General features: G+C 35.9%; 7 protein-coding genes and 1 long non-coding RNA gene across 10 annotated transcripts; 5 read left to right on the top strand and 3 right to left on the bottom strand.

Annotated features, from left to right (window-relative positions):
- The first annotated feature begins 74,026 nt into the window (after positions 1-74,026).
- On the top strand, positions 74,027-85,665 carry LOC117314548 (keratin-associated protein 19-2-like). Its single transcript, XM_033868616.1, has 2 exons — positions 74,027-74,144; positions 85,415-85,665. Exons 1-2 carry the CDS (start codon positions 74,027-74,029, stop codon positions 85,663-85,665), a joined length of 369 nt encoding a protein of 122 aa, XP_033724507.1.
- Positions 85,666-86,122: 457 nt separating this feature from the next.
- On the bottom strand, positions 86,123-103,842 carry LOC117314708 (cytochrome P450 4A25-like). Its single transcript, XM_033868798.1, has 13 exons — positions 103,761-103,842; positions 103,405-103,435; positions 102,790-102,978; positions 102,501-102,648; positions 101,888-102,069; positions 96,493-96,617; positions 95,417-95,479; positions 94,276-94,399; positions 91,326-91,458; positions 89,927-90,056; positions 89,102-89,380; positions 88,734-88,799; positions 86,123-88,335 (listed from the first exon to the last, which is right to left on the bottom strand). Exons 3-13 carry the CDS (start codon positions 102,976-102,978, stop codon positions 88,218-88,220), a joined length of 1,557 nt encoding a protein of 518 aa, XP_033724689.1. The 5' UTR covers positions 103,405-103,435; positions 103,761-103,842; the 3' UTR covers positions 86,123-88,217.
- Positions 103,843-110,922: 7,080 nt separating this feature from the next.
- LOC117345024 lies at positions 110,923-139,399 on the top strand. Its single transcript, XM_033907951.1, has 29 exons — positions 110,923-111,022; positions 111,164-111,319; positions 111,756-111,872; positions 112,227-112,313; positions 112,745-112,900; positions 113,767-113,886; positions 114,104-114,181; positions 116,361-116,519; positions 118,665-118,784; positions 119,459-119,545; positions 122,169-122,333; positions 122,610-122,735; positions 123,274-123,354; positions 125,206-125,358; positions 125,634-125,759; positions 126,249-126,338; positions 126,778-126,939; positions 127,624-127,740; positions 129,041-129,118; positions 129,914-130,069; positions 130,408-130,533; positions 130,930-131,016; positions 131,720-131,881; positions 132,569-132,691; positions 133,413-133,499; positions 135,910-136,050; positions 137,700-137,819; positions 138,185-138,274; positions 139,120-139,399. Exons 1-29 carry the CDS (start codon positions 110,948-110,950, stop codon positions 139,138-139,140), a joined length of 3,366 nt encoding a protein of 1,121 aa, XP_033763842.1. The 5' UTR covers positions 110,923-110,947; the 3' UTR covers positions 139,141-139,399.
- LOC117345026 (O-acyltransferase like protein-like) lies at positions 139,398-170,732 on the bottom strand. 2 transcript variants are annotated; one of them, XM_033907952.1, is made up of 15 exons: positions 169,471-170,730; positions 168,314-168,501; positions 166,291-166,375; positions 157,025-157,115; positions 152,133-152,497; positions 151,126-151,314; positions 149,558-149,651; positions 148,894-149,007; positions 147,427-147,592; positions 145,430-145,509; positions 144,369-144,467; positions 143,306-143,435; positions 141,071-141,263; positions 140,034-140,176; positions 139,398-139,773 (listed from the first exon to the last, which is right to left on the bottom strand). In XM_033907952.1, the coding sequence occupies exons 1-15, from the start codon at positions 170,603-170,605 to the stop codon at positions 139,669-139,671; spliced, it is 3,177 nt and encodes a 1,058-aa protein (XP_033763843.1). In that variant the 5' UTR covers positions 170,606-170,730; the 3' UTR covers positions 139,398-139,668. The 2 variants fall into 2 exon arrangements, 1 of the variants encoding a protein (XP_033763843.1); XR_004536323.1 differs by lacking the exon at positions 141,071-141,263 and having other exon boundaries at positions 139,656-139,773; positions 169,471-170,732.
- Positions 142,413-144,197, top strand: LOC117345027. Its single transcript, XR_004536324.1, has 2 exons — positions 142,413-143,201; positions 143,339-144,197. It is a non-coding gene; the product is annotated as an uncharacterized LOC117345027 (long non-coding RNA).
- A 17,123-nt stretch (positions 170,733-187,855) lies between the features above and the next one.
- LOC117345229 (O-acyltransferase like protein-like) lies at positions 187,856-206,114 on the top strand. The gene is given in 16 exon segments (XM_033908253.1): positions 187,856-189,372; positions 194,796-195,016; positions 195,582-195,672; positions 196,400-196,490; positions 197,241-197,635; positions 198,893-199,081; positions 199,311-199,373; positions 199,376-199,403; positions 199,632-199,745; positions 200,329-200,494; positions 200,994-201,073; positions 201,657-201,755; positions 202,443-202,572; positions 202,760-202,952; positions 203,892-204,034; positions 204,340-206,114. Coding segments are annotated over 16 exon segments (3,264 nt in total). The 5' UTR covers positions 187,856-188,216; the 3' UTR covers positions 204,445-206,114.
- An 11,801-nt stretch (positions 206,115-217,915) lies between these two features.
- LOC117344621 (delta-1-pyrroline-5-carboxylate dehydrogenase, mitochondrial-like) lies at positions 217,916-247,311 on the bottom strand. Its single transcript, XM_033907441.1, has 15 exons — positions 247,149-247,311; positions 246,108-246,309; positions 245,208-245,255; positions 241,234-241,389; positions 236,532-236,612; positions 235,563-235,637; positions 234,154-234,228; positions 233,261-233,448; positions 231,876-231,949; positions 231,140-231,381; positions 229,814-229,899; positions 229,223-229,289; positions 224,753-224,874; positions 223,862-223,980; positions 217,916-220,594 (listed from the first exon to the last, which is right to left on the bottom strand). Exons 1-15 carry the CDS (start codon positions 247,187-247,189, stop codon positions 220,479-220,481), a joined length of 1,692 nt encoding a protein of 563 aa, XP_033763332.1. The 5' UTR covers positions 247,190-247,311; the 3' UTR covers positions 217,916-220,478.
- Positions 247,312-247,530: 219 nt separating this feature from the next.
- Positions 247,531-265,722, top strand: LOC117344622. Of its 2 annotated transcripts, none has more exons than XM_033907444.1 (9): positions 247,531-247,723; positions 248,606-248,770; positions 249,251-249,407; positions 254,269-254,354; positions 258,511-258,611; positions 260,808-260,884; positions 263,607-263,693; positions 264,380-264,454; positions 265,489-265,722. In XM_033907444.1, the coding sequence occupies exons 2-9, from the start codon at positions 248,619-248,621 to the stop codon at positions 265,546-265,548; spliced, it is 795 nt and encodes a 264-aa protein (XP_033763335.1). In that variant the 5' UTR covers positions 247,531-247,723; positions 248,606-248,618; the 3' UTR covers positions 265,549-265,722. The 2 variants fall into 2 exon arrangements, with proteins under 2 accessions (XP_033763335.1, XP_033763334.1); XM_033907443.1 differs by having other exon boundaries at positions 247,533-247,723; positions 248,587-248,770.
- The last annotated feature ends 22,636 nt before the right edge of the window (positions 265,723-288,358 follow it).

Here is a 288,358-nt window from a genome sequence, read left to right as displayed (position 1 = left end):
TAAAAATACGTAACTATGTTCATATTTAGCCGCATTGCTCAGTACTAATCTGTTCCAATATAAATGAGAAAAAAATAAACATGTAGTAGTTGCTTGAGGCCAACTTGAGACTTAACACGAACATACTTTTGGTTTGGTTTATTTTGTTTAACGTCCTATTAACAGCTAAGGTCATATAAGGACGGACTCCCGTGCGTGCGACATGTGGTAAGTGCGTATGTGTCTGACAGTTTTCAGTATAATGTGACCGGGTGGGGTGTGCTGCTGGGTGTCTTCGGCAGTATGCTCCAGTGAGGTAGCACTATAAATCGGCAAAAGTTCCGGCCTATCACAAGGAGACTTAACACGAACATACTGCAGCCTCCCAAAACACACATACGCACTCACCACACGCAAGCATGTCGCACGCACAGAAGGCCGTTCTTAAATGACCTTAGCTGTTAATAGGACGTTAAACAAAACCAATCCGAACTATTAAAAGAACATTTTGACAGTATACTACGTTGTCATTATTCTTTAAATTGTAGTTTTATATTCTCAATAAATCCTATTAACTTTTCAATCATATGATATTGGCAGTAATAAATGGACAGCCTCCAGTAAAACGGTAATTATAAGACAATATGTTCGTATGCTGTCTTAGGCTCGATTTATTTCTAAAATATTTTTAAATTTCCAAAAATATAAAAGCTCTAGATTTTCTATTGAACCATATGGAAAATGTAATGTTCTACGGTAAAATTTGCCGAACAATTTAAGTGTGACCAAGGCACCGCATCAAATTTTCAGCAGGTATGTACATTGTACCTATATGGCTGAGGAAATGCAACCATCAAAGACATTTATGGACACTGTGCTGGGTAAGAATCGTCTAGAAGATGATATTTTGCCTGCACCACTTAAATGGTTCTGACAAAAGGAAAGTGTAGCTAAAGACATGAACAAGCGTTATCAGCGCTGCATCCTTACTTGTTTGAAGGTAAAGGATACAGGTTGATTTGTTGGTGACAAATATTCCGTCATTGATGGATTTTTTTTCATGTAAATGCAAGGCAGCCAACCACTCCAAAATTGTTGAAATAAACTGCCCTTTTTCTCAGCAAAACCAAATAAACTGCCTTTTTCTCAGCAAAACCAAAGGATGCTGCCTTTAAGGAATTATGTACTTTTTTTAGAATGCAACCAGTTTTCCAACCGTGTAAACAAAATATTCTTCATTGTAATTACTGTAGAGATATAAATACCAAATTTGTGTAAATCACAGATGTGATTTACACAAATTTATTTTCACCCGCCGTGCAAGATACCTTTTTAAATGCTTCAAGTTCAAATACAGCAGCCGCTAAATGTCTGCAAACACCATCAGACCTGAAAGAAAATGATGTCCATTTTTTTCTGTTACACAATCATCTTTCAATACAATTGTCAACATACTGTCATGTACAACTAACTTGATTTCATTATTTTTGTTCTTTCATTGATTAAAACAATTAATTCAGAAGAGTTAACTTGTTCTTAGTTCTTGATTATTTTGTCTTCAAGGAAAGTAAATACTACATTGTAAGTGTTTATCACTTTATGTGAAAACAAGTTATATTTGCAGTATTTTTAAAAGTGCTACATGTGGGGTATCTGAAAGTGAATCGTGGGTGTAGAATGAACGATTTATGACCATTGTTCTGACCATTGTGACGTCAGCCTGAATGACCCTATAAAACGGTCAAATATTGGAACATCTTGTCTTTGATCACCAAATGACATTAGAACCACAGGAGAATGATGCTCTATAACAAATAATTATATTTTACACCAAACATAAATTACATACACTGTTTTAACACACACTATTCAGCATCAGAAGGCAGAACAAATTAAACACATTTGATACCCGCTTACCACATAAATGCTTAACAACATATATATCGGTGTATATACGAAAACAAGAGATCCCACCATTGAATGATCTTCATAGGTTCCATGTCAGATTGATCTTTTCTCTACTTTTCCCTTCTTCTAAGTCTTACTAATCTGTGTAAATTCAGAAACAGCCCTCTAGTACTTTTCAAATAAGGGGAACCTATATATAAAATTTAAGATTTAGCGATAATGGCTGTCTGTCGGCCATGTTGTTTTCGGATTGGTACCAAAATGCAACACCAGGGACCAAGGGGAACCTACATATGAAATTTGAGAAAATTCCTTTCAGTATCTTCTGTAAAATAGCGATAACGAACTTCAATTGTCAAAATACAAGATGGCTGCCTATCGGCCATGTTGTTTTCCTATTGGTCTCAAAATGCAATATTCATAACGAAGCAAGGAGGGGAACCTACATATGAAATTGGAGAAAGATCCCTTCAGCACTTTCTTAGAAATAGTGATAACAAACTTCAATTGTCAAAATCCAAGATGGCTGCCTGTCGGCCATGTTGTTTTCTGATCAGCCTCAAAATCCAATATGCATAACAAGGCACCGAGGGGAACCTACATATGAAATTTGAGAAAGATCCCTTCATCACTTTCTGAGGAGTAGCGATAACAAACTTCAATTGTCAAAATCCAAGATGGCTTCCTGTCGGCCATGATGTTTTCCGATTGGTCTCAAAATAAAATATGCATAACTAGGCACCAAGGGAAACCTACATATGAAATTTGAGAAAGATCCCTTCAGTACTTTCTGAGAAATAGCGATAACAAACTTCAATTGTCAAAATCCAAGATGGCTGCCTGTCGGCCATGTTGTTTTCTGATTGGTCTCAAAATGCAATATGCATTACTAAGCACCGAGGGGAACCTACATATGAAATTTGAGAAAGATCCCTTTATTAGTTTCTGAGAAATAGCGATAACAAACTTCAATTGTCAAAATCCAAGATGGCTGCCTGTCGGCCATGTTGTTTTCCGATCAGTCTCAAAATGGAATATGCATAACTAGGCATGGAGGGGAACCTACCTATGAAATTTGAGAAAGATCCCTTCAGTGCTTTCTGAGAATTAGCGTTAACAAACTTCAATTGTCAAAATCCAAGATGGCTGCCTGTCGGTCATGTTGTTTTCTGATTGGTCTCAACTTTCAGTCCAGTACATTACGGACAGGCCTACCCTACAGGTTTGTCATTTGCCATCAAAACATGCAAACACACACAATCATCTGGCAATGGTAGGAAGTTGAATAAAAGTCATCGATTAAAAAGAGGGTTTATAAAAAAGAAAATGTCAAACATCACAACCGATGAAATGGTTCCGTTTGCGTTAGCAATGGGGCCTGGAAATTGTTCACTCTAGGCCTACTCAGTAACCTGTGTATTTGGAACATTAGGTAAAAATGACACCCCTCGATATTCATATAAAGAAATACTTATTCTAATTGTAACACAGTGTCTACTGTATATTTGTGTAGGAAAACTAACTGTCATCATAGCCTTTCAATATGATCATCGTTATCGACGGACCTACCTTCGTCATTCTATCAAGAAAACGTGTTAAACACATATAATCCTATGTCACAACAAAGATCGAATACTCGTATTAAGTCACTGTTCGCTGGTTCACACATGAAGTTACCAAAATTACCACCCACGAAACATCGCCGTGTCATGGCGATCGAGATCGACATCACTCTCAAAAGCCTTGAACTATGAAAGGAATTCCAATGACAGTCGTGACGTCATGTAGTGACGTAATATTTCATAAAAAATGTGACTTGGCAATACAAAGTACAGTTTGTTCCGTGAAATGATCAAATATGTCGAGGTGCAAATCAAATCATAACTAAAATTGGAAAACTCATTCTGTGTTGGATTTTTTTAAAGTATTGTTGATAGAACTTTTTTTCTCGGATGTTGACAATTTGATCACGGCCATGTCAAAAGTCGGTCAAGTTACGGCAATTTTTATCGGCGAATTGTTCATCACTTAAAGTAGACCGACACTTCTGTGACGTCACAGACATGAGTCCGGCGATCCGGGCCCTTGATTATATTCACGAATAGTTACATCTGGTTTAATTTTCAAGTCAGCTGGGAGATAAATGTTTAGGCATACAACAGGACGCGTCCAAGAGGTAAAAGGGGGGGGGGGGGGGGGGGGGTTAAGTTTTGTAAAACTTAAAACCAGGTAATGCTGATGCTTTCAATTAAGTGAGAACATAAAGATGGTCCAATAAAAACAAAGTCAGCGCCGATGTATCACATGTGCCAATGTGTGTCGACCATATAACTACATATATGTTATAGTTAAAGTATCGGCGGAGACAATTTATAGTCAGGAAGGGGTTAGTACATCTCCAATTTATAGCAATATATAACAAGACTAAGAGGACACTTCATGGCGCACCGGCCGACGCATAATGGAGTTGGGGACTTTGGCCGATACTCTAAAAGCATGTGCACTTTGCGGCAACCAACAATTATGTACGCCATCTGCCAGATTGTATAGGGGAACGTAAGCTCGGCCTTGCCCACTTTACATGCGAGATGTTGTTATTCAGAATGCGAGGTAGTCAACCATATTCTAACCGCGGGTAGACACAGAACAGAAAAAGGAGGAAACGCATGGATGTAAACACAAAACTTAAAGCTTGCAACATGCATGGATGGTATAATAGATATAAACTCTCACGAAATTTACGTTGACATTCGACAATTTTTCAAAAACTAAAACCCGTGAAATTGATGTAGATGTTCAGTGCCTATTTACTCATATTCTTGATATATTACAAATATTGTATTTAACTGTACCAGTAGGCCTATAAAACACGTTTCTTGTGATCGGTCAACTAGTATATATAGGTAGATATAGCCTATGCTGGAGATTTCACCAATGGGGAGCTCTCTACCAGGTTCGAGCAGTTTTATAAATAGTCATAACAAAAACGGACGACGGATTGACAAGCACAAATTCGGGCAATTATCTTAAAATCCAAATACTGTGATTAATGGAAAATGCTCATGATACTTTATCAGAAATATTTTTCGATACAAAATGTTCATTTTTTTCCTCAGAAATCAAACAATACATGTAACACACAACACGATTTTTTATGTATATATATACTGAAACGAAAAAGAAACTTCAAATTGTAGGTTTAATAAAATAATACTTGTGAGCATTATGTTTAAATTTCATATGTAATAGTTAATATTGAATATTGATGTAACATCCTTTAAATGTTTAGAGATTTTTAAGAACAGGTCACTTTGCTAGAAGGTCATGATTGGTAGTACCCTACGTGAATCCAAGTTGAAATGGCAGCAGTTTTGAAACCGTGCCCTAATATCCTGTGTGTCCTCCTCGAACAGTTATCACATCTCTAATTCTTTGTTGCATTGAGTTCATCAGGGCATTGACTTTCCGTATTGGAATGTTATTCCATTCTTGGACGAGTGCATTTGCTAACTGAGGGAGGGTATTTGGGGGGTTACGGCGATTTCGAATTCTTCTGTCTAATTCATCCCACAAATGCTCGATTGGGGACAGGTCGGGGCTATATGGAGGCCAATCTATAGGAACAATGTTCTGTGTCGCAAGAAAGTCTCTACAGACTCTTGCAACGTGTGGTCTCGCGTTATCTTGCTGAAAGGTTAGATGATGCTGCCTAACAAACGGCACAACATGGGGCCTAAGGATCTCATCCCGATAGCGTACGGCCGTTAAATTCCCATTGACTATCACCAAAGGCGTCTTCAAACCATGGGAGATTCCCGCCCAAACCATAACTGATCCACCCCCAAATAGGTCGTGTTCCAAAACACAGGCGTCAGCAAAACGTTCGCCTCGACGCCGGTACACAAGTTGACGGCCATCTGCTCGAAATAACGTGAATCGAGATTCATCGGTGAAGAGCATAGACCTCCAACGTCTCATAGGAAAACGTCTGGGCATATGTGCCGTTGCCCATTGCATACGACGTGCTCGACGTTGCGGTGTTAGTGGTAAACCAACGTACTGTCGCCTTGCACGCAAATTAGCCTCACGCAGTCTGTTGATCACTGTTTGGGGATGAATTCGACGGTTATGATTACCAATCGTATTCCTTGCCGTTTCAGCGGCCGTTAATCTCCTGTTACGCAGGTGTGCCAACCTAAGAACCCGGTCTTGACGTCGCGACGTTACGCGTGGACGTCCTGATCTCGGCTGGTCATCGACTCTTCCTGTTGCGTTAAGACGTGAAACTAATCGACTAATAGTCGATTTGTGAACTCGGAATTGTCGAGCGACGTGAAGTTGCGTGTTCCCTGCCAGAAGCATCGCTATAGCACGTCCTCTATCAACCTTTGATAACCGCGGCATAATTGTAAAAGGAATTATTGTTTGCAAAAGTATTGGCGATGATGTGGCTCAATGTTAGTGATGAATTGATACTGGTTTGAATGAAAAAAGAACGCATATGTTTGTACAGGCACGGTTTTTGATGTTTTTACCGCGCCGGAAGTGCATAGGTCTCTAGTCACACTTGGGTGATTTTGAAGATTGGTATGGGTGTTAGGCAGGGTGCATGTTTATTTCCGCGATTTTTATACAGATATGTATATTTAATACAAAATTAATCACAATTTTCCATGTTGCGTTTCTTTTTCGTTTCAGTATATTTTAAACTTTGTCATTAGTTAAATTAAATGTACCATGAGTAATTTATAAATTCCTTCTATTAAGATTCTTGATAATATTCTGCTTAAGTTGCATTTTTGTATGTTAATATTTTATCATCAAAGGCTCAAGAACTTGATATCAAACTTACACAAAAAAAAAATAAATAAAAATTATTCTTTCCGGTCATACAATCATTGTTAGGCAAAATAAAATTTTGACTGTTTCCCCTTTCCCGACCTACCGTAGTTTTTTTCTGCCGACCCCAAAACATTTGTTTTGATATTTTGAGTTGTAAATCCTAAATCACAGATGATCTGTAAATAATTGCCAGTCAACGTCACATCTTCTGGTCCAGATATTTGGACACTTGCGTGTTAGTGGTACATAAAAGAGATTTGAATATCCCACACCACCTGTTATAAATTACTACCCTGAGGTTCGGTGGTGAGGTGTGTCTGTACCACGTGTCCATGGTATCTTAGGCAAAACTGTATGGACGTGAGCTGCCAGTCTTCTGTGGTTCATTTGATATTGTCAATACAATTTGTGAACACCACTAAATTATTAGTAAAACACACTTGATGCAACTGTCAGTGAATTGATTTGCTCGCATATTTGTAGGCTTAAGTAGTAGTAGTCTGAACATTGAATTTTATTTCATCAAAAGTGTTTTTCAGATGGAATTTAATGTAACAGTTATGAACAAACAAGGAGTTGTGAATGTTGATGCTATCTACGTAGTCATTATTATATCATAGATCAAGATATGGATTACCTTCAAATGCCAAATAAATGTTTTGATCGGGAAAGGTAAATTAAATAAATAGGTTTGTCCTACCTACCTACCTTATTTTATTCGGAACTGAAATGGGAAACACAACTATAATCTTGTATGGCCTTATGTGCGCCGATACTCTAGGCTAGTTTAACCCCGTTTACCCGTCAAATGCCAAATAAATGCCCTTAAAATCAAGAACAATGACATTAAGCTCGCTGGTTATTTTAGTTCAATGTAAACAGTAGACCTATAACTCGCGCGGACAGGTACTGGAATGATACAGTATGACAATATCGTTTATAATCAGCTATGTACGGTAAATCCGAAACATATGCAGTCTACAACTTATATCAGTCACGTTATGACAGTAAGCGCGGAAGAGTCTTGCATCACCACAAATACTACATTATCGCATAGGTTTGAACGATCGACACTCGAGCAATATATTGTTTAGCGCTGCAACGACTACGAGCAACTGCAAATGAAGCTCATATTGTGCATGTTCTGGCATTCTGTATCACCGATACGCTTCGTTTGACATGGCGTATTAGAAGCAAGCGTCTGAAGGGCCGTTAGTGTAATGTTCTAATTTTCATCCGGACATTGGCTTCCGTCTTAAACCAGGCATTGGACATGTCAGCAAAGGTAGAGAATGTTGTCCAAGGGATTTCTGGAAAGTGGAACCTTTCCGACGGATGCAGCAGAGTGGTTAATAGCAGTAAGCTGGCACCAGGGAATCTGTTTGTCCTCACGGCCCAAGATGTCAATGCATCAGGAAACAACTGCCTTTGACAGCTCATTATCCACCAGCACTTTCCCTGATCCAACCACTGTCTCTAGTCCAGTGCCTCCCCCTGCTCTAGATGCTGTCCTTGCTCAAGTGTCTGTCCCTGCTCCAGCGACTACCGCAGCTCTAGCACCTGTTGAAGCTTGGTTTGGTTTGGTTTATTTTGTTTAACGTCCTATTAACAACTAAGGTCATTTAAGGACGGCCTCCCGTGCGTGCGAAATGTTTGCGTGTGATGAGTGCGTATGTGTGTTTTGGGAGGCTGTGGTATGTTTGTGTTAAGGCAGAACCCAAAACATTCCTCACAGGGGCGAACGCTCAACTAAATACAATAAGTGAGGCATTGTCAGGGGAAGACATAAGGAAGAAGAAACTTTGTAAGAAAGAAAAGATAAGATTCCAAATTCAGTCGCCTCTTACGATCATGCAATGGGGGCAGCACGTACAATTCTTACGCCCGGCAAAGCATACTGCCGAAGACACCCAGCAGGACACCCCATCCGGTCACATACTGACAACGGGCGAACCAGTCGTCCAACTCCTAATAGGCTGAATGCATAGGATGAGTAGCAACTACCATTTTTCAAGACTCGGGTATGCCTCGGCCTGGGAATAGAACCCAAAGCCTTCCTAACAGAAGCGAACGCTCAACTAAAGGCCAAAAGTGAGGCATTGTCAAGGGAGACATAAGGAAGCTGGGAAGAAAGAAGAGAAAATATACGGTCCCAAATTTAGTCGCCTCTAATGGGGGCAGCAGGTATGATTATAACAGATCTCGTCTACAGTACATGTACGTCTGTCTTGCAGGTAGGGCGTGCGAATTGTACCCTGCTGCCCCCAAAGCATGATCGTAAGAAGCGACTAAATTTGGGATCTTGTCTATTATCAAAGCTTTAATCAATTTACTGTTGGTGAATTATTTAAAGACAATTCAGTGAATCACTATTATCGGGTTAAATGTTCTTTTATATCATTTTTTTACGGAATACTTTTGATAGGACGTTAAAAAAATATCCCAAACCAAACCAAACCATGGTTCGAAAGAGCTGGATATCAACAGCATATCACAAGGAGACTTAACACGAACATACCGCAGCCTCCAAAAACACACATATCGCCTGGAGAAAGATGAACAGAATATCCATGACCCAAAAGCAGTTTCCGTAAAACGCATTGATTTGGTTTGGTTTGGTTTATTTTGTTTAACGTCCTATTAACATTTAAGGACGGCCTCCGGTGAGCGCGTATGTGTGTTTTGGGAGCGTGTTAAGTCTCCTTGTGATAGGCCGGAACTTTTGCCGATTTATAGTGCTATCTCACTGAAGCATACTGCCGAAGACACCCAGCAGCACACCCCACCCGGTCACATTATACTGATAACGGGCCAACCAGTCGTCCCACTCCAAATATGCTGAGCGCTAAGCAGGAGTAGCAACTACCATTTTTAAAGACTCTGGTATGTCTCGGCTAGGGGACAGAAACCAAAACCTTCCTCACAGCGGCGAACGCTCAACTAAAGGCCAAAAGTGAGGCATTGTCAAGGGAGACATTAGGAAGAAGAAAGTTATCAAGAAAGAAGAGAAAAGATAAGATCCCAAGTTTAGTCGCCTCTTACGATCATGCAATGGGGGCAGCAGGTACAATTATTACGCCCTACCTGCAGGGCAGAAAAAAATGAGAGTGAAATATGCGTAGGATACCTAGACAAACACTCCTGTAGACAATTATACATGCTTCATAGAAAAAAAACAGCTAGCGTAGAGGGGACAATACTTCTTGGAAGTTTAAATTAGCTCTGCAAAAACGTCAAGGAAAATCTTACCTGAATTGTTCCAGATAATAGAAGAATAGTCCTTTTGCACGATTACGATGGGTCAAAGGTCAACTGGATATACTATTTACATCCGGGTTCTACAGCAATGGCGAACGAGTTGTGTTTTTCTTAGTGAGTTATTTATCTGTGTGTTTTGTATATAACATTGAAGATTTACGTCTGGAACCGAAAAAACAAAATGCCATGATGCTAACAGGAACATGCATTTTTTCCCTTCAAAGAGTTCCATTCAGTTTTAAAAGAACAAACTTGAGACTTCGATCACTCTCATCTGTCATATCAGTCGAGTTCGGCCCGTCAGATCGGACACAAATAATTGATCACTTTAAATGAATTAAAATGAGTCCAACCTATCTGTAATGACCACATCGATGGAAGACAGCATCAAGTAAATTGTTCTCGACAATAAACCTGCATCGGATATTTTTTTTTTTTTTTTAAGTTTTACTATGCATTTTCATTCTGGTAGAGAAAATCTTAATTTGATTCCTGCACACCGTGTCTAATCCGAAGAGGGCGGGTACGTGCACATGTACAGTTGTGATTGTTATTAGTAGTATTCGTATATATACACACAATTGTACATGTTTCACGGTCACTCTTTGTCAAAAGAAAGGGAACACAGCAGGCATATATGCATGGGTAGCTGCGATCGCGAATAGACGGTTTCTGAAAGATAGTTGTCGTCGGAGTAGACAGGCTATGAATATACAATGGTATACAAGAAGACACAGACACACATATATTCACACCACAATCAAGATATCACGGAAAATAAAACACTTAAAATACAGCTATATAAATAACGCTTTTTATTGTCTCTATCATACACCATGTGTTATTTACACCAAATATGCTACACATGTATTTCATATCTGGATGGAATATGGTAAATACTACATTTAAACGTGTTAGTTGTTTTGCAGTATTTTTGACACTTTTGATTTTCCATTTTTTATTAACATTAAGTTCTTCTTAACATCAATCTACGTGTACATATTGTACCAATATGTCATCAAGAATGTGCTGTGTTGTTGGCTGTACCAATGGGGTACCAAAGTTAAAGAAATGGAAGGCAGAACACTGTAAACTTCATGGGTGCAACTTTGGTACAGGATGTTGTGTGTGTGAACCACCTTTTGTGCTGTTCCCATTTCCTACAGTGTTGAAAGACAACCATGCTAGGAACATGTGGACAAAAATGTCAACAGAGGTAGGCTAGGTACCCAAGATGCAATATGGACACCAAAAGCAGACACGGATATGCTCCAACCATTCTGTTTATGGGTTGCCAACGGCAGTACATCTATACCCTACTCTTTATTTAGGCCATACAAATACCATCACTAAGGGAAGGCTGTCGCCCAAGGAAAGGTCCTTTATAATTAGTTCACCAGTATTCACCCATCTGAAACGCAGTAAAACAGATTGGGAAAAATAAACTAATGAGCAATACCGCCAGGGGTGGGTGCGGGAGGGGGCTGCTGCCCCCTTCCTCCAGGGGGGTATGGGGGGTCTCCCCCAGAAAATTTTGAGTTGTAGGTGAAAAATGCTGCATTCTGAGCATATTTTCATGAAATCACAGCATTTCAGAAATGCCAAAAATTATCACTGTTTTTAGAATAAATACAATTAATGGATGAACATGTCACAACTTTTTAGTCATTTTGATACAAAATCATGAACTAATTTAGCTTTTTTTTTAAGGATGTTCAGAGGTCATATTGGAAATTTGCAGGACATTTTCAACACAAAATAAATCCCATTATAAATATCTACATTGGTTTTTTTTTCGTTGCCTTATTGTGACAAGGATTACTTCAAAGGGCCTGTATCCAGTAATGTTAATTCTCCATAGGAGCCTGCCCCCGTATAATTTCTTATCTAGCTCAACTACAGTTTTGTTCTTTTCCGAAGAATAATTTTACACCTTTCCGACACCCAGATTTCATAATGTCACTGAAAATGTATTTTTATAAAGTTGTCATTTTGAGCATCAAAGACATAAGGTCGTAAATAAAAGAAGGTTATCTCGAAATTCTAATTCGCAACATAGTATAAATTTCTTTCGATAAATATTTCCAAAACATCGTGTTTATTCATAAAACAAAACAAAAATTTTCTCGGATGAAAATGCACTTGCAGAGACACAATTATGAAGAAAAATGCCATAAAATTGCAATTTTCTCCCGTTATATAGTTTTGGATGCAAATTTCCATTACAAAATCGGATAGAGCTTTATTTGTTTCATATGTGTACCAAAAATCAGCTAATTCTATGTGGTGGAACGTTCTCATATCGCCGCCTGAATGTGTATGTAAATTGAAAGAAAGGGGGAAATGAGTAACAACCTTGTCTGAAAACCTATTATATAGTTAATATATACAAAATTTTATATTGAATATCAGAGCGGATATTTTCATGACAGTTTTATGATATCTAACGACTAAATAAACAGTATCGATATATAAAATTTCAAAATTTTCCCCGCCGAAATTAAAAAATCGAGCAAAAATGCCTAAATGTTTTTCAGATCCTTCATTTAAACACATACAGACTTGATATTTGGCACAACCATAGAACGTAAGAGTGGCTACAAAAGAAGTTATTTTTCACTGACCTTGAACTTCATTCAAGGTCAAATAATAATAATAAAAATTAAACACAAATTCTTTTGAATCAGGGTCTTTGTTCGTTCGTTTTTTTCCTTAAACAATCAATGCATCTTGTAGGTCATTGGCGGGGCTCACTTTTCTCTGCGATATGCTATCAGAAAATATGTCAAGGTCAAGGTCTAAGCGCAAGGTCAAATCAAGGTCAAAAATTCAAAATTCAAAATGAGTAAATTTTTTGACTGCATTGCAAAATGCATGAATAATGAAGACGAACGGTGCAAGTTTTATGGTCGTGCGATAAAAAATGACGTAGAAATGGCACTTTGAAAAATGTTTGTTTTCCCGCCAAAATTCAAATTTCCCCCAAAATGCACTTACTTACCCTCTGCTCCAAAATCTTTACATACACAGATATTTTATTTGGCACAGTGATAGCATGTACGAATGTCTACAAACTTGATTGCTTTTCAATGACCTCGACCTTCGTTCAAGGTCACAGAGGTCAAATGATCAAAAATCAAAAATTTCAAATTCTCTTTCAAACGGTTAATTTTTATTGTATATTTAAGAAAACGTTTGTTTGAAGATGTTTGCAACGTTTCCAGGTCAAAACGTCAACTTTATCTCAAAAAAAAAATACATAGGAAAACATTTAACTGCCAAAATTAAATATTATCCTACAATTACACTTGAAATGTTTTTCCTCCAATACTATGACTTGATAATTGGCACATATAAAACAACATTAATGACTGGCTACAAAAGGTATGCACATATTTGACCTTGACCTTCAAAGTTCAAGGTCACAGAGAGGGTTGAAAGTCAAGTAATCGGTTAAAGAAGGGAAGCGAAGAGAAAACGAAGAGAAATCGTAGGTAAAACGTACAAAAGCGTTTGTCAGAACGAGAACATGTCTGCAATCCTTTTCCAGTTGGAAATCCCGTATTTTGATCTTGATCTAGTTTTGTTTGTTTTTCTGTCTATTTGTCAGTCAATGTCTTCAACCACGGGGACTTGTGAAGTAGCCATCTTGGATTTTTTTTATGAAAAAGTGTTTCTCTCACTTTTTTCATATCTTTGTACATATTCTCAACATACCGAGCAAATACTCTCGTGTTTTTGTTAATTATCTAAAGAAAGAGGAAAATCGGCAATTCAACCATAGGCTAATTCAACCCAAGATTTGAAAATGTTCCACCACTTACATGTTAATGATTTTTTCTCTCATCAATAGCATATAACGTACTCTTTAATAGGATAAAAATTGGTTTGCATCCAACGCCCATAAAAGGGTGTATTCTCTAAAAAACTCAGTTTTTGTGTCTAAAATGTTATCGTCGAAAATGGCATTTTTGAGATTGTTTCTTCCATAAAACAGCCAAATGGCGCGATGGAAACATGATTTCTTGTCACAATCATGCCATGAATGTATTCTTTACGGTGACCATCATTTGATTAGATTTTCATTAATATTTTACATAACATGCACATTTTATCAACACTTAGACAGCTTCTGAAAGGTACAACTTTGAGGAGCCTTAAAAAACAAACCAAGTCACCTAAATCTTTATACGTTATAGATTTGTGACCACAACGGCATGGGCAATGCACCACCAACAGGAAATTTGAATCAGAGAAGGGGCCATTTTGGAAACAGGCCCTTTGTTTACTATCGGTAGGCGTATTGCACTAAAAACAAACTGTGATAAAGTAAATTCATTGTTAAGCTTTATTGAAAGAACAAAATTTTATTATGATTTTGCATAATAATAGGATGTACATTCATTTGAATTCTTTTCATTAAAACTAAAAGTTCACAATCAGAAACCTCATGTTCTCGTTTGTCATACTGACACTCACATTTCTAATAAACTATTTCTCTTCACTCCGACACTTCAGAATCCTCATGATCACCAGAGTCGGACTCGTATGCTTCCAGTAAACCTTGAGGAGCCTGTGGGAGATCTGGCATATGAAGAACATTTGGCTGTTAAATGGCTGGTGGCTGAACCCCTGCACAAGGACGGACAGCTGGCTGTTCAGTAACAACACGTCTGAACTTGGCATTGCACAGCCAGTGGTTGATTGCCTTGGGAAGGATCAAACTCAGTTACAGATGTATCCATGTTGGCAACTCGCATGAGGTTAACCAAACTGTCCTGATTTAGACTGCTTCTAAGACCAGTCTGCATCCTTTTCATGGCAGAGAAACTGCGCTCGCACTTTGCAGTGCTTGGAGATAGAGCAAACAGTATCTCAACTAGGAGCAAGATTGACTCCCAAGCTGTCAGGTCTAGCAGCCAGAAGAGAGGTGTATGTCGCAAATGGACTTACTTCCCTTCGCCTATTAAGCCTCACCTTCAACTCCAGCCATTGGTCAGGAATTGCCTCTACTTCCTCTTCACTGAGCAGTGGTCTGAAGAACTCCAAGTCTTCAACCTGCTCGGTTCCAAACTGAACCAGTGAAGAGAAGTGTGGCCATGCCACGTGATCAAACACTGAAAACAGACTGACAGGAGGGGACTGAATGGCTTGAAACCTCTTGTTGACGTACTGAATAACATTGTCAAGAAATGTCTTGAACGTACTGTCAAAATCCATAGGAGATTTCTTAGTGATCTTGACCCTCCTTGTCAGATCCTTTCCTGTCTTAAGTTCAAAATCTTCAGAAAGATTTGACTTTAGCTTCTTGAGAAAATCACCAGGTCGGTGTTTCAGTTCCTCCAAACGAAGCAAACAGGTTTGTAGTTTTACAGTAACATCTGTAATGAACAATTCATCATTCTGAAATTGGCGACTGAGATCTGCCAGTATCTAAGTGACATCTAGCATAAAGTGCAGAAATTGCACGAAACGCTCAGAGCACAATTCTTGGACAATGCCTTTGGCTCTGGCTTTATCTCCCCCCTTGCCTGTGCTGGCCGAGTGGTTTAAATGATAAACCACTGTAGGGAAACTTTTCTCTATGGCTGCCAACGCCCTATGACGGCTTGCAATCCAACGTGTCTTTTGGAGACCTGTTTGAGCAATGCTACTCTCGTCAAGGATTTTAGCAATTTCACAAAGCTCTCTTCTCCGTTTTGGAGAGTAGAAGTAAAACTTATATACTTGTTGAACGGTGGACTGAAACACTGCAAGGTATTGCACTTGCTTAATGGCATCCAGAACCCCCAGTTCCAAATTGTGTGCCACACAATGAAGTACAACAATATCACGGCCAACAAGACGGTCACGGATTTTGGTTGCTACTCCATTTTTTGATCCCAGCATCACTGATGCTCCATCAAAATTGCATCCACCAATTTTAATTTTGCGTCCAGGAGTTCCCGTGTCAACCCAATGTCATCAAGCGCTTTATCAATGCCCTTCAGGACTCCATCAGCTGTAGCTGATTCCAGAGCTACAATACTAGCAAACTGGGTGACCGGTGCTGTCAACGTACCTAATAAAAACAGTCTCTTGTTCAGTGACCGCAGAGTCTGTCGATTCATCGGAAGGAATAGACACAAATCGCACATTTTTAACAATTTCACAGAGGTTGTTTTTATCAGTTTCAACTATAGATGTCAGAATATCCCGACATCCATCAGAGTTTTGATACATGCTACCCATGTCCACGCCATTTTTTTGTTGCAATTCACACAGCGATTTTAATTTGACGAAAGGGTAATTTTCCTTTGCAACATAATACACAGTGTTAAACAAAGACGACATTCTTGTGTTAGTGACTTCATTTAGTGATTTGGTTGCCTGTGTAAATGCTCTATGGATTGGGGCAGCACTTGTCGATTTATTTTGTTCCGACCTCCCACTTCCCTTGACACTTCACATGTTTACTGGACTTGTGATAAAATAGAGTGTCCTCTCTAAAATTTCCACCACTGCCACACCCCTCAAAAAGTGGAGATTTAATATCTGCAAGTGGTGGGTACTCTCTGCAGAATTTGCAGAACATTTCGTCCTTCTTCTCGTCATAAGAAACCCATTCGTATTTAGATTCCCACTCCTTTCTATACTTTCTGTTTTTCTTTTTCTTCCCCTGCCCAACATTGATTTCATTTGTTAGAGATGGTTTACTGTCCTTGTTCAATTCAACATCACCCTCTTCCCCCTCATTAATTTCATGTTTTCTTTTTGTTTTCTTTGAATTGTCTGTAAGCAAAGAATAAAAGCGTTTATGAACTGTTGTAGATTGTGTTGAAGTTTTATTTGAATTAGTCAGACTACTTGCATGAGCTCAGCTTCACTTTATATACATTTTTTGTGTGTGTTACTGATTGAAAATTCTTCCATCACTGGACAATATTGAATTCATAGTTGGTGTTTCATAACAGTTTGTGTGTTGTAAAATAACCTTACATTTTTAATATTCCTTGTGTAAAATAACGACGCATTAGGCCTACACAAATGACAATAGCTCAATAGTCTAGGCTAAGTTGCACAGGTATACCATCAATAATTTAATTTGGAGAATTTAATAACACAAACTTTCATGTGGCACTAGCTGTACAGTTACTACTGTCATTCTTCACTTCAAAATTACTATTTTCATCATGAATTGGAAAATGACATTGCTAACTTTAAAAAATAGTATTAATGTTGCAAGTTGTCTTTGATTTCTCAAGAAAACATTATTGTTAATTCAGTATCAATAGTCTAGAAAACGTGAACATATTATGGAAAATAAACATGGCCCATTTTAGTTCAACGTATGCAGTTACATTTGCCAAAATCGGCTTAGCAACTTATATGAAAAAGGTTTAGATTGTATCTCGGTTGCATAGGCCTAGTATTTGCATATTAAATTGATTTTATAATGTTTATTGTATTATTAACTTCAAGCTTATCGGACGACGTGCGTAAATATTACGCCTATTAAGTCCTATAACATCGTCAAAAAACTCCTGTAATAATTACGCCCATAATCTCCGGGTGTCGTTACTACTTAAATCTTGATGGTATATAATGCAACATCACATATAGCTTTTCAATATATGTTAGCTTTTCATTCATGAAATATATTAATTACCGCTGTGTGGTGAAAAAGGGATGCAGTTTTTTGTCAGCCATAGCTTAGATGCACAGCTTGTCGAGCTCCTCGATGTCATGCGTCAAAAACACGCTTCCAATCAGTTCAGTTACGACATGTTATTGGCACCCCGAATCAAACGCTTGTTATACATGTATACCTCATATAATATCTAGTGTTTGCTACATATATAGCATATCGTTCCCAGTAATATTAACTCGGCACAGGGACGTGTGCTGTTATAAATACCACTCGTCCTTTTTAATTTCCACTCGGTCAGGCCGAGGGGACGAGTGTTTAGCCTATGCCCTGTAGCAAAAAGCTGTTTGATGGTGTTTGATACTATAGAACCATATATAAATGATCTTAGGTACTGGAAAGGTCCATCATAGCATTGTTCTACTTTTCACCATAAGAAATTTGCTAAAAAAAGAAACAACAGTAAAACTAACTGCAAAGGAAGAAATGTTGATGACATGCATGAAATTAAGATTGGGCCTTTTTGATGAAGATCTTGTAGACAGGTTTGGGGTATCAATATCCTATATTTCAAGAATTTTTACAACTTGGGTTAAAATTTTACGGAAATTCATATGTACTCTTAATTGTGAATCACAGCAAAGAGAGAGCCTCCCTCCTTCTGTCATGAATGTTAAATATTCAGATGTAAGGCATATCATTGATTGCTCAGAGATTTTCATTGAGAAACCTCATACCATTGCTTTGCAGAATGGTTGCCGTTGGGGGGTGGGGGGTGGGGAGGGTGGGGGGGGGGGGGGGGGGGGTTTACGATCTTACGATCATGCCATGGGGCCAGCAGGTACAATTCCTAGGTTATCCAAGCCTTTGGGACGACCTAATACAAATGTCTATTTATAATTATTCTGAATTCTCTCGAAAACTTGTTTTTCATGAATTGTCATTTACGTTATTTAACTATTTAATACCTTGTGGCACTGCTGTGGTAGAGACGGGTCTTAGCTTGATGAACAATCTATGCACTACATTGAGGAAAAGTCAAACATCGTCATGCGTGTGTAAAAGGAACTAGACACTTCTAGGATGTTGAATGGGAGGCAATGGTTTCAAATTTCAAAATGTATCAACAGAAAAAGATAGATTAATTCAGAATAAAACGAAGCTGAAAAGTAAATGTAGACATTATTTTTGCTATTACTTTTTTCCCAGTATAATTGCTTAAAATCAACCTCCTGGCACCTCAAAAAACAAACATTTGCCAAGGACATTTTCGGGAATATGATAATCAAAATGATTAATTAATGTTGTAAGCTATCATTACAATATAAATGTATTATATGTTTAATGTGTTGCAAACGTCTAACCGTTGTCAGAAATGATAGGTCATTTTTACATTGTTATTTAATGCTTATTAGTTATCCTCAATGTCAGTGGGTTCTCGGCAGTTCCTATGGTCTGGGTGGTCATTTACCCAATCAGTAATCGATTTATATAAGCGCCTATAACTGTTGGCCTTGTGCAGCTTCTTACAAAGATCACAGTAGAATAGATCTATTTCCTCCGCGTAGTAACGTTGCCTCCAGGCAAAATGTTTTTTGAACTCTTCCTTGTTTTTTGAAATGAATTTCATTTTCTGTGCCAGTCCTTCTATAGTGTAATCATGCGCACTAATAAATGAGTTCGGTGGGAGGTGCATCTTGTACAGGTCCCCCGTTCCCCTTACAACAGGTATGACGTCAAGTCCATCCTGCATTAATCGAGTTACTTTCTCAGTAAGGTAATCCGCACATAAGCTGTTTTCGAAGGACAAATAAAAAAGATAATGTTTCTTTAGTTGATCAAGACAATCGTTGTGGATAGAACGTGGACAAGTCATATTTCCACATTTCCCGTAAATATGAACGTCAGTGTACTGCTGTAGTTGGTGGACATATTCTTGTCGACGACTGTGTGCTTTACACCTAGATACGAACCAGGCCGCCATCCTATCTTTATTTGTCCAACGAATTGGTCTCTTGTCAATGTCAGACTGTGACCTTATTGGTGCAAATGATCCGTAAGGAGTAAATATATCAGCATCTCTTCGATGTACCAGAGTCCAGTTAAATACCCATTTCCAATCTGTTAAATAATGTGCAAATTCAGTTGGTGGTTCCATGGCTTGCATAATCCAAAGTTGTTCACGATATTTCATCGGCGGTTTCCCACGTAAATCTGGCCCATGAAAAATAACAACTTTCTTATCTTTGTAATTCTTTTCCCCGTGTGTCATTGAACAACGATCGGGACATTTACTGAATACTTGAAGTGATACTGATGGCGGTTTGTTATAATAATGAACTTGTATATTATCTTGTTCGGGTTGTTCCTCATGAACGGAAGATGAGTTGTACTTGTGTTCCTGTTTCCACACGTAGGAAACAATAAACAGGACAGTCGGTACACACAGTATCAGGAGTATCTTTCTGAGAATCCTATGAAATAAAAACAAAACGTTATTAGAAACATCAATCACCTTTTGACAAACACGAGCCACATGTATTTCATTGTGTTTTAAGACATTCTCGGAGGACAATAATGAAACCAGTCTTAATAATGCAGAAAAGACAGGGTTTTCTATTTCGAAAAATCTAACCCTAATTAAGTTTCGCAATAGAAATTATAAGCTCGCATGTCCGAAGGTCAAGTGAGCCTATGCAGAGGCGCGAAATAGATAGCGGTTTGTCAACCAGGGCTCAGGCAAGTGACCTCATTAATTATTACTCGTCATTGAGGCGTGAAGAGTCGGTTGTCGGATAGAGAAGTCACAACGAACACATAGAGTATATACGTGTAATGTCGGGTGTCAGAGAATTCGTACTGAATATCACATTGTGTATTTAAGCATTGAACTGTTACCAAATGGTAGTATATCTGTCATCCAAATTGTATTCATATCGACTGTATACTACCATTTAGCAACAGTTCAATGCTAATATTTACATTCATAAAGATTTTTTATTTACTGTAGGTTATGACGCGTTTAAATTTGCCGCTTCCCCTATCACTGACGTCATCAGATTAAAATACCGGAACAGCAGAAACTTCCAGAAGGATTAATATAGTCCCTAAAACACAGCCAATGGTTTTTCACAAATTTGGCTTTATTTTCTATTTCATATACGTTTGTAGATATCGTCAAACTATTCACAATTGCATAATATCTGATTGTTTAAAATCCAAGCCGTTTTCCGGAGCAATGCTATACGGATAACATTTAGAGGTGATACGGCTTTGAACGGGTATTGCACAGGACAGACACGATTCCTCGGAAATACTTCAGTTTCTATCGACTGGATTAACATTATTTTCAGAAGAATATCAGTTCTTAAATTTTAAATGAATGTGGTCTTGACAGTAGGTGAAAACGATTCCAAAGATATTTCGTTCGAAACAGATTCAAGTCTAACCAGTCCTATCTTAGCAGACGATTTTCAACTTCACAGGGGCTCGATTGTGTAAGGTAGGCCTTCAACATCAGTGAATAACCACAAAACTAAAATCCAATATACATATGTTACATACCATTGTACTTTACTTTGTTTGTATTTCGCGCTTAAAGACTTGTACGTGAACCGGATGTGTGCCCGGATATATGACAAAGGACATTCTAGAACGTGCGGTGTAAACACGTCAACATGCAGGTGTAGCGGCACAACACCGCGGCTATTTACTCATTTATTGGACATAAATACGCAAACTACAGCTTGCGGTGAGTACCGTACATACAAACCCAACTGTATATATTGTTTATAACTGACACGCTGTGTAGATAAACAGCAAGGTATTATAGTTGTCTATTTATAGATACCCACCCGGTATGTTGCACGGGTGTATACAGGTGTGCTTAGCGTATTGTATATTTATTAATAGGGTATTATACGACATGTACAGTTATACAGATATTTTAGAGATATACCAATCATGTAGCATTATATACATATTAGTTAATGTCTACATAGTCTGAATTACGGGTGGTCATTGTTATATGCACACGTGTAACGTGAGTGCATGTCAGTGTAGTAAATATTAAGGCGTCGTGTGTCATACTTTCAGTAATTTAAGGTGTAGTCATTTTATTGCATATATGTATTATATCAGTCAATATAACGGTTGTAAATAGGTTAGGTTAGTTGGGCCATAATTATTTATTAGTATATTTGTATTATATTTTAGTTTAACCCATTGGTGAGGATAGATAGATGTGGTGGAGCGAGGTGGCCTGGGTACTGTGGTTGCGACTCACAGCCAGAACCTTGATAGACAGCCATGAGTGGTATTCTTTGCTGGCAATATAGAACTGTTCGTGATGAGGCTTCATGGTGCCGTCTTGTGGAGAGAACTGGGTTCTTGTTGACACTTCATGGTGGAAATCTGCCCACCAGTGTAGACTATTTAGGTGACCTCATAGACAGTGATGGAAATCTGCCCATTTCTAGAGTGAACCATTTATTTGTGATATACAGTATGTTCTTATTAAATGTGTGAAAGTGAGTGTGGATGTGCAGTTGTTCATAGGGTATATTGTAATTAAATGTTGTAAATAATGTAAATACAGTGTGTTGTGTTTCTATCTCTGCACCAGATTGGACAATATGCTCATCCCGTCACAACCAAAAACCATGTCGATGCTCCCGATTTTTCACAAGATTTTTCATTTATTTTTCTTTGTAAATACTGGACTTTTAATGTTGTCGTGTCTTACATTTCTGAAAATTCGGAAACGAGCCCCTGTGAGTGTGACGATTTTGACAATTTGATAATTTTTAGATCAAGTACGGCGCTTATAGTTTTTTTTAGCTCACCTGGACCGAAGGTCCGGTGAGCTTATGCCATGGTGCGGCGTCCGTCGTCCGTCGTCCGTCGTCCGTCAACATTTGCTTCAAATCGCTACTAGTCAAAAAGTTCTTATTGGATTTTGACCAAATTTGGTCAGAAACATCCTTGGGGGAAGGGGAACAGATTTTGCATCAATGGTGACTCTGACCCCCAAGGGGCCTGAGGGGCAGGGCCCAATAGGGGAAATTGAGGCAATTCCTTTAAATCGCTACTAGTCATAAAGTTATGAATGGATTTGAACCCAATTTAGTCAGAAACATTCTTGGGGGAAGGGGAACAGATTTTGCATAAATGGTGACTCTGACCCCCAAGGGGCCTGAGGGGTGGGGCCGAATAGGGGAAATAGAGGTAATTCCTTTAAATCGCTACTAGTCATAAAGTTATGAATGGATTTAAACCCAAATTCGTCAGAAACATTCTTATGTGAAGGGGAACAGATTTTGCATAAATGGTGACTCTGACCCCCAAGGGGCCAAAGGGGCGGGGCCTAATGGGGAAATAGAGGTAATTTCTTCAAATCGCTACTAGTCATAAAGTTTTGAATGGATTTGAACCCAATTTGGTCAGAAACATTCTTGGGGGAAGGGGAACAGATTTTGCATAAATGGTGACTCTGACCCCCAAGGGGCCTGAGGGGCAGGGCCCAATAGGGGAAATTGAGGCAATTCCTTAAAATCGCTACTTGTCATAAAGTTATGAATGGATTTGAACCCAGTTTGGTCAGAAACATCCTTCAGGGAAAGGGAACAGATTTTGCATAAATGGTGACTCTGACCCCCAAGGGGCCAAAGGGGCGGGGCCTAATGTGGAAATAGAGGTAATTCCTTCAAATCGCTACTAGTCATAAAGTTTTGAATGGATTTGAACCCAATTTGGTCAGAAACATTCTTGGGGGAAGGGGAACAGATTTTGCATAAATGGTGACTCTGACCCCTAAGGGGCCAAAGGGGCGGGGCGCAATAGGGGAAATTGAGTTAATTCCTTAAAATCGCTACTTGTCATAAAGTTATGAATGGATTTAACTCCCGTGTTGTCTTAACCGTAACTCAATAGCATTCATTTTTGAGGGAAAAAAACAGAAGAGATTTGACCAAAAATAAAGTTGTAGTTCAATTCGTTAATAGCGTTATTTGTTGATAATGAACGATGTTGTGAGGAGGGTGTCTTGACTGCTCTAACTATATAACCCAGAAGACTAGACGCTCTAGGGGTGTAAAAAGACCCCAGGGTTTGTTTTTAGTTCATGATTTGGTTTAAAGAAACTTAGTCCCTTGGGGTGGGAAAAGATTCTTAGGTCTATTTTTACATCAGGACTGTGTTTATCCATCGATGCCAAGCAATGCTTTAAATGGTTATGGATTGTGGATCTCAACGTTTACAAAAATGTATCCAAGAAACACCCAGTAAGTCCCTTGGAGTTGGGAAAAACCCCTATGGCCTATTTTTACGTCATGATTTTGTGTCTCGTGATGCCAGACAATAGTATATATGGCTATTGGTCGTGATCTCAATAGTTTCAAAGCTGTAAGTCTGTGGTTTGGTAAAGACCCGGACCGATGGGCATATTTTACGACATGATTGTATCGCCTTGCCTGGTAATTCTACATATGGTTCTTCATACCCCTGGGGATCAGCCCCTATCATTAGTACAGACTCGTGTACGTTCGCAGTTCCGATTTAAGCGTACCATTTCCGTAGCATTACCGTAGCACTACCGTACCATGTCCGTAGCAGTTCCGTAGCATTACCGTACCATTTCCGTAGCACTTCCGTAGCATTACCGTACCGTTTGCGTCCACTCACCGTAGCGTTACCGTAGCATTTGCGTTTACCTATTTTCACTCGCAGACCGTCTCATAACCGTTCGGTAGAAAAATTTTGCGGAGTGTATTTTTTATCGAAACGAAATTTAGTTAAATATACTTACCGAACGTCAAAAAAGAAATGTAGCGACAGCAACTGATTTTATAAGGAATTAAATTATTAAATTAAAGAATTAAATAGATACGGCTATAAATCTGTCTGTATCTTTGTATAGAAAAAAATAACACTCTCAAAAAACAAGTCAAGTCACATCATCCATCGATCTTATTTAGTGTGATAAAAAAATGGCGGATCCTAGTAGTAGTCGACGCATTACGATGGAAACCAAGATGCAGATCGTGTCAAATAAACACTATTACCTTTACTGTGCTATAGTCTAACCTTTAAAACAGTTACATGTAATATGCACTAGTCAGGCTACGTGTATAGGGTACAAATGGTCCAGACAGTATCACACAGGTACAAACTACTAGGGTAGTTAGACTTAATTGTCAGCAATGCTACAAACAACACAGCATATTGTACACGGGTTAACTAAAGGTAAGGTATTTTGTGTACCAAGTGATACTAGGTGTGAAAGGTAGAACAATAAGAGATAATTATGGCCTACAGGTAAGGCTATAGACTGCTTCATAAAACTTCCAACTTTAATGAGAATGTCATCGTGATCTATGGGGTTATTCATTATTTATTTCAATTTTAAAACCCAAAGGTCTAATCACAGAATTGATAACAAATTGATAAAATCAGAGACGTATATATCACATATATATATGTCTCTGATAAAGTATAACAAGAGTAAATTAATTACATAGTAAGAGCAAATACGGTATATAAAGTGCATACACATGTGAAATAGAACTGATGTCCTAAATAGAAATCATCCAGACAATCAAGTAAGTCTTGTTATGAACAATAAAAAAAAAACCTAATTCTGAAAACAAATCTTCGTCCGACATAAATCTCTCAAGTGAGACGTTAAAAAACTGTCAGGAACATGGCCACGGTAGTTAAAATTAATTAGGACTCTTTTAAGAACATTACAATTTCTTACAATAATCCAGCATTTACAGGGATAAAGCAGGGTTGAGCTACTCGACTAAAAAGTTAAATTATCCTGTAAAAGTTCGATCAAGCAGGCTATGTACAGATTTGAATGAAAATATATATATTAATGCCTACATACCAGACTAGGTAAGTTGAATTGTGTACAAATTTACATGTAATATAGACTATTATCGTTTAATTTTGATTTAAAACAGAAATTTAAAAAAACAACAAAAACAAACAAAAACAAAAAAAAACTGTACAACTTCAATCTGGTGTACGAGTGTTGATTGATATGGTGACCATATTTCAGAGCAGCAATCTAACTGACTGCACTTATGTACAGAGAGCGAATAACATTTTGAAAATCAAAATATGTAGATTGGCATGACCTTACCAACCACTTATCTAACATGTAATAAAAAGTTTAGATTCGGAGTGAGCCATACACCCAAGTCTTTAGCATGTGTCTCTTTCTTTAGAGATTCCTCACCCAAGCTGTCCGGATACTCAGTTGTATATTTTTTGTTGCTAAACGTTATATAACAATATTTCTTTATATCAAACGTACATTTTTAAGTTTTACACCAGTCGTAGACTCTGTCAATATCGGATAGGAGTTCACCACAGTCTTGAATATAACATGCTGCTTTACAAAATTTGCCATCATCGGCAAAAAGGAAAGTTTTGAAAAAATGTAAAAGAGAGGGTGAATCGTTTTAATCGAGTAGTTTCAGGACTGATATTATACAGATATTTTTTGTATCATCACACTAACATCATCATCAAAGTCTCTATCGCGGAGTTCAGCGATTACCTCGTCAAAGTTGGAATAGCAAAAACTTTTCTTCGTGGCAACGTTGCTTTACTTCATTAAGAAACACATCCGCTGCTAGTTTGATAGAATTTTATAATCATTGGTATGCACAAAAAATATTTCCTTTTGTGTCTTTTCTAAAAGTGTTATTTAAAAAAAAAATAATAACACACACACCCTCACACATATACACAGATTTAAATAACAGTCATTAAAGACACTTGTTAATACTTCTATTATTAAAAGCATACATTTGTAATTTAAACTCTCGAGATGATGGTTTCATGATATTTGTAGACTTAATAAATTTCGGTTTTTACCGTGAATATCTAAGATTTGTTATGATAAGTAGCCTACATAAATTCATTTGATCATTCTTGGGGGAAGGGGAACGGATTTTGCATAAATGGTGACTCTGACCCCAATGGGCCTGAGGGGCGGGGCCCAATAGTCGAAATTGAGGTAATTCCTTCAAATCGCTACTTGTCATAAAGTTATGAATGGATTTTAACACAATTTAGTAAGAAACATCCTTTGGGGAAGGGGAACAGATTTTGCATAAATGGTGACTCTGACCCCCAAAGGTCCAAAGGGGCGGGGCCTAATGGGGAAATAGAGGTAATTCCTTCAAATCACTACTAGTCATAAAGTTATGAATGGATTTGAACCCAATTTGGTCAGAAACATATTCTTATGTGAAGGGGAACAGATTTTTTTGCATAAATGGTGACTCTGACCCCCAAGGGGCCAAAGGGGGGCATGGCCCCATATGGGAAATAGAGGTAATTCCTTTAAATCGCTACTAGTCATAAAGTGATGAATGGATTTGAACCCAATTTGGTCAGAAACATTCTTGGGGGAAGGGGAACAGATTTTGCATAAATGGTGACTCTGACCCCCGAGGGGCAAAAGGGGTGGGGCCCCATATGGGAAATAGAGGTAATTCCTTTAAATCACTACTAGTCATCAAGTTATAAATGCATGTTGTAAACTCAGAGAGTCTGGACTTCATTATTTCTTTAAAGCAGTTGGGATCCCACCGCTATAACCATATATAGCATTGTTTGAGGTTAACAAACAAAAGGAATTGAACATGAACATTATTTTGACATTTGGTCAAATACAACCAGGTGAGCGATACAGGCCCCATGGGCCTCTTGTTGTGTTGACTAAATTTTGTTTTAATTATAAAATATTACTCTCATTACTTGTGAAGTTATTTTTCGTGTTGTGTATAATACAAGTGTAAATTCTAGCATTCGAAATCTCTCCAGGCCGAAAGTAACTGGCGGCCATTGTTTTGACCAGCAACACATGGGGCTGTATTCCTACTCTGACCGAATCACTGTAAATTGTAGTATACTGTCTCATGAATACAATTTGGTTTACTAACGACATATAGGCAAATGCAATAAAGAAAGTAAATATATACGTATAATGTCGGGTGTCGGACAGAGAAGTCATACCCAATATCACATTGAGTATATACGTGTATTGTCGGGCGTCAGAGAAGTTGCATACCGAATATCACATGGGGGTATATACGGGTAATGTTGGCTGTCAATCAGAGAGGCCTTACCAGATACTAAAGGAAGTCATAACAAATACCACATTGAGTATATACGTGTATTGTCTGGTGTCAGAAAAGCCATACCGAATATCCCCTTATCTTTATACGTTTCAAGTGCTAACAGTATCGACATAAGAGCACAGGACAAATCATGTTAACATTGAAATTCAGGCCATGCTACAGTATACAACATATAAACGTACCAACGTTAAATATGTATTGTGTGAAAAAGTAGATAAATGGATATATGAATTATTTATTTGGTTTGGTTTATTTTGTTTAACGTCCTATTAACAGCTAAGGTCATTCAATGACGGCCTCCCGTGCGTGCGACATGCATGCGTGTGTAAGTGCGTATGCGTGTTTTGGGAGGCTGCGGTATGTTTGGTATGTTCGTGTTAAGTCTCCTTGAGATGGGCCGGAATATATATTTAGTATATGTATGCATATAAACGTCTATTGAGATTATTACAGCTGCATTTTTTTATAATTATTTCTTACTCCCTTCCACTAAAAATAATGATACATAGTTTATTTGTGATTGTAATCTATATATTCGGCCTTCATACGACATTATCTGTACATCATTTTGCAATACAGAACCGCACAGATGTTCAACGAATATTTTTTGGTGCGTTGTGCTGTATTTACACTTAGAACGATTTAATAAAAAAAAAAAGGTCTTTTATTTAACTCCCGTGTTGTCTTATCCGTAACTCAATAGCATTCATTTTTGAGGGAAAATAACAGAAGAGATTTGACCAAAAATAAAGTTGTAGTTCAATTCGTTAATAGCGTTATTTGTTGATAATGAACGATGTTGTGAGGAGGGGGGTCTTGACTGCTTTAATTATATAACCCAGAAGACTAGACGCTCTAGGGGTGTAAAAAGACCCCCAGGGTTTCTTTTTAGTTCATTATTTGGTTTAAAGAAACTTAAGTCCCTTGGGGTGGGAAAAGATTCTTATACCAAGCAATGCTTTAAATGGTTATGGATTGTGGATCTCAACGTTTACAAAAATGTATCCAAGAAACACCCAGTAAGTCCCTTGGAGCTGGGAAAGACCCCTATGGCCTATTTTTAGGTCATGATTTTGTGTCTCGTGATGCCAGACAATAGTATATATGGCTATTGGGTCGTGATCTCAATAGTTTGAAAGATGTAAGTCTTTGGTTTGGTAAAGACCCGGACCGATGGGCATATTTTACGACATGATTGTATCTCTCCTTGCCTGGTAATTCTACATATGGTTCTTCAGTTTGGTTTGGTTTGATTTATTTTGTTTAACGTCCTATTAACAGCTAAGGTCATTTAAGGACGGCCTCCCGTGCGTGCGACATGTATGCGTGTAGCGAGTGCGTATGTGTGTTTTGGGAGGCTGCGGTTTGTTCGTGTTAAGTCTCCTTGTGATTGGTTCTTCAGACCACTGGGGATCAGCCCCTATCATTAGTAGTATCCCCCTATCATTAGTAGTATCCCATGCAGTCACCTCGGTGAATTATGAATGTCATGCATTGTTGACTTCAAGTGAAGACATAAATATTAATAATGAAAAATGGTCCCTTTAAGGCACCGTCCCTCGGCCCTATCATTTGTATAAATTTGAAACCTAACAACCTCGGGATGTTGCCACTAAATATCAATGACGTTTTTTAGTTTCAGGGAAGGAATCAATATTGCCAGTTGAACCCCTTAAGGCCCCTGGGGGTCAGTCCAATCATTTGTATAAATTTAAATCCCAGCCACCTAGGGATGGTAGCAATGCAATATAAATGTCCTACATTACTTAGTTGCAGATAAGAAATCATTAATACAGGGTTTTCCCTGTCATTTTGTTTTAGGGAGTCCCAGCAGAAATTCAGAAGTCCCATTTTTTAATTTTCGTTTTTTACTTGAAAACAGACTTTCATTCACCACATCATCATATGTATTATCTGCCCTGCAATTTGTTTGTTAACGTTACAGCCACCAAAGAAACTTCCGATCGTTGACTGCATGGTTACAAACTTTGTCTACATCATGGTTGTTTAGACGCTTCGATTAGCCGACTTTTACCATTTCAAACTCGCGGAAGACTCGGATTTACCCTGATCATTAATGACGTATATATAGCTATTACCAGGCCTAGATTTGTAAAAATATTGATCGATACCAGCGAGAAATGAACACGGCACAATACCGACAAAAAGTTATTTTTTTAGCGATGTGGTTATGTAGTTTAATTAGACGTTTGTCTATTTATTATTGCGTCCCACGGACGCAAATACATTTTTTTTTGCGAGTCCTTCGTGATTTTTTTTTTGCGTCCTAGACGCAGAAAACCTGCGTCCGGGAAAACCCTGTTAATATCAATATTGCCATTTGGATCCCTTCAGGCCCCCGAGGGTCAGTCCCATCACCTGTATAAATTTGAATCTCGGCAACATATGAAAGCTTCCTACCAAATTTAGTTAAATTTGATCAACTGTTACAAAGACGTCAATTACCAATTAATACGCTCTACTTAATCATCCGAACTAGTTAAGCTAAAATCAAATAAATCTCTAATCTGTTTTGTCTCTTGCGAAACATAGGCGTTACTTTTTCGAAAGCGGCGCCGTTATCATTTGTTAAAATCTAAATTTCGTTCTACACTATTTGTCTACAAAATATAGAGCCTGAATATCCTTAACGCTATATATAATTTGTTTGGTTTATTTAGTTTTACGTCCTATTACTGACCTGCAGGTAGGGCGTAAGAATTGTACCTGCTGCCCCCATTGCATGATCGTAAGAGGCGACTAAATTTGGGATCTTATCTTTTCTCTTCTTTCTTTACAACTTTCTTCTTCCTAATGTCTCCCTTGACAGTGCCTCACTTTTGGCCTTTAGTTGAGCGTTCGCTGCTGTGAGGAAGGCTTTGGGTTCTGTCCCCTAGCCGAGACCTACCGAAGTCTTTAAAAATGGTAGTTGCTACTCCTGCTTAGCGCTCAGCATACAAGGAGTGGGACGACTGGTTCGCCCGTTGTCAGTATAATGTGACCGGTGACCGGGTGGGGTGTGCTGCTGGGTGTCTTTGGCAGTATGCTTCAGTGAGGTAGCACTATAAATCGGCAAAGTTCCGGCCTATCACAAGGAGACTTAACACGAACATACCGCAGCCTCCCAAAACACACATACGCACTCACCAGACGCATGCATGTCGCACGCACGGGAGGCCGTCCTTAAATGACCTTAGCTGTTAATAGGACGTTAAACAAAATAAACCAAACCAAACGTCCTATTAACAGCTAACGCTATATGTAACCATCCAAACACATTGTACATTCAGAAGTTCAGCAAATAAGTCGTAGTGGGTTATTATATAAGTGACGTGTGCGTTTGGGTGTTTTTGGAGGCTGCTGTATGTTCGTGTTAAGTCTCTTTGTGAAAGTCCGGAACTGTTGCCTATTGATAGTGCTACATCACTGAAGCATACTGTCGAAGACACCAGTAGTACACTCCACCAGGTAACATTACACTGATAAGCGCCAAACAAGCTGTCCACTCCCAAATGCGGAACGCTAAGTAGGAGTAGAGTAGGAGTAGCAACTACCATTTTTAAAGACCCTCTTCACAGGGGCGAACACTCCACTGAAGGCCAAATGCGGGGCTTTGTCAAGGGAGACATTAAAAGATAAAATCCTAAATTTAGTCGCCTCTCACGATCATGCAATTGGGGGCAGCGTGTACAATTTCTACGCCCTACCTGGAGGGCACATAATTCGGAGGTTTCTTTATCTAAATATGAAAATATGTTCGTTTTTTTATCTTATAATAATATATACTATTAAACTAAGGGTTACATCCGCGTACACCAAATTCATTAGATCGAAACTACAAAATTTATTGCGCAATAATTACACATTGAACATTTCATAACCTTGTATTCCGTGTTTTTCGTCCGAAGACATCCAATATGATTGGATATTTACAAGACCGGAAGGTAATCTAAAATAATTCATCTTACCTTAGGCTGCAGAATCTCCTCAATTCCATGTCTTCATTTAAACGTAGACAGAAATAGATTAGTGTGCCTATTGGTGAATACAACAAACCAGGATCTCGGGTATGATACTGCAATGTATAAACCGTTGGTGCTACTGTTAAAGAATTCTTGGTGATATTTAATACATTCTGCGTGCTCTAATCGATGGCCTTTAAACCTGACCAGGCTGAATATTATTACTTGAACGCTTTTTTAAGAGAGATTTTTTTTGGTGAAATTTGATACATTCTCAGCCTTCTGGTCGATTGTTTCCTCATAGTTGTCATCTTCATTCTATTTTATTGACTTAATTCAATTTGTATTGGGTAACAGGCGGTATTATTAGATTGATTTCATTATAGAAAAGTTTGTATTGTTTAACTTCCTATCAAATGCTGTGGTCATTTAAGAACGGCAGTATTCATTTCATTCCATTCAGACTTTACTGAATTAATTCAATTTGTATTGGGTAACAGGCGGTATTATTAGATTGATTTTATTATAGAAAAGTTTGTAATTTAAAATTGTATCGTTTAACTTCCTATCAAATGCTGAGGTCATTTAAGAACGGCAGTCCCTGTATGCGAGATGCATGCGTGTGGTGAATGTATTTGTGATAGATGGAAATAACGTGATAATGAAGATCAATCTAAGCATAAGCTGTTCAACATATGTTTATGAACATACATACTACTTAAAATTTGCTTTGTTTTTACTTTCTCCATGGGTATTGTAACTTTGAACTATTGAAGGTAGTTCGCGATTGTGTGGGGACAATGTGTTATTTCTGCTTAGATATATGTTGTTGAAAGAGCGTAGGTGTTGTTATAAGATATTCATAAGAAGTGAACTTTGTATGTATATGACTATTTGTCATCTATTGCAACTTTCACCCGGATTATGAGCACTTACACTTCCATCGATCATTTCCCGTTGAAACCAAAATGATATCATTTAATACGATGTGAGTTATCAACATTTTTTACATAAATCAAAAACAAAAATCTAGATATCACTAATTATTTAGATAGGGGTAAGTTATTGGGATTTGTATTTTGATATGTCAGTGGAGCTTTTAATGAGGTATGGAATTCTGGTTTTGTTTTATTTGTTTAACGTCCTATCAACAGCTAAGGTAATTTAAGGACGAGCTCCCTTGCGTGCGATATTCATGGGTGTTGTGAGTGCGTATGCGTGTTTTGGGAGGCTGCGGTATGTTCGTGTTATGTGTCCTTGTGATAGGCCGGAACATTTGCCGATTTATAGTGCTGCCTCACTGGAGCATAATGCCGAAGACACCCAGCAGGACACTACACCTGGTCACATTATACTCAATCTAATTAAAATATAGATGGTCATTCTCACTACGTTACATGAACATCTTACAACATCCCATAAGCGGTCACGTTCTGATGACCTTTGAGATGTGTGTATTTCACTTTCAGGGCGAATTGTCAAATTGTCGATGTCACCGAAGCAAAACATTTCGTCACAGCATGTATATAAACATATGCTTTATGGGACGAAGAGAAAAGATAAGATCCCAATTTTAGTGGACTCTTACGATCATGCAATGGGGGCAGCAGGTACAATTCTTACGCCCTACCAGCATAGCATTCTGGCCTTCTATATAAATCAGAATCTTACGATAATAAGGGTTAAGTAAATTGTTTTATTTAAAGAACAAAGTTTTAAATTGTACATGAAGGAAATGTCTATTCTGGAAGCTAACATTAAATTCGATCAAAAATTAAAAGCATAAAAAACAAACGTTTTATGTATATTTATTCGTTAACAAGAACCAGAATCCATATTTTGTTAACCTTGAAGTGAAGTTTTTTCGGCAAACGTCTCGTATTCGCGAGTAAACGTGTTCATAATTGTCGGAAGAAACATTTACAAAAGTAACATCATATACAAAATGTATTCTACAAAATGTATTATTGAGTTAATTCGTTTGGATACCGCAGCTTCCCAAAACACACATACGCGCTCACCACGCGCTCACCACACGCATGCATGTCGCACGCACGGGAGGCCGTCCTTAAATGACCTTAGCTGTTAATAGGACATTAAACTAAATAAACCAAACCAAACCAAACGTCCGCGTCCGTCCATCCGTCAACAATTACCTTGTGAACACGATAACATTAGTCAATATCAACCAAATTTGATAAAGCTTTGTATGCATCCCTATATCGACAGGATCTGGGACAAGTTTGAAAAAGTATTCGACAGAACTTAGAGCTATTACTTTTTGTAATAATATTATTGGACCTTCTTTACACGATAATTCGATGTATATCGACCAAAGTTGATGGAGTTTCGTATGAAGCCGTATATCGAGGTTGTTCCTGTCCGTCTTAGGATAGGTCATGCATATATAACGCATTCCTACTTATTTAGGCGTGAGGACCAGCCTCAGTGGTTCGCGTGCAATGAACCATTTACCGTTAAACACTTTCTATTGGATTGCATTGGTCTACAACTTGCAAGAGAGTTTTTACAACAGCATGGCAAGTCTGAAGATTCTGTTGGAGTGTGTAAGTATATAGAACAAATCTTTTGTTTTTAATTTTCTTTTTCAGTTTATAAAATGCAATAAATAGAACATTGAATGGTTTCCCGCTAAAGATAACATATATTACGTTCGTATAACAGAATATTTCAATATAGCGTTATTCTGTCATACATGTCCTGCAGGTAGTGCGTAAGAATTGTACCTGCTGCCCCCTTGCATGATCGTAAGAAGAGACTAAAGGACTATATGCACTATGGGCCATTTTTGGCCCCGCCACCAATAAGAATAACAATAACATATAACATAGAGCTGGTATCCAAATTTATGAAAATGAAGATAATTATACAATCAAACATTCCGTTGCTTAGCAACAGCCCTTAGCAACCAACATGTAAAAACACATTTTTTTTCAGCAATAAAATCAATTATTGAAGCATTTTGACACAACTAAAAGATTGATAGTGATAAATTGTGAATTTCTAACCGAAAACCCTGTATGCTATTTTTAAGGTAAAGTTTTCTTTTGTTGTAATATCCCGTAGCAACCAATTGTAGTCACATAGCAACCATTCTACAGTTATCTTATTTACATGAATCACGACATGACTAGTGATTTTCTATCATTTCATTGATACAGAAGCATAAATAAATATCTCAAAATCGATTTCTGGTTTTACATGTATGTCATTACACTAATTAAAAAAGAATTAAACATCTCAACAAAATACCAAAGTTATTTTCTGGGAAAACCACTGAAAAATTGTAGTCTGATGTTCTACTTGCTACTTACATGTAACCAATGTAACTACAGAACAGTGATGCTTTACTAGTCACAAAGAACAATAGTTAAGTTGTGTTTTACAGCCGAATATGTACATTATTATTTTGGATTCTTATAAACTGTTGAAATAAGTAATTATCCTTTTCATTAATCAAAGATGATGTTTTTTTTATTAAGTGGTTTTCAAATAAGAATTTGTGTCTATATTGTAAATATGCTTTAAATAATACTTAACAATACTTTTACATTAAGCTTTGTATTTATACTGTAAATACACTTTAAACATTACTTATAATCATTAACATATCACAAACAACATATGATATAATGCATTGTGTTAACAATTAGATGTTTAACACCAAAACAGAAATGACATAGAAAGTTCATTCTTCTAGGGGATCATTAGCTGAATATGTCCCCGAAGAAGTTGCTGCATTTAAAAACGTGGATGTCAAACTGTCCTTCGCCATACTATCTTCCTCTGTGTGTCTCTAGTAGCCAAGGTACCACAGAGCACTGGCTACATGGGCGCAGCATCCCACAACACGTGCCCCAACCTTGCACGTACAATACCATCCAAGAATTTCTCCAGATTCTGACGAGTACTTCACCCAAAGTGTGTGTGAGGTATTCTTGGAGTGGCGGGACTGGATTTTGACTCTCAGTAATTCTGAAGTGAAAATCAAAATAAATTCACTATTCTAAGTTGTTCTAATAAATATTTGAATTTGAACACAATGTTCAATGATATATGACATTTTTAAAGTTTCATTCTGACGTACTTTCCAAATATTGACACCTTACTGAACTTCATCCTTTGATAAAACTACCAGAAAGACGCTTTAATCAATAAGTGTAAATATTAACTCACCAACATTTTGTAAATTTATTTTTATACAAACCCTGATTTTTACCTGGTAATTCACGGCAGATCATCATTTCATACCCTTCATTTTCTAAGTGATCGTTCGTATACGATCGAGCCTGTTTGACCTGGTACACAAAATAAATCAAGGTCATATTTTTTTGATATAAAACATTTGTTTTTCATTTAAGAATATACCGGGTATGTTTATTCGTTATTGTCATGTTAAACTAAGTAGGCATCGCAAAAAAAAAAAATTGCTGGCAACTTTTGTAATTTGTGTGGTATTCATTGAATTTCTCATCTACTAGAATTAAAATAAAAGATCAGATACGAACCTGATAAACACCCATTGTGATGTCTCTCAGATTGTCTAGTGTGACCCGGGGAAAGTTTGCCAACTCTGCAGTGTCCTTTCCATCTACAGGTCCCAAAACACACATACGCACTCACCACACGCATTCATGTCGCACACACGGGAGGCCGTTCTTAATGACCTTAGCTGTTAATAGGACGTTAAACAAAATAAACCAAACCAAACCAAATTGATAACAGGTTCGTTTTGTCATCTAGTTGTTTTCCTCTACCAGAGTCTGCACTTGGTTGCATCTTGCCAATCTCCGAGCATTGCCTTTGCCACATCTTCAGTGTCCGGGTTCATGCTGGCTATTGGCCCCCGGTATCGGTTCAAAACCGCACAGAGGATTTTTACAAGGTCCCCAATGTGTGGGACGAAAGTGTTTGGCATAACTTTATCAAACAGCCTAAATTGCTTTAACCTGCCATTAACACTTTCTACTACCCATCGAACCTATAAACATAGAATCATCAGTCAAATGTGGTATGGTTAGTTGTTTAGCATGATAGTTTTCTATATTATAGACAGTTAACTAAAACTAAGGACTCAGATATACTAATATGCTGACAAAGGCCTATGTCTAAAACAGTCTTGTTATTGATTAAAAAAAACTACTTTGATTTTAGGATTTCGGGCGTGTCCTCAGAATTATAATATAAGATGATAATAATGTAACCCATTGAAAAATTGTAGGTACATTTTACTTCCTTTCAACAACTAGGGCTATAAGATGAAGCTTAAGAGTACATGTACCGGGTATATGTAACTAGTATATAACCTATTTTACAGGATGTTTTACTTACTTTCGTCACTAGACGGGACAGATTGGCTTCCTCTGTTGTATGCTGCTTCTTTCCTTTTGCCAGATAGGTTGGCATCTCAACTTTCAGACCAATGCTTTCCAAATATTTAACAGCATCCCGAAACCCACGATCAACAATGAAAACATCCTCTTTCCTTAACCAAGACCTGATCGCCTCTAGGTTGTTGTTGAGGACGTGTTTTGTTATGTTAGCATCGTTGTTACCATAATCAGCAAGGTATGGACCCAGAACACTAAGTATGTATCCATCACATGCCACGACCATCAGGGCTTTTACAAGGGACCTATTCTTGTGTAAGCTGTATGACTGCCTTTGAAAAAGGTAGTTTGCACTTTTCTGTATATACAGGTATGTTCCTACAAAAAGTACCATTGATGTTACACTTTTTGAACACTGCATTTCAAGTGGATCTTTTGAAACATTATAAATCCTCATGTAAAGACAAGATGTTTACAGAAAAAAATATGTTCGTGTTTAGCATGAACCATGTTACGTTATCATTATGACAATAATACAAAACTAATTAGGGTTGTGGCGAAGTTGCATATTGTAACGAAATCACGTCATTTGGTAACGTAACAATGCAATTTGGTAACGAAATTTTGCAAGTTGGAACCAGAAAAAAAATATTCGATACCAAGTTGCAAATTTTCGTTACCAAATTGTAAAAAATTGCAAAATTCCGTTACAATATAGCATTTTTCCGTTACCAAATTGCAGCAATTTGGTAACGAAAAAATGCAAGCAACTTAAATGATTTTGAACTTTTTGTATGGTATTTTTTTTTGTTTAAAGAAAAAAAAACTAAATTTTTTAGTCTAACCCGTAAAGTTCTAGGCCTTTTAAAAAAAAAGTAATGTTAGTTTGAAAATGAATTTCGTTACAAAATAGCATTGTGATCGGGATTAACATCGATAAGTTGTATTTATGATTAATTACTTGATAAATGTAATGATTATATTAATATGTCTGGCATAGAAGAAAAAAAGAATACTAATTTCCTAATTTTCCTCCTAACCCTATCCTAAACGTTCATTTTCGTTACAAAGTTGCACATTTTCGTAACAAAAACTTGGTATTCTAACCCTCCTCCACTCAAAAGTGTATTTTTAAAACTTCAATGCGTGTTGAGTAATGTATGATTGCCAAATGACATCATAAAACAAAGATATCTGAAATCGCTTGAAAATTGAAGCGACAATTAAATGTTGAAAAATACTGCCTTTTCTAAGTTGGTTTCGGAGGTATGAAAAATCGGGAACTCTATTTTCTAGGCGTTTTCTTTCTAAATTCTTTAGAAATGATCCCATCAATGCCATTCATGGGTTTCTAGGCTTTCGCTTGTTATAAATTATTGATAATAAATGGTTTGAAAGTTAAATTGCACAACATCAACGTACGTGTGTGTATAGTTTTATGCTTAACTTCTTTTTTTTACAACAAAACATAACAAGTTACATATCAACGGAAAGGGCAAAAATAGCCAGTTGTAATGAAATAAAAAAAACGATAGTTTCTATGCATTTTATGACTGAAAACCTATTTTATATTCAGAAAATATGTCAAAAATGTTTTTATTAAAAAACAACTTTTTTCTTCGTGAATGACTATTTGTGGCTCGGTAGACCGATAGGGACTTAAAAACTAAATAAAACAAAACTGATTTTGCAAAAATCCAACAGGAAATGAACCTAGGAGACATTATTTTGTAAATGCGAAAATGGTGTTATGACACCTTAATTAGATTTTCGTTTCAATCCTGCATGGTCATGGGGTTAGGCAAAATTTAGCACTCATCGAAGTCGTAAATGACTCTTATGATCAAAATAAATGCCTACTTGAAAGACAAATCAACGATTTATTGGTATGAACACATTTTATGTCTAACCCTGTGACATGCAATATTGTAACTAAATACATGCTGAAGCCTGTGCCGAGCCGGTGAAATCCAATTTCTTTTTACATCAATATTACAAAGTGTTACTATTGTCAAATGATTTCTGCTTTAATTATTAATGTTAACACACAATTTCCCTAATAACATTCAATGTTTAGTGCTAAACGCGAACGTTTAGCAAGCATGTAACGAAATTGTTCATCTCCAAAAAATGGAGCGAAAACGTTTATGTTCGCACCTGTTGCTTTAATATTCAAAAGATTAGACACGAAGAATTATGTATGCGAAATTATCAAATGTACAAGCGTTTTAAAACCTTAACCATAGCCAGATGCAATTTGGTAACGAAATTGCCATGAGCATATACCTTGGAAATTCGTAAAAAATGTGAAGTCATCAAAAACTGACAAAAGGGTCTGACCTGATAAAATTGTTTTATTCCCTAAGTATTGAGTTAAAAATTACACAAAAAGTCTTCTGAAAAATGGATAATACTTGTAAACGCGACGTTTTGCAATTTGGTAACGAAATACTATATTTTGGTTACCAAATTGCATTTCCGCAGGGTTAGTCAATAAAAAGGTGATATTTCATAAATAATGACCATTTTCTGGTAAAAATGACTATATGCGACGGAAATAAACTTGTTGTTATCGTTTTTATTTGTAAATCCAGCTAAACGCGAGGATTTGCAATTTTGTAACGAAATTATTTCGTTACAGAATTGCATTAGGGTTAGGGTTAGGGTTTATTTGCTAATAATATTATCTGAACTGATTTAATTATATTCGTTTTTATGTTTGAGTCAAATAATGAAGCAATGTTTCTGGAAGAGTTAATAATACTTGTAAACGCGCTGTTTTGCAATTTGGTATCGAAATTCTATATTTTCGTTTCCAAATTGCAATTCTTCAGGGTTAAGTCATATAAATGTAATATTTCATCAATTATGACAATGTTCTGGTAAAAATGACTGTGTGCGACGGAAATAAAAATGTTTTTGTAGTGTTTTTTGTCAATCCAGCTAAACGCGAGGATTTGCAATTTTGTAACGAAATCATTTCGTTACAGAGTTGCATTAAGATTGGGGTTAGGGTTTAATTGCTGATATTAGAGTTTGAACTTATTTTATTATATTTCCTTTTGAGTATTGCGTCAAATAACAGAACAATGTTTCAGGGGAAATCGATAATACTTGTAAACGCGCCGTTTTGCAATTTGGTAACGAAATTCTGTATTTTCGTTACCAAATTGCAATTCCTCAGGGTTAGGTAAAAAAATGTGATATTTTATCATCAAGACCATTTTCTGTTCAAAATGACTGTGTGCAACGGAAATAAAAAATGTTGTTGTAGTGTTTATTTGTCAATCCAGCTAAACGCGAGGATTTGCAATTTTGTAACGAAATTATTTCGTTACAGAATTGCATTTGTGTTAAGGTTAGGGTTTATTTACTAATAATAGTATCTGAACTGATTTAATTATATTCGTTTTTAAATATTGAGTCAAATAAAGAGGCATTGTTTCTGGAAAAGTTAAAAAAATACTTGTAAACGCGCTGTTTTGCAATTTGGTAACGAAATTCTATATTTTCGTTTCCAAATTGCAATTCTTCAGGGTTAAGTCATATAAATGTAATATTTCATCAATTATGACAATTTTCTGGTAAAAATGACTGTGTGCGACGGAAATAAAAATGTTTTTGTAGTGTTTTTTGTCAATCCAGCTAAACGCGAGGATTTGCAATTTTGTAACGAAATCATTTCGTTACAGAGTTGCATTAAGATTGGGGTTAGGGTTTAAATGCTGATATTAGAGTTTGAACTTATTTTATTATATTTCCTTTTGAGTATTGCGTCAAATAACAGAACAATGTTTCAGGGGAAATCGATAATACTTGTAAACGCGCTGTTTTGCAATTTGGTAACGAAATTCTATATTTTCGTTACCAAATTGCAATTCCTCAGGGTAAGGTACTAAAAGTGTAATATTTTATCATCATGACCATTTTCTGGTAAAAATGACAGTGTGCGACGGAAATATAAAATGTTGTTGTAGTGTTTATTTGTCAATCCAGCTAAACGCGAGGATTTGCAATTTTGTAACGAAATTATTTCGTTACAGAATTGCATTAGGGTTAGGGTTAGGGTTTATTTGCTAATAATATTATCTGAACTGATTTAATTATATTCGTTTTTATGTTTTGAGTCAAATAATGAAGCAATGTTTCTGGAAGAGTTAATAATACTTGTAAACGCGCTGTTTTGCAATTTGGTAACGAAATTCTATATTTTCGTTACCAAATTGCAATTCCTCAGGATTAGGTACTAAAAATGTTATATTTTATCATCATGACCATTTTCTGGTAAAAATGACAGTGTGCGACGGAAATAAAAAAAGTTGCGGTAGTGTTTATTTGTCAATCCAGCTAAACGCGAGGATTTGCAATTTTGTAACGAAATTATTTCGTTACAGAATTGCATTTGTGTTAAGGTTAGGGTTTATTTACTAATAATAGTATCTGAACTGATTTAATTATATTCGTTTTTAAATATTGAGTCAAATAATGAAGCAATGTTTCTGGAAAAGTTAAAAAAATACTTGTAAACGCGCTGTTTTGCAATTTGGTAACGAAATTCTATATTTTCGTTACCAAATTGCAATTCTTCAGGGTTAGGTACTAAAAATGTAATATTTTATCATCATGACCATTTTCTGGTAAAAATGACTGCGTGCGACGGAAATAAAAACTGTTGTGGTAGTGTTTATTTGTCAATCCAGCTAAACGCGAGGATTTGCAATTTTGTAGCGAAATTATTTCGATACAGAATTGCATTAGTGTTAAGGTTCGGGTTTATTTACTAATAATAGTATCTGAACTGATTTAATTATATTCGTTTTTAAATATTGAGTCAAATAATGAAACAATGTTTCTGGAAAAGTTAAAAAATACTTGTAAACGCGCTGTTTTGCAATTTGGTAACGAAATTCTATATTTTCGTTACCAAATTGCAATTCCTCAGGATTAGGTACTAACAATGTTATAATTTATCATCATGACCATTTTCTGGTAAAAATGACTGTGTGCGACGGAAATAAAAAATGTTGTGGTAGTGTTTATTTGTCAATCCAGCTAATCGCGAGGATTTGCAATTTTGTAACGAAATTATTTCGTTACAGAATTGCATTAGTGTTAAGGTTAGGGTTTATTTACTAATAATAGTATCTGAACTGATTTAATTATATTCCTTTTTAAATATTGAGTCAAATAATGACGCAATGTTTCTGGAAAAGTTAAAAAATACTTGTAAACGCGCTGTTTTGCAATTTGGTAACGAAATTCTATACTTTCGTTACCAAATTGCAATTCCTCAGGGTTAGGTACGGAAAATGTTATATTTTATCATCATGACCATTTTCTGGTAAAAATGACTGTGTGCGACGGAAATAAAAAATGTTGTGGTAGTGTTTATTTGTCAATCCTGCTAAACGCGAGGATTTGCAATTTTGTAACGAAATTATTTCGTTACAGAATTGCATTAGTGTTAAAGTTAGGGTTTATTTACTAATAATAGTATCTGAACTGATTTAATTATATTCCTTTTTAAATATTGAGTCAAATAATGACGCAATGTTTCTGGGAAAGTTAAAAAATACTTGTAAACGCGCTGTTTTGCAATTTGGTAACGAAATCGACTTTGGACGTCTCTGTACAAAAATTGTGCCGCGCGGTTAGAGGTTTCACTTTACAAATCCATGCGTTGGGTGTTTGTTTGTTGCAACAAAACATATTTTTCTTGGTACGACTTGAAATAAAACCGTTAGTACAAGGATGACCAAAATTTTCGTTACCAAATTTCATTTTCTAACCCTGAAGGGTTAAACGAAATGGTTAGAAGACGTTTTGCCACTTTTATAGAGGGTTAGGAACGTTTTTCCTAACCCCCTGGGTATCGGCGCTAACCCCCTGCTAGTTTAAAAGTCAAAAAAAAATTCCCAAAAATTTCAGTTTGGGGTATATATGGGTCCTCCCAGCCAGCAGGACCTAAAGTAGTGTAATATAGTGTTTTATTGATAAAAAAATTATTTTCATTACCAGAGCCTCCAAACTTCACACAAAGTTGCTTTGGACATCCTTTGTTAATATTTTAATCTCTAGACGTCGTAATTTAGCCTAAATTTGAAGTTTACCGATTTGGCGCAGTTGGAAAAAATCGGTGAATTACGTTACCAAATTGCAAATATCAGGGGTTTTCAGAGAAGCACCTTACCCCTTTACTCTTCACATTTCTTCAAATGCTTCGGTTAGATTAAAGATCGAACATATAACTATCTATCGGTATTTTTTTGTAAAGTTTGAGTGATGTCTTCACTCTAAACGCGGCGTTTGAAAAATGCAACATGGTAACGAAAATGACACCCCCTAAGATCAAATTACATTTTCTAAGCTATTACTGATCACATGGAATTTGTTTTAAGTGATTTTTACTGACAAATGAATAGACAATGAAGCCTTAAAATGTCAACGGATTCTTTGCGATATTTGTAGAGATATAGTCTTTCAAACGGATTTTCAAAAATGACACATTTTGCAAATTTTTGAACCTAAATATTTTTTTTCATGAAACGTTTCATGTTTCAAAGTGAACTTGCTTTAACCAATATGCTAGATTGGCACAAAATATCGAAATATGAACGATTTTTGTTCATAAACAAAAAAGCTATGACCTTGTGAATGCTCGAAAAAATGACTTTTTTTTTCTCTCATATTTAATTATTTTCAAGTTTATTGTGTATATTGTTACTTAAAATGATATTTAAATCACGTCAGGGCTTGTTTGTTCTTTATTTTACATATTTAAAATGTTCAAAATACTCATTTTCGTTACAATGTAGCATAACTTTTGAAGTGTGTCTTGCCATTTGCCAACGGTAAAAGCTCTCAAAGATGACGTTAATTTGAAGCAAATATATTCAACAACAGATGATTAAAATATCAATGCAAGAACGTTACATGTATATTCGAAGTTAACGTTTAATGTAAACAAGCTTGGTCAAATTTGGATTACGTTAACGACTTGAAACCCTTCGTGGTTAGGGCTAATGATCAATTCATATTCACAAAATTAACACCAATTCGAATTCGTTACATAATTGCATATGCTCAGGGTAAGGGTTTTACTTTTTTATTTGTTTTATTACTTCTTGAGTTGATTTTAAGTTTCTTCTGGTGAAAAGATAATTTACAAATGCATGAAATAATTTTCATGTAGATCGAACCGTTTTTTTTTAACTGAAATCTAATTAAAACAGGTCTTGTGTGATAAGGGGAGGTAACTCTTATATTTGAAAAAAAAAATTCAAAATACATTTAAATTTGGCAGTTCGAACGCATATAAATTTCATGGCTGAATTCGTTACATAATGGCAACTGTTCGCGGTTAGAGGCAAACTGACCAAAAATTACAAGAACAACGATGTAAAACGTTTGAATGAAATTATTCAAGATGTTTTTAAGCAATATTACACAGTAATTGACGTTAGAAAATCTAACCCTGACCATGTGTAATTATGTAACGAATTCGAATTCGACATGGTCAGGGTTAGATTTTTCAACAGTAATAGCTGTTTATTTTTATGTTAAAACACGACAGATAACTTTTATTTAATGTTTTATTTCGTTTCCCCTGTGGTATTAAGACTATTTCACTCTAACCGCGTCAAATGCAATTATGTAACGAATTCTTAAGTTCAAAGTTAGTATTTTCATCTATTCTTAATGAATTTCGACGATTTTGACACCTAAGATGTCTTAAAAAATCGTCTACTTTGAAATTAGAAAGAAAAAATCGAATTTTTTCAAAAAAAAAAAATCGAATTTTTCGACCCCTGAAAACAAGCAGTTTCTCGATTTTCATAGTTATGGTCAAAGGGAGGTAATAATTTACATTATCCTTTAATAACTCCAACCAGTAACAAAAATATCGATGAAAAGTGATGGATTATGAAGGGGCACACTATTTTGCACAACTTCTCCAAAAATAGGCGAAATCGTGCGGTAATTAAGAAAGTAATTGCAATTCTAAAAAAAATCCAAAAAAAATTCATGAATTCGAATTCGTTACCAAATTGCAATTCCTCAGGGTTAGGTACTAAAAATGTTATATTTTATCATCATGACCATTTTCTAGTAGGTATGACAATAAGCAACGTAAATAAAAATGTTGTTATCGTGTTTATTTGTCAATGCAGCTAAACGCGAGGATTTGCAATTTTGTAACGAAATTATTTCGTTACAGAATTGCATTAGGGTTAGGGTTAGGGTTTATTTGCTAATAATAGTATCTGAACCGATTGAATTATATTCGTTTTTAAGTATTGAGTCAAATAATGAAGCAGTGTTTCTGGAAAAGTTAAAAAATACTTGTAAACGCGCCGTTTTGCAATTTGGTAACGAATTTCTAAATTTTCGTTACCAAATTGCAATTCCTCAGGGTTAGGTACGGAAAATGTTATATTTTATCATCATGACCATTTTCTGGTAAAAATGACTGTGTGCGACGGAAATAAAAATGTTTTTGTAGTGTTTATTTGTCAATCCAGCTAAACGCGAGGATTTGCAATTTGTTAACGAAATTATTTCGTTACAGAATTGCATTAGGGTTAGGGTTAGGGTTTATTTGCTAATAATAGTATCTGAACCTATTGAATTATATTCGTTTTTAAGTATTGAGTCAAATAACAAAACAATATTTCTTGAAAAAATAATGAAACTTGTAAACGCGCTGTTTTGCAATTTGGTAACGAAATTCTATATTTTGTTACCAAATTGCAATTCCTCAAGGTTAGGTACTGAAAATGTGATATATTATCATCATGATCATTTTCTAGTAGAAATTACAATAAGCAACGGAAATAAAAATGTTGTTATCGTGTTTTTATTTGTCAATCCAGCTAAACGCGAGGATTTGCAATTTTGTAACGAAATTATTTTGTTACAGAATTGCATTAGGGTTAGGGTTAGAGTTTATTTACTAATAATAGTATCTGAACTGATTGAATTATATTCGTTTTTAAGTATTGAGTCAAATAATGAAGCAATGTTTCTTGAAAAGTTAAAAAATACTTGTAAACGCGCCGTTTTGCAATTTGGTAACGAATTTCTAAATTTTCGTTACCAAATTGCAATTCCTCAGGGTTAGGTACTAAGAATGTTATATTTGATCATCATGACCATTTTCTGGTAAAAATGACTGTGTGCGACGGAAATAAAAATGTTTTTGTAGTGTTTATTTGTAAATCTAGCTAAACGCGAGGATTTGCAATTTTGTAACGAAATTATATCGTTACAGAATTGCATTAGGGTTAGGGTAAGGGTTTATTTGCTAATTATAGTATCTGAACCGATTGAATTATATTCGTTTTTAAGTATTGAGTCAAATAACAAAACAATATTTCTTGAAAAAATAATTAAACTTGTAAACGCGCAATATTGCAATTTGGTAACGAAATTCTATATTTTCGTTACCAAATTGCAATTCCTCAGGATTAGGTACTAACAATGTTATAATTTATCATCATGACCATTTTCTGGTAAAAATGACTGTGTGCGACGGAAATAAAAAATGTTGTGGTAGTGTTTATTTGTCAATCCAGCTAAACGCGAGGATTTGCAATTTTGTAACGAAATTATGTCGTTACAGAATTGCATTAGGTTTAGGGTAAGGGTTTATTTACTAATAATAGTATCTGAACTGATTTAATTATATTCGTTTTTAAATATTGAGTCAAATAATGAAGCAATGTTTCTGGAAAAGTTAAACAATACTTGTAAACGCGCTGTTTTGCAATTTGGCAACCAAATACTATATTTTCGTTACCAAATTGCAATTCCTCAAGGTTAGGTACTAAAAATGTTATATTTTATCATCATGACCATTTTCTGGTAAAAATGACAATAAGCAACGTAAATATAAAATCTTGTTGTAGTGTTTATTTGTCAATCCAGCTTAACGCGAGGATTTTCAATTTTGTAACGAAATTATTTCGTTACAGAATTGCATTAGTGTTAAGGTTACGGTTTAGTCGCTGATATAAGTATCTGAACTGATTTAATTATATTCCTTTTTAAGTATTGAATCAAATAATAAAACAATGATTCTGGGAAAATTGATTATACTTGTAAATGCGCCGTTTTGCAATTCGGTAACGAAATTCTATATTTTCGTTACCATGTTGCAATTATTCAGGGTTAGGTATTAAAAAAGTTTCATTGTAATATTGTGACCATTTTCTAGTAAAAATGACAATAAGCAACGAAACACAAAAATGTTGTCGTATTTATTTGTCAATCCAGATAAACGCGAGGATTTGCAATTTTGTAACGAAATTATTTCGTTACAGTGTTGCATTAGGGCTAGGGTTGGGGTTCATATGGTAATATTAGTGTCTTTGAACTGATTTACTTATATTCCTTTTAAGAATCGAGTTAAATAATAAAAAAATGGTTCTGGAAAAATTGATAATACTTGTAAACGCGACGTTTTGCAATTTGGTAACGAAATTTTCATTTTCGTTACCTAGTTGCAATACTTCAGGGTTACGTGATTTAAATGTAAGCGTTAGGTACTAATGACCATTTTCTGGTGAGCATGATTATAAACAACGAAAATAAAAAAAAGTTAATGTCGTGTTTGTTTGTCAAAAAAGCTAACCTCGAGAAATTGCTATTCGGTAACGAAAATATTTTTATTGCAAAATTGTTTTTCTGCAAGATCAGGTTAATTTGCTAATTTTAGTGTCAGATCTGATTAAATGTATTTCATTTTTAAGTATTGAGTTGAAAAATCGATAAGTTTTTTCTGGGACAATTGATAATGCTTCTAAATGCGACGTTTTGCCACCATGTAACGAAATAAAGAATTTCGTTACCAAGTTTCATTTCGTTAGGGTTAAGTAATGGAAATGTAATATTTGATCATTACGACCATTTTCCAGTTCACCTTGCCATTATACGACGGAAATGGAAAAGTTCTTTTCATTTCTTTTCGTTGATCCACCTAACCGCGAGGGATTGCAATTTTGTAACGAAATAATTTCGTTACGAAATTGCAATTCCTCGTGGTTAACTGGATGTTTAAACAAACACGACGACAACTTTTTAAAATTTTCGTTGCTTAGTCATTTTCATCAGAAAATTATCATATTTATCAAATATAACAATTTTCCACCTTACTCTGAGGAAATCCAACTTTGTAAAGTAAATGTAGAATTTCGTTACAAAATTGCAAAATGTCGCGGTTATAATTATTTTAATTGTTGCAAGTTTCCTTATATTTTGCTTTATGTTTTTTTTTACTTCGCAATGGTAAGGAAACCACTTAGAAAAGCATACTTTTTGAAATTTGTTTAAACGCAGGAATTTGCAATCATGTAACGAAATTCAATTTTGTTGCCAAAAAAGCGAATTATTGCGATGAAGCTGATTGTCCTAAACAAAGTTTTTGGATATTAAACTTTGTGACTGTCAAGTTTGGAGACTCGTATGACTTTTCAGTTTCTTAAATTAAAGTAAGGAAACAACAAAACACATCATACTTATGGTTTAATTTCGTTTCACATCATCATCTATCATGAAAAGGAGTCATAAAATGGCACATAATTCGTCATCCTTTAAAATCAATAATTAACATCGATTCGTATCATAATCATTACAATCAACAACACAATAACTGATAATATAGCTTGAATGATATCAATTATTATTTGTTAATTTCGTTTCACATCATCTATCATGAAAAGGAGTCATAAAATTTAATATCATTCGTCATCCTTTAAAATCAAGAATTAAAATCGATTCGTATCATAATCATTACTATCAACGTTACAATCAACCTCTCATTTTAAATCAGTCCTAAACAAATGTGCCTCATTTGTGTAACTGAATTACGCGTCGGTGGTTTTCTTCTTCCACTGTTTGCGAGCTGTTCTAACTCTGTCTGTTAACACCTTTGGGGTGTATTTTCTAAGCAATTCCTTTGCTGTTTCATCTTGTTTCAACACGTGTACCACGTCTTTTTGAGTAATAGACCAGTCTCCTTTCACAATGGTGTCTGTAGTCGAAAGAAGAAGTGCCTCATTATTTGTAAATGACCTGCGCCCATGTACTTTTACAACATCCCAATCATCGTCCTCCGTGTCAGTGTCTTTTGCTGTAAGTGGCAGGAAACGATGGAAGGTTGGACTCGGTTCGTCGTCCTCGGGTTCAATGTATTCCGTTGGTGTTGGGTTGGTTGATTCGGGGGAAGCTTCTTCTTGTGTTGCGCCAAGCATTACCTCAGCTATTGTATTTGCTACTCCCACGCTCTCTGATTGCCGATCGTGTAGCAAGTAGTACTTGTCTGCAGTAGCGGCGCCATGGGTCATGTGGCTTGCAAGTTGTTCCCGCATTTCTGGATTGGATTTGCGTAAGTTGGTGACGGTCGCCTTGCGAATTTTGGTTGCGGAGATTGATGATGTCTGCTTCGCTTCCTTCCAAAATGCATTAAGTGCACTGTTTAACTGGCTTTGATTCATTGCTTTTCCCGTCCAGGTGAGGAATACCCTTGATGAAGGGTTTAGAATGTCCTCACGGAATTCAAATAACACCTTTCGCATCTTTAGGTAGGCCTTGATTAAGTTCCAGATTTCCATGGTGATGACAAGTATACATGGCGTTCGGAATCCGTCTTGTGCTCATGTATGGTTATGAGCATCTTCCCGTCCTTTTTCTTTGCGTACTCTAATGCTCTCAACGTGATGTTACAGACGGCCCCGGAACGCTGCGCGTTTGCTGCCAGGATGTACATTAAGAGAAAGTTCCTAGACGTTGTGTACAAGGCCATTGTGATGTCTACGGTTCTTCTATCCCCATTCTGTAGCTGGTTCAGGTACGCTTTCGCCAGTGTCGCGTGGTCCGACGAAAGCGCATTTCTGATCTCACTGGTAGATATCTGGGTCTCCATGTCTTCAACAGAACGGGCAACAGCTCGAACCCGTCCAGCCTTTGTTAGAGTGTTGCACCACCGGTCGATTGCTGCCAAGGTACTTTCCGATTTGTCCTTGGAGAATCCCTCAGGTTTGCTTACACAAAGAAATCGGACGAATTCCTTTAAAGACCCAAGCATAGACTTCAGTGTTCCTGGCTGTTTCGTCTCCCTGTAAGGCTCTAGCCAGTACGTCCGCACCATAGTCTCGTCCTGGATGGAGGCAATGTCCATGTCTGCATCCACATTTGTCCAGATTTTCATCACCGCAGTTGTATGCTGAATGGCGGTTCGAAAAGTCTTACCCCTCTCAACGGACATCAACCATGCTTTGAATGACATTAAAGTCGGAACCTGCCTGTAGGACGAAAACGCCGAAGAAGCGGAAGCGGATGCTGATGATAAGAAAGAAGATGCTGATGAAGCAGAAGTGGCTGTCCTGCTAACAATCGATTCTTTCAACTTGTGGTTCAAAACGTTTCTAGGAAAAGATACCGGCTTCCTTACTTTGCTTTCTACAACCTCCTTTAGTTGTGTATGTTCGTCAATAGATGTTGCTGGTTTGTCATCTTTATCTATATACTTCCTGGCATATTTGCTCAGTTGTTTGGATTCCATCTTGGAGGCATTGTGCACACTTTGCACATGCATGTCGATGCGCGTCACTAAAGCTGGACAGTTTACCACTGGGCACATGTACAGTTTCTTCTCTCGGTGGGTATTTTGCACGGCCATTTCTCTTGATCGCTCTTTGGCGATGTTTGGGTCGATAGCATGGACCTCCCGCAAATGCCTCGGCATGTGGACCACCAGACGCATACACACGGGACAATTTCTCCTCTGTCTGAGTTTGTTCGACGTCTGCTTCTTCGGTGCCTTTAACTTATATTCGCGCTTACGTGGTACAGTCATGGATTCCTTGAGCACAAATCCAGTCAGAGGCTCCACATCCGTCGATTCTTTAAGAGGGGGGGTCCAATCTGGGTCTTTGTCATCGTCGAGGTCTTCTTCATCCTCACTATCGTCTACTCCAAACAGTTTTGTTTTCCGCATGGCCTTTGCCTTTGCCGTAAATTGTTTCACTTTTTCAAGTAACAGATCCACTCTCTTCTTGGACGGGGGTGGTTGCGAAACAGCAGACGGACTTGGTGAAGGCGGAACTGGAGACGGACTGGATAGTTTCCCAGATGAATGAATACCCACTTCGCCTGGTTTGTGAGGATCTGTAAAATAAGTTAAAGTAGGTGTTTAATTTTTTGTGCCATGTTTTGTATAATTTTATAGTTGTAATGAAATGTGCTAATCATTCGTGTGTCTTTAGTAAAATTCCTCAATAAAGCAGGATGGATAAAACACAAGCAGTGTTTGTTTTAATATTTGATAAGAAAATGGATAAATTATATTGTGCGCTTAAAAAATACAATGCAATGTACAGACCCGTGTACGTTCGCAGTTCCGATTTAAGCGTAGCGTTTCCGTAGCATAACCGTACCATTTCCGTAGCACTTCCGTAGCATTACCGTACCATTTTCGTACCATTTCCGTACCGTTTGCGTCCACTCACCGTAGCATTACCGTAGCATTTGCGTTTACCTATTTTCACTCACAGACCGTCTCATAACCGTTCGGTAGAAAATTTTGCGGAATGTATTTTTTATCGAAACGAAATTTAGTTAAATATACTTACCGAACGTCAAAAAAGAAATGTAGCGACAGCTAATAATTTGATAATGAGGTCAGAATTACACAGATACGGCTATACATCTGTCTGTATCTTTGTATAGAAAAAATAACACTCTCACAAAAAACAAGTCAAGTCACATGGTCCATCGATCTTAGTGTAATAAAAATGGCGGATCCTAGTAGTAGTCGACGCATTACGATGGAAACCAAGATGAAGATCGTGTGAAATAAACAATATTACCTTTACTGTGCTATAGTCTAACCTTTAAAACAGTTACATATAATATGCACTGGTCAGGCTACATGTATAGGGTACAAATGGTCCAGACAGTATCACACAGGTAAACTAGGGTAGTTAGACTTAATTAACAGCAATGATACAAACAACACAGCATGTTGTATACAGGTAAACCAAAGGTAAGGTATTTTGTGGACCAAGTGATATAGGTGTGAAAGGTAGAACAATAAGAGATAATTATAGCCTACAGGTAAGGCTATAGACTGATTCATAAAACGTCCAACTTTAATGAGAATGTCATCGTGATCTATGGAGTTATTCATTATTTATTTCAATTTTAAAACCCAAAGGTCTAATCACAGAATTTATAACAAATTGATAAAATCAGAGACGTATATATCACGTGTGATATATATATATATGTCTCTGATAAATTATAACAAGAGTAAATTAATTACACAGTAAGAGCAAACACGGTATATAAAGTGCATACACATGTGAAATAGAACTGATGTCCTAAATAGAAATCATCCAGACAATCAAGTAAGTCTTGTTATGAACAGTAAAAAAGAGACCTTATTCTGAAAACAAATCTTCGTCCGACATAAATCTCTCGAATGAAACGTTAAAAAACTGTCGGGAACATGACGAAGGTAGTTAAAATTAATTAGGACTCTTTTAAGAACATTACAATTTCTTACAATAATCCAGCATTTACAGGGATAAAGCAAGGTTGAGCTACTCGACCTAGTAAAAAAAAGATGTGGAACTAAAAAGTTAAATTATCCTGTAAAAGTTCGATCAAGCAGGCTATGTACAGATTTGAATAAAAATATATGTATTAATGCCTTCATACCAGACTAGGTAAGTTGAATTGTGTACAAATTTACATGTAATATAGACTATTATCGTTTAATTTTGATTTAAAACATAGAAATAAAAAAAAAAAAAATAAAAAAAAACCTGTACAACTTCAATCTGGTGTACGAGTGTTGCTTGCTATGGTGACCATATTTCAGAGCAGTAATCTAACTGACTGCACTAATGTACAGAGAGCGAAAACATTTTGAAAATCCAAATATGTAGATTGGCATGACCTTACCAACCACTTATCTAACATGAAATAAAAAGTTAAGATTCGGAGTGACCCATACACCCAAGTCTTTAGCATGTGTTTCTTTATTTAGAGATTCCTCACCCAAGCTGTCGGGATACTCAGTTGTATATCTTTTGTTGCTAAACGTTATATAACAATATTTTTTTCATATAAAACGTACATTTTAAAGTTTTACACCAGTCGTACACTCTGTCAATATCGGATATGAGTCTTAAATATAACTTGCTGCTTTACAAAATTTACCATCATCGGCAAACAGGAAAGTTTTGAAAAAAAAATGTAAAAGAGATGGTGAATCATTTGAGTCATCATTTTATAAGTCATATTCAACTTGACATTTTTATATTTTCTCTCATGAAAGTAAGAACAGGCTACCACTATAGTTTAAACTCACCCAGGTGTAAAATGTGACACGTTGGCCTGGTAATACAGGTAAATTATATGTTGGCTCAGTGAGAATGAGCAATAATTGGACCCCGGGGGGTTAATTTGGGACAGGTCACCTGGCCAGGTATACCATGAGCCAGACACAAAAAAGCTAGACTGATCAGCATCTTACAGGTAAGGTGTGATAGGATGCATGTCCTCAAGGCTGTAAGGTTGCATATTGCGCCCAGTTGGCCATTGGCAACAGGCCTTTCCTAGATGTTTGGCTTCAATATAATGTACATGTAGTCTGGACATGTAAATTTATTTGTACATACAACGTATAAATCATATAGATGACATGTACTGTAAAAGAAACTTTCAAGTTTAGAATAACAATGTAAAAGCCAAAACTTTAGTGAATTAACATTCAATAAAAAATTTAAAATATTAATATTTTGTCCGACAAAATATTTACATGAAGTACATGTACACCTGGGTCGGCCATTATTAGGCCTCTGACACAAACAGATGTGTTGTAATAGAAGCATGTAAATGATTAAAATGATCGCAAACAGCATCAAAATTAATTTCAAGGGTAGATTCTTCACTCTACACTGTTGAAGTCTTTATATATTGAAACAATGTATTACCTGGTTATGTCCTTTGTGACAATAAGTTAAAAAAAATAACAGTTGTGAACTAATTATCGTGCACTCCTCACTTCTCCTTGGGTGCAAAGGTTAACTGATTGTCACTCAACTGAAGGTTAGATCACAAAACAAGTCCATTAATAAAGATTTTCAGAGTGTTATCCATTATCAAGTAAACACACATAGTCCGCTCCATTGCAGACGTGTGATATACACGTATCTGATTGCACATGTACATTGTATATTCTTAAGTATGTAATTATTGATGTCTTGTTTTTAGTTTTTATCCCTCTCCTGCCAGAGTTTCCTCTAATCCGACATCAGACTTTTAAACAAATCGTCAATGCATACACACCAGTAATATGTACCAGTGATTGTTATACAATGTATATAGACTTGCCAGACATGTACATCTACTTGACTTAATTGTCCCCCTAACTTGTTGCCATGGGTACTAATCCCCCCTCCCCACCACCATCAACTTCACCTGATGGCCATGGATATATACACTTGATTAGGAGTCATCGGGCTCAGGTGTATAAGTCATCACCACACCTGGTCAGTTTCTCCTTTTTACAATTAGCCCTATAGGGGGTATATTCATAGCCTGGTCAATCTGTGTTCAGAAATCTTGATCTGATTACCTGTACCTAAATAAACACTTTGATACAAGTTTTTCAATTCAATTAGTTGATTTCTTAAACCTTACGGTTTATCAGTACAAATGCAGTGAATAAATGCAGTGAAAATATAGATAAATACATAAAAACACAACAATAAAGTTCGGACACACAGAGACAACACATACGCGACCGCACTGTCGTTTCTAAGTGTTCGCTTCGTCTAGGATCCGCTTTTTATAAGAACCAGATAATTTATTCAGAAACGGTCGATTATTTGTGAGCGTCAACCGTAGCATTTCCGTAGCATTACCGTAGCATTACCGAAGCACTTCCGTAGCATTACCGTACCATTTCCGTACCATTTCCGTACCATTTCCGTAGCACTTCCGTAGCATTACCGTACCATTTCCGTAGCACTTCCGTAGCGTTTGCGTTTAAGACGGAACAGCGAACGTACACGGGTCTGTAAATCAACGCAATTTCATTTTTGTAAGCAATGTATTTTTAGCTTTAAGAACATGTTCAATGTTTGTATGTTTATTTAAGGCATTTGAGTGTTTTGTTGCATTGATGATAATATTAATTTTTTCTCGTGTGGTATTCAATATAAAATAAATAGTTTATATTATATAATATCAAATGTTTTTCGTTGCTTTATTTTGAATTTTAAAATTTCCCTTAATTGGAGTATAAAATTATAAGCAATGGTTTAAAATGTTTTTAAAGGTGTTTTCTTTCATGAAAGATGTAGCAACGCTGGCTACTTTTTTAATTGGATGGGGATGATAACTGCATTAGGCTGCAACATATTAAGAATTTAATGCTGAGACCAAACACCAGAGCGACTCAGCCACTGCCAAATCAAGGAAGTGGTGTTGTCATCACTATTGAACAGGTGCGGCCGCACCAAGGAAAGCAGAATGAGTATGTCGACTCACCACGGGGGCAACCTTTGGGGAACCTCAAGACACCTAACAAATCGTGTTCTTTTATTGTGAACAATAGTGAACTATGGACGGAAATACTGGACAATCTGTTTTTATTTTTCAAATATAACCGAACAGCAGGACTTTTAGTAGCCCTAAGGGTGATTGTGATGTTGATAGTTATTATTAGGAAACGAATTAATTCTTGATTTTAAAGAATGACGCAAAAGAGCAAGCAGAGTTGGATGGCAAGCTTGACTCAACAAGAAACATGGCGGTCGCAGGCTCGGAGGGTTAGTTTTGCATTGACCATTCGTCAAGATGATTGCCACCCAAAAACCGGAAGAATGGGTGCAGTCTCTCATAAACCGATTTGATGCACACTATGATGACATAAGATGTTAAAAACAAATAAATTTGTAGAAGAATTTGTAGCAAAACCAAGCAAATCGCATACCAAGAGGGTTGTTACTGGTGGTTCCAGTGTGTATTAAATGCAAGCAATGGAAGAGGATGAAAACCAATGAGTGTGCTTTATGGGATGGGAAGCTGTTTTGTTTCGCCAGCCAAGTTATTGAGTGGAAAGAATATAAAAGGGATTGCCTCCTTTTGAGCCCCTCCCCAATGCCCCGGGGTTTAACCTAACCCTACCTATGCGTGTGATGTCCTGTTCAAGTTCTGGGTCATGATCAGGATTAGGGGTTGACGTCTCCGTTTCTTCCTCTTTGGTTTTGCTTTTGCGTTGCTGGACCGAACGTTGCATTGCCGGAGTGGGTAACTGTAATCCCTGATGGGCAGGTAGGGGATGGATGGATGGCATCTTCCTCGCTACTCTCACTTTTGGGTAGGGCCCTAAAGCATGAATTGGATCAATTAGATTATGCGCTTCTCAATCCTTACTCCAACAAATATGTAATTCATTGCAATTGTATATTCATCTATTTCAGCATTGCATTCTAAACTTTACGAACTTGTTCAAGCTCATTGACGGGGACAAAAAAAACAAAACTGATTTTTTTTTTTTTTTTAAATCGAACAGGAAATGAACCAAGGAGAATTTATTTTGTGAATACAAATATATTGTTGTGATACCTCAATTTGAATATCGTTACATGGGCATGAGGTTAGGTAAAATTTAGCACACATCTATGTCGGAAATGATACAAAAATGACTACTTAAAAGAAAAATCAACGATTAATTGGTATGAACACATTTTTGTCTAACCCTGTGGCATGCAATATTGTAACGAAATTCATGCTAAAGCCTGTGCCGAGCCTGTGAAATCCAATTTCTTTTTACATCCATATTACAAAGTTTTACTATTGTCTAATGTTTTCTGCTTTAATTATTGATGTCAGCACACAATTTCCCTAATAAAATTAAATGTTTTAGTGCTAAACGCGAACGTTTTGCAAGCATGTAACGAAATTGTTCATCTCCAGAAAATGGAGCGAAAACGTTATGTTCGTACCTGTTGCTTTGATATTTAAAAGATTAGATACGAAGAAATACGGATGCAAAATTATAAAATGTAAAAGCGTTTTAAAACCCTAACCATAGCCAGATGCAACTTGGTAACGAAATTGCCATGATCATATACCTTGGAAATTATTTCGTTACAGAATTGCATTTCTTCGCGGTTAGGGTTAATTTGCACATATTAATGTTAAAACAGATAAAATGGTATTCCTGTTTTAAGTATTGAGTTCACAAATTGAAAAAGGTCTCCGGAAAACTGGATAATACTTGCAAAACTCGACGTTTTGCAATTTGGTAACGAAAAAGTGACGTCATATCACGTGATTTCTGAATTCAGGGTTAGCATTTCGTTACTAGATTGCAAAAGTACGCTTTTAACTTTATTTTGTTAATGTAGCTAAATAGTTCTCATTGGTAGAATAAAACAGAAATACATCTGACTTGTTGGTGTCAATTTTGTGAATATGAATTGATCATTAGCCCTAACCACGAAGGGTTGCAAGTCGGTAACGTAATTCAAATTTGACCAACTTGTTTATATTAAACGTTAATTTCGAACATACATGTAACGTTCTTGCATTGATATTTTAATCATCTGTTGTTGAATATATTTGCTTCAAATTAACGTAATCTTTGAGAGCTTTTACCGTTGACAAATGGCAAGACACACTTCCAAAGTTATGCTACATTGTAACGAAAATGAGTATTTTGAACATTTTAAATATGTAAAATAAAGAAAAAACAAGCCCTGACGTGATTCAAATATCATTTTAAGTAACAATATACGCAATAAACTTGAAAATAATTAAATATGAGAGAAAAAAAAAGTCATTTTTTCGAGCATTCACAAGGTCATAGCTTTTTTGTTTATGAACGAAAATCGTTCATATTTCGATATTTTGTGCCAAACTAGCATCTTGATTAAAGCAAGTTAACTTTGAAACACGAAACGTTTCATGAAAAAAAATATTTAGGTTCAAACATTTGCAAAATGTGTCATTTTTGAAAATTCGTTTGAAGGACTATATCTCTACAAATATCGCAAAGAATCCGTTGAAATTTTAAGGCTTTATTGTCTATTCATTTTTCAGTAAAAATCACTAAAAACAAATTCCATGGGGTCAGTAATAGCTTAGAAAATGTAATTTTATCTGAGGGGGGGTCATTTTCGTTACCATGTTGCATTTTTCAAACGCCGCGTTTAGAGTGAAGACATCACTCAAACTTTACAAAAAAATACTGATAGATAGTTCTATTTTCGATCTTTAATCTAACCAAAGCATTTGAAGAAATGTGAACAGTAAAGGGGTAAGGTGCTTCTCTGAAAACCCCTGATTTTTGCAATTTGGTAACGTAATTCACCGATTTTTTCCAATTGCGCCAAATCGGTAAACTTCAAATTTAGGCTAAATTACGACGTCTAGAGGTTAAAATATTAACAAAGGATGTCCAAAGCAACTTTGTGTGAAGTTTGGAGGCTCTGGTAATGAAAATAATTTTTTTATCAATAAAACACTATATTACACTATTTTAGGTCCTGCAGGCTGGGAGGACCCATATATACCCCAAACTGAAATTTTTGGGAAGTTTTTTTCTGGACTTTTTAACTAGCAGGGGGTTAGCGCCGATACCCATAGGGTTAGGAAAAACGTTCCTAACCCTCTATAAAAGTGTCTAAACGTCTTCTAACCACTTCGTTTAACCCTTCAGGGTTAGCAAATGAAATTTGGTAACGAAAATTTTGGTCATCCTTGTACTAACGGTTTTATTTCAAGTCGTACCAAGAAAAATCTTTTTTGTTGCAACAAACAAACACCCAACGCATGGGTTTGTAAAGTAAAACCTCTAACCGCGCGGCACAATTTTTGTACAGAGACGTCCAAAGTCAATTTCGTTACCAACTACCAACTTGGTCCTAATTAGGGTTCTAACCAGATATGGAACCTGCAACACCAGTATATGCGCTAACCAGTGCACGACATCATTCTCCAAATTGTACATTTATTAAAATTCAACATAGATTTACATACCATCCAGGATGAGAACGGCCTCATTGTTGGCCAATGTAAACAGTTCCTTTGCTATAGGAGTGGTGTGTTTTTCGCCCACCACCATCAGATGGTGGGCTATTCAAATCGCCCTGCGTCCGTGGTCCGTCCGTCCCTCCGTCCGTCCCTCGCACTCACCACACTCATACATGTCGCACGCACGAGAGGCCGTCCTTAAATGACCTTAGATGTTAATAGGACGTAAAACAAACCAAACCAAACCAAACCAAACCCTCCCTCCGTCCGTCCCTCCGTCCGTAAACAATTCTTGTTATCGCTATTTCTGAGAAAGTACTGAAGGGATCTTTCTCAAATTTCATATGTAGGTTCCCCTTGGTGCCTCGTTATGGATATTGCATTTTGAGACCAATCTGAAAACAACACGGACGACAGGCAGCCATCTTGTATTTTGACAATTGAAGTTTGTTATCGCTATTTCTGAGAAAGTACTGAAGGGATATTTCTCAAATTGCATATGTAGGTTCCCCTTGGTGCTTAGTTATGCATAAAGCAATTTGAGATCAATCGGAAAACAACATGGCCGACAGGCAGCCATCTTGAATTTTGACAATTGAAGTTTGTTATCGCTATTTCTGAGAAAGTGCTGAATGGATCTTTCTCAAATTTCATATGTAGGTTTCCCTTGGTGCCTAGTTATGCATAAAGCAATTTGAGATATATCGGAAAACAACATGGCCGACAGGCAGCCATCTTGGATTTTGACAATTGAAGTTTGTTATCGCTATTTCTCAGAAAGTAATGAAGGAATCTTTCTCAAATTTCATATGTAGGTTCCCCTTGGTGCCTTGTTATGCATATTGCATTTTGAGACTAATCGGAAAACAACATGGCCGACAGGCAGCCATCTTGTATTTCGACAATTGAAGTTTGTTATCGCTATTTATGAGAAAGTACTGAAGGGATCTTTCTCAAATTTTATATGTAGGTTCCTCTTGGTGCCTAGTTATGCATATTGCGTTTTGAGACCAATCTGAAAACAACATGGCCGACAGGCAGCCATCTTGTATTTTGACAATTGAAGTTTGTTATCGCTATTTCTGAGAAAGTACTGAAGGGATCTTTCTCAAATTTCATATGTAGGTTTCCCTTGGTGCTTAGTTATGCATATTGCGTTTTGAGAGCAATCGGAAAACAACATGGCCGACAGGCAGCCATCTTGGATTTTGACATTTGAAGTTTGTTATCGCTATTTCTGAGAAAGTAATGAAGGGATATTTCTCAAAATTTCATACGTAGGTTCCCCTTGGTGCCTTATTACGCATATTGCATTTTGAGACCAATCTGAAAACAACATGGCCGACAGGCAGCCATCTTGGATTTTGACAATTGAAGTTTGTTATCGCTATTTTTCAGTTTTTGAAACGAAACATTTGATTGTAACTGAAGACCTTATAATATTAAAGCAATTTGCAAATGTTTTGTTTCAAACACAGTATTGAAGTTTTATTTTCTAATGTATTTTCAAAACAAATAAAAAATAAATGATAAGCTACAAGCTAAATTTTCAAAGTATTAGAATAAAGTTTGAAGATCGAAATAAAAGTTTAAAAAAAAATCATTATGGGTAGGATTCGATTCGGGGACCTTTCACACAATAGCCGTGCACGGAACCGCGCAGCCACCGGTGCTTATGTGAAAACTCATATTTCAATAAATATCTAACTCCTACGGTAGGCCTACTGTACTGTAGCCTAAACATTGTATCAGCGGCATACGTGATTTATTTTACATTTATTAAAAATGGATGGTTGCTGTTTATTTTGAAGGCATATTTGTATTTCAGCTATTCTCTGTAGACACTGACTACTTAATTGTGTTAGATTTACTCTTTGTTTACAATCGCGATATCGGGCAGACGACTGGTGACCCGTTGTTTACATACATAAGCTTTCGGATCCTACGATCACAACTCCGTGTAGTTCCAATAGCTTTCAACAGTAATAAACTCTAATTTACTATAAACTGTATTTCTACTAGGTTAAATGTGTACTCAACACATCCAGCACAGGTCAGATTATTCATACCGCTGCAATGCCAGCTTAGGCTAACGTTAGAGTTTGACAGCGTCGAGTGACAGCTGACAGCTTGCCGAATGTCTTGGTAATCTTGGCCGAAAACAACTCTTAAATATCTCAATTCTGCTTCACTACAATCAAGTTTGTACGTACATATCAGTCATGTCTCATATTCCAATATTTCATATGACTTAGAATGTATCTTCAACAGCATCACCGCATGTGGAATCGATCAAAGACGTAAAATAAAAAAATAAACAAGCGCCGAAATCGATATCGAACGCGCCTCTAGATCGTTCGCAAAGCCAGAAACGAAGGATATATTTTGCCGATTTTTTTTATTATTTAAAGATAGAACGCAGCATATCACCATCAAAATATTTTAACCATATGAATTTTATGGCATTTTGAATGTATTCCTGATTTTTCATTGCGGTGATATTGTGCGTTCATATTTAATTATTTAATAGACCATTTGCCGGTTCCCGATATGTTAGGATTTAGAGTGATCTCCCTTGAAACAATAAAAAGAGTTCCACCGGACAAAAAGTTGACGTTCGATACATAAACGTATAGCCTACTATGCAGTATGCCCTACGAAAATGGGCTTACTAGAAATATCCGTGTGCCAGTTTTTTCTGATGGCAAGGGTCGTTACGGTCACAGGGTATAGCCCAATAAGGAGATGCTTAGGGAAATTGTCAAAGTTGTTGCAACACTAAATATACCCGTATTCTTGAGGACATGAAGCAAAAAGTTAGCTTTGGGTTAGATATTGCAGGTGTTAATCCTTTTGATCTAAAAGGGTATACTAAAGACTTTACAAACATCCCCGAGTTTGGTTTGATCGATATTTTCAATTATATGAAATGTAACAAGTCGGAATACGATGAGAGAAAAAAATAAAGCCTACAAATCTTTCGAAGACTAGATCTATGGGCTTTTTTACGACTGACATGTTCATATTTTAGAGTTTAACCCCGTTTTAGAAAAAAAATTCAGTTTGCTGATTTAGAGCAGAGGTTAAGCCGACCCAAAGAGATCAAACATATTTTTAAAAACAATATAATAACCTAAGGTTTGTCGTGGACAAGAAAGCCGGCTGTGTGATTACAGGACACTGTGAATGTATTGGAGGGCAAAAATCAGTTTAAATAACCATGGCGAGTTGTGTAGATTGATATGGTCTGTTGATTTCAGTTTTGTGTATTGTTAATGTAATTTGTAAACATAGAAATTGAACAATATTGTACAACAATTATGTCTTCATCGTTATGTGCAACACTGTTCTCATTCTATCTGATGTTGTAACATGGTTCTCAAGATTTTCCTTTGACCTAAAAGAGTGCTACATCTGTAAGATGTTCAGTTGCAGTACATACACGGCTGTTTCAAACCGTACTACAGCTGAAAAACAGTTGTTGGAACACTTTCAGTCTCCGTCCACTGTAGAATAGCGACATAAAATGTGTAAGCTAGAGCGGGAAGTATTTAGATACCAAAAGAGAAATATAAAATAGCCTGAAGCGCAATTTTAATGTTTTCAAATACCAGTATAGAAAATAGAAGCAGATACATATACATATATGTACAAACACGATTTCCTTGGAACTGAAGCAAATGTCTCGAAGATGGGCCCATTTCCTCATTTACTTGTGAAGTTAAAATATTTGACACGGTATCTTTCCTACAATAAAAAAATTACACACAGGGACACGTCACGATTGCGAGTTCGAAACCTACGTGGGGCAGTTGCCAGATACTGACCGTATGCCAGTGGGGTTTTCTCTGGGTACTCCGGCTTTCCTCCACCTCCAAACCTGGCACGTCCTTAAATGGCAATGGCTGTTAATAGGACGTTAAACCAAACCTAAACGTCACGATTGAATGTCTTATGATACATTTTTGCTATTTACACATTATGACTAACCTATATCTAGCCCGAGTTTCCTCTGGCCCTGACATCAGACATGGTATCAGGGCCAGAGGAAATTCGGGCTAAACTATATCCTGTGACCGCGCCCCTGTGGTTTCCATGATAATCAGAGAAATGTAAATAAAAATGGGAACAAGGGATCTGTTTTTGTTTCCAATTCAAGTATAGTTAAATGCTATGACGTTAATTAGATGCCGGGAGTATGCTTGTATATGTTGGTTTACAACATCTACAGGCAGAACGATTCTTCAGCAACATCTAATGTTTATTTTAACAAAGTGACACCTGCTATTTGTGGTGGCATCGGTCAAAGGCTTCCCGAACACATATCAGTAATTCTGCAGAAGATCCCGGCTCTCCGCGAAAGAAAACTAGTCATTGACATCTATTCTTATAACAGACATATGTTGAACACTTCGGAAGTCACAGGTTCACTATATATATATGTGGTTGTAAGTTTTTGTTTAGTTTAAACATACTTTATTGCCAATAACAGCAAAAGGATTGAGCACAAGTTACAAGAATATTATAAACGACCGTTCCTAATGATATCATTACACGTATGTATACATCATACGATGGCTATAGAAATATATAAGTATGTACAGCATTATCAGATGAGAAAAGCGGAAAGAGTGAGAATGAAGGAGGGAGAGATCATGGTATTAAATGGACAATGGAAAAATAATAGATGCATGATAATTACAATGTAAAAACATCTTAATCACAAGCTGAACATTATTTAAGTAGTACACAAACTAACATACACACACATGGTACATTTGTATATTATCATTATATTAGTGGTACGTCAGATCTGGGAGATTTGGTTTGGTTTGGTTTATTTTGTTTAACGTCCTATTAACATCTAAGGTCATTTAAGGACGGCCTCCCGTGCGTGCGACATGTATGCGTGTGGTGAGTGCGTATGTGTGTTTTGGGAGGCTGCGGTATGTTCGTGTTAAGTCTCCTTGTGATAGGCCGGAACTTTTGCCGATTTAAAGTGCTATCTCACTGAAGCATACTGCCGAAGACACCCAGCAGCACACCCCACCCGGTCACATTATACTGACAACGGGCGAACCAGTCGTCCCACTTCTTATATGCTGAGCGCTAAGCAGGAGTAGCAACTACCATTTTTAAAGACTTTGGTATGTCTCGGCTAGGGGACAGAACCCAAAACCTTCCTCACAGGTAGCACACCACAGTAAGACAGCCTGGCCATGGGCAATTTTTTTGTTAAGCAAATAACTCCTGTATTATGATATGCATAAAAAATGAAAAAATAAATGTACACTATAATTGGTATATTCAGTATGAAGTAGTACATACAGGCTTCACATTTATTAAAACAAAAATCAATAAATTGGTTCCGGATTTTAAATATCCGGATTTTCCGAACGTGTGTTTACACAGGAAATTTAGTTTTGCCTACAGCGCAAAATGGAAGCCCACAGAAAAAGGTAAGATAGCGGAAAAACTTAATTTACAACATATGTCCAAACAAGATTAATTCTGTCTTTGGGATAGAGATATTTAATTTTAAATAGGTTTCAGAAAAAAAATTGTGTAGAGAATTGTGCCATTTTGGGTCAAATATCATAATATTTTGCAATTTTTGAGAATTTTTTAAGCTGTTAACATGGTATTCACAGCTCTAAAAATCACAGAAAATATCAGTTTACTTATCCTTCAGAGCTCTATTAAAATTGCAAATGTTGTACAGATTTCAAATATATATACTTTATTAGAGGTTATATGTAAGGTTAACTGGCAATGTTTACATATCTAAAACATGTGCCATATTTTTCAGAATATGGCATTTTTACTGTACACTGCTACCACAGCGGCGAACGCTCAACTAAAGGCCAAAAGTGAGGCATTGTCAAGGGAGACATTAGGAAGAAGAAAGTTGTTAAGAAAGAAGAGAAAAGATAAGATCCCAAGTTTAGTCGCCTCTTACGATCATGCAATGGGGGCAGCAGGTACAATTCTTACGCCCTACCTGCAGGGCAGGATCTGGGAGATATTTTCCGACAAGGACAGCACAAGTGATACACTAGTACCACTCCTTTGTGCAAAAAACCTCTCTCTCTTAAAAAAAACCTTCTTTTTTTTTTAAATTAGCGCTCCTGTGCACCCCCCAAAAACACTCCCATAATCGTCATCATTGTCGGAGGCGAGTTTAAAATAAGAAGAACTAATGAATGATTTGATTTTCCCGCGTAATAAAAAATAAAAAGCGTGGAGCACTTGCCAGTCTCAATTAGATGTACAAATTATTTTTCTATTGGTACACACGACATTTTGATTGGACGCCCATGCTTTCCGGTTGACCATGCACGTGCACATCACCTGTCCGATTTACTGTAGGCGGGGCCATGTTACAACACATTTGAAGTATTTTGTTTAAAGTACTACAACTGGGGTATCTGAAATGGATTTGGTTTGGTTTGGTTTATTTTGTTTAACGTCCTTTAACATCTAAGGTCATTTAAGGACGGCCTCCCGTGCGTGCGACATGCATGCGTGTGGTGAGTGCGTATGTGTGTTTTGGGAGGCTGCGGTGTGTTCATGTTAAGTCTCCTTGTGATAGGCCGGAACTTTTGCCGATTTATAGTGCTACCTCACTGAAGCATACTACCGAAGACACCCAGCAGCACACCCCACCCGGTCACATTATACTGATAACGGGCGAACCAGTCGTCCCACTCCTTGTATGCTGAACACTAAGCAGAAGCAGCAACTACCATTTTTAAAGACTCTGCTATGTCTCGGCCAGGGGACAGAACCCAAAGCCTTCCTCACAGGGGCGAACGCTCAACTAAAGGCCAAAAGTGAGGCAGTGTCAAGGGAGACGTTAGGAAGAAGAAAGTTGTTAAGAAAGAGAAACGATAAGATCCCAAATTTAGTCGCCTCTTACGATCATGCAATGGGGGCAGCAGGTACGTATCTGAAATGGAATCACGGGTGGAGCCAAACTTGTGACTGATGTCACGCACGTTCGTTCTGCACCCACGATTCCATTTCAGATACCCCAGTTATTTTGTTTTGTAGTACATTTAAAAATACTACAAGGTATGTTAGATGCACAACTGAAAATGCAAGTGTATTGCAGAAATATATGTTTCATAATCTGAAAAAAACACCCGACACTTTTGATTGCACAAATTTAAATCTGGTCCCAGTTGATTGAAAAATTCAGCACGTCGTGTTAATCAAATATAACCAGAACACAACAAAAATAACAACAATATATGTAACACTTTTTTTTTTTTTTTTTTCTTTTAATGTGAAGCAAATTATCAATGTAAAATTTGCATGACCTGTCATTTCTTCCCATTCTGGATTTATTCTGGAGATCTTCAGTTGAGAACTCATGCAAATGGTCCATAGTGACATCAGTCTGAACTCCTATCTGAATCCGGCTGTGAATATTAGCCGATGATGCTGTTTGTTGGGGTTATACGACATTTACATGTATAACGTTAGACTAAAATGTGTTTGTGTAAAATACTGAATGACCTGTATAGTGACAATAGTCAGAAGAGTTCGGAGTCCCCACTATTTAATCCACTAAATAATTTGTCGACGGATCCTTTCAGAACAAATGACTGCAGATATTTTATTTAAGATTCTATTTCTATTCTTATATTCATGTAGAAGCGAAAATATGCGCTGGACTAAAGCCTAGTTTCAGTTTACCGCTTCGTTTTGTTTGTCCGGTTGTTCCGGTCGCCGCTTAGGTGATTGAAAAAAAATCGCTTACGTCATTGAGAACCGGCAAATGATCTATTGAAGGTGCAATATTTGTATAAAATCCCAAAAATGGGGAAGTTGTTGTTGTGAAAACATGTTAATTGTCATTTTAAATGACTACAAGTCAGTGAAAAAACACATTGCAATAAACTTTTATATTTGTTTATTTTCAAAAACAGGACTGGCAAAAACGGTAAAAAAATCATGTTTTATCGGGGCCAGATATGGCCTAAAGTGCATATAGTCCTTTGGGATCTTATCTTTTCTCTTCTTTCTGAACAACTTTCTTCCTAATGTCTCCCTTGACAATGCCCAACTCTTGGCCTTTAGTTGACCGTTAAACAAAATAAATCGAAACCAAACCAAAACTATGTCATACTCGTGAAATATATGTTATATTAAACAAGAAACAATTCAATATCCTCTATATACTTTCAAATACTTTTTCAAGAATCACCTGATTTAATCAACCTGTAATTGAAACATTGTTGGGAGAGTATGTTCAAAAGTAGGAAAATATTTGAAATTTAACATAAATCAGGGTATTTTGCAACACTTACTGAAATATCCAGGTGAGCGATACAGACCCTCTGGGCCTCTTGTTAAAATCACCAAAAGAAACTGCTAAATACATATACATGAAAATCAAGTTACATCACTGACTATTTATTCACCCTTTTATTGTCAGCTAGATTGTACATTATTTACTAAGGAACTTGTTTAAGTTCAGTTTAGTTTGGTTTATTTTGTTTAACGTCCTATTAACAGCTAAGGTCATTTAAGGACGGCCTCCCGTGCGTGCGACATGCATGAGTGTGGTGAGCGCGTATGTGTGTTTTGGGAGGCTGCGGTATGTTCGTGTTAAGTCTCCTTGTGATAGGCCGAAACTTTTGCCGATTTATAGTGCTACCTCACTGAAGCATACTGCCGAAGACACTCAGCAGGACACCTGACCCGGTCACATTATACCGACAACGGGCGAACCAGTCGTCCCACTTCTTATATGCTGAGCGCTAAGCAGGAGTAGCAACTACCATTTTTAATGACTGGTATGTCTCTGCTGTCCTGCAGGTAGGGTGGAAGAATTGTACCTGCTGCCCTTATTGCATGATCGTAAGAGGCGACTAAACTTGGGATCTTATCTTTTCTCTTCTTTCTTTACAACTTTCTTCTTCCTAATGTCTCCCTTGACAATGCCTCACTTTCGGCCTTTAGTTGAGCGTTCGCCGCTGTGAGGAAGGCTTTGGGTTCTGTCCCCTAGCCGAGACATACCAGAGTCTTTAAAAATTGTAGTTGCCACTCCTGCCTAGCGCTCAGCATATTTGGAGTGGGACGACTGGTTCGCCCGTTGTCAGTATAATGTGACCGGGTTTAAATCGGCAAAAGTTCCGGCCTATCACAAGGAGATTTCAGACGAACATACCGCAGCCTCCCAAAACACACGTACGCACTCGCCACACGCATGCGTGTCGCACGCACGGGAGGCCGTCCTTAAATGACCTTAGCTGTTAATAGGACGTTAAACAAAATAAACCAAACCAAACCAAAATGGTATGTCTCGGCCAGGGGACAGAACCCAACGCCTTCCTCACAGGGGCGAACAGAACCCAACGCCTTCCTCACAGGGGCGAACGCTCAACTGAAGACCAAAAGTGAGGCATTGTCAATGGAGACATTAGGAAGAAGAAAGTTGTTCAGAAAGAAGAGAAAATATAAGATCCCAAATTTAGACGCCTCTTACCATCATGCAATGGGGGCAGCAGGTACAATTCTTGTTTAAAGATATTAACGGTATATCCCTATCAACTGTATGGGAACGACACCAGATATAGTAGCTGGTACCGAAGCGGGCGGAAGGGCAGCTTAAGTACAGACCATGGTAAGTTTATCCACATATTATACCTTGCAGTTACACGATAGTCGAACATAAAACTATTGCATGTCCTTATAAAATAATTAAAAAAGCACAAGTGTTTTCAATTTATTAGTCCTCCGCCGTTTGAAAAACGTGGGGGCTATAGGTTTACCCTCCGTCCGTCCGTCTGTCTGTCACGCAATAGTTGTCCGGACAACTCCTTCTAAAGTACTACTCCGATTTTAATGAAACAGTATAACATGTAGTTGTGCATCCCACATTTTTTTGCCAAAAACCAATTTTCAAAATGGCTGCCGACTTCTCATTGGTTGAGACTTGTCCGGACAACTCCTACTGAAGTACTACTCCGATTGTAATGAAACTTGGTATACATGATCAGTATTACATGTAGTTGTGCATCCCACATTTTTTTTCTCGAAAAACCAATTTTCAAAATGGCCGCCGACTTTTCATTGGTTGAGACTTGTCCGGACAACTCAAGTACTACTCCGATTTTAACGAAACTTGGTATACATGATCAGTATAACATGTAGTTGTGCATCCCACTTTTTTTTCCTCAAAAAATCATTTTTCAAAATGGCTGCCGGCTTCTCATTGGTTGAGGCTTGTCCGGACAACTCCTCCTAAAGTACTTCTCCGATTTTAACGAAATTTGGTATTCATTATCAGTTTAACATGTAGTTGTGCATCCTGCATTTTTTTTCCGAAAAACCAATTTTCAAAATGGCCGCCAACTTATCATTGGTTGGGACTTGTCCGGACAACTCCTCCTAAAGTACTACTCCGATTTTAACGACATTTGGTATTCATGATCAGTATATCATGTAGTTGTGCATCCTACATTTTTTTTCCGAAAAACCAATTTTCAAAATGGCCGCCAACTTCTCATTGGTTGGGACTTGTCCGGACAACTCCTCCTAAAGTACTACTCCTATTGTAATGAAACTTGGTATACATGATCAGTATTACATGTAGTTGTGCATCCCACATTTTTTTTCTCGAAAAACCAATTTTCAAAATGGCCGCCGACTTTTCATTGGTTGAGACTTTTCCGGACAACTCCTCAAGTACTACTCCGATTTTAACGAAACTTGGTATACATGATCAGTATAACATGTAGTTGTGCATCCTGCATTTTTTTTCTCGAAAAACCAATTTTCAAAATGGCCGCCAACTTCTCATTGGTTGGGACTTGTCCGGACAACTCCTCCTAAAGTACTACTCCGATTTTAACGAAACTTGGTATACATGATCAGTATCACATGAAGTTGTGCATCCAAATTTTTCTTTTCGAAAAAAAAAAACATTTTTCAAAATGGCCGCCGGCTTCTCATTGGTCAAGGCGTGTCCGGACAATCCTAAAGTACTACTTGAAATTTGGTATACGTGATCAGTATAACACGTCGTTTAAAAAATGGGAAATAAATAGTTGCACTCCTGGGTGAGGCAGGGGACTTTGTATTGCTGTTGCAATACTATCCAACCTTGTTTGCAAAAACATTCAAACTAGTTCCGCTAAACTGTGCCTTTCAAAATAAAATGTATTACCAATACACGTGTTTTGCCTTCGGTTTTGATTTGTGGACGCTACGATGGATATATATACAATACCTACATATCGTTGAACCATGTAAATGTTCATTTAGAAGCCTTCGTAAAAATTAGCATTATTAATCCTGCAATATTGTTCGGCGAATAGAACTGCATTGTACGGTGAATAGTCATTTGTGAATTATTGTTTGTACGGCGAATATCGGGATATTGCTATTCGCCGTATTGTTCAATACTGTTCGCTCTTCTGCCAGCCTCGGTACCAGTTGTATCCAGTGTCGGTCCCATACAGTGTTATCAGGGCTTCCTGACGCGTTGGTTAACAAAGGAAGGTACTCGACCAACCTGTCGTGTTTTGTTGACTAACATTCTGTTCTATCTACAGGTGTCCTAATCAGCAATATTTTACATATGTCAAATAGGCCTACGTAGGATAGCTATCGTCCGTTCTAGCTTATCTATAACACTAGTGCTTTGATAGGTGCAGCAAGTTATATCACGACAACACATGTCCTGTTTTCGTTATATAAACTCAATTACCGTGTTTTCTACATTTACGAAACGGGAGTTAATCATTAGATAATTCATAATTTGCATTCTGCTCAGACAATTCAGTATGACACATGGTGTATTTACTACTTCTTACAATACACAGCCAAAATAACTTGACATTAATCATCATATTAACATGACCAAAATAACTTGGCACTATCATAATTTAAACATGGCTTAAAAATACCTTGACACAAATTATCAGATTAACATGGCTAAATCATAGCTTGACACTAATGAAAAGATGAACATGGCTAACCAAATAACTTGACACTAATTATCAGATTGAACCTGGCTGACATGCAACTAATAATGCCATGATAAATCACAGCACTGGACACTTTTGAAACTCATAATTCCAGGATAATTGTCCATCAGTAACGATTAATTCAACAAATAAACAATAACCTGTATGAGGTGAACCATGACTGACACGCCGAAACGCTTATCTGCTAAAAGCCCAATGTAAAATATGTATGACATTCCATAGGAGTTTACGCTACTTTCTATGACTGACTCACATTTTGATCATCTTCACCATAATCCAATTCCTTAAAATCGTTGTTCAATTTGCCCTTTTACAGCTATTAATCACTGCCATACTGGTTGTCGTTGGTTTAACTATTGACATCACACGTTCAGCGTTAGTGACGAGTATATAGGCTGATAAGCAGTAGATCGACAAATGGAAGTAGCGCCCTTTGGGGGTCCCATGTACATTTTAAGAGATAGAAGTGATATCACCTTGGTCTCGGTCTTCAGTGAAGACTTTGGTTTGGTTTGGTTTTATTTGTTTAACGTCATACCAAAAGCTAAGGTCATTAAAGGACGGCCTCCCGTGCGTGAGATATGCACCGGTTGGAGGCTGTGGTATGTTTATATCTTGTCTCCCAGAGATAGACCGGAACTTTTGCCGATTTATAGTGCTACCTCACTGAAGCATACTGCCCAAGACACCCAGCAGGACACCCATCCGGTCACCTTATACCGACAACGGGCGAACCCACTCCTAATATGCCTAGTGCTAAGCAGGAGTAGCAACTACCAGTTTTAAAGACTCTGGTATGTCTCGGCCAGGGGACAGAACCCGAAACATTCTTGACAATGGCGAACGCTCAATTAAAGGCCAAAAATGAGGCATTGTCAAGGGAGAAATTAGGAAGAAGAAACGTTGTTACGAAAGAAAAGAAAAGATTCCAAATTTAGTCGCCACTTACATTCATGCAAGAGGCAGCAGGTACAATTCTTACGCCCTACCTGCAGAGTACACCACATTGACTCACGGATTAAGAGGGAACAACACAGTGACTCACGAGTTAGGAGAGAGCAGAGAGGAAACAAGGATAGAGACGGGAGATTTAGATTACCTTGGGGTCATGGAGGATTACGCAACAGTGGTTATTTCCATGGACAATTCTTAATCAACCCTTGAGCTGCTATCCCCGTAAAATTACGGTTTAGTCCTCCATAGTCGAATCCTCGCCTGAAGTAATTCATGTTGTAAAAAAATGATTTAAAATGACACTAAAAACTTACATTCGAAGTTTTAGATTCCTATTTGCGTACACACTATACAAGAAAAACTCGTTATCACAAGTGAGAAATACGGTCGACTTTGAGAAACATGGTATTTCCCCAAAACGGCGGTTTTCTTTGCCCAAACACACAGATGATTTCCACATGTTTACACAGTATGTTGCTCGTTCCGATGCGATTTTTATGCATCGCAAACAATTGACAATGTTTATTTGTTTCAATATAACACATGTATTAACGTGATAGGCTAAAAGGTGCGAAATCTTGCAGAAGAACGATTTCTATGATAACCAATTGGATAAGCACGCAGTGATAATGACGTCATTGAAACTGCGGTGTCGACCCGAGGTCTGAACAGTCAGCTTGAATTTTGCGTTGTTTTATAATATCTATCGCGTTTTGAGACTATTACATGTCTGAAACTCGAACACTAAAGCCATATTTTGTATTTCACCATGGAAGATCACGATGACATGACAAATTTGTTTACTGCATTTATTTATGTTCACTCTGTATTCGTTTGTCGTATCCTATGTCAACAAACATGGCGGACAGCATTTTATCGGACGACTTAATCAATGTTTTACCGTTATTTCCAGATGTATTTGAGGATTTTTTTAACGACAACGATAATGATGAGTTAGAGGATTATGAGATGGATGATGTTGGAGGGATTATCCATCCTTTTGATGCCATCGAAGAAGAAAACAGGACTGGCAGAGACGTCTACTTTCACTTTCACCGCACACCCGGGAGCGACACTGGAACAAAACCAAAGAACTCACATAGACTACTTCAAAGTGTTTGTTTCGGAAGATATTATTTCATCAATTGTTCAAGAAACTAAGAGATATGCAGCCGATTATAATGTACCTATCCATTCATGGGAATCTTCAAGTCCATTCACGCCTAAGGAAATGGATGTAGTTAGCAACAACGAGATGAAGGCATTTCTTGGAACGATCCTTGCTTTTGGGCTAGTAATACAGGCGAATATCAAAGATTACTGGTCTACATATTCTGTCGTGAGTATAACAGTTTTTGGGACTGTGATGTCTAGGGATAGGTTTTTAAGCATCATGAACTTTCTGCATCTCTTGGACGACAGTTTTGGTTTGGTTTATTTTGTTTAACGTCCTATTAACAGCTAAGGTCATTTAAGGACGGCCTCCCGTGCGTGCGACATGGACGTCATATGGCTTTTCTTTTCAAAGGAGGCAGGAGAACTAGTCACCGCTTCAAAAGCTTGGAAGTCCATATCTGAAGATTCTTGAAAACTTTGAGATGGTGTATACACCACACCAGGAGTTTGACATAGATGAAGACATGATACCGTGGCGAGGTTATTTGTATTTCAGAGTGTATAGTCCAGACAAACAAACAAAAATGGCATAATGGTATACATGTTGTGTGATTCAGCAAATTAATATTGCTTAAGGCTAGAACTGAGAGGGAGTGTCGACCAGTGCCCTCAGAATATGGAGTGACCTATGATTCTTGAACAAATGATATAAACAGTTACCTGACAATTATTTCAACAGTCATTTGTATTACAACTTATACTTGAATGCTACATTAGCATGTTGAACTCGACGTAGTAACATAAAGGGTTCCCCGGGATGTTGAGGGATACTCGTCTAGTTGATGAAAATACAGTCACGTTCAACAACGGAGTTTTGACCGCTGCTAAGTTTGCAGACAAGAAGGATGTGTACTTTCTTACAACTAGTCATGATGGTATGTTGATTGACACTTATCAGATGAAAAACAATCCTTTTTTAAAGTTATTAGGAAAGTGCTTAAAACAGAAAAAGCAGCATTGTCTTCCAATTCTATATAAGAACATATTTAAATAAAATTTTGCCCTTTAAAGTTTCAACTTTATTCTGGTATTATTTGTTCCTAATTTCATTTCTTTTTCGAAGGTGTTCTTCCATACGCTTGGCCTGGCAGTACAGAATGCCTACCAGATATACAAGTACAGAGAGGATCATCCTATTCTTTGTTGATATAGTCGGGTATAAGCGGTTTCTATGTGTAAAGTTCAGTAGGCTATTTGTTGGTTAGATATATGCTGATTGTCTCTGTTCATGTCTTATTTGTTGTGAATATTATGTTATCCATAATTAATTATTAATTGTTATTAAAGTAATTTTCTTCGTCTTCACAACAAACAAGGACAAATACTCAATCGAACCTGGACTTAATCGGTACACATGGGCAAGTCGGGTGTTGTTTGTCTGCTTACACGGCCCAGCATGGTCCTGTTATGAAGAGTAGTTGATTCTACTTTATTTTGGACTTCTGAAGGTTTTTGGAGTTTTAATGAAATTGATCCGTTTTGCCCCCGCCCCTTAGGTGTGGGGACCAGTTAATTCATAATTTTGCCTGACCACACATGGCGTTTCTGAAAAGAAGTCGAAAATGTCAATTATTTACGACGCCGAACAAAAGGCGACCGCAATAAGTCAACTGAAATTTCATTTCGGGTGACCTTAAAAAATTAATTTCACACATTTTCTGATGGGTGAGCAAACAATGCAAACTTAGCCAATATTTTTGCTGGAGAAAAATGACATTTCTTGGTGTGACTCAACTGCAGTGGAAGGACAGAACTTTACAAAGCTAATGGGGAAAAGATAGAAGCAACCCATGTCTGGGGATTGCAATGAACAGGGATAATGTGGCGGATGTTGACAATAAGAACGATCGGATCGAAATGCCACGTAATGTAATGCATTTAGGGAATTCATTCTTAGAAAAGAGTGTATAACACTCCTCCTGGGCTCATGTGAAGAAAACGTATATATATCCACATTTTTAGGAGGATTTTTTTTCGTATCTATAGGGACCAACAAACCAATCGTTTTTCCATAGACTATTGTGTTAACGTTTTGTAGTATATCATTTAAATTCTTGAATTCAATATGGCAATTATGGTTTATAACGAAAGTTTAGGGTCTCATATAACACGTAATCAAAAATAAAAGTTGGGTCCTTCGGCTCAAATTTTGTCCAGAGTGGCCAATTTGAAAATGAGTGAATTTCGCAGTAAAAATTCTCAAAAACTCTGAAATGTTTACCTGTTAATTAATATTACGAGAGGTTTATTTTGTTTAACGTCCTATTAACAGCTAAGGTCATTTAAGGACGGCCTCCCGTGCGTCCGACATGCATGCGTGTGGCGAGTAGGTGTGTGTGTTTTGGGAGGCTGTGGTATGTTGGTGTTAAGTCTCCTTGTGATAGGCCGGAACTTTTGTCGATTTATAGTGTCACCTCACAGAAGCATAATGCCGAAGAAACCCAGCAGGACATCCCACCCGGTCACATTATACTGACAACGGGTGAACCAGTCGTCCCACTCCTAATATGCTGTTGCCCTGCCGGTAGGGCGTCAGAATTGAACCTGCTGCCCCCATTGCATGATCGTAAGAGGCGACTAAATTTGGGATCTTATCTTTTCTCTTCCTAACGTCTCCCTTGACAAATGCCTCATTTTTGGCCTTTAGTTGAGCGTTCGCCACTGTGAGGAAGGCTTTAGGTTCTGTCCTCTAGCCGAGACTACCGGAGTCTTTAAAAATGGTTGTTGGTGCTCCTGCTTAGCGCTCAGCATACAATGAGTGGGACGACTGGTTCGCCCGTTGTCAGTATAATGTGACCGGTCGGGGTGTGCTACTGGGTGTCTTCGGCAGTATGCTCCAGTGAGGTAGCACTATAAATTGGCAAAAGTCCCGGCCTACCACAAGGATACTTCACACAAACATACCGCAGCCTCCCAAAACACACATACGCACTCACCAGGAGCATCCATGTCGCACGCACGGGAGGCCGTCCTTGAATGACCTTAGCTGTTAATAGGACGTTAAACAAAATAAACCAAACCAATCCTAATATGCTGAGCACCAACTACCATTTTTAAAGACTCTGGTATGTCTCGGCAAGGGGACAGAACCCAAAGCCTTCATCACAGCGGCGAACGCTCAACTAAAGGCCAAAAGTGAGACATTGTCAAGGGAGCCATTAGGAAGAAGTTGTTCAGAAAGAAGAGAAAAGATAAGATCCAGAATTTAGTCGCCTCTTACGATCATGCAATGGGGGCAGCAGGTACATTCTTACGCCCTACCTGCAGGGCAGAATATTACGTGAATTTTTGGGGGGACATTCAGTCGGAATAACAAAATTTATATCAACATTTCTTATGGATAGTTACCTATCAGGCTACATATCTATTTTCTTACTTCATAACATACTGGCCAATCAGTGGCTGCCAGACATTTTATCCCTGGCTCAACTTTCTATACACAGGGGATGTTTCAAAAATCTATTTTGTCAATTGGTTGGTTGTTCCCTATAGCATCTTACACATTTTTCAAATATAATTATTCTGGAACAGGATAGAATCATATGATATGCTATCAAAATATGCAGTGCCTGACTGCAAGTCTTAGCCTGATAGGTTAATTTTTCTATTAGTACCGGAGATGAATTCTTAAGAGAAAAATACATTAGAATTGAATCAATTTTGAAATATTAATTTAAATATCTTGATAAGCTTTGAACTTAAAGTGATGGCTTTTGCTTATAAACAAGTATAGATATTGTGCTACTGAGAAATATAAACAAATAAGATTAAAGACCAAAGATCAGGGGGAGATAACTCAATGTTATCTCCTCCACCCCTTAACTTCTGAACTTTTTTGTAAAATAAAAAATGAAAATAATAGGAACAGGGGAGAAAAATCAGTACTGGAGCAATTATTAACATAAAAAACACAGGACACGGAACCATGCTAGTGAAAACAAAACCATGTATATCACCAAACACTGAACCGGGGTAGTGGCAACAGAACAACCAAACACATCACCGAATACCGCACCGGGGCAGTAACAACAAAACAACTAGACACCCCACCCCACACTGAACCGGGGTAATGACAACAGTACAACCAGACATACCAACGGAACCCCAACCACGCTTAATACCGCTACCATTGAAATACAAAATATATGTCCGTATTTTCCCTGGTCTATGGCCATCTTTAAAACTCGACATGGGTCATATTTTTCATTATAAATCCCCCCTGAATCGTAATTCCTCTCTAAATTGTACCACAATGCCTCAAAGATGAAAATCCCTGCCGAAAATGTGCAGGTTGGTCCCGTCATCTAGTTTCCAGGGACGCTGGGTGGCACAAAATGTCACATGCAGAAGCTCTATATAGGGACCAACCAACCAATTGTTTTTCCATAGACTTTAGTGTTAACGCTTTGGAGTATATCATTACAATTCCTGAATTCTATATGGCAATTATGGTTTATAACGAAAGTTTAGGGTCTCGTATAACAGGTAATCCAAAAAAAAGTTGGGTCATTCAGCTCAAATATTTTCCAGGGTAGCCATTTTGAAAATGGGTGAATTTCGCAGTAAAAATTCTCAAAACTCTGAAATGTTTACCTGTTGATTAATATTACGTGCACTTTTGGGAAAAATTCAATCGGAATAAAATTTATATCAACATTTCTTATGGATAGTTGCCTATAAGACTACATATCTATTTTCTGACTGCATGACATACTGGCCAATCAGTCGCTGCAAGACATTTTATCCCTGGCTCAACTTTCTATACGTAGGGGATGTTTCAAAAATCTATTTTTCAATTGGTTGGTTGTTCCCTATATAATAGTAAACATGGAGTCCGGCGAACTAGTTTGGCTTTGAAAGAAGAGGGGGTGTTACTAGCGATGGATGGACAGTCCAACCTTACTGCATGACCCACCAAATGAACTGGTACTTGAGTACTAAGCCCTTAATTCAGGTCCCCATGTGGAACGTGAAACGCAATGTGATCAGCCATCTTTTCTTGACAGGTCTGATGATGGCACCAGTACATACACAGATGCTGATTTGATATGATTTTAATTTGATTTGCTTAACGTGGAATTAAGGCTAGTAGATTAGATTGGTTTGGTTTGGTTTTATTTGTTTACAGTCTTATTAACAGCTAAGGTCATTTAAGGACGGCCTTCCGTGCGTGCGACATGCATGCGTGTGGTGAGTGCGTATGTGTGTTTTGGGAGGCTGATGTATGTTCGTGTTAAAGTCTCCTTGTGATAGGCCGAAACTTTTGCCGATTTATAGTGCTACCTCACTCAAGCATACAATCACAAAAAATAGGTTTACTCTGATTAGTGTACAAAAAATGATAGAAATTCCTTACAAAACTGGAAACCTATCACTCTGTTCAATGTAGATTATAAAATTGCAGCATATGTATTACAAAATAATGCCAGAAATCATACACACTGACTGTAAAAATATATCTTACTGCGTTTCATATAAACTGTTTCTGGAATTCCGTATGATTGGTTTGGTTTATTTTGTTTAACGTCCTATTAACAGCTAAGGTCATTTAAGGACGGCCTCCCGTGCGTGCGACATGCATGGGTATGGTGAGTGCGTATGTGTGTTTTGGGAGGCTGATGTATGTTCGTGTTAAGTCTCCTTGTGATAGGCCGGAACTTTAGCCGATTTATAGTACCAGTATGATTACACAAAATGTAAAAATACACTTCCATAGTTGAAAACATGTCTAGAAGTTTAGACGTTGTTGTTGTCATCTGTCAACTCATTTCATCTTTTGATGAAACAGTACTCAAAACGGATTCATCAAAAAACTGATTAATTGGATGTAATATTAGGCAAAAAATGGATATATCAGATAAGATAATTTGCAAATATATAGCGTAGTTTTATTTTTAGATTTTGAAAAGGATTTCGATACTGTGGAATGGGGTTTTTCTGGATTCGGAAAATCCTTTGAGACTTGGGTTTGAACAATGTTTTATAATATATATGGTGTATGTCCAATAATAATTGTATATCTGATACAAAATATTACTTGCAATTAGGCAAGGCTGCCCGTTAAAGCTGTCTTATCTCTTTTGAGTCATATCAGTTGAAATCATGGCAACTAGAATAAGGGAAAACAACAGGATTGAAGGAGTTACAATTAAGGATAAAACTTAGAAAAAAACTCCAAAGTGGCGGATGACATAAATTTGTTCTTAAAATCAAAGAATGAAAAAACAATTAAAGACGTAGATTGATTTGGTAGATTGATTTGGTAAATATTTAGGACTTGAATCAAATAAAGACAAATCTGAAGCAATCTCGTTGCGTATAAATAAAAACAAAAAAATATTAGATCGGAATAAAAATGTCTCGAGAGCACATTCGGTCCTTTGGTGTGATGTTTAGAAAAACAATATAGACTTTAAATTATCCAATCGCAAACTGGAAAAACACCTGATTTAATTATACGAAGAGAAATGATAAAAATGAACATGAGGAAGGGAATACGGGGGGGGGGGGGGGGGGGGGGGGGCTAAATATCGAAACATACTTAAAAATGCTAGGCGTCACATGAGTTAAGAGACAGTTTCATATAGCACATACATATTCAAAATGGACTATACAATCTAATTAAATACAGATGTTCATTCTCACTACATTACATAAACATCTAACGACACCGCATATAGGATCACGTCAGGATAACATTTGTTACCTCAATATTTCATTTTCAGGTCGAAATGACAACTTGTCCATGTCCTTGATCTCACCCATTCGTCACATCATTGATCTAAAGCTAACCATTACGGTACAGCAAATATAGCTATATGCCTCGTTGGACGAAATGACTTAAAACAGATAAACAGATTATGCAAGACATGCACTCTAGTCATGCTATTTCGGACATACGAAATGCACTTCCAAATATTCTGTAAGTAGTAATTTGATTAGTTAATCCAAAAGGTCATCCTGACGTGACCCCTTATGCGATGTTGTTAGATGTTAATGTAACGTAGTGAGAATGACCATCTAGATTGATAGGAGAATATTGTTTTTTTTCTTGAAATTTTTCTCATCTACCAATTAAAATATTACTTATTCAGGAACTCTGTTTTTGATTTTCGTAATATCAATCTAACCCAATATTGATTATAAACACTTGAAGATGGACATTCAAATTTTAAGAGTTTTTTTTTTTTTTTTTTTTTTACATATTAATCATTTATTTGCTTTAATATTTCATTGACATGGCCTAAAAAAGTCATGAAAAATCAACCAACCTTAATTTCACTGCATATTTCATTTTGACAAATATTAAGAATTTTGAATTTGATTGCTTAAATAGGTCACATTGAAAGAGAAAGCATTGCATGTCTTTGAAATAACACATTTTACTATAATTTTCTTTAAGAAATAAAATTGTGGGAAAATTTTTTTAACCTTTCAGCAAAAGTAGGTTTCAAAATCAATCTCAAGTGTAATACATTGCCTTAAAATGTCGTCTGCCCTGATGAAGCATTGCCCATGTATAAGATCTCCCCTAATAGTAAGTAGGAAAGTCTCGTACACTCCACAGTCGTCAGGAATCATGAAGTAAGAAATCGACCGATTTGAGAGGGGGGGGGGGGGGGGGGGGGGGGGTTGAAATACTAAAAAAAGTGTTCTAGCACTAGTCAGGTTAGTCCACATCCGGCAAGGAGTACTTTATTGGAGTACCAAGGCGGCACAACACCATATAAACACGTACAGATATACAGGTCTGCATTGTTGATTATAAAAATGTGTGATAGGATGTATGTAAGTCCTCCTGTGATAAAAATGAGAATTAAAAAAAAACTGAGAAATTTTCGATAACAAACGTTAAAAATATTCGGATATTACTAAACAGAAGGAATGAATGCGTAAATGAATGAATTAATGCATGTGACAGATAGATGAAATAAAAAACGATTATACATGTACCCGCTATATCCAACTGAATGTTGATCGAAGAAAGCAACTTCATGTGGGCTCCCTAAAAAATCGGGAATTTTCTTCTATGTCTATATTAAGGGAACATTAAAGAGACCAAATACATGCAGATCTTACCCTTATACAACGTTTTGGATATGAATTCTGTTCTTACTAATCTGCTTCCCCGAGGCTTCGCCCTTATGTGACCCTTGCCTAAAACAAAAACAAGCTGTTCCGAGGACGTTAAACCGATAAAAGAATAAGAAAATTAGATATGAGTATTAATTCAGATATACGGTCGGTTACACCTGACGTATTCTGAATTATGTGTAATATCTGAGGTGACTATCGGAGGCAAAACATCCTAGTTCTATCTCCAATACTACTTGACCCGCCATAGGGCGTATGCATTATGAACTATCTAAAATGTGTGGTTCTAATCAACAAGATGAGTAGCATCGTCATATTAATATTTTAAATCATAAACAGGTAAATGTACCAATATATACTAGAAATATCAACAGCTCAGTGTCCGGCATTATGCAAGAATGATATTATTAAAAACACGTTGATCTGTAATGCATGAGCATAAACTCGTGCTTCGCAGATGAACGTGTTTTTAATGATATTATTCTTATATATATACATACATATTTCGTTAGATGTTTCGATTGATGTCTTTGGTACTTGTCTGTTTTGGCCGTTATGACCTTTACAGTGTTGATTGTCTGTTAAAAATGTTGTAAGAATAATTCACCTTTTGTACCATACCTGTCAATTAACCTACAAACACATGTACGATAAAGACATTATCATCACGTTTACCTTTAAATGTCAAGTGTAAACATTTAACATTTAAATGAAGGATTTATAACCTTCACAATGAAGAGGCTTAACGCAGTCTACCATAACATTAACACACTTCCATAAGGATTGGTATGTAGATCAAAGAACCTATTACAGTTAGCATTGTATTGGATGAATAATTCTTTGAACTGTTATCCTCCATTGCCCGATGGACCCGTAGTTTTGCGAAAACTATGAAAATTGCCCTTTTTATGCTAGCAAAAATATTCCAGATTGCCTTAAATAGAAAAAATATTGTTTACATAATAATTATATTCTTATTCATTGAAAATATCAGCCCTGCGAATATTTATATATACAAACAAATGCAAATAAGTGTTATTGCAGAATTCTTTCAAAGCGATCCTACGCGAAATAGTTCCGACTGGGTCAACCATGAAATTTAACAACTATACAGGACACAACAAAACAACATTTTATCATTTTTACTATATGATTGAACGTACCAACATTTTGTTTCTTTACATCGTTTTCCAATTTCAAAAACAATCATTTTGTTGAATCAGAAATCTTCCAAATAACTTCCAAGTAAAAAAGACAATAGAAGTATATTGACCTCATGTAGACCTATATCAGACCTATCTAGGAATATATTATTAGGCGTGATATTTATTACAATACATCATACCATTACCTTTTTTCCTTGCAGGTAGGGCGAAAGAACTGTACCCGTTGCCCCCATTGCATGATCGTAGGAGGTAAATACATATTCACAAATGCGGAGTTATTGTGAAGCTGTTGACAAGATACAATATTTATTATCAAACTGTATAATAGATATGACTTTCTTTGACATTATCACTTTGGGAATCTGAATTAACTAACTTCAGTTTTTACATTCTGCAGATTTAGTAGATCTGCATGGATCCAAAAAGGGCAGTAGCCGTATCCAAACAGAAATCAAGAAGCCTAGGCGATACAGTTAAGGACTTCAAGCGAATTCCCCGAAGAGGTCGCCCCTACACAAGTGTCATGATGTTTCGCCAATACAATAGAGAAGACCACACGGAAGATTTCCGTAACTTTGGGGACGAACGACGACAATGCTTAATTCATCACCACTAGACAGGTCTGTATTGTGAAATCATAATGATGTTATACCTATCATAACGTGAAGTTTTTACTTAAGTTGTAAATGTAAGATTGAGTTGCGGGCTTTAGATATTGGTCCTTGGCATCTGGTGGGGAGATTATACCATCGTGTTCAGGTGAAGACGATGAATAAATCGACATATGCCTTTTGATATATACAAATTCGCATTTACTCTTAAAAAGGGAAATACAAAATTCTTAACTTTTCAGTTAACAAACATATGTTCGACACAGGTGTCTTATGCTTATTCATTGATAAAGAGTAATGGTGCATCTAATGGACAAACGCGTTGCAGCAGGGGTAAGAGAAAACTTTTCCCCCAAATCAGGATAAATAAACATGACACCGGAAATCCATTTTTCCATAGGTACACCCAGCACTAGACTTGACTTTCCTAGTAAGTCAAGATCTGGAGTCATGGGGAAATAAGTAGTTGATTGGCTTTTATTTTATTTGGGTTAAGCTAAACATATAATAATAGAACAGTTTCAATAGAGGCTTGTATATCCCTCGCTATATGTTTAACTAATAATTATACAAGAAGAAATCATCGTTTAATGAGTATGAAATCTACCGTTATAATCGGTCTAAATATCAAGTCATAAACAAACACCAACATTATGAAATAGTTTTTTTCAAAGAAATGTTTTCAAAAGCTGGCCCCAGAGCGCACTGTCCGTTAAAGATATGATTTTGTTGACAGGACGTACATCAATAACAAACACGCCCGTCCTTGTATAACCATGGTTAAGATGCCGTTCAGACAAACAACCTTTTAGCTAATAAAGGGATATTCAAACATTTTTTGCATATCAACACCGTCCCTTCATTCCTTTTATATTAAAATCTGTTTTTTTTTATAATCAATATAATAGCGTATTATGTTATTTGTTTCACCAGAGTTAAGATACACTTCTCACGTGAAACAGTGGAACGGCTCGAATACCATAAGTGATATTTAATAGCATTTTACATGAGTTACAAACAAGTTTACCGTACTTTTGAAGCGAATATGTATATACATGCTAAATTAAGTGGAACGTGAATCTTATAAATCTATTACATCAATGCCTAAAAGACATTTATAACTAATCCAGTGCCTCAGGAGAATAATTATATGTATTTATAAACCCTTTTCCTTTACATAGATCAACGAACACATAGTTTGTTAAAAGCTCTTATTTCCGTTTATAAATAACGTCATATTGCCCATAAACTGTCCATCATTGATAAAACGCCGCGGCTATATTATCATAAACTAGAAATAAAAATGTCAAATGTGGTTAGAAGTAATTTGTAGGTGATCATGTTTTATAATGATTAAGATAATTAGAATCTGTTCAGGTACACCTTGAATTTCTAAAAAGGTTACGGACCATAAGATCTAGTATAAATACCTGTTACATGTTCATAGTCTGTCTCAGAAGTTTGTGGATTGCAAGAGGATCATTCACTGCCGTCATGGGGAAGTTTACCGTTTACTGTGCCGTTTTGTTCATGTTTACAACTGTTGTATCAGGTGAGTTCACCGAAGATGTTCCAAACAGTTCAAACAAATACGTATGTATCAAACATACTTTAAATGATTGGATATGACATATATTGGTATATCATGTGCGTTTATTGTAGATATTCTTTATGTCAAATACTGTCTTAACATATATAAAAAGTATCGTACACATTTCAAATACTTTGTCATAACATAGGAGTACATCAGACAAATAATATATATATATGTATATCACTAACATATCTTAAACAATTATTTTTATATTTATTTTTATTGATAATATTGAAATGTTAAAATCTTAAACGTATACACGGTTATCATAATACTTAGATATAGACATGACTACAAAACAGACAGGAAATAGCCATTAACACCCTTCATTCATGAGCATATTACAATAGATAAATTAGTGCTAAATTTATAGTTTAATGACAAATCAGTCGATTTCTAATCCGTTTTACACCAACGATAGGTCCATTTCAGCAGTTAGTTCTTTTCTATTGTATTTTACACTAAAGACAACTAATTTTTGAACAGGATGGTCCATGTATACAGGTTTATTGATAATAACATTGAAGTTTATTTCTAAGGTACATTAGCTTGCAACTAAACCATCATATATTGAAGATACCTGGAGCTCAAAATAACATTTAAAACTCATTAATTGAAGCTAACTCAGTACAGCGAAATATAACACTGTATACGTGTACTATTCCTTTTTTAATGTCCAGCAAGTTATCCCTGGTACGGAGGCTGGAACGATGACGGCTGGGGATGGGGATCTGATGACGGCGGCTATTACCAGAGTGGATTCGGCGGTATGGTTGGTGGCATGAATATGCCCGGGATGATGCCATATATGGGCATGGGCATGGGCTATGGAGGCTACAACAACTGGGGATACAACTCGCCGATGCCATACGGACGCTGGGGATGCGGCGGATGGTGGGGAGGTGATGACAACTGCGGATTTGATGGCTAATTCAAAACTATATTTCCAATAAAATGTGAGTTGGGACATAGGCTACTTTTAAAAACAACAGTGTGTTGATGTTTCCTAGCCTAACGATCCATAATAGTATTTGCAATAAGTACAACCCATCATACTCTTTGCACAATGAGTAAGCATATAACAAAAACAACAAAATATAGTTGTATGGTATCGACAATAAAACAACATAAAAGCAATATCTACTGTATGTATTTGTTATGAATCGCGAACCATTAGTAAAATCTGTTTTAAGAACTATTTAAAGGCTTCCTCTATCACTAAACTATCTTAAAATAAATACTAATTTAGTTTAGATACCATATATTAAAAACAGTTGTTTGTCCTTGAGATATTCATTATTCTTTATAATTTTCAAAATGATCTCATCATTATTTAATCATTACTTAAGAGTCATGGAAGAACGTAAAAGTATAGTTATAATTAATTAATTTTTGAAATATTTTTCGTGCTTTCTGAATTATGAAGCACCGATTCGACAAAATATACGATAAATTGAGACATAAAACAATCTATATCTTGTAATATTGGTATTTGTGATTCCATTTTGATTTATAATCAAACACTATGGCATACCGCAACGTTTTGTCGTCCAACACATAAAAGAATATCGGCTCGTATAGATTTTTTTAGTAGGCAACATATATTATTGACATTCAACCAAATAAATACATTGTATCATATTCTTCGTGAAAAAGCATCCATTGAAAATAATAATTTAGTACTTCAGAAGCTTCATCACTTTCATGCATAGTATAGATTAACCATGCGATTGGTTTATAGAATGTATAATTTAATCATAATTATGATCTATTGATAATTTGGAATAGTATTTATAAAGGAAAATTAGCCCCTACGTTTAACATATTAACAAGGTGTTACAATTGAAAAGTCGAAAGTGGGGTTTGAGCTTCAATTCACTTTGAATTTAAGTTCAATCTTACAAAATATTGATTGCACACAAACTTTAGTAACGTACCTTGGTTTATATTTTTTAAATATCAATGCATGTCATTCATGTGTCGTGTGCAATGATTTAAAGATGAGAAATGGGCCAAAAGGGGTCGTGACAGCCGACTATGCATCGACTGTAGAACGGAAGTTTTGCTAGAGCAATCTGATTGGTTGACAGCTCTGTAAACAATACTTAATATAATTGTCAAAAAATGGGACCTCCCACAGTCGATGCATCTTCTTATCTTCAAATATTACACCTTGTTGATATAGTAGGAAATGGGGCTAATATGTTGTTAAACACTAACCAAAAGCAGACGCATGTGAACGTCTTGATAAGTCATTGATTTACATGTAGCGGATACAAATGAGTACTAGACGATTAAGAACAATAAAAATGTAGGATAGCCGGGATGTTTTCTTCTAAGTGTAATTATCTCGCAGAGCATTATAATTGTCAATGCAGCGACAACGATATGACGGTATATTTTTTAAAGGGCTTATGTAATATATTAAATCTGTATGTTTATTTTGTTTTCCAGCTAGATAAGACGCTCATCCATCATCATGGCATGTTTTAACATACATCGAATTCAAGACAAATTCCACCGAAAATGAAATGGACATTTCCCATCAAATCACATTCTTGTATCGTTATTTACTATGTGTTATTGTAATTAAAATTATGTTTTTATTAACAAGCCTTCTCGTGATATGTTCCATTTGACAGATACATCAGTTATGTTTACTACTATAGATTAATCGGTCTCGAGTTAATTATGAACCCGTTCTGAAACGACCTCAATAAAACTATCTTCTAACCTGATAAATAATGATACATTTAATTACAATTTAAAGGCTATACGAATATAGTTGGGGTTTCATAAACATTACTTAAAGCATGTCGAGATTAAATACATACTTGTCCATTGATTTTATTTACATTTAAAATTAATAACCGAACAATTTGCTAGAATGGATGCGAGAGATATGTTTATAATTTTAAATGTACATAATTTGGCACATAAAAGTAGCGCATTTCCAAATTTGAACAGAATAGCACAATGATGTTTCGGTGGACCAAAATTATTTTCTATAGAAATATTATATTGAAAATGTTATCCGCGAAATGATTCAAACGCCGAAATTATTACCGAAAATATGTACGTTCACAGTAGCTGAACATGGTACCTTCTGTGACATCTTGAGTGAGAGATAATTTATGTCAAAGATACAGAGGATGTCTAACAGTGTCTTCGGTAATGTCAAATAAATTTTACGGGTGTGGCAAATATTTTGATACTTTTCACGACTGCGTAGTGTTCATTACTCAATCCCTCCCGGAATTCACTGCGGTCACATCTCAACAGCTCACAAATGTACGCCAAATCGTGACGTTTTGTATTCTTTCTTGCATTATGAACGTCATATAATATGACGGAGATCTATATGCAAATCTGAATTCTCCCCATTGTTACTTATAAGCAAAAAAGTTATATTTTTTCACTTGTGAAATGATTAATTTTTAATATTTCAATGGTAAAAATGTGATAAATGCGTGTATTTTATCATCATTTGCCTGAAGTTGTCGCCCTTGGCGTAAGTATAACGTTTATTCCGTGTTCAGATCTCAGAACAGCGCTCAGCTTCTTTTGCACCTTGTGTTTAGGGTCGACTGACAGCGTATATCTGTAACACAATATATTAAGGCATGTTATATGTTAACGAGTTTCTGTTTTATAAAACATAGGGATGTTTTGAGCAGTTTTGGCAGTTTTGTTATTTAGAATATCACCACAAACGTGAACATAATCAATTTATGTTTAACTATATGTTGACAAAACTAGGACCCGTATAACGCTCTGTTATCGAGTGTGACACATTTCTTCTTTTTTTTTTCGCAGAACGCATACATATATATAAAGTATATAATCGACTTCCTAAGCTTCTTCATTTATTTTATTTTGTTTTGCGGCCCATGGAAGTCATTAAGGGCCAAATATTTCTGTTGAGAGGACGTCAAACTTTGAAGAAAAACACAAGCCAAACATTACTGTAATAAGACTGCTATTGTGATTAAGATTTACCTCTGCAGGATTCTTGAGATGATTGTCTTCTCCTCGTTCATTGCAAAATGCTGACCAATACAATTTCTAAAATAATATGTAGAATGTATTAATTTTTTTACATGTAAGAAGCATATATTATATTTCAATCTGAACGCGTGTTGTATTACTACTTATTTATACGCTTGTCCTGTATATACAACCAACAGAGCACAGAGAGATGATGGTCACTAATAGGTCGGCCGTTAAACTTTTCTGAGCATACGACATGTCACTATGTATTTGCGGTTTATGTAAACATCTTCAAAATTGTGCATATAATTTATATATCAAGCTTATAAGTTTTCCTGAAGTGAAATTCAAAATAAATAATCGAAGTGTGCACATACCGCGATCCCGCTGAAAATGGAATAAAACTGTACGTGTCTAATTCCCGGGCCGTATCCGGATTAAACCGTTCCGGATCATAAATGTCCGGGTCAGTCCACACGTGAGGGTTGTGATGGAGATTGTATAGATGTATAGTTATGAGAGTACCGCCTGGAAGAGTACACTCTGGCAATTCGACATCCTTAGTTAGCCTTCTCTGGATAAACGGTACTGGACTATAAAGTCTCATGCCCTCTTTTATACATTGCGTTAGGTACTGAAGCTTTGGAAGGTCTTCCCTAAAAGGTCAAAAATGTCAATATGATATATAAAAAATAACTTCTTAATCTGTACAAATGTGATATTTGACTAGTCCAAAGACGAATGTAAAACTATTCATTAAATAACACATGCTTATGACACATCCTATAAGACTAGATGATTTTGACTTCCCCAATGAAAGCATGTGACGTCATCACTATTCATGACGTCACAATAATGTTCTACCATATTATCAAATGACGTTATGGCATGACAGAGCATACTAGGTAAGTGCTATATTGAAATTGATAAAACATGTCAATTAAAGATTAAATGTGTAAAAAAGGTAGAGTTAACATGTGTACACGTTTGCGTCGTCTGTCAATATCTGCATCACCTAGATGACCGCGGCATGGAGCATGTGCTTAGGATGAGCTTTTAATGATCAGAGCAACCAGCTACGGTTTTTTATCACTGATTGTGCGTGTTAAAGAATGCATTCCCATTTGTAGATATATTCATGTAGCCATTAAGTCGTTTTAAAAAATTCGTCATTTCAACTTTTTGCGAATACCTAAACTCACCACTGAATATTCGTACACGCTCTCCCTTTGGTGACGTCATCGATTTCCTGCTGAACCTTGGCCTGGTATTGAGGATGGCTAGCTAGTGCAAACAATGTCCACGTAATTCCACTGGCCGTGGTGTCATGACCTACAAAGCGATAGGTAAACCTGGTAAATATAAATGCACACGTGTTGATACGCGTGCATAGTACACTTTACGTAGTTGGATATCCCTCTCTGATTTAAGCAATAGTCCGAATACGAAGGTAAAGTGCGCGGTACGCCATGTTGCAATATCATTTGTTAATAACAAATTATGAGAATATTGTTATGCCTCATTCAGCAGTTACTTGATAGTAAATTAACAACAAGATACCAACACTTTTATGACCAGATTCGTATTTACTCGAATCGCCTGTCGTAATAAATTGAAAGCAATGTACCGAAATCAACTGCGTTAACGGTCAAGTTATACAAAACCATGACTTATCGAGTTCGATATATGTCTGCACTATTTCTTCTCTCAAAACACATGGACATAATAAATACGACAGTTTCGGTAAAACACTCGGTAGATATATGTAACTACGCGCTAAGAGTAGCGACACTTGAAAAGTTTATTTCTGGGTCTTAGGATTGAAGTTCTTTCAGCCAATATGACATGTTGACTTTGATCTTTTTTGTCCTATCCCTAAGATTAATTACGAACGGAGATAAAAAAAATTCACAAAGACTCGACATTTTCCCCGAACAAAAATGAAAGAGGGATATGCTTGTAGTAGTTGGTGACTACCTCAATTAACAACATACTTGAGGCCCGTCGCATACCGTCCAGAGTGATAAGGGTAATGTTTTTAATCACGTCTTTTCATCATCCCTCTCCAGATTTGCATCATTATGATGCTTCAGTGAGGTAGCACTATAAATCGGCAAAAGTTCATGCCTATCACAAGGAAACTTAACACGAACATACCGCAGCCTCCCAAAACACACATACGCACTCACAACACGCATGCATTTCGCACGCACGGGGTGCCGTTCATAAATGACCTTAGCTGTTAATAGGACATTAAACAAAATAAACCTAAACCTTATTCATGCCATTATACAAGCTATGTAGTGGCAGTGACTCTTGTCATGGACATCGTTTTCTTATACAAACAACACAAATATCATATGGCGTTACATATAATAAAATCATCTTTTACTTTACACTTCTGTAACATTTTATTTCAACATGTTTAACAATTCATGTTTCTTGTCTTTGCACCATGTTTTATTTGTGGAAACTTTTTCTGAAAAAAATGTCTGTTAAGCAGAGGATGAAATGCTTTGAAATAAGTCGACTTTGGGGTTGTTGTTTCTTATCTGTAAGGGAATTTCATACTTTTAGTTTATGAAGTTATAAAGTATCTACCTTCAAAGAGAAAGGTGTCCGCTTCATTCCGTATTTCAGCGTCAGATAATCCTTTACCATTTTCGTCCTTTGCACTCAGTAAAATATCAAGGAAGTTAAGATAGCGATTCTTTGGCTGTGATTTCATTTCTTTCTATATAAAGATTAAGACATTTCACAATATTAATTAAATGCTACGTATAACGGTTAAGTATAATTAAGGGCCATACAGGTCTTAACAGAGTAATGAAAATAATGTTGAAATATGAATAGCAATGTGGATTAGATTTTAATTAAGTCATTGATTTATTTGGTTTTGTGACTGCCCTGCAGGTAGGGCGTAAGAAATGTACCTGCTGCCCCCATTGCATGATCGTAAGAGGCGACTAAAACTAAAGTCTTTAAAAACGGTAGTTGCTACTCCTGCTTAGCGCTCAGCATATTTGGAGTGGAACGACTGGTTCGCCCGTTGTCAGTATAATGTGACCCGGTGGGGTGTGCTGCTGGGTGTCTTCGCCAGTATGCTTCAGTGAGGTAGCACTATAAATCGGCAAAAGTTCCGGCCTATCACAAGATGACTAACACGAACATAATGCAGCCTCCCAAAACACACATACGCACTCACCACACGCATGCATGTCGCACGCACGGGAGGCCGTCCTTAAATGACCTTCGCTGTTAATAGGACGTTAAACAAAATAAACCAAACCAAACCAATGGCTTTGTGATTTTTTTCTTTTCTTTCACGCCGATCATTATTTGTACTATTATAAGAACCATTGGTGTTTTTGTTTATAATTTGCACATTTTAATCCATTTAAAGTGTGAACTGTTGATAGGATGTTAAACATAGCGTACATGTAATCATAAGAATGTTACCTTGTGACCTAAATGCACGATTCGGAAGAGGCGACCAAATTTGCTTTCCTGTCTTTTTAGCCCACCATCATCTGGTGGGCTATTCAAATCGCCCTGCGTCCGTGGTCCGTCGTCCGTCCGTCCCTCCCTCCCTCCGTCCGTCCGTCCGTCCATCCCTCCCTCCCTCCCTCCGTCCGTCCTTCCGTCCGTCCGTCCGTCCGTAAACAATTCTTGTTATCGTTATTTCTGAGAAAGTACTGAAGGGATCTTTCTCAAATTTCATATGAAGGTTCCCCTTGGTGCCTAGTTATGCATATTGCGTTTTGAGACCAATCGGATAACAACATGGCCGACAGGCAGCCATCTTGGATTTTGACAATTGAAGTTTGTTATCGCTATTTCTGAGAAAGTACTGTAGGGATCTTTCTCAAATTTCATATGAAGGTTCCCCTTGGTGCCTAGTTATGCATATTGCGTTTTGAGACCAATCGGATAACAACATGTCCGACAGGCAGCCATCTTGGATTTTGACAATTGAAGTTTGTTATCGCAATTTTTGAGAAAGTACTGTAGGGATCTTTCTCAAATTTCATATGTAGGTTCCCCTCGATGCCTAGTTATGCATATTGCGATTTGAGACCAATCGGAAAACAAAATGACCGAGAGGCAGCCATCTTGGATTTTGACAATTGAAGTTTGTTATCACTATTTCTGAGAAAGTACTGAAGGGATCTTTCTGAAATTTCATATGTAGGTTTCCCTTGGTGCCTAGTTATGCATATTGCGTTTTGAGACCAATCCGAAAACAACATGGCTGACAGGCAGCCATCTTGGATTTTGACAATTGATGTTAGTTATCGCTATTTCTGAGAATGTACTGAATGGAACTTTCTGAAATTTCATATGTAGGTTTCCCTTGGTGCCTAGTTATGCATATTGCGTTTTGAGACCAATCTGAAAACAACATGGCCGACAGGCAGCCATCTTGGATTTTGACAATTGAAGTTTGTTATCACTATTTCTGAGAAAGTATTTAAGGGATCTTTCTCAAATTTCATACGTAAGTTTCCCTTGGTGCCTAGTTATGCATATTGCGTTTTGAGACCAATCTGAAAAAAACATGGCCGACAGGCAGCCATCTTGGATTTTGACAATTGAAGTTTGTTACATGTATCACTATTTCTGAGAAAGTGTTTAAGGGATCTTTCTCAAATTTCATATGTGAGTTTCCCTTGGTGCCTAGTTATGCATATTGCGCTTTGAGACCAATCTGAAAAAAACATGGCCGACAGGCAGCCATCTTGGATTTTGACAATTGAAGTTTGTTACATGTATCACTATTTCTGAGAAAGTGTTTAAGGGATCTTTCTCAAATTTCATATGTGAGTTTCCCTTGGTGCCTAGTTATGCATATTGCGTTTTGAGACCAATCTGAAAACAACATGGCCGACAGACCGCCATCTTGGATTTTGACAATTGAAGTTTGTTATCTCTATTTCTCAAAGTACTGAATGGATCTTTCTCAAATTTCATAAGTAGGTTCCCCTTGGTCCCTTGTATTGCATTTTTGGACCAGTCTGTCCTTAAAACAACCTGGCAAACAAACAGCCATTATCGTTAAATCTCAAATTTCTTATATAGCTAGGATTCCCTTGTTTGAAAAGTACTGGAGGGATGTCTCAATTTGCACAGATTAGTAAAATGAAGGGAAACGTAGAGAAAAGATCAATCTGACATGGAACCTATGAAGATCATTCAATGGTGGGCGCCAAGATCCCTCTGGGATCTCTTGTTCCTTTTGACTCTGGATCACCTTCGGTCTTTAGGACAGTAATCGCCCATGTGAGAAAGGTTTTGGGGTTGATCCCCGTTCAAGATATACCCAAATGGCCAAGATGGCAATAGCTACTCGGACGAACAGATCGCTATTGTCAGTATAATGTGACCAGAAGAGGTGTCCTGCTGGATGTCTTCAGCCGTATACTTCTGTGTGATAGCTGTGAAGAGTCGACATTAGTTTCGCACTCTCACAAATAAGACTAACCTGGAACAAAACGCAGTCTCCCAAACTATACATACAGCGATACATTGGACGCAGGTATCAGTATCTTACCAACGTTTGTTTTCGTTTGGCGATAATTTCCTCCGTAACGGTGTGAACGAAGTTACAGTTCCTCCAGAAGCGTCGTCCCTCGGACGTCAGATAAAAGATGATGTCTGGATGCAGCAAGGGTATCCTGGAACAGCGTATGGCAATGATTGGCTTATTACAAGTATATACAATATTGCCCTTGTTGTTTTCGAGATGACGCGGCCATTTCTTGCTGAGGGGCATAAGGACGAAATAATCATTAACCATTTTGTTCCTTAAAACGGGATAATGATTTGTCTAAATTGAAATGATTTATGGAATGATATAGGCTGTGCTAGGTTTTGATTTAATGACGTAATCACATCCTGTGTATGCGGGGAATTATTCTGCCCTGCAGGTAGGGTGTAAGAATTGTACCTGCTGCCCCCATTGCATGATCGTAAGAGGCGACTAAATTTGGGATCTTATCTTTTCTCTTCTTTCTTAACAACTTTCTTCTTCCTAATGTCTCCCTTGACACTGCCTCACTTTTGGTCTTGAGTTGAGCGTTCGCCCCTGTGAGGAAGGCTTTGGGTTATGTCCCCTAGCCGAGACATACCAGAGTCTCTAAAAATGGTAGTTGCTACTCCTGCTTAGCCCTCAGCATATTTGGAGTGGTACGACTGGTCCGCCCGTTGTCAGTATAATGTGACCGGGTGGGGTGTCCTGCTTGGTGTCTTCGGCAGGATGCTTCAGTGAGGTAGCACTATATATCGGCAAAAGTTCCGGCCTTTCACAAGGAGACTTAACACGAACATACCGCAGCCTCCCAAACACACATACGCACTCACCATGCATGTCGCACGCACGGGAGGCCGTCCTTAAATGATCTTAGCTGTTAATAGGACATTAAACAAAATAAACCAAACCAAACCAAACTAATCTGAGAAGTCATAGCAACATTTGGGATTTTCATCGCAAACTTTCATTCCTTTCTGCTGTTTTATTTTCTGTTGTTTCTTTCCTTCTGTCCTTGGTTTCCCTTAGAACCCGCCCTTATATTTTCTTCCTGTAGCAAGGACATTAAACTCCTTGAAATAACGGTCACCTCGCAAAACCAAAAGTGTACTAAATGGAACCGATAAAGCACAGTCGTAACCTGGGGAAATAGTAAGAATCCTACCTTGCTCGATGGATAATTGCTTCGGATAGTTCGTTGACCGCTGCGACGTACGGATGTGTGTCTCTAGCAAACAAGAAAATTAGATGGATAATAAGAAACATTTAAACTTATAAGTTGACAAATAAATACATATATGATAGAACTAAATCAATTTGTGGTGTTAACAATTTAACAGAAACAAAAACAAATTAGTATACCATAGTCTGTTGACAATTTAAACAAGCATAGATCTGTGATATTTTTGTATCGAAATGATCTTGTAGGACATAAAATGAAATACAGACAAGTTAACTATATAACGATATGTAAATCAGCAACACAAAATGCCATATATGTCAAACCATGTTGTCGATGTGCGAAAAACACCAAAACAATTTGTTCTGATTTCAGAAATTCATAGTTTGATTGAGAGTTGGTAGCGAGTAAGAATTGTAGACGCTGCCTCTTTTCATGATAATGACAAGCGACTTAATTTGGAATATGATGTCTGCTTTCACAACAACTTTCTTCTTCCTTGTGACGCCTCTTCATATTGTCTCGTTTTCATACCAACTTATATTATCTTGGTAGTTTCTACTTTTTCCTATCGCGTTTTTTTGTTTTTGTTTTTCTTTTAATTAGACGACTGGTTCAGTGTAATGTGTCCGGGTGTGGTACGCTGGTGAGCTTCTTTGGCAGTGTTCCTCAGTAGGGTAGCACTTAAAATTCGTCTTCAGTCCCGCGTTATGACGAGGAAACTAACACGAATGTAATGCACCTACCTGAACAAATACATACACTCACTACACGCATGCACCCACTGGAGAGGGAGTCCTCAAATGACCATGATTATTGATGTTTATCAATAAAAAAAATCACACCATTATCTGTGAGTTATAACGATATTAATTACTATGAAGTAATGAGTAATTCGGACTTCAGCGCTCCGGTATTGGACAAAACGTAATTGTATCGATCATTATGATGCGTATTTCGCAATACCGGCTCGATAAATTCAAAACCACCACAGCGTGATTTAAGAAATGTGAAATGAATTTAAAAACAAATGGATTACCACAGAAATTTGTCTGTCTTACCCTTTTATCTGACAGTCATTATCGTAGGAGAAAGCACATCTCAGTATAACATCCAGAGTACACATACTGATGTTACTGAATAGCTCAAAACTCTGACCTTTTTCCACATGTGCTGCCATCTTGTTCTGAAAAAAGGATGGATGGGGTCTAATATATAACAACAAATCTTGAAAATATTTCCAAGAATCCAGCTGTCCATGCTCATATGCCAGTATTAACTTAACAATATGTCTATTCTTCCAGTGTTATTATGAACAATTTTTAAATCCACCTTTCTCAATGTTAATGTATCATAATATTGTTGAAAATTGTATCGATAGATAAAGGATAAACAATTTTTGTTTGTGTAAGAAATAAATCGTGCTTCAAAAATGCAGAAACGCAAGCAAAACAAAAGCAGTATAGGTAATGCTACGGTAATGCTACGGAAATGGTACGGTAATGCTACGGAAGTGCTACGGTAATGCTACGGAAATGCTACGGTTGACGCTCACAAATAATCGACCGTTTCTGAATAAATTATCTGGTTCTTATAAAAAGCGGATCCTAGACGAAGCGAACTCGTAGAAACGACAGTGAAAGGTGTCTGATGGAGTGAATGTTGTATCGGGAAGTGGAAGAACGTTTTATCAAACTGTACTTCTATAGAAAACCTCAGTTTGCGAGAATTTGTACAACTTTTAGAAACCGGAAATATTAAGGTCATAATTTATTATTCTCGGCAACAAAAGACGATAGTATTTAATTTTAAAATAAAATCACTCTCTACACTAGCGCTGCGGTCGCGTATGTGTTGTCTCTGTGTGTCCGAACTTTATCGTTTTGTTTATATGTATTTATCTATATTTTCACTGCATTTATTCACCGCATTTGTACTGATAAACCCTAAGGTTTAAGTAATAAACTAATTGAATTGTAAAACTTGTATCAAAGTGTTAATTTAGGTACAGGTAAACAGATCAAGAATTCTGAACACAGATTGACCAGGCTATGAATAGACCCGCCTAGGGCTAATTGTAAAAAGGAGAAACTGACCAGGTGTGGTTATGACTTACACACCTGAGCCCGGTGACTCTAATCAAGTGTATATCCATGGCCATCAGGTGAAGTTGATGGTGGTGTGGAGGGGGATTAGTACCCATGGCAACAAGTAAGGGGGGCAATTAAGTCAAGTACATGTACATGCCTGGCAAGTCTATATATAACAATCACTGGTAATATTAATGGTGTGTAAGCATTGACGATTTGTTTAAAAGTCTGATGTCGGATCAGAGGAAATTCTGGCTGCATGGGGAGGGATAAAAACTAAAAACAAGACATCAATAATTATATACTAAGACTATACAATGTACATGTGCAATCAGATACGTGTATATCACCAGAGACATATATATGCAATGGAGCAGACTCTGTATGTTTACGTGATAATGGATAACACTCTGAAAATATTTATTAATGGACTACAACTACAGTTGAGTGACAATCAGTTAACCTTTGCACCCTAGGAGAAGTGAGGAGTGCACGAGATTTATGGTACTGAAGTAAACGTATAATTAGTGCACAATAGTTTTTTTTTTAAACCTATTATCACAAAGGACATAACCCGGTAATACTTTGATTCAATATATAAAGACTTCAACAGTGTAGAGTGAGGAATCTACTTTTGAAATTAATTTTGATGCTGTTTGCGATCATTTTAATCATTTACATGCTTCTATTACAATACATCAGTTTGTGTTAGAGGCCTAATAATGGCTGACTCAGGTGTACATATACTTCATGTAAATATTTTGTCAGACAAAATATTAATATTTTAAATATTAATTGAATGTTAATTTACTAAAGTTTCTTTTACATTGTTATTCTCAACTTGAAAGGCTTTTTACAGTGCAAGTCATCTATATGATATTATACATTGTATGTTCTGTCGACAGATCTTGAGACATGTACATGTCCAGACCACATGTACATTACATTGAAGCCAAACATCTATGAAAGGCCTGTTGCCAATGGCCAACTGGGCGCAATATGCAACCCCACAGCCTTGAGGACATGCATCCTATCACACGTTACCTGTAAGATGCCGATCAGTCTAGCTCTTTTATGTCTGGCACGTGGTATACCTGGCCAGGTGACCTGTCCCCAATTAACCCCCGGGGTCCAATTATGGCTTATTCTCACTTAGCCAACATACAGAAATGTACCTGTATTACCTGGCCGACATGTCAAATTTTACACCTGAGTGAGTTTAAACTATAGCAGTAGCCTGTTCTTACTTTCATGAAAGAAAATATGAAAATGTCAAGTTGAATATGACTTATACAATAATGATTCAAATGAATTTATAGAGGCTACTTATAACAAATCTTAGATATTCACAGTAAAAATCGAAATTTATTAAGTTTACATATATCATGAAACCATCACCATCTCAAGAGTTTAAATTACAAATGTATGCTTTTTATAATAGAAGTATTAACAAGTGTCGTGTATGACTGTTATTTAAATCTGTGCATACGTGTGAGGGTGTGTGTGTTATTTTTATTTTTTATTTTTTTTTTTTTTTTTTTTTTTTTACAAAATAACAATTTTAGAAAAGACACCAAAGCAAATATTTTTTGTGCATACCAATAATTATAAAATTCTATCAAACTAGCAGCGGGTGTTTCTTAATGAAGTAAAGCAACGTTGCCACGAAGAAAAGTTTTTGCTATTCCAACTTTGACGATGATGTTAGTGTGATGATACAAAAAATATCTGTATAATATCAGTCCTTAAACTACGCGATTCAAATGATTCACCCTCTCTTTTACATCTTTTACGTGTTTTAAATCAGAATTAAACGATCATAGTCTATATTACATGTTTTGTACACAATTCAACTTACCTAGTCTGGTATGTAGGCATTAATACATATATTTTTATTCAAATCTTTACATAGCCTGCTTGATCGAACTTGTACAGGATAATTCAACTTTTTAGTTCCACATCTTTTTTTGACTAGGTCGAGTAGCTCAACCCTGCTTTATCCCTGTAAATTCTGGATTATTGTAAGAAATTTTAATGTTCTTAAAAGAGTCCTAATTGATTAAAACTACGTTTGTCATATTCCTGACAGTTTTTTAACGTCTCACTTGAGAGATTTATGTCGGACGAAGATTTGTTTTCAGAATTAAGTCTCTTTTTTACTGTTCATAACAAGACTAACTTGATTATCTGGATGATTTCTATTTAGGACATCAGTTCTATTTCACATGTGTATGCACGTATTTGCTCTTACTTTGTAATTAATTTACTCTTGTTATACTTTATCAGATACATACATATATATCGCATATGATCCGAAGATATATATTTGAATTTCCTGTCGTAGTTTTACCGAGAGAAATATATATCACATTTATACGGTCTCTGATTTTATCATGTGTTATCAATTTTGTGTTAGACCTTTGGGTTTTAAAACTTAAATAAATAATGAATAACTCCGTAGATCACGATGACATTCTCATTAATGTTGGAAGCCAAGTTTTATGAAGCAGTCTATAGCCTTACCTGTAGGTCATAATTATCTCTTATTGTTCTACCTTTAACACCTAGTATCACTTGGTCCACAGAATACCGTACCTTTAGTTGACCAGTGTACAACATGCTGTGTTGTTTGTATCATCGCTGACAATTAAGTCTAACTACCCTAGTTTACCTGTGTGATACTGTCTGGACCATTTGTACCCTATACATGTAGCCTGACCAGTGCATATTACATGGAACTGTTTTAAAGGTTTGACTATAGCACAGTAAAGGAAATATTGTTTATTTGAAACGATCTTCATCTTCGTTTCCATCGTAATGCGTCGACTACTATACTAGGATCCGCCATTTTTTTATCACACTAAGATCGATGGACCATGTGACTTGACTTGTTTTTTGTGAGAGTGTTATTTTTTTCTAAACAAAGATACAGAAAGATGTATAACCATATATATTTAATTCTCACCTCCTTATTAAATTATTTGCTGTCGCTACTATGCTTTAGTGACGTTCGGTAAGTATATTTAACTAAATTCCGTTTCGATAAAAAATACACTCCGCAAAATTTTCTACCGAACGGTTATGAGACGGTCAGCGAGTGAAAATAGGTAAACGCAAATGCTACGGTAAGTGGAAGCAAACGCTACGGAAATGCTACGGAAATGGTACGGTAATGCTACGGAAGTGCTACGGAAATGCTACGGTAGTGATGCTACGGTAGTGATGCTACGGTAGTGATTCGGAAATGGTACGGAAGTGATACGGTAATGCTACGGAAGTGCTACGGAAATTTACGCTACGCTTAAATCGGAACTGCGAACGTACACGGGTCTGTATATTCATATTCAATGGAGGACTGAATGCAACATGTACTTTCATTTGTTTTATATTAACGTTGCTTTGCACGTTTTTATACGGAAGAGCATTAGGGCCATTAAGCAAAAAAATTAAATTCATTTTTTCATGTTAATAACTCGAAATTTCGACTTACTAACTCGAAATTTCAAGAAACTAACTCGAAATTTCGACTTACTAACTCAAAATTTAGACTTAATAACTCGAAATTTCGACTTAATAACTCGATATTTCAAGATAATAACTTGAAATTTCGAGATAATAACTCGAAATTTCGAGATAATAACTTGAAATTTCGACTTAGTAACTCGAAATTTCAAGATAATAACTCGAAATTTCAAGATAATAATTTGGAATTTCAAGATAACTCAACAGGTTTAGCTTAGATTATTTAGTTAAAGCATGATGGAGCAAGACAAAGAAACACTGGTTCAAACATACTTTAATTTAGGATTAAGCAACGAGGAGATTTTGATATGCTTAGCAGCACAACATAGGATAATGATCAGCTCCCGGACCCTTAAATGAATAACTAAAAAGTGTAATCTGTACAGAGGAAAAAGCGACCACTGTCTTGTTGAAGCTGCGTTGTTCATAACGCGAGAGTGTGAAGGTTCTGGCCGTCTTCATGGATATCGCTGGATGCATTTAAAGTGTGGTCAGAATGGAATTAATGTTTCTCAGAGGACAGTAGGTTTATTACAAGGTTCAATAGACCCGGATGGGTTAAAACAAAGAATAAAACGACGTTTAGTTAGGCGACAGTATCGTTGTTCATGACCAAACGCATTATGGCATATCGAATGTTACTTCTGTACATGACATAAATAGTAAGTCGAAATTTCGAGTTATTATCTTGAAATTTCGCGTTATTATCCTGAAATTTCGAGTTATTAAGTCGAAATTTCGAGTTATTAACATGAAAAAATGAATTTATTTTTGTTACTTCATGGCCCTAATACCCTTCCGTATTTTATGTTTAAGAAAACATGATGGCTTAAAATTTACAAACCAACAGGAGGTCCGAAGCCTCGTTGTAAATTCCAACATAAGGTCGGAGGATGTCGAAGTGGAAAGCTGGGGTCAGTAGACGCCGTGACCGCGCCCATCTCTGACCATTACTGACAAGCAGTCCTTCACCAAGCCATGGCAGAACATACTCGTACGAGCCACCCAGTCCACGCGCCTTAGGCTCTGTTAATCAGGGATATATATACTGTTAATCAGGGATATATATATGTGTGTGTTGTTTTTACTGTTCGATATAAATAAAATCCATCAAATATACACATCTGTGTGGTATAATTACAGAAAGTGATATACAAATCCATCGCATCTGTGTGGTATTTTACAGTGTAAGAAATGAAATTTAATGAAATATTAAAAAATGTGTTGTATTCTTAGTGGATAATATTCCAAATGTACATATCTGCGTGATATTTTACAGTGTATGAAATAAAAGTTCTTCTAGTGTCTGATAAAATTCCAAATGTACATATCTGTGTGTGATATGTGTCCGTTAAAAAATCCCTCGAGTGTCTGTCTTTCCAGGGAGATAAACAAATTTGAAATTTAACCTATTTCAAGATCATATATCATATATTGATCGAAAAATATATAAATACCAGACGATTTGAGAATCCATTTGACAGAATCTGGATGATGTACAAAGATTGTTGGCACGAATGGTCCCAGCCACATCCGACAAACACGGGCGTTTTTCATCATAAGACGTCTGTGTAGCTCTAACCTTTTCTCTGACTCCGGTGGAAACTACAACGTTAAAAGTAAAAGTACTGATAAAGGCACAAAGCCATTCAGTCAGATTTTGAATCATGAAATATGGCAGTGTGTCAACGAGTCTGCTAGAAATTTAAACTTTATTTAAATCATACATTCCAAGACATTTTTTACCTTGTGTATATTTCCAAAAAGCCAGTGATAATCTTCCTTTTCGAATCCTGGGATTTCGTCATAGCGTTTCTTCATCTTTCGGTAGTTCCCCCACCAGGTCACGGTCTTTACCATGCAGAATACGCCAACAATGAGATAAATGATCTGTATGCCCAGTGACGTCACGCTATCCTCTACTACCGCCATCATCTAAAGGTCGATATAAACACAATGTTTAACAGTCATAGTGCACAGAAAGAAAATTGCATTGAAGTTTTTTTTCAGTCTAATAAGATTTGAAATGAAAGCATACTGTTTAAGTTGTACAACATTGTTCATTCCATTCAGACAAATCACTGCGCATAGACGTTTCTCTTCAATTTTGCAATGATATTTCAAAGTCAAATATCACTAGGATGTCTTGTTTTAAGGATAATTTTTGCACTAAAAACCAAGACATTGTATGCTACTTACATTTGTACACTTTAGTTGTATTTTGGATCAATAAAAATATTTATTAAAATCATTCCAACCATTTTTTTTTAATTTCATTAACCATTAAAACCTAACAAAACCTAGACAAAATGGGCAGATGATATTGAAGTTATCAACTAGCAAAACATGTTTAAAAAATACCTATCCTGGCTGTTGTGAGGACGTAACACTCCTGAAAATAAAACAAAAAAATCTGCATCATTGAATAGAATGAGACAAATCGGCTTGATATTGCACTTAGATGTGCCTTTCTATTAAGATATCTTGATGCCCCGTTCATCCATTTGATAATAGGATACATAGGAGTTGTTCCCCTTTGTTAGATAACCGGCGTCAGTACTCGTTCACCCTATTCGCACAGTGTACTGTATACATCCGTTTATATACCTGATGTATATTCGGCACGATTTCAGTACGATATTCTCCTGGGGCCGAGGTTTGACGTGTTCTCAGGAACATCTGAAATGTACTTGATGATTCAATAATTATATACTCACCCGGTATGCGCGATGATGGAGGAAATATTACAGGACCGTGATATTCCTTTACTGACGATACGTGTATTACCTAGGACATCTAGGTCAAAGTGCACGACATATTTGCACTGATAAATTCCTGCTAGATATGAGTAGAGGGTTACTATATAATCAACTGTTATCAATCAAGAATGTACTGAGTCTACACCGTATTCCCTAAATATTAATGTACTAATGCGGTGCAGTGACGTTATAGCTTCTTTTTAGGCTTCCATTCTACATAGCAAATAGTCCTTCGAACCTTGCACCATAGGAAACATAGACCAGCCCTTAAATTACGAAACTAGTGTATGATGTTTTTACGTTATCAATCATTTTCCATAATTATACTTCGTAATGTATTTATTTCTTGTCGTTATCCTCAATAATACATCCGGGTTTTTTTTTATCAAAAGTGGCATATTTTAAAGTAACCTCAATTTGTATAGTACTTATCTAGGGAATGCAAGGTCAAGAAGCTGCAAAGTTTAACACTGAAGTCAACATAGTGAAGCTTTACTAACTGTTGGAAACCTAGTGACTAGATGTCTAATTATTCGACATTACTACCAATTTTTAAATAATTTAAGGATACATTCATTAGAGTATTTGATACGACACTTTGAATAATAGCTCTTATGTGATTATTTTTAACTCCACTGTAATAAAACTCCCTTCAAATTTATGACAAGTGCTTATCCCCCTCCCTTTTACAAATCAATTTGTTATTTGACATGTTACCTCCATGTTGTAGAGCTCTGTTTGCTGCATTGACTCATTCTAAACGCGTGTACCAAATAAAAACCAGCAAGACAAATGTGTGGCGGCGATAAATTGGCTCACTTTTTTAGGAGTGGCCGCAATTATTTTATATAATTTTCATTCTTTTATGTTGATAATGATAGTTGAAAAGATTTTGATTATTAATAGTAATTCTTTGAATTCTTTGTATGAATAACACCTTATACAGCAAAGGTGAGCGGAGGATAGATTAGTCCGCTTTACAAAATTACAACATTGGTTAACGCTACAATGCACCATAACATAATGGCAAAATAGCACACATACAAAACATTTCTCACATACAAAACATTTCTCACATACAAAATATTGCTCACATACAAAACATTAAACAGATAAATATAACATGTACATGCAATAAAATATGGGAGGGTAAGCAGTAGATTTGTGAAATTCGTTGACAAGATGTTTCTTTCAAATTAAAATGGCGACCGTCCGAAAATTTTTTCTCAGTGCTGGGATGCTCAGTTAGAATTGACCAATGAGAGATGACCTTTGCTCTATGACCCCGGATGTGACGCTTACCATATAAGGGTCACGGGGCGTGGTTTATCGTTATCGAACTATTGGTAATACAATTCTGCCAGTTAGTGCAAAAACATGTTTGTTTGCTACAAACTATCATTTTTTTTAAAGAGATACACGTATTTACAACTGGACCGATGAACACCATGTACATATGTAAGCGGCGAGTCCGTGGTATTAGTTAAATGTATACATTTGTCAATGCTTGACATTAAATAATACTACTATTCGGTGCAGGATAAAGATTCGATACTTAAATTATTTATCATATCTGCCTTTCGTTTTACATAATAGATTATGGAAATCGGCTGTACATACATAGTATGTATGAATATATAAGTAGGCTTAGTATGAATAATAACATGTTACAGTTCTCGGTAACTCCTTAACAGCCTCGACGGTGATGTAACAACCCCTTTACCTTGTTAGAGATGGAATGCATCACACGGATACCACTTATAGTGGACATTCGATGACACATTTGGTACAAACAATGCGATGTAAGTCAAACTATATCATTTGAAGAAGGAAGAAACCTTCAATATTTTGTGCATATTCCTCAAAGAAGTATGTTAAACGATATGTTAGAAATGATTTATGAATTATTGAAGTTTCCTGCCCGAGATCAGGATTACAGAGAGGTATCTGGGTGTTGAAATGGGAAATAAACTGACTTTCTTGTTGGCCATTTCATAGATTTCTTGTCTTCCAATCCGTTGCATGAATTGCTTAAACACCTTCATTCGAAATTGTTGATACATGCATATGTGAAATTTTGATTATATTAAATCTGCCACTTTGACAGCAAACTGTTCTGTCATTGCAAAATGTATCAATTCATTTTTTTACTGTTTGTTTCATATTAGTTCCTTTAATACCTATGTTAACTCACCGTTAATTTGCCCTGGTGACCTTTGTTGTGGTGAAATCTGAATATAACGATGACGTTGCTTAAATTATGGGTAAATGTTTTTTTCTTATATATTTAACAGCTTATATGACATGAATAATACTGAATATACAGCAAAGCATGTCCTGTACCTATTTAATTATGTGTGCTGCACATGCTTACCAATATGGTGGTGGCAAACACAGTGGCGTCGTAATTAAAACTTCACTTACCCTTTCTTAGTCTGTGGAAGTTGAGCATGTTTGTACGGTGTGAGTGAATATATAGGCCTATATTATATTGATAGATGTGTGAAAATGAATACTTTGATGTGTTTAGATCGGCGAGCCAGTGATTGCGTGAATGTGAACCCCTTAATTCTCTATATTCGTTTGTTGGTGCCGCTGGGACGTGTTTAACTGTCACTCGTGTCGTCCATGTTTATTTACACGCGGGTATATTTCCGGGGTAGCCAAATCAAGTAGCCGTGTGCTGATTGGTTTACGTCTTAAACGCACCTGTCATTGGCTGTAGCGTTTTCTATCAATTACAGCACACGTGCATTTCGTTAGTTAGGTGGTAGCTCCCCGAGCTGAGTCTAACTCAACTTATTGTTAGCTGTTAGCGGGTCAGGTTCTATACAGGTGGGTGTACATGTAAATGTCCTGTGTCTAGAATGTTAACGTTGTGTGTGTGTGTTCGTCCCGGGCGAAGCCAAGCAGCTGACGCTGTTTGTTGTCAATGTGTCCTAGCGGTGGCCTTTTAGGTAAGGGGCCTCGTCATTTGTCTATATGTCTACATGTCATGGAATAAAGTATTTTAATTGTTCATTGTGCGTTGTTTCTTATTTACACGAGTGGTCACATGGAACCCCAGTCTAGAACCTGGGTTTATGGCTTATACGACTGAGGTCACGCCTCCTACAAGTCTTTCACATCGAGAACCAACCATCTCCACTCCAATTCCGTGGATTTGACGGTTCCCAAATATACTCAAATTTCTGGTTTAAGCACAGTTCCTGATGCTCTTATTCCTTGCAGGTAGGGCGTATGAATTATGCCTTGTGCCCCATTGCGTGATCGTACGAGGCGACTAAATTTGTGATATTTTCTCTTTCTGGAATTTCTGCCCTGTAGTTGAGCGTTCGCCCCTGTGAGGAAGGCTTTGGAATCTGTCCCATGGCCGAGACATAACACACTCTTTGATAGTTGCTACTCCTGTTTATTGCCCAGTATTTTGAGATTGGGACAAACGGTTTGCCCGTTGACACTGTAATGTGACCGGGCGAGGTGTCCTGCTGTGTGTCTTCCGCAGTATGATTCAGTGAGGTAAGGTCTGGTAGTATAAACAAAATTTGAACTTTCTAAAAGTTATTAGTCTGTGTCACAAGATTTGAGTAACCATAACCACTTTTGGATTTATATATATATATATCTACATTTCTACATGTTTCGTTTATTTTTTTTTTTTATTTTTTCCCCTAGCCGTCGATAGGACATTAAATAATACACAACTAAACAAAACTATTCTATTGAATTTTACCTTTTGGTTTCGCGCAGTCCATCCATGCCTCATCCTCCGAGTTCAATTTCAAATTCAACAAAATGTTATTGACTTGCATTATGTTAAATTGACTGGACATCAGACTAAGCCTATGTAATTCCGTTCCAAATTATTCTGCATTGATATTTTTGACATATTCAACCATTTTTGTCGCTTAACGCAGACTAAAAAAAAACATTTGAAAAATAAAGACTTTTCGAATGATCTCCAGAAAATCAAGATGTAACGACGATACGATTTGTCACATTAAACGGACGTTGGAATCTTTCGAGAAGCAAATTCTGTCCATCAACGCCTAATTGGCAACCTCAAATATATTTGGGGTATATTATCATGGGCGAGCGTTCAGACACAGTCTTTTAGGAGCTTCGGAACTGAAGCTGCACCTGTTTTTGTAGCCTCTATCATCGCCTTCTACGATATCCCTTTTTGGAAGTTATATATATTTTTTAAATAATTCCTCCCTAAGAGCTTTCAAGCCATACATAACATGATGAATAAGAGTGCTTGATTGGTCAATCATCTGATCTTTTGGAATGGCTTTTATTAGGTCACCTGAGACGAAGTCTCAGTTGACCTATTGCAATCGCCTTTTGTCCGGCGTCGTGCGTCGTCCGTCGTGCGTCGTGCGTCGTAAACAATTTACATTTTCAACTTCTTCTTAAAAACTGCTGAACTAAATTCAATGAAATTTTACAGGAAGCTTCCATGGCTGAGGGTGAACCAAAATTGTGAATTATATGGTCCCCACCCCCCAGGGGCCTGAGGGGCGGGGCCAAAAAGGGTCAAATTGACTAAAATTTCAAAAATCTTCTTCTCTACTCTCAGATATGGTAGAATCAAATACTTTTCATGGATGGAAGGGTCTTAAGGTGCTTTACCAAGATTGTGAATTTCATGACCCTGGGGTCTCACGTTTGCCCCTGGGGAGGGGGTAAACTTTACTATAGTTTATATAGGGAAATCACATTTTTGACTATTATTTGTTGGATATCTATTGGAATAAATTCTAACTTGGTTCAAATTATCAGCATGGGATGGCAGTTTGATGGTATGTACATGTTGGCCCTGGTTGACCCCCAGGGGCTGGTAGGCGGGGCCAAAAAGGGTCAAATTGACTGAAATTTCAAAAATCTTCTCTACTCTCAGATATATTAGAATCAAATACTCTTCATAGATGGAAGGCTCTTAAGGTGCTTTACCAAAATTGTGAATTTCATGACCCTGGGGTCTCACGTTTGCCCCTGGGTAGGGGGTACACTTTACTATAGTTTATATAGGGAAATCACATTTTTGACTATTATTTGTAGGATTTCTATTGGAATTTATTCTAACTTGGTTCAAATTATCAGCATAGGATAACAGTTTGATGTTATTGTACATGTTGGCCCTGGTTGACCCCCAGGGGCTGGTGGGCGGGGCCAAAAAGGGTCAAATTGACTAAAATTTCAAAAATCTTCTTCTCTACTCTCAGATATGTTAGAATCAAATACTCTTCATAGATGAAGGGGTCTTATGATGCTTTACCAAAATTGTGAATTTCATGACCCTGGGGTCTCACGTTTGCCCCTGGGTAGGGGGTAAACTTTACTATAGTTTATATAGGGAAATCACATTTTTGACTATTATTTGTTGGATTTTTATTTTCATTCTAACTTCGTTAACGTTATCAGCTTGGGATGACAGTTTGATGTACATGTTGGCCCTGACTGACCCCCAGGGGCTGATGGGCGGGGCCAAAAAGGGTCAAATTAACTGAAATTTCAAAAATCTTCTTCTTACAACCCAAATAAGGTAGAATTAAATACTCTTCACAGATCGAAGGGTCTTAAGGTGCTTTACCATAATTGTGAATTTCCTAGCCCTGGGTTCTCGCGTTTGCCCCATGGGAGGGGATAAACTTTACTATAGTTATAGGGAAATCACATTTTTGACTATCATTTGTTTTATTTGTTTTGAAATTCATTCTTTCATTCAAATTTACTGAAATATTTCAAAAATCAGGTGACCGTTAAGGCCCATGGGCCTCTTGTCTCTTTTAATATGAAAATAAAATTCGATGTGTTGATCATTGATTTATTTTGTAGACATGGGTCGCAATCCATCCATGTTTCATCTTAAATGACCTTAGCTGTTAATAGGACGTAAAACAAAATGAACCAAACCAAAGTTTCATCTTCCAAATCGAAAGCAAGAGTTTTGACATATTCAACGATGATTTTAGTCACAGCCATACATTTTTGGCAAAATCTCTAGAAAATCATGACGTTAACGACGTTAAGATTTAAAACATAAAGCGCTAAAATAAAAGAGTAATTGAAATTAACATTTTGTAAAATAAACTAGCCTTTACTGAAAGCATTAGAGAGATATTGCCTGTTTACTTATACGGCAATATGTTTATCCCTTACATGTGGATATGTACATAAGGTTAATTGAGTAAGGTTCTTATTATGATATCGTCTGCTTGCATCAACGCCAACAACGACTTGAAACAAATATCTGAATTTCTTGCTACGGGTGAATAGTCTAATCTAATGAAACGCCTGATCTCTGTTCTGACATAAAGGAAAGATAGCAACGGAGCAAAGGATGTGCTTTTTACCGAACTGGTGTAATATTTGACGAATTGATGGTGTCACATGATATCTAAATGAAGCGTAGGAGGCGTGGCTGAATATTCTAGTTCGGATGCAGGGCGGCAGACTTTTGCGGATTATTTTTTTCTGTACAAATATGATATTTGTTCCATCACATTCAATCAGAAATATGAGTGTAAGCAACTTTTATTCATAAATCCTAATTAATATATAACACATATCGTGCGTTCCAACGAAGTAATGCCCCTTTAAAGACGATGTTTTTCAAACTAATGCCACCTACAGTGCTTTGTCGAGGAATTACCATAAAAATCTACTTCGGACCATTATTATGAAAATGTGGTGTGCTGGTTGTATATACTTGTTTACACCCAATAGTCTATTTCATAACGTCTCTCTGAAAGCATAAGCTAAATTCAAAGGTCAAAAACCGCAACATTTCTCAAAGAAGGGGAAAACATGGTCTGCATGTATATCACGCTGTAACCAATGCAGGGTTTGCACAGTTTATGACACATCTGTTGATTAAAAAAGAGAAAACAGGGATATATATTCCAACATCAGCCCTTCTAATCATGTATGTAAAACAAAGGTACAGTTATTTCGCCCTACCTACACGGACACTGTTTTAACTGTCATCCTGTTTGTATACTCGCCGACAGATAAAGACTACATTAAAATCACGTTCTATCGATAGTCAAGCCGGGGTTTGATAAGGTCAGCCTAAAGTGTAGATAAGGACGAGTTATAACAGAGATACCTTTCTAACAGTGACGGCCGACCGAAAAGCCATGGCGACATGTGCCTTCCTAACTCTTGGTTTCCTTTGTATAACATTAACTATTGTCAATGGCGTACAATCACAGGTGAGTTTTAAGATATTAGTATTGGTAAGGACTTTCAAATCTATGATACCTACCTGTCTGATTGTCTAAATTACCATTAATGACTGCCTTGCAGCATGAAATTACTGATAGCTAAACGTGTATATTTTTGGAACATGGTAGGTGGAGCCACCTGGACACCAAGTCCCCGTCAATACGAGTGACCCAAAATTGCACGCGTCGGTGGATGTAGTTGTTGACATCATAAATCGAGATCGAGGGTTTTCCGATAAAATACCAAGACAAATTTGCCAGACCATAGAAAACGGGACGGTGCAGGTCAGTTATTGGTATATTTTTCAATCAACATACTTATTTTGAAGTAAATCTTAATCAAAAGCGTTATTTGTTCGACATCCTAAAGCTTTTATCATGGATTAAAATATTTTGTTATATATATGTGTGTTTAAATCAAACATTTATGTGTTGACTCGTTCAATTATTGTAGAATTCATTAGCCTCCCAAAGTACGCACACATACATCTCGCACATGCATTTCGCACATAGGGGAGGTTGTCTTTAAATGACCATATCTGTTGAGGGGAGGTTGTCTTTAAATGACCATATCTGTTGATAGGACGTTAAAACACATTAAATGAAACGAAACAGATTCTTATTGTTCTCGCCATTAAAGTGGTTAATAAGGCGCATAATGATTATTTATATATACATTGTAAGTAAGAATTTATAAATAAACATTATCATGTTGCTTAAGGTCGTCGATGGATGGATGTTTAGACTTCGCTTGATAATTGCCGATTCTGTATGCTCGAACACAGAGGCAAATGAAAACAAAACGTCAAATGAGTGTGCGGTACTATCGCCGGGGACGGTAAGATGTTTTACTAAATAGGAAATGAAAAGATGATAGAGGAATTTTTTTTTTTGTTTAATAATCGAATGTTAATATACTACAGTAACCGAAACGTTTATTAAATGTATTATTCTTGTTAGAATTAGTTTTATTTTCTGATGGATTTGTTATATATGTATCTACTTGTAGTATTTTTTCTGAAATCACCAACATATTAAAAAAACAAAACCAAAAAAACATGATCAACGACAATAAAGTTGCGTTAAGAAACATGCGTGGTCTTTTTATGAAATAATATATTTTAGTTGTTTGTCATTCTATATATGATTATGTATACTGTTTTGATGGGTTTAATGCTTTTTAAATCAATAGAGAAAGCGATGCCAAACTGCCGTCATTTACAATACTTGGGAAGATCCAGGCATAGACGTTCTGTCGTATGACTGTGTCGATATACAGGTAAAGACATTTAAAGGTTAAACATCGTTTTATCGATTTCGGAAAACCTCAAACATACTATTGATTGTTAAGATCGTCCATATAACTGTTTTAGTTTCGTTTCACGGTTAATTTATTATGCAGTTGTTCTTATATACGTTTATCGCGAAACATTTTTTTTAACGTGATCTGTCAAAAGAACGTTGTTATATAAATTAATAAAGATATGAGGATACACTGCAAGCGTGCCATTTCCAGAGTGATACGTTGATCAAAACAAATAATTCGAACATAATTAACATCAGCATGAAACTTCTGGCGCACTCAATCTTCATTTTAATCCCGAATTTTGGGTGTTAAAAAGCTTTATGTTTTGTTTATCAATTGACGCATAACTTTGAGCGCTTTAAGTAATATATCCAAGCATTGTATTCAGCTCCTTATTTACCTAGCCTACGCCGCCTGGCGAGGAAATGCCAATAAACAAGAGTGACCCTGGTGTTGCAATATCTGTCCATGATGTTGTCAATACCCTGAACAGAAGACGGGGATATGCCGACATAATAACAAGAGTTTCATTCGGCGAGTTATCTGACGGCACAGTCCAGGTATGTCACAATTGTAATCAGGTCGGGTAGGATTTTATATTACTTTTTACCAACTTTAGACAATCGCAAACTCAGATCGGATTAACATTGCTGTGAATGCTATGGCCCAACTTTAAACGAGGACAGGAAATAACTGTAGCAAACCATGTGTAAATATGCATTTCACAGGAACAGGGGAAGGGGAAGAATATGACCGGTATCGCTATGAACGTTGTATGAGGCGACTCTTTTTTCTGTTCGGCCTTTGTTCGTTCTTGGATCTGATGGAATCAACCAACTCTTTACACAAAACGAGCAAGTCTCATTCACTATAAATCGTCATACGTTTCGGACTATCACAACGAGACTTAACCCAAAAACACATACGTACTTGTCACACACGCATGCATGACGCACACATGGGAGATCGTCGTGTAATATCCTTAGATGTTGCAAGGATATTAAACATTAATAAGCCAAACCAGACTCAATTACTGGCCGTATGTCGTTCGATAAGACTAACTACATTTGTCATCTTGAATTTAATATGAGTGTAGCTGCATTTTTATTATACATATTTTGTTAATTGATGTTGTTTTGTTGAATATGTCTCTCTGTCATCAACATTATTAGATTATTTAAGACATATGGCTACTATAATTAGCTATATTAAAGTTACTTTCATGAACATAATACTTTCCTAAGCATACACATACACACAACACGCACACAGTCTTCCAAGAGGAGAAAGTATTTAGCTGGCCAATGCTCTTCATAGGACTTGAACAATACGAAACCAAACCCGTTCGTTGCGAACGTCAAACACTAACATTCCGAAGAGTAAGGAACATGCATTGTCGAGGTCGATATCGTATTCTATGTTGTAGATTACCGATGGAAATATATACCGTCTCCAGTTTACAGTCGGGGATTCCGTCTGTAACAATAGTATAAACAATTGGAACGCCTCATCCTCAGATTGTCCGCTACTTCACCCTGACATGAAGGTAACGTACCAGTGTTAATCGACAAATTATCTTACAGCTGTTTCAAGTATTTGCTGAATTAATTTCTATTAAACAAAATAAGCTTGATATAATGCATCAAATATCCACATTTCATCACGAAGCGGTGTCAATTATAAACGTATATCACTTTTTATTTTCAAATGCCCGATTGTTGTTATTTATTGATTTGAAATGTATAAATTTGTTATATTTTCAGCAACGGAATTGCAACGCAACAGTGTTATATAAACACTGGTATCAGCCGATGTGCAATGTAACGGATTATAACTGCGAGGTAGGCATTGTCATACAAGATATCCAATGTCTTATTCAAATGTGGTACATCTCTGACAAAAGAAAGTAATAATAATCTATTGGAAACAAGAATATGCTAGTGTATTCTTATACGAAACGTTTGAGCTTCTTTCGGTGTCTTTTTAATCTAAGATGAAATAATATATAAGGTACGTTACTTTCTGTCTATGTCAAATACGTTTTCGATTGTTAGTATATGAATATGTCTCGGGGTACCTGTTTATTTGTCCAGACTATTTGACACGATGTACTGGTAATCGACCTACATTATGTATGTTCTATTGCACGAGGCCGCCAATGATTTATGTAGTTTTTACATAAGCACTAAAACACACATATAACCACCTAAACATCGACTCTTTCCTGTAGGCCTAAAAGTCATCATGACTGTCGTCTTGCAGTGTTGACATCTGAGTGACTAAGACGCTTGAAAGGGTAGGACTAAATTCCGAAACGTCACCAGTGTTTTATAGTTCGCATGTGACCGTGCAATAGTCATTTAAGCCGTGCAATAGTTCTACATATAGGTTATGATTATAGTTAAACAAAATCAAAAGTATTATGTATCAATGTTAATTAGATGTCATTTCTGTACCGTTGGTGTTTCTTGGTGTCAACTAGATATATTTCTGTACCGTGGGTGCCATTTATGGTGTTAGTTAGATATATTTAAACCCAAGGGTCATTTTCTGGTGTTAATTAGATATACCGTTGGTGTCGATTATTGATGTTAATCAGATAAGATTTCTACACCGTGTTTGTCGTTTGTTGGCGGTACTTAGATATAATTACACCATGGGTGCCATTTTTTGGTGTCGATCAGATAAATATTCTAAACTTTTGGTGCCATTGTATGCGATTTAGGAACGAGCAGTGTTAAAGGAGCGAGACAAACCTTTCCCATGCATGGTGGTACACGACAAAAACATGAAACAAATGATCGACACCTTTGAGTATTTCTCAAAATATTAAAATCTTAATTCTTTCTAATTAGGATAATAATACATAATAATGTACCTATTTTGACATACCATAAATCATGTTGAAAAGAGGGTAAGAATTATAGTGAATCGACCTTTCGACCATATCTACCATAGCAAAACAATGTGCTGAAACAATTAGAGCGAAGATAATTCAGTGGGATGCTTTATTGCGAATATATGTTGTTTTTATTTGTTTTTCTCTTTCCAAGCATTTAATAAAAACAGAATATATATGATTCTAATGTTCATTACAATTGATTTATTTAAGTGGATAAATGTTTGATTTTATCCAATGTGATATACAGTTCAAAATAAATAAATCACACGGTGAATTGGGATCTTAATATAAAGTGACCATAAAAGATTTTGAATATCCATGAGACAATTTGAGTTTACCCCACTCCGTGCTTTTTTTTTGCAGAAAGCAGCACAGTGGTTATACCGAACAAATTTCAACAGGTTAATATGTTGACATATAAAATTATCTCAAGGCCGCCTGTCTTTACCACACGATATGACTTACCATAGCCACATTTATTTTTTCAAAGTTTGTACACAATGTGTACACAATGTGTACCAACGTATTTTTACAAATGTTTGTTATTGATATTGTTTCGTTTAGTACCCCTTTCCCGTCATTTATTAGTCCATATGACATGTTATGTGGTGATTGATCGTTAAAAATGTAACACTAATAACAACGATCTATACATACAACAGATTGGCCACGTCCATTGTTATTCTATTGTGACTGACTGTGATTTACTGCAGTAATACAACACATGTACACAATAACAAATCATGTGTTAAGTACCCAGGAGTTGACCTGCAGTTTGTCATTAAAAATATCAGTATTCGAAAAAAAAAATCAATCAAATGGTGATGTAGTACAGTTGTACATTCTGATCGTAAACATCCACAGTGCCAAAAACTACATAATCAAACTTAAAAGTTGTGTACAGTTGACGCACTGTACTTTAATATGTGTCTTTTTTCTGATGATTTCACTGGATTTCAGTAACCAATCAGATAATTTTCTTCGCTTGCTGTTTATTGAAATGCGATCAATAACATATTTCAAATGACAACAACCCCTCATCTATGACTCATTTTTAAAAACAAATAAGTAAAGAGTTCTCAAATTATTATTTTTAAATTATATTTTTTCATGCATAGCCTCCTCCTCCGGGGGATCAAAGACCTATCCCAAATAAAAACAGTACTGACGTCATACGATCAGCAGAAGCTGCTATATCTATCATCAACTATGACCGAGGCTACTCGAACGACACCTTCCGACGGATTCTGGATGAATTAGAAGGCGGAACAGTGCAGGTGTTAAGCTTAATATATTTTGTTGTGATACAGTATAACTTTATTTTGTTGTGATGCAGTATAACTTTATTTTGTTGTGATGCAGAATAACTTTATTTTGTTGTGATGCAGTATAACTTTATTTTGTTGTGATACAGTATAACTTTATTTTGTTGTGATACAGTATAACTATATTTTGTTGTAATACAGTATAACTTTATTTTGTTGTGATACAGTATAACTTTATTTTGTTGTGATGCAGTATAACTTTATTTTGTTGTGATACAGTATAACTTTATTTTGTTTTGATACAGTATAACTTTATTTTGGTGACTCACGCGAGTTCTTTTATAATATTCTGACCATTTTATTGTTGTGATACCGTAATCGATTTCAAAATTTTATCCATACAATGTCCATACCAATGTAACTGATGACAGATACGATACCATACCATCGTGTATCCAATAGTGATCTAACTCTTTAACAAAATGTGTTGCTTGTGTCTGGTATTATCACGGGGTATTTCGTCGCGATTATAGCGATAATCACATGCGAGCAAAGTAAAATTATTATTCTTTACAATAGTAACGTACAATTCCATCTGTAAGTAAGTAATGCACATGCTAGGTTGGCGGTTTATTATCAATATCCATACTCAAATGACTGGATATTGATCAGTGTCTTATCAACATTCCACCCCATATTACTTGCTGTCGGTGTCTCATCAATATCAATCCTCATATGACTAGGTGGTTCGCTGACCGTAACAATGCATTAGATTGTTCACTATTATAATTTCAAAGTATCTTGAGTCTCAACCTTTTCACCACACGCATGTATATTGCACGCACGGGAGGCCGTGCTTAAATGACCTTAGCTGTTGATAGGACGTTAAACAAATCAAACAAAACGAAATCAACTTTTTCATTTATGTAGTGCAGGCCCCAATTTCCCGAAATCAACTTGAGTTAAAAGTCGAAGTTGAGATGTCGCTTGTACTGAAAGAATGATTTTACAGGACATATTTCATTTTTTTTTTTTTCAAATGAATATATACTTAGAAAATTATCCAAAGACACATGTCGAACTTGATTTGTTCCCGTTGATTAATTTAACACTATTTTAGACACTATCAGTACAATGTTTAAAACAAATCAAGATAAGCAGAGTTAAAAGTTTATCTAGTCTCAATAATTTTGAAACTTACCAGGCTTTGAGTACATTCTGCAATCAGTCGAGCTTGGCTCATTTTGATGGTTTTTGGTTAGCTCATCTCGGTCAGGTAGATGTTAACCTTCCCGTCAGCATCTGTGCTGGCTGCGAAACCATTGACTTGTAGTACGTGAATATTTTCACGACCCCTACACCCAAAGTTCACGAACTCTTTTTGTTGTAATTCAACATTGTCAGACGACGAATCAAAATAATTGCACATTTTGTGTAGATCAGCACCGTCTATCAGAGGGTCTTGTGAAATTCTCTCTTTCCCATCACGTTTCAATTCCTTTTACACTGCTTCAAATACTCTTATTAGCTTCTTTGAACTTGGGTGCGCTAATAATGCCCAAACCGGGGAAAGCATTCGACAGATAGCGGTTTAACCCGTGTCTTAACAAATATTTCCGTTGATACTTTTTCTTTCGAATTTAGGGTAGACCATTTGTACGAAATCCGTTTCCGCACCCTTTTCCGTGGAATAAGAACAAAGAACAATTTTCAATGTTTCTTGAGCCCTCCTAGGGTTCTTTGTAGCCTTTTCATTTAATGATTTAGCAACGTCATCCTCCGAAATACTTCTAAATCGTGTATTGTTTGCGATAACATTAGATGAGGCGTCTCTGTCGTCTGCCATGTTTACACTCTACGGAATAGTTTTTACTGGCGTCTGATTGGTCAATATTCCACAGCAGATGTTTTGGATTCAGTCAAGGTTCACATTTTTATTTATTTCTACATTAACCTCTCGTGCAGACTTTGTTATTGTAGGTGGATATCGCATCTTACATATGCTATATAATGTATGTTGACCTGTGCTTGCTGTTTATAACAATCAGCGTTGAGTAAAAACTGGAGTTATATCATAAAATGCAAATATTCAATTAATTTATTATTATTTCCGCTCATAATAACAATAATGTTGAACTGTTTTAAATTCCTATGTAGATAACTGATGGTGACATATTTAGACTGATATTCACCATCGCTGACTCAAACTGCAAAAACATAGAACCGAATTTCAATGCTACTTCGGCTCAGTGTCCGATACCACCAGGCCGAATGCCCGTAAGTACGGATTTCTAAGAATTACTTTTATTTTGTTCTCACTTAATATTTTGAATAATTAACTGATTAAGTTATGCAAAACCCTTTCAGCAAAAGACTTTTCATAAGACCTTGCCGGATAGTCAACAAATATTATATTTCATTTCATTTCCCGTTGATCATTTTCCTTATAATGATTTAGGAGAATGTTAGAATGATTGAAGTATTGGGGAGTTATGTATGGTCTTTTTGTCGAGGATACCGAAGAGACAAATCTATCTAGGTTTTTTGGAGACCTTTACCCACTGTATTTCTGTGCTTTCATTTGATTCCGTTTTGACAGTGAATACTTTTAAATAAACATTTGATTCAATAATATACAGGAGACCACGTGAAAAGGACCCAGTTATCTCAAGTGAATGTATCATAAGGTCGGCATCAGTTCCGCGCTATTACAAGGAGACAAAACATTAAATATTAAGAACTATTAAGGATAATTTACTATTTACAAAAGCAAAGCAGTGCAAATTAAATTTTTAAAAATAAAAATATATATCACGCAATATTTATAGTTTCATATTTGACCTATTTTTGTTTTTTTAAAGTATTATCTGTGTTTTCAAATGCATCGTTATGTTTATTTGACTGATCAAACGATATCAATATACTTGTACTGATTTATGCTGCTATTTCAGGTACAGAGATGTGAAGCAGAAGTATTGGACAGGAACTGGCTGCCTAATCAGTGGTTCATACAGCAATATAAATGCTCGAACATACCGGTAATATATCTAGTATAATAGACAAGTATTTAACATCAGATATCATTTACACTGTATATATAAATAACCTCAGTATTATATTGGCATCAAGAAAAAAAAAAGATTCTTATAACCGTTTATAGATTTTCTCCTTTGAAGTTTTTAGATCGCCGCAGCTATTGGTTTGGTTTTATTTGGTTAACGTCCTATCAAAGCTACGGTCATTTAACGACGGCCTCCCATGCGTGTGGTGAGTGCGTATGTGTGTTTTGGGAGGCTCCGGTATGTTCGTGTTAAGTATCCTTGTGATAATCCGGAACTTTTGCCGATTTATAGAAACAATGCAGCGAAATGACCGAGGAAGTAATCGGGGATTAACTATTTATCTTTATCCTGGATAGGGATATCCACAATCTCCTTAATCAACCTAGGCTTGAGAACATTACACATATCCTTCGCCTTTTCTGTCGTCATGGTAACAATGCCTGGTCGTCACGCCGATAAATCAGTGAATTCACGCCGACAATTTTTAACATTTCCTTGCATTCACATAACGTCAATATCTGATACATAAGAGGTTAATAAGAAAAGAGAAAAATAATCCATCTGTTATGGGCATCTCACTGAAAGGGAATATTCTTTTGTTGCCCTCCAGGGGTGAATGATTATATAAGTCTATATTTATCTCCTAAACTAGGTGGTCGATTTCAATAAAATTGTATACATTAGATAAGCAAGTCTGAAGCTGTGAATCTCAATTTAATTCCATTTGACCCTGTCTTTTACGGATTGACTGTGTAATACTCTTATATTTATCACGTGATGTGTTTATATCAAATGAAGTTTATCAATTGCATTAGTACAAAGTATCTTACGTTGTTGAGCTAACATAGCCTAGGCCAAATAAAATAATATGTGTTTCCTATTCCCTCGAAATTTGAATCCAGGTAGGTAGGTAGGAAAAAAAATTTATTTTATCAAATCATTTTATATCGCCTTTTCGAAACAGTACAACAGGGTTATCAATGCCAATCATGTGATCAATGTGTATTTAATATATAATTACTTTAAAACTTCGTAGGTGTTTTTCACAGCTCATGGACAGCCAAGATCACTTTCCAGCCAAACAGATTGTCGCAGTGATGACTTACTTGAAGCTTCATGCTAGACTTTAAACATGTCTGTCTTTAAACTGTCCTTATTAGTTATGATTTATAATACTAAAAATAGAACATTGTCGTTGTTTGTCGTTCTTCAATGATGTAACAAAAGATACACATGAAAATATTGATACCTTTGGAACAATTTATTAGATACAGTGTGCTGAAAATGACACTAGGGATACTAAATGTTTCCAAATTGGTATAACAAAAGGACAACAGGAAAAGGAAACTTAACTCTTTTCATTTGATAAATTCTGTACATTTCATTGAATATTGCAAATTTTAAAACGGAGTTGCAATTGACACATATATTAAACAGCCAGACACTAGGCAAGTCTACATTCGTATAATTGGTATATATTTTGGTATTTAGTTGTGGGTTTCTCCAATTCCCAAAACAGACATGGGAGTATAGTTTCAACTGTCATATTACGCTTTACATGTTTTAATGAATGAGCGGAGGCGAAAATATATGCAAACAGCTCACCTTGCTATCTCAGCTACCGTATCTTCAGGATCTCCCCGACACTCGAATGTTAAAAACTTAACACCCAAGCCAACAACATCAGCTACCGACAGGCCTGCCCCAACATCAAAAGATCCGCCGGCGCCGTCAGAATTGACGCTTGTCCTAATTGTAACTTGACACGTCTTTGAATGATCCGAGCGGTGTGATCTAAATATGTCGGAAATCAATTCCGTAGATGGACAAGCTGTTATTACGCGATGTTCCTGTGAGTGCTAGTTTTTCTCAAACTTTAATGCCAGCACGGCAGACGCCATTTTGTTACTGTATACAAGCCATTGCCATCAAGGTCGAGGTCAGTGAATTGAATCACGGAGACGCTTTACACGTAGCGTATGTGTAAAGCGCTTTAAAGACTAGTAGAATCTAATACAAAAATCGGTCGAATTCCGGAAAAAAATAGTTTTTAAACGAAAAATCAACGAAAAAATGTTTCAGGTCGGGCACATTTTTCCAGGTAGGTCGGGGAACCGGAAACACACATTATTTTATTTGGCCCTAGTATAATCACATATATGACAATAGTGTAGAATATTGTAATTATTTAAGAAGTAGGTAGGATCATTAACGAAGCCATTTTGCAAACTCTGTGCGAATATGTTGATGAAAATTACACCATCAGGATATGATTGGCAAATATTCCATGTGACAACACATTTTACAATCACATGACTGCTAGATAAGTATACCTGGGTCATGGTCTGTACGTTATATTGTCCTATTGTATTTATGTTAATGTGTTGACCTAACACAATTCCTTCTGACCCCCACTCTAGTATACCTATGACCATGACTGTTTCGAGGGGGAGTAAGCTTTTCATAGGTACATATATATGAAAGATACTAGTTTGAAGCTAAAAATGAGACGCCAACACCTATTACAACTAAAGATAGCACACATATTAAGCAATAAATTTAGTCAGCAGATTATGAAAAGACTGTATTCGATTTCTAGCCTCCGCCATTGCCGCCTCCGTCATCGGTCAGGCCGATTAATCCAAATGACCCTGGTGTCGCTGCGTCTGTCAATGCAGTGGTCAACAAGATAAACGAGGTCAGGGGATACGCAGACATTATCACCAGGGAGTCACTAGGAGAGGTCGTCAATGGTACAGTCGAGGTAGACTTTGGTGTGTTAATGTGTAAATCAGAGAGCTACGGTAGCGTCAACAAATAATGGTATAATATATGTTTAACGTCTCAAGAGACGACAATAATTCAATAAGTACCAGAATTCTATTTTATTTTCTAAGAAAAGGTTAATGCTGCATTCTGTTTTATTTTGTAAGACATGGTAAATGCTGCATTCTATTATATTTTGTAAGAAAAGGTTAATGTTGCATTCTGTTTTATTTTGTAAGACATGGTAAATGCTGCGTTCTGTTTTTATTTTTAGGACCTGGTAGACGAGGGTCAAATTTATCAACTCCTCTTTACTATCGGCAATTCATACTGTAACAACAGTATATACAACGCTAACGCCACTTCAAAGGACTGTCCTCTCATACGTACTGACCACGGGGTATGGACATTTATATCAAGTATTTAGATATATTGTCCCCTGATACCCGCTGACCAGGTGTATAAAAGTTTATAAAAAATATTTTAAGATATTATCCCTGATACCGACTGATCTCGGAGTATGATCATTTAAAGCAGGTAATAGAGTTATTGTCTCCTTCTCGAACTGAAAACAAGGTATGCCAATTTATGGTAAGTATTTAGACACATATTGCCCCTCTCATAGTTACTGACACCAAGGAATGGCAATTTCTATTACGTGATTATATTTATATATTCAACTTGATTACTCTCAAGCGAAAGTATGCACATTTTTTCCAAACGTAACGATCCGAACCAATGCATATCAGGAGGATGGTTTGATGACATGACAATAACATTAGGCTTCGGCGTTAGATAATACGCCAACAATTGTTATTTTCCAAATATATGCCATAACCGAAATAACAAACAGTCTTTAGGCAGGAATATTTTATTATATTGTATGTCCTGTATGATACGATTACAATGCTGAGTAATTTTTATGATTTTGTCATCAGCTACACACCTGTAATACATCTGTCATCTATATAAAGAAGGAAACAACGACGACCATTGCTATCATATCCTACCACTGTGAGGTAAGTGGTCGCTATACAACTTTTACACGACAGTTAAATAAGGTAGAGGTAATTCTTGATCGATGCAGGTCAATGTAACTTGTATATAACAATTCGCACAGTCCCTGTCACTCCAGCTGTTGGAGATTGCTTCTTTCGTTCAGTTGGCAAAGCCGAAGATTATCACTTCGGATAACCATGTTCCCAATCCTGTCGAGTCTTTAGATATAATTTACTTTATTGAAATCTTTTATACTGAATTTATAAGAATGTGCCGATTTGTTCTTTCACACAATAAAGAGCCTATTTGACACTCTGTTATACGTCCATAGTCCACCGTTTGTTCATAAACAATACTCGTTTCCACTATTTGACCTTAGCTGTTGATAGGACGTTAAAGAAATCAATCCAATTCTTGTACTGGATGGATATTTATCAAATGCCATACGAACGTTTTCCTTTCTCCTTAGTTATATTCTTTTAGTCTTGCTTGATCGGCGACCCTGCAGGTAGGGCGTAAGAATTGTACCTGCTGCCCCCTTTGCATTATCGTAAGAGGCGACTAAATTTGGGATCTTTTCTTTTCTTTCTGAACAATTTTTTTCTTCCTAATGTCTCCCTTGACAATACGTCACATTTGGCCTTTAGTTGAGCATTCGTCCCTTTGAGGAAGGCTTTGGGTTCTGTCCCCTGGCCGAGACATACCAGAGTCATTAAAATGGTACTTGCTGCTCCTGCTTAGCGCTCAATATTTTAGGAGACGGACGACTGGTCGGCCCTCTGTCAGTATCATGTGACCGGGTGGGGTGTCCTGCTGGGTGTCTTCGGCAGCATGCTTCAGTGAGGTAGCACTATAAATCGGCAAAAGTTCCGGCCTATCACACGGAGACTTAACACGAACATACCGCAGCCTCCCAAAACACACATACACACTCGCCACACGCATGCATGTCGCACGCACAGGAGCCGTCCTTAAATGACATTGGCTGTTAATAGGACGTTAAACAAAATAAACCAAACCAAACCAAACTGACAAGCGGTCAACTTTGATTTTGAAAATTGATGATTGTTATTGCTATTTCTTGAAAAGTACTGGAGGGATATTTCTCATGTCGGGACCCCTTGGGTCACTGGCTGTGCCCATTTAATAATGAATCTGTTTGGAAAAACAAATCTCCAATTTTCGGTTGTTTTAGTTGGAGTTTCTTTTCATTATTTCCCGAGAAGTACCGATGTGATATTTCTTCAACTTCCCTAGTATGTTCCTCCTATAAACCTGTGTGTGCCCATTTAAGTTTGTATCTGATCAGAACAAAATATTGCTGACAAGAAGCCATATTAGATTTTGACGGTTTCACTTTGTTTTTTTTGCTTGTTTTTTTTTCTAAAATGCTTTCCTTGTTATCACTTATGCTATGATTATCAGGAGGGAAAGAATAAAGAGAAGAAAAGAAGAACAAAGATCAGTCTCATATAGATCCAATGAAAATCATTCGATGTTGGGTGCCAAGGTCTCTCTTGGATCTCCTGTTATGTTCGTATGGCGATTTTGTTTCCACTTCAAGTTTATGCTGTAATGCCATTAATCCAAATGAACGTTTGCATTGGATGTATTTGTAATTAAGTATGCTGTGTTTTTTTGTGCAGTAGATGACAGGATTCCCTCCATACTTGGCTGGGTTGTACATTATTACTTTTATCATTAATCTACTGCTCGTAATGACCAATCAACACAGGAAATTGACATCCGGGCTACCTAAACACCAATCACTCAACCCACCCCCCCCCCCCCCCCCCCCCCCCCCCCCCCCCCCCCTAAAACTCGATGGGGAAATAACTTCAAAGTTGGATACCTATTCATTTGTCTTTTAGGCGCCACCTGGTGATGAACGGCCGATTAATAAAAGTAATCCTGCTGTTGCCGAAGCGGCTGACGAAGCTGTGAACGTGATCAACTGGGACCGGGGTTATTCTGAAAACATCCGTCGTCTTACACTTTATGAAGTCGAGGCTGGCACAGTCCAGGTTTGTTGTTAGAAGGGATAAAATCACTAATGGTATGTTATGAAAAAGACAAAAATATGTTTTCTTGGAGAAAACAATGTCAGAAATCTACTGTGAGAAATATGTTTTATATGCATATAATATACAACTAAAATAACTTCAACAATATAAATATTTCCAGTGCAAATTATTAACATCTCTAAAAACAAAACACTGTTTCATATCGAAATTCAAATACTTTGCAGAGACAATTATATCATACAATGGACACTCTAATTTTTTGTTATTTGTCTCAGGTCGTGAGCGGCGAGATGTTCAAATTAATATTCACGCTCTCAAACTCCGTTTGTAAAAACACTGAAGACAATGCTAACGCAACAGAGAAAGAATGTCCCGTAGAACAGGGATTGCAAGGACTTCCGGTAAATATAATACTGTTTACTATTGTAACGCTGAATTTATACTGAAATAAATGAACTATTTAAAGGCTAAATAATTAGTTGGTTGTAAATCAATCATTTTCTGTTTTCAAATCACTTTTCACATTTTTTTTCTGAATATGCATTAATTCATTTATTATATTAACTTTTTTATTGTTTTGTGACAAACAGCAGAACAATTAAATGATGGAGATGCAGCGTGTAATATAGAATAAAACTCCTTTACCTAATGACGATATGCATTTTTGATAATGTACAACTTACATTTATAATTTGATAACAATTAATATTCACAAGATCGAAGCTGTTTTGTGTTGTGTTATCCGACAAATAAACCTGATGTTATTAGTTCATATCACTGTATAGTTATTATCATCTACACTCTACACACTAAGGGAACCTAGAAGACGTACACAGATATCAGTCAGTTTAACAATAGTTTTATGTAAATTGTATATAAATTATATGCAGGTACAACGTTGCGAATCGCAGATATTTTACAAGCACTGGCTGCCCGATCACAGAGCGGATGTGATGGAACACAGTTGTGTTTTGTTACCGGTAGGGCCATTCATATTACATGTATACATTTATTATATATATACTTTAATGTTATATCAATATGAGGTCATATGTACGTTTAGTTTCTGTTTTCATACTTTAGTACGTTGTAATTAAGATTTTGAAAGAGTGACAATAACGATACACAATTGTGAACGAGACACACAGAATTATACTAAATACTGCGATTCGTGTTACCTTAGCGGGAGGGCTGAGCCGCGAATTCAATAATACATAAATAATGTATAGTTATCATTCTACTATACACGTAGATAGTTTGATATTTCGGCAATTGTCTTAGCAAGGTACGAAATCAGTCAAAATTTTATCAACAATGTAACGTCATGATACTGATAATTATGTAACTAAAAGTAATGCTAGTGTTAGTAGATTTATCACCTAGAATATGTTACACTCATTTTTCTCGGTCGTCATTAAGCCTCCGACAGTGCCCCCTGGTGGTGCAAAAGAAATAAACAGAAGCGACCCGGGAGTGGCCGAATCGGTTAGTGCGGCAGTTGAAGTGATTAACCAGGAACGAGGTTATGCTGACATTATAATACGACAGACACTCGGAGAAGTCATGGGTGGTACTGTACAGGTATTTAATCAACAATCAGCAACTTGTGGGTATAGCATTTCACAGGGAATGCATTTACATGTATAACACGTTGAATCATCAACAAAATGATCAAATAATGCTTTATTGGCATGATATATATATATGGATGTTTGATTTCACAATAACAATATATATAACGACAACTCTATACTTGTCGAATAATCATGTTCATGACATGAACGAAAGACCGGAGAGTCGGTGTGAATGTAATGATGTATAAGTTCATGATTCGTTGAAATCTGTTATTTTAAGTTCCTTTTGTGTGATTTTCAACCCTATGAACAACTTTCCTAAAGGCGAACTGATCCCCTGCTGCAAGCACATATTGCAATAATGTTATCAACAATAAAAGAAAAATGCAAAAGATTATAAATAGAATATCCGGAAATAAAAATATACAACTATTGCTATCCTAGTACAGTAGACAATATGTACATTCTAAATAAGATGGATCTTTAATTTATCATTTTGTTCCGATGGCGAAACCAGACTGAGATAATCTGGTATACAATTATCTAGCAATTATTTCTTTACACAAACAATGGGACTGGTAAGTCAGTCTACTATCATATGTTCACCAAATATTCTACGAAAAAATCGAAACCTTCTTGGACCAGCGTAAGAACGTGTGATCCTAATAAGACATACTATTTATGATACCAGGTAGTGGACGGAGAGATATACCGACTGGATTTCACTGTAGGGAACTCAGAATGTAATAACAGCATCATCAACATCAACGCTACAAAAGCAAAATGTCCACTTATCCCGGGTATGAAGGTAAAGCATGCATGTTTTCTAATAATCTTGCAAGTGTATATAATGATAATGAGTGTTAATCGGCGTAGATGTTGTAAAGTATAATATTTCAACAAAGCCTACTAAAATAGATGGAATGATTTTCCTTTCTTTTTTTTTTTCTTTTTTTTTGCAAATAGTCCTATAACACGGGACAGGATTGCAGACAAATTTAATAAGAAATGTTATGATTATTATACCCGCAACGACGTTAGGGGGTTATACTGGAATCAGGTTGTCCGTCCGTCCGTCTGGCTGTCTGTAGACGCATTTTGTCCGGACAACTCCTCCTAAACCGATGAGCCAATTCCCATGAAACTTCACACAAATAATAATGATCATGTGTAGATGTGCATGCCACTTTATTTTTCTCAAAATTATGGTTGCTTTGGCAACTGGTCACTATAAACAGGTTTTCCGATAAGAACCATAACTTTCAGTTTGTCCGGACAACTCCTCCTAAACTAAATGGCCAATTTCAATGAAACCTCACACAAATATAGAGGACCATGTGAAGATGTGCATACCACGTTCTTTTTTTCAAAATTATGGTTGCTATGGCAACTGGTCACTATAAACAGGTTTTCTGATAAGAACCATAACTTTAAGTTTGTCCGGACAACTCCTCCTAAACCGAAGGGCCGATTTCAATGAAACTTCACACAAATATAGAGGACCATGTGTAGATGTGCATGCCACTTTCATTTTTTTTTCTTCAAAATATGGTTGCTATGGCAACTGGTCACTATATTACTGGATTATCTTAGTTAGCATCTAATTAACAGTTCCAATTCACCATCGACTCGTGCAGATTGCGGGGGTATTAGTCAGCCATCCTGGCGACAGTTCTAGTTTTTCTTCAATTCTGTTCCTTTTTATAGGACCAAGGCACCGAATGAAATGCTGTTCAATGCTTACATTTACATTTTTCATATTTTTTACGTTCATATCTTCGTTAACAAGCAACTTTTTAATCCAGATGTTTCTGCCTACTCAACAATTTGAACAGCTGGCGGAACTGCCAATGGAATTTTTTAGCTAGGCTAATTACTAAGATGTTTCTTTTTCAAATAACTATGCCTGTGTTATGGTGTTATATCACAGAACTGGTCTTGGCATTGTTATAAAGTGCAAATGCAGAGCAAATGTAATTATCATATCATTCAGATTGATTTCTTTGATCATTAACCAATAGACACAAAATTCTGATAGTTGTCCTTCTATCTGTTGAAATAGCTGATCCTGGATACATTTATTGTATATGTTATTTCTTCTCGGCCAGCTACGTGAATGTAACGCGACTGTAATTTACAAGCACTGGGAGATACCACGCAGTACAGTCTTATCACACCTATGTCAGGTAACAATTACATACATACACAAATGTATATGTATTTAAATGTTTTAACTATGAATACAAAAATGGTATGCACGAGTACATGTACGTCACCAGTATAGTAATTATTATAATATATATTTATATGTGTTTAAATGTTTTAACTGTGGATACAAAAATGGTATGCACGAGTACATGTACGTCACCAGTATAGTAATTATTATAATATATATTTATATGTGTGGTGCCCGGTATGCGAACTGAAGTAGTCTTAACAAAATGGTCACTGTTATATTAAAACAATAGCATTTAAGCAATGGTCATTGGTTTTAATGTTGTTATAGTCGATATGGCAGCACGATGTATGGTGGGCAAATCCTTGTCCATGCTGCCGTAGCGACAACAACATTAAAACCACTATTAAATACTTATATTTACATCGTCTTACAACTTAGAATTTTTTTTTTCATTTTGAAAACTAAACCAACAAAACAATTATCGCATTTTTTAATGCCGCATGACCCATTGGGTGCCAAGCCTGTGACACTGGATGCTATAGGCGTATGGTGCTATCTGCCCGTTAGCATTTTTCCAATGGGGAACTGCTGTGTAAATGTATATAGAACGAAATGACACTACAGCCAATGTGATTTATGCAAGACTCTAATATGACCACAGTTAAAAGTATTTATGTTTTGCTAACTAACTATGTTGACATTTTAAATAGTATTTTGCATGGGAACCGACAAAGGTAAATCCGTGTGTATAGTATGTGCTATAACTATTCCCTGTATTTACATTAACCTACATTTAATACAGGGACCGTCTCCTGGGGATCAAGTTCTTATCAACAGAACTGATCCAGGTGTCAGTTTCTCCATTAATGGTGCAGTATCAACTATCAACAGAGACAGGGGATACTCAAACGAATCTTCCAGATGGACATTGTACAAACTGGAAGGGGGGACTGAGCAGGTATCACTAAAGTACATGTACTGTTATCCTATAATAAAGGCGTAAAAAGGAAAAAAGAAAAAGGAAGTAAGTTGAATTGCCACTACCGCAATGTTGACATAGGAAACAATTAACAGAAATTAAAATTAGCGTAATTATGATTTGGTGGAATTCTTCAAGCGTGAAAATGGCTAAAATGGCATTGCGTCTAGAAAATTGAACGTTTAAAGGAAATGGTATGACACACATATATACATTGTACATATATGTTACATTATTTATCTTAAATGATATGGTTGTGTGATGTGACCAACATGCTAACAACACTTCATAAGACCACACACATTTTCTATTTCTAGATTGTAGACGGTAGTGTATATCGACTGGCATTTACACTGTCCAACTCGGTGTGTCCAAATACAGAAAAGTATAGCAATGCCACGTCCCAGGAGTGTCCACCCAAGAGTGGGGAACAAGGACTTCCGGTAACTGTTTGCTTTGTTGATTAGAACTTCATCCAGTAAATGGTAAACTGCATTGCTACAATGTCGCTCGGCGGTCTAGCAAAGGAAACATTTTAATGTTCTGCTCTTTAGCTAAAATATTTGAAATACTCGAACTTTATCCTATTTGAGCACCTAGAGCACATAACGGAATGTTCTATACAGAAAAAATAATAATGACTTATTCACTTTAGACATTGTTGGCGCGAAAATATAATAATCAATATGCGTTTTTATATTTGCTATATTTCTTCATTATTGTAAGTTTTCGCAAAAGAAAACAAAAAGACGTAGTTTTGTTAGTTTAATCGTGATCCATTCTGTAATAATTTATCAGGATATAATATCTGCTGGTACTCAGTTCAAAATGTTTTATAGATCCAGAGGTGTGACTCAAAGGTACTATATCGTTATTGGCTAGGCAATCTCACAGACATCATGGAACACGAATGTGAGCCACTGCCGGTAAGTACAGTGTTTGTACATACAATCTGATTTTAAACGTTCTTCTTGGGAAAGACTCTCTTCATGTTTGTCATTCTTTTAAACATTCTGATACTTTTGTTTGCGTCAGGGGAAATACTGTTTTATTGAAAAGCTAAATTGCTAATACTTCCAGGATAGTTTATATTTCGTGATTATTACAGAATGAATGAAACGTGTACTGAAAGAGACAGCGATAATAACAATATATATATAATATGTAAATGAAAGAAGTTTCTAAACAATTTAAATTTCTTTAAGCTTAATGAAACATTGTTTTTAAATTGTATTATAGTTAGAAGTAATTTATATGTATCAATATATATATATCACCGTATTGGTTTCCTGACTGTTACAAACACACATTCATCTTTTTGGTTTTGACTTGTTGTCTATAAGTGATACAGTACTTAACTTCTTCTTGAAACAGTAAATAAATGTAGAGTTCTTAAACCCGTCGACCTTTTTCTAAAAGATATAGCTGTCTAAGGACACTTTTGTAATGTTAAGCAATATATATATAATACATTATATTTAAATTTTTGTCTGTTTCTTGTTGCTTAAAAAAAAAAACGTTTTTGTCCACAATTTTAAATTTTGGGTTGTTTAATACAGTTTTATCGTGATGGCAGATCGTCAATAATACATAATACTATTATTAATAGCATTTATATCATTTGTGTAGCCACCCCCACCTCCACGTGGGGGCGATATACCTTACAATAAAGACGACCCTCACGTGATCACGGTCACAGAGTCAGCCGTCGACACTATCAATGAGGCCCGAGGTTATTCCGATAAACTTCCACGGAAATCACTGGTAGAAATATTAAACGGAACATACCAGGTAATTATGCATTTTTACCACAGTTGAATATCTAAAAGCTAGTGTGTGTGCTACGTTATTCAGAATGGATACAATTTGTTGCCAACTTTTTCATCTAAATTCGCCGGTGCCTACTTACAACCTAAATTATATGGGTGCTGTAATTCGTTAAGATTGTACAACTCATTATTGCATGATTGTGCATTTTAAATGGTAAAATAGTATGCTGTTTGTCGTCATGTATCATACACAGAAATATATGTTCTAACCATGCCCCTCTGAATTTAAATGAATAATTAGTGATAGAATTGCATACCCACCGTATATACTTATGCACGATAATTTCATATTTTAGAAAAGATTTTCATTTTAATCTTTTATTTATAGGTATCAGTGGAAAGTCTCGTTAACCAAAATGTCGTGTTAGGTATCAAGAATTATGAATAAAAGTAAATCTTGATATATAAAAAATACATTAATGACAATTTTAAGATGATGAGCCATAAGTAGATTTTCGCAACATGTTTCGGGGCACCTATATTTACTGCCAACGCCATTGTCGTTACTTTGTATCAGTGTATACAAACTATTAATACAGGATTGAAAAACGTAGCTTTACTCTTAGCTTAATCTCATATACATAGTTCTTAACAACAAAACACTGTGTATCACTTTGGGTGTTAAAATGTGACGCATTTGGTGTTTTAGATGGTAGACGGAGAGCTTTATCATTTGAAATTTTCCATTGGGATATCTGTATGTAATAACAGCAAGGAAAATGCTAACAAAACTTCAAAAGATTGTCCCTTAATACCTCACTCCAGACTCAGGGTAAGTTTGTTATTACTAATGAAAGGATATTACAGGTGAAACATAAAATTATTTGTTTCACATAGAAGAGTGTAGTACATTGTATTGTATTGTTTCGTTACGTGAACAGCAAACAAAATATTTTGGGTCAGTATATTTCGGACTTTAAATATTTACATATTTTATATTATTTTGATATGCGTAGTTTAAGCGTGCTTTAATTGGTTTTAATTTCTTATGTTTCTTACAACAAATAGTAGTTCTAGTTCCGGAGTTACCATATGTTAAATAATGAATATCATTCTTTGCACTTAACCAAAATTAACATGGATCATTACATAATTGCATAATTTGTAATTTGCATAATAAAATCAGAGATCTTATCTTTTGTCTACCCTCTCAAACAACAATTTTTGCCCTCCTAATGTTTCCCGTAACACTGCTTCACATTTGGCCATTTGGTTGAGTCTAAGGCCTCATGGGTTAAAAACCAAACCGTACACAATGCATCGAGGGTTACATTAAAACAGTTGTTAAGAAAGACGAAACAGACGTACGTCCTCTCTGCGAGAATGAATTGGTATGGTTCCTGGCGGGTAAACTAGAACAGTTGTTGGCTTTTATTTACAGCGAAACGCAAGTGCTATATCTGATGTGATAATGTAACGGCAATTTTTTATTTAAAATTGTAAATATTTCTTACAATTTCCAATTTCATTTCTGTTTATATTACATTTTATAGCCCACTGCATGCGCTGCACAGGTTATATACAAACCTTGGGAATCTTTTATACAAGTTGTTAACTGGACATGCGATAAATCCATAAATGTAAGTAGATCTTAGATTCAAATCAGGTATATATTAAATTTCTGCAATTTCCTTGTTTAGACCAAGATATGCTAGAGTAAACTACTCTTCGCTCTTAACCTATGTGATATTGAATACGAAGGCTGTATTTTTGCTCTCTGTATTTATATACGAGGAGATTAGTTATAGCGTGAACAGTGTACCTTTGTTAATGTATGAACTATTTACTATATCCTTGTTTTTTATGCACATCTATCAAGAAGTAGATGAAATTGAATTGGCCACCCACCAGGATGACGTTTAAATTCATTACTGAAAAAGCCACCTAGTGGCTACTAACATGAAATGATTTTATGATTGCAAAGTAGTTGCACCCATACAATAACGGCAACTGCAATTGATCTCAAAATATAAGAAGCTATGCTAGCCTTAGTGAGGTTGACATAGAAACCGCTACAAATGCTTTCATGGTGTAACAAATTTAATCGATCATTTTCACGATTTGTAAGAGACCATTTATTGGCCAAGACGCATTGTTGAAATGTTTTGGGATTGTTTACCTGTGAGAAGTGACATGTTATGAGTCATATACATGTAGATAAAGTCTATGACGATGACCTATGACCTATGGTCTGGCGATGGCTTTCAAATGATAAAATTCCCAAAATAGTTTCATACGGAAACATCGCGACACCGGCACGTTAGTTATCACGAACCGCATCGGTTATACAAATCGTCTCATGACGTGAATATTTATTATTTTCAAACCGTTTAGCAAATAAATAAACATATTGAAGTCAAAATAGTGGTTTGTATCAGTAAATGATGTGCTAGTTTGGCACTATTGCAATGAACGGATAACAATAAAATGAAGTTCTTAAAGTGTTGGGATGATATTTAATTCATTTCTATACGAAAGACATTTTGATGAATTTCCTGATGTTAAAAATATGCAATAATAAAACAACTTGGTTTGTTTAACTCACATTCTTTTCTATATATATATCGGACATAATGCAGTTTTATTCATGTAAATTTCCCGGTGGTTTATATATATATTTGCGTTAACAAGTAATATATTAAATATTATATCGTCATTTAACGATGGATGGCTAAACATATAATCAAAACTAACAGATTCATGTGTACACGTATGGATGCTTTAATGAATTCAATATGTCACGTGGATTTCACCTAACGTCCTTCGTAGATTATTTGTGTTGTTGCTACTCAGAACGATAAGATATTTCACCAGACTTCTGACGTCACCTACTGGTCTATATATATATCAGATGGTATTGAAGTATTTGCATGATTCGCAACTAAGTGTCTATCGGAAGTGCTATATACTTTAACAGAGATATGAATTTTATTGTAATTTTATCCATGTTACTCCCAACCATCTGGGCGGTTCCACATCCTCGAGAGAAAGAGGTAAACTCTTTTTTTTATTATAGACAGAGCAATTTGCTAAAATGCAGGATATTCTGAGTTAAGCTTTAGCATTTGTACTGAGGAACACTTTCATAGTTTGGAGTTGGTATTGTATTTGTGGCATCCGATTACGGCATTAGTTAAGCTTTTTATATTCACCGACTATTTGCTTCATCCCAATGTAATACTGAGTTGTCCACGAAAGTGATTCCAGTTTCCCACCACTTACGTAGTTTATGTTCTGTTACAAGCTCTTTTGTTTATGCCGAGAGGGTTATTTTTCGGGGTGGGGGGGGGGGGGGGGGGGGGGGGGCGTTTAGGACTTTCTCTTTCATCAGTTCGTTTAGTAGTAGCCATTTTCATGAATCTTTTGTTTATTTCTTATTAACTTCCAACCAAGTGTTTCTTTACAGATATCACTCAGCCTAAGGATGCATAAGTGTTTTCTTTGCAATTCATCAAGTGTTTTTTTTTTTGTCGGAAACTTTCTTTATTACGAAAATCTACCAAGTTATACGTATATTTGACTTAAACTGAAAGCAAAACAATTAGATGTCATCTTTTTTGCCATTGTTTGATTTCCCGTTACACTGTATTACAGTAGTTACATTGGTATCAAGGATCCATACCTATGTAAAGTCTGAAAACCATTCAATAAATTTCCATCCGATCGTCAAGAAATCTTGACTTCACCTCAATTTTTCAATTATTACGGTGAACAGACAGATAACATTGGTGTATCAAAATGGTTTTATAGCAAACTTCAGTGTAATAGTCAATGTATGTCAACGTGCAACAAGCATTGTGTTAACGGCCCTTAGTACTCACAGGTCGCTAAACACAAGTCATGCATCAAATTCGATATCTTATTTCTCGTCCGATAATTTTAAATACAGACACATATGAGGAAAAAGATAACATAAAACCATTAACTTCTTGATTTCACTTTTAACCATTCTCGTAATTTATATATATATGTATGTCTCCATTTATGTAGATACGAAAAGACCTCACCGCTCAGTCAACATACGTGAAAATGTCTGGAGATTTCGCAGCAAACGAAATCAACAAGAAAAACGGATTTTCTTGCTGCACATATAAATATGTGGTTGCCGACATACTCAATCCTACTTCAACGGTTTGTAGAATCAATCCTACTTTAATGGTTTGTAGAATCAATTCTACTTCAACGGTTTGTAGAATTAATTCTATTTTAATGGTTTGTAGAATCAATTCTACTTCAACGGTTTGTAGAATTAATTCTATTTTAATGGTTTGTAGAATCAATTCTACTTCAACGGTTTGAAGAATTAATCCTACTTTAATGGTTTGTAGAATCAATTTCACTTTATCGGCTTGTAGAATCAATCCTAAATAAATAATATGTAGAATAAATCCCACTTCAATGATTAGAAGAATCAATCCTGCGTCCATGGTCTGTAGAAACAATCCTGATTAAATATAAATGGTTTGTAGAACCGATCCTACTTTAATGGTTTGCAGCTTTGTGTAACCCCTATTTAGAAGCGGTAGAATAGCAAGTAAAGAAAATATTATTAGTTTTACGTTAATATAAAAACGAAAATTGGCACTGTCGACAATACAGGAACAGCGACATGCAATCGAAACCGTTATTCGAACTCAAAGGCAAGAAATTGCTGGGAAAATAGAGACAGTGGAAATTTGAAATTGTGTAGAAGTTCACATTGAATTATCACCAAAATGATCATATGTTTAGTTTGGTTTGGTTTATTTTGTTTAACGTCCTATTAACAGGTAGCCCTCATGAATAAAATATATCATATAACAGTTTACCGTTTTGATACCGTTAACTTGCGATATATTTTGTGATATGACAGTATAACGTTTTGATACTGTTAACTCGCGATAGATTATGGGATATGATAACAGTATAAAGTTTTGATACTGTTAACTCGCGATAGATTATGTGATATGATAACAGTATAAGGTTTTGATACTGTTAACTCACGATAGATTATGGGATATGATAACAGCATAACGTTTTGATACCGTTAACTCGCGATAGATTATGTGATATGATAACAGTATAAAGTTTTGATACTGTTAACTCACGATAGATTATGGGATATGATAACACCATAACGTTTTGATACTGTTTACTCGCGATAGATAATGTGATATGATAACAGGATAAGGTTTTGATACTGTTAACTAGCGATAGATTATGGGATATGATAACAGTATAAGGTTTTGATACTGTTGACTCACGATAGATAATGTGATATGATAACACCATAACGTTTTGATACTGTTAACTCACGATAGATTATGTGATATGATAACAGCATAACGTTTTGATACCGTTAACTCGCGATAGATTTTGTGATATGATAACAGTATAAGGTTTTGATACCGTTAACTCGCGATAGATTATGTGATATGATAACAGTATAAGGTTTTGATACCGTTAACTCGCGATAGATTATGTGATATGATAACAGTATAAGGTTTTGATACCGTTAACTCGCGATAGATTATGTGATATGATAACACCATAACGTTTTGATACTGTTAACTCACGATAGATTATGCAATATGATAACAGTATAAAGTTTTGATACTGTTAACACGCGATAGATTATATGTTATCATAACAGCAATACGTTTGTTTACCTTTAACTCGTGATATGAAAATTCTGAAGATATCTCACATTACTTTTATCTCATCTCATTACTCCCGTCATGTATTCCCATCTGATTATTTTCGTCTAATTTTTCAAATCCAAAACTCTGTTTTGTGTTCAGCTGACTGGAAAGGTCGAATCCATGCATATGACACTGAGTTTGGGGAGATCGTTTTGCACCAACAATGAGCTGAATAAAGACCGAACAACGGACAGCTGCCCGTTACAACCAGGTCTTCCAGTAAGTCACATGACAGATGATATATATACTGCTATCCGGAAAACAATCAATAACATATATGAAACTTAAGTATGTAAGAAAACCAAACGATACCATCACATTCATATCGAATGGGACTATTTTGAATCTTAACGAACATTGCTTTTCGTAAAAGTGTTTGAATATTACAACTTTTACATCTACCATCAGCATGTGAGAATGTCCACGTGCATATGTGTTTATTTTTCGAGGAAACACAATTCCTGGGTAGGAACTTGTTGTTTAATATAATTGCACTTTGATTTAATACCATATTCTTCGTTGTTAAATTGAAAAAAAAGTTTGTATATTTGTTGTTTGATTTAAGATAAATTTATATTTCCCAGATAACAGCATGTGACGTCACAGTGTTGATACACAATGGACAAGACCTCTCAATGGGCACATACAGCTGTCGCGGTGGCGATATGGCAACGGTAGGTTCTCATAAAAGTTCGAAATCAATCATTCTTGTTATAAAATAGAATATGTCGATTTATCTCAATAACTGTCTCATTTTACATAATGACAGGTCAGAACACTAAGTTAACAACAATAAATGTCTCTATTCAGAAAGGTTGTGGTTTATGCTGTAATAAACAATAGCACCATAGAACAAAATCTCCGGACCTCCAGACACCTGTCCCTCATAATATATGTTTATTTTTTTGCATTTGATTACATTGACAACTTCATTGATACACACGACGGATCTTAAACTGTCAAGAGGAACTGGAGATATAAATGAACAGAAAGCGTGTTATATCATTACGCAAATAAGTAAAACAAAAAGTAATATACACAAGATATATTAATAAATCTCAATATACCCAGTATCAGAACTTATAAGTTTTTACTAACTTTCATTTCGTGTTAACGTAGTATATGTATTTGTAATTGTTTCAATATGACACGTCCAGGACGAGGTAAAATGTCGTTGAAAGAAACGAAATATATAAAACTAGCAATCAGAACACGTCAGTTCTTTTTTAATTGGAACTTCTGGAGACTATAGGACATTAGTGAAGACAATTTTGCACTCAGTGATGCTACTTGTACAGTACAATTTTTCTCGAGTTTTTAGGGTAAAGTCAGTAAAGTGGTATTTTTAGCATATACAATTAAAAAGGTTATTTAAAACAAAATAATTATGATGACATAGTAGAACATATATTCGATATAGCTATTGTATATTGTAGATAAGACACTACAATCAGAATGTAGAATTAGAATGTAGAAATGAATAAATAAGCACTTATGTTTGTTATTGTTGTTTTTGTAGGCTTCTCCGATGATTGGTTGACGGTTCTGGTTGATTTGAATTTTTAAATGTATCTTTGTTGCCATATCAAATGATATGTCGGCAAAATTTAAGAGATCATTATAAACTAATCCATGATCCTCGAGACAAACAACCAACACAAAATGAAATAGATACATAAAAACACATTAGTTTGATTAATACAATTACGTCCATGACATGAACATGAAACAATATTCGCTACATGTATGTTGAGCAAACATATGTTAATATCATGGAATAAACACAATGAAAAAAGCAATTTGACTATTTTTATTTGTACCTCTAGTAAATACACACGATAGTGATCTGAAGGAGTGATAATGTAAAGCATATCGGAATAATGCTGCACTTTCTTCTGTCAAATTTTAATTTGATACCATCAATCAGTATGTCCATGTAGATAATTTCATAACATATACGAGTCTCGTATTTCAGAAAAAAACAGACGTAATTAAATTAACTGTTTGTTTTTTGTATTTCTTTTAATTGCATATGAATGCATATTGATGCAGTTGAGGACATTTCTGATCACACTAATAATTTTTCAAGTGTTATAAAGGGAGATTCAAGTGCCAAAGACAGTACGAACGCAGCCATGAAGGATACAGTGATGTGGCCGAGATTGAGATAGATCTGCAAAGAAATAATCACATACGGTTATCAACAGAATCAATCCCTTTCCCATCCTTCTCAAACTTCAACCTTTGTTTTATGTGAAGTTTTTTTTTAATTATCCCACCAATATTTAGACTAATAGCAAAATTATCATATCAGGTCGGGCTATAAACCATGATATGATATTGCACATTAATATTTGGGCTTTTACTTGCAACTTATCCAGGATATTTATATACTTATCATAGCGTTTTGTCACCGATTAATGATTGACGTACCATACTATAGTCAGACAAATAGTGAGTTGCGAATCTGGATGATCCCTGTATTATCATCACGACTGGATGGATCAAATAGGCGGCGAAAGTCAGTCGCGATAAAGGCACAAGACCTCTCCATGACAACAAGGAGTCGACGGGACCTATGAAAATGAAAGAGAAATTCACTAGTTTAGCATATTTGACCGCACATTTAAAAATAAATCAAAAAAACATTTAAACTTTTGATTGTGAAACATAGTCTAACGGTTGATAAGGATAGCTATATAAATAGTTATCTAACACAACTAATTAAGTTGTTGCTAGCGACGTTTCGATAACATAGCTGTTATCGAAACGTTACCAGCAATAATGTTATTGGCTGTATTAGATAACCTTGTATTTGAATTGTATCATGTTACCGAGGCAAAACATTTGATGGATAACAAGAGATACGGTTATACAGGAAATATATATTTTCCTAACATCCATATATTTCGTCTTGTGACAAATACTATAATTGTTTACATGTTCTTTAAATTAGATTTGTTTTCACATGATATCTTTATAAAGAGTCATAAACGTTTTATTTTTAAGAGTTTCTGCTTTTTATCACATGTATATTGCATGCTTTGGAAGATGTTTGTGTCAATATAAGGTCAAATGTCAACCTCAGTGATACTGGCAATTGAATTCTTGATGATTACAACGGTCCCTTGTTGACCTGCCAGTGTTCCAGTTATTGATAAGAATACAACTTATTATATTACATTTATCTGGTAAAAAAACTTGATGGTTTGGGAGAATCGGGAGAGGAAATTGCAACGATCAGAACAGAACTCGAACAAAGGACGAGTGAACTCGAAACGGATGCTCTAACTTTATTTTGAATAGCTGTTTTATCATTGTTTAGACAGTTATTTCCCTGTACAGATAATTCTATCCGTGACATTTCCTCTGATGAAACCTCACTATTATTGTTGTGATATGTAAACAAATGCGGATTCCTAAATATTTCATTTACTATTGAGATATAACCAATTTTGTATTTCAGTCACCTCCCATGTAGTTGTGACAGGCGAAAACAACCCAGCAAACACACATAGCCCATACAGGTCTGTCAAAAGCCTCGTATATTGCGTACTGAAGTTTGCTCCAAGGTTCCCCTCCTTCCCTATTGAAGGAGTATAGAGAGTACTTCAGTGTCAGAGCGACTGCCGTAGCAATAGTCCATCCCGCAAAGCCTATAAGCTGTAAAGTGTAAATACATTAACATACATGATAGACATTTTTATCTCTGGTTCATTTGAAAGCACTGAACAAAAAGAAAAAAGAAGGTTCTTTCTTTACAAACAAAAACAAGCTTGGTGTCTTCGGCAGTATGCTTCAGTGAGATAGCACTTTAAATCGGCGAAAGTTCCGGCCTATCACAAGGAGACTTCACACGAACATACCGCAGCCTCCCAAAACACACATACGCACTCACCACACTCATACATGTCGCACGCACGGGAGGCCGTCCTTAAATGACCTTAGATGTTAATAGGACGTTAAACAAAATAAACCAAACGAAACCAAATTAAAAAAGTAATGCAAATGACCTTTTGTTTCTTTTAGGTTGGGTTCTATCGAAGTGTACATATTTGGAATTAAATTTTACTTGTTTTCTTTTTGTGCCTCTTTTGATTTTTCCCGTAATTCATACGATATAATTATCCATAGTTAAAATTTGCATTTCAAACTTTTTTTCTGGAGTTTATAGACAAACGTATTTCGTTTGTTTGGTCCATTTTGAATCGCAAAATGTTTTAAATTAATACATGAACAGACATTTAATTGTTGAAGATATCTTATAGTTTCATTAGTATGCAAAACAAGCATTTCTCAATTTTACCGGAATATTTCACTTTTTTTCCGACGGGCTTGTACGGGTGACACACACTATATTAGTACCTGTCTACACCTGTCTACATGTCCCTGCAGGTAGGGCGTAAGAATTGTACCTGCTGCCCCCTATTGCATGATCGTAAGAGGCGACTAAACTTGGGATCTTATATTTTCTCTTCTTCCTTGATAACTTTCTTCTTCCTAATGTCTCCCTTGACAATGCCTCACTTTTGGCCTTTAGTTGAGCGTTCGCCGCTTTTTTTGGCGTTTTGGTTTTGGGTTCTGTCCCCTAGCTGAGACATACCAGAAATGGTAGTTGCTACTCCTGCTTAGCGCTCAGCATATTTGGAGTGGGACGACTGGTTGGCCCGTTGTCAGTATAATTTGACCGGGTGGGGTGTGCTGCTGGGTGTCTTCGGCAGTGAGATAGCACTTTAAATCGGCAAAAGTTCCGGCCTTTCACAAGGAGACTTAACATGAACATACCGCAGCCTCCCAAAACACACATACGCATTCACCACATTCATACCTGTCGGGGGGGTCGTCCTTAAATGACCTTAGATGTTAATAGGACGTTGAACAAAATAAACCAAACCAAACACCTGTCTACAAACTGACAGTTTGCTACAGTGGAGCAACAATTAATAAGAGTGCACCATACAGGTGTTTGGTCCTTCGAGGACGTATTACCGTGTGTGATATAGTAATGTAATAAGTAAAATTGATGAATATATTATCTGCCTGACCCTTGGGTGTAACCCATGTGTTTACCTGGCCAAAGCGTATCGATTAACTTATGTAATTACCGGTCCTTTGGATCCCTGTGACCCTTGTGTTACCTAGCAAACGTATATTGATTGATTTGCTTATGTAGTTATCTATTTACCTTCCTATGAACCTTCAATCCGTTGGCCATCTATTTCGTATAAGACCATGTAATAGTTAAAGGTCAGGAGTTGTAAACAACTGGCCTATTCGTGTACATATAAGGAACACCTTATACCTGTTAACGGCGTCAGACTACCTTTGGGAGTCAGAGGAGTAAGATCTATTCTCTGTCCCGGGCTTTCGCCCGGGACAAGGCTGCATGACTATTACAAATGTATTTACAGATGTATGATGTACTATACACTTAATAAAGTATCAACCACAGAAGAAGAAAACTCGATTTTATTATACGTGGTCCTAAAATATTGATGATATGAGGCGACCAATAACTCCAAACAATTCAACAGAAAAACAAATATTTAGATGGTGAGGTACAAAAGACCAATGCTTTATTTGGGACCTAACCTAACAGAGGTAAGTTGGATCTTTACTATACCATGGTATCAATAATTACCGAAGGCGAGAGTAGTAATTTGACGCTCTATTTGGATTAATTCAAACAAATTAGCTGCTATTACCTTATTGAATGGTTTCCTTGGTTGTTTTTGCAGGAAAACTCCGAAAAGTATCCCTACCATGTATGCACCAACCCGACACCATGGAGCAATGTAGATATCCCGCCAGTAGTTAGAATCAGAATCAAAATTCCTAAAGCAATGTCAAATAATACCAAACTGAAAACAGATTTACATAAAAATTGCGGTATCTATACTGTAACTAACACTCATAGCCATAGACATATGTTTTCATTAATGTGGTTTGATATGAACATATATTGTACTGGTATCCCTTAACTAGTAGCTGTGTACACTATCAAAGAGACAGAATACACTCCGATGATGCTATGAGACATTTCATCATTATCTGATGCATGGGAAAAAAGGGACCATCTAAACCAAAGTGGTTTTTTTTAATTATATTTTATAACCACGTGATTATTAATTATACATTAGTGTTTAACATTACCATAGCACTACATATATTGACAATGTTGCCTTTAATTAATTTGCATTTCAAGAGCATACATGTATAAAGTCACTATATACGGAAACGTTTTAAGGACTTAAAATGGTGTCTGAACAAAGACTTTGACTTTTAATGCGTATTAAGCCGAAGTCAACATATAGGATTGCGAGTCTAGTGTTAACAAGGACACGTGTGGAATATTGTTTTCGAAGCTCTTTTTTCTACGTTTTTCAGATTATAACAAACTTAGATTTTGTTATGATCAAACGAGTTTCACTATTACATACATTAATTATCTATTGTTTCCGTTAAGAAAGGGTTCCGTCCTCGCGTTCCTTAACATCGGTTTTGCCGATATACTCGCATGTGCAGCATTCCGGTTAATTGCAATATAAGATAGGCAAACGACGTACATAACTCATTGTTGTGCTTGTAAAACATTGTTGTGAAAAATTTCAATATTCCTAGTAAAGGCAACACTTACTTTTATGAAATGTTTGTGAAACATACCGTCTGATCATATTATGAATTTACATATTAGAACTGTATTAACAGAATGTATGTGTTGTTATCTACTAGCTGTAGATTTTTGAAAATAAACTGTGTTATACTTACGTTAACTGTGTCCCTTGTATTTCGTATCGATTCAAGCCTGAATTAACCATACCTACAAGAAGCAGCATTACACTAACCAGGATCCCTATTTGCATTTTTCTGTGGATAAAATAATGAACAAATATTAATATCTGTCCGTTCTCACTCTTTCATGAGAATGTGATGAGCACATTCATACTTTTAAAGGAAGAAAATCATCGGGATCGTGTGGCATGCAATGAACCGTTTACTCCTAGCGGATTCTTACAGAAGTTTTCAAACAAAATTTGTATCATACCCCGATGAAACAAAAAATAATTGACGTCAACGCTTATAGTTAATTTATGAAAATAATTTTCTAATTTAAAACATGTTTTATGTACAATTACTGGTTTTAAATGGGATTATTTTTCTCAAATCAATACGCAACGTCAATTGTCGTATTATGACGTCACATTTTTTTGCGCCATTCTCGGAATTTCTTTCATAGAAGAATGAAAAGAAATTTTCGAACAATCATATTTGAGTATTTATCATAAAAACAAAAAAGATTAATTATAATAAATTAGACAGATTATTTTACCTAAACTATCTTGCCTTCCTAAAATGAAAATGTCACGAGGTGAATTCAAAAGCAATTCAGCATGATATGAGTAAGATTAATTTCATACCCACAAATATGAATATGTTCATCAAACACAAAAATGATTTAAAGGAATACGTATCGATATGTTGTTTTTTGGAGAGCTGAGTTCAAAATGTATTTGTAATTTGACAGTGATATGTGAATATAATCTTTTTTCAGCGTAACCCACATGGAGATCTAAATAAAACTAGGTCAGTTGGGAACAAAATTGGCTGAAAATGTGAATATGAACACAACCAAGAAAAACTAAGCAGGCTTTTCGCGATATTTCAGAAAATGAAAGCACTTGTAGTTTACATAGCTCTACGTATTTCCTACATACAGTATTCTGTATGTGTTCTGGAGTATTCTATTTTTTTTATCAGATTCGTTTTATGTTACTGGACACAAGGTTCATATTTTTCATTAATGTTATACAGTTTAATTCTATACTTACAACATCATAAGGAATAGAATCACTAACGACACAATGTAGAACTGCATATCATTAGCAAGGTACCAAGACCATCCCATACACTGTGAATAAGAAAACATGTAAAAAGTCTCAAAATAAAGGGCACTTTGGATAAGCAGATATTGCGCAAATATAAAACATATTTTTAAAACTGATACAAAAAATATGAAACCACAGTATGCAATGAATCAATCATAAAATACTTTCTCATGGCAAAACTTAAGTTAACGCATTTCCTTAAGTATGGAAACTGATGAAAGATGTGTAATTGCCGATCTAATTATTATACATTAAAAAATGAAAACAAGATAACATGTCATCGTCAGAAAGGGGACTAGTCAAATCGCCCTTCATCCGTGTTCCGTTGTTAAAGAATGTTTCTCAAACTTGAATGCTTGAACCTCTTGGCAACTAGGTGTGTCCATTCAAATTTGAGCCGGTTCACCGAAAAAAACAAAATGACAGACAGATGGTCATCTCAAACATTGAAATACTGACACTTTCTATCACTATGTAATAAGAAGTGACGGAACGATAATTTTCAAATGTGATCGGTACGATTCCCTTGATCCGAAATTCTGTTCATTTTATTTTGAGTCGGCTTGGGAAAGCAAAATAGCCGAAAGGGATACATCAACCAATCTTCACATGTAGGTTTCTCGCGTTCTGGCTTTACCCATTCCATTTTGAGCCGACAAACAAAATTGGCGACAGACAACCACCATGTACTTAGACAGTTAAGGTTCTTTATCGCCATTTTTGACAAGTACTGAAAGGATATTCTTCTTGCTCCCTATGTGTTCTAATTCAATTATGAGTCTGATCACGATCCACAGACGACTATATTGGTTTTGAACAGTTAAAGCTTGTTTTGGCTATTTGATAAGAAAGAATAGAACGATATTTCTCAGATTTTGTATATCGGTTTAACTCTATCCATTCAAGTTTCATCAGAAAACAAAATGCCCAACAGTGACAGGATTTTGACAATTATTCCTACCCGCTATTCCTCGAATCAATGCGAAGATATCACCTCAACCCGCTATACTAGTTACCCTCAGTCGTTTAGCATTTTGAAAGAGATCGGGAAAATAAAATGACGGACAGGCAGTGATATTGGATTTCCCCATAATTGAATTTGTTATCGCTATTTCTTGTGAAATATTTGTCATATCTCTCAAACTTGAAATGTCAATTCCCTTTCTTACAGTTTAAGGTTGCTATGTTTCTTTCCGTTTGTCCATACATGGGCATGATTGAATTATGAGACTGATTCAAAACTAAGCAAGGGTCAAAATCCAGATGTTTTGGATTTTATCAGTTGAAAATGTGTTAATGCTTTTCGTCAGAAACTGCTTCTGTTCTTTAAATACTGGTGCCAAGATCCCCCTGATCGTTATCATAATACTAGTCCTGTTTCCATGATTATACTAATAAATATAGTAAGAGATGGAAATTTGTAACGTGCAGAATACGTGAAGAGGATTTTCGTTGAAAAACAAATACTATTAACTAAGATGAGACATTGATTTTTATTACATTTTTACCAGTGAAATATCAAAAATTATTCATTCTATAAAAGTTATATTTTTCACTAGTGAAGAATATCATATTTTTCACTAAATATCACTTTTGCTGATTTGACCAATCAAATTAAAGATTAGAAAATACCAAAATAATTGACCAATCAGAAAGCCCGACATATATGTCAGCACCTGGACAGGGGAAACTACTTTTTTTGTTTACAAATTATCGCTGTAGTCCTAGTTAGCATACGGGGTAGGGTTTTCGTTGATAAAAAATGTAATAAACAGAATATCTAACAGTGTCTTCAGTAATACCAAATATGTTTCACTCGTGTGGCTAATATTTTGATATTTTTCACTAGCCCCACTCGTGAAATATATTTGGTATTACTGAAGACACTGTTAGATATCCTCTATATATTTTATTATTTGCTGAATCACCAATAGATATACCTGTTCTTCTTGATGGACGATGTTGTTGATGTATAACATATTAGTCCACCAGTTTTTTTTGCAAGAATTCCTAAATTGAAAAACACTTGGCAGAAAGGGTCCACTTGAGATGTGTTCTGTCAATGTTGCATGTATGACCAATACCATCACATACAGCGGTGTCAACCTATAAAATACATATTCATACTAAAGACAATAAACATGAAGATTATGCATTGAATCTTGTGTGGGTAACATGACTATGGTGATGCGGAAATACCGCGATCACATTGGTGACCTGTGTGCGCCTCGCGGCCTTTAACAGTAGATTTTAGTGAGTAAGCACTACATGTATAAAGTCGATATGCGATTTGCGCTATAACAAGGAGTATGGGCATACGACAGCTTCTCAAATCACCTGCATTCACTACACGAATGCTCTCACACGCTTGAGGCAGTGTGACGTTTTCTGTGGATAGAACGTGGACGCCAGAGAGCTTTCGAGCAACATAAAAATAAGACATCCAAAGCAACAGCAACAGCAATAGATTTATCCCGCGACCTCGGCAAGGCAATATTTTCGATAGGTTTTTGAGTTTGCCTGCTTTGATCGGCTTTTATAATTCCAAATCATACCGTGCGAGCGTAGAACACAACCGCCGTCACAACCCGGGATTTAACGGAACGGAACGGATACCACGCCCACTGGATCGGCTTGACAACCGTTACAAAAACGAGGTAAAGCGCGTAACTATAAAACGACCACGGAGCAATATTGACAAGCGAGGACTAAACGTAACAGAACCTGACAACCTTGGAATGAACCACAAGATACCTGGAATGCACACGTGATCGGCAAGGTTTCTCGGCTGCAACGTAACTGCCATAGGCATTCCGTTGACGAAAATAACGGCCTGTCACGTTTGCCAATACCGTTGCCTCATTTTCTCACGTCCATCCACGTTTTGGCCATGGTGCCCAGAAACATGGCTGTTGAGACCATGCAAGAGAGGGTAAAAAATGTGCCTGCAATATCTCAATGCATGTACTTGGTACTAACCGCGTATTATACAAATAGCAAGAGAGGTTACAATAAACATGGAGGATGCGTAGTCAACGAGGTAACACTGAGGTCTCATATTTGATATAATATGTGACAGTGATTTATATATCAACCCCAGCAGGCAGCCAATGATCCAGATTTCAGTCGGTCATCTAGTTACATGTAGATCCATTTATCGACAAATTGGAATCATTTCGCGACCAGAAGTAAACTTTCTTTGTCTATGAGAGACATACGGTGAATCATACTAACAGTAACAAATACAACAAAAACATGAAACAATGAAAGACAAAATATCGACGCTGTAAATTTTAAAATTTAAAAGGAATCTCGATTTAATCTGGCCCAGAAAACGACTTTCCCAACAATACTTACTTTACAATCATTTAAAATGGAAGTATGTGTCTTCAGCTCAGCTGACCTACCTCCATATCCTGTGGAAGAAATAGTGGAAGACATATTGGGCTACATTCGACCCAGTCAGTTTTGCTTTCAGCTTCTGCATGTTCTTCAGTTGAGTATACGAGAGCAGCATCCCGCTGTATGTGACAAACATTGATTGGTAGATTAAGGAATATTTAAATCAAGTCAACAACATCATCAAATTCCAAGAAAGTAGCTGGCATAGTATGAATTGAAATGGATACAGGCATGGTTTGCCAGACATATTAGGGGCTATTGTATTACATGTACTAGGGACATCTTAAAATATTTATCCATCGTAACAGCATATCAATACAATTATTCCTCATTTGTACCAGTGCATTAATCAAACATGCTAACCATGATTATAATGGGCGAGCTTGTTCGTTTTTTCTTTATAATCATGGGATCAAATTTGGGGCAAGTGAGACATACGAAATAAGAAATAGTTTGAAAAGAAAAGCATAGATTCCAAATTACATCTGGAATAAATTGAGTCCAAACAACTTACGAATAACCTATTTAAAGGAGCAAAGCACGAACACACCGCAGTCTCCCAAAACAGATTCTCTCACCACACATATAGCGCTAGGGTATATCGTCTTTAAAACAGTGATATAACGTTGTGTAATACAACTCAAAACATTTTCTATCTTGTCGTCTTACCTCATCATAAAGAAGGTGTCTACGGCAGAGTTGGCGGCCATAACTCCATGGAAAGAAAATCTTTGCTGCAGTGTCAAAATGACTAGAGGGTTAGCTAAAACACAAATCGAATAGCGACAATATAAGGAAAAGCGTTACAGTAATTTGAAAACGTAAAAGGTAACTCAAATTCAAACTTGATTGATTGATTTGAATCGATTTCTTAATCATGTAAAAATGAAAATACATGTATAGGCAAAAGAACTTACAAATAAGAAACTATTCTAATAAATAGCAAAAGAACTTACAAATAAAAGAAGTATACTCATAATGAATTAATCTTTAGAGACATTTACATGTGAACACAGAAAGGTGACTTTACCGACTCTTTTTGAGTCGGTCTATCTTTCACGATCAACGATATTAATTTTGGAAAAGATATGTCCAGTTTTCAAATGAATTAGAAAACACTCTACATTGTTGTTTTTTCACTGTCATACTCGTCATTAAAGACATATTAACGATTGCCTTCCGCCATGTCATTATTACATACCGATTTCAAACATACCAAAATCGCATTTTCGCGTAATATTAAAGAAAATTTCATACTTTTTTCGTATCAATTGTTGAATCATCATTTGTAAACTCCATGCAATAACCTTATATTAAATCATTTTCATTTTTGATTGGAAAAAAATAGATGTGTATATCTTTTAAAGTGGCTGTACTGCACACCAGAAGAAAAGCACGATATGAAGGGAAAAGGTAAATTTCGGGCTTAAGTAAAAGTAGTGTACCACTAACGCCACGCAATTGGTCAAGGACGTGAAAGAATCCATACAACACACATACAATAATACATTTGCAGAAAACTGTTTATTCTTTCAAGCCATTAGAAACCCGAACAGGTATTCATCACATCAGTATTAAAGCCGACATCCTTCAGATATATATTTATATATTTTGAACTTTGGAAATTACATCTGAACGTTACATGATGGAATAAATCAATTAATCAATGGCAAAGAAAGTAACGATTTAATTATAACTGCTTTTCGGTTGGTTTCTGCCTCAATTTAATTTATATTTTAAATAGGTGTTTCGTATCATCGTTTAAATTTGAAATAGCATTTCTAACATGTTGTGCGGCTATATCATAGATATTGTTAAGACCTTTGTAACTGGTACTTGTTATAGAAAATAGCTTCAAGAAGAGGAGCCGGAGTTTGGGGACTTAATGACACAGCTATGGTTCCATAAATAATGTTTGACGTCACAACTCATGAATATTAGTTTCTTTGATTTTACTTTGTTTTTGCTTTTTTGTGTAACGTCCTATTAACAGCCAGGGTCATTTAAGGACGTGCCAGGTTTGGAGGTGGAGGAAAGCTGGGACACCTTAACCATTCGGCCACCGCGGCCCCTGATTTTACACTCGTGTCGTGTATCATATCAAAAAATGAAATATTATCGATTAATTCTTTATGACAAGGTGATTTACATAAGAATATGTTGGTATGTATCAATAGATTTGTCAGATTATTATTCATAAGGATGTACCCCCGTGTTTTATTTGCAGAGTAACTTACCAAGATACCAGACCTGCGAGTGGTTGTGAATTATGCCGAACGCATAGGAATGAATAAGTATAACCCAGGTAATTGTGACGAAGCGTATTCCGTGGAGACATCTAACAGTTCCTGATGCAGTATTTGTACTCAGTATCTTCGGAATGTTGATTTGCACGGAGAATGCCTTAATTATTGAGATTAGCACACCTGTATATTAAAATATAATATTAGTATACAATATGCAAATGATAAAGAATCATCTTATGCGATTGTATCATTGTTTAGTTATCTACTTCTATGAACGGGTTTTTGTATATAACAGCTATCATTGCAAATATCTTATTCCTAATCATACAATATTGCTGATCTTCCGATTGCAGAACTATATTTTGAACTCTTGTTATTGTAGAACAATATGTTGACCTCTGTTTATTGAAGAACAATGCGTTGTCCCTTATTTATTGTAGAAATGTGTTGACCCCTGTTTATCGTAGAACTATATATTGACCCCTGTTTATTATAGAACTATATTTTGACCCTTATTTATTGTAGAATTGTGTTGACCCCTGTTTATCGTAGAACTATATTTTGACCTCTGTTTATTGTAGAACAATATGTTGACCCTTGTGTTATTGTAGAACAATATGTTGACCCCTGTTTATTGTGTATTCAACGCTAGAAACTGAATCATTGAACGTTTGCTTAAATGTTCGACCAATGATATGTAGCATTGTGTTCCATGGACCCACAATCAATGATAAAGATTATTAACAGATTCATTCTTAACTGCATAGTAGGTAAGCGTGGTTGTAAGAAAAAGATATCTGATATAATCTGGGCGTCGCCTTGAACAGGAATATATCCATGGCATATATACATATCAGCCAATCAAAATTGAAGAACTGAAATAGATCTTTCCCTTCGTTGTATTTTCAAAGGGTGAGCACATCAGAAAACAGAAGAAAAAAACTAGGGCCGTTACTACAGTCTAGTACATGTGCAGCATATTTTTAAAAGCATACTACCTTCCTTTTTCCTCTTGTGTTGTACGTTGGCATTTGGCATGGCATGTGTTGTGCTGTCATTGCCGTTTGCAGCAGCGTTAGGTTGCACCTCGTCGTTGTTAGGTGGGATATTGAGTACTGGTTTATTACATTCAGAGTATTGTACATAATGTTCAGACAGATTAGTTCCATTTCTTTTGCAGTTATTGTCGTCGTTCTCATTACGTTTTAAATCTGCGTCGTTATCTTTGGTGTATTCGTCCTTGCTAGCAATATCAACTTCTCGGTTGACAGTCTCGTGATTATTACTGATAAAACCGCGTGTTTCCATCGCAACATACAGAGAGCCGGATATCATCAGAAGTACAATAAAACCTATAACGATTCTAAAATTAGAAACAAACAGAAAAATGATATATGGAACATTACACGAATTCATTCATTAAGTTAACAAAGTTAACAAAGCATATTTGATATTCAATTGTATTCGGTCAATGTCATTGGATACTTTTTGCTATAACAAAATAATTCATGTAATTGTTTTCATCAAATTTAAACATCAGGCACAATGGGCATTAAAAGCTTACCAGTGACAGCTTAAAAACGTAATGCTTTTTGTAGATTTAATCTATGCGAGTTTCATGGACTAGAAGATCACTTACACCTCTTGGGAGAATAACTTTGATAAAATCTCTTTTATTATCACAGTTTAATCATCTGTTTATTTCCTTGCCAAACCCTGATGAATTAATTCTGCAGGAGCTTAACTCAATTCTTTTCGCATTTTTATGGAACAGTAGGGCTGACAAAATAAAGAGAGATGTCGCAACCCAGAATTACTATGAAGGGGGTCTTAAAATGGTTAATGTAAGATTATTTATATACTCAATGAAATTAGGTTGGGTGAGAAGGTTATATAAGAAAACATGCAAGTGGCAAGCTATTTTTAAGACACACTCAGACTTACATAAGCTATCTAATTGTGGCAGTGGTTATATTCAGGAATGTCAGAATAAATGTAAAAACAAGTTTTGGAAGGATGTGTTTAAAGCATGGATACGGTTCAATAATTCGGATATGGTAAGGGAAAAACAGGAAAGCCTCATACTGACCATGCCATTATGGTATAATAGAAATTTAGTTATTGGGAAAAAAACGATTTTTTTACAAAGTTTGGTACATTAGAGGAGTAACAATAGTTAATGATCTGGTAAAAAATCACAGTACTAGCACTTTCTATTCATTTCAAGAATTTACTGAGATCTACCAAATAAACACTAACTTTCTACAATATCAGGGTGTGATTGCTGCTGTCAGAACATACTTAGCAAAGATGAACTTTGAAAAACAGTTAATAGTCTACCCAATCATTCCTAATAATATATTACTACTCCTGAAAAGTGTGAAAGGGACTAAGGATCTATATAATCTGATGATTAAAAATAGTATTTTATTTCTAGAGGTAGGAGAAAATGGGAGGAAGTTTTTGAAGATGGTGAATTGAATTGGTCAGACATTTATGGAACTCCTTTTAGGGTTACAAAAACACAAAACTACAATGGTTTCAATACAGAATAGTTCAACATATACTAACAACAAATGCTCTCATGTTTAAAATAGGCCTGGTGAATAGTCCAATATGTAATCTACTCGTATGTAATTTAGAGCGAGAAACAATTATTCATATTTTATGAGAATGTCGAGAAACACAATGTTTTTTGCAAAGTGTAGAAACACTACTTGATGCTCTCTTTATTCCTTTCCAATTTAACAAAAAAAGTTTCCTTTTTGGTGTTTTTGTAAAAAATATGAATATTACAACAAATAGACTGGATAATGAAATTTTGATTATGATTAAGTTTTATATATACAAGACAAGGTGTCTACATAAAACATTAAGTCAACATGCTCTGATTAATTCTATTAAATATTTCTATATCATTCAAAAATATATTGCTAATAGCCAAGGTGACCAGGTACAGCAGAACTTTGACAAAGAATGGAGAAAGTAGGGAAAATTATTAGAACTGTCGGACAGTTTTTTCTGAATTGATATATGGTGTCCAGTGTATTATCCTATTCTTCTTTTTATTTATTTATTTTTTTTTTTTTTATGTTTCTCTACTTACTTTCCATGGAGACCCTAGATTCAATTGATATAGCTATGTAAGATAAATATCTATGACAACTATTTTTTACGGTTTTATTTGACATATTTGTTTGTTAAGTCTCATTTCTAGCCCGGTCTATCTTCACTCTCTCTCTCTCTCTCTCTCTCTCTCTCTCTCTCTCTCTCTGTGTTGATGTTGATGATGCTGATGATATCATAACAAATATATATGATTATGTTGCATGATGATGATGATGAAGATGATGATGTATGTGTGATGATGATAGTGTTTTTGGTCACTATTTCTGAGATAGTTAGTGTATGTAACTGAATATTGTATAGCATGAAATGAAAATGGTGATATATCGAGTGATGATGATGATGATGATGATTATCACTATGTGAGATAATTATTGCATGTAACTTATTGTATGGTATATATATGTTGATTGTGATATATTGAGTGGATGATGATGATGATGATGATGATGATGATGATGATTATCATGATGATGATCGTGATGATGTACACTGTAGGTATAGGTGTGGTCACTACATTGTATGTTAAATATTTAAGAATTAATGTGTGTAAGGGAATCGAATGTGTAGCATGAAAAGGATGATATAATGAACTATGATGATGATATCGATGATAATAATGATATCATATATGTGATGTGATTATGGTCTTATGTGCGAGTGTAAGTGTATGTGTTATATTTTTGTTTTTACTATGCTGAAAAAAACTTGAAAAATAAAATAAGAAAAAAAAAAAATGTATGCGAGTTTCAAAGTAGATTTGATTTGTTTATACGGACCCTGATAACATGAAAAGCCATAAACTTTGTTCAGATGTACCCCGTAATCCTTATAGCTAAAACTTACTACTGTATCAGAGAATTTGTTTAAACAGTTGAACATACTTGATTGCTGTGAGCATAAAGGTAAGTTACATCTTTTAAACACATCTAGTATAGTGGACTCTAATATAAGAAGTTTGTTTAGGGCGCTTGGTATTTATAGACACCGCGTCAACCGTCGACTAGTACAAAACAACTTTCTTTTTAAAAAAACAGAAGTGTACAAACAAAGTGTTTAAAGAAGAACCTCAGATCAAGACGCCAGACATTTATGGGAAATGTCATATATGTCGTGGTCGTCAGCTGAGCATGCGCAAATGTTCATTTCACGGGCCCGGACTTTGTCTCATTCCCGGAGTTCCGAGTTCCTGATCCATCCATAGCTATACTAGACGTATACGTAACATGTACAGTGATTCCCTATGCATTCACAGGGTCTGCTAAGTTGTTAACCTAGAATCTCATCCCCTAATCTTGATTAACATAATATTGGTAATTCAGAATATGTATACCCTAACACTGTTATCAGTGTCTATCGTAATAAGTATGTGCGTCCGTCCCAATGAAGCATGTAATATATTTAAGCATTGAACTGTTACCAAATGGTAGTATACAGTCGATATGAATACAATTTGGGTGACAGATCAATAGAATGTCGCCCGTTAGTATATTTACATTCATACCGGTCACATCAGTGTCGCTAACTTAGCAGACGATGTTCAACTTCACAGGGGCTCGATTTTGGAGTAAGGTAGCCTAGGCCTTTGACATCAGTGAATAACCACATAACTATAATTCAGTATGCATACACAACCAGAAACCATGTCGATACTGCCGATTTTTCGCAAGATTAAAAAAAAAAATGCTGGACTTTAAATGTTGTCGTGTCTAGCATTTCTGACAATTCGACAACGAGCCCCTGTGTGACGACAGTGACAATTTTATTACTTCCTACTTCAGGAATAGAGCTTATAATAATTTTGTGTCGAGTCGGTCGACTTCATTTTTTCTATTATTAAATTTTACTCTCATAACTTGCGTTGCTTTTATTGTGGTGGTTTACGAAGATAGATGTTAGCATTCGAAATCTCTCCAGGCCGAAAGTAACTGGCGGCCATTGTTTTGACCAGCAACACCTGGGGCTGTATTCCTACTCTGACCGAATCACTGTAAATTGTAGTATACAGTCTCATGAATACAATTTGGTTTACTAACGATATATAGGCAAATGCAACACAGAATGTAAATATATATACATGAAATATAATCAATTATCATAAAATGTATCCAAAATTATAGGATTTTTATCAAACATATTCTAAGACAAATTTTCATAAGGTTAGTAGACAAGGTTATGCGTATATATATCTAAGTACAAATGATCAGGGGTTAACAGTAACGGTAATGTTATCATAGCATAACGATTGCAAATATATCTATCTCATATCATTTTGTGAGATATTCTGTGTTAAGCTTAGGGAACTTGTTCGTGGTCAGTTACATAACTGTATGGATGATTTTGTATAAAAGAGAGCACACACTGACACAAGGGAGTTAGGAACTTAGACCCACAGGCGACGGGTTCGGTCGGTCCAGTAGGCTGGGGAGGTACATTGGATCAATATATCAACATGTAATATGTGTCACTCTCTGTGCATATATTGTAAAGAAGTGTATATTTTATAAGTAAATAAGATAAAGAACAACAAGTCTAGATGTCATCCAATGTTGCTCAACATGTGACAATCGAATTACGAGCGCATGAAATGAACCTCTGCGCATGCTCAGCTGACGACCACGACATCAACTAACTGAACAATTCGTCGAAAGTGCATGTACTTATAAAGAACATCACATCATCATAACCCGTCAGCAAATATCCACATATGATAATATAACATGAAATGAACATTTTATCTTTAAAAATAATTTTTGTAACTTACAAAGTAATGATCGCAGGTAGGTCTTGTGCCAGGTCTGACTCGGTGATACACTCCACATATCCAAGTGCTTCCGTGTAATTTCCAAACGCGTCTGTTTAAAGAGACAATGACATATAGATCGAAAGAATAGTGTTTAAAACAGTGCTCATATAGTATATACAATACTCCTATAGTATATACAGTACCTCCTATAGTATATACAGTACTCCTATAGTATATACAGTACCTCTATAGTATATACAATACTCCTATAGTATATACAGTACCTCTATAGTATATACAGTACCGCTATAGTATATACAGTACTCCAATAGTATATACAGTACCTCTATAGTAGATACAGTGCTCCTATAGTATATACAATACTCCTATAGTATATACAATACTCCTATAGTATATACAGTACCTCTATAGTATATACAATACTCCTATAGTAGATACAGTACCTCTATAGTATATACAATACTCCTATAGTATATACAGTACCTCTATAGTATATACAATACTCCTATAGTAGATACAGTACCTCTATAGTATATACAATACTCCTATAGTATATACAGTACCTCTATAGTATATACAGTGCTCCTATAGTATATACAATACTCCTATAGTATATACAGTACCTCTATAGTAGATACAGTACTCCTATAGTATATACAGTACTCCTATAGTATATACAGTACCTCTATAGTATATACAATACTCCTATAGTAGATACAGTACCTCTATAGTATATACAATACTCCTATAGTATATACAGTACCTCTATAGTATATACAGTGCTCCTATAGTATATACAATACTCCTATAGTATATACAGTACCTCTATAGTAGATACAGTACTCCTATAGTATATACAGTACTCCCATAGTATATACAGTACAGCTATAGTATATACAGTACCTCTATAGTATATACAATACTCCCATAGTAGATACAGTACCTCTATAGTATATACAATACTCCTATAGTATATACAGTACCTCTATAGTATATACAGTGCTCCTATAGTATATACAATACTCCTATAGTATATACAGTACCTCTATAGTAGATACAGTACTCCTATAGTATATACAGTACTCCTATAGTATATACAATACTCCTATAGTATATACAATACTCCTATAGTATATACAGTACCTCTATAGTATATACAGTACTCCTATAGTATATACAATACTCCTATAGTATATACAATACTCCTATAGTATATACAGTACTCTTATAGTATATACAATACTCCTATAGTATATACAATACTCCTATAGTATATACAGTACCTCTATAGTATATAAAGTACTCCTACAGTATATACAATACTCCTATAGTAGATACAGTACCTCTATAGTAGATACAGTACCTCTATAGTATATACAGTACCCCTATAGTATATAAAGCACTCCTATAGTATATACAGTACCTCTATAGTATATACACTACCTCTATAGTATATACAGTACCCCTATAGTATATAAAGCACTCCTATAGTATATACAATACTCCTATAGTATATACAGTACCTCTATAGTATATAAAGTACTCCTACAGTATATACAATACTCCTATAGTAGATACAGTACCTCTATAGTAGATACAGTACTCCTATAGTATATACAGTACTCCTATAGTATATACAGTACCTCTATAGTAGATACAGTACCTCTATAGTATATACAATACTCCTATAGTAGATACAGTACCTCTATAGTATATACAATACTCCTATAGTATATACAGTACCTCTATAGTATATACAGTGCTCCTATAGTATATACAATACTCCTATAGTATATACAGTACCTCTATAGTAGATACAGTACTCCTATAGTATATACAGTACTCCTATAGTATATACAATACTCCTATAGTATATACAATACTCCTATAGTATATACAGTACCTCTATAGTATATACAGTACTCCTATAGTATATACAATACTCCTATAGTATATACAATACTCGTATAGTATATACAGTACTCTTATAGTATATACAATACTCCTATAGTATATACAATACTCCTATAGTATATACAGTACCTCTATAGTATATAAAGTACTCCTACAGTATATACAATACTCCTATAGTAGATACAGTACCTCTATAGTAGATACAGTACCTCTATAGTATATACAGTACCCCTATAGTATATAAAGCACTCCTATAGTATATACAGTACCTCTATAGTATATACACTACCTCTATAGTATATACAGTACCCCTATAGTATATAAAGCACTCCTATAGTATATACAATACTCCTATAGTATATACAGTACCTCTATAGTATATAAAGTACTCCTATAGTATATACAATACTCCTATAGTAGATACAGTACCTCTATAGTAGATACAGTACTCCTATAGTAGATACAGTACCTCTATAGTATATACAATACTCCTATAGTATATACAGTACCTCTATAGTATATACAGTGCTCCTATAGTATATACAGTACCTCTATAGTATATACAGTACTCCTATAGTATATACAATACTCCTATAGTATATACAGTACCTCTATAGTATATACAGTACTCCTATAGTATATACAATACTCCTATAGTATATACAGTACCTCTATAGTATATACAGTACTCCTATAGTATATACAATACTCCTATAGTATATACAGTACCTCTATAGTATATACAATACTCCTATAGTATATACAGTACCTCTATAGTATATACAGTACTCCTATAGTATATACAGTACCTCTATAGTAGATACAGTACCTCTATAGTAGATACAGTACCTCTATGGTAGATACAGTACTCCTATAGTATATACAATACTCCTATAGTATATACTGTACCTCTATGGTATATACAGTACTCCTATAGTATATACAGTACTCCTATAGTATATACAGTACAGCTATAGTAGATACAGTACCTCTATAGTATATACACTACCTCTATAGTATATACACTACCTCTACAGTATATACAGTACTCCTATAGTATATACAGTACCTATATAGTATATACAGTACTTCTATAGTATATACAGTACTCCCATAGTATATACAGTACAGCTATAGTATATACAGTACCTCTATAGTATATACAGTACCTATATAGTATATACAGTACTTCTATAGTATATACAGTACTCCTATAGTATATACAGTACCTCTATAGTATATACAGTACCTCTACAGTATATACAGTACTCCTATAGTATATACAGTACCTATATAGTAGATACAGTACCTCTATAGTATATACAGTACTCCTATAGTATATACAGTACCTCTATAGTAGATACAGTACTCCTATAGTATATACAGTACCTCTATAGTATATACAGTACCTATATAGTATATACAGTACCTCTATAGTATATACAGTACCTCTATAGTAGATACAGTACTCCTATAGTATATACAATACTCCTATAGTATATACAGTACCTCTATAGTATATACAGTACTCCTTTAGTATATACAGTACCTCTACAGTATATACAGTACTCCTATAGTATATACAGTACCTATATAGTATATACAGTACTTCTATAGTATATACAGTACTCCTATAGTATATACAGTACCTCTATAGTATATACAGTACCTCTACAGTATATACAGTACTCCTATAGTATATACAGTACCTATATAGTAGATACAGTACCTCTATAGTATATACAGTACTCCTATAGTATATACAGGACCTCTATAGTAGATACAGTACTCCTATAGTATATACAGTACCTCTATAGTATATACAGTACCTATATAGTATATACAGTACCTCTATAGTATATACCGTACCTCTATAGTAGATACAGTACTCCTATAGTATATACAATACTCCTATAGTATATACAGTACCTCTATAGTATATACAGTACTCCTATAGTATATACAGTACTTCTATAGTATATACAATACTCCTATAGTATATACAGTACCTCTATAGTATATACAGTACCTATATAGTATATACAGTACCTCTATAGTATATACAGTACCCCTATAGTATATACAGTACCTCTATAGTAGATACAGTACCTCTATAGTAGATACAGTACCTCTATAGTAGATACACTACCTATATAGTATATACAGTACCCCTATAGTAGATACAGTACCTCTATAGTAGATACAGTACCTCTATAGTATATACAGTACCTCTATAGTAGATACAGTACCTCTATAGTAGATACACTACCTATATAGTATATACAGTACCTCTATAGTATATACAGTACTCCTATAGTATATACAGTACCTCTATAGTATATACAGTACCTCTATAGTATACACAGTACCTCTATAGTATATACAGTACTCCTATAGTAGATACACTACCTATATAGTATATACACTACCTATATAGTATATACAGTACCTCTATAGTATATACAGTACTCCTATAGTATATACAGTACTCATATAGTATATACAGTACCTCTATAGTAGATACAGTACTCATACAGTATATACAGTACCTCTATGGTCTATACAGTACCCCTATAGTATATACAGTACTCCTACAGTATATACCGTACCTCTATAGTAAATACAGTACCTCTATAGTATATACAGTACTCATACAGTATATACAATACCCGTATAGTATATACAGTACTCCTACAGTATATACCGTACCTCTATAGTATATGCAGTACCTCTATAGTAAATACAGTACCGCTATAGTATATACAGTACTCCTATAGTATATACAGTACCTCTATAGTATATACAGTACTCCTATAGTATATACAGTACCTCTAAAGTATATACAGTACCCCTATAGTATATACAATACTCCTATAGTATATACAGTACTCCTATAGTATATACAGTACCCCTATGGTATATACAGTACTCCTATAGTATATACAATACTCCTATAGTAGATACAGTACCTCTATAGTATATGCAGTACTCTTACAGTATATACAGTACCTCTATCGTATATACAGTACTCCTATAGTATATACAATACTCCTATAATATATACAGTACCTCTATAGTATATACAATACTCCTATAGTATATACAGTACATCTACAGTATATACAGTACCTCTATAGTATATACAGTACCTCTATAGTAAATACAGTACCACTATAGTATATACAATACTCCTATAGTATATACAGTACCTCTACAGTATATACAGTACTCCTACAGTATATACAGTACCTCTATAGTATAAACAATACTCCTATAGTATATACAGTACCTCTATAGTATATACAGTACCTCTATATTAGATACAGTACCTCTATAGTAAATACAGTACCACTATAGTATATACAATACTCCTATAGTATATACAGTACCTCTATAGTATATACAATACTCCTATAGTAGATACACTACCTATATAGTATATACAGTACCTCTATGGTATATACAGTACCCCTATAGTATATACAGTACTCCTATAGTATATACAGAACCTCTATAGTATATACAGTACCTCTATAGTATATACAGTACCCCTATAGTATATACAGTACTCCTACAGTATATACAGTACTCCTATAGTATATACAGTACCTCTATAGTATATACAGTACTCCTATAGTATATACAGTACTCCTATAGTATATACAGTACTCCTATAGTATATACAGTACCTCTATAGTATATACAGTACTCCTATAGTATATACAGTACTCCTATAGTATATACAGTACCCCTATAGTATATACAATACTCCTATAGTATATACAGTACCTCTATAGTATATACAGTACTCCTATAGTATATACAGTACCTCTATAGTATATACAGTACCTCTATAGTATATACAGTACTCCTACAGTATATACAGTACCTCTATAGTATATACAGTACCTCTATAGTATATACAGTACCTCTATAGTATATACAGTACCTCTATAGTATATACAGTACTCCTATAGTATATACAGTACCTATATAGTATATACAGTCCCTCTATAGTATATACAGTACTCCTACAGTATATACCGTACCTCTATAGTATATACAGTACTCCTATAGTATATACAGTACCTCTATAGTATATACAGTACATTACTGTACCTCTATAGTATTTACAATACTCCTATAGTATATACAGTACCCCTATAGTATATACAGTACTCCTATAGTATATACAATACTCCTATAGTAGATACAGTACCTCTATAGTATATACAGTACTCCTACAGTATATACAGTACCTCTATGGTATATACAGTACTCCTATAGTATATACAATACTCCTATAGTATATACAGTACCTCTATAGTATATACAATACTCCTATAGTATATACAGTACCTCTATAGTATATACAATACTCCTATAGTATATACAGTACCTCTATAGTATATACAATACTCATATAGTATATACAGTACCGCTATAGTATATACAGTACTCCTATAGTATATACAGTACCGCTATAGTATATACAGTACCTCTATAGTATATACAGTACTCCTATAGTATATACAGTACCGCTATAGTATATACAGTACCTCTACAGTATATACAGTACTCCTATAGTATATACAGTACTCCTATAATATATACAGTACCTCTATAGTAAATACAATACCGCTATAGTATATACAGTACCTCTATAGTATATACAGTACCCCTATAGTATATACAGTACCTCTATGGTATATACAGTACCTCTATAGTATATACAGTACTCCTATAGTATATACAGTACCTCTATAGTATATACAGTACTCCTATAGTATATACAGTACCTCTATGGTATATACAGTACCTCTATAGTATATACAGTACTCCTATAGTATATACAGTACCTATATAGTATATACAGTACTCCTATAGTATATACAGTACCCCTATAGTATATACAGTACCTCTATAGTATATACAGTACCTCTATAGTATATACAGTACCCCTATAGTATATACAGTACCTCTATAGTATATACAGTACCTCTATAGTATATACAGTACCTCTATAGTATATACAGTACCTCTATAGTATATACAGTACCTCTATAGTATATACAGTCCCTCTATAGTATATACACTACTCCTACAGTATATACCGTACCTCTATAGTATATACAGTACTCCTATAGTATATACAGTACCTCTATAGTATATACAGTACTCCTATAGTATATACAGTACCTCTATAGTATATACAGTACCTCTATAGTATATACAGTACTCCTATAGTATATACAGTACCTCTATAGTATATACAGTACCTCTATAGTATATACACTACCTATATAGTATATACAGTACCTCTATAGTATATACAGTACTCCTATAGTATATACAGTACCTCTATAGCATATACAGTACCTCTATAGTATATACAGTACTCCTATAGTATATACAGTACCTCTACAGTATATACAGTACCTCTATAGTATATACAGTACTCCTACAGTATATACAGTACCTCTATAGTATAAACAATACTCCTATAGTATATACAGTACCTCTATATTATATACAGTACCTCTATAGTAAATACAGTACCTCTATAGTATATACAATACTCCTATAGTATATACAGTACCTCTATAGTATGTACAATACTCCTATAGTAGATACACTACCTATATAGTATATACAGTACATCTATGGTATATACAGTACCCCTATAGTATATACAGTACCCCTTTAGTATATACAGTACCTCTATAGTATATACTGTCCCTCTATAGTATATACAGTACTCCTACAGTATATACAGTACCTCTATAGTATATACAGTACTCCTATAGTATATACAGTACCCCTATAGTATATACAGTACTCCTATAGTATATACAGTACCTCTATAGTATATACAGTACTCCTATAGTATATACAGTACTCCTATAGTATATACAGTACTCCTATAGTATATACAGTACCTCTATAGTATAAACAGTACTCCTATAGTATATACAGTACTCCTATAGTATATACACTACCTATATAGTATATACAGTACCTCTATAGTATATACAGTACTCCTATAGTATATACAGTACCTCTATAGTATATACAGTACTCCTATAGTATATACAGTACCCCTATAGTATATACAGTACCTCTATAGTATATAGAGTACTCCTATAGTATATACAGTACCTCTATAGTAGATACAATACTCCTTAAGTAAATACAGTACCTCCTTAGTATATACAGTACCTCTATAGTATATACAGTACTCCTATAGTATATACAGTACCTCTATAGTATATACAGTACCTCTATATTATATACAGTACCTATATAGTATATACAGTACTCCTACAGTAAATACAGTACCTCTATAGCATATACAGTACCTCTATAGTATATACAGTACTCCTATAGTAAATACAGTACCTCTATAGTATATACAGTACTCTTATAGTATATACAGTACCTCTATAGTATATACAGTACTCCTATAGTATATACAGTACCCCTATAGTATATACAGTACCTCTATAGTATATACAGTACCTCTATAGTATATACAGTACTCCTATAGTATATACACTACCTATATAGTATATACAGTACCTCTATAGTATATACAGTACCTCTATAGTATATACAGTACCTCTAAAGTATATACAGTACCTCTATATTATATACAGTACCTATATAGTATATACAGTACTCCTACAGTAAATACAGTACCTCTATAGCATATACAGTACCTCTATAGTATATACAGTACTCCTATAGTAAATACAGTACCTCTATAGTATATACAGTACTCTTATAGTATATACAGTACCTCTATAGTATATACAGTACTCCTATAGTATATACAGTACCCCTATAGTATATACAGTACCTCTATAGTATATACAGTACCTCTATAGTATATACAGTACTCCTATAGTATATACACTACCTATATAGTATATACAGTACCTCTATAGTATATACAGTACCTCTATAGTATATACAGTACCTCTAAAGTATATACAGTACCTCTATAGTATATACAGTACCTCTATAGTATATACAGTACTCCTATAGTATATACAGTACTCCTACAGTATATACAGTACCTCTGTAGTATATACAGTACCTCTATAGTATATACAGTACTCCTGTAGTATATACAGTACTCCTATAGCATATACAATACTCCTACAGTATATACAGTACCTCTATAGTATATACAATACTCCTTCAGTAAATACAGTACCTCCTTAGTATATACAGTACTCCTATAGTATATACAGTACTCCTATGGTATATACAGTACTCCTATTGTATATACAGTACTCCTATAGTATATACAGTACTCCTACATCATATGTTTCTGTGTAACTTACCTAATTTCAGAATCCCGTAAACATCGCTCCCTGTACATGTGTCTGGGACACACACGCCCCATGTGACTCGAGAATAGATTTCTTCCTGATACATGAAATAAGAACTGAATTTGAACCTTGAATATCAGATACTGCCTATGTTTTCATCACTAATCGAAGTTTAGGATGACTCAATTATCTTTAATTCAAACGGTCCACCAGTTACCAAGGGCACACGTTTTCTTAATTGTTTGTCACTTACTAATTAGATATTCTACCACGAACTTTTGTTTTTGGGCGATTTCAAAATTTGTTTCGAAAGGTAGCCATCCGAAAATCCGACTAAAATAACACCATGACCTTAAAGCTTGTGCTGTCTGGTGTAATCATTAGTGGATAGACAAGGCTATACTCTTTGTACAACTTTCGCGAGGTAAGATTAGAATCGAATAGCAATACAAAGGCTGCCACTTAAGTTTTTTAGAGCGATTGGCAATTTATTTGATGGCTAAAATGCCCAGAACATCACTGGAAACCTTGAATAATAACAAAACGATTTTCTGTTAAAACTATTACATAAGCGTGCACAATCTCAATTATAAAACATAAAAAAAAAAACATTTCGAAAAATGGTGGCGTACCAAATAAATGCCCCAGGTCTCGCCAACAACATAGGTAAGGTTTTAGCGAAAAGGTTGCAAACCAACAAGGAATAGACAAAATCATCAAAATTCCGGGAGGTAAGGGTGGGTGACAAAAATTAATTTCGAACACAATATGTACATGGGCGCTTGTTTGTGTAATCTATCATATAATAGCCTCGGTTGGAAAACCAAGGGAAGGCAATATGTATGGTTTTCTATCAAATTACTATAATACAAGGGAAGTAACTCCTCCTTCCCACTACAATAAAAAAAATAGAAAATATACAGAATATGCACCAAAGATCACACACCATTTATTAGTCCCCTGCCGTTTGAAAAACGGGGGGACTATAGGTTTACCGTCCGTCTGTCTGTCTGTCTGTTCGTCTGTCTGCTGTCACGCAATAGTTGTCCGGACAACTCCTTCTAAAGTACTACTCCGATTTTAATGAAACTTGGTATACATGATCAGTATAACATGTAGGTGTGCATCCTACATTTTTTTCTTCAAAAATTCATTTTTCAAAATGGCTTCCGGCTTCTCATTGGTTGAGGCTTGTCCGGACAATCCTAAACTACAACTCCGATTTTAACGAAACTTGGTATACGTGATCAGTATAACACGTAGTTTAAAAAATGAGAAATAAATAGTTGCACTCCTGGTTCAGGCAGAGGATTTTGTATTGCTGTTGCAATACTTTCCATCCTTGTTATCCATTATATTCATTTGTGTCAGCTAGGTTAGATTAGGATTAAATAGCAATTCAACGACTGCCATTGAAGTTCAGTTTGTTTCTAAAGATTTTGTAGACATGCATGTAACTATTATACCGAAACAATTTATTAAATGACCAAAAAAGCCGAGAACATCACTGGACACTTTGAATAATAACAAAGCCATTTCTTATTTAAACTATCACATACTCATGCACGATCTCAATTATAAAACATTTAAAACAACATCTCGGGAAAAAAGTGCCGAACCAGAAAAGTCACAAAAACACTCTTGCTGAAAAGAGCCAGTAGATTATAAAGGTGTGCTTGTGACATTTGTCCCTTTAAAAACAAAGTTAACAATATGCATACTTTGATGCTGAAGTTAATTAGTGGATTTGATCATGAAATATCTTTTATAAACCTTTTTATTTTAACAGGTGTCAAATTTGACGTCTAAATCTTATCAGGTCCAAACCGGTAACTATATAACTAATTTCCTTAGTAGGGGTATACCAAAAGAAGTATTTTTTCACTTTCCCTTTATTATATCGTTAACTTGCATTCTATCTAATAAATCTGATTACCCCACCATTACGAAGCCGAGGCTATGATTTTTGATGATGCTTCATGTTGAGTGTCATTGAAACTATAAAAATAGAAGGTGAAACGAAAGGGAAACTTACTTCAGTCAGGTTTTGTATAAAGGGAATGACGACACGACAAAATCTGGTCCCTGCAGGTCTCCGAGTGTTTCCAATAACCTCATTTGATTTCATGTCGGGTTTTATGTCTAGACACTGGTCCATGGCGCCAAGAAAATTCCAATTCCCGTCGAGCAAACCGGAAGGTACTTTACCTTGAGCATCCAGCACTAAAGAATATAATGTGTCGTAAGATTAGAAATTCCAATCCGATATGTTTTAACGATGAGGAGCTACCAAAACTGCTACCATTTCCCGTCGGTATCATGATTATTCCCAACTCACTTGGCAAGTGCAGACGTACTCAAGCAATGAACTATATACGATGACGCTTCTATTGTTTTCCAATATACACACACTTTCAAAACGATTATGAAAAAGGATAACTGATTGGTACGTTGTATCATAGTTTACAATTGTAGATCGATTGATGTACAGTGAAGGGAATCAATATCTAGCCTCAGTGAGCATCCATACTTATTGAGCCTGAAGAACAAGTTTTACATTTTATTGGAATGTATTTATCTGCAGCAAGCAAGAGAAAGTTTTTTAAACAGCATAGCTATTCTAAAACTTCTGTTCGATGCAGTAAAATACGTTCAATAGTTTTAACAATCTTAAAAATGTATCGCGAAATATGAGTAACCCAAGCCACATGTATAATTTTAAACTGTATACGTCTATGAACTAATGTACGTATCTTACATATTCTGTTTCTTGGAATAAATGCTAATTAACTAACTTAATAAATAAATAAGTAGCTAGCCAACTTTCTAGCTTACTGACTGAAAAACTAACTAACTTCTAATGTGTGATTCGAAGGTCGAAATATTTTTGATAGCATCAGAACAGCTGTCTAAAAGCGGTTCAAAATAACAAACCATGGTAAATCCATGACCTTTCTTAAAACAAAGGAGACCATACACTCAGAGCTACAAATCAGGGCAAACAGTTTGTAGCCTAAACAAGAGCGGAATTATCTGGAGGACGGGATTCTAAGTCTCAGGACACAACTGCGTTCAGAGAGTCGGATATACCCGATCACTTCCTCATAAGTTAGGTTACGGTAACGTTTTTATTTGTCATTTGATATTTCGAAACAGTGTTACAATATGTTGAAGTAATTTTTTAATACTCACATTGCAATGCCCATTCTTTTTGCCCTATTACTGCATCAATAAAATCCATGGTATCGTCATAACAAACCTCGCTGATCTTGTCCTGTTCGATAGAACTGTTATAAGGCAGCATTGTTCGTGCACCTCCGGACCCAAGCAGGGGTAAAACCGTTGCAGCTAAGTCCATCTCCTTTAGAACGTTACCGTACGTATTAAATGGATCGTTGAGAAGGTATTCAATGTCTCCATTATACTTTTCGTTGTAAGTTTTCAAAAAATCTGCCTCGATAATTTGAAAGATGATATTACCTGCCGCTTCTTCTTGAGTAAATATGGCGCTCATCAGTGTTGCATAAAGGAAGAACGTATCGCCATTATACAGAGAATCGAGGTCTGGTTTACTAGCAATGTAGGACCTTGATATGAGTCTCTGAATATTTGAACTTTCTATAACAGTTTTGACAATAGCTAATATGTCATTTAGAAACCCGGTTCCTTCTTTAGCAATGCGTTCTGGCAAGCCTGATTTCATGAATCCTTGACTTAGTTCGTCTACCACGATATCCATCACAGTTTGAAAGCTTGGTGTAGAAATTATGTATGCAGTCATTTCGATTGCCTTATTCAACAGTATGATGTAGACTGTAGAGTCATTTTCCTGACGATACTGTTGTATAAGAGGTTTGGCAGTCGTGATACTTCGCGTCAATGCCCTTACATAGTCAAATTCTGAGCATATTAGCCGAATGTCGTCATTGGAGAATGTTTGAGACGAATCGAGTTTAAGATTTGTGCGTTGATAGGCGTTCCCAGCCTCATCAGCAAATACTTCCACTATGCCTTGAACTATTTGGTTTCGGAGGAAAACGGGTAGAGAAACCAGAATATACGATGACAAAGCATCAAGTAATTCGGGGGTCGCTGATGTTTTGTTTCCAGAAGAAATGTGCTGGGCCAAGTCTCTAGACGATATTACCGATTCAAACACATAGTGTGATTCCACCTCATGTTGTATAAAGTACTCTGCTATGAAAGCAGCTTTCTCCGCGTGAGATAAATTATGTCCATCTATGATTGAAACACTGTTTTGTGGAAATAATGCAACAATGCAAACTGCAATCACCGAGACGAATGAACTGCATGACATGTTTTCCATGATGTGATATAAAATGGTAAATTCTTTCACTGGAATAGTCCTGAATTATATATCAATCATTGCATGGAATGAGTAGGAAACCACATCGCCAGATGTTTTCCGCATGTCAATTCCAGGTAAATGCACAATCAACTGCCACATTGTAAATATATATGGTGTATGGTATGTCGGCAATTACCTATCTAACTAGATGTATATCAGGCCCCAGGCAACAACACTTACACATTTTAACTTTCACGGAGTTCAATTACTTGTGTAAAGGTATTCTGCTACTGGTTGTTGAGAGAACTGGATCATTTAGTCATCACTGTTTGTCATTGTTAATTTCATTGGTTATGATATTTATTTAACCAGCAATCTTTGTCTTTTTCAAAATTGTTGTTGAGAACATACACACAATGTACATTCAATTAAGAATGTTTTTCGTTGTAAATATCGATGTGACAGCGGTAATGCCTAGTAATGAAAAAAAGACATGCTAAAGCGGTTTATTATATCACCACTCATTTTTAACTTCATTTTAAAGATTTAAAACCATTTGTAACTAAATGTTTGTTATCACTAAGGCAAAATTAATGGAGACAATATGTCAAAACATGCTATATTTCAATAAAGCAAATATCAATCAATTGTCTCCTTGCTATAGAGACAGTTGATACTTATCAAAGCGAGAGGGTCGATCTGAGAGTATCGCAATTGCAATGAACTTTCTGTGGCGAACAATTTCGCGATGTTACTTCTGTTTATTTCCTTTCGGAGGCATAGGTAGAAATTGGGATAAAGCATATACTAGACCTGATATATTACATGGATATTTTCTATAAACATGGAAAAAAAGGATACCTACCCTCATAATTGAATTGAGCGTTGCTACGGAATACTATCAAGTAAGAAAACAGCTAAATGTACCAAACAGCCATAAGACCGCAATCGGCTATTCGTTTCTGTCTTTGCCTACTTTCATAATGAGCTCACTTTAGACGTGTTTGAAGACTAAACCAAGTTGCTGTAAAAATGACACCCCTTGGCATTTATTTCTTTTGATAGTGAATACCGAAGAATGCTCACTGGACTGTAACAATTCATCAGGTCCTTGTGCGTTTTGTCGACCGTATTGTTCGTTAGAATACAATTATGAACTATAAACTACGGTTTAGAGGTTGTAGGTTTTAATGTATAAACAGCTTCCCTACAGGTAACAGTGCTTGTAATACTCCTTTATAACATGTAAAACTAAAACAGATACTGATGGCTAGGTGTTTACCAAACTATCGCTGCCAAGGAAATAAGATATTCGGGTATTCCATTCATAGCTGGTACATTGAAATATACGAAATATACAGTTATGCCAAATGAGATATTTCAATGTATTTCAGAATACCTTATTAAAACTATGATAACGCAGTTCAGACATATTATTGAATGAATATGTCACGTGATCGTCATCTAGATAAGTTGATGTGTTTTCGTTTTTTTAAGGTTCGATAATTTTTATTTCCCCATCATCAAAAATAGGCACGTACATAAATTGATCTCACTCAAGAGTTTTATAAATCAGCTAACATATACAATGTACATGAACACACTCTTTCATACATACATAGCTATTAATTATATAACGTAAGTTGATACGCGTTTAATTGGCGAGAGACAGGAATTACATTAACGAACTGTTAATGACCTTCGTGTCTGGAGTTATGACCAATTTGCACTGACGCTTTTAACCTCAAATTTACCTTTTGATTTAACTAGTTATATCAAAAGACTGTATATCACATCAATTATCTTTGTCATTATTACAATGAATGATATTGATAAACTGTAATGGCCCTGAGCTAGTCCCTACATAGAAACGTACATTGGATACTTCACAATAGATTGCAACCATATCTTTAATGGAACACTTACGTATTCACATGTCAGACGGTAGGGCATTTATCTAACTGTCCTAATCGTCCCCAGGCAGTATATCTCAATTGCAATGATGCACTACCCTATAGAGAACCTACATAAACTATTGTTAAACAAGAAATATGTTTCTGTGACATGCAAACGACATTGCTACTTTGACCGAGATAGGGAAAGGTATTTACTATGGCACACCTCCTCTGCAGCTTAAAGAGTTTAGTTCGGTAATCTATTTTAATAGGCTTGTATTTCTTATTTGAATTATGCTATGGATGTTTTTTTCAGGTTAAACACTAACTTCCAAGTATATTACACATACGAATATTTGTATGCGTCTAAAGCCCCTGAATTGTTAATGACATCTTAAATTCTATATAATTTCATATACTAAACTCACCATATACATGTACATGTGTTCCACAATATAAAAATATATGAAATTAGCAAAATAAGTAATTCGAAATACAAATTAGCTATCTTCACAGAATCTTGGAACACTAGAGCCATGGTATTGTAACACACTGTGACAGATTGAATTGAGTCATTACACGTATATAACAAACTACGTTGGATAACACAACAACTACTGGTTAATGGTCCCCATACTACAGAGACAATTACGCAGACGAGATTTGTCTTACCCGTGTAAAGATAAGCCATATATAACACATTCCTACGTATTAATACGTTGGGACAAGCCTCAGTGCAATGCATGCAATAGATCATTAACCGCTGAACACTTTATTGGATTGTAATCCACAAGAGTAAGAGAGAACACCAAGTCTGAAAATTGTCTTCAAAGTCGTTAACATAAACACAATTCTCAACATTGAAATATGCTGATTTGTATTACAAGTGTAAAAGGATCGGCTTTTCACCTCAAACCGACACCTTTAAAATATGTATACCCAGGTTCGGTGATCTTGGGTCCGTCAGGGTCTTACATTCTGGGTCATAATTTGTACGTGAAGTCTGGCAAATAAACACAAACTCAAGATATATAAAGTTCAGGTAGTTTTATTAGGATACCACTAAACACTATGTAAAAATATACAGAGACACAGGGACAAATTATACAATTCTGTCACGCACTCAACACACACATACTATAGGACAACATGACAGTAGTTTAGTAAACTAGCGGCTACATGGCCATACTATAACGATAGTACACAAAACTACTGACAGTGAGTGTTACCATAACAGTCTAACAAAGACTTTCATTCTGACTACGTGAGTCGGGGAGAGCTGAGCCAGGCAGTCCTACAAAGACTTTCCATCTGACTACGTGAGTCGGGGAGAGCTGAGCCAGGCAGTCCTACAAAGACTTTCCATCTGACTACGTGAGTCGGGGAGAGCTGAGCCAGGCAGTCCTACAAAGACTTTCCATCTGACTGGCGAACTACACAGGTGTAACGGCTTATATAGACAACCGCGGCAATCCGCACGTGCAATATTGGCGCCAAATTACCTGTACTCGGAACACTTCCGCTGTCAAATGACTAAGGAATTCCGAATAGTATAAACAGCCGGTATATCGAACAATACAGTCGTAACTTGTAAGTAGACAGTCACCATATAATCTATTCAATAAAGTTTATAAATTCCTCAACTTTTACACTCCTCCCCCCTTAAGACAAAAGTTACAACTTTTTGTCAAAATGTACATAATTTGTAAACTTTGATGACAAAGAAATATATCTCAGCAGATCGTATAAAAACTACACATGTCTGCACAACATCAGTTTTAACATACAATTGTAGTTTCAAAGTACAACGTCACTACAAACATACTTTCACAAAGTTTTGTACACAATTAAGGCTCCGATCAGTTCGGATGGAGATGCCAACTTACTACCTATAAACAATGATCATACATATATATTTGATTCAACACATGATACAATCTTCAAAAACATTTAACATAAATAGGAATACGTCCCTCTCACGAACTCTTCTAAAAACATGTTAACAAACATTATAGGTGATACAAAAATAATCACATAATTTAGCATAGAATCCATTACTACAAAATAATTCATGAATTCATAGACAACATATCAACCAGAAATCGAACACCTACATTCCATACACTGTACATCACTCGTGTAAAGTACACACTAAACAATCAGATTGAGCACACACAACAATCACAAACATGACTTAAATCATTATATCCACTCCCCTAGAAACCTATATTGCAAAATGTAATGATAGTGTTACTTCATGTATGTTACAACATCAATATAAAAATGGAACTTCAATCACAGAACTACACAGCACACTCATCTCTGTGTTAATAGCTTCAAGAGCATAATTCAAAGTGCCCAGTAAACTTTTTTCCATGGATATGCTTACCATGCCAGGGTAACATGGTCAACCATTGCGTTTTACCAAAACTACCTACATGGTTGCTCACTCTTCAAAAGCATAAACACAATAAAAACAATTTCCTGTATAACAAAATAACAATACAATAAAATATAAGACATAATGCATAACAAAACAAGCACTTGATTATCTCGAGCTCTGCCACATCAGATTCATTTTGTACATAACCACAGACAATATGTACAGAATCACTACATAATGGCAAGATACACTAAGTATCCAGTTCCAGTAACTTTTAAGTATCCAAATCACAAAGTATTTTAAGCTGTACACACAATGAAAGCAACTCGCACAAAACACAGTTTCCGGCAAAACACAAAGTCATTTACTACCCATTAGGTGCTACTCCAATAGTTGGCTCCACTATACCCACTGTACTTATGAGATAGACATACCTCTACAACCTCTAAGTGACGTTACTAGTCAGCTAGCACTGAGACAATCTCACACACCCATAGTTAGCTCTAGGTTGACCCGACTCCTTTCCTTCAGAGTCATATTCTAAAATGGATTCCTCTTCCATATTTAGACAGGAAATCTTATCACTCCAAGAATTCCACACTACTACACAAGTAGTTCAACCAAGCAACAAAAGTATCCTTATAAAGTTTAATATAAACCACAAACACTGCTAACCTGTCACCTGAGGCTGAGTACAGCAATATCACATCTGCTTTTCAACTCTGGCCTCCTAGCCTTTGGTATAGATTTAAACTTAAACTAACACTCCACAAGATACCAGGAACCTTCACCATACCCTGTAGCATTAACAAAGGAAAACTCTGACTATATTATTCATCCAAGCCAATTATAACAACTTTTCCAACGACAGATTAAAGACGGGTCCCTGTGTTCGACATACTTCCGTTATACATCAGGATTTTCCCGGAAATACCAAGTTTATTTATAAAACTGCCACTCACTCCAAGTAAACACACACAAATAAAGTCTATTTGCCATTACTTCACTTCAGTTTTACAAATCTTATCGCACCAACATTTCAAAAATGCCCAAAACGGGTTACCAAGATCCTGGTCAGTACGGCATCAATGTAAAAGGATCGGCTTTTCACCTCAAACCGACACCTTTAAAATATTTATACCCAGGTTCGGTGATCTTGGGTCCGTCAGGGTCTTACATTCTGGGTCATAATTTGTACGTGAAGTCTGGCAAATAAACACAAACTCAAGATTTATAAAGTTCAGGTAGTTTTATTAGGATACCACTAAACACTATGTAAAAATATACAGAGACACAGGGACAAATTATACAATTCTGTCACGCACTCAACACACACATACTATAGGACAACATGACAGTAGTTTATAGTAAACTAGCGGCTACATGGCCATACTATAACGATAGTACACAAAACTACTGACAGTGAGTGTTACCATAACAGTCTAACAAAGACTTTCATTCTGACTACGTGAGTCGGGGAGAGCTGAGCCAGGCAGTCCTACAAAGACTTTCCATCTGACTACGTGAGTCGGGGAGCGCTGAGCCAGGCAGTCCTACAAAGACTTTCCATCTGACTGGCGAACTACACAGGTGTACCGGCTTATATAGACAACCGCGGCAATCCGCACGTGCAATATTGGCGCCAAATTACCTGTACTCGGAACACTTCCGCTGTCAAATGACTAAGGAATTCCGAATAGTATAAACAGCCGGTATATCGAACAATACAGTCGTAACTTGTAAGTAGACAGTCACCATATAATCTATTCAATAAAGTTTATAAATTCCTCAACTTTTACACAAGATTGAGTAGTCATCATCATTTGTACAATGTAAATTGCATGGTACCCCTCTCTTACTCAATTAGTAAGGTGAGGCCGGGGAATTACTAGGCCACATTATTAAAACACTGACCAAGAAAGGCTATCGTGACTGTCATTTTATCGCGCCATCCTACAATCTGCGCTTCATTCGACTATAACAAATTTAGTGGGCGCTGTGAGCTGAACAGTATGATCCATTTCCCTGGTGTTGTTTGGTGTTTTTATTTTGGTTGACATCTTTCCCTGGTGTTGTTTCGCTCTTAATTACTGCTACTTTCGATGGGGTCTAAAACAAGACAGAGAACAAAGGAAATATGAGGAGAAAAAATATATAATTATATACAAAATATAACCGATAATTAACTCTATCGTCTACAGAAGATGTAAGAGAATTTAAAAAAAAACATTTTGCGAATACTAATTTGTGATAATTCCTTTTTTGTATAAATTACTGTCAAATAATTGTTTTGAAGAGTTATACACTTGCTAACTATTTGTTGCGATTAACAATGAACTGTAATTTATGCACACGTTTCCAAAAATATCAGTTCTGCATATATGATTAGCGGAATTTCTCTTTAGGTCAAATCAATATGCCTTCATGAAATTGTGAAAAGAACACACGTTTACACTAAATAGGTCAATTCATCTTCAGAAAAGTTTGTCATTTCTGTTAAAAACAAGTAACACAAACTCGTGTTATTGTAACTTGTGAAAAAAATCAATAACTCGAGTGAGAGAAATACTATATACAACAACCAATCGCCGTGTGCCATCTATATCTGTAATACACGAGTAATAATTGGCTATCCCGTCATGGTTAGTAAGCGGCTAATTATTGGTTATCATGTCATCTTAACGTAGTAGCAAATTGTAATTGGTTATCAAGTCATTTTCAAAACGAATAATTGATAATACATAATCATTAATAGGCGGCTGATAGGACGATGATTGTGACGGATTTGGTTTGTTTTTCGTCCTATTAACAGCAAGGGTCATTTAAGGACGTGCCAGGTTTTGGAGGTGGAGGTAAGCCGGAGTAACCGGAGAAAAACCACCGGCCTACGGTCAGTACCTGGCAACTTCCCCACGTTGGTTTCGAACTCGCAACCCAGTGGTTGAGGGCTAGTGTTAGAGTGTCGGGACACCTTAACCACTCTGCCACCGCGGCCCCTAACTTTTTGTGAGGGAGCTTACGTCTACATTTTGAATATTAATTGCACATGATTTAGAGTTAAAAAAGTTTCAAAATTAAAAATAAGCCTTAAATATCCGCCCATCTACTTTTGCTCAAACCCTGAATGTGAAAATATTAATTTTTACTCCATAACCTTACCTGAAGAGTCATTTTATATTTTGTTGGGTTCCTTAACATACGGGAATACCTGACAATGAGAAGAAGAAAAGGTCGCAACCCTCCAGCGACATTATCACTTCACTCAACTAAACTTCAGTTTTACTGATTCAAAACTGTTTTAACTTAAATTAAACTACCATAAAGGCAACCACCACCATCACCACCACCACCACAGTCACCACCACAACAACCACCACCACCACAACAACCACCACCACAGTCACCACCACCACCACCACCACCACCACCACAACAACCACCACCACCACCACAGTCACCACCACAACAACCACCACCACCACCACCACCACCACCCCCACCACCACCACCATCACCACCACCACCACCACCACCACCACCACCACCACCACCACCACCACCATCACCACAACACCACCACCACCACCACCACCACCACCACCACCGTCACCACCACCACCGTCACCAACACCACCGTCACCACCACCGTCACCACCACCACCACCACCACCGTCACCGTCACCACCACCACCACCACCAACAACAACACCACCACCACCGTCACCACCACCACCGTCACCACCACCGTCACCACCACCACCGTCACCACCACCGTCACCCCCACCACCACCACCACCGTCACCACCACCGTCACCACCACCACCACCACCGTCACCACCACCACCGTCACCGTCACCACCACCAACAACAACAACAACACCACCACCACCGTCACCACCACCACCGTCACCACCACCACCGTCCCCACCACCACCGTCACCACCACCACCGTCACCGTCACCACCACCACCACCACCAACAACAACAACACCACCACCACCGTCACCACCACCACCGTCACCACCACCGTCACCACCACCACCACGACCGTCACCACCACCACCGTCACCGTCACCACCACCACCACCGTCCCCACCACCACCGTCACCACCACCACCACCAACAACAACAACACCACCACCGTCACCACCACCACCGTCACAACCACCACCACCGTCACCACCACCACCGTCACAACCACCACCACCACCACCACAACAACCAACATATTCTACATGCCAATAATACATGATTATCATATACATAAATTATATACAATATTCGTGCCTTATTAGCCTCAAATTTAAATGTCTAACAAATTTTCAAAGATCGCTGATATTATCAACAGTAAGTAACTTAATGAGTGAGTGTATACCGGGAAGGTTTTCGTCAGGAATATATGGTACTCGTCACCACACCTGGTACCCGTCACCACACCTGGTACCCGTCACTACACCTGGTACTCGTCACCACACCTGGTATCCGTCACCACACCTGGTACCCGTCACCACACCTGTACCCGTCACCACACCTGGTACCCGTCACTACACCTGGTACCCGTCACCCCAAATGGTACCCGTCGTCACACCTGGTACCCGTCATCACACCTGATAGTCGTCACCACACCTGGTACTCGTCACCACACCTGGTAAGCGTCACCACACCTGGTACCCGTCACCACACCTGGTACTCGTCACCACACCTGGTACTCGTCACCACACCTGGTACTCGTCACCACACCTGGTATCCGTCACCACACCTGGTACCCGTCACCACACCCGGTACCCGTCACTACACCTGGTACTCGTCACCACACCTGGTACCCGTCGTCACACCTGGTACCCGTCGTCACACCTGGTACCCGTCATCACACCTGGTACCCGTCACCACATCTGGTACCCGTCACCACACCTGGTACCCGTCATCACACCTGGTACCCGTCATCACACCCGGTACCCGTTACCACATATGGTACCCGTCACCACAGGCATATATGGTAAGATCTATACAATCTACAACGAGCTGGTTTGTGGTGCTCAGGAAGCTGAGATTACCGAACAGTTTGTGACATTGTAGCTGTGTCCTTTGGTAAGACACTTCGATTGAATTACCATGGACAACATACAACAGGTCTCCCGTATGCTTCACTTTATGGTAGCAACCAAGCATTGTATGGAGACCCCGACACAGAATCACATTGGCATTTCATGAGCTGATAAACCAATCGAACACTCAAATATGTAAACAAATCTCTCATTGAAACGACTGATAATCACGTCCGTGTTGAATAAGATTATTGGATTTTAAAAGTAGTATAAAACTTTATGAAGTGGATACATTCTCGTAATTGTGATTAATTTCTCATGCCAGAAAAGTGCTTATTGACAGATTCTGATGTGTATATTTCATGTCCAAAATAAGTAACATAGTTTGTATTTTGAGAGAGACACGCACAGCTACCCCTCCTTCCCCGATACACACATCTAACCACCCCCTCTTCCCCCAACACACACATCTATATCCCCCCCTTCCTAGACACACACAACTACCCCCTCCTCCCTCCGACACACACACACCTACCCCTCCACCTTACCCAGAAACACATATCTCCCCCTCCCTTTCACACCCGACACACACATATACTCCTCCTTCTCCCCCGACACACACATCAACATATCCCCCTTCCTTAAACACACATCTACCCCTCCCCCGACACACACATCTCCCCCCCCCCCCGACACACACACATCAATATTTCCCCTTCCCCAATCACACACATCTGCCCCTCCCCCGACACACACATATATCTACCCCTTCCACTCCCCCCCCCGACACACATATCTACCCCCCCCCCCCGACACACATATCTACCCCTCCCACTCCCCCCCGACACACACATATCAACATCTCCCCCTTCCCCAATCACACACATCTGCCCCCCCCCCGCCCCGACACACACATCTACCCCTCCTCCTCCGCCTCCTCCCGATGCACACATCAACATCTCCTCCTTCCCATAACACACACATCTATCCATCCCCCTTCCAAGACACACATCTTCCTCCCCCCCCCCCCCCCCCCCCCCCCCCCCCCCCGACACATCTAGTTCCTAAACAAACACACCTACCCCTCCCTTTCCCCTAAAACACCCCTCCCCCTAGTATCATTATATCTTGGTGATTTGACATCAACTGTAATTCAAAGTAATGCACGATCTGTACAACTCGTACAAGTTGTCAGACTTGGAAGGTAAATATCACGACCTGTACAACTCATACAAGTTGTCGGACTAGGAAGGTTAATATCACGACCTGTACAACTCGTACAAGTTGTCGGACTAGGAAGGTTAATATCACGACCTGTACAACTCGTATAAGTTGTCGGACTAGGAAGGTTAATATCACGACCTGTACAACTTGTACAAGTTGTCGGACTAGGAAGGTTAATATCACGACCTGTACAACTCGTACAAGTTGTCGGACTAGGAAGGGTAATATCACGACCTGTACAACTCGTACAAGTTGTCGGACTAGGAAGGTTAATATCACGACCTGTACAACTCGTACAAGTTGTCGGACTAGGAAGGTTCATATCACGACCTGTACAACTCGTACAAGTTGTCGGACTAGGAAGGTTAATATCACGACCTGTACAACTCGTACAAGTTGTCGGACTAGGAAGGTTAATATCACGACCTGTACAACTCGTACAAGTTGTCGGACTAGGAAGGTTAATATCACGACCTGTACAACTCGTACAAGTTGTCGGACTAGGAAGGTTAATATCACGACCTGTACAACTCGTACAAGTTGTCGGACTAGGAAGGTTAATATCACGACCTGTACAACTCGTACAAGTTGTCGGACTTGGGAGGTTAATATCACGACCTGTACAACTCGTACAAGTTGTCGGACTAGGAAGGTTAATATCACGACCTGTACAACTCGTACAAGTTGTCGGACTTGGGAGGTTAATATCACGACCTGTACAGCTCGTACAAGTTGTCGGACTAGGAAGGTTAATATCACGACCTGTACAACTCGTACAAGTTGTCGGACTAGGAAGGTTAATATCACGACCTGTACAGCTCGTACAAGTTGTCGGACTAGGAAGGTTAATATCACGACCTGTACAACTCGTACAAGTTGTCGGACTTGGGAGGTTAATATCACGACCTGTACAGCTCGTACAAGTTGTCGGACTAGGAAGGTTAATATCACGACCTGTACAACTCGTACAAGTTGTCGGACTAGGAAGGTTAATATCACGACCTGTACAACTTGTACAAGTTGTCGGGCTAGGAAGGTTAAAATCACCTATATTCGATATCTATAAATTGTTATATCACTGACCATTACTGTAGCTTTGCCTTGTTAACAAAGTGGTCATTCCTGCAAACTCACCTGGTTTTGTGATAGCATATAGACTAGAATCCGGACAACCGGTTCAAGGCTGGTGTGTTTGTGATAAGGCCAAGTATAGGTTCGGTCGAGGTCAAGCAAAATTGATTTTATTAAAATACTGATGAATTGCTTTCGCCCTAAAAATAATCGTTGGTATATTTATCCCATAGCATTCTCATGGAAATAGTCATACCTTCATCCAAGTTTGCTGATTGACCTCATTCAAAGAAAAAAGAATCCATGACAATTTTGTCAAAAAATAACTGAAATACAAAGCATATTCTAATGTTTTATTAAATGACTCCGGTCAACGCGAGTCTTGACCAGTTCAAGGCGGGTGTTTTTACGATAAGGCCAGGCGTGAGTTCGTGTGAGGTCAAACTCAATTGATTTTATCAAAATACTGAGTAAGCGTTTGAAATAAAAAAAAAAAAGAGAATGCAAATAACTATGATGCCGAGATAAAGTTTGCTATATCAAATCCGTACCTTGCTCTTAAATGTCATGGAACAAGCATTAATGAAAGTGAAAGTTAACGTACTGTGAATTTCGTCAACAGCGAAAATAGAAATAATGAAATAAACATCCAAAGTGTCATCACTAGAACAAACCTAAGTATCCAAGACGAGATCTGCGAGTACTTTAAGGATTATACACATCTCAAGTTCACGTGAAAACATTGATAACGTTATCTCCTTACGAAGACTTTGACCACGAAACGGAGTTTTCTACAAGAAATTCATAAAGAATCATCGAGCACTAATTCGTACAAGTTTAGCTACTCAGCTGAGGCAATTTAACACCGGGAATCACTGCTGTGTTCGACCCATTTGATAGATATGTTAGTATACTCTATATCAATATTTTTATTCTGTATGATATGTGGTGACAGTTACTAGGTGTGATGACGAGTACAATGTGTGATGACGAGTACCAGATGTGGTGACGGGTACAATGTGTGATGACGGGTACCAGATGTGGTGACGGGTACAAAGTATGATGACGGGTACCAGTTGTAATGACGGGTACCAGGTGTGATGACGGGTACAAGATGTGGGGACGGGTATCACGTAGCTACGGGCCCCAGGTGTGATGACGGGTACCAGGTGTGATGACGAGTACCGGGTGGTGACGGGTACCAGGTGGTGACAGGTACCAGGTTGTGCCGGGTACCAGGTGGTGACGGGCATCAGGTGTGATGACGAGTACCAGGTGGTGACGGGTACCAGGTGGTGACGGGCATCAGGTGTGATGACGAGTACCAGGTGGCGACGGGTAACAGGTATGATGACGGGTACCAGGTGTGATGACGGGTACTATGTGTGGTGACGGGTACAGGTGTGATGACGGGTACCTGGTGTGATGACGGGTACCAGGTGTGATGACAGGTACCAGGTGTGATGACGGGTACCAGGTGTGATGACGGGTACTATGTGTGATGACGGGTAACAGGTGTGATGACGGGTAACAGGTGTGATGACGGGTACCAGACGTGGTGACGGGTACTATGTGTGGTGACGGGTAACAGGTGTGATGACGGGTAACAGGTGTGATGACGGGTACCAGGTGTGATGACAGGTACCAGGTGTGATGACGGGTACCAGGTGTGATGACGGGTACTATGTGTGGTGACGGGTAACAGGTGTGATGACGGGTACCAGGTGTGGTGACAGGTACCAGGTGTGATGACGGGTACCAGGTGTGATGACGGGTACCAGGTGTGATGACAGGTACCAGGTGTGGTGACAGGTACCAGGTGTGATGACGGGTACCAGGTGTGATGACGGGTACCAGGTGTGATGACGGGTACCAGGTGTGATGACGGGTACTATGTGTGATGACGGGTAACAGGTGTGGTGACGGGTAACAGGTGTGATGACGGGTAACAGGTGTGATGACGGGTACAAGATGTGGGGACGGGTACTAGGTGTGATGACGGGTACCAGGTGGTGAGGGTACCAGGTTGTGACGGGTACCAGGTGGTGACGGGTATCAGGTGGTGACAGGTACCAGGTTGTGCCGGGTACCAGGTGGTGACGGGCATCAGGTGTGATGACGAGTACCAGGTGGTGACGAGTAACAGGTGTGATGACGGGTACCAGGTGTGATGACGGGTACCAGGTGTGATGACGGGTAACAGGTGTGATGACGGGTACCAGACGTGGTGACGGGTAACAGGTGTGATGACGGGTACCAGGTGTGATGGCGGGTACTATGTGTGATGACGGGTAACAGGTGTGATGACGGGTACCAGACGTGGTGACGGGTACCAGGTGTGATGGCGGGTACCAGGTGTGGTGACTGATACCAGATGTGGTGACGGGTACTATGTGTGATGACGGGTACCAGGTGTGATGACGGGTACAATGTGTGATGACGGGTAACAGGTGTGATGACGGGTAACAGGTGTGATGACGGGTACCAGGTGTGATGACGGGTAACAGGTGTGATGACGGGTAACAGGTGTGATGACAGGTACTAGGTGTGATGACGGGTAACAGGTGTGATGACGGGTACCAGACGTGGTGACGGGTAACAGGTGTGATGACGGGTACCTGGTGTGATGACGGGTACTATGTGTGATGACGGGTAACAGGTGTGATGACGGGTAACAGGTGTGATGACGGGTACCAGACGTGGTGACGGGTACCAGGTGTGATGACGGGTACCAGGTGTGGTGACTGATACCAGATGTGGTGACGGGTACTATGTGTGATGACGGGTACCAGGTGTGATGACGGGTACAATGTGTGGTGACCATTACCAGTTGTAATGACGGGTACCACGTGTGGTGACGGGTACAAGATGTGGTGACGGGTACCAGGTGTGGTGATTGGTACTAGTTGTGGTGACGTGTATCATTTATGGTGACGGATACCATATTTGGCGATGGCTAGTAAACATGGTCTATCTGTAAAGATCGCTGCTATGTAACTGGAAGGATTCCACCTGTGGAGACGGGTAGCCCATAACTGGAGTGATCCGCTTTAAACCGGGCGCCTTACAATGATGTGACAGTGGAATCACTTTATAACGGGCAAATGGCTTTTTTGTGCATGCGTTCCAGTCTCTACAATCCAGTCTGAGAACGAGAGATGATAACGATTGTTTTATTGTTTGTCATCTCACTCCATCAATCTGTAATTGCTGTACAATGTGACATTAAAACAATAAGAGGAATATATTTCTAAATATACGGTCCCTTGCTACTCAAACGCAGAACTATCGACAAATATATACGAAAAATAAAATGATATCTACTCCTCGAAATACCTTACCTTTTTTTACATACTGATTAAAGTTGCACTATATTCACATCATATAATGTACACTTTTATTTTCGACCAAGTATAAATACTAAACTGTCTTGGATACTGAGTAAACACATATTGAGATTGTCAATTTTTGTTTCATTTCTGCGGATTTACCGCGAAAATAATTCATCCAGGATACGCAGTACCTAGGTACATATTGGGGATCTCATTTTTCAGTTTCCGGTATTTCGAAGTTCCACCATACAAATCTAAAGATCGTGACTCGTAAAAATTTATATAACAGCGAAAAATATGTGAATATATTTGAGGTATGTCCTCTCTATATATACATATCTTAACATAGTATCGTCCACACCTGGAGTGTGGGTTGATCATGTGACTATAATACTGTGAGTGAATGATCAAATTTTTGCGTCGTGCAGGTGTGTCCAGTGATGATGACACACTGGGAACAAAGTCCACTGTTAGGACCTCTGTTTTTACTCGTGGATCGCTTATCAAACGCCACGAGAGGCTGTAGAGGGGGTTCCATGGTCGGACATAGGGTTATTTGTATATATTGATTATAAACAACATAGCGATATATTGTACTATGGAATTGATATATGGTATTATTATACATATTCTCCGTATGTCTCGAATTGATACAGTGGCGAAATCCGTCCTAAAATGATGTTGATATATTTCAGTGGCTAAACCGTCCTAAAATGATGTCGATATGTTACAGTGGTCAAATCCGTCCTAAAATGATGTTGATATGTTACAATGGCTAATTCCGTCCTTAAATACTGTTAATATGATACCCTGGTCAAATCCGTCCTAAAATGTTGTTGATATGATATTAAATAATACAAACCATTGACTGAACACATACTTCTTTAAAAAGATGCCTGATCGCCGGAAGTGTACAATACATGTCACAAAAATTTACAACATGAGAAATTTATCTAATCAACACCAATAAATGAAGAAAAAGAAAATACATGCAACCTTGAATGAAGACCGAAAGTGACTTAAAAGTACGGCTGCGCACGAGAAAATCTTGTGATGCAAATAAATATTTATCCATTTCAGATTTAAAAGATGAAATTATACGCACACGCTTTTGAAAAGTTGGTTTAACATGAAGTACATTACTTTTGGTAATTATTTAGAATATACCACGTTATATTCTTGTTTTCAGGCGATCTCGATTACATTGTCAGTCGATCGTGATTACGTTTTCAGACGATCTTGATCTTGGTCACGGATATGTAGCAACTATAAAAATGCTTTGTTACTGAAAATTTTAATTAGATCATGTACTCGAGACCACTAACGTCCCAGGTGAGCGCTCTATCAATTAAACTATAGCAAATCTACAATTGTCACAAACGATTCCAGCAAGTACTCTGCAGGTAGGGCGTAAGAAATTTACCTGCTGCATGTCCCCATGGTATGGTCTTAAGAGACGATTTTATGTTTTTTCTCCTCTTTCTAAACAAATTTCTTCTTCCTTAAATCTCCCTTGACACACTTTCGCTTTTAGTTACTCGTTTGTCCCTGTAAGGAAGGCTTTTATTTATTTTCCGCGGCCAAGACATATGGTAGTTTATTCTGCTGCTTATTATGAGAGAGACGACTGCTCTGCCCGTCTTTAGTTTTTGGCAGGGTGTTTATAAATAATTCTCCCCACACCAATAGACCTATTCTTAAAACATCATCTAGCCTTCTGTATGGGAGAGGACTTGACGGAAAGTTTCCTTAAGATCGTTTAAACTTCAAATATTTTTTGTATATTGCAACATTTAAGTGATTTCTATAAGTGAAGGAACGTTCGCGAGGCCGGGGTCCAGTCGTTGCGAGGACGTTTATTCCCGCTGAGATTTTGTTAATCACGTGCAGAATTGAGCGGGAAGTAAAGCTGTCACTGTTAAATATAAAATGAGCCTCCAAACTCGACACAGAATGTTATTATCTATATAAGGAAATATGAAGTGTTATTCAAACTTCATATTGGGTTATGATATCTCAAGGTGTGTTAAACCCTCATATTGGGTGTATACCAATTTATATCAGTGTATAATGATAATTGACTGATGAAATATAACATCTAAACCAACCACAAACAAAGAGAGACACTGTTAGAATGTTGTATATCATTTGACCTTCGTCCATAAGCGAACAGACAGGAAACATTGATTATAATTCAGTGACGACTTTCCCGGAGTTCCCTCGGGAGCCCCAATATTTACCAACACGCAGGTTGTCTGACAGTTAACAGCTGATCGGGCGAGACTATTTATACGGACAGCTAACCGATAGTTGGCGCATTTTAGCATATTTCCCATACGGAATACTTCTGATGGCGATGTGACTGTTTTGCAACTTTCTATTTATCGTGGAAGTATCTTTTTTTTTAAACCGTTGAATATCAGTGATTTGTTGGCGCAGTTTCTCGCTGATAAGTTTAACCTTTGTTTTAAGTTCACGTGTGTGTACAATCGGAATGAATGAAGAAAACACTTAATCTTCTATTGAACTACAATGTAGCTCCGGATTTGAATCTTATGAATTAGACAAATGTAGATATTATCAAGACATTAACTTTCGACAACAACTTTATGAACACCCAACTTCAACTCCAAGTGAAGTTTGTGAATTTTAAATCAATTTTACTTATTTAACAACAAAATGGGATGCCGTCAATACCGTTTCGTTGCTATGGTGATTGTGGCCAGCGTAATGATGTCATTGCCGCGAAAAGTTGAGTCTGCCACAACTGGTCAGAACATCTCTGATACGGACAAAGCTACCCTTATAGCAGCCTACCTCACTCACCAAGAATCTGTTTCACACTATGTGTACGATTCAGCAATGGCTGGCGTCAACTTGTACCAACATCTTTCAACAGGAAATACATCCACAGACCCTGGTCTCGTCAAAGCCATGGCCAACTATGCGTTGACGTCTACGCCAGATTTGCTCCAAAACCCTATTTTTCAGGATATAGTTAAAGTTCTTGTAGACGAAGCTGGAAAAGCGTTCCGTCGATCGAACGTCACTTTTGATCCAAATAAACCCATCCCAAATACAGCTGTCCAGCAAATTATTACAAAATTTAACTTTGTTGGAGCATTAACGCAGAGTATCACGATAGCTCGACCCCTTATAGAACAGTACCGACATGACAACGACTCTAGGCTCTTCATCATGGCTTTAAACAAGGCCATTGAAGTAACGGCATACGGCATTTCTACTCCAACCTTTCGGACCGTCGTAGATATTTTCGTAGATGAATTATACCAAGGATTCCAAAAGTCTGGACTGCTCAAGCGAATTGATACAGAAGGCCCGGGATTTCTAAATAACAACAATAACACATTAACAATTGTTAGATCCGTGGTCAGCCATTCGAACCTACCAAGACTTACAATGAGAGTTTATAACGCTAGTAAGCCTATCCTTGATAATCTGTACGGTGGAGATACGGAGTTCGTTTATGCTGGACTTTTAACTGCATTTGGTGCAGCTACGAGAGTTCGGCAAGATCCAAGATTCCAGTTCCTTTTCAAAATATTCCAGTCGGAATTTTTCAAAACTTATAACAAAACTGGCCAATCGAAAGGAGAAGCCTACCTGCTTGGTAATCCCGTTAACACCTACCTGGGTGTTCTACAGAGTATGAATGTGCGTTCTCTCATTGAGACCGTTCTGGGATCTGTGAGCGCAAGTATTCTGATGCCGTATAACAGTTCGGCCGAAGCAGATCCAATCAGCGAAACTTGTTATGAGGACACCATCGACTTTCTGGATGCAGTAAAAGCGGAGAAAGCCTGGGCATTGAAAAGTGAGTAACCTTGAAATTATGTCCAAAACAAATTATAGAAGCATTTCAGTAATGTTTGTCCAATCTTCATGTTTGGGGTCATGTGTACCTGCCCGACAATATAAATTTCCTCTGAGTAGCCGGCGGCATTCCTCCGATATATTTTACTAGGCGTTCATCTGTTTAAAAAAAATATATACCAATAACTATATTATGGTAAGTCTCCTTTTTTGTTAAATTAAGAGTTTTGAACTAAACTAGATGATAGAAACGATATACGTCATATATGACCATTTTAACATTTAAAGTATACGTCATATAGGACCTTTATACCATTAATATCATACGTCATATAGGACCTTTATACCATTAATATCATACGTCATATAGGACCTTTATACCATTAATATCATACGTCATATAGGACCTTTATACCATTAATATCATACGTCATATAGGACCTTTATACCATTAATTTCATACGTTATGTAGGACGTTTTAACAACCACATCCTGAGAAATGACATCATTCATTAACAATTACATACCGATACGAGCTTAATCATGAATAATGATAATTGAATTTTACTGAAATATGGTTCATAAAAGTATTTACGTGCTTTCAATTTCCTTTCATATATTACATAAATGCCATAACTAAATTGCAAAAACAAATGTATCATATAGTCCGAGCTATTCATTTCTATCTTTTGGTAGACAATGCGGTGATGTTGACGCATTTAGTAAAGTGAAATGCTCATCTGTCCTCCATGGGTAAAGCCATTGTTAGGACAGGTGTCACTTTGATATGGTATATATTGTTATACATATGTAATTACCTATGTGTATCGTTTGAATGCTTTGTCTACATCATGTTTACTAGTATATGTGTTTTGACCAGCGAGAAAAAAATATTATGAACGATAACGAAGCAGCAATTAAATTAGGAGTTTTGTGCCAATTTCGTTGAGGATAATGAAGTATATTTATTCAATTAAGACTCCCCGCTCTCAACAAGCTAACATATAGAGGCAGTTAGATTTAACATTGTTCCAATTCACCATTCTGTCGGAACATTATAAATACGTAAGAATGGAAAAACAAATAAGTCATTAAAATCAATGCATGTATCATCTAATACATGTAAATGTCAATGACCTTGCTCGACACCAGATGTATTTTATCCTGTATGCATTCTGATAATTCATATGTTTTACTTGCTGAACTCCTACACTGATACTCAGGAATAGACGATAATGTCTTTATCTTGGTTATTTAGATTACTTTATCAGACTTAGTTATACATTCAAAAGTCACGGCCACATCAGCCGTTCTCGGTGGGCGTTAACACAAATATTGGTATGTGTATTTTGATAATGATTTTTATGAAAAAAAAATGTATTGTTTATTTATAAATTGTGTATATGTCTTTATAATGTGTGATGTGATATGGATATGCAGAATAAATAAAATATTGAGTTATTGGAGTTCAAACTTTGATATAATTTTCATTCAAGTACCAGGTGTCATTTGCAGATGAGCTAATCCGACACAACTTAACGAAGTTAAAATCTTAGAGACTCAAAATATACGGAGGTATCGGCGATTTATCCCCGATATAATTCAACGAAATTAAAAAAAATATAGAGATTTGAAATATACAAAGGTATTTGCGATTTATATCCGATGTAGTTCGACGAAATTAAGAAAAAAAACGAAGTAGATGAAAATATACAAAGGTATCTGCGATTTATTCCTTACATAATTCAACGAATTTTAAAAATAAAATAGATTTAAGATATATAAAGGTATCTGCGATTTATCTGTGCTTGAATGCACGTATTACGTACAAGGAATTTGAACTTATCTACCTGCCATTTGGGATTACCTGAGCACCCCATACAGGGCGAAATAATTCGGTAACGTGATGTAATCGTCTTCAAACGTGATTACCGTTACCATGCAAAACATCGACGTCATGCATTTCACGGGGCAAAGTCCATCAAGATACTGAAAATAACCTACTTATCTATAACACGTGAACTTATTTTTTCCTTTTGTAATAATAAGATGATAACGAAATTTAACGGCTCGTGGGATATTAGATTGATTAAACAGACCATACGTGATTAGTGCGTGCATTTTCAAACTTTGATAACAGTTAATAATGGCTTTCCTTGACGTGTACACGGACATTTTATTCAATAGTACTTACATTCATAAAAAAAATTTCGGTGTTCTGATGAATTATTTTAAAGACGCATATTTTGCTTTGGCAAAGATCTTCAATGCTGTTCGATTACAGAGAAAATCAAACTTTATCAAGGAACTTTAATATATTGGAAACCAATAACAGTAAAGTTTTAGATCAAGTTCTATATTGATATTTGGTCGTTTGACACACTAGTTTCAAAATACCAAGAATTTCGAAATTAATACACGACGAAAACCCATTCGGACAGCATAACTAATTAGGATATAAGGCTTCCGTTTGTATCAGTAATATATTTGTCCTATTCTTTTATTATCTTTTTTAAATACTTAGAAAAATCGGTGAAATATGTCAAAACGACTTACAAAAGAATAATCGTGTGATAAAATTATCGATGATCATACGCGAAGAAATTTTATCAATATTTGATTATAAATGTAGAAATTATATTGATACTTTTCTATGGATAGATAAAAATGTAGTACAAGTTTATGGACGTAGGTACAATCTATCGACAGAAGACTTCAGAAAAAAATAGAAAATATTTGTATTAGACTTACATAGGTCGTCCATACTGACATCACCGAAGATAAAATATCTCGCGCTGACACGTTCAGAGTATCACCAGCTTTAAAGTATGCACATCTTAATCGACATTCTAAAATTTAAAGAAAAATATGATAAATGATAGAAAATAATTTGTGGCGCTGTTATTAGGTTTTACAACAACTTAAATGAGAATATGGATGGGAATGAATGTCCTTTATATTTCTTACACGTTGCTTTGTACACTAACAAGTTAAGCAGCACTGCTGTTTGAATCGCCGAATTTCTACGATAGGCATACTCTACTTGAATAAATTTTGATGAGAATATCCCTCTGGATGTATTGTTGAATATGATCATTAAAGAAGGAAAAAGAAATTATTGTATATAAATAGATTGTATTCATTGTATCTTTTGAACATATCATTAATAAAACTAATAATGAAAACAGTTTCCTTTCTTTTTTCATTTTTCTGTGAGAAAAATGTAAAGCTGACAATTAGCGCCAAACCATCACAGACAAATGTCGGTCGGGAATGCGGTTAGTACGGTTAGTACGCCACTACCCTATAACAGATAGCGATTCCTTGTGACACATGCTCTGATTCTTTTAAAATTATCTTCAAAACATGATTTTATTTCTTTTGGTTTTTTTAATCAATTGAATAGTCATAAATTTTGACAAAAAAGCCCCAGCAACGACATTTTCATAAACTAGTACTATAGGAGTCGTTTCTAACTTCAATAGATATGTACTCTCTAGTTAGTTTTATGTATCTGTCGCGGCTACTGTCCATCTGTCTCCTCTGTAGGGACATACCACATATATAAACTATAACATTAGCGTGATGTTTGTAATTTCCCTGATGTTATTTTCTATTTCTTTGTATTCCTACTTCCCCAACTCACGGTGTTTACATGCCCTAGCTTATTCGTTGCCAAGCGACTTGTTCCCGATACCTTGTTTTTCGCTCTAGGCCCAGTTGTTCAGAAGGCAAATCGGTCAATCGCAGTTTATTAACAATCGTCAGATTCTGATCAGTCATTTTTATGAAACTCTATGATATTCGCCATGTAGTCTCTTCCTACCTGCCTGTGGGCTGCATGTAGTACATAAGAATTGCATCTGCTGTCCCGATTGCATGGTCTACAAATAAGAGATCAAAGGCCACGAGGCTGTCGATCGGAAGATATTTTCCTACAATTTATTCTTATTTCATTTCTCACAGATCGCTTTGTACTTTCCTTATTGTTATTTTGTTTTACTATATAAACTCGATTTGTATCCGAAAATGCACGGCAGGTTATCTGTAGTCTGGTTCGATTTCCCTTCCTGGACAGGTTATCTGTAGTCTGGTTCGATTTCCCTTCCTGGACAGGTTATCTGTAGTCTGGTACGGTTTCCCTTCCTGGACAGGTTATCTGTAGCCTGGTTCGATTTCCCTTCCTAGACAGGTTATAGTCTTGTTCGATTTCCCTTCCTATGATATAAGTCACGACTGAGTATATACTAATAACAGACGATAACAGCAGGTGTCTGTTGCCTTGCTTTTTACATCGGGTTATCAACAGTCTGCTTCTACTGCAACGTCCTTGCTGTAAACACGATTGTATAATGATACTTATAGACGTTATCATGAAAAAGTTCTGTTGTACTTTTAAATGTTCTGAATGCATCAGTCATAGATATGCACAGACACAGACAAGCGGTGAAAAAATATATATAAATGATACGAGCTGTAAACGTGAGAGGCTGGCGGGACAAGTTAACCCCTACCCCTTACTAGATTAGTTGAAGGTTACTGTCATTTCATAAGCTGTTTTTCAAACAGATATTTTGGGCTAGAAATACAAAATGCATTCTGCAAAAGTTGACGGATTGTGCACTAAGTCGCACGCATTGCTATAACTTGTCAAATGCACAAAATTCTACGTGTTATAGTTATTATGAGATGTTGACACAGCCAAACTATACTTGTTCCGATTCCCAATATTGCTATAGACACTCGGCTATCGCCAGTAGCCAAAATTATGGTTGCTGCTCGGCAGTTTTGGAAGTGGGACGACTGGTTAGCTGGTTGTCAGTATAATGTGACAAGGCGGGGGATCCTGCTTGTTGTCTTCAGCAGTATGTTTCATTGAGGCAGCACTATAAAGTCGACATCAATTCTGCACTATCACAAGAAAACAAACACAAACATACTGCATCCTTCCAAATTACACACATACATCTACCACACGCATGCATTTCGCACGTGAGGAGGCCGCCCTTAAATTACGTTTAACAATAGTTAACAACACTAATCATATCTGTCTATGTTAAGGAATACACACAAACCGGTTTTGCTGAACAGGTGAAATTATATTCTGACTTATAAAGTGATTTAAAGCTAGTCATCCTTTAAAGAACCGGGCCCAGGAGTGGACTGAGAAAACAAAATGTGACACGAGGTTTCTGAAAATGTAGGTTGTTTACGTAAATGGAGACAGATTATATTCGTCATCGTGGTCTTCTTTTTGAGTATCATCTCATTTTCTTTCCCGATATAAATTTGAAGCGATCGGAGGTCGTTGTCTGATACTTCTGCTGTCTTTGTACGTTTAAATCACCATTAAGATAGTGTGATTTAATTAAATCTAATTAGAATTAACGTTTTGTTGACATGTCGTCATTCTCCTGTTTTCAGTGGTTGATTCCTACGGCAAAGTGCCCGCCGGACTGGAAAAGGGAAACATCAATTTCATTGGTTCGTTTGACCAGTGCTTAGAAGTCAGATCCGATATCAAAGCTGGTGAGGTTCTTGGAAGCATCCGCAGATCTGGACCGCGGTACCCCCGATCCGTGGGGTCCAAATACTGTCGTGTTCGCATACCCGTTCCACAAAGTGTTGTCGATGGGTTAGGCCTGGTAAGTTACATTTTGTATGTTTGTTTTGAAATTTAATTTCGGAAATATTTAAATACATAAACATGTATTAATAATTGCTGTTTTGATTCACTATTTCATACATTAAATATAAACTTACGACAATAGTGTAGTATAGGTCTGACGTGATGCAAATATATGTATGGACAGTTACATTTCAATAAATGAATGTTTATCTACTGTTTACACTTAAATACTGAACATAGTTTACATATGCTCATTCCTCTACCTGATTAAATTGCAAATAAACATAGTCAACGTGTACTTGAGCACTACCTATCATAGTGCAGCGACATGAATGGTCCGTCCTACTCTGTAATACAACCATGTCATAAATATCATAAGACATATTTAGGTAACATTATTATGACGTCATCAACCATTTATGACGTCATCATAACCGTATGCCGTCCTAACAATGTAGAAATGCGACTCTCTTATATACCAATTTGAGATTTCTCTTATGAACAGAATCTTTCGCCGACACTTTCGCCGATGTCATATGGAATCAAAAAATAGTTCAATATTGTTTGTTTTTGTTTTTAAGGATACAAAAGGCATTTCCTTGAAGGTCACGTGGGGTGTTTGCGTTCCAAACACATGTGCAGGAAGTGACATATATGGACTTTTAAAATTAAGTAAGTCATCATAAACGGGTCTCGTCATACCGATATATAGTAGAGATGGAGATGCATAAACAGTTTTATATACTGTTTCCTTTGTTCTTCAGTGTATTCGTTTGAACGTCAACATGGTCAACGTTGTCTGGTTTTGTCCATCGTTATCACGATAACAGTGGTTAATACCACATACATGAATACGTTCTGAGATATGCTACATCACCATATCAAATAATGTGATTAACATTTCCAGTTCAGCACGCATTTTAAGACTTTATATATAGTCAGATTCCATCGATAGGACTTTTCATCTTCATTTTACAGTATGTTTTTGGCTTCACCCCGAACGAAGCTGTCCTTCCATGGTAATATTTGATGTTAATGCGTTTGGTTGACATTATTTCTTTCACTTTTGCATTCCTGTCAAAGCTGTGATGCTGTTTTTGTGTTTACGAATGTTGTCTTGTAACCGTTTAAAATCTGCATTTCCGCTTTTGGATTAAAAGTATACTTCTCTGAATATCAATAAAATGATAATAAGGAGTGCAATTTCATTGTGTTCGACTGCCAATGTACTATTGTCATGTGATTTTTTTTTTCGGAAAACCACAAGGAAAACTACATTAATTATCGTTTTGATTGTGTTGTTTTAATTGGTATTTTTTTATTAGACATTCCATCTACAAAATACGTTTCGGACATTTGTCAGTCTCTTTCAGATAATAATGTTATGTTTTTGCGACAGATGTTTTCCGTAACTACACGTCGTTGGTAGAGTCTGTTGATTGTTCACAGGACTTAGACGTTACACAGGACCTGGCAGCAGTATTGGCCATGTAAGTATACACGTGTTATCATTCAGATAGAAATATATAATCCATGTAATCTAGTCTTATATGTTATATTCTAGAACGGTGTTATATCAGTATTACACAAACGAGGATTGTGAGAGTGGTCCTGTAAAATCAACAACACAAACTGGCAAAGAAAAGGATTTCGGGATGAAAAGCATGATTGTATTTATAAAAGTTTGGATTATAAGGCCACACTTTCGTTTAACCAAACAATAACGTAAATATATATCAGGTTGGTTATATAACGCCGTAATGTATCCAGGTACTCCTTGACGTCACAGTCCCATACTGCTCTTGTCAGCGTTGCTGATTGCCGAAGATTGACATTTTAACGTCTAAGTTGATAACTCCGTGTAGCTTTGTTTAATTTGTCTGTCATGCCAATAACTCAATTGAACGATGAAATGTTACACTAGAGACATAAAAATATTACATTTTCGGACCCAATGGATGATATGATAAAATACGTTATTTCTCCTATTTACATGCCATTGTATTTTAAATAAGTTTGCTGTTAAAACAAAAAGATTAGGCATCAAAGTTTGTCTATATCAACTCTCTCCTAGCCAAATATACCAATATCAGTAAATAAACAACTTAAATATAATTAATGTTGATAACACATAGCTTAAACCACAATTCTCACGCTGGAATATATTTTGCAATCGACATGGATTTTCAATGAAAGTATCGCCTTACGTTTTTCAACCAGCTGTGTTTTCTTCATTGCAGAATCATTCTCAGTATTTTCGCATTTCTAATGTTGATCGGAACATTATACGTATCAATGGAAACACGTGGTGTTTTTGCTGAAAACGACCAATCTTCCAAAGCGGACAGTGCCTATAGCAACCTGGCTTACACGAAAGACGAAGACACCAAACACTACGAAACATTAGATGTTGCTAAGGCGGAAAATGGACAAGCCTTGAAGACAATGGGTAAATCAAACGGAAGTGGGCTTCCTGCAAACTACGTACCGCACGCAGAATCGAAGCAACATGAATCAGACATTCCATTTACAGCCATTGAAGAAAAATCGAACGGTGTTTCACACGGCGAGGTCGGTACCAAAAACGAGTTACAGAAACAGGATACTGCTAGACAGCAGCGTAAAAAGAAAGAAGGTACGATATAGCTTCAATATATACACTATATTATATTACAAATAAAGAAGGAACGATAGCTGTACTATTTACACTATGACATTACAAATAAAAAGGCACGATAGGTTCAATATACACACTATGACATTACAAATAAAAAGGTACGATAGGTTCAATATACACACTATGATATTACAAATAAAGAAGGCACGATAGGTTCAATATATCCACAATATTATATTACTAATAAAGAAGGTACAATAGCTTCAATATATACACAATATTATATTACTAATAAAGAAGGTACAATAGCTTCAATATACACAATATTATATTACTAATAAAGAAGGCACGATAGGTTCAATATAAAAACAATATTATATTACTAATAAAGAAGGTACAATAGCTTCAATACATACACAATATTATATTACTAATAAAGAAGGTACAATAGCTTCAATACACACTATGATATTACAAATAAAGAAGGCACGATAGGTTCAATATATACACAATATTATATTACTAATAAAGAAGGTACGATAGCTGCATTATATACACCATGACATTAGAAATATAGTTGGTTACTTGTCGAGGAGAAACTTGTTTTAGTTGTAGATGATTCACATCTTAGCGTTTTCTAATTCAAAATAATCATTTAAAATCTTATAAAGGGATATCGGGCGAGAACAGACATGTTTGTTTGCGAATCATTAATGTTTTCTGGTAAACTAAAATATCTCTTTTCCGAAATCATCGGGTAAAACCAATCTTATACAATATTTCAATAATAGGTCAGGCACATTTCGATTTTTTTCGTGGTGACCGAGTGGTTTAGGTGCCACCTCTGGGTTGCGAGTTCGAAACCAACGTTGGGCAGTTGCCTGGTACGGACCGTAGGTCGGTGGTTTTTCTCCGGGAACTCCGGCTTTCCTCCACCGCCAAAACCTGGCACGTCCTTAAATGACCCTGGCTTTTAATAGGACGTTTAACAAAATAAACCAATGATCGCTTTTTCTACTCGATCTTATTTATTTTACATTTTGACTTATTACATTACTAACAACTCCTGAATTAACGACATAGCTTTCGGCGCAGCCACCAGTTTTTTGTACAACCACTTGACGTAGAAAATAGGAATAAACTGTAATCTCGGGAGGCCAAACATGGCCAATATCAATAGTGAGTGGTGTAACAAAATAAGATTATTGTTAGTATCACCAAGTGTTTTATATTCAAAGTTCGTCTATACAGGTTTTACTATATATCATTGTCTAGGTGTACTAGTCAGCATCGCCAAAGCGTTCTCCGTGCAAATCAACGCACCAAAGATACTGACCGGGAAAACGGGACTGAACTCAATCAACTGTATCCACGGCATCAGGTTTTTCAGCATCACCTGGATTATGTTAGGCCATACCTATAATTACGGTCTGATATCGAGCGCCTCGGAGAGCTGGTCAACAGGTAAACTAACCAATAGAGAGCATGGTTACACAGTATCTACACTTGTTTAAATACTAACACTTCAAAGCGATACCAGTAACAGAGTAATTTCAAATTATCATACATATAATTATGTAATTGTACAAAACATATGAATACTTTATTTTTGTTTTAAGACTTGAGGCGAATTGTTGATTCATTCGTTCATTTATTTTATTATTAATTGATTAATTAATTTATTTATTGACAGCCAATTTCGTAGAAGCGTTGAGTATAATACAGCGGTTTACGTTCCAAGCCGTGGTCGCCGGAGGTTTAGTGTCGATACCTTCTACATGATGAGGTTAGATTCCCCCCTTATTGTTTGGGAAACACACTAAAGTTTCACATAAAAAAACACAATGCTTTATGTCTTGCAGAATAATACATGTACCTTCATAGCTTATTAGATATCTTACTTACATTTATCTAAAAAAAAAAGGTCATTTCCATTATAAAGAATGCAATCACTTAGATATTTTTTATCGTACATGTACATTTATTACAAATGTTTGTTATTTGTTTCATACAGCGGCATGCTATTGACATACATACAACTGAAGCAGATGGCAAAACTCAAGGCCCATCCCACTGGACCAAAGATTGGCAACTACGTCCTGCGTTACTTCTTCCATAGGTTTTGGAGGTAGGTTATTTGGAAGTCAGTATAGTCTTTCATAAAAGCATAACTAATTTGAAGATTATCATAAGAACAAAAAATAGGCATATATGTTTGATCATTAATGTCTGAATATTGAGTATAATACCTCTCTTTTATAGTTGTAATAAAAATACATAATAATTCATATAAGTTAACACTCGAAGTATACACGTGTATGTATCTTACACTGTATTATTACCGAATCGTTTAATGAGCTGGCACTGGCGCATTTTTGTGATTTCTTTGTTTATGTTTTTTCCCCTTTTCTTTTCCCCAAATACTATAAATAGAAAACAAAATGAAAGAGAAACAGATATTGTTATTAGGAAATAAATATTGTTAAGTAAAATATCCTATTCTTACTAATTAACAAATTACCGTATAACCTTTCTTTGTTAGTACAAATGTGAACGAGGTTTTTCCCCTCTTTTTGCCACTCCCTTTTAAAGACATATAGGAAAAAACGTATATGGTACAAAAATACTCAATACTGTATTATTGTATAACCACAACATAATAATTTAAGACATAGATAATTGGATGAAGTATAATACTCTCTAAATTGTAGACTGACTCCAATGTACGGGATGGTTCTTCTTATCTACGCCACACTGATCAAGTACATAGGCCATGGTCCACTGTGGCCAAACGCCGTGGAAACCTCAGAGAACTGCAAGGATAGCTGGTGGACAAACATCTTATATATCAACAACCTCGTTAACGTGGATAAACAGGTACATTTTATTATGTTACTATCTGTGTGGGCATATATGGTCAGTGATGGTTGTTATTCATTTTATATATTTTTAATTGGCTAATTTTCTGATAAAATTGTGTCAACAACACTAGTAAGTTTCCGTGCCAATAGAGGTGACTTATAGCAGTAGGAAAGCATTACACAATATACATATCTAAATGCTTTTTGTTCGTGAGAGGCTAACATTCGTATCATATTTTGGCAGAACATGTTTTTATACATAAATGTTCATAATTACTGCAAGTCTCGCGCATTGTTCAAAACTGTGTTCCTTGGTGTAAATTATTTAACGTTTAAGTTATTATTTGTTGAATTAAACTTGATTCTTAAATGATATTTTAGCTTTATGTGGCCTGTTACAATTTGATGCAAATATGAATGATAACATAAATATAATTGCTTTATAGCATAATGTAACTAAATTGCGGTTAACAATTTACGAGGAAAAATCTAACCACGAACTTTCATTTCCACAGTGTATGGCGTGGACTTGGTTCCTAGCAAATGACATGCAGTTTTACATTATATCCGTGGTCCTTCTCTTCTTCCTGACAATGTAAGTATACGATACATTGTACGTGTATACCATATAACGAGAAAGCATGATACATGTGTAATATACTACCTATGGTATGTGGCGATGTTTTGTCCATATGCGTGTAGTGTAAGTGTTTATAGTCATTTGGTTGGATGAAATCCATTTAGATTCCTTTGTCTCCTATCACGATAGCAGAAATATTTTCATAGACTTTACCCATATGTTCTAATTCCCTATCGGCGCAACCGAAAACTATAACTCCATTACTGAATGAATGAATGCATGAATGAATGAATGAATGAATGAATAACAATAGTTTTATTTTTCCACACATCCTATCAATTATAAGGTACTGTAGATGTGAAACTTCGAATTTCATATTTAGATGTTATATTTATGGCAAATATTGGTTTAGATTCTGTTGACTGATATGATATTATCGATGATGCAATGAACTTAATTAGGGTTTTATATCCATTTGGAGCTGCAATGATTGTGGGTTATCTTTCGTTAGATTAAATTGTTTTGAATTCTTCTCATTGGTTTCCTTAGTAAAATATGTATAAGGAATACGATGATATTGTTTTATAATCCTTTACAGGTCGCTGCCAATAGGAATTATTATATCCACGATGCTGCTGATGGTAGGCATCGCTACAGCGATATGGAAAGAATACGTTTACAACGGGAATTTCTTCACGTGAGTATATCGTAATTTATACTAAATGTATAGTATTCTTATTAATTGGTATATTTAAAACAAAATGTTTAATTGAACTAAAATAACAATGGACTATTTGATGTTTTCCCTTTCCCGGGCCTAAGAGTTGGTATCCGTATCCCTTTCATTGATCGTAGCAGAAACTAGGCATTATTTGTGTTCTTTGAAATGATCAATGAATATATTTGTGCATCATTCCAATACTTAAAAATAAAATCCATCAATGTAATAATTCTACAAAAATTAGGTCAATGTGAAAATGAAAATTACCTGAAGTAGTGACATATCAATATACGTCATTAAAAGCGATTTACATTATTTTGTATCAGTATTAAACAATATTTCTCTTACAAATAACATGTCAAGAAAGCAAAACTCCCCAATCAACACAGGGCGGCATTGTTTTAAGTAGTAAATTGTAGATGAAAGAAGAACATATTGTTGACAAAATAAGGAAATATTCAATATAATTATCCATAACTTATAACTTAAGAAGACGATTACTCTTCCGGAGTACCTGGTCTAAGTGTCCTTGTATTTTTCATGCGTCTCCATACAAACCTATAATTTAATTAACAGTTTCCTTCGTCAATTGATTTTGAGTATGGATTATGGTTTTCGTTATCATGTCTGTATTCCGTAATGATTTAAAATGTTATTGTATAGAATGAAGTCGGACGGAGGGGACTACTGGAATAACGTTTACATTACTCCCTGGTGTCGTGTTGGTGCCTACTGTGTGGGTTTATTCCTTGGAATCGTCTTCTACAAACGACCAAGGAAAGCATTCAGCAAGGTTTGTTAATGTTTATTATTATTACGTTTCTTCGTGTTACATATCGAAAAACATTTTTTTCTTCTTGGAGTATTCAAGTTATTTCTTAAAATGTCATTAGACTATAGATATGCTGTGAAAATTAACCATTGTTCTCGTTATATACCCTGTTATTTTATTAAATAACTAATTCCTGTGTAATTGACAGGCGATCGGTTTTATCGGATGGGCTACAGCCACCGCCGTCGCCCTGGCCCTGGTCTACTCCACATACTCTACCAACAAGAAAGGGGGCGTGGTCTGGACCAATGTACAGAACGCCATTTATGAGGGCGTCGGTCGACCTGTATGGTCACTCTGTGTTGCCTGGGTGATCTTCGCTTGTCACAACGACATGGGAGGTGAGCACTATCATATTTGTTTAAGTAGACAAGTTTTATTGAAACATGAGTTTCATTTAATGTACTTGTCTATCAAGATATATCCATTTCTAATCCATATACAAATTCAAGTAGTATTGATTAGAATCTATCCCAATTCTTTTCAGTAATCAAGAGTTGTCTAAAGAAAATAACTGCACAGCAGAAAGTTACTATAAGCTAGATCATAATCTCATTCCTATTTAAACAAGAGCCTTTGGGATATTTTCGTTGCAGTTGCTGAATGACCACATACCTATTTATACCACAGCACGAGAATATATTTTAATGCAGCCCCTAAATGACCACATACCTATTTATAAACCAGTCCTCGAAATTGACCACATGCCCATTCATATACCGGTCCTTGAGACCGACCACTTGCCTTTTATAAACGAAATCATGAGTATATACACCTGCCTCTGAGAATGACCTCCAAGGTATCATATATCATCCCGTGAAGGAGCTGACAACTATTTGCATCTAATATACTTTAGATCTAATAATTACACCAGCCATAACAACCCTACTGCTGTTAACTCTATCAATTATCACCTAAAACCTCTCATCTCCATAGGCATCATTGCTAATTAGGGGCAACTTCCACATCACCATTTAACTGGCCAACAACAATTAATCTTAGACTCACCTTAAAAATAGAATACAAATAATGATTCAAACAAATGAAAATGAGAACCTCACACATATACACAATTATCCCTGATGTACTAATGGTTGAACATAAATAGCATAACGGAAATTCACGATTACTCGTTTGTTTCATTAAGATAAAATCGTCGATATATTTCTTGTGAATATTCTACGACAAAATATGCAATTCTCCCTTCACATATATTCCCTCTGTAAGGGTGATACATATATTTTATTTTAAATGATGTTCCACTTTTTGACTTTGAATAGGACACGTGAACTCCATCCTGTCATGGAAAGGCCTGGTACCTCTATCTCGTCTGTCCTATGCCGCCTACCTGTTACATCCTATGATGATGATTTTACACGTGTATTCAAAGCGTTCCCTCGTTTATCTAACGGACTACGATATCGTAAGTTTTTGCTCATTTTACTATTAAGATATGTAATTGATTACAAAATATTATCTCGGATGATAAGAAATCGTAATAGCAACGTTTTCCTGAATATGTAACTCATTTTGCATAAGTTTTTAGTTCTTTTAAAATAAAAAATACCGAAGATATGTATTGTAACCACAAGATTTTGCCTTCACAAGTAAACCCAAAATAATGATCCATGTACGACCCAGTCTTAACGATTGTTTGATATGATTCTTTTATATTTCTACAAATTGCATTGCGACATATTTTTCTAACATTTTGTATCATAATTTCAGATATATCTTTTCCTGGGCCACGCCACAATGTCCTTCATGGGGGCATTTGTAGTGTCTATCGCCTTTGAAGCACCGTTTATGGCGCTTGAGAAATTAATTTTGTGATCGAGATCACAGCATCCCACTTGTAAAAACTGATTGTGTTATCGACATGACTTCACTGTATACGTCATTTCCGGTAGACTTGATAAAAAAAAACTTGTGATTATACTATTGATCCAAAAGCAAACGACGATGTGGACAGTTCTGTCACGTCGCTTCCTGTTATATTGCTGGTATCACAAGAAGAAACTTTAATTGTAATAATTTCTTTAAATGCATAATAGGATTGATACATTATTTTAAAACATAAATAAACAAAAAACAAAATTCAAATACTTATTTAGTTTGGAAACTATTGTCATGATTAGGTGTCTATAGCTCTATATACACACACACACACACACATATATATATATATATATACATGTACAGAATATATATGAATATGCCGAGATATTATCTTATTAACATCCCGCGGCAACGTTGATTTCGATTAATAGCTGACATTATACATAGCAGCATGGAAGGAAGTGTCTTTGCTTTAGAAATGAAATACCACAGAAAGCCTTCTCGTCAAATAGTTGATTCTAAAGGAATATTAACGATTCAGCTAAGTAAACACATCATTGTGTTAGATAAGCCCTAAAATGGTTATTCTCGTATTTCGCTTTCATTTAGATGTATCTTATATACAGTAAAAATGAAATTATGGAGTTTCAGTTTCCTCTCGCTTTATATTTTTATCTCATTCGGCACATTTTGCAGAATCATGCAGCTGAACCTGAATCATACAGCTGTTCAAAAGACTGATCGGTGATGCGAGAGGACGCACATGGAAAAGTAAAAAGGATGTCACGTGCGGTCTCTTGTTCATCGAGAAGTCTTTTAATAAAAAAAACCCAAAAAACAGCTATATGGTAATGGTTACACTCATTATTAAGGCATAGTCTATAATTCACAATATCTGAATGCGCTTACCATTAAATGGGTTTCTTGCAATCTTTTAATGTGCATACAGCGAAACCTATCCTGCTATATTGATTGATGTTTTTTTCTGAATTTATCATTAGATGTGTCTGCTTTGCTGGAAAATGCTTATGAAACGGCAAAGATACTTACAATATACATACAGTTACAGGAAGAGTAGTACAAACACTATACATAAAGATTGCTATAATATATACTTAAATTAATATAAACATCTATATCTATCTTACGATTTACATATAACATTAATGTAGATGCTTATTTACATTTTTAGTTTCACATAAAATGTAGCTACAAAACAAAAACTGTAGTTGGTATGGAACATACACACACATACAAAATGTATATTGTTATTTTTTAGTAACTATTGCGAAGAGAACAAAACTTTTAATAAGCATTGCTATCATTTTTTCTTCACATTTGAACATTAAACTGTTTTCAATGTAGATTTCATTATCACGTTTTTATTCAATGTTATCAATGCAATCTTTTATTTAGTAGATAGCAATTTATTACAAAATAGAAATGATAATTTATTTAGTAGATATAATAGTTTATGTCAGAATTTAAACATTGTGTTTTTTGTTGTTTTTCTTGTTTTTATCTGCAATCATTAGACTAAACTGTAGAAATCATTCTATTTCTTTACTTAGACGTGTATGTACATGTTTACTCCTATTTGAGTCCATGCCTTTTAGCTTTGTTTCCTATTTCCGATCAAATCAGAAATAAAATGTTTAACAATATCCCTGTGTTGTTGTAATTAAAGGATGGGTAGGTAACATTTCACCCGTAGAAGCCTCCGCTGATATGTGTATGTCATTGCTATCGACAAGATTTAATCTGTTTGCGATGCATGTCGTCTAGTTCTACTTCGCCGGTGATAACAGCAATTTACGTCTGGAGTTTATATTAATTTTGGTGATATTGTATTACATGTATAAGTATTTTTCCTGGTTTTGTATCGGCAAAATGTTAACTATGTTTATAATTATGTTACCTCTCCATCATATATAGTTTCCATCAAAGTATCACTCCTTACTTATCAAATCAACAATTAACAATAATCAATATAAATGGTATGACAAAATGGCTGACAGTTTTAAAGAAAAAAAAATCGGCAAAACAGTCTCATGCTTCGGTATTGCACATCCTGTATAAATCCTCTTTTGAATATTTATGACCTAACTACAAAGTATTTATAAGGTTTTGATAATTAATTTTGAAATATTAGAAAATGTCAAAGAAACTGTGTTCTCTCAGACAATCAGCTTTCATTTATATTAACACAATAATAATAGAGTTAATAGATTCCAGAAAGATCCAAGAGATGTAGGTCGTTACTTTTTTGCTAAAAGTGTTTTAAAAATCGGTCAAAATGGTACCCGCGGTATAGAAGTGTATATTTTAAGCCCATCAAAAGAAATCGTAACAGCGTCACAGTGAAGATTGTTTGTAAGGCGAACATTTGCTACCAGGTATAGAAAATTGAGTACGAGAATATTTCTTCCATACGTATTTAAACGTTTGGAGGGTGGTAATAGTGCGGAGTATGTAACTTCAGAGGGTAGTAATAGTACAAAGTATGTAACATGGAGGGTAGAAATAATACAAAGTATGTAACTTTGGAGGGTGGTAATAGTACAAAGTATATAACTTGGGGTGTAAGGGGGGGGGGGGGGGGGGGGGGGGGGGGGGGGGGGGGGGGGGGGGGGGTGGGGGGTGGGGGGGGGGGGGGGGGGGGGGGGGGGGTGTAAAGTATGTAACTGTTGGAGGGCTGTAAAAATGTAAAGTATATAACATTTGGACGCTTTGGTTTGAAGCTTTGGAGGTGATAGTAGTGTAAAATTTGGAGGTGGCAATAGTATAAAGTAGGTAACTTTGGAAGTTAGTGATAGTGTAAAGTATGTAACTGTGTGAGGATGGTACATGTAATAGTATAAAGTATTAATTTTTAGATGATAATAGTGAAAAGATGTACCATTGGCGATGGTAATAGTACTAGTGTAAAGTATATACCTTTTGGAGGTGGTAATAGTGTCAAGTACATTTGTATATAACTTTTTGAGGATGGTAATAGTGTCAAGTATATAACTTTTTGAGGATGGTCAAGTGTAAAGTCAGTGTCATTCGTACAATCTTAAAAAGAGAATTAAAGTAGTCCATAAGTTAAATTGAAAGTAAAAGCGCTTTTAAAAATGTAAGGCTTGACCATTGGAATGCCGAGGGCCACGTATATTTGACATTGGCCGCAGATATTAGACCGCAAGGCCACCGTCGTGGCAAATGTATTCAAGTCTTTAACATCCGCGGGCGTGATTATCAACTTATCAACACGTACACATTAAAATGACAATCACGTGACTTGTAGCAGTATTCAATATTGCATCTGAAGTGCATCATCATTTTAATATGTAATTGAACAGTACAAAAGAAATATGTTTTGGACTTCACTTTTTTTAATGTCTGGTACACAAATTTTCAAACAATGTGATTTTATTCCACTGGGAGAGAGCCTGATGTAGTGACTGCTAAGTCAGTCACTAATTTTCCTTCTTTTGACATTTACAATGGGTAATAATGGGTATGTTATCTAGAGATCTAGCGATTATGATACCTCAGGCAGTGACCACTCGGAAAGGTGTTTATGTACTCAACAACAGAGTCATTCAACCGTAGACAACATGGTCTGTTGATAATTGAATTTATTTTTACTAGAAAGCCAACAAAAGGTGAACAAAACAATATACACATTTATGTCTCTCATAATTGCGTTACTTATACAAACAGCAAATCGAACATGAAAGGAAGATACTGATAGCCATTTGTTTTAGGATCTCATGACCGTCTCATGACGGTATCCCGAATCAAGAACAAATCAAACAAAAAACAGCAAATCAGGACCAGGTGAGCTAAAAATAAATGATATGGTGCCATCATTTTGATTGATAAAAAATCACATAAGGTGGTCTTTTTGTAGGAAGCTAGTGATCGAAGGATAGTTAATTAGACACCAACACAAGTCGCTGTGTTGAATCCCAACACGGGCATTGTGTTGAATCCCGACATGCTGGCGCCGTGTTGAATCCCGACACGCAGGCGCCGTGTTGAATCCTTGATACTTTACTCGAACATGTTCCAGTCGACTCAGATGTAAGTGCGCACGTGATAGGTGAGTGCTGGACAAATGACCATTTCAGGTGTACCGTATGCTCCTCAGGGAGTTGTGAAAGGGCCAGTCGCGATCGAGAAGAGATGATAACTGTAAGCAAATTGTTTATTATCTGATTTATCAAAAGTGATATGCATTATGTAGAAATATATGAAATTATTATAGGATATTATATGAAATGTGAACCAGAATAATGTCTCATATCGTTTTAATCGTATTATTTTTATATTACAAATAATAAATGTAATTCTCATATCAATTTGCATTAGATAAGTTAATGCTCACATTGCCTTGTATCAAATGATATACAATTATAACCTTTCAATACGGTTAATACAAGGTTTTAGTAACCTGGGGGGAAATATCGACTTTAAAATAGAAACATCAGGGTAATATATGAAATTAACAATGAAATTAACAAATTCCACTCTACAAAGTTTAAGTAAATGAATTGAGGATATACTAAGCATTTTCGTTTTGCATGTTGTCAGATTAGATAATTAACAAATTCGCCTTTCAAGTTAACTTTCCAAAATTAATGAATGCTCCCCAAAAGAGAGTCAGATGTCTTTACCTGAATCATGCATATTTATACATATTTTAACTGTTTAAGCGATAACATACAAGAGCTTGGATAATTATTATAAAAGGGTTATATTTAACAAGAGGAATGGGATCTAAACAAACTCTCAATAATGAACGGCACATCCGGGGTCCAGAGTCTGTAATTATGATACGTTTATTTTATCTGTATGATGGTTATTGTATAACAGTTATTATCATAGTACTATAACCATACTTATAACATAGTAAAAATTAATCAAAGTAAAACGTTTGACTAACAGAAACAAATCCCGTTAACAAATGAGGAAGTCGAATTGATCATTATTAATTCATTGACATTCATTTTTTGATATCATCATTTAGACAAGTCAGCTCCATGGATCACACTCCCCAAATGACTTTTAATTCCTTGTATTGTAAAGTCGTGATGTTTGGGTACCATAGTCCATGACAGTGTCAATGACCGAACACATTGTCTATATCCGGTTCAGCGACACCACATTATCATACAATGTATAATCTCTCACAAACAGTAATTACGATCATCTGATAAAAAGAAACTACATTCTAAATGGAGGAAAATTTCATCTTGGTTCCGATAATGTCCTCGGTTGTATGTTACGACTTCTAATGATTTTTACTCTCTTTGTCGGAGAAATGTCACGCTACCTTGAGATTAATTATCCGTTGCTGTAAAATAAATTATCCATTGTAAACATCTCAATGCCAATAAGGATCTTACACAAACCAATACTTTTGACATGTATTTACAAAAAATGCATAAATGAAAAAACTCCTTATTATCAGTTTCAAGTCTTTGTCCTCTATATGTGATTATAGAAGATTTGCAGGAAATCATGATCTGAAGAATTGGCGTTGCGATTCTGGGTTATATTTGTGAGATACCCTTTTTATGTCATGTGCATACATCGTCCATTTTTACCATTATACTTGTGTTCCAGTTAACCCTATGGCTTACACGCAATTCATGTTCAGTTTTACTAATCATTGAGCTTTGGCGTCAACCTTTATAGTAAACATCATGCACACAAACCGGTTCGCATGCGTTTAAATATAATACTTCAGGCGTATATCTTGACGGACCTGTAAATGTTAATACAGACCTTGAAAGTCTGTGTCAAGGCAAGTCTGTAAACAACATAAAATATTAGGTTCGTTCTTATATCATAAAGGAACACCTATGGTCCAACCCATAAACGAAAACGACCATGACCATGACCATGACCACGACCATGACCATGACCATGACCACGACCACGACCATGACCATGCATGGACAGCCATCTTTTTATCCTTACTTCCACAGTATGTGTGACTATGTGGTGTAGATTTGTTCCGAGAACAGAGTTCAGGGTGAATGTTATGCTTGTTTAGGCGAAATTCCGACCCCAAGAACGATGTTCCCGTGTCAAATGTACAGGTATCTCGCCAAAGGACGTCCATGGTGAATCCCGTCTTGTTCTTTTTGGTCGTGTTTCTTGCTCTACTCTAGGGGCAACATGACTGTCGTGCCAATGGCCATCCCAACATTCCCAGGATGGTGGATATGAAAATAACCCGTATTTATCGTCTTTTACATGGTTAACAAGCAACATAAGCATTGTGGAATATTGTTTTCAATGTTGGAGGAAAACCCACGGGGGAAGCCAACGTGCCATCGGTGTGGAAACAACGAACCCAGGTTGATGGGAGAGTGTTCTGAAGCTCACACATGACTGCAATGACAACTGTCAGCGAATTAGCAATCACAGCAACCGATGCACCCAAAAGAATGGAGATGAAAGGGACGTCCCTTCCGCTTTTGCGGAAAATCAGATATTACATTATGACTGAATTATTCTTGAATAAATGAGACCTTTATTCACAAAACCTTTGTCGATACGTAGGATAGTTAACAAGCAATTGGAAACCAGATTCTACACAACATTATTCAACCTGCAACCCGATTTTTTTTTTTTACAGATTTCATGGCAGAGTGCAGGAAAAAACTATAAGATAATTTTCGTTGTAATAGCAATTGGCCGCATAATTTCCCACGTACAATCTAGAAAGAATGTAATTGACTGTTGTTTCTTTCTTGAAATTTGATTAAATGAAAAAATATAATATCTTAAAAAGTTGTGATGGCCAATTTCATTTAAACCAGATATGAAGGTATCATTATTTCTCTATTTTGTCGGTATTAATTACTGATTCCAATTCGACAGGCAATGATTAGGTCTTCTAGAATATCAAAACCTTTCAGGACTATATATACAAATATCTATTGGAAATCACAAAACAAAGGTTTTATTTCCCGGGGCGTACATGTTTGTGTTATATTTTAATGTATTAAAGTATATTAATACATAAACATCAAAACTCATCAACATTGTCAGAAAGCTATTCTAGGAAGATATCAACCCTACGTAAAAAGCTGTTCTAGGAAGAGATTAACCCTACGTAAAAAGCTGTTCTAGGAAGAGATCACCCCTTTTGTAAAAAGCTGTTTTAGGAAGAGGATTACCCCCTAAGGATAAAGATAATCGCCCACTTACAAGAGATTTCCCCGAAGTACCGCCTACCCACGAGAAATGTGTTAACAATGGAAGAAATGGCGAGTTTTTTTCTCTATTTTGAGACACTCCATGTTTGACATTCTTTTTGATCGTTTGACTTTTTTGTACAAAAATACTTAGGCAAAATGTGTCTTGTGGTAAATTTGATTTGAAAACACTGATCTGAAATATACCTATTTTTGACATGATATTTTTAAAGACCTTAATTTGACACGAATGTTTAAAAATAATTTCATGTCAAATTTAGGTCAAATTAAGGTGAATTTTACATGAGTTTAATATTTTTTTATTTTCAGTTAAATTTAACCTGAACATTTGTATATGAAATTTACATGAATCTGACATTTTACTGGTATATATTAAGTTTTCATTTAATGTATACGAGAAAAAAAATGGATCCTTAAATTGAACAGCTACATTTGTAATTATATGCGTTGTTACATTTACAAAAAAAAATGTAAAATCGATCAGAACAACGTATGCTGATATAAAAAGTATGTTTTGTTCAAAGCCATTATGTCTGGGACATTTATAATATATATATATATATAGCTATAGATGTACACATATATGTTTCGGAGGGGTGGGGATGGAGTTGGGGCTGGGCTATTATGATAAATCCGCTAAGCTGGCAGAAAAAAGTACTTTCGGACTATCCAATAGATATTGTAGACAATAAGTGATCGGTACATGCTGTAGTACAAAACAATGTCAGTAGCATATGTGTAATACTATTAGAAGTACATATCCATCAATAGAATCTGGAAAATCAAATGTAGCAGGTTCCCCGCAGCGATTTACACGTACAAATGTATCTGTCAACATCCACACCGTTATACACTTTGTACCGGCCAATGTCCGTGTCCGTTTGTACACGAGTATACATGCCCACAAGCTTTTCGTTATCATATCCAATTAATTGTCCGACCAGCTTCTCTGGAACAATGACGTGCACCTGCCGAGTTATTAATACTACAGATGTACAATGCACACCATACCTGAAGTGTTGTTGTGCTAACTTTCAGTTTACAATATGGAACTTGGAACTTAGTGAACACGGAAAATATGTATCAGTACATAAAACGCCGGTTGGAAGATGCGGACTAATCTTATTCAGTAAAAAGTGTGAAAATGTTTCTCCAATGGAACTTACACGTCAATGTACTGCTGTAATCGTGACATTTAATATATGTGACTACAACCGGATGCTGCGTTTGTGGCCATTGCAACAACACGGAAAAGGAACAAGGCGCTGCTGAGAATCCAGGACGAGACAGTATTTTTGCATTCAAACATTCCTATAGTCATATTATCTTTAAATGATGTATAACTAACATTTGCTTGTTTAAGTAGCAAAAATAGAAGATAGCGAAAAAAGTATGAAAATCCAAGATGGCGTCGGAGTGATGTATCACAACGTGTCGGAAACTGAGAATATGTATGTATAGGCAGCAGGTGTTCGGCATGGAATACCGAATTCTCTTTCAAGATTATTTAATCTGAAATATAGCATGGATGTTATCGGATATTACCTAAAATCTGTGTATGGCGAATGCGAGACAAAACCTACACATCTGTATGTGATTTGTTCTTTGTTTGTTTGACTGAGGATACTAGGACCTGATCGGGATTCGAACCACATACACAAGCATGTAAGACATTTACAGTATAACCGAAAGGATTACAGCGACACATGGTCTGGATATTAACCCAGTAAAACAAATATAATTCAACTAAATGATGATGTATTTGATGTCCTGTTCGAGTAACAACGAAGGTCAAACGTTACCATGGTCACTGTGAATCTGAATTCATACTGTACGCATGTATTGACACTGAGAATTAGAAAAATGCTACAAAAAGTGCCTGGATATCAATTCAGCATAAATTGTATGAACTAAACGAATGTTACTTATGTATACTGTCGCGATGTCGTACTCCCCGGATATCAACTTTGGTGTAGGTGTTGGTTTCGAAGTCACAGATGACCACAGCCTAGACGTAATTTGGCGGGACCCGAAGTCACACGTGCGTTTGCCTAATATATCGGACACACTGCCATTCGTGGACAACTATGAAGAACTCTCTGACAATGAATTTGACACGTATGTACTTAACCCGTGGAATTGGCGAGAAGTTAAAATGGGCGTACCAGCCTATGTTTACATACTTCTATTATTAGCCTGTATTGTCCTCCTCGTAAATAGTCTCGTTGTGTATGTTTTCTTCAAAGAGAAAATGATGTCTACAACAAACGTTTTATTGATCGGAATTGCTATCTCTGATACGCTTTGTATCTTGCCGCCAGCTTTGTTCCTTGCCTCTCTTTACGCATTTTTGAGGTCTTCCGACGAACCACCATACTTGCCATTCAGTCTCTGCCGTGCATGGGACTACGTAACAAAGAATATTACCTCGGTTATGCATACTGCGTCGATATGGCTGACTGTCTGTCTGGCTGTACATCGCTACGTGTGCGTCTGCAACCCGTTCGCTGCCAAAATATATTTTACACGAAAGAAAACCACGTGGACGATTATCATTATCTACATGACATCATTTGCATTACATTTATGCAGGTTCATCGACACAGAGTACCATCCCGTTCCTGTTGGTGTGTTTAAGTCCAGCAATATATCTTTAGCTGAAGAAGCACTCGAGAGTTCAAATCATACCATGCTCACGTGCACTGCTGTCCATGCAAAATGGTTGCATAGCAACGAGATAGTATACGAGTGTATATATTACTGGGTTTATATTGTCATAGTGAGCATAGGCCCATGCGCGAGTCTGTTTGTCCTAAGCATTCTCATGATGCGAGGTCTCCGTCGCGCAGACGCTTTCAACATGCAATATGTGTGTGAAAGTCACGAGCATCAAGGTATGATAGAAAAACTCCGACACCAAAACAGAATTAGATTGACGAAGCTAATTGTTTGTATTTTATTTATAGTAACAATAGTGGAGTTACCTTTGGGAGTAACATTGATCTTGTGGACAGTGACGATGCTTCACGGGACGATTCACATCGGCGAAAAAACACTTGGTGATGTTAGCGTTCTACTGCACTTGGTTATATACAATAGTTACCCAATGATATTTATTCTTTACTGTTTAATGAGCACGCGGTTTAAAACAGCCCTGCGAAATATCTTCATGTGTTCAAAAATAACCAAACGTCATGACAACAGTAAAATGGTGGAGATGGATGTACTGGGCGGAGGACATCATTCTAGGCACGATTCTGAGTGAACGTCCTCAGAATACTGACCTTAGAACTGACGCAAACATATCAATACTAGAGTAATGTTAACACATCGACACATGCTATACCAGTATACAACTGAATATAGACTTCTTTAAGGGCATGTATATATTGGCAATTAGGCTCTTCTATGACTTCGTCAAACATTAGTTATGTATGTGACGCAGTTAAGGTTTAAGAACATGGACATGTTGATGTTAGAAGATACATGTACCCCCGGAAGAATACACGGCTACATTTTGTACATGAATATGCCGTCCGTCAGAAAACAGCATTGCAGCTCTGCATTAAACGTTTTGTAGTCTCTTCTAGACAAGATTAACCCGAGTCAAGGTAATACATACCTTCCAGAAACGTCAGTACTACACGAACGTAGTGGGGAAGCCTTCAATGGCCACCAGCTGAAAGTAAATAGAACGGCATTGCAGCGTACAAACAAGTCCCAAGGCACCGCTTTCAACATCATAGTTATACATGTATATATACTACTGATTATCATCACCTCCTGTGACAACACATTGTGACCTTTGACCTCTCCGCATGAAAATTAATTTCTGTCCAGGAAAATTGGAGGACATTCTATTATGGTGAATCTCAATATAATGTTAAATGCTTTTGGAAAAGGCAAAAAAATATTAAAATATGTGACGGTAACATGTTTTATGTTTTATTTTAAATAAGTGTCGCCCTGATTATTGTATTTTAAATAAGTGTCGCCCTGAACACCCCGGAACTCTACATATCATTGTTACAGACTGAGGATGTGGCAACGCGATACTATGCTGTTACCTATTGTAATTGCCTAATTTTAGTACAGCTTATACTTATAGTTACGTTTAGTTCTGCTCTTGCACTACTGGAATATGAAATATGTCGTGTCAAAATCAAAGACACACGCCTTGCTATCTGATTTGTGTTAGAAACAACTTCAGATCAATCGCTAAGCATTTTGTTTGAAGATTATAGAGGAACGACAATCAAGTTCAAAGCCAGTCAATTTAACGGTATGAAGAAATCGAAAAGCTTTTGATGTAATCAGATTACGAAACAAGTCATTTTGCTTTATCCATAAGATGTCTGTGGCCGAGTACCTAGAGTATTCAAATCTATTATGACATAATCAAGAATTGTACAGAACAATTTAGTGAACGTAACCCCTGAAGCATCTTGGACGGGATTCACTTGGCATATATAATTGTTCATTGAAGGGTGTCGTCTTTAATTTATAATTTGTCCTTTTTATCGATATGACACGCGGTAGAAGGCGTGCATATATCATGGAAACTACAATGTACAACATTCAAGGCAATACACATTGAACCCGTATACTCCTTCACTAACCTAACTTTGCTATGTCTTCGTTTTATCGATTTTCATTTAGAGGTATGGTTACGTTAACATATCAATATTCTCTGCCGTTTTGACTGTGCCTATTTTGATTGGGTAAATTCAAAAGAGCAAGGAAATGCGTGTCGTCTTCTGAACCACATCATTTTCGATAGCTTTTCGCTTCCTGCTTCTCATTAGTATATTAAAGCAAAATCGAGGACCCAAGACTAATTATGTGATGAGTGCCAGGGAAAACCTGACCAATCACTAATCTGATGCATTTCTTTCGAATATAACATATCTAGAGTAGCGACAACTAAGCAAAAATTCAGTCATTTTCACGGTTAGGCGACCTCAAGATTCGTTTTATGCACATCAAAGAATCAATTTAATTAGTCTTTGGTTAACCTTCATTTTTTCCACGACATATTACAAAGTTACAGACAGCGAAGTAAACGCAATTCCCCGAGTATCTAGGAAGGCCGAACCAGTGTTAACGTCACTACTATGAATATAAACATGTCATACAGGGTAACGGGAACCCGAGGGAATACAATACACCAAGAAAAGATACAAGGCCAGGACAAATGCCCGGAGCTGTTACGTCAGGCATGGCCAGATGCTTGTTGCTCAATAAAACATTGCCTGAAAATGTGCATGTTTAGAATGACGTTATCCGAGAGGGACAGATGAATTGACAATTGCAAACGTGCACTTGAAACCTATACCATGTTTCCACTTGGACCAGCCACTGTAAGGTGCTCAAAATTGATTCATTTTGTATCCAACGCCACATTACCATGACAGTGGCGCAACCTACCTCGTTATATCCAGATTGGAAACAAAACTATACGACTCTGTGAAGCATGTGGGCGGATACATTTAACAATTTTTTTCCAAAGATATGTGTATTAGTTAATATATTATTAACTGATCTTTTAATATATGCGTGTCTTGTACGTTTGAAGTGTCAGGATGATTGAAACGAGAGCCCAAACGGACACCTATGGCCATGGGTTTGTCGCAAATTTGTCCCTTCTCAATAGTTAGACTGAATTACCCGCCTTAGTACAGTACCAATGCTCTCAGCTAGACTGCGCTCACCATGCATGAACAATGCCAAAATAAATCACGAATTATGCGGCTCTGATTTAAATGTTATTTTCGTCACATTTTTTTTATCTACAAAAGTCGATTTGTACAACATAAGTTTGCCAGGAAAATTTGCTTGAAGCCTATACATATGTACCATGCAAGGCTGGCATCGGCCTAAGTATGTTAGATTTATAAGTAGATATTTTCAATCTCACAACGGAATCAATATGCAAACTATCATTACTTACGGTAGCTAGATAATGTAAACCTACCGAGAGGCATTTTGTGCAGTTTGGATCAGATTGAAGGAGATAAGGTCCGGGTATTGGTATTATAATGTCTGTAACATCACGGTAACAGACTCATTTCCAATATCACTATTGTACAGGAACTTGCAAGGATTAATTTCCCAATGGAGATATCTTGTGACAGATACCGGTTATTGATTTCCCCTTGTACCATATATGTCTGTATATGTAACAACATGTATGGAACAGATTTGTCCTGTTATATAAATCTGAAATGATATTCAACAACAACTTCTAAGCAGTATTTTTAATCTTTATTATGATATGCATTACACGCATCAACTTCAAACATAATATATGTTAGTAAAATAATGAGGTGTAAATTGCATCAATCTGGAATAACATGATTTCATGAATGAAAAAATATGTAAAGCAAACATCAAATTTTGATACTTTCTTGCAACTTAAAGAAAAATGCATGCATATCATTTTAATCACAATAATCTCAATTTTATCCATATCAATTGGATAAATATCTATAGGAACCAACAGCACTCAGAAAGCTGACTTTAACAAGCCTTTGTATAACAAAAACAAAAGTCACATGTACATGTAGTATATACAACTTATTTGTGATACTAAAATACCACAGAAAAACTTCACAAATAAAATTTGATCAGAAGTGAGAGATTCTTTAATTACAAGTTATCTGATATTGTAAATATACTTCAAGTTTCGCTATTATGCTTTCTTAAAATCAACAGCGAAAGACAAATGCCATAATAATACAAACATTTAAATCTTGGTCTTAACTTCAGTTATGTACAAAACCACGTTTAAGACTACCATTTGGTCAAATAAGCATGATATACACGTTTTGTTGTAGGATTAAAGCCTAACAAATTAAGCTAATTAACGATGTAGCTGTAATAGTTTTATCCTGTTAACTGATAAGCAGATGTCCGTATTAAAGCATAAATTATGTACATATATTTCACAATGTATTATATCTGTTATTTTCCCACCTAACTTATCCCAGTTTCGGAAAATTGTTAAGTAGAAGTAATACAAAAGTGTTATGGATATACAGCAAAGCTATTACACAATAAATTTTGTACTTAAAGTTCCAACACTTGACAGAGACTTACAATATATGACATATTGGTGTACAGAAGTCTCGATCTGCATAACAGAAGGAATATATGAGTGTATTGTGTAATAACAAACGACCATATATAAATTTGACTATTGAGATTCTGAGTATCTTAAATGAATACAAAATGCACTCCTACATGTGGAAGGACTGATTGTCAGTTAATTCTGTAGTTTGTGTCCTGTGTGAGTTAGCTCCCTTACAATCCTTAAGATGACATTCAAATTCTTAGTCGGTCACAATTTCATGTTATGTAGGTAGAATGGAATCTGACAGCCACCTCTACATTAACTTACCTACTTCTGTACCATAATAATTATCTTATATGCTGAGAGGCGCACATGCAATTACAACTTCAAATGATGTCTGCAGCATTGAAATTAACTTTACAAATAATTTTGAACAACCAGAAATATTAAATCAAAATAAACATTCCTGTAAAAAAAAAAAGGTTGAAGAAATACCACATGTGAAACTTTTCTGAAAGATTCCTGTCTTAGTTAGTTCAGGTATACATAGCATACATCTTTAAGATTTTCTAATAAAAACACATACAAAGTAACTAATACCATTCTGTGCTAGCTGAGTGAAACACTTTACACACCTCGAGGACCTATACAACGTGAAAACTCTCCCATAAAACTTAAATAAAAACAGCACTTATAGACTTACACAAAATAACCACAAACATACATACAGCATGATACAGTTTTATGATGGGTAAAATGTCTACTTACAGAAGCACTGGAATGATATCAGCAGCACATTTGAAACGTTAACTATCTACACACGGAAAACTGGACATCTCCAAAGTCACTTTAAACTATATATCTGATTTATATGATCAAGTCACCTTCATCCCCAGGAAGATTAAATATCTGGTTTTTTGATGGCTGGATTTTTATAGAAAGTGGTTAGTCTTTTCCACCTTATCACTGGTAGGAGAATCAAATATCTACACTAAGTCAGACTCAATCTGAACATGTTGTACAGGTGTAGTAAGAGAGGAAAATGCAGCGCCCAGACAGACTTTTCTCTCAACCTTCCGATGTCTGGACGGAGGCTCTATCAGTTGAGCTGGACACTGGTTTAACCCTGTTTATGTCCACTTCACAGGCCTAAATTGAATCTTTTATCATTGCTTTAGAGAACCAATCATTAAAACTATTGAAAACTATCCCACTCATCAATAAATAAATTTTGTAATCCACTATCTTTAGTTAAAGTAGTTGAGAGAATTTTGCATGGATTATCTCCCTTTGTGAATTAAAATGTTCTAATCATGAAATCATTAATGTTATATCTATTGAAACAACTCACCATACATCAACCATAACCGTTCTATAGAGTGTTGTATCTGATGACAACATCATTAATTGGAAACAGTACATTATATAATGTAACATATCCATATGCATAGAATATATATCTCTCTATAATGTATTTAATACCCTTAATAGTTAAAAATGAATAAGATATTTGTGTGGATGCCCTGATACTTTGAAGTATCTCTCTTATAAATGTTCTTGTCAGATGACATGAATTTCACGGGAAATACATAGTTAAATGACACGTAACTCTGGGTGGAAGAACTGTAAATAACACCTCATACGCGATATGTCTATATAACACCTCATACATGATATGTCGACATTCAGCAGTCCCAGACCAAGCCTTAATCACTACAGAGGGGACAAATACATCCTTAATGCGCCATCGACGGGTACCGCCACTCCTTGGATGGCACCATTGTTTCCTTGACGGACTGGACCGACACAAACTTCAGTAAGTAGTGAGGACCACCAGCTTTGTCGTTTGTACCTGGAAGGTCAACAAGCGTTGTTATCATTGTCAGAGACCTGAACGAAACATCCCGAATGTACATACATCACATACACTTTTTCTGGATTTCAGTAGAGTCTACATCTTTTCATTGAAACTTAAATAATTCAGATGAAATAAAAGTTAAGTGGTCAAGGGCTCATATAGATATTAAATAATGTACAATGTATGTATGTGATTATTTAAGCATTGAACTGCTTTCACTTGGAAGTTATGGCTGATGAATGCCAACTGGACAAAGGCAAATTTAATGAAGCGTGCTAGCGCTTCATGTTGAATTTGCCTTTGTCCAGTTAGCATTCATCAGCCCATAACTTTCAACTGAAAGCAGTTCAATACTTATATTTACATTTGACAACGATTTTTAAAGATTATATCCAGGAATTTGGCTTCTACGATGAATGAACACATTATTATCGTCAACGACGGAACAGCCTTTTCAACAGCCATCTTTCGTTATCGCCGACGTTACAATTATGACGTCACTATAATAATGACAACATAATAAAGATTTGGAAGTTATGGACTCGTAACCTTCAAGTGGGCTTGGTAAAGTTATATAGTGGGGCTGCAGTGTAAATGTAAATATATACATATAATTATATCATGATATATATGTATATATCTATCCTATCATAATCATCAAGGAGGTAAAGTGACCTTTGACCCTCAAACCTTGACCAAAGACTACTGAAATCTAACAATATCTATACCTAGAACTTGATGCTGTGATACTACCTGTAAATAATATTGTTATAACTAAAATAATTTGAAGGGTTAATGGGATATATTTTATACTTTTCTATTAGAAGCAGACTTGTGAACACTTATAAATGCACACTTTTAAAAGGTAATTGAATTGCCATTGCCAGCAATATGTTTGCGTTTTGTATCTAAAATCAATGACCCAGGAATATATTGACCTTTTAATATTTTTAATGGCAAAAATGCCATTAATTATTTAACTTGCCCATCACGGCCATTAGGTGCTATTTCACGATTACCGTCCATTTAATAAACCTTATTACTGCATTAAGGCCATAATGATTCAATTATATGACAAATGAATATTAAGATAATGGGTCATCATTCAAATCAAATAGTAACAAATTTAATAGGTTGATTATACTGATGAAATTAATGCCCCTGAATATGTTTACATTTTAACAGGAAATTATTGCTGAAAATAATAGGAAAAGGATGAATCTATGGCATGGGGTACTTAAACAAGAGGCCCATGGGGCCTGTATCGCTCACCTGGTTGGATTTGACCAAATGTCAAAATAATGTACATGTTCAATTTGTCAATACATATACAAAAATGTACTCTCTGAAAGACCATATGGATTATTTTTACACCATAATGGTGTTTAAAGAAACTAAGTCCCTTAGGGTGGGGAAAACCCCTTTGGCCTATTTTTACATAAGAATTGTGTTTATCTCTTAATGCCCAGCGATGATATACATAGTTATGGGATTGAGGGTCACAGTAACCATTTATGCAAAATCTGTTCCCCCATCACCATGGATGTTTCTGACCAAATTGGGTTCAAATCCATTTAAAACTCAAATCTCTATTTCCCCTATTTGGCCCCTCCCTTCAGAGTCAATATTTATATAAACTCTCTTTCCCCCTTCCCCTAAGGATATTCCAGACCAAATTTGGTTCAAATCCATTCGTATCTTAATAATTAATACCGATTTAAAGGATTAACCCCTATTTTCCCTATCAGACCCCACTCCCCAGTCCCCTGGGGATTCAGAGTAAAAAATCATACCAACTCGGTTCCCTTCTCCAATGAATATTCTTGACCATATTTGGTTAAAATCCATTTAAAAATTTATGACTAGTAGCAATTAAAAGACTAATCTCTATTTCCCCTACTTGGCCCTGCCCCTTAGGCCCCTAGGGGTACAGAGTAAAAATTCATATAAACTCTGTTCCCCCTCCCCTCAAGGATGTTCCTGACCAAATTTGGTGAAAACCTATTCAATACTTTAGGACTAGTAGCGATTTAAAGGAGTAACCCTATTTCCCCTATTTGGCCCCGCCCCTCAGGCCCCTGGGGGTTGAGAATAAAGATTTACACAAACTTTGTTCCTATTCCCCCAAGGATGTTCCTGACCAAATTTGGTTCAAATTCATTAATAACTTTATGACTAGTAGCGATTTAAAGGATTAACCCTATTTCCCCTATTTGGCCCCGCCCCTCAGGCCCCTGGGGTTTCAAAGTAAAAATTTATACAAACTCTGTTCACCTTCTGCCAAGGATGTTCCTGACCAAATTTGGTTCAAATTCATTCATAACTTCATGACTAGTAGCGATTTAAAGGAGTAACTCTATTTCCCCTATTTGGCCCCGCCCCTCAGGCCCCTGGGGGTTCAGAGTAAAAATTTATACAAACTCTGTTCCCTTTCTGCCAAGGATGTTACTGACCAAATTTGGTTCAAATTTATTTGTAACTTTATGACTAGTAGCGATTTAAAGGAGTAACCCTATTTCCCCTATTTGGCCCCGCCCCTCAGGTCCCTGGGGGTTCAGAGTAAAAATTTATACAAACTCTGTTCCCTTCTGCCAAGGATGTTCCTGACCAAATTTGGTTCAAATTCATTCATAACTTTATGACTAGTAGCGATGTAAAGGAGTAACCCTATTTCCCCTATTTGGCCCCGCCCCTCAGGCCCATGGGGGTTCAGAGTAAAAATTTATACAAACTCTGTTCCCTTTCTGCCAAGGATGTTACTGACCAAATTTGGTTCAAATTCATTCATAACTTTATGACTAGTAGCGATTTAAAGGAGTAACCCTATTTCCCCTATTTGGCCCCGCCCCTCAGGCCCCTGGGGGTTCAGAGTAAAAATTTATACAAATTCTGTTCCCCTTCTGCCAAGGATGTTCCTGACCAAATTTGGTTCAAATTTATTCATAACTTTAGGACAAGTAGCGATTTAAAGGAGTAACCCTATTTCCCCTATTTGGCCCCGCCCCTCAGGCCCATGGGGGTTCAGAGTAAAAATTTATACAAACTCTGTTCCCCTTCCCCCAAGGATGTTCCTGACCAAATTTTGTGAAAATCCATTCAATACTTTAGGACAAGTAGCAATTTAAAGAAAAAGTTGATGGACGACGGACGCCGGACGCCGGACGCTGCACCATGGCATAAGCTCACCGGCCCTTCGGGCCAGGTGAGCTAATAAAAATTAATGCCATGCATCCTGTAGTGAGAATCACAAAATCAACCTACCTGAGAGCCTGGCTCCTCCGAAGGGCTGCTGTCCTACTACTGAACCAGTTGACTTGTCGTTGATGTAGAAGTTACCGGCAGAGTCCTTCAGCATGTCAACCAGCTCACTCTTTACCTTCCTGAAAAAGGCATTAATAATATTTGAAATCTTAACACTGCTATTGTTCTCTGACTCTCTAAAACTAACATTAAAAGTTTTTTATCAAATATTACCTAACTGACAGGAAATTCATCAGAAATGTTTAGAAGAGTAGACGAAATATAGTCTTAAGGCTGAAGTACATGATTTAACCTAAATTTTTAGTAAAAGAAGCAATGTTTACAAAAACAGCACATAATATAAAATCACCTACAGAATGTTTGTGATAAGTGGTTGATGTTAAATGCCCTCATACCTATAGCAACTTTGATCAAATTGAGCTTAATGCAAAAGAAAGTTTAATAATTTATTATCATAATAAGACCAAAACATGTCAAAAGTTGGAATAAAAAAAATAAATGTCACAATTCAACTACATAGTAATAATGTTTCATGCAAACAGAACTGCCTTCTAAAACAAAATTAACCCAGAGACTGGCTGCAAAAATTCAGTCAAAAATATGAATAAAGATTCGAAAAAAAGATATCGAAAATTAATATTTAAATATTTAAATCAATTTTTGAATCTTCACAGCTTTATTTTGACACAATAAAAATTCATGCAAAATAACAACATTCTTTTTTCATTAATGAGTAAAGAACATTATTTGTTAATGAATAAAGATTGAAAAATGTGTTACTTATTAATGAGTTATTTATTATAAAATGAGTAAAGAGTGAAATTTACAAATATTCTTATTTATATGTATTTGGATGGATAGTCAAATTTTAACATGGATATAAAAACTTACTCATCCTTTGCGTAAATGGCACCTGTCAGAGCAAATGGTGAAGTCTTTGTGACAAGCTCTGTGACTTCCTTGTATTGGTTGTCTGGGTATACGTACACTGCCACAACAGGACCAAATATTTCCTGTGTGTGTAAACATTTGGTTAGTAGTACAGGTTGAGTGCTACTGTAACATCCTGTTAATGTGTTTATGTAACGTACTTAATTATACATATCAAGATTTATTTTTAAAATTATAATCTATATTTTTAAAATCATAAGTTGAATGTTACATATATGCGTTAGTTACATTGGGAATTTTCATAAATTTAGATTTTAAGTTGAGATTATTTTGTGATTTTCAAAAATGTGTTCAACATCAAATATCTAATTTATGATATTCACTGACACTGGATATTAACATATTACTGTTTGTCTTTTTGTCTAAGTAGGTTGGTGTTGTTAGTCTATGTATCGATCTGTCTGTCTGTGTGTATGTCTGTCAGTCTTTCTGTATATGTCTGTGTCTCTGTTTAGTCTGTCTGTATCTTTCTGTCTAAGTAGGTTGGTGTTGGTTTATGTATCTGTCTGTCTGTGTGTATGTCTGTCTGTTTGTCTGTACATGGATGAATAGCAGGATAATAGAAACAGAATGTGTGTTTAATATGCATTTTCTTATATATGTATGTATACAATAATATATACAACATGTGTAGTATGTGTGCACTTGTATGGGTGTATTTGAGTTGTAGTAGGTGCGGTATGTGGATATGTTTTCATGTAAGTGCTGTGTGTACATGCCAATGGATGGATATCAAAATACAATGATTATGTAGTACATGTATGTGTAGTAAAGCATGTGTGCTCATTGTCATATGCAATAGTTAGTATATGACTATATGTAGTACGTATGAACATGTATATGTGTATAGTATTGTGTACATGTATGTATATGTATGTACTAGAACATTCATGTGTGTGGGAAGGTGTTTGCGTGGGGTGTGTCATTCTCATTCATCAGAGTTACTTCCCTTCGTTTCCTATGTCACTCGGTCAGTACGGTGATATAGCGTAGCTTAGCAGACTCTGGGGGGCGAGAATGGGGGTGTGTTGGTGTGTATGTGTGTGTGTAAGCTTGTGTGTAGTAAATTATAATAGAAATACACATCAGTGCTGAAAGGTGTGAATGACCATAAAATGTAGATGTCTTGTGTTTGTTGATAATATATGTTTAACTGAATACAAGAGGCCCATGGGGCCTGTATCGCTCACCTGGTTGGATTTGACCAAATGTCAAAATAATGTACATGTTCAATTTGTCAATACATATACAAAAATGTACTCTCTGAAAGACCATATGGATTATTTTTACACAATAATGGTGTTTAAAGAAACTAAGTCCCTTAGGGTGGGGAAAACCCTTTGGCCTATTTTTACATAAAAATTGTGTTTATCCCTTAATGACCAGCGATACTATACATAGTTATGGGATTGAGGGTCACAGTAACCATTTATGCAAAATCTGTTCCCCCATCACCAGGGATGTTTCTGACCAAATTGGGTTCAAATCCATTTAAAACTCAAATCTCTATTTCCCCTATTTGGCCCCTCCCTTCAGGCCCCTTGGGGGTCAGAGTCAATATTTATATAAACTCCCTTTCCCCCTTCCCCTAAGGATATTCCAGACCAAATTTGGTTCAAATCCATTCATAACTTTATGAAAATAACGATTTAAAGGAGTAACCCCTATTTCCCTATTTGGCCCAGCCCCTCAGGCCCCTCAATATTTATACAAACTCTTTCCCCCCCTTCCTCTCTGGATGTTCCTGACCAAATTTAGTTAAAATCCATTCGTAACTTAATAATTAATAGCGATTTAAAGGATTAACCCCTATTTTCCCTATCAGACCCCACTCCTCAGTCCCCTGGAGATTCAGAGTAAAACATTATACCAACTCGGTTCCCCTTCTCCAATGAATATTCCTGACCATATTTGGTTTAAGTCCATTTAAAACTTTATGACTAGTAGCAATTAAAAGACTAATCTCTATTTCCCCTACTTGGCCCCGCCCCTTAGGCCCCTAGGGGTACAGAGTAAAAATTCATATAAACTCTGTTCCCCCTCCCCTCAAGGATATTCCTGACCAAATTTGGTGAAAAGCTATTCAATACTTCAGGAGTAGTAGCGATTTAAAGGAGTGACCCTATTTCCCCCCACCCCTCAGGCCCCTGGGGGTTGAGAATAAAGATTTAAACAAACTCTGTTCCTCTTCCTCCAAGGATGTTCCTGACCAAATCTGGTTCAAATTCATTAATAACTTCATGACTAGTAATGATTTAAAGGATTAACCCTATTTCCCCTATTTGGCCCTGCCCCTCAGGCCCCTGGGGGTTCAAAGTAAAAATGTATACAAACTCTGTTTCCTTTCTGCCAAGGATGTTACTGACCAAATTTGGTTCAAATTCATTCATAACTTTATGACTAGTAACGATTTAAAGGATTAACCCTATTTCCCCTATTTGGCCCCGCCCCTCAGGCCCCTGGGGGTTCAAAGTAAAAATTTATACAAACTCTGTTTCCTTTCTGCCAAGGATGTTACTGACCAAATTTGGTTCAAATTCATTCATAACTTTATGACTAGTAACGATTTAAAGGAATAACTCTATTTCCCCTATTTGGCCCCGCCCCTCAGGCCCCTGCGGGTTCAGAGTAAAAATTTATACAAACTCTGTTCCCTTTCTGCCAAGGATGTTCCTGACCAAATTTGGTTCAAATTCATTCATAACTTTATGACTAGTAGCGATTTAAAGGAGTAACCCTATTTCCCTATTTGGCCCCGCCCCTCAGGCCCCTGGGGGTTCAGAGTAAAAATTTATACAAACTCTGTTCCCCTTCTGCCAAGGATGTTCCTGACCAAATCTGGTTCAAATTCATTCATAACTTTATGACTAGTAGCGATTTAAAGGAGTAACCCTATTTCCCCTATTTGGCCCCGCCCCTCAGGCCCCTGGGGGTTCAGAGTAAAAATTTATACAAACTCTGTTCCCCTTCTGCCAAGGATGTTCCTGACCAAATTTTGTTCAAATTCATTCATAACTTTATGACTAGTAGCGATTTAAAGGATTAACCCTATTTCCCCTATTTGGCCCCGCCCCTCAGGCTCCTGGGGGTTCAGAGTAAAAATGTATACAAACTCTGTTCCCCTTCTGCCAAGAATATTCCTGACTAAATCTAGTTCAAATTCATTCATAACTTTATGACTAGTAGCGATTTAAAGGAGTAACCCTTTTTCCCCTATTTGGCCCCGCCCCTCAGGCCCCTGGGGGTTCAGAGTAAAAATTTATACAAACTCTGTTCCCCTTCTGCCAAGGATGTTCCTGACCAAATCTGGTTCAAATTCATTCATAACTTTATGACTAGTAGCGATTTAAATGATTAACCCTATTTCCCCTATTTGGCCCTGCCCCTCAGGCCCCTGGGGGTTCAGAGTAAAAATTTATACAAACTCTGTTCCCCTTCTGCCAAGGATGTTCCTGACCAAATTTGGTTCAAATTCATTCATAACTTTATGACTAGTAGCGATTTAAAGGAATAACCCTATTTCCCCTATTTGGCCCCGCCCCTCAGGCCCCTGGGGGTTCAGAGTGAAAATGTATACAAACTCTGTTCCCCTTCTGCCAAGGATATTCCTGACCAAATTTGGTTCAAATTCATTCATAACTTTATGACTAGTAGCGATTTAAAGGATTAACCCTATTTCCCCTATTTGGCCCCGCCCCTCAGGCCCCTGGGGGTTCAAAGTAAAAATGTATACAAACTCTGTTTCCTTTCTGCCAAGGATGTTACTGACCAAATTTGGTTCAAATTCATTCATAACTTTATGACTAGTAGCGATTTAAAGGAATAACCCTATTTCCCCTATTTGGCCCCGCCCCTCAGGCCCCTGGGGGTTCAGAGTAAAAATGTATACAAACTCTGTTCCCCTTCCCCCAAGGATGTTCCTGACCAAATTTTGTGAAAATCCATTCAATACTTTAGGACTAGTAGCAATTTAAAGAAAAAGTTGACGGACGACGGACGCCGGACGACAGACGACGGACGACGGACGCTGCACCATGGCATAAGCTCATCGGCCCTTCGGGCCAGGTGAGCTAAAAATATAAATTACAAAAAAAACCAAAAAAACAAGGTACAGATAACGTATGATGGCTGATTGTGTCAATTTTGCTTTGTCGTTGTTTAGACACGAATAAAAAGGCGAAACAGAAAAAAAAAAAAAAAAAAATATATAACTGTTTGTCTAGTCACCATAAAATTAAGGTACCTCACAACGCGTGCTTGCTTCCGACATTACTTTACATACTGATAGCAAGATAATCCACAAGTTCTTACTTGAATTTTTATCCCCATGGCAACAAAAAAAAAACACCAATAAAATGATTTAAATCAAACGATGATTTTAAACTTTTTAAATTAAGACAAATGATTTACCTCCTGCATGATTTTGTCAGATGGATCTTTTGTTTCTATAATGGTTGGATCCACAAAGTACCCTTTACTGGAAAAAGAAAACAAGTTTACTCCCTGGATAGAGTTAACTAATTAAACTTTATATATTTCAAATGAACAAATAATTTAAATACAAAAGTTATGAGCAATAAAACTTCCAGAACAATGTCAATAAATAAACATTTAATATTAAATAACATCAACAAGATATAGGGGCAACCATTTAAAATGAAATTAAAAAAAAAAAAATTTTAACTGATACATTTTATCAGTTTTATAATAATGATAGGATATCAATCTGTATGTACATTCCTTTGGTGTTTGAAGATAAATTTGGGACTCTAGATCTGTTTCTTTGTGTTGAAGCATATCGACATGTCCCGTCATCTTGTAGGACTACATTCAGTTTTCATTCATGAAGCATCAACTTTTAAAGGGATTTATCGTCAACGCTATAGGGATTTACATGTAGCATCAATCTCTATAGGGATTTAGCATAAATGTTTATATGATTTAGCATAAGTGTTTATAGGGAATAAGCATTAATATTATAAGATTTTGTTCAGAACTTACCTGTCATCACAAGATCCTCCGGCAACAATTGAGAGTTTATCAGACGTCTTTGCATGATCAAGATATCCCTTGATACGACTGAAAGACTGAAGAAAGAAAATTGTATTTATGCAATGAATATATCTCTGAAAAGTAGTTTGGTACATAAGCTAGGGCAACAGCCAGAGACAAGTGAAGGAAGTACATTGTGGCCTGATGCTTCAGCTGGCAGGAAAAGTATAGGAGAGGTAGTTATCAATGAGTGTGATGAATGTGTACGTTATGGAAGGCTGTGGTATGTTTGTATTTCTACCACAACTCACCGTGTTATTCCACTCTCAAGCCATTGTATAAATGTACTGACTGTTGGATATTATGTTATATTCCAGTCTTTTGATTGATCAAGAATTTGAACTTTGACCCGAGCTGTAATTGTTATTGATGTCATCAAGTATCCAATGATATGTCACATCGCCAGGTCCAGGCCGTCACCTGTACACCTTATTTGAATACGCGAAATAAGACTTGGCCACGTTTCTCTTTGTTTCAACAAGCCGATATTATTGTGGTAGAAACAGGTCTCGCACACAACTCATGATTTTTAACCACAACCACTCATTGTGTAACATCTATTTATCTCCTTGTCATGACATGGAACTGATGCCCTCTTTAAAGTGCTACCCCACTGAAGCGTACTGCTGATGACAACCAGTAAAGCACTCCAACCAGTCGCTATACTGACAACGGGCAAACCAGTTGAGAGGCTGATCGCCATTATGAAACTATTTTACAGTAAAACTCACTTGTGTTGAACACGGTTGAATCGAATACATCGGATGAGTCGAACGTTTCGTTCGGTCCCGATTTTTTCCCTTCTTTATCTTAGTAAATTAAGCACGGATGAATCGAACTCTGTTGAATCGAATACTGCGGTTGTGTCGAATATATTTTGTGGCTTTCCCTTCTAAACTATACCAAAATTTCCATTTTTGTGTCGAACATCAAGTCGTCAGCTGTCTCAAGTAAAACTTGCTGACCTCGCCTGATTGACCGAGTGTGACCGATCAACCGTAACGGTGTTACCAAAGCCTATTGTTAGTAACTGGCTGTCGGTCGCACATCTTCCCATTGTTTATACAGGTGCACAGGTGAAGTAAAAAGTTCAGGTATACATAACTAAGAAAAAAATGAGCACGTTTTAGTCTACAAACTAATATGTGTTCTGTTTACTGTTTTGATACCCATGGCCGCCGAAAAAATAGGAAAAAGTAAACAATAAATTACATATCTTCCATTGAAAAATGCACAGATAAAATACTTGTCTGACATATCCTTAACTTCCCCTACCTTGTCATCAATAACAGCTGACAGAAAAGTGTTGCTCTCAAAAGGGGAGCCAACTTTAATCTGTTTGTGGATGTTGACCATGCCCTCTTTGATCTTGGGCCAAAGGGATTCAGGGGCGTAGACACGAGAACAGGCCGAGCATTTCTGACCACCATACTCAAACGCTGAACGAATGGTCCCATTCACCACACTGTCAATGTCCGCTGAAGGGTGAACAAAGTGGAAGTTCTTTCCTCCACACTCTGCAATCAAATGACCAGACAAATTTAAAATCCGTGGACCATGTCCTGTGATGGTAAAAATTATTTATTATCATATAATGATTTATTGATAGCCTATTGCTTACTTATTCCTAATGTTATTTTAATTACCTGCCAGTTACATAACATCAGTGAACAAAATGAGTAAGTTAAGTTGACCAGGATGTTATTTTGAATGGTGATGAATCTATTGTCTAGCTACATTACATCAGTAAACAAAAAAAGTAAGTTAAGTTGACCAGGATGTTTGGAACTGTTTTGATCAATATGTGGGATGTGGGAGATCTCCGCGTAAAAAGTTCTGTGTGGTTCTGTGTTACCAGACAACGGATTCCACAAGGAATACAAGTGTCAGGCCGTAAAGTTGAATAGTCAAGGGATAAAGATGACAACGTTATGCTGGGTGGATCAGCTTTAATTAACTAGTTCTTTACCCTTTTTTATTTGTTAATCAATGTTTCTGATTTTATGATTACCTCCAATAAGTCTTGGGTAAGTTCTGTACTTTTCGAGGTTCTGGCCCACCTGCTTCCACAAGTGATGAAAGGTTCTGCAAATTACAAGTACACAAATTTCAGAACGCAACAAGGCACAAAAATCCAGCTAACTGTAAACATTCATATTGTAACTGTAATCCTGTATTAACATTTTTACACTGAAAGCATTTTCCTAAATAATCATCATTCCTACTGCAGTTCCTAGAAAATATTGTTTTCTATGAACGTTTTTGTGCACCTTTCAACAAATAAATGTCCATTTTAACATAGATTTTCTTTTATAAATGTGATATATGCACTCCAGACATGGCAATGTTATTATGCATTGGAATCAAATTTCTTTCTGTAACAAGAGATCCCAGAGGGATCTTGGCGCCCACCATTGAACGATCTTTATAGGTTCCATGACAGATTGATCTTTTCTCTATTTTTCCCTTCCTCTTACTAATCTGTGTAAATTGAGAAACATCCCTCTAGTACTTTTCAAACAAGGGGAAGCTATATATGAAATTTGAGATGACTGCCTGTCAGCCATGTTGTTTTCCGATTGGTCTCAAAATGCAATATGCATAACAGGGCACCAAGGGGAACATACATATGAAATTTGAGAAAGATCCCTTCAGTACTTTCTGAGAAATAGCGATAACAACCTTCAATTGTCAAAATCCAAGATGACTGCCTGTCGGCCATGTTGTTCTCCGATTGGTCTCAAAATGCAATATGCATAACTCGGCACCAAGGGGAACCTACATATGAAATTTGAGAAAGATCCCATCAGTACTTTCTGAGAAATAGCGATAACAAACTTCAAATGTCAAAATCCAAGATGGCTGCCTGTCGGCCATGTTTTTTTTCCGATTGGTCTCAAAATGCAATTTGCATAACAAGTCACCAAGGGGAACCTACATATGAAATTTGAGAATGACCCCTTCAGTACTTTCTGAGGATTAGCGATAACAAAAATTGTTTATGGACGACGGAGGGACGGACGACGGACCACGGACGCAGGGCGATTTGAATAGCCCACCATCTGATGATGGTGGGCTAAAAATGCCAACATTTTATTTTACTGTATTTCTTTCTGTAAAAATGGGAACGTTTTATTTGACTGGCATTTCATATTTTACAAGACTTCAACATATACCTGACATAAATTAAAAGCAGTAAATGAAGCAAACACAGATTTGGAATTTTGTGTTTTTGTTTGTTTTTGCAAATAAAATATTGTCAATGTGATTATTTTAACTTGGTTAATTCATGATATCATTTGTTGATCTATGTGTACATGCGTGGGTTTATTTCCACAAACTTTGTGCGTTTAGTGTTAGTTTCCCCCTTGTATAATTCCCATGTTTTATACCCACTTGACACTGCCAGTGAAGTTGATACCAGCCAGATCATGAGAGTTTGTGATTGTATCTCCAAACACAGGACCATCCGCAGGAATGAAGTTGATGACACCTGCTGGTACACCAGCCTCTCGGAATATCTTGAACACAGTGTAGTTGGAGAGCATGGCGGTGTCCGACGGTTTCCACAGACATACGTTTCCCTGGTAAAACATTCATATACATTGCAAAAAAGATCGGAAAAGAGGGATATGTGTATATTAGGTCTCATGCACCATCAATCTTTCAATTTCTTTCATGGAAATAAATAAAGCAGCATAATTTTAAACATATTAATTCAGTTCTGATAATTCAAATGACGGGACATTTTGACCGTGATTATAACAAATATTTCTCCAGGGACAGTTTGAAGATACCGATGTAAAGAATGAGCAATATTACACTTTTCTGTATGAATCATGTGTTTATTCATATAGATGTCTCTTTAACCATGACCTCATGATTCAATGTCTTTGCAAAATAGTTTTGAAACTGAACACATACCAATATACATTTATGTATAGGTATCTTTAGATCCTTTTGTATAACATAATCCTATTTTCTATAAATAATTATATCAAATATTAACTGATACATATTTTCTTAAACAGTGATTGTATTATCATAATCATATGCTTTCTCATGATCATAAATGTCATTACACCTTAAAATGTAACTAGCATTTTCAATTATAACTTTTGTTGAGTAGATACAGAAAATCATTTCATACTTTACAACACACAACTAAAATCTACTGTCTAAAATGATAAGAGAAAGGTTGTTCAAAATAACAAAAAATTTATTTAAGTTTTCAGTTTATAATTCTATAAATTCTAATAATCTAAAGGAGACCAAAGCTACCGACTTACCATAATGGCTGGAGCCATCGACAAATGACCTCCGATGGCAGTGAAGTTGAAGGGAGTGATGGCCGCCCAGAAACCCTGTGAGGCAATGAAAAATGTTCAGAGCTGATTTTAGTAGGATATAAAGTATAGTACTGTGGAAATTAATATAAACCTGCAAAAATTGAATGTTAATTTTGATAATTTTTTTTTGTAATGTACTACCTAAGCTGTCTATACATATATACCAGTCTATAAATGTCACTTCTATATAAAAAAATACCTGTCTATAAAGACCACATACATATAATATATACCTGTCTATAACAGCCACCTCTATCTAACAAATACCTGTCTATATAGGACACTTATATATAACAAATACCTGTCTATAACAACTCTATATTACAAATACCACCTCTATATAACAAATACCTGTCTATAAAGACCACATACATATAATATATACCTGTCTATAACAGCCACCTCTATCTAACAAATACCTGTCTATAAAGTCCACTTCTATATAACATATACCTGTCTATAAAGACTGCCTCTATATACCAAACACCTGTATATAAGGCCGCCTCTATATATAACAAACACATGTCTATATAGGTTGCCTCTAGTAACAAACACCTGTCTATAAAGGCCACCTCTATATATCAAACACATGTCTATACAGGTTAACTCTATATAACAAACACCTGTCTATATAGGTTGCCTCTATATAACAAACACATGTCTATATAGGTTGCCTCTAGTAACAAACACCTGTCTATAAAGGCCACCTCTATATATCAAACACATGTCTATACAGGTTAACTCTATATAACAAACACCTGTCTATATAGGTTGCCTCTATATAACAAACACATGTCTATATAGGTTGCCTCTAGTAACAAACACCTGTCTATAAAGGCCACCTCTATATATCAAACACCTGTCTATATAGGCCGCCTCTATATAACAAATACCACCTCTATATAACAAATACTGTCTATATAGGCCACCTACTGTATAATAATTCAAGACACTGTGGACCTTCATTTCCCCTAAATTTCATTATGGGTAGTATTCCCCAAATCCTAGATTAACCCCTGATAAAGACTACATGTTGTAAGATTTCAAAATGTAAGATGTAAGCCAAATCAGTATAACCTGTCTACAAAGGATTGATAAGTTTGACTGTATATCATTTCTAAATACAGTAACATGTTCTAAGAGTAAAAATTACCAAAATGATTGAGATTATTATTGTTCAAAGAAAGGCAAATTATTTCAATTTTTATTTTTATATTTTTTTCAAGTAAGGCTATTTTTAACTAAAAGTAAACATTGGAATTAAAACATTTGAAAGATGGATATAGAAAATCCTTGGACCATTGGAGGTCAAACAAAAATGTAAGCAACATATTTTAAGTGTAGCTTACCTCCATTCCTCTATAGATAGTGGAATTTTTGGTGATGTTTTCTGCTGGACTGAGTGGCTGATACTTGGTGATATCCTTTACAACAAATACATAAAACTATACATACTGATATCAATGATCAACATCAAATGAGGACAAACTACTGTAAATGAGGAAATTTATGTGAGGAAAAAAAAGTCTCCCCTCACATATCATTTTGTGACGAATGTGGTATTTCTGGAACTGGCACAGAAGACAAATTATGTGGAAACAATTTCAACCCGGGCACATACATGTAGTTTACCTACTGAAATTGTGAAATTAAAACCCACGGAAATAAGTTTACATTACATACAACAGGATGCAGATATGAAGCTAAAAGAAAAATTTACCTAATATATTATATAAATCATGATAACCGAGAATTTTTTTAAAAATTGTTTTCTTTCTTAATTTCTATCAATAAATGTAAAGCATTTTCTGTTACATGGTATATACAGACTAATGAGTTGAAAAAATTTTGAGACATTTTCTGGTTAGAAATTTCTGTCATTACATATAATTCAAGATTTTTCAGGGATATAGTGATCAACTGTTGGTGTAATGCATTAACAAAAAGTTTTAAAGTACAGAGTCTATTTTCTGTTACATCAACATCAACATTTTATAAATGGTTACATGTCACAATCACAAATATATACATATGTATCTTCTGAATTTATTTTGACATTGTCAAGGTTTTCTTTTCCTGAATATTTTTTGGACAATTTGAATATTATCTTCTTTTTTGATCTAATACCAAAGGTACTAATTGAAGAACTTTTCAAATTCCAAAACATTCCATGCTGGACACTGAGTTCGAAGATTTTTCCAGGCAAGGGCAGTTGAATTTCAAGGAATTTCTATACCTGTATGAAACATGCTCATCAAATATCAAAACTATCAAAAAAATATCAAAACTTCCGTCTAGGAGATAACAGACTCCTTTACCTGGGCAAACTGTGCGTTGAATCTGAGGAAGTCAATCAACTCAGCTGCTGCATCTATTTCAGCCTGTATAACATTCTTCGCCTGAAATGGAATAAATTGCAAAGTCAAAATAAAGTTTTTGACACACAAAATATGCCTGTTGTAGCAGTCTTAAACACTGTATATAAAATATGGTCTGACTTTCCTCAATTTCAAACTTTAGTGATCAGATTTCATATCTCATACAAGAGGCCCATTGGCCTTAACGGTCATTTGACTCTTTAGTGAGGTTGAGGACCATCTCCAGATAAAGTAGCCAAATTGGTGTTGAATCCCAGAGGTGGAACTTAAGAAGAAGCTTAAAATAGGTGTTGTTCAGGATAACCATGACTGTGCAAATATGTTACACAAGTGCAATCAATGATTGCGAAAGCTCACCGGCGGCAGCAATCACACTATGCATTCATTTTCTATGTATGTATAAGCATGTCATTTTGAAATTGTATGTCACATAATATCGCTCCTAGACCTCTAATGGATGTATAAACCAAATAAGAAGGATGTGGACTTACAAGCTTTCCAAAACTAACCCCCAAAATCTTTAAAGTGGGTTTTTGCGTCAAAAAAGTAAGTCCACAAAATGGTAAAATGCAAAAAAAACAAGAGATCCCAGAGGGATCTTGGCGCCCACCATTGAATGATCTTTATAGGTTCCATGTCAGATTGATCTTTTCTCTACTTTTCCCTTCCTCTAAGTCTTACTAATCTGTGTAAATTCAGAAACAGCCCTCTAGTACTTTTCAAACAAGGGGAACCTATATATGAAATTTAAGATTAAGTGATAATGGCTGTCTGTTGTTTTCAGATTGGTCCCAAAATGCAACACCGGGGACCAAGGGGGACCTACATATGAAATTTGAGAAAGATCCCTTCAGTACCTTCTGTAAAATAGCGATAACAAACTTCAATTATCAAAATACAAGATGGCTGCCTGTTGGGCAGGTTGTTTTCTGACTGGTCTCAAAATCCAATATGCATAACTAGGCACAGAGGGCAACCTACAAATGAAATTTCAGAAAGATCCCTTCAGCAATTTCTGAAAAATAGCGATAACAAACTTCAATTGTCAAAATCCAAGATGGCTGCCTGTCGGCCATGTTGTTTTCCGATTGGTCTCAAAATGCAATATGCATAACTAAGCACCGAGGGGAACCTACATATGAAATTTGAGAAAGATCCCTTCAGCACTTTCTTAGAAATAGCGATAATAAGTTTCAATTGTCAAAATCTAAGATGGCTGCCTGTCGGCCATGTTGTTTTCCGATAGGTCTCAAAATGCAATATGCATAACTAGGCACCAAGGGGGACCTATATGTGAAATTTGAGAAAGATCCCTTCAGTACTTTCTGAGAAATAGCGATAACAAACTTCAATTGTCAAAATCCAAGATGGCTGTCTGTCGGCCATGTTGTTTTCCGATAGGTCTCAAAATGCAATATGCATAACTAGGCACCAAGGGAAACCTACATATGAAATTTGAGAAAGATCCCTTCAGTACTTTCTCAGAAATATCGATAACAAACTTCAATTATCAAAATCCAAGATGGCTGTCTGTCGGCCATGTTGTTTTCCGATTGGTCTCAAAATGCAATATGCATAACAAGGCACCAAGGGGAATCTAAATGTGAAATTTGAGAAAGATCCCTTCAGTACTTTCTGAGAAATAGCGATAACAAACTTCAATTATCAAAATCCAAGATGGCTGCCTGTCGGCCATGTTGTTTTCCGATTGGTCTCAAAATGCAATATGCATAACTAGGCACCAAGGGGAACCTACATATGAAATTTGAGAAAGATCCCTTCAGTACTTTCTCAGAAATAGCGATAACAAACTTCAATTATCAAAATCCAAGATGGCTGCCTGTCGGCCATGTTGTTTTTCGATTGGTCTCGAAATGCAATATGCATAACTAGGCACCAAGGGGAGCCTACAGATAAAATTTGAGAAAGATCCCTTCAGTACTTTCTCAGAAATAGCGATAACAAAATTCAATTATCAAAATCCAAGATGGCTTCCTGTCGGCCATGTTGTTTTCCGATTGGTCTCGAAATGCAATATGCATAACTAGGTACCAAGGGGAACCTACATATGAAATTTGAGAAAGATCCCTTCAGTACTTTCTCAAAAATAGCGATAACAAACTTCAATTGTCAAAATCCAAGATGGCTGCCTGTCGGCCATGTTGTTTTCCGATTGGTCTCAAAATGCAATATGCATAACTAGGCACCAAGGGGAACCCACATATGAAATTTAAGAAAGATCCCTTCAGTACTTTCTGAGGATTAGCGATAACAAGAATTGTTTACGGACGGACGGAGGGACGGACGGACGGAGGGACGGACGGACGGACGGACAGACGGACGGACGACGGACCACGGACGCAGGGCGATTTGAATAGCCCACCATCTGATGATGGTGGGCTAAAAAATCACTCCTGGATCTCTAATGAATGTATAAACCAATTTAGAAGGGCATGAGGTGTATACTTTTGGACTTACCCCCAAAACTTTAAAGTGAGTTTTGGTGCCAAAAAAGTTAAGTCCACAAAATGGTAAAATGCGAAAAAATCACAATTTTTTTCTGCATGTTTGCCATAACATCACTCCTAGACATCTAATGAATGTATAAATTAAATTAGAAGGGCATGAGGTGTATACTTTTGGACTTACAAGCTTTCCAAAAACTTACTCCAAAAACTTTAAAGTTTTGGGGTGGGACGCGGACGCGGACGCGGACGCCGGGGTGACAGCATTAGCTCTCTGTTACTCGTAACCGGTGAGCTGAAAATTGGCTGCGTCAGCTATCATGAATGTCAAAGTTTTCACAAGGCCAAAAAATTATTTACAGGATTTTGGACTGCATGCAGGTGCATGAGGACGGAGCAAAAATGATGGCGATAGGTCATCCTGACTCTGCAGGTCAGATGACCTTATAAACAGTAAGGACATTTGATTCAACGCCTTTGACCCTTGTTAACTTGAAATTAGGTCAAAGTTATTCATAGGCACAGAAATTATAACCCATCATCTTACTGCATGCTTCTAGCTCATAATCATGACATTGGGCCTCTTGTATACTAAGATATTTTAAATACCGAAACTCATTTGACCTCTGTGAATTCAAAGGTCAAGGACCTTTCCTGTCTTCCCTGAGTATAGTGCTATAGCATCTTTTTATACTGTACAATAAACAGAAGTAATAGTTCTAGTCAGAATCAGGGATTTTCATCAAGTAATAGTTCTAGTCAGAATCAGGGATTTTTATCAAGTAATAGTTCTAGTCAGAATCAGGGATTTTTATCAAGTAATAGTTCTTGTCAGAATCAGGGATTTTTATCAAGTAATAGTTCTAGTCAGAATCAGGGATTTTTATCAAGTAATAGTTCTTGTCAGAATCAGATTTTTATCAATGGGCAGGAATAGTAATCAACCCAGTCTATTCTTTTAGGGCTATTCCAGTTTAGCATCTAACCATTTGGAGGACTATAGGTTTGTCAACCAGGGCCATCTATAGACGTGATTTAATTTAAACTGTAATGTACCACAGCATGTATTTTAGTGGAATAGCCCTAACAAATTGCACATTAAAAACTCAATTTTTCATATAAACCCCAACATAATTTTACCCCAGAATATTCAGTGTAATTCAGCCTTCACTGAAGTTCTGGTTACACAGTAATCTGTTAAAATTGTCAAAATCTTGCTGCTGTGGCAAAAACTATGACACTAAACCTGAAGGTATATATATATTATGTATGTATAAACAGGCGTAGATCTGAAAGTTTCAGGTGTCCCAAATATAGGGATGAAATAAACACAACACTCAGATTCCTCATATCAAATTACTTTTGGCCTTTAACCAGCAGACTGGTGTCTGTTACAAGGTAAACAGATAAACAACTGCCACCTCATGATCATACCATACCTTGTGAGTCTATACTGGTCTAAGAATATGTTCTTGGCTAGAAAGACAGTTCTTGACAACAGGCCCAGATGGCCTGTGTTTTTCAGCGGGATGTTTCAGCAATCATAGCAAAAATTCCCAATTATAGTGATATTACAAATATGACCAATCACATCCAGTTGAAAAACTAAAACTCTTAACTTTATCATACAATTGTTTACCTGTCATACAATATTAATTTTAACACTCTTTACCAAGCAAAGGGAAGCTCCACACCATACAAAGGAAAACAAATTTTAAGAATGACACTCCTATTTAATCTGACTCATCGATCACTGCCCTTAGTTAAAAGATTGTTATTTTTTACACAGTGTGGAGTCTCATGCCCAATATAATGTTCAAGATTACATTTGGTCAAAAAACCTTCTGTCAGTACAGAGGAGGCCATACACACAAACTGACTTTTATTTCCACAATGTTAGACCCTATTCCTCCACTCCATGCAGGTGGAAGAAACCTTTATACACATATTGAATCCCTTTCAGGTGTATCACATCAGATTTTAAAAAAAATCTTTAATTGTGGTTCTGTTCCAGTAGTACAGTATACTGAAGGGAAAAGTTGATGTACATTGTAGTATATAGCATTAACTCATATCAGTCCTTTGAAACTTCAGCTGCATGAGCTGAAAAATTGACATAATCTTCTAATCACTTATAAGTAAATTATATGCTTGCCGTGATATCTCTTTAAACCTACCTGTCCCATCATCGTGGTGGCTAGGAGATCCATTCTGTACTTTCCACTCATCAGGTCTGCTGCTTTGAGGAAGATCTCTGCTCGTTCGTACAGGGGGCGTCTCTCCCAGTCTCGTCGTACTCGTAAACTTGTGTCAATACCTTTCTGTACTATGTCCTGTACAGGTTGATAGAAATTTGACAGTATATTGATACATGCATACAACAGATCTTAATTTTTATATATAAATGTTGAAATATATTTTTTGTGAATATTGTAGGGTCATTGCAAGGTTTACAAGAATAAGGTGTAATTATATATGTGTCGCCGGTCCCTCTTTGGCAATAATTATATAAGCATTTTACATTGGTAATTAAATTTATCTTGCAATTTGAGGTTTTTACCCCCTAAAACTACAAAAAAACATAGAAATGCTAGTAGAGAGTGTTAAATGCATTTAGCTACACATCCCACTTTTCACCATCAGTTGTAACCAATATTGCTCTAGCGTTTTATAGTTTGTTAGAAACAGCCTTACATAAAAGAGCTAAATGCAAAACCTTAATGTTGATTTATTTCCAATTCCAAAGTCCAGGAATTTTAGATTTTACTCCCCAAAATGCATAAACCATGAAATATTTTCAGTGCAGTAGGCTTTACTACCCATGCTACATCTGTGATAAGAGGTTTTGTTGGCCTAGCTTTTTCAGAAATAGAGCTTCCAACATCTGTCGTAGCTAGGCGAAAAAAAACATTTTGTTTTACATTTATCAACCATTTGATCACTTCCCCATAGCCCCCCTACCCTAGCTATGGGTATGCCCTTTTTTGTTTATATACATATAAGAATCCCAACACAGCTTGAGTATTGATCAGGGATAAGAGCAACTGAATGTAAAAATGTCTGAAATCACAATTTGTAGTGTTTTCTATCATAATGATGAAATATTAAAATTAACACAAAAGCCACCATGAGGAAAAAAGTCTGAAAATTCTCACACTATGTCCGATTGATACCAATGTTAATTGAAATTGATATGTATACGTGGCAAATACTTTTTTAGAAGGAGCTCAAAATGTGTTTTACACTCAGCGACGACCTCTTTTGATCCTCAACCTTTCTGGCCCCTTGGTGCCTCTGTATGAGTTAGGTCTTCCTGGGTTTTATTTAGCAGAAGGATGGATTTTGAGAAAGAGTTCACATTTGGGTTTTATGAACCATTTCATAACCCAATGCACAAACATCAGTTAACTGGTCACTCACTTAATATTAATCTCTATCTGAACACTTAAACATTTAGGAATCTAATAAGTATTTTGAACAAAACATATGATACTTCACAAATATAAATATTTCTATCTATATTAAAAATAGGAGTGCTTAAAGGGACATCACGGTAAACCAATTTTTATTTTGTATTTTTTCATATTATTGGGTATATCTTTAAAAAAAATATCCTTATGAACAATAACCATTCGAATTTGATGATATATGTATATAAAAAACATCAATTATTAATTATAAAAAGGTTATCACAATTCGTTGATCAATAGTCTGAATATGCAAATTTTGTGACATACACGATAACACGCAAGCGCACAACACACTAAAACACCTGAAAACAAAAATGGCTTCCAATGTGAATCGACTGCGGTTGAAAACGATAACAGCTTCCGCAATGAAGAGAATAATTGGAAAATGGGTCAAACACAATCCTAGAATTAAATTGGGGAAGCAGTACAATACAGTTCAAACATGAAAACAGCAGTAATGCGGACGCTGCTCGTATTCTGCTTGATTGCTGGATAGTAGGTCATGACAATCTCGGTAATATTTACAAAAACTCGGTAATATTTATACAGTCTGTACCAGTACATCGCTACTGTCACTATACTATATGTACGGTGTTTACACTTATTTACACATAAATATATGTAATGGAATATATACAGAACGTGTTATTTAACATTTAAACCACTGTATAATATCGTTGTCCAACTAATCCAATTCGCCTTGTAAACTATCGTGTGTTTGTGTTGCCTCGATTTCAAAACAGTTACGTGATGATTTAAAAATAATTTCCGCGCTAAATTTAGAGGGGGATTCCCAACTAAATCAAGTGGTCAAGCTGGACATGAGGATCGACTGTGAACATTGGGACAGCACAGAAACATAACTGGAAATGAACAAAAGGCGTACATTCATTGAAAATTACAACGTTTTTACCGTGATGTCCCTTTAAAAAATTAAGGTGGAGATGAAAATATGGATGATGATGAAGAACAAAGACTGATTGATATTTGTGTAATCAAAATATTTACATAACCAATACTAAAATTCTGAATACAACAAATAACTGAAACTGCCAAAATGGCTGAAAAATATCATCTTTTATAATATATTAAGCAGTCCTGCCAAAGGCTGAAAAATATCATCTTTTATAATATATTTAGCAGTCCTAAAACGGTAAGATAGTTCTCTGACGACCTACAAGAAATATCCCCTAGACATGTCCGTAACATGAGATGTTCATCCATGCGTGATGACACTGGTAAACCTAGCACCAGTATACTCTAACAAAACAGCATCAGAATTTAGTTAATACAAATTCATCTCATCTTCCAGAATAAACAATATATACCCAGGTAAAGACTTAAAATTGTCATGAAACTGGAACAATTTATCTGACAGCCAGCCATGAAACATGAGTATAGATTAATGCCTTAGGTGAACAGTAACCCGAACTGTACAGTATTTGGTTCAGGAGTACCAGCTATATACATCAGCAACTTCTTATTAAATCTTAGTGGCCAGGGACCTGGTCTGTGAAACTTATTGAAACTTAGAATAAGTTTCACTCTATAATATATACACTCGTGATATTTAATAGGAGTATATTGTAATAGCTCCCAAAATAGCATCTCTGTCTCGTACCAATGGTGTCCTGTAAATGTGAAAATGTATGTGAGGGGGAATTTATGCTAAATGTGCGAAGGCCATTCAGCTGGGAAAATTTTCCCCATGTTACATATTATTTCGTGATTATGTGGTAATTTTCAAACAAATGAAAAAGAAAAAATCACTAAAATAACCCCCAGAGATATATACTGTTTATCTATGATAATTGAGATTGTGAAATTAAACCCAAGCGCAAAATAACCATGTTAACAGTACTTTCCAAGTATTTTGACCACTGGATCTCCACAGGATTCCACAATTTATAGCTCCCCTCTCAAAGAGAGAGGGAGCTTATGTTGTCAACCCGGAAATGGCATTATATAAGCACTGATTACTAAATTTTAAGTTTTTGGTGCAAGTGTTGAAAGGCATCTCATTCAGTAAGCCCCTATATGATTGTACTAGGATACTAATTTTGGTTTGAGGGCTGCTGTTGGGTTAACTATTATTTCACTAAGTCAAATATGTTTCATAATAATGACAATTTTCATGTTTACTACAATGTAAAACCTTCTTAAAACTATGTATATTTAACTCTAAATATTGCAATATTTTTTTTGTTCACAATCTGTACAAAGTTCACCTCACATTATATATATCACCAAATGTAGTGATATACAATGTGAGGTGAGCTTTGTATCGATGGTGAACTCGCCCCCGAATTCTAGTGTGAGGTATATAGTGATATACAATGTGAGGCGAGCTTTGTACCGATGGTGAACTCGCTCCCTAATTCTAGTGTAGGGTATAGTGATATACAATGTGAGGTGAGCTTTGTACCGATGGTGAACTCACCCACTAATTCTAGTGTGAGGTATAGTGATATACAATGTGAGGTGAGCTTTGTACAGATGGTGAACTCGCCCCCTAATTCTAGTGCGAGGTATAGTGATATACAATGTGAGACGAGTTTGCACAGATGGTGAACTCAACCTTTATTCTACACATTGTGAAGCTGGATTTGTACCGATGGTGGTAGATCCTCTTGTTTGTATGGACATTACAGTTTCTGTTTAGGTATCATTAATATACTTACAGCAGAGGCATATGTAAACTTTGCTATTCTCTTCTGATGGTCAAAAGGCTGCAAAAAAAGAACACAGGAGAGTTAAAGGAAGTGTAATTAATTAATTTAGTAATTCAGATACATATTATATGTACATGCCAATTAATTGATATCTTGGAACTGTTATGAAGGAGAGTACACATGTTCAAATTTTCAAGTCTATTGATTAAAAGTACATTACATTCAAGGACTTTTTAAGGCCACATAGCCAAATTCAAGGACTTTTCAAGGCCACATAGCCAAATTCGAAGACTTTTCAAGGCCACATAGCCAAATTCAAGGACTTTTCAAGGCCACATAGCCAAATTCAAGGACTTTTCAAGGCCACATAGCCAAATTCAAGGACTTTTCAAGGCCACATAGCCAAATTCAAGGACTTTCAAGATTTTTATGCATCCCATCCCATCATCTGTAGAAGGCCAACATAAAACAAGACCAAACAAAACCATGGGATTGACCACTAAATAGAATGAGGTTGACCACTTTAATAATAGAAACAGACAGAATTTGCAGTATATGTATGTAAGATCTAGTTAAACATCATAATTTAGTTATAATTAATATTCCAATTTTCCAAGGTGACAGACGATGAATACAATACATTGTTCAACAAGTTATGCAGACAATGGCAAGTGAACTCTACAATATCACACTTGCGCAGGTTCATAAAGATCTTCGTATATAACCTTGACCAGGTGTAGAATATATACCCCTGGTCAAGGTTGCGCACAACCGAACATCACCACCGGGATATTCACCAACATTTAATTTGAATAGTATCAATACTATTCAGGGATGACATATACGTCAATATTTTTTCTGCCAATATTCTCTACAGATGAAATTGTGTGGTATTATACAAGTACTTACAGCAACCTGGTGGCGAACATCGTTCGTTCTTATTTCCTCATCCCCAATAACTATAGGAATATCCTCCACAGAATTCTCATATTTTGAAATTGCTGCTTCTAATTCCTTCTTCTCTTTGCTGCCCGGAGTGTAATCATGCATAGGCTCATTAATGGCCACATACTGGTCGGGTAAGGCAGACAGACAGCGACACGACACAAAACTGTAAAATAATAACATACATGTATGTAGTTATTATTATAGATATTGGATATTTTGTAAATTCACGTGATCATGAGTGGTCCTGCACTTAACTTGTAAAACTATAGAAGATGGATACCTTTTGCATGAGATAAAGAACAATGCCCTTATTTGTAGTTATCAGTGGAGCAAAGACTTAATTTAATTAGGAAGGTATATATATATAATTTATAAATATTATGATATTGTAAAATCACAGTTGAACATATATTGTAATCTTTTGCCACATCACAGAGCTTAATCAATTTGGCTGGTGGTAGTTTCCGTTTAAATATCCTAAATCACTGCCTCCACTAGGAATCGAACCAAGGACCTCTAGCTTACTAGTCCTACATACATGTATGCCCAGCCGACCGATCTAAAGACTCAAAGCATTAAATTATATCAAATATATACCAATCATACATAATATTTACAACTTATCTAAACCAAGTGAGAGGACTAGTATAGGTCTGTTGGTGCACTAGGCCTAGCAAGTATATATATACAGTGTATGAGGTTTCTTGATCAGCAGCAGGTGCCCGTTATACTGTACTGTTATAGACAGGTAAAGCATGCATGGGACCATGTAATATATGTGTGTCGTTACTAGTGTGTCCTATATGGGTAATTTGACATGAAATCCAATTGAAAACGTTGAATGCATTTGTAAAAATTCGATTAAGCTACAAGAATCTTCGTACTTAGAACATGAAGAGAGCTCGAGAGGTCCCCATCACAAATTTATGCGTGTGCATGCTACGAAGTATGGCATTTGTCGAACTATGCTGTTAAAAAATAAACAATATTTCAAGTACTCACCGCCGAGGAAGAAATCTCGCGTATCTCGTAAGGGAATGCATTCCGTGTTTGTGAGTCTAAGCAATAGACGATTTTCAGTACACTGTCGAACCTTCTGTGGTAGCCCAATCTTTACACATGTGTTTATCCTTGAGTCGCTGTGTACATCCGCCGTGAAAATAAGTTCCGTAATTGAAATCGTTATATTGAAAAATCAGTTCAAGTGAATTAACGTTTATCATCATAAAAAAATAAACTATTAAAATTGACAGGAATTGTTATAATCAATGTAAATATATTTTCCATAAAACGTACATTTTTAATATGTATCTACGCACCAAATATTAGAGGTGTGTAAATATTGACCAATCAAAACAGTTATAACATTCTAACGTTGACCCAATGAGACTTATCATGACATTCAACTTTCACTTTGATTGAGGCACTAGATACGAAACATTTGGATTGTGAATTGATACAAAATTCAATACGATAAATGTATGACGTTACAGTAACATTTGGCATGCATATAGTTACTGTTGTTACCATAATCATGAACGTGGAAATGTTGTGAATCTGTGAGATCTACGGCAGAGGTAATGTCATCCATATTCATTAGAAACGGAGACCTTCATGTACATATAACTTATCTCTATCAGGTCATGTCTATTACAAAGTTACGAAAGTAATATGTACAGTGTACATACATTTGTATGTATGTCAAGTCTTAAGTTTTATTTAAAACTTTTACCCATTGGCCGATCAGCGTAACAGTGCAAAAATACAATACAGGTAGAGATACAATGCCAAATAATGTACATGTATATATATAGGGAATGAATATTACAATGTACGTACATACTACCCTAAAAAAGATATAGAGTCTAGCATAGTTTTGATAGTTCGATTTAGATTTGAATATTTTGAAAATAATGAAAACGTGGCTTCCTGTGCTTGGGCAGAAAGTTGTTTTTGAAAATAATTAAACTTATCATTGTAACTTAATATGCTGTATCTGTAGACAAATTACAAGTGTAATACATGTACATGCCTTCGTTAACTGCTGATATATAAGTGTAACAGAAAGCATGATTACTTGGAATTAAATTCCACTAGGGATCAAACCCAGGACCTCTGGCTTAATACTAGTCTTACGCTCAACCGATAGAGCTAAAGAGAAGATCTATAGACGAGGGGTATACTGCGGCTAGTATTTACCAGGGATACATTACCAACTGAGCTACCTGGTTGCCGATGATCAACCCAGTCCAGTTCTGCTACATATATCACCTGTATATTTCTTTTCAGAAATCCAAGGGATGATACATTAATTATTATATATGTCTCCTTACTCACTAGTTCTGAAAAAATCGTACTTAAACACAACCCCTGGAATTGTGAAGATATGCTTATTTTGTTTATCATGAATATGTGAAAAAAGGTTCTGTTTTGTTTGCAGAATGAGAGTTTATTTCCAGCTGGATATCTAAAATGTTCAGCAGTGCTCGTCAGACTCCTGAGACTGGAACCAGGAGATTGCTGAAAGGGGGCAGTACAAAGTTTCTAGTACCCGAAACATCAGACAAACTGCAATTTAAGAAGAATGTTTTGATTGGTTACAGTGACATTTCAGTGGCTGGAAGGTAAACTTTTACAGACATATATATAGTACAACGTAGCTTACTGTGAAACTTTCTTAAGACCATTACTATATATCTGGCTTGATACATATTTCTGTTTATTATGAAGCAAGTTATATCTCCAAATTCAACTCATTCAATAATTTAATCAGTGTCTTTTTAGCTACACAGTAAGTAACAATATATCATAGTCCTCAGTTGAAAATTGTCAGAATGTATCAAAAGGAATTTCCATGGAAATAACTTGGCAGTTTTCATGGAATTTTTCTCCACAGAGATGTAACTAAGTGCATAATTAATTAGATTCTAATCACTATACTATCTCCACTAGTCTAAGAGATCCACTTGGAGACCTCTGGATTACTTATACTTTCAGTGTCTTTTTAGCTGATTAAGCTACACTGTAAGTTACTTCAGAATGGTCAACTATGAATGGGACCAGACTCCTTCATAGATACTTAGTATTTTCATTTTCTCTTTCAGTCGTGCCCTGCTTGGCCTCAATATGCGGATTGAGTATGAGCATCTCCCGATTCCTCAGATGAGAGGTTGTACTCCTCTGTGTGTGAGGTCTGAAGCTCCTGGAGTCAAGGAACAGCATTTCCAGCCGCTGCAAGTTTTACAGTGTAAATATGAAGAGGTAAATCTTGTTTTAGAATAAATATAATTCCTTTGAAATTCAAATATTTATCAAAATTAGGATTTAATTTGGGAAATATCTTGAGAAAATCATGAAAGTAAAGTGTAAATTTATCCAGGTGTGTTTGTTTAGAATGCCCTAAATATGTCTTTTGGAATGTGAAAATACCAGGATGCAATATTTAATTTGAAAAAAAAATAAGAAAATTGTCTTAAGAATTCCAAAAGAAGTCTGTATTAATCTATAATTAAAGATCATGTAATTTATGTAGTAAATGTAAATGATTGTAATTAATGCTATGTTGGATTTCGTTTATTAGTTGAAATCAGGTGATCTGTATAGTGATGAAACCTATTTGGTTCAAGTTCAAGTTAATTTAGTACATGTACTTGAAGAATATTCTACAATTTGTACGTTATGTTTTAGTTTCAGTTATGCTTTAGAGGTTTTTACTGAAAGTTTTTCAGCCAAAAACAGTCTGCTTTATCCACTAAAAAACATGTCTAATTCAAATTAACTTAAAAAAGTTTTAATTTCTAATCTCATTCAGCTACATGCAGACTCTTGTATAAAACTGTTATTGAATGAAGGTTTAAAAAAAACAGTTTGATAGTCAGAATACTTTAAAGAAAATCATATTATATATCTGAAAATGATTTTATAAATAATATGGATCTAATTAAAAAACAAATCCTTATGATTGTATCTTAATACATATACATGAAAAAAAAAAAGAAAAATTTGAGCAGCATTATAGCTATATCCGAGTTTGCCTGTTTTGATAAACCATGCTTTAATCAGACAGCTGCTAGAATAACTTTTTATAAAGTATTTTTATCATATTGTATATAATACAGTATATATTAAGACCTTTCCTTTTGTAGTACCTGCATAGTATTTTATATAATGTTTGATGTCCTGTGTTACATACCAGGTACATTAATTTTAATAAAATGCTGTGTACAAAAAAATAATATTACACAAATATGTTGATGCATGTACACTTTAATTTTATACCCTGATTCCTATGAAAACATTGAAAACACAAGGATGTTTGAATGTATAGGGTATCTTGTGTGTTCTAACAATGTTATACATCTATTTGATTTTTGGTTTTCACAAACAATTTATTTCCATCGTGTAATATTTTGGAAAGTTACCTCCCCTGTGCCTACAATGTACAATAAGTTCCATCACTCTGCATGTGGTAATTTTTTTTTTATGTTTTCTTAATTTTTTAAAAAAATATTTTGATGAAAGTATCTTATCATATAAAGGCAAGATAAAGCTTAACTAGAAATATTTTGTTAAACCTGACCATGTACATATACATGTAATCTAAATATTTTTTTCAAGTTATAGCCATTTCTGAAGATTTATTCATGAGTGATATTATGATGTATGTCAGAGTAGTGCGGGCTTTGTAGGAGCATAATTAGTAACATTGTAATACATGTCCATACAGGCAATCAAACAGAACAGGTAAGATCTAAGAATTCCTCCTTGTTGTCAATTACCTCCCTGATTCTCGTTTGTTTTTAATTTGATTCGTTGATTCAGGTTTAACTTGTGTATTATAACTTTATTAAATTATATAAGAAATAGAAGCATACTGTAAGTGTGTGAAGAATTGGATTTGGATGGTATTTATGAAACATTTGTAAATACTAAGAGATACAGAAATTGGAATTGAATAAAGGATACAACAGAAGTGATTGAGGGAGGAAATTTAAAATGCATGCTTAACACTTTGTAAGTTTTATAGCATGGCTGCTTGCTTGGTTACTGGTTCAAAAGTTGGTGATGGCTTCCAGAAATATTAGGTTTGCTTCATTGCATGGCTTCATTGAGCTACTACTGTAATTGAATCATGTATAGTAGTTTCTTACTTATTACTAAAATACTTTGCAATGTGGAATGATAACCTGGTTGTCTCCCCTTACATAAAACAAAAACTTAGTATCAAGAAAAAAAAATTGTAACTGTGACAGCCATGAAAGAATTCAAGAGTTGAATAACAAAAAACAGCCCCAATCAGGTTTTTTCGGGTCTTGTGTTTGGGATAACTCTTTATGGAAATGAGATCATACTGATGATCGATATGAAATATAGTTTCTTTTTCTGCTTCTGCCTACTGTACTCGATTTGAAGGCTGTGACCGAATACTGATTCGATCTTCCATTTCAAAATTTTCAAAATTGAATTAAGTTTTCCTCAAATCCTTGAAAAATCACTTCCTGGAATTGAAAATGATATACAAATGTTTCACATTCCTGGGGAAAGCTATATATATCGAGAGTCAAAATGATTTTTACATGAGCTCTCTTTTACTGAATAAATAGATTGGTGAAGGGTTACATTATCAATCCTGTTCTAACTGCAAAGTCTACATTAAAACAACCTTTGATTAACACTTTCATTATTTTTCTTCATCTTCAGAAGTAGACAGATGCATTTCTTTTGAAATTTTGAATTTCTAATCGTTCTTGTCATATTTTACCAAATGAAAAGTTAATTTGAAAAAAACAAACAAAAACAATGAAACACAAATTAAAAAAAAAAGAGGGAGAGAGTCATCAAAAGGATAAATGGTGTGTGTCAGTTTAAAATACTTTATAGTTACAGTTATTATTTATTGCAAACCTTTTGTAATATAAATTTATTTTGGTTATAGATTTGGGTTATATATTACCAACTGGCTTGTGAATGGATTTGGCAAGTTTAAATTTATGTGTACACCTTAATAAACTCAGATGTTGAATTTCAGCAGAAATTTTGTTGCACATAATCAACACTTTTTTATGGAATCCGATAGATTCCTTAAACTGCTGATGTCATATATATGTGAGAAAAATATGCATTTCCCTTTTCAATGATTTGGATTTTCAGAACTGATTTTATTTATGTTAGAAGAAATTAATCTTTTCAACGCTTAGATCTATATTATGTTAACATAACCTTTTCTTTTAATTTCAGAATTTAATTTCATGAGAAAGTTACATAATTTTAGTAGTGGAATATTAAAATTCATATATATATATATGTATATTATTTCAAAGAAGGATATTCCATGTGCTGGGATTTCTATGCCTCATTCTAGCAGGGATCAAGTTTGATTTTGATTGCTGAATTCTCTAGAGGTGTAAATAAGAAAATTGATGAATTGATTTAAACTAGAATCAGTATGGAAAATAATTAAAATTAACCAGGGGTATTTATTTTTTCTCCTACAGTTGAGTGTAGACTAAAGGTTACACCCAAGTGCACTCCGAGTGCACTCCGTTTGGACTTGGAGTGCACTCCGTTTGGACTCCAGGTAAACTTGGAGTGCACTCCAAGTGGACTCCGAGTCTACCTGGAGTCCTATAAGACACCATGTCTGCCCCGGGTCTATAATCAGACTATATCATATATAGATATTAATACTTTGATGCTTTCAATATAATTTATTATAAATAAATAGATTTTTACAAATTACTTTTGTTCTGTTCACATTACTATTTACATTTGTTTATAGTCTACTAGGAATATTTATTTTATTGTTAATACATGGTAATAATGCCTACATGTTAAATCTATATTTATTAAGATCCATAAAATACAGTTATACAATTTATGCTATAATCAGGTTTTTATGACAGTTAATTGCTTATTATTTCATATTTTATTAAAATGTAATTAAACTGTATTTCATTTTATTAAGGAAGTCAAAAATTATTTCAATTAGAATATTTATTTCTGTACACATATCATGACTTTAAAGGAAGTTTAGATAATGTACAAGACAGTGTACAAGTCTGTCTTTTCTCCACACCCCTGTAATCACGCTTGATATACAGGTAAATATTGATTCTGGAAGTGGGGAGTGGGGATGGGGGGGGGGGGGGGGGGGGGGGGGGGGAGGATTGTATCTTACATAACAGTTAAAAGAACTCCATGTATGACCTGGATTTAATAAGGCAAGTATAACAAAACAAAAAAACAGTTGGTTTACCAAATGGAAATGTAAGTCTGATGTTAAACTCTAAACAAAACTAGACATTGGATCCAGAATATGCTATCAAGGTGATAAAAAGCAAGCTTTCTTTTGTATTGTATGTTAAGTAATATATATACTGTTGGAAGTAAAGTATTTGAAATATTAAAAACAGTAGTACTTTGAGTACAAGATAGTTCCAGTACACATTCAGACTCTACATTTTGAGAGACCACAAACAACTTGCCAAATACATTTCTGTTTATTCCCAATATCTATTCATTTATGGCGTGGCTTGTTAAAATTCTTCAAATCAAAGGAATGCTGTCATATATTTTTCAACAAAGTGCCATATCTATTCAGTCACTTATACAGGGTTTTCTAATAAAAAAAAACAATTATATTAGATGCATTGTTTGTTAACCAAGTAAAAATGAACCAACAAAATTATATGGTATATACAAAGATAAAACAGTAACACATATCTTATTGTTACATGTTTTAGGAGTCTTAATTGTATATGAGTATACATCTATATATAAACATTATGTGTATATGTACTTGGTTACAGGTACATGTGATACATGTGGACCAAGGTAGAATTGGGGCCTGATAGGACTCCAGGTAAACTTGGAGTGCACTCGGAGTGCACTCCAAGTTTACCTGGAGTCCAAACGGAGTGCACTCCAAGTCCAAACGGAGTGCACTCGGAGTGCACTTTGTGTAACCTTTAGTCTACACTCAACTGTACCTTATTTATTTGATTAATTATTTTATACCTCAGTATGTATTTCATCAAAACACTGTGGTATACCATTATTCTCTCTTTATAATTTCTCATACATACCAATTACTGTTATCTGTAATGAGTTGTCTCCCTTGCAGTATTCCTGTGTGATTGTCAACACTATTGTGCCAGCAGATAAATGCCAACATGTAGCCAATACAATCATTGACCTGTGTATAGAAAGGTGAGCTTTACATTCTCAATTTTAGTTTATTTTTATACTTTGCTTTCACCAAAATGGAGGGTTTGTCCGTCAGTATGTCTGTCACGCTTCGTTTCCGAGCAATAACTGCAACAAATGTCAATACATTTTCTTCAAACTTGATAACAATGTTAAAAGTCTTAAGGGCTTAGTCATGTTTAATTGACACATTTGTTTGACTTTATTTGATGGAGTTATGGCCCCTTCATGGATTAAAACACAGTTTTCTGTTGTTTCCTTGAAATACAAAACTGAAACAATTGTTAACAGATTTTCTTCGAATATGATAACAAAGTCGAATAAATGCCTTAAGGGCTGAGCCAAGTTTGATTGCAACTTTTGCGGGACATTATTTGGAAGAGTTATGGCCCCTTGATAAACGAGAAATTGTGTTTTCTGCTGTTTCCTTGCAATATCTCCCAAAAATAATGTTCAACTATCGTCAAATTAAAATTAGTAACAGAGTAATCATCCCTTGATGTATGAAAAACAATGTCATTTGCATTTAAACATCTCTTCCAAATATTTTAAAAAGTCTTCAAACTTAGGAACAGGATTCAATTTATACATTAAGGGCTCAGCCAAATTTGTGATAGGGTTTGTTAAATCCAATTGAAAAGAGAAGTCTTGCAATTGTGTTATATGTCAGGAAAGCATCGTTTAAAAATTTCATGAATCTGCTTGTTTTTTCTTGAAATGAAATCAACAAGTTTCTGATCGGAACAAAAAATTAAAAAATTATAACTAGTAACTGTAATTTTCTTTATAAATATTTATGAAGGATTTATGAAATTAAAACATTCTGAAAAAGGAAGGATTAGCTAATTAAATCTTGAATAGAAACTTTATTATGACCCATTGCCAGGTCATTATTTTTATCAATAACTTTCGGAAATAGTCAACTTCCAGGAGCATGACTTAATATTTCACAAAAAGCCCATACTTGGTTATGACTCCCTCCTATATTACACAGTTTATAATAAACCATTATTACACCTACAACTATAGGGCAGTGAAATGTCAATTGTTGGGATTAAATGCCATCAAATAAAAGTTTACTGTCCTTGCAGGCCTGTAGGTATAAAAATTAATCATGGCCATTATCAGGGATTGAGTGTTGAGCCACTGAGATTATTGCAAGATTAAATAAATATGGTAACATTAACAAAGACTTTAATGTAGTGACTTTAACGTAGTGACTTTAATGAAGTGACTTTAATGAAGTGATTTAATGAAGTGACTTAAATGAAGTGACTTTAATGAAGTGACTTTAATGTAGTGACTTTAATGTAGTGACTTTAATGAAGTGATTTAATGAAGTGACTTTAATGTAGTGACTTTAATGAAGTGACTTAAATGTAGTGACTTTAATGAAGTGACTTAAATGTAGTGACTTTAACGTAGTGACTTTAATGAAGTGACTTAATTGTGGTGACTTTAATGAAGTGACTTTAATGCAGTGACTTTAATGCAGTGACTTTAATGTGGTGACGTTAATGTAGCGACTTTAATGTGGTGACGTTAATGTAGCGACTTTAATGTAGTGACTTTAATGCAGTGACTTTAATGCAGTGACTTTAATGAAGTGATTTAATGAAGTGACTTAAATGAAGTGACTTTAATGAAGTGACTTTAATGTAGTGACTTTAATGTAGTGATTTAATGCAGTGACTTTAATGAAGTGATTTAATGAAGTGACTTTAATGTAGTGACTTTAATGAAGTGACTTAAATGTAGTGACTTTAATGAAATGATTTTACTGTAGTGACTTTAATGAAATGATTTTACTGTAGTGACTTTAATGAAGTAACTTTAATGAAATGATTTTAACGTAGTGACTTTAATGAAATGATTTTAACGTAGTGACTTTAATGAAGTGACTTTAATGAAGTGATTTTAACGTAGTGACTTTAATGAGTGACTTAATGATACTTAATTGTGACTTTATATGACTTATGAGTACTTAGAGTGACTTTAATGATACTTAATGATACTATGTAGTGACTTATGACTTAATATAAGTGACTTAAGAGTGACTTAATGTGTACTTTAATGAGTGACTTTATGTAGTGACTTTAATGATACTTAATGATTAAGTGACTTAATGATGACTTAATGAGTGACTTAATGTAGTGACTTTATGATACTTAATGAAGTACTTTAATTAGTGACTTACTGTAGTGACTTTAATGATTACTTTAATGGACTTATACTTAATGTGTGACTTTATATTTATGACTTAATGTAGGCTTTAATGTGTGACTTTAATGTAGTGCTTTAATGAGTGACTTAATGTAGTGACTTATGTATGACTTTATAGTGACTTAATGAGTGACTTTAATGTATGACTTTAAGAGTGACTTAATAGTACTTAAAGAATGACTTTAATGTAGTGACTTAATGAGTGACTTAATGAATGACTTTAATGAAGTGACTTTAATGTAGTGACTTTAATAGTGACTTAATGAGTACTTTAATGATGACTTAATGAAGTGACTTTAATGATTTAATGTAGTGACTTTAATGTATGACTTTAATGAGTGACTAATGATGACTTAATGAGTGACTTAATGAGTTAATGAATACTTTAATGTATTACTTTAATGTAGTGATTTAATGTAGTGACTTTAATGAGTGACTTTATGTAAATGTAGTGACTTTAAGAGTGACTTAATGAAGTGACTTAATGAGTGACTTTATGGTAGTGACTTAATGTAAGTATTTTAATTGTAGTGACTTATATTAATGGTGACTTTAATGTACTTACTTAATGTAGTGACTTAATGTAGTGACTTTACTGTAGTGACTTTAACGTAGTGACTTAATGAAGTGACTTTAACGTAGTGACTTTAATGTAGTGACTTTAATGTACTTACTTAAATGTAGTGACTTTAATGTAGTGACTTAATGTAGTGACTTTAATGTAGTGACTTTAATGTAGTGACTTTAATGTAGTGACTTTAATGAAGTGACTTTAATGTGGTGACTTTAATGTAGTGACTTTAACGTAGTGACTTTAATGTAGTGACTTTAACGTATTGACTTTAACGTAGTGATTTTAACGTAGTGACTTTAATGTAGACTTTAATGTAGTGACTTTAATGTAGTGACTTTAACGTAGTGATTTTAACGTAGTGACTTTAATGTAGTGACTTTAATGAAGTGACTTTAATGAAGTTAATTTAATGTACTTACTTTAATGTAGTGACTTTAATGTAGTGACTTTGATGTAGTGACTTCAATGTAGTGACTTTAATGTATTGACTTAATTGTGGTGAAGTTAATGTAGTGACTTAATGTAGTGACTTTAATGAAGTCACTTAAATGTAGTGACTTTAATGTAGTGACTTTAATGTATTGACTTAATTGTGGTGAAGTTAATGTAGTGACTTAATGTAGTGACTTTAATGAAGTGACTTTAATGTAGTGACTTTAATGTAGTGACTTTAATGAAGTGACTTTAATGTAGTGACTTTAATGAAGTTAATTTAATGTACTTACTTTAATGAAATGATTTTAACGTAGTGACTTTAATGTACTTACTTTAATGTAGTTACTTAAATGAAGTGACTGTAACGTATTGACTTTAATGAAATGATTTTAACTTAGGGATTTTAATGCAGTGACTTTAATGAAGTGATTTTAATGAAGTAACTTTAATGAAATGATTTTAACGTAGTGACTTTAATGAAGTGACTTTAATGCAGTGACTTTAATGTAGTGACTTTAATGAAATAATTTTAATGAAGTTACTTTAATGTACTTACTTAAATGTAGTGACTTTAATGAAGTGACTTTAATGTAGTGACTTTAATGTAGTGATGGTAGATGTTTCCCTTTGACAGAATGCATTGGTACAGTACCAGTGTATTGTATTACACCTGATGTATTGTTGAGAAGTAGATTCACACCTGGTCTGTAAAAACTTGTCTATAAGGGCCACCTGTTTCAGTTCAAAATGTAATTGTCAGACATTTCATTGTATATCAACCTGTATATAAAGCCCACCTGTATATTTATAAAATGGCCACTTTTCACTACTACCTTGATAGCTACCTTTGTAGACAAGTTTGACTGTATTAGTACAATGTATATAGTTTTGCCAGCCAATGTGTTAATGTTGTTGTTGCTACTACAGTGGTGTGGAGAAGGTGATTTTGTTAACAACTTTGAAGCTAGATAAGATACCGGACAACCAGCTTAAACCGTTATATGAGAGTACATTCAACACCAAACCAGGTAGGTGTTTGTATTGGTGTATTGATGTACAGTAAATGTGACTTAATGCTGATTGATGTGTTAGAAGTGCTGTAGGGATGTATTGATCATTTAGCAGCTCATGCATGCAGTTGTGACCTAATTCTTGTGGATATAAATGTGACCCTTCTGTGTCCCTAATGTGAGCATATCAGATGGCAGAGTAATGGAGCGTACTTTGTGCATAATGAAACTTCAAGCTGTCGCATAGAGTTCAAAGTGACACCTGACTGACTGCCTCAATGGGGTTGCATTGCTTCAGTGCTGTAGGTACATATATGTACATACCTATTTGTAACACCAAAGTTTGTCAGCACTTTAACAGCTTCATTCCTTGAGGGATTTTGATCAAACATCACAGAATTCTAAAGAACTATAATATCTCAGATATGTTAACGTTGAGTTGCATAGATGCTAAGTCAAGGTCAAGGTCACTTACTTTTAAGGCTAAATATAACACAGTTATTAGAAAAAAAAATTTCAGCCCTATCATAGCGACTTCATTTGTTGTGGAATTTTGATAAAACTTCTCACACTTACAAAGGGCCACAATGTCTCGACAATTTCGAGTATTATTGTTCAACATCAAGGTCACCATTGCTATTTTTTTTAAATCATTTGTCAGCACTCCAGCAGCTTCATTCTTTGAGTTGTTCATACAATTATAAAAGATCATAATATATCATTTCTGAGTTTAAAGGTTGTTTGGTCAAGTTCATTGTTACTTTTTATAGAAAATCCTTTTCAGTGCTGTAGCTCCTTATTTAAGGGATTTTTATAAAACTTCAGATCTTTAGAATATTCAATGTCAGCACTGAGTCGGCTTCATAACTTAAAAAAAAAAGATGATCAAACTTAACACACAATAATTAAGGACCATAATATCTCAGACAAGTTTAATTTTTGTTTTGTTTTTTGGGGTCATGGTCATCATTATTGTTTTTTTTTTAGAAAATCAATGTCAGAGCTCTAGAGCTTCATTTATTAGCTCACCTGCCCGAAGGGCAAGTGATTATGTATTGGTGCAGCGTCCGTCGTCTGGCCGGCCATCTGGCATCAACTTTTTCTTTCAAACAACTTCTTCTCAAAATCCAAGAGGCGTAGAGACCTGATATTGGTCATGTTTTATGCTGGGATGAAGGACTACCAAGTTTGTTCCAATGAATGACCTTCACCTTCATTCAAGGTCACAGGGTTCGAAAATGCTGAAATGTTTAAACGACTTCTTCTCAATAACCAAGAGCCCTAGGGACTTAATATTAGACCTGTAGCAAGCTGGGGTGAAGGGCTACTAAGTTTGTTCAAATGAATAACCTTGACTTTCATTCAAGGTCACAGGGGTCAAATAGGCTAAAATCTTTAAGCAACTTCTTCTTGATAACTAAGAGGCCCAGGGATTTGATATTGGGCCTGTAGCATTCTGGGATGAAGGGCTACCACGTTTGTTCAAATGATATACCATGACCTTATTCAAGGTCACATGGGTCAAATAGGCTAAAATCTTCAAACGACCTCTGCTCAATAACCAAGAGGCCCAGGGACTTAATATTATGCCTGATGCCTGCTGAGGTGAAGTGTTACCAAGTTTGTTCAAATGAATGACCTTGACATTCATTCAAGGTCACATTGGTCAAAATGGCTCAAATCTTTAAACAACTTCTCAATAAACAAGAGGCCCAGGGACTTGATATTGGGCCTGTAGCATGCTTGGGTGAAGGGCTACCAAGTTTGTTGAAATGAATAACATTGACCTACATTCAAGGTCACATAGGTCAAATAGGCTGAATTCTTCAATGATTTCTCGATAGCAAAGAGACCTGGTATTTGGCCAGTTGTGTACTGGAATGAAGAACTAGAAAATTTATTGACATGAAGAAACCTAGCCTCACTGATATTTGAATAAAGTGGTTATCAGCATAGTATCTGCAGAAATAACCTAAATCAACTTCAAAGTTGCTGCAGTACCAGGTGAGCGATACAGGCCCATTTGGCCTCTTGTTTAGGGATTGGGATCCAACTTCAGGACACTTTTAATATAAAGGACCATAATGACTAGCAGGGGCCATTATGTTAGCAATATTCGGTATGCTTGTTAAAATATAAATACCTTGTATCACTGATTCAGGTTCGCTATTATAAATTTTGTGCTTGCTAAATGGTGGTTAATATATTTTACAGTGACATCCAAACTAGCTCTACCACCAGATACAAAGATCTGTGATCCACTGCTCAGCACACTCATCCAGATGATACAGGTATGAATGTTTATTTGTTTTACAATAATAAAGCTATCCTTATTACATTTAAGGACATATATAATTGGTGGTGACAAATAGGTTGTTGAATTTTCCAGGCAAACTAACCCGGGTACTCCTTTATCAAAACACAAGTAAATTACAAAATGACATACAGACATAGAACATGGAACAGTTACACAAGTTTAATAGATCTATAAACCACTAGCAATATCGTTATGATTGTGCTAATGATGCCTTTTGGTTGATGATTAATTTGCTGAAGGCCTATTGTAATTAATTAGAAGACCTCTTAGATGGTGTACAGATGGTATGAATGAAAGGTCGAAAAAGTAACAATGCAAGTTGAAGCAATTTGATGACGGCGCATCCTAGTAATACGCATCCAGTGAAAATCTGTTTGTTAGGATCCAGTACCTATATTGGACCATACATCATTATTACTTACTAGACACTATATATAAATATATAATTAGTGGTTCAAAGTCATCAGAAGACATGACCAGTAAAGAACCAAAAGGTGTTTTGAATGTTATAAGAGATGACATGTGAATATGAAAATCCTATTACCTTGTCCTTTTGTAAGGAAAGGATGGAGAAACCTAATTAGCTACACTCTATGTACATGATGAGGAAAGAATGGAAAAACCTGATTGGCTAGACTTTGTTTGAGAGGAGGATGAAAGGAATACCTGATTGACTACACTGTCTTAGAGATGATGAAAGAATGGAAAAACCTGATTGCTACACTGTGTTTGAGATGAGGAAAAAATGGGAAAACCTGATTTACAACGCTCTGTTTACAAGATGAGGAAAGAAGGGAAAAACCTGATTGAATACGCTGTGTTTGAGATGAGGAAACAATGGGAAACCTGATTGACAACGCTCTATTTACAAGATGAGGAAAGAAGGGAAAAACCTGATTGAATACGCTGTGTTTGAGATGAGGAAACAATGGAAAACACCTGATTGACTACACTGTGTTTGAGATGAGGAAACAATGGGAAACCTGATTGACAACGCTCTATTCACAAGATGAGGAAAGAATGGAAAAACCTGATTGGCTAGACTTTGTTTGAGAGGAGGATGAAAGGAATACCTGATTGACTACACTGCCTTAGAGATGATGAAAGAATGGAAAAAACCTGATTGGCTGCACTGTGTTTGAGATAATGAAAGAATGGAAAAACCTGATTGCTACACTGTGTTTGAGATGAGGAAACAATGGGAAAACCTGATTGACAACGCTCTATTTACAAGATGAGGAAAGAATGGAAAAACCTGATTGGCTTCACTTTGTACCAGACAAGGAACGAATGGAAAAACCTGATTGGCTAGTAATACACCTTGTACAATATGAGGAAAGAATGGAAAAACCTGATTGGCTACACCTTGTACAATATGAGGAAAGAATGAAAAAACCTGATTGGCTACACTCTTTGTGCAAGGTGATGAAAGATTGGGAAAACCTAATTGGTTACACTCTTTTTACAAGATGAGGAAGGAATGGAAAAAAACCTGATTAGGTACACTGTGTATGATATGAGGAAAGAACAGAAAGACCTGTTTGGCTTCACTGTGTATGAGACGAGGAAAGAATGGAAAAACCTGATTATCTACACTGTGTTTCAGATTGACAACATAAAAAGTCTTAATACTTTAAGCATATAAAAACTTGGGATTAGCAGTTTGATTTAAACAAAAATCCAACGACTTCTATTGTACTTAGTACATAGATGGACCATTTTCCTCCATTCTCTTACCTGGGTTTGATTAAAACTAATACAACTAATCTCTCCATGCAGTAGAACATTTAATTGATTTAAAGATTATTTAGGAATAGGACAGCAAACCAAAAACTTTAAGACAACTTTGTTGCACTCTTTGCCTGCTCCAGGCTGAATTATCTCCCCATACACCAACAAGGCACTCACTGATACATGTAGAGAATTGACTATATTTCAATAAAAAAAAAAAAAACCTTTTCACACACCAGGATCAGATCAGCTAATTCTTCACCTTTGGAAATCCTATAACGTTTTCATCTTTAAACAGAATTAATGATTAAATCTTATAAGATTTGTACATAAGAACATCTCATTAACTCTGAATTACTCTGTGCTTGGCTATTATAATGGGTTTTTTTCATTGTTAATTTGATGTGATAACGAGGGAAGAAACAGCCACAGTTCTACAGCTGTAAATCATCAATTGCAGAAAAACGGCTGATAATTATAGATTTGTAAGCAAGACAATCCTAAAGTTAATTTTTCTGTCATAAACGGAAATATCTATGCTGACAATTTTCGTGAACGTTGTTTGCTCTAAGCTAGGGAAAATTTTCGTATGCAATTCTGTAATTTCTATTTGTGAACTAGCTTGTTGATTGAACGTAAGTCTAGTGTTCAATCCCCAGCAGAAATATTGAAATTAATAGCATTGTCTCAATAATAAAATAGATCAAATTTTAGATTAAAAGACAAAATCTCAATGATAAGATAGATCAAATGTTAGATTAAAAAATAAAATTAAAGATTTTTATTAAAAACGAAATTTTAAATTTCAATTCATCAACAAATATAATATGGTTTACAGCGCTCCCATCTATAGCCTTAGAATGAGACATGTATAACGATAATGGTGTTAAAATACACACACTCACACATTATATGACATCGTACTATTAACCATATGTATAAAACATTTATATTTTCTTTATCAGATAGAGTCTATTCCCTGTAGCTGTCTTGTCGTACCAGGCCACAGAGCAATGGCAGGGAAAGCAAATATATATGACGAGTCCCAACAGGTACTTAATAATACATGTTTTATTGGTTTTAGGGGGGGGGGGGGGGGGCTAGCCAATTGTTTCCCCGGGGAAGCTTTCAGCAGGGGGAAAAGAATAGGCTGCTACCGGTAGTTTGATGTAAAAGAATGTTTGGTCCTATAGAGTATACTACGGGATATAATCTGATATCTTGGTTTGGTTTTGTATTGTTTTACGTCCTATCTGTATTCATTATGTCGCAGTGCCATATATCAAGCTCGTTATAGCTCAGACTGCAATTCGTGTTCACAACATCCAATTATGGTATTATGCACAATTGAATGCTTTGATGATAATACGTGAAGCTGTATGCATGTATGGCCATGTTATGTATTAATCTGGATGCTGCCCAAACTGCAATTAGTGTTCATACTTTCGAAGTAGCTGTTATCGATGATTGAGTGCGTTAATGATTATACAGTATGCAACTGCTTGGTGTATTGATATATATTCAATGGGAACTACTGAATTATGATGTGGATCAATACACTTTAATATACACAACATCATGTAGGGTCATCCTTATACATATAACTATTATTATGCTGTGGCACATTTGACACAAAGTCATTATTTAGAATTGGCATAAAGTAAAAGTATTCCTAAACTGATATTATCAAATATTACAGGCAACTTTAGCATTCCACAAAGTTTATCAAATATTACAGGCAATTTTAGCATTCCACAAAGTTTTGAAGAAGTGGTCACGACTGGACTTCAGTGAAGATTTGAGTCTGTCTTTGGTAAGTATTTTATCTTAGAGCTGACAGTGCAGATAGGAATACTTCGATATAGAGTTACAAGAATTCGAATTTAGAACTGATGTTTTCGTCCTTTCCAAAGTTTCTGTTTATATCTTTTGATCCGCTGTGTAAATCATATATCGTTAAGAGGCTTAATGCCAGATGAACACATACAAGGCGAAAATCATCTGTTGAACCATTTACAACCTTAATATTTGTGACCTGCATCTTCCCCCTGCAAAGGGGGACAACACAAATTTTGGATAAAAATGTAGACAGAACCCCAACTTAACTTAAGGAAATTCTTTAACTTCAAATTTTCCACAAGAAAGTGTTACAGAATGTAAGGGAAAATCTTAGCTGAGGAACCTTTCTTCAATTTTGTGATGCTTTCCTGTGGAAAATTGTAATTATAATACGGATGAAACTAGCCCTAGCTAAGTGGCAATGATATAACTGGACAAGGCATCGTGTTACCAGATTATTACAAAGCGGTTATATTGAACGGCTTTGTTTGTGGACAGGTGTCTTAAAAGGCTAGAATTTACAACCCTTCCCGGCTTAAATCTTTAAGGGATTAATACTACTAATAATATCTATTCAGGTAAAAGGATATTATGAAATACATACAACACATTCTGTTTAGAAAATTCAACATATTTGTATGAAATCACTTTTCACATATGTTGGAAAATACAATTTTGTGTATGTTGTAAGCTATTGGCTTTATCTAGGATATCAAATGGAGTTACATATAAAAATATTTAGATTTTGGAAATTATGCAAACTCTGCTTGAGCTGCATCACGAAGGTTAAGACTTATATCAATATGGTTACAGATAACAGTTATGTTTAGATTGGTATGAAATAAAAAAAAAAACCTGCACATATTGATTATATTATTATAGTAATAATTCATATATATATAAAATACGAATATCACATATTGTGTTTAGAGTGAATTTATAAGAAGTCTGGAAACAAAATAATTGATGGAACGGTATGAAGTGAACACTCCTACTTTTTTTCAACAGATTTACGACAGTTTAGATGTAGAGGACTTGTCAGCAATGTCGTCACTCATGTATGGATGATCCATGGTGGCAAAAAATCCTCATTCGGTGAGGTGCACCCTACAATTTTGAAAATTTTATTCACTCAGCTGTCATTCACCGATACAGATTCGTCAACAAATACATTTCTAATTATGTTCATTAAATTCAGTGTAATCATGTTTAACAGAACAATAAACAATAAGTATCAGTGTTTTATTGTTTTATGGTGTCATTTCATTTAAGAGTCAGGTGAATGTTTAGGCCCACGGGCCTCTTATAATGTTTACGCTCACAGCCCTATACTATTTACAAAGACAAGGAAACCGAGTTTGTTTACATTATAAATTGGTCTCCCAAAAAATTCAGACTCAGTCAATAATGTTATCATTGGTTCCTAAAAGAAGTACGTTTTCTCTCTGCAAGTTAGCAGTACCATACCATTCATCATAGGGACAATCGCGGTGTCGAGACATCTGTATTGAACGGTACAAATATTTTATCTCCGGGCAGTAGATATATAAATATATACACGCTTAGAAAGAAAAAAAAAGATCTAAAATCGTGTCGCGTTAGCAGGTGCCCCAATTAAAATGCATTTCCTGTAGGTCTGTCCTCAATTACCTATAGGACTGATGGAGTATGACTATGTACCTCTGTTTAAGGTTACGAACTAATTAAAGAGACTTGAGTTATCAATTTTGTATGTTTAACCAATCTATCAATAATATTGCCAAGTCACATATAATCTTGTTTTCAGAACTTCAGACTACCATGCCGGTTCTATAATATCTACTTTGTTCCAAATTCGGTTTGATGAGAAATAACATGAATGATATATTCGGCAGAATATATTATGGTTAGTGATTCCTGAAATTGCTGGCAAATACGTACCTTCCTCTTTATGACATTATTATCAAAATAGGCATCTGTACAGTTATTGCATTGATGTATAAATATTGCCGTTTGAATTAGTTTAATAGTCCTGTTAGTAGGATACAATGTCTATACACGCTGCTCAATTGCATGATTCGTAGGGAATCCTGTTTTTTTTTTTTTTTTAGGTCATCTGGACCTATAGCCATCGTGCTTCGTTCGTCGTCGTCCGCCGTGCGCCGTCCGTAAACTTTTCACATTTCAATCTTCTTCTCAAGTTCCACCAGTGGGATTGAGCTGACACTTGCCAGAAATGCTCCTGAGATGGTCCTGACCAAGTGTTGTTATTTTTCGGGTCGGTCCGAAATCCAAGATGGCCGCCATAGCCGCCATCTTGAAAAACACATTTAAAACTTCTCAAGTTCTACCAGTGCTATTGAGCTGAAACTTACCTGAAATGATCCTGATATGATCCCGACCAAGTGTTGTTATTTTTAGGGTAGGTCTGAAATCCAAAATGGCCGCCATAGCCGCCATCTTGAAAAACACATTTTAAACTTCTTCTCAAGTTCCACCAGTGCTATTGAGCTGAGACTTGCCAGAAATGATCGTGAGATGATCCCGACCAAGTGTTGTTATTTTTCGGGCCGATCCGAAATCGAAGATGGTCGCCTTAGTCACCATATTAAAAAACACATTTTAAACTTCCTCCATTGCTTTTTGGCTGAATCTTGCCTGAAGTGATCCTGATATGATCGCAACCAAGTGTTATTTTTCGGGCCGATCCAAAATCCAAGATGGCCACCATGTTAGCCATCTTGAAAACCACCAGTGCTATTGAGCTGGAAATTGGTGAGGATGTTATGGATGAAGAGCCAACAAAGTGTTGTTATTTTTCGACCTCGTAAAAACTTTGACATGGCAGCAATGGCGGCCATTTTGTAACATGATTGTGCAATCATGGTTTTCCTGAACAACACCTACAAAAAATGTACTTCAAACTTCTTCTCAAATTCCACCAGTGGGATTCAGCTCTAACTTACCAGAAATGATCATGAGATGGTCCTTACCAAGTGTTGTTATGTATCGGTCGGTCAGAAATCCAAGATGGCCGCCATGGCAGCCATCTTGAAAAACACATTTTAAACTTCTCCAGTTCTACTGTTGTCATTGAGCTAGAAATTTGTGAGGATGTTAAGGAAGGAGGGCCAACAAAGTGTTGTTATTTTTCGGCCTCGTTAAAACATTGACATGGAGGCCATTTAGTAACATGATTGTGCAATCATGGTTATCCTGAACAATGCCTATTTTAAACGTCTTCTCAAATTCCACCAGTGGGATTCAGCTTTAACTTCCCAGAAATTATCCTGAGATGGTCCAGACCAAGTGTTGCTATTTATTGGGTCGGTCAGAAATCCAAGATGGCCACCAAGGCCAAGAGTGCCACTATACCTGCTACAGAGTATACATACTACAATAGTATAAGGGTCTTTAATTTGGAGTCAGATGACTGTTAAGGCCCTTTGGCCTCTTGTTTTTTTCTAAACATTTTTTCCAATGCGACCATTTTGTAACATGATTGCGCGGTCATGGTTTTCCTGAACAACTATTTAAAACTTTTTTTTACAAGTTTTGCTAGTTTTAATTTACCTAAAATTATTCTGAGATGGTCCTGACCAAATACCAAGTATTGTTATTTTTCGTTTTGGTCAGAAATCCAAGGTCCAGTTCCAATACTTGCTACTGAATTTGTATACTACAATAGCTACAATCTTTTATTAGCTCACCTGGTCCGAAGGACCAAGGTGAGCTTATGCCATACCGTGGCGTCCGTCGTCCGTCGTCTGTCCGTCGTCCGTCTGTCGTCCGTCCGTCCGTCAACAATTGACTTCTTCATAACCGCTGATCAGAATTTGAACAAATTTGGTCAGAAGCATCCCTATGGGTAGGGCACTCAAAATTGTACAAATGATGGGGCTGACCCCCCAGGGGCCTGAGGGGTGGGGCCATAAGGGGTCAATTTGGCTATATTGATATAAACGACTTCTCTGAAACCGAGCAATGGATATCGCTCATATTTGCCTGGTAGCATCACTATGGGGTGAAGATTCAAAAGTGTACAAATGATGGGGCTGGCCCCCCAGGGGCCTGAGGGGATGGGCCAAAAGGGGTCAATTAGGCTATATTGATATTAACGACTTCTTCTCTGAAACCGAGCAATGGATATTGCTCATATTTGCCTGGTAGCATCACTATGGGGTGGGGATTCAAAATTGTACAAATGGTGAAGCTGACCCCACGGAGGCCTGAGGGGCGGGGCCAAAAGGGGTCAATTTGGCTAAATGGATATGAACAACTTCTTCTCTGAAACAGCTCATGAGCTCATATTTGACTTGTAGCATCCTTTTGGGTAATGATTCAAAATTATATAAGGAAGGAATTGATCCCTGGGGGGTAGAAGGGCGGGGTCAAAACAATGGATATCACTCACATTTATGTAGTAGCATGGGGTTGCGCCACATGTCAATTTCATTTCATAGATTAATGCATTTTTTGGCATAAAAACCTCACATACCCATATAAAATGCCTTTTTATATAAATATACTTAATCATCATTCTTGTTTCATATCTCATGAAATTCAGGTGAGCGATACAGGCCATCTGGGCCTCTTGTTTAAATGAGGTGACTGTCAAAGCACATGGACCTCTTGTTAAGCAATATGCTATTTACGCTCACAGCCCTATAATAGTTACAAATACAAAGGAAACCTAGTTTGTTTATGTTACAAGTTGGTTTTTTAAAATGTACAGTTCATTTGAATTCAGTCGATAATGTTACGATTGGGTTCTAAAAGGAGATGCATCTTCTCTAGGCTAGTAATCAGACCCATACCATTTCTCATAGGGACAAACGCGGTGTCAAAGGGGACGATTGTTTTCAACGATGCAAATATTTTACCTCCCGGGCAGTATATATATATACATATATACGCTTAGAACTATATAATAATGATGTTTTAGAAAGAAGAAAAAATATGAAAATTCTTGTCGCATTAGCAGGTCCAACTCTCCTGCCCCAAATTACTTGTAGGACTGATGAAGGAGGATGCTTCTGTACCTCTATTCAACGTTACAAAATAATTAAAGAGACTTGAATGATCAATTTTGTTTCGGCTGAATTTATTATTGTACTTTGTCTTGTACCCTTTGTTGTTCTGGAGAGGACTTATACAAGTTTTTTGCCTGCAATCCAATCGTTCTGCCAAAATTCTGAAATTCTGAATTTCTGAAATACGTTTTAAATCCTCGTTTAAAAGTACTCGACATAACTGACGAGTCCTATCACAGCTGTACGATACAGTTGTATTATCCAGCAATCGGGAGATGGTGGGTTATTCAAATCGCCCTTCGTCCATGGCCTGTCGTCAGTCCGTAAACAATCCTTGCTATCTCTATTTCTGGAAAAGTACTGAAAGATTTTTTCTCAAATGTCACATGTGTGCTCCCCTTGGTCCCTAGTTGTGCTCAGTTCATTTTGAGTCTGATAACAATATGGCCGACATGAGGCCATGTCATATTTTAACAGTTGCAGATTAGTATCGCTATTTCTTGAGAAGTACAAAGGAATTTTCCGAAACACATGTAGGTTCCAATAGGTCCCTGGCTGTCCTGTTTGATTTTGAGTCTGATCTTATAAAACAAAATGACAGACAGGAAATTAGAGGAGAGATATTTTTCAAACTTCACATGTAGGTTCACTATTTTTTCCAGAATTAAACAAGGAGTCAACTGATTAGAGGTCAAGGTCACACTTTGTATCTTTTTACTGATGCACATTTTGGGATGACATTATGAAGCAAGCCTATAGCGATATTGTTGTTACAGCCAGTAATGCTCGTCAATTTATTTAGAAGTTAGAATCTCCTTGTCAGCTAGGAATTCGAACACTTATAATGACAGACATCCATTACCCACTAGATATTGACATGACATTTCAGTATATTATCAGTTATTAGGACAGGATTATTAATTTTACAATAGTGACTGAGACTCAACTAAATATTAAAGAGATTAATATCCTAGTTTTACTGTAATTTTCCAATATATATTACTGAAAATTGAAATATGAAACCTTAAATATATATTTATGCATCCTATCATATTTGAATTGAAACCAATTCAGGAACTATAGTATTGTCAAAGCCCTACAACATGCCTGCATATAAACAGGAAACCATGTTTGTTTATACTCATTTTGGAATTATGACCACCACGTTACTAAAAATAACTTTTCAAAGCATTAAGAAAATACTAATTTTAGATTGCTAAATAACCACTGCCATTCATTTAAAAATTGCTTAAGATGCCATTGGATGCGCTAAAATTTATCTATATATCTGCAAAAATCTCAACTCCATACCTAATGTACAGCAAACATAGAAAGACGCCAGATATATCTGTGAGCACATGGTATGATTTGGTATCAAAAAGTCAAAGTACGCAAATTTGTCATAATGACATCATTAACGACGAAATCCCTAATACAACTAGGTATACATATGTTAGCAATGCGCAACAAATATCACGTCGATTCTTACTGAAAACAAGGAGGCAATAGCTCTGTTGTAATGTACCTTAATCGCGAACCAGACAGTTGCGTAACCCAGTTCCCAGAAAATCAATACCAGGTAGTCAAAGACTACTTGAGAGTTGCCTCTCTTTTCAAATTCTTGAGACTTAAGTCAACAGATACTTTACAATGTACATTTAAAGATAGGGTATCGGATACATAAAGTATCAGTTTTAACCATTTAAATTGCACGAATGTGCTTGGTTCTTCTTTGTTATGTAACATCATACAACTGCAATTGTTTCAGTTTTCATTTCTGAGCAGAACCTTTTGTCAAATGAAACTAATAATAGTAACAAGAATATTATTGTATTTTTCCTTCTAGAAACATATGAAGGACTTTGAGAAATTAAAACATTCTAAATAAGTAAAAATGATAAGCTTATCAAATGTTTATTATAAAGATGTACCAATTGCCAGGTCATTTATTATCAATACATTTTGGAAATAACCAATTACTGGTACATGATTTTGTATTTTACATTAACGTGATCGTTTCAAACATTCAAAGACCATCCTCGTATAGTCGTCACTTTGACGTATTTTGAATCATAATGTGTAATAGAAGTCTGGCAAATAACAAATGAAGATATACAAAGTTCAGGTAGTTTTATTAAGATATCACTACATAAATATAGACAATTAATTCTTCTCTGTCACACACTCAACATATATATCTACTGACTGAGACTTTAATTTTCACCACACTATTACCTGTAGCTGTCTTATCGTACCAGGCCATAGCGCCAAAACAGGAAAAGTAAATATATATGACGAGTCCCAACATGTACTTAATAATACATGTTTTGGGTTTAAGACATTTTAGAAACTGAAAAGTCTTTGAAAACCTTAAGTAACTTTGTTGTTTCAGTCTAATTTTATATAAAAGAATGTTCACTTAATTTGGCCCTATACAATATGCTAGGGGGTCAGATCTGATAGAAAAAGATCATTTTGGATGACATCGTGATGATCAATAATCTGCTCTGACTCATTAAAAAGGTTTTTTTTTACAATTTTGACATCACTGCAATAAAGGGAAGGTGTTGTTCACATGCTGCAGAAAAGGTGACTAATAAATGCCCATTGTGCCTTTTCAAACGAAATATATTGTTTGTTCCTCAGCATTTAAAGCTGTTTATATCTTTTTATTGAACTGAATTTAATAAAACAAATCACTCATTAGCCTTATCAGTCACCTGAGTTCTAAAATATCTACTGATAGATGATGTTTTTCTTTTAAACTCGATTTAACAAAGCTCACCCGTTTGCCCTTTAACGAAGCTGTCCTTCAATGATTTTAGCTGTTGATAAGACATTAAACAATACTAAATCAAGCAAAATCTTTCAAGTAGAACATAAGGTTTGATAATTTAGATAAATTTTGTAGCCATTTGCTCCAGCATGCTAATCGGCTTATGTTATGAACATATGCGTCTTTGTATTCTGAAGAAGATATTACAGTATTCCAACACATTTAAACCCCTTTTACCTTGAAAGTAGGTCAAGGTCATTCTTTCTTTTTTACAAACTTGGCAGTCCTTTATCCAAGTATGCAATTAGCCTAATATCTTTCGCCTTGGACTCTTTGTTATTAAGAAATTGTTTAAAGAACTCGTTTTCCCCCTGTTAGGCTGTGACCTTTATGGAAGTATTCCAAGGTCATCGATTTGACTGATTAGAAACCTTTCATGCCAGCATGCCATTTTAGCCAGTCCAACATCTTGAATCTTGTCATCTTTGTTATTGAGAAGCTATTATAAGATTTTGGATTATTGACACCAGAGGCCTTGAAAATAAGTCAATGCTATTTATATGAACGTTTTTGGTAGCTCTTCATCCTAGCATGCTTCTGGCCTAATATGGTGATCTGTGGTCTCTGAGGTATTGAGAAAAAAATGAAAATAAAAAAAATGTTTACGGATGCATGAGGTTGCATGAATGCTTTGATGATTACACATTAAGCTGTATGCATGTATGGTCATGTCATGCATAAAGCTTGATTTAGTTTAAACTGCAATTAGTGTTAAAAACTTTCAATTACGCTGTTAGGTATGATTGAGTGTTTGATTATACAGTATGTAACTGCTTGGTGTATTGATATATAGTCAAATAGGACTACTGAGGTAGTAGCGTATAGTAGAAAAGCCCAATTTTGAAAAATAAGGCACATGTTTTAGATATATAAACATACATGTAGCTTATTAATGATATGGTATGGTATATTTATTTGTAATTTACACACCAATTGCGATTTTATTATTAAAAAAAAAAAAATTCTGTTTTTTCAGACTTGTGAATAGCATGGTAACCATAAAAAAAAAACCTTAATATTGCAAAATATCATGATATTTGACCCAAAATGATAAGATTCTCTGGACAATTTTTTTCTGAATCCTATTTTAAAATATATATCTCTATTCCAAAGACAAACTTATTCTTTTTTTGACTTATGTTGTACAATAAATTTTTCCACAAACTAACATTGACTGTGAGGCATCATTTTTCGCTGTAGGTAAAACTAAATTTCCGGTGAAACACACTTTCGGAAATTTATTTTTGCTCTAAGAAATGTAAAGCCTGTATGTACTACATCTTAATGAATATACAGTGTACATCTATTTTGTTTTCATTTTTTTTGCGTATCATAAAACAGGTGTTATTTGCTTAACAAAAAATTCACAAAGTCATTATTAGCATTGATATAAAGGAAAGAGAATAACTGAAATGTTATCATCAAATATCACAGGCAATTCTAGCATTCCATAAAGTCTTGAAGTTGTCACGACTGGACTTCAGTAAAGATTTGAGTCTGTCTTTGGTATTTTATCTTAAAGCCGATAGTGCAAATTAGAAAACTTTGATATAAAGATAAATAATTTTAGCACTGATGCTGTTTGTCCTTTCCAAAATTTATGTTTATAGCTATTGATCTGCTGTGTAAGGCATATATTATATCATGAGGCTTTATGCCAGATGAACACATAAAAGGTGAAAATTAACCCCGTCCAACATTAGTATTTGAGACCTGTAACTTTCCCCTTCCTCTTTCCATATTCGATAGCATACAATACAAGGGCCCCTACATGGGACAACACAAACCTTAAATAAAATGTTAGGCCGAGCCCTAACTTAACGTAAGGAAATTCCTTAACTTCAAACTATAACCAAATGTAAATTCCTTCAATCCTGTAATGCGTTCCTAAGGCAAATTCTAATTTAAGAATTATCATTGATGAAACTGGCCCTGACTAGCATGTTATCAAAATAATGTAACTAGGGCATGGTATCATGTTGCCAGATTATAAGGAAGTGGTTTTATTGAACGGCTGTGTTTGTAGGCAGGGGTCTTGACTAGAATTTACGACCCCTCCACAACAAAACCCTTTAAGAGAGTAATAATACTAATGATAAAATGTATTCATGTAAAGAATATTATGAAATAGTTACACCACATTCTATTTACATTATTCAACATATTTCAATAAAATAACCTATCATATATGTTGGAATGAATCATCACTGTATGGCATGGATACCTAGGACAACAGGCAAATCAGTCTTTACTATAGTCATTGTCGTGTACCTGTGGAATGGTCTTTTAAAAGTGCGGCACAAGATGATCACCGAGGAAAGTAGTCCACTTTGAGCTACAAAATCACTTATTCGAGTTCAGAAATAGATAACAGTTTTAAGATCAGCCTGGTGTTTCGTCCGTCGTCATGCGCAGTGCGTCGTTCGTAAACTTTTCACATTTCAAGCTTCTTCTCAAGTTTCACTCCTTGGATTAAGAACTTACGTACTTGAATTTAATCTGAGATGGTCCTTGCCAAGTATATTAATTTTTCGGGTGACATTTTAAAATTCTTCTTCACTTCCACTGGTGCTATTGAGTTTTAATTAGATAGAGCTGTTAAGGAAAAGTAGCAAAAGAAGTTATTTTTTTTTTGGCCTGGTAAAAACTCTGACACGTTGCGTATTTATTCATGCTTTTCATGAAAAAAACCACCTATTTTAAACTTCTTGTCCACTTTTATCTGTGATATTTACATGTAGCTCTAACTTACCTAAAATGATCATGAGATGGTCCTGACCAAGTATGGCTGACATGCTAATATTACCACTATTCTTGCTACTGAGTATATAAACTATAACAGTACAAATATCTTTATGGTCAGATGACCGTTAAGGCCCATAGGCCTCTTGCTAAGCAATAAAAACAAAACAAAAACCTTACGGATTCGTCTAAAAATGTATAGTAAGTACCATCTCAGCCGATAAGGTTACGATTGGTTCCAAAAAAGCGATACATTATCTCTCGGCCAGGGGACAGAACCAATACCGTTCCACGCAGGGACAAACGCGGTGTTAGGGAGACATTTTTGTTTTAAGAGTACACACATTTTATCTCACCAGCAATAGACATATATATACAAACGTTTAGGACTATATAATAGTGATGTATTTATATAAAAAAAAAATAACTTACGAGTGTGAAATAAATTTCATATAAAAACAATCACGAGTCGTGTGACATGTTTCTACCACAATTATATTGGCTTGAATCAACGGAAACGTGGCCAAGTCTTTTTCGCGTATGCCAATGAGGTGTACAGGTGACGGCCGGGACCCGGTGAAGTGACGTCATTTGATTATTGATGACGTCAATAACAATTGCAGCTCGGGTAAAAGTTCGAAATCCTGACCAAGAAAATACCGGAAGGTCATATCACACTAGTGGAATATAACATACATGTATATATATCCAACAGTCGGCACATTTATACAATGGTTTGACAGTGGAATAACACACCGTATTGTGGTAGAAAAATAGGTTACACAACGAGTGGTCGTTGGATATGGAATTTATTTCACACGAGTAAGTTATATTTGAAAAGTTACAAATGACATTCGCTAAAGCTCGTGTCAGGGTTGGGGATTCCTGAGTTCAGACCATCAAGGGAGATATTAGGAAGAAAAAAATATTTTACAAAGAAGAGACCCTATATCAAATCTGCATTGTATTAGTCATGTAATAGGACAGTAGGTACAATTATCACGCCGTTAGTTACGTTCAGTGCTGATGAAAGAGTATGTTTCTGTACCTGTGTTTAATGTTACGAACTAATTGAAGAGGCAGGCTTATTATCATAGGCGATGTTGACATCTTTAGAATCCTTTGTACTTGAAATTAACTTATCAATTTTGTATGTTTAACAAATCAATAACCTCGCCAAGCCACATAAAATCTTACTTTCAGATCCCCGGTCTACTTTTACGGTCGTAATATTTTATACATTTTGCCATATTTGTTTTGATGAGAAAATACATTATGGTTAGTCAGTGATTCGTGAAATTGCTGGCACATTAAAACAATAACTAAGATATAAATGCGTCTACCTCGATATGCCCAGAATATCAAAATAGGTATATGTACGTAGTTTTTGCATCTTTGCATCAATAAAGCTGTTGGTATGCGTTTGATAGCCCTGTAGGAAGGACACAATGTCTGTACTCGCTTCACCCGTTGCACCACGAAAGGCCACTATATTTGAAATCTTTTCCTTTTTTTTGTCCCCTTTGAGGAAGGCTTTAGATTATATCTTAGGCCCAGACATACAAGTATATCATGAACGAATGTGATGTCCTGCTTGGGTACCCTCGGTAGTATACATCGTCGGTGAAGAAGCACCAGAAAAAAGCAGCAGTTCTTCACTACCACAAGGAGGATACTTCCACGAACATATCTCAGCGTCCCGAATACCCAAAATGTTTGAATGGTAACAAACATATGGTCCAGTCAAAGGTGGGAGAGACCGACCTCGTTGTCTGTCTAATACTTGAGCACCATTTAGGAATCATTTCTAACACATTGTATCAGTTTGATTCGACCCCTGGTCAGTGGTCCTTTAACAGGAAAGTTACAATCGTAGTTTACATTTTGATTACAACGCTACTGTCAGGAGGAGAGACCTAGGGACCATCTTAACATTTACAGGAATATCATACAAAATTTCCAGTAGCTCTTGACGTTAGGGATGTGGAAATCTGGATTTTATAGTTTTCTGTGTTTAGCGAAGTTTCACAAAAATGTTATTTCAACCAAACCTTGATCATAGCTGCGATGTAGTATTGATATCTCATCACATCCAACAGATTACATTATTAAGATATATATATATATATATTATATTTTGCTTTTGTTTTTTGTTATTGTTATTGTTTGATTTTTTTCATGCTATTTTTTTCGTTATTTTGGATTATTTAAGTATTTTGAGAAATTGGTATTCAAACTGCGTTGCTTCTACTGGTTATCGAATGATTCTTAAGCCAAATTGGAATTAATTTTATAGTAAAGCCGATGTATTTTACTCTCACTTTTAATAAAGGGTAACTGTTTTTTGGCAAAATGATATATTATATAAGTCAAAAGTAAGATATAAGTAATTTTGCGAAATTTGGTATCGGTTTTGCAATGCATCAATAATATATACAGGGTGCTTCCAAATAAAGGTATTTTCTGGAGTTCAAAAAAGTTACTTTACCGACAAAGCGGGACAGACGAGACATACAATCCATCCATTTGCTCTCAACATGGAAAACATATTTGTAATATAACTTGCCTTGCTCATTTAAACGAAAGATAATAAATTCAGTCCCTCTTGGTCTCTTGTGTAAGAATATGTCGGATATATCCTTACTGGTTTGTGAACACGCTGTCATGGAGTCATCATGTTATTGTAAAAGGTATACACTCTTTTTAAATGTTTTGAATAATTCTGTGTTCCAAACCCATACATTTTTCATACGCGTCATAGGGATGAATGATTGTCGTGCCGTCCTTCGTAAGCATCACCTTGTTAGCAGCACTTCATGGATCAAGTTAAGAGACATTTTCATGTGTCATAGCCTGGGCACATCATAATCACATTTGATGTGTCCATACCATCACATGGCTTACCATCCCTTTCCTTCTCTCATTTAAAAAACGTATTAGAACCTAAACTTGGCACTTCATAACCGCAAAAGGAGTGTGTTCTATAACTAGCAGCTTACACAATTAGAGAACTCGGCAGTGCAAATGAGTAATGTACTAGGTAAATAATTCAGTTATACAAGTAATGGACTAGAGCCAAACTGGCATTGATTATCCCAACACAGGACTGTCCAGTGCTAATTTGTATTTTATCCGAGGATACCTCTACTCCATTGTCGGATAGCTGTACTTTAGTGTACAGTTGTGTAGCGTAGTGCAATCAACTGGTGGTATGCGACGATGCCTTTACCCATACATTGTTCAGCAGTAGTATCGAAAATATTGTTACATGTAGGGTCTAGAGTTATGAAACAAAGTTTAAAAATTGAAAATTGTTTCCTCTCGTTTTCTGATTTAATAATGTTTTGGTTTTTAAAAACTCTAAACAGATCTAAAAAAGACGTGTGTAAATGAAACGATTTTGCTCAAAGTTTGGCTGTAGCAACTTTCTGTAAAGGAAACAACTAAATACTTTCATTTGTTTCAATTTTGAAGATCCAACGCTCAATACCATTCCCTATACATCTTTAACACTTTATTTGATATTCGTAGAAATTCCAATGAATTATTCAACTGTTACATCTTAACCAAGATCTCCCTTGAGCTTCCTTTACCCAAGCGACACTTGTTTATTAGAATTTCCATATATTAAACAAAGTGGTAACTTCTGCAAAAAGACAAGCACCAATGCATGAGGCGCTATCAAGGGAGGTATTAAGAAAGGGAACGTTGTGATTAGAAACATGAGGCAATTTTCATATCCCATATTTAGTCGCCACTTACGAATCGTGCAATTGGACAGAAAACGAAAGTTTTACGCACTCAAGTTGACGCAAATCTGCATATTCAAATATATTACATTATATTCTGACGAAATTCAATACTACAATACTTCATAGACACTTCGTAGGCTATCTGTTTCATTCTAGCCGTAGATTTTATGGTTTAACAACGTTTGTTTTAATTGATATTTATATGGTGTATTGCAATGTGCACAGGACGCTGAACGAGGTAATGATTGATTTTCCCCCCAAATTACTACAGTATTCATCCTCCATTTGGTTTTCCATTTTTTCACTTTATCATGTGAATGATTAATGCTAGTCCTATTGTCCCATTATTGAATATCAATCATCATCTGGATTAAAAGCTGGTAATATTCAAGACGCACGACTGGCTCTGCTGAAGCCAGTAACATTCAGGGAGCACCACTGGCTCTGCTGAAGCCGGTAACATTCAGGGAGCACCACTGGCTCTGCTGAAGCCGGTAACATTCAGGAAGCACCACTGGCTCTGCTGAAGCCGGGAACATTCAGGGAGCACCACTGGCTCTGCTGAAGCGGATAAATCTGTTTGTATAGGAGTAGCACCAATTACGAAGGAAACTCCGAATGATGGCCAAGGTAATAGAGTTGTTTAAATAATAATGTTATCGATGATTAGTCTATCTATTGATTTTCTTTTTAAATTCATATTTCAATCGTATTCATAAATAACATTTATTTGTGCATATTGTTGTATACATAGGAAAAAATAGCTGACATAACAAATTTCGACGACCAGTTTACAAGCAGCTTTCACTCGTGGCCGGGCTCTTCAGCATGGTTTCCCATGCAAAGAGGAGAGCCCAGTAAGGGCATTGGAGGTTCATCCTTTCACGCCAGTCCAGATGGCATGGTGCATATTCATCAATTTTGATCTGGATCATTCTATGGTGGAAACTTGATTTTGAGCTCAGCTGGTTCGAAAAAATTATTACATTGCTCTACGACTCAACATCATCTAATTAAATCCCTTTTTTGTCCTAAACTGCTAAATATATTTAGATGTAACTGGTTCTGAAGCATCATTGAGCATAGAAGATTAAATGTATAAAAAAAAGTGTTGCATTTGTGTGAAGTCGCTCTAATTCTTTAATGCATTCTTTCTCTTGAGAACTTGATTTAGACCAAATCAAGTACGGAGTATTAAAGGGTGTACATGACTCAGTATAAATGTAGGGTTAAACTCATTTGAGGTGGAGAGGATGGACACAGACGCAAAAAATAGCCATGATTTAACATCAGAATTATATTTGGTCTATGCAGGTTTGTTGCGGTACTAAAAAAAGTTTAGAACTTTATGTGTATTTTGTGGAACCCATATATTATATATAATATAATGTGTATACATGTACATCTTTTAGATGATAACTTTTCCAAATAATATCAAAGTATTATCATTTCGTGTGTTACAGAGGGTAGAAAACGTTGGGAGCCTACGACTGTGGATTGTAATATATATGCTGATACGAATTGAAAACGGAGGTAATGCAAAAAAAGCAATGTTCTTCTGTATGACGGGATTGTACTGTTTTTTGGCATAGCCGTCTAATTTTGTTTTGGCCCCGGATATGACGCGACAGGTGGCGTTACTGGTCAAGATGAAATATGTGATTTGTCAATGTAGCGGTCAATGCAAAATGCAGATATACAGTTAAAAACGAAATAAAGTTAAAGGAACCTCACGGTAAACCAATATTTATTTTGTATTTTTTATCATATTATTGGGTATATCTTTAAAAAAATAACATTCTGAACAATAACCATTCGAATTCGATGATGTATGTACATAAAAACATCAATTATCAATTATTAAAAGGTTATCACAATTCGCTGATCAACAATCTGAATATGCAAACATTTTGTGAGATAAACGATAAACGCATGCGCACAACAAACTAAAACACATGGAAACAAAAATGGCTTCCAATGTGAATCGACTGCGGTTGAAAACGATAACAGCTTCCGCAATGAAGAGAATAATAGGGAAATGGGTCAAACGCAATCCTAGAATTAAACTTGGGAAGCAGTACAATAGACTGTAACAGTTTCAAACATGAAAACAGCAGTAATACGGACGCCGCTCGTATTCTGCTTGATTGTTTGATAGTAGGTCATGACAATATTGGTAATATTTACACAAACTCGGTAAGATTTCCACAATCTCGGTAATATTTACACAAACTCGGTAATATTAACACAAACTCGGTAATAGTTCCACAAACTCGGTAATATGTATACAGTCTGTACCAGTACATCGCTACATATACTGTCACTATACTATATGAACAATGTTTACACTTATTTACACATAAATATGTGTGCCGTAATATATACAGAACGTGTTATTTAACATTTAAACCACTGTATAATATCGTTATCGAACTAACCCAGATGGAATATAGATATCGCCTTGTAAACTATCGCGTGTTTGTGCTTTTTCAATTTCAAAACAGTCACGTAATGATTTAAAAATAATTTCCGCGCTAAATTTAGAGGGGGATTCCCAACTAAATCGAGTGGTCAAGCTGAACATAGGGATTGACTGTGAACATTGGGACAGCACAGAAACATAACTGGAAAGGAACAAAACGCGTACATTCAGTGAAAATTGCAACGTTTTTACCGTGATGTCCCTTTTAAATTGAACGCAAGCTGAATAAGTGGATGCATCTATTCAAATGACGCATTTGCAGTCTTATTATCACCAAAAATGATTCAAACTGATATAATTTTGTTATCCGTGCTGAAACTGCGCATTTATTAATTACAATGTAGTTCGTTAACTTATTTCACCAGTAGTTTTACATTATAACCACCAGCATTAAAACTATGCCGTTTATCTTTTTTAAAGATATTTCTTGTTTATTCCTGTTTAATCCCGTCCCAAATGCAACTAAAAATGGCGACAATTTTCGCTCTTCTGAAAAGTTTAAATACCCTGAATATAGCCCACTGCATTACACTACATGTTGATTGCAGGACATAGCGACTAAAAGTAAGCTCTCTCCAGAATCGAAGATTTTCTTCTGTGTCCTCCTCTCATAATACAGCGAAGATTCAAGATATCACCATTACGAAATAGTGTTTTTTTCTTATCCTGAGATGTGTTCTGCCTGTGATTACTGTCTGGATCTTCCTTTTTCTGTGCTTTATTTTCCCTGTTGTTGATATCCGTCCTCGTATGAGTACGCGCTGTTGCTTTAACGTTTAATACAACATGAATAAATCTACGAATGATTAATTAAGCCACAAATTATATAGGGAAGGTTCGTTTGTGTTCTTTTATTTTATGATGATGGCGGAAATATATATATAAATACTCAAATATTTACAAAGTGTGTTATGCGCAATTTAATATCCTCGAAGTAGTTACTACTGGGACAGTAGTAAAATATTAGCCCCGTTAACCTACCAGCTTTACAGTAATTTGGTCATTTTCACATTATTATCCATTATCCATTTGCCCATACCTATCCAATAGTGTTTCTATTTCCACTGCTGAACATATTACAATAAAAGTGGATAAATTTACAAATAACTCTACTTGTGCTCAGTCCTTTAAGGAATACAAATAGTTGAGGCATCGGAGAATTGATAAGGCCCAGATTTTTTTTCCTGTATAGGATTTGTTTCTCATTGTTTGATTTTAACATCCTTGAAAACACCACGGTCATAGAAGCTTACAAGGAAGGATGTCTAGAGACACGTCAGAAAACACAGAAAGGAAGAAATCTGGTCAAATTATACTGAAAAGATAAAGCATCATACATGAACTGAAAGTATCTCCAAAGCAAGTTGACCATAAGAATTTTACATGTTGTGCAAGATTTGTAGTAGCAATTAAATATGGCATCTTATCGTTTCTCTTCCCCCTAGAAAAAATGTTTTCTTTCATAATGTGTCCTTTTATATGTTCGACTCTTTGAGAAAGAGTTTGGTTTTCCACCTGGCCCAGAGAAACAAACGTCTATTATATCGGTACTTCTGCATGTCGTTCGACTTTAAAGTTAGGTTTGAAGACTAATTATGTTATGTAATATACATATACATATATATGTATTTTATGTTCATTTAATCATCTTTTTACCATACCATACATTGCTTGTTGTAGACTGTGAATGTTCCAAAAAACTAATTAACAGACCAAATGGCGTCGAAGACTCCTTCTTGACGGCCTCCTCTTTTTACGACGACGGATCGTGTGTTCCTGAGTTTGTACGGATCACCAATGACGTTCACGATGACATTCTCAATGCTTGGTGTCCTGCCACAGATTCCAAGTCGGAATACTTACAGGTAAAAGTGAAACAATCCAAATCTTGAAACCGATTCCACTTTAATAGTTTCATCGAGTTAGCTGGTTGGCAGCAAATCATATTTCATGATGGTGATAATATGAGATACAATTGAATTGTCTTAGTTTCTTGGTGTTTTGGTCTCTGATATAGATATAGTGCTCTACCTTATTTACAACAAATGTTGTCCTTCACAGGTCGAATTCCGTCAATTATCTGCAGTTACTGCTTTCATTACTCAAGGGAGAGCCCCCAGGGATCAATATATGACATTACTAACCATGAAAACAAGCCTTGACGGAAGCCGTTGGAGTGAAATCACTGACGAATCAGGGAATAGAAAGGTATTTTAATTTCAAATCTCAAACACACAATTTTTATGACAATTTATAATTAAACGCCTAGATTGTGCATAAACTCAAAATCAGTAATTATGACGTTATCTCTATATTGACTGTCCTAAGATTGAGTCTGATCGGAAAATCAATATGGCCGACAGGCAGCTATCTTGTATTTTGCTTATTTCTTGCGAGATTGTGGAAGGATGTGATAATATCGTTCACCTCAGTCCCCTGGTATGTCCATTTGATTTTGAGACAGACCAGAGAGAGAAAAGGCTGACAGGTTGCCCTAATATGATTTATTGATGTTGGTTAATGCTTCTCAGAAATTTCACGATGGTTTTTTTCAGATTACATATGTAGGTTCCACTTGCTTTCAAACTGTTATGAGGAAAAGAGGAAAGATGAGAATACTAGAGAAAAGATTAGCGTCACATTGACCCAATTTAGAGCTTTAATGGGTGTATGCCAAGACCTATTTGGGATCTCTTATTTCGTTAATAGGACGTAAACCATACCCAAACCAAACCACACAAAGCCTCTGTTCCAGACATACCAAAGAAGGTTGCTTTAAAATGTATATACGTCAGGGGCTGTTGATACAGCGTACATTAACCCTTGACGAACACTTGTTCAAATAGGATGTATGTATAAATAATAATTTGGTTCAGAGTTTGCCTTAATAAAATCATTTGTCGCTGTCGTTGTTTCTCCTATTTTACGTCGTTTTCATTTAGTTTTCTTTTTTAAAGTTTAAGTGATCATATTTACAGATTTTTCAAGCAAATAAAGACTCTTCAACAACGGTGACTCATACTTTGAACAAACCGATTTTGGCCAATTTTGTTCGCATCCACCCTGAAGCTTGGAATGGTTGGCCTTCCTTCCGTTTGGAAATGCGTGGATGTCCCAAATGTATGTATTTTGTGGCAACTACTCAATTTTCATTGATACAATTCGATAATGCTTGAGGCCACAGTGAGCCATATATTTCTCAAATAAAGCCGTTTAGGTAGTTTAACCAGGCCATATTTCAATGCAAAACATTATTCGGACTCAACAGATAAAAAAAGATGCAAGCCAATTCCAAATAGTGAATTGTAAACTACGGGCATTGACAAAGCGTTTAATTTGTTGAAAAGGTTCTGTATACCCCCTTTTCCCTCTCACCGTAACAGTAATATAAGGGTTCGTTTGGGGATGTGAATACAAGATACAAGCATTGTTTTGGAAGTTTGGTTTATATGGTAACTAGGTCAATATTTACAGGTTTCGTTTAAATGATCAACTCCTCAAATTGTAAACCAATTTCAGTGAAATTTGAATGTTGAAAAGCTTTGAAAATATGCTTGCAGGGTTTTTGTTTTGTAATTTTAGTTGCAATTGTAACCAGGTCACTATGTTGAGACATAGAAAATATTTGGATTTTGCCCTGAATTTCCAATCTTTTAGAAATTCCCGTTAGACATTTAAACTTAAATTTGTTAGGGTCACCTTTGAATGTTTATCAGCATATTTAATACCAGAACACATGGTACTGATCTGTTATATTGCCCCTAATTGATTTCTAAGACGTTAGTTTAAGAATGCTGCGAAGGCTGGCGTCGGTGACCTGGTCAATCAATGATACCACTTGGTTTATCACCTTTGTCAATCACTTATATAAGAGCCATACCGTAACTTAGTTAATCATCACAACATCAAATAAGTGAAATCCTCATAGAATATTTTCCTACGACTGCTTCAATGTGTTCACACCGGTCAATTAGGTTCTTTGTCACGAATTAACCCAGACTAGAATAATGACAGGTCGTTTGACAAATAAAAAAAAATAAAAATGTTTTCATCAGATTTAGGTCCGACCTGCTGGATGGGGAAAATTGGTATTCCTAATCAAGTGCTTCCCTTGCTACAAAAGACATCGACATCTAACAACGGGCTTTGCGGGAAGGAATGCTTCAAATATCCATCATGTGGCAGTTTTATGTTCGACTTACCTAATATGGAATGTCATCTATACTCTATCGAATCATTCAACGTGACAACAGCATCTTCATCAGCTCTGAACAGAAAGGTGTATTTTGTGAAAAGCTATGACTGTATTCCTTGACGTGTATTCGTACAGACACACTATGGCATGAAGATCTACAAAACAATTAAACGCGTTAAAATCGAATTCGACCAACTTGAAGTTCATAGATGCAAACGCGGTGGTTTTTTTTATCTGCATCATCTGAGCTTGAATTGAAAAAGCAAATGATATTCGCTGTTCGATACGGAATAAGGAACAGCTAATAAATACATTCTTTATATTTAACCAATGACCTTGAAATATTATGAAATATTATGACTCCTCATTTAAATCCAATCAACTTTAATTTGTTTTGTGTCATGGTAACCTAACATAATATATCTTTTGATTTATAGATTATTAGAGCTGAATGTTTTGTGCTTGAATTATTACATGAGCATGTACCTTTATTCGTTACTGAGACCGTAAAGGTTGATATCATTAGCAAAAAAGACAATTTTAACTTTGGTGGTGACCATGTGTTTACATGCCATCATTTACTCCCTGCTCTAAGGCTGCTACCTGTGTGCGTTAGAAATTAGCATAAAGCGTGTGAGTGCCCAATTGTGACCCCGATCTCACGCACTGTCAATTTTGATGATATGGCTGGCTAGCACACACCAGCAATGTAAATATTGCTTTATGTTTTCTCTTCTCTTGATATCGACGCTGAATGCAATCGTCATATATTCCTCTTTATTCAAGCATATGACACCAAAACAGTTACATACATAAACATGATAGAAGGACCTGCAACAAACACAAATTATTTATGTTATACTAATATGTAATATTATTGGTTTTGCTTTCTGTGAAGGGTTAGTAAACATCTAACTACAAATATGTATTTTTAGAGATATCTTAATGACAAATAATGTTTTGTGTCAAAATAAACATAATACATGTACATACAGAACAGGAAATATGGAAATTTTCAAATGTCCGTAAGAGTCTATGAATGAATTAAGTAAATATGTATTTTCCAAAGCTTCAGATCTATTTGAGAAGCTGATCTTTTATTGGTTGAACTTTTATTATTGATATATTGGAATAATCAGTATTTGTGTTAAAGCGTCTGCTAAGGCAAGGAAGTTTGATGTGCCAAATATCTGAAAGTTTGCTTGAAAACACTACACTTCAAGACAATTTTAAAATAAATCAGGTTGCCTGTCTTTTGTAAAGTGGTGGGCCCCAAAAGATGAAAACGGCTTAACATTGCTTAAACAGGCTTCTTCTGATAGATATTTTCCAAAGCAGGCCTATATAGGGCCAATGATGTCTTGTATACATGAGGTTGGTTTAACATCCATATCTTAGGAGGCGATATGCTAAAGAAAGAAATTGTATTTAAGCGTTGATATCAATTTTTTAGTTTCATTGGGGTATGAAAAAAAAATTGTTTGCAAACTGTATGAATCCGCGTAGCAAACCATTTTTTTTTTCATTTCCCTATGAAACTAAAAAATAATTGACATCAACGCTTATGATTAATTTTTCAAATTGATTTTCAAAATTAAAACATGTTTTATGTACAATTGAACTGATCTAAAAGGGATTCTTTTTCACAAATCAATACGCAATGTCAATGGCCGTATTGTGTCACATATTTCACATATTGAGGGACAAGACCAAAAGAGTATGATACGGTTATATAGGTAGAACGACTTCTTATCTATAAATATGCATTGGATATTCATTGTACTTCATTGAAAACATCCTTGGGTGGTGGGGATTAAAAATTGTACAATGTCTGAAGGGCGATGCCTAAAAGGGGAAACATAGCAAATTCTTTATATTTGGTCTGAAACATACTTTGGTTAAGGGAGCCCGTTTTGTGTATGAGGTCAAGCTGAAACAATGGGTCTGAAGAGTGGGTTTCAATCAATGGCATAATTATGTCCAAATTCTGTCACCACAATTCTTGGGCTAAGGGAAATAATTTTGTAGAAACGAGGTAACAAAGATCAAGGTCACTGGGTCAAACGTCAGGATCGTTTGGGTTGAATAGGAAGTGTTTTGCAATAATCCCTGTAATACATATATGTGTACAGGTGAGCGATAAGGCCCTTTAAGCCTCTTTTTACGAAACAGTTTACCCTATAATTCGTAGATACGGCCCCTAAATTATCTCATTGTGTTAACAGGACGAAAATACAAAAGAGCAATGCTAAACCCTTTGCCGGCAATTAATTACAATTAAACATTATTGCATGTTGCATCCCACAGACATCTTTACGTAAGTGTACTGGTATATATTTACATTTATACGCCTGTCGTTTGTTTGATGTTTCGTTGTCGACCATTTTTGCTCATCATGTTTTGTCCCTAATACCATTTATCGTGTTATTAGACCGTTAAGAATTCATCACAAACTAACTTACTGGGTAAGACGATAGAATCCACAAACAAAACAAAAGATAATGCATATTGATTTATGGCACGGGTTTTTAAGAACCATAGGATTGATACCCAATAACATCCAGACCCCCAGAGAATATATAACGGTTTGTAGTTTCATTTCAATATCAGAACAGAACACTGTCTTGTATTATGAATAAATTAACATGGGAAAGCGATTCAATCGATAATTGAAGCAGAACATTTGATGACGTGTATATTAAGACAGAACAATATGAGACTGACCGGGGTTAGTATGTAAGGAGGGTTGATTAGTAATTATTGTTTGGCTTATCAACATGATGATGTCGTTAATGCGTTAATGGAAAGGGATTATTGAATGTGCCGACTTAAGGGGTTGACTTACGGGTATTTTAAAAT

This window comes from Pecten maximus, chromosome 16 (assembly GCF_902652985.1).
Source record: "Pecten maximus chromosome 16, xPecMax1.1, whole genome shotgun sequence".
Taxonomy (NCBI): Eukaryota; Metazoa; Mollusca; class Bivalvia; order Pectinida; family Pectinidae; genus Pecten; species Pecten maximus.
The sequence above is the reverse complement of the archived record's forward strand: the minus strand, read 5'-3'. Positions and strand labels throughout refer to the sequence as shown.

Excerpts from the sequence above, each read along its gene's own strand:
- LOC117314548 (XM_033868616.1), top strand. The coding sequence starts at position 74,027 with ATGTTGAGGGATACTCGTCTAGTTGATGAAAATACAGTCACGTTCAAC. Across the intron at positions 74,145-85,414 it reads TCTTACAACTAGTCATGATG|CAAGTTATCCCTGGTACGGA; the intron begins GTATGTTGATTG and ends TTTAATGTCCAG.
- LOC117314708 (XM_033868798.1), bottom strand. The coding sequence starts at position 102,978 with ATGATGGCGGTAGTAGAGGATAGCGTGACGTCACTGGGCATACAGATC. Across the intron at positions 88,800-89,101 it reads CCATTTTCAGCGGGATCGCG|AAATTGTATTGGTCAGCATT; the intron begins GTATGTGCACAC and ends ATATTATTTTAG. Across the intron at positions 88,336-88,733 it reads ATCTCAAGAATCCTGCAGAG|ATATACGCTGTCAGTCGACC; the intron begins GTAAATCTTAAT and ends ATTGTGTTACAG.
- LOC117345024 (XM_033907951.1), top strand. The coding sequence starts at position 110,948 with ATGGCGACATGTGCCTTCCTAACTCTTGGTTTCCTTTGTATAACATTA. Across the intron at positions 113,887-114,103 it reads TACTTCACCCTGACATGAAG|CAACGGAATTGCAACGCAAC; the intron begins GTAACGTACCAG and ends TTATATTTTCAG. Across the intron at positions 131,017-131,719 it reads ACGAATGTGAGCCACTGCCG|CCACCCCCACCTCCACGTGG; the intron begins GTAAGTACAGTG and ends TCATTTGTGTAG.
- LOC117345026 (XM_033907952.1), bottom strand. The coding sequence starts at position 170,605 with ATGGAAAACATGTCATGCAGTTCATTCGTCTCGGTGATTGCAGTTTGC. Across the intron at positions 152,498-157,024 it reads CTACCTGCGATCATTACTTT|AATCGTTATAGGTTTTATTG; the intron begins GTAAGTTACAAA and ends TTCTAATTTTAG. Across the intron at positions 143,436-144,368 it reads ATACAAGGGACACAGTTAAC|GAATTTTGATTCTGATTCTA; the intron begins GTAAGTATAACA and ends ACATTGCTTTAG.
- LOC117344621 (XM_033907441.1), bottom strand. The coding sequence starts at position 247,189 with ATGCATTCCCTTACGAGATACGCGAGATTTCTTCCTCGGCG. Across the intron at positions 229,290-229,813 it reads GGAGGATCTTGTGATGACAG|TAAAGGGTACTTTGTGGATC; the intron begins GTAAGTTCTGAA and ends TTCTTTTTCCAG. Across the intron at positions 220,595-223,861 it reads CGGAGGAGCCAGGCTCTCAG|GTACAAACGACAAAGCTGGT; the intron begins GTAGGTTGATTT and ends TTGACCTTCCAG.
- LOC117344622 (XM_033907444.1), top strand. The coding sequence starts at position 248,619 with ATGTTCAGCAGTGCTCGTCAGACTCCTGAGACTGGAACCAGGAGATTG. Across the intron at positions 254,355-258,510 it reads ATTGACCTGTGTATAGAAAG|TGGTGTGGAGAAGGTGATTT; the intron begins GTGAGCTTTACA and ends TTGCTACTACAG. Across the intron at positions 260,885-263,606 it reads CACTCATCCAGATGATACAG|ATAGAGTCTATTCCCTGTAG; the intron begins GTATGAATGTTT and ends TTTCTTTATCAG.